The sequence below is a fragment of the Halichoeres trimaculatus genome, unplaced genomic scaffold (assembly GCF_033239565.1).
Source record: "Halichoeres trimaculatus isolate MK-OKI-2021-1 unplaced genomic scaffold, fHalTri1.1 fHalTri1_scaffold_3, whole genome shotgun sequence".
Lineage (NCBI taxonomy): Eukaryota > Metazoa > Chordata > Actinopteri > Labriformes > Labridae > Halichoeres > Halichoeres trimaculatus.
The window spans coordinates 1688289-1976646 of record NW_027437181.1 but is presented as its reverse complement, the minus strand read 5'-3'; the positions used below and the strand labels follow the sequence as shown (position 1 = coordinate 1976646).

The 288358-nt window shown below is 38.6% G+C and overlaps 5 protein-coding genes across 7 annotated transcripts in view; 2 read left to right on the top strand and 3 right to left on the bottom strand.

Moving 5' to 3' along the window:
* Positions 1-78289: 78289 nt before the first annotated feature.
* Positions 78290-120681, bottom strand: LOC141787972 (CD151 antigen-like). The gene is made up of 8 exons (XM_074666738.1): positions 120480-120681; positions 113312-113396; positions 105955-106146; positions 89278-89352; positions 82733-82837; positions 80334-80492; positions 80063-80149; positions 78290-79992 (listed from the first exon to the last, which is right to left on the bottom strand). Exons 2-8 carry the CDS (start codon positions 113393-113395, stop codon positions 79933-79935), a joined length of 762 nt encoding a protein of 253 aa, XP_074522839.1. The 5' UTR covers position 113396; positions 120480-120681; the 3' UTR covers positions 78290-79932.
* A 7687-nt stretch (positions 120682-128368) lies between these two features.
* Positions 128369-132967, top strand: LOC141787973 (transmembrane protein 138-like). Its single transcript, XM_074666739.1, has 4 exons — positions 128369-128901; positions 130459-130630; positions 130742-130817; positions 132847-132967. Exons 2-4 carry the CDS (start codon positions 130460-130462, stop codon positions 132957-132959), a joined length of 360 nt encoding a protein of 119 aa, XP_074522840.1. The 5' UTR covers positions 128369-128901; position 130459; the 3' UTR covers positions 132960-132967.
* A 32-nt stretch (positions 132968-132999) lies between these two features.
* Positions 133000-150559, bottom strand: LOC141787970 (cilia- and flagella-associated protein 70-like). The gene is made up of 26 exons (XM_074666737.1): positions 150424-150559; positions 148415-148601; positions 148184-148279; positions 148006-148064; positions 145815-146000; positions 145517-145699; positions 145323-145417; positions 145099-145189; positions 143702-143839; positions 143304-143456; positions 143127-143219; positions 142966-143057; positions 142812-142872; positions 142540-142719; positions 142253-142384; positions 139976-140113; positions 139654-139787; positions 139452-139567; positions 139107-139313; positions 138775-138917; positions 137223-137375; positions 136976-137137; positions 136590-136679; positions 135463-135564; positions 135284-135331; positions 133000-133644 (listed from the first exon to the last, which is right to left on the bottom strand). Exons 1-26 carry the CDS (start codon positions 150493-150495, stop codon positions 133504-133506), a joined length of 3252 nt encoding a protein of 1083 aa, XP_074522838.1. The 5' UTR covers positions 150496-150559; the 3' UTR covers positions 133000-133503.
* A 112-nt stretch (positions 150560-150671) lies between these two features.
* Positions 150672-245557, top strand: ddb1 (damage-specific DNA binding protein 1). The gene is made up of 27 exons (XM_074667033.1): positions 150672-150864; positions 154810-154958; positions 155060-155176; positions 155361-155582; positions 155725-155839; positions 157911-158008; positions 164602-164760; positions 165766-165849; positions 169420-169536; positions 178173-178275; positions 178975-179050; positions 179129-179237; positions 185943-186121; positions 191849-192012; positions 196029-196136; positions 202049-202256; positions 202502-202597; positions 204850-204961; positions 205858-205981; positions 213229-213393; positions 213863-213957; positions 221500-221670; positions 226424-226533; positions 227218-227387; positions 235822-235924; positions 238482-238605; positions 244947-245557. Exons 1-27 carry the CDS (start codon positions 150804-150806, stop codon positions 245028-245030), a joined length of 3423 nt encoding a protein of 1140 aa, XP_074523134.1. The 5' UTR covers positions 150672-150803; the 3' UTR covers positions 245031-245557.
* A 37721-nt stretch (positions 245558-283278) lies between these two features.
* tspan4a (tetraspanin 4a) overlaps positions 283279-288358 on the bottom strand; it is a 308346-nt gene continuing 303266 nt past the window's right edge. For all 3 annotated transcript variants that reach the window (XM_074667196.1, XM_074667195.1, XM_074667194.1), the window contains one exon: positions 283279-283817. In XM_074667196.1, the coding sequence (XP_074523297.1) occupies positions 283749-283817 (69 nt within the window). In that variant the 3' untranslated portion in view covers positions 283279-283748. The remainder of the gene's footprint in view (positions 283818-288358) is intronic.

The window sequence follows — 288358 nt, the reverse complement described above, 5'->3', positions numbered from 1 at the left end:
TTTACCAATCCCACAATACTTTACTTGATCTTTTCTGTGGTTTCATAAACTGATGATTCAGGAATAAAGTTAAAAAGTGACACCAGGTGTCACTCTGGTTTGATCTGCTTCCTGTGACCCTGAACAGGATCAGGAGAGAGACGTGACGGACAGACGGATGACACAAACCTCACACAAGTGACAACTTTAAAGTCTGGAAGTTTAGGAGATGAAAACAACCTGCCAGCTGACAGAATTAGGATTAATTTGGGTTAGGAAGGGGATTAAAGTGTGGAATTAGGAATAGACAGGGGTTTGGGTTTCATCTGGAGGAGTGAACGTTGTCAGAGGAGGTCGTCATCAGCGTAGTGAGAGGTGTGTGTGTGTGTGTGGAGTAAGAGAAAGTGCATCACAAAGCAGGAAAGCCGCCGAGTTTCTTCAAAGACTCCGTGTGAGATCTGGGACTCTCCGCGTTCAGAGTCTGACAACTTTCCGACTTCACCGTGAATGAAGCAGACACCGACTTCACAACGACACACTCTTCTCCTGTGTTTCATTCACACACCCTCACAATCAGAGAGTGCAACACACACACTCACACACACACACGTGCCTGCCATTCACTCCTGACTCTAATCCCCAACACAACAGCAGCCGCAGTAGGCAGAAACCGTCTCCGTCTGCGTTTGTGTGTGAAGCCACGCGTCGCCCTTCCCGCCCCTCCTCAAAGACGGGGCTAAAATTAGCGTGACCTTTTTAGAACCGTGTTTTTCAGGCTCAGAAATAGAAATCAAACAGCTCGGAGCGGAAACAACAGCCTTCCTGCGTCCTGAGCATCACCCAGTCTGCGCCTTGGAGCTCAGGCTTTGCATAAAATGAGCATTGATAAATTTAGCCGCGCTTACGTAACGCTCACACACTCACTTTGAATCTTCCTGATGAGGCAGAAAAAGACGTTGATTTCGTTTCAGCCTCTTTCTTCTAATGAACTTTGGCGCCAAAGCTGCAAACATGCAGCAGTGGCGGTGACAGCTGAGCTGGGTGAGGAGCGGGAACGGGGATTCACTAAGCGGACTAAGACCACGCTAGGAAGGTAATGTAGCAATGTTTGTCAGAAGTCAACCCCCACCTCCTCCTCTTCCTCCTCCTCCTCCTCCTCAACCTGCAGCCTCCACAAGCACACACACCTCAGAGGAGATAAGTCCAGGTTTTCTGCTCTTAGGAGTCTTTGAATTCGCTCTGTAAAACACGGTTTGTTGCACGTTTTTCATTTTGATCAAACTCCCTCTGAGGCTAAAGGTGGACTGCTTCACTGTCTGTGGGATTGTAAAGAGATTGAGATTTCCTGTATAATCTGTAAACATGTTTACTCCAGGCAAAACGCTTTATTGCTCTATCATGGAAAACCACTCAGAGACGGCGCAGAGGGCAGCGGCTCAGGGAGGTGAGTAATTGTTCAGCTATGGAAAAGATAACTCACAATCTGAAAGAGAAAATGGGACTTTTTGATCATATTTGGGCTCCTTTTACCCTCTCGTTAAAAATTTTTAAAGTGTCAGTTATGTTACGAAACCAGGACAATCAGAACAGGGGGCCTGTGAGATGGTTTGGGTTTAGCAAGAGCTATTTCATCCATTTCTTATTATTCCACTCCGTCTATGAACGCTTATTAGACGCCCTAAACATGCTCAAAAACCAACTAAAATTGGCACATACCCCGGAATCAGTTTGAGAAAATACCAAACTTGACCCCCAACATCCAATAATTTGCTCTCTAGCGCCACCTAGGCCAGTGGTCTGCAACCTGCGGCTCTTTGACTCCTTTGCAGTGGCTCCTTGTAGCTTTAAAAAATATTATTAAAATAACAGGGGTTTTTTAATTTTTCTTACAGATGGTATTAATGATAACTACACAGCAAATAAGTAAAATCATAATACATTTTTTAAATAAAAATACCTCGCCTCGTAAAATAAAGCTTTTAATTTTTTGCAATTTTTTTCATTTATTTTTTATTTCAATTTTCTGACATTTTTCCAAATTAAGAAAAAAAAATCCATAATTTTTCGAGATTAAGCAAATTTTTGAATTCTTTATAAAAATCTCCCTTTTTTGCAAATTTTAGAAAGTTTTTCAATTTTTTGGAAGTTAAGCAAAATTTTGAAATAGCATTATTTTGCTTTTTTTTTTTTTTTTTTTTGCAAATTTACAACATTTCAGCAAATGTTTTGAAATATCAAAATTTTGCTAATTCCTTTTTTGTTTTTCAAATTTTCAAATTTTTTTGATTCAACGTATTGAAACTTCATAAAATTTACAAATTTTTAAAATCTATGACATACATTTTTTTTCTTAAATTTGCAAGTTTATAAAAAATAAAATACTGAGAAATCACAAAACAAAAAAAAACAATTTTCTGACATTTTTGCAAATTAAGAAAAAAAATCCATATTTTTTGAAGATGAAGCAAATTTTAGAATTTTCTATAAAAAATCTCCCTTTTTTGCAAATTTTTAGAAAGTTTTTCAATTTTTCTGAAGTTAAGTTAAGATTTTGAAATTGCATTATTTAGTGTGTTTTTTTAATTTCAACAAATCTTTTGAAATATCAAAGTTTTGCACACTCTCTAATTCCTTATTTATTTTTTTATTATTATTATTTTTATTTTCAACTTATTGAAACTTCATAAATTTTGCACATTTTTAAAATCAATGACATTACAACTTTTTTTTTTTTTTTAATTTGCAAGTTTATTAAAAATAAAATACTGAGAAATCACAAAACAAAACACAAACAAAAACTTCTCATTTAGATAATTATTCACCTGATTAAACATTTTTTTGTCTTAATTTGAAGATAAAGTAGATTTTGTGGCTCCTGAGTGACTTTCATCCAGGTGAGCTCAGGAAAAACAGCTCTTTGGAAAGTAAAGGTTGCAGACCCCTGACCTAGGCACTCAAAAACACACTAAAACAGCTCTAGTGGGCGGTAGGGATGTCATAAAGAGATGAAACCAACATCAAAATGTTCGTCTCATTGAGACACACAAAAACAAAAGGGGGCACCATGGCCCTTACATTGGCCCCTGTTTGTCAGAGGATAGAATTTAAAACACTCTTGCTGGTTTATGAGGCAATGAATGGATTAGGGCCAAAATATATCAGTGATCTTTTAACAGCTGAAATACATCAGATGTTCCCGCAGTCCGTCTCCGCTCAGTCACAGCAAACAGATCAGATAAGTTTCCATTCAAGTCAATGTGTCATCTTACACTGGATCCACTGTGTTGTAGTCCGCCTGCGTGACTGGTCCGTCATGTCACAGGTAATACACAGCCATCCTATTTTCGCTGGTCGCAGAGCTGTGACGCATAAATTCAGCGTAAAGGAGATCAAACAGGACGGGAAGTTTCAAAATGGCACAGGAAGCCAGCAATTTGCCTTTTAAAATAAGATTTCGCTGCATTTTTACCCTTTCTGCAAAACTGATCTACTCTGAAATCATAAGTGGCATCAGCTTGAAAATTGCTCACATGACAGACTAGACCCTGCCCTTCAAAAGCTCTAATGGAAGTTGCTATTTCAGACGTGGTTTTCAAATGGCTTTAAAAATGACATGAATGGATTCCTGACAAAATTTCCTACAAAAATATCATATTTTTACACAGATTAGGTCAATATTCTGGTCTCTATGACGAGTAGTCTGTAAAATTTTTTGAATTTGAATCCTCCCTCTGCGGCTGAAGTTCTGTGATGATGTCACACATTGATCAAGAGTTCCGTGCAGCAGTTCTGTGATCACATCAGCTATTTAACAAGTATGGATATATGTATTCTTATGATGAATTTTTACATGTGTATAATTTCCCAGTGTTGCCAAAAGATTTTGCAATTATTTTTGATGCAATACCTTCAGGTGTCAAAATGCTGATGTCAAACTATGTAAATGATCCTGAAGTTAACGTCACAACAGACTTATATATTGGTAATTCTGATCCCTTTTTGAGTGTCAAAACAAATAACAAGTGTATTAGAGATATCATCATCAGAGACTTTATCAGTAAACTGTATTTTTCGGGATAATTTATTTACTGATATTGATTGGAATTCTGTCTGGCTTCTCCCTAAGAAATATTTTGTGACCAATAAGGTTCGTGAGGTATGCCTTAAGATCCTGCATCGATGTTATCCTGTTAACAGGGTATTTTCAAAATATCGTGTAAATGTTGACCCACTTTGCACCTTTTGTCATTGTGCTGAAGAAGGATAGATTTGTTCATCTTTTTTGGGAATGTGCCCACACACAGATTTTTTGGACAGATATAACATTGTTTGTGAATGGAAAGCTTTCTATAGAAGTACAAATTGATTGTAAAGATATTATTTTTGGTATTGCTATGAAGAGTCTCCCCTAAAAAAAATTTTTTGTGTTAAATTTGATATTGTTGTTAGCCAAATATCACATTCATAGCTGTAAGCATTTAAATCAAAAGCCAAAATGTATTGTATTTAAGTCACTGTTGTCCTCGTATCAAATGTCCTTAAATTGTTGCACAAATGCCAAAGCCCAGAAGACCAAAAATGTATGCACAGAATATGAACTGTAAAAAAATATATATATTTTATTTTTGAACTTTTTGTTCTGAACATGAAGTTTGAGCATCAGGAGTTCCGTGCAGCAGTTCTGTGATGATGTCACACACTGATCAGGAGTTCCGTGCAGCAGTTCTGTGATGATGTCACACACTGATCAGGAGTTCCGTACAGCAGTTCTGTGATGATGTCACACACTGATCAGGAGTTCCGTGCAGCAGTTCTGTGATGATGTCACACACTGATCAGGAGTTCTGTGCAGCTGGTCGTGTGACTCAGCAGAGGAAATAATACATGGTATTAACTGTTATAGCACTAAGAGGGACAGAGAGGGATGAAACCCTGAGAGTGGAGGTAAAACCTTGACAGTGGAGGGGAACAGGTAAGACAGACCGGCAGAAGGGACCAGCTGGAGTCCAAGGACCCTGTTTTTGCCTCTGCTCAAAAATTATTTTGGTCTATGCTACTTTTCTTTTTGTTGTATTATTTTTATATCATTTAATTTTTAAAACTTGGTTCTTTTTGATATTTCCTTTATGTATTGTGTAGTCCCATAAATGTTTTTGAACATTTGTTTGATGTTTGCCACTGAGTGTAAATACTCTGTAAAAACAATAAATATATTGTTGAAAAAAAAAAAGCTGCCTTCACAGAGGAGCAGTTTAACAAACAGCTCGGACAGTAAAAAGAACAAACCCTGTCAGCTCTGCAGGACGTGTTCTTTTCCCTTCAGTGCTTCTGGAGGCAAGAAACGCTCACACGCACTGAGGCATGATGGGAAAAGATACCCATCAAAGTGTGCGTTAGACATGAGAAACCACCCTCCATCACTTTGAATGGGCGATCCTGGATCAATCTGAATACAGCTGAAGACACCCGCGGCCACAGAGCCGAGCGTTGTGCTAATTCAGGGAATCAGGTGATGTTTCAGCCGCTCCTCACTCGCCTCCTGAGCGGGTGCAAAGAGCAGACCGTGGAGATAAACAGCACAGCTGCAAAGCGAATGTCAATTCATCTCATCACCACAAAGCAATTACCTCTCTGCAGACTGTTGCTGAGCTGCCTCGGCTCCACAGAAACACCCAGAGACTCGCAGGCAGAACATACTGAAGGGCTGCACACAATCTCCTCCAATTCTCCCCTGGCAAAATGACCACCCAGCCGTGCCAAATGTGGATCAGGAGCCAGAGAGAGACGAGCGTAACGCAGGCAAGAGGAATTCTGGGTAGTACAATGCCAGTGATAAGCCTTTAGATACTCCTCTGTCCATTTTGTTCAACATGACGGGGCAGTGTGACGGCTGCAGGCCCACGGAGGACGAGGTGGACTGAGCGGTCTCTGTGCCGAGTCCTGGTGATGCAACAGGGACAGGAAGTGCAGCAGCAAAGTGGGACAGGAAGGGAACGTTCTACAAGCCCGGATTTTTACAACAGGATATCTGTGACTGGGATGAAAAAAAAAAAACACAATTTAACTAACTCTGTGTTTTCATTAACAGTCGTTGTTTGCAACTTATCACCTGCAGCTCGTGTTTTAAAGATGAAAAGTGAGTCTACTCTCAAAATCTCTAAAGGTTTCCTGAAGCCCAATGATGATTGTCTGTGTTTCCACCACAAGTAGATTTTGCAAATCAGGCCAGTAACGTGGCGATTAAAAAAAAATGATTGCAATACACCACCACACCAGTAGAAGGCAGTGACAACGATGAAGGCTTTCAGCAAAAGACGCCATAGGAAGAAACAGACAAGCAGACATCTTTAAGAGAGAGAGAATTTTTCTTACAGAGGGTATTGATGATTAAAGACACTGACACTAAATAAAATCCTGTGTTAACATCTAGTTGAACTAAATCTTCATCCCATCTGTCAATAAAGCCTGCCACCGCTCTACTTCACCTCCTACAACATCAACAGCCCACCAACTTTCCATGCACCTGTGGCTAACCTCAAGTTTTACAGCCCTGGGAAGATAACTACATCTACAAAAAGACTAATCTGGAAGAAGATACAGATTTTAATTATGTGAGGATGGATTCATGTAATTGACAATGTGCTGGATTAGTATACGTAATTGATATGTGGCAAGACATTAGCAAATAAAAAAGACTAACAGGTTGAGCAACATTTTAAACATATGTTATAAAATTAAAGTATTTTTTTTATTAATTTGAATTTTTGTTGAAATTTTTGGGACTTCCTTTTTTCGAATTTTTGAAATTTCAAAATTGTTTAAAATATTTGCATTTTTTATTTGAAATTTTGTTTTTAGAGGAAATTCTTAATGTTTCTATTTTATTTATTTTTTATTTTTTGCAGATTTTTGAAATTTCTAAAAAAAAAATGTGAAAATTTTCTGATTTTTTTTTTATTTTAAACCCTTTTTTGAAAAATCAAAATTTTTTGAGAAAATTTGGCAAATATTTTACATTTTAAAACTCAAGTTTTACAGCGCTGGGAAAAAAAAAACTACATCTACAAAAAGACTAATCTGGAGGAAAATACAGATTTTAATTAACAATATCAATACATGTTGTGAAATTCAAGCATTGTTTCAAATCATTTAAGTTTTTGCAAATTTATTAAATTTAAACTCTTTGTAAATGCTTGAACATTTTTAAAATTTAAAAATTGCATGAAATTTTTGCAAACTTTAAAAATTTCAATTTTTCAAACCAAAAAGATGAATTTTGGAATATTTTCAATATATGTTATCAAATCCAGGTGTCACTCAAATTTTGTTTTGAGAATTTAAATGTAACTTTTTTTTTTTTTCTTTAAAAATATTTTCAAAATTTAAAAATTATTTTACATTTTGCAATAAAAAAAAAAGAATTTCAATAAATTTTTGAAAATTCTAAAAATTTGGATTTTTTGTATTTTTTCTTTTTCATTTTTTTTTCCTTTTTGATTTTTGCAATTTTATGAAAATAAAACAACTAAGATATTACATGCACATATTTATTTAGTCAAAAAACTTCTGATTTAGATAATTTTTCACTAGATTTGAACAATGTTTACAATTTTATACACTTTATTGTCTTTATCGTGAAGGTAAAGTAGATTTTGTGGCTCCTGAATGACTTAAATCCAGGGGAGCTGAGGAAAAATGGCTCCTATAAAAATAAAAGTTGCAGACCCCTGGTCTTAGGGTGTTAACCACAGAAACCCACTTTTTTTTAACCTAAGTGACACCAATTTGAAGGATTGTAAATTATTTAGCGGTCATACCTGGTAAACTGAGGTTGGATGAAGAAGATACATTGAAGATACGCTGAATCTCCACTGACACGTTCAGCTGAAGGTCTCCACTTTGCAGGGTCACTCTTTAAACTGGAACACCGGGAGCTGACAGAGACACATTCACACTATCAGGCTCAAAGAAGACCATTGGTTAGGAGGAACAAAACCAAGAGCATCACAGCAGAGGGTCAGCTCAATGTTGACGGTGAAGTGAAAACACTGTGGGTGATCCAAGTAACCTAGAACTAAAATTAGACCCTAGTTTTCATGGTTTCAGGGAAAAGTCCCTGTGGTTGAAAAACTCTAATGTTGTTTTTGCTCATATTTCCCCCTCTCTTTAAAGGAACAGCTTATTTCTCTGATCGACCACACTCTGCAGAACTGATCAGGAGCCTAAATGATGAACGGCAGCAGCTGCACCTGGAGCTACCTTTACAGCGACCTGTGACAGATGTTGTGCAGTTAACACAAATTACATGATTAATACACACACACCTCAGTGTGCAGGACAGACCATCCTCCCAACAGAAGCAGTGACGGGTAGCCAATCAAACTTTCGTCTTCAGCTGAAATGTGAAGGACGCGGTGAGTCAAACCCCGGCAGATGGGAAGAGCAGTCCCTGAAGCTCACTTCACTAATTGATGTCTAATGATATGGGATGTTAAAATCTCACCGCTGGCTGTTTTTCACCACATGTTTGGGTACATAAGATTCCTAACCTCTGGCTTTCACAGATGCTGTTTCCCAACGACCCGGCGTGGCCTTTTCCTCCGTTTACTCCCTGCACACGGATGATGGGGGGAGTCCAAACGAACGCTGCGCTCTGTGGATGCATGGGTAACGTCCCAGCTGCACTGACTGTAATCCAGTCCCAACTCTTCTACTGTTAGCACACAGCTCCTGCAAATAATAAATGTCAGCAGGCCTTTCCCTGAAACGCTCAGGATGGCTTCAGTTTCAGACGAGATCTCGTTTACACTCTGTTTGTTTACCTGCACTTCACAGCACTAATTACCTGAAGTAATCATCAAACTCAGGAGTCATTGATGATGATGTTTATGTGCTTCAAAGTTAATTTGTTGATCTATTAAAATAATTATCATGGTTTGGTTTTTGAAATGATTTCCAAGATGAGCAGCTTCAGATCTCTTCCTGCTTTGATAAAAAAAAAGGTTTAAGGAAGGAATATGCTGAATTCTGCCCAAAGTGGGAAACAGGTATGAATGTGTTTGCAACTTATACTTTCATAAGAGTCATTTTTCTTTAGCTCACCTGGGTTGAAGTGATACAGGAGCCACAAAATCTACTTTACCTTCACAATAAAGTCAATAAAATGTAATGCTTAAATCAAGTGAATGAATATCTTAATTAGAAGATTTTTGTGTTAATAAAATCAAATATGGGCTCTCTTAATATTTTATTATTAAAATACATTGGAAATATTTGAAAAAAAAAATGAAAAATGTGAAGAAAAAAAAAGAAATTTCGATAAGTTCCATTTTTTTTAAGTTAATATTGCAAAATTTATCAAGAAAATTAAGAATTTCAAAAAATTCCCCAAAATTTTGAAATTTAATTTTTTTCCCCCAAAATTCAGAATTTTCAAATGAGGTTAAAAGTTGTCATTTCAAAAGATTCAGAATTTTCAAAAATATTCAAAAGCTATTTTTTTCAATTAAATTTCATTGATTCAAAAAAATATGCAGAAATTCTAAAAATTTTAACATCTGTATTTTTTCTTAGTTTGAAAAATGTTGAGTGAAAAAATGAAATTCAAAAAATTGCAAAAATTTAAAAAGATTGCAAAATGTATTAAAAGGAAATTTAAAAAATGTACAAAATCTCCAAAAATTTAAGAAATTTTATTATTTGCCAAAATTAAGAATTGTTACAAAATAAGTTAAAAATGAAATTTTAAAAATTTGCTTTATCAAAAAATATATAAAAAAATATTCAACAGTTAAAAAAAATAATAATTTCAGTGATTTGAAAAAAATATGCAGAAATTCAAAAAAATGTTTTGTTTTTTTTTTGCTTTTTTTTCCTGATTAAAAAAATGAATGAAAAAATTAAATTAAAAAAATTGCAAAAAAAATCAAAAAATCTAAAATAAAAAACATTAAACATGAAAATGCATGATATAATGCATTTTTGGCTCTGCAAAATGTGTGGCATGTTTTCTTTAAGTGTTGATGGCTTTAATCATCAGTACCCCCTGTCAGAAAAATAAAATAATAATAATTTTAGTAATGTTTTTTTGAAGCTACAATGAGCCACTGCAAAGGAGTCCAAGAGCTGCAGGTTGAAGACCCTTGAATTTGATAGTAGATAGCTGTTACATGACAACATAAGGTCAGAAAATGTGAAAATTCCAAAAATTAAAGTCAAATAAGTTCTGTTTGAGATTTTTTTTTCCTTCATTAAATCCAAATTGCGCTGTCAGCTCTTGATCACTCTCCTGGTATAATTCTGACCTTTTCCAACCATATAAACTTTGTTTACTGCTTCTTTTGTGCACATGAATGGAGGTATTTCTGAGCAACCACTTGGCCAAAAGGTGCTGAAGTATTAATGTTTATGAGGGATCCACTGTGTACTGAATCAGTAATGCAGGAGGTGCTGCAGAGGGAAGATGAAAGGCTGACAGTAAAATGTATGAATGCAGATCGTTTCTCTGAGGGAGAGGAGTGAATCAGCACTATCTCTGTCTGAAACTGTCTGAAACTGTCTAAAAACCAGGAGCTGGCCTCATGTGACTCTGGTCTCAGGTCAGATTCACCTTTGGTCCGTCACATGACTCGGTCTGTTTCCAGGTTACTTTGCTGACAGTGAGTTCATCAGCACAGATGGTGAAAAGGAAGTGAAGTTATGAAGTCTTTCACATTCATCCATTCACGCCACATTCAGGCGCTGCAGGCAGAGGGCGCTGCAGGCAGAGGGCGCTGCAGGCAGAGGGCGCTGCAGGCAGAGGGCGCTGTGGACTATCCCCTTTACATTAATTAACCCCATGTATCATCAAGAACCACTTGGTGTCCAGGTCTTGCTCAAGCTAGAGTTAGGTAGCTTGGGCATAAGGTCCGTCTCCACCAAGTGGTTCAGTTCATTTCAGTTCAGTTCAGTTCAGTTCAGTTCAGTTCAGTTCAGTTCAGTTCGTCTCGGGACCTTTACTGACCAAGTAACCGACCCGTACCGTCCCACTTTTTGGGCAAAAAGCAACAATGGCTGGCTGTCAGACCTTCCTGGAGGTTTATAAGATCAGTTTCATATGTAAGGATGAGCCCATCTCTGATCTCTTATCTCTGATCACTGACCCCCCCAAATTAAGGAAATCGGCACAGATCAATCGGTGCATGTCTAGTATTGGGTATCAAGTACCGGGCCGATACCAGCATTAATTCAAGGTATCGGTACTCATGAGGGCTGCTGATACCAGCAGCCAATACTCAAGGCAAAAAAAAAATCTTGTAGAGCTGTAAAGATTCCTCCTCACCAGTAGTTGACGCTACATTGCTGCAGTTTGACACCACAGAAAATGTGGGTCAGGTCCAAGCGGCAACCTCTGGTCTGAGAATATGAGACGATGCTGAAGTGTTAAAATCTGCTGTTTCTCCAGTGTTCGCTTGAATCTGGCTCTGGAAGTACAGGAAGTCACAAACACACCAAGCCAAAGCAGAAATTAACCTATTTACAGCCTGGTTCAAAAAACATCTGTCTGACTCGCTAATTTCACCACCAGCACCCACTTTACGAGGGGTGAATTTTTTTCTAACTTGGCCGTTCAGGGGATATCAAGATCGTGAGCTCCCCCAATAAGAGGCACAGCTGAGGGTCACGTGACGGCTGGTGCCCTATGGCTGTACATAAAGCTCTTGCCACTACCAATATGGCCGCTATAGCCAATGTGCTTCATTTTCGGCGAAACTACGTCCATGTTTTATACAGACTATGGTCAGGTCCCTTTCAGACAACATGAATGAACCAGGGAGTTGGCAGTCAAACTGTTTTATTTTACACTTCAGATTGTTAAAACAATTACTGGAACTTTGACAGAAGTTTGTTTTGTTTTGCGCTTTTATCAATTTGTTAAAAACTAATGGTAAATTCAGAGAGAGTTGTTTGTGTTTGATAGAGTGACTGTGCTGTCTGTGTTAAAACTGACCTGTCAGTGTTCATTGAAATTTTATGTAGAACAAGTACATGTGGTATCGGTACTCAGTATTAGTGAGTAGGGGAGACTGGGGATAGTTGCAACAAGCCTTATTTCTCCAATCAGAAACATGCTAGAGTGATGACACTCACACTGCACATGCTCAGTTAGACCCTCTACCCACCAAGAAGAGAGAGGCCATATTGAGCATCTGGTCCTGCTTCTATCAAGTAAAGTTGTTTTGGAGGTATGAAAGTAGCTTTTTTCATGAGCTGTTTTTTTGTCATACTGTCCTGACCTTATGTATGAATGAATCCAAACCTTTCTAGTTCGAATCACTGTTTGTTGACTATTAAATGACATGGTGAGCATGTGTCAATGTTAATGTGGCTAGCTAGCACATGGTGTTTTGTCATGACTGGTACCATGGGGACAGTTGCAACTGTTGCAACTGTCCCCATGGTATTAGGTGAGTCATATTAGAAGAGACCACACAAACATATTTTTTAAGATTTTCAGTTCAAAATAGGCAAAATTAATATATTTTATTGCTCATGATGAACAGAACAGGCAATCATATGGAGAAACTAACACTAATGATAAACAGAATAATCTCCCAAATAACTTGTTAAGCAAAAATAGCTCTTAGTTATTGTGGTATGTTGTATGTGTCATATAAACTTGTCATATAGTGAATGCATCATCTGAATAGAGAAATTGTAAAAAAAAAAAAAAAGAAAATATTCCATTCTTTTTGTCCCAAAATGCAATGTTGAGTTTTTATAGCTTTAGTAATATCTGCACATTGACCCAAGGTAGGCCCATGTTTTAAACAAAACAAAACTGATTAAATACCTTAAAGCTGTACAGAAAAGAAAATTGAATTTGAGACCACTCTGGGTCACAACATTAGTATTTGTCCTATTTAGACAAAACACTGAGGATAATAAGTGAAAAATTAATGTTTTTTTTTATATGTTGCAACCGTCCCCGATCTGTGTTGCAACTGTCCCCAGGTTTGGGGTCAGTTGCAACGTCTGAATTCCTCTATTCAAATGAATATTCTGATTAATATGTTATATGTAGCCATCTTTAAATGGTATGGGCATTTAGCAAACAGATGTAGGTTTAATATGTAAAGATTTGGTGAGACTAGTCCAAATATTCTCTGAGTAACCGAGGGTAATGTAAAAAGTGTTGCAACTGTCCCCAGTCTCCCCTACTCAAGTGGGAGTACCTGTACTGGTATCCGTCTGGAAAAAAAAAGTGGTATCAAACATTGATATTTAAAAATAACAAATTATAAACGAATTCACCTCATAGTGTGTGCAGATGTTAAGACAAGATGTTGCCACGTGTGTTTAACAAACCAAAAAGACACAAAGTGGAAGATGTAGCTGTTATATAGACCAAGATTTTTTTGTGCAAGCTTACTGACGAGCTCCCCCCACTTTTTATCTTGTGTGCAACAAAAATATTTAAAAAATGATTTTAGTAAGGTAGTTGTGTTATATTAAAGAAGAAAACTGGCTTTAATATTTTTGTTGTTTATCCTTTAAACTAAGAATCAGAGTCTTTATTGATGCAAACAAACTGAAATAGTAAAATCAGGCCAGCGTACAGCTTTGATTTCGGCCCTGTGCTGCGTGTCTCTCTCCAGCCGTACTCTCCACTAAGGCAAAAATACCCAAACAATGGGTTTAAAAAAGGAGGACGGAGGACAGAAAACACCAGACGCCTCCTGGAGAAAACCCTCCTCTCTGACTCCTCCAAACCTTTCTGAAGTTGGTGTGTGTGAGGTTTGGAAAGAGGTGTTATCCTGAGCTTTCTCCCTCATAGAGTCAAACTCCACTTCCCATCACTGAGTGACAAAGGAGGAGATCACACACACACACACACACACACACACACACACACACACACACACACACACACACAAACAGTCATCATGCCCTTGTCCTGATGTGATGTAGTGATGCAGAGAGGAGGTGAGACAGAGAGTGGGAGACAGGGGCAGAGACGGAGCAGAGCAGAGAGGAGGGAGTTGCAGTGTACGCCTGCAGCGAACATAACCCTCCCCGTCTAGACTGAACCAAACACTAATACACACCGAGTCCCCGCCGGCTGGAGCTTTGAATCATGCTCACAAACAAATGCAGCCACTCTCTGCTCTGTGCACAGTCACTTTTTATAACCTCTGATTTTTCCTTCATACTGAGAGGAAACGGGTTCAAAACGTCTGGATAAAAGACGTTTCACACCCGTCTGTGAATGTTCGTTCTCTTTATAAATCACTTTATTTTTTTATTGGCTCTTTTTTGGACTCTTGTTGTGCTCTTGTCTCTTTCCCTTTCTCCTGTTAAAACCAATTCCTCGGCTGCTTTGCTGCAGTGACAGAATCTCCCCACAGGGATCAATAAAGTTTCATCTCATTTTATCGTATATGAATCCGAGCGCAGAGGCAAAGCCCTCAGAAACATAAAAGACACGACGACGACGATGCAGAAGAAAACAGGGATCTGACCACAAAACCACTTTGACCTCGTGTCCCGCTCTGTCCGTCCGTCTGTTTATCCAGCCCAGTGTTTCAGGGAGAGGGGGATGTGAGACAAATCATTTTCTGCTCCCGTCTGTCAGAGAGACAACTCACTCTGTTAAATATGTTCCTTCAATTTCAGCTTGCTAACATGCTAACATGCTAACCACTGTTGGCTACCTTCACCTCCTAACACCTCAGGCTGATGTAAACAATGAACACTAAAGCTTTCCCGCTTATACTCAGCAGTCTGGATAAAAAAAAAATCTAGATTTTATGATTAATAACTGTAATTTTTAACATTTTTCTAGTATCCAAAAATATAATACAAAACTAAAAAATTACAGAAATTATGTGTAAAACAATGGAAAAAATGCTTCCTGTTTTATTTAATCACAGTCAAACTGATGTAAAATGACAATAATTGTCTGTAACTAAATTTGTAGCTCTCTTTATAAGAGTTTATGTCCACACTTATTATCTAACTGGAATTTGCAGGTAAATTTATTAGTTTTCTGTACCGTATGCAGCTGCACCCTGTAATGTCACATTACGTTATAACACCACTAAATGTAATAATGTAATTAATTTTCTCTTCAATTTGTAATAATGCCGCATTTCATGATAATCCGCCATATTTTGTTATAAAGTTCTTGAAGGCAATATGTAATAAACTATGCCGCATTCTGTAATAAGTGATGTTATATCTAAGAACTTATTATATAGTGCAGCAAAGTTTATTAGCCTACATATTGCCTTCAAGAATTTTATTACAAAATATGGCAGATTACTATGAAATGTGGCGTTATTACAAAACAAAGTGAAAATTTAATCCATTGTTGCATATTGGGGAGTTACTACACAACGTTGCGTGCCTTAGTCCCTCCTCACTCATGGTTGCAACATTGGTTACACTTTAATAGTGAACTAAACTCTGATCAATGACAGATTTTTAAAACCAAAAATTCTCCAAACAGGAGACATCACTTTTTAAGATTGTTTGTCATATAAAACTGTTTAAATTTTTTTTTTTCATTGTTTTTTCATTGTTTTATTGTCTTTTTTTCTTTTTAATTTTCTGTTTTCATCGAGCTGTAGAACTTTGAGGTTACCTGACGTAAACTGCTTTATACATAAAATGTAGCTTTATTATTATTATTATTATTATTGTTATCAATATTATTGTTATTATCATTCTTTTTATTTTCATAAATAATAATAATAATAATAATTATTATTATTATCATTATTATCATTGATATTATTATTATTATTATTATTACTATTATTATTATTATTATTATTATTGTTATCTTGCACAATCATGTTTCTTTTTACTTTGCAAATTGCACAGTTCTTTGACATCCTTTCAGTGCACTATTTTTAATTTTTTAATATTTTTTTTATTTTATTTTACCTTAAATGTGTATATAAAGTTCTTTATCACTATTTCTATTGGTTTTTTTTTGTTTTTTTTCTTACATCTCAAGCTCTTTTTTTTTGTAATATTTATTGTTTATTTACAGTAATTGTACAGCAAGAGTGTGGTTAACTGGAGTCAAAGTCCTTGTGTTATTGAGATACTTGGCGAATAAAGGCCATTCTAAATCTGATTCTTTCATCATTATTATTGTTGTAATTACAACAACTCCTCTCTTGGAAAAACCTTTCCTCTTATGCATCACTGGTCATGTTGTCCATAATCCATCAGTTTGTGTCCTAAATTTCTTATTTTCCTGTTATTTTTCAGCAAAGTCACTTTTGATGTGACAGCACTTGTAAACGTAAGTGAGGAGGAAACACTGTGGATTTGAGGCCCTGCTGTATGGGGGGGCAGCATGTCCATGCTCCACAACGTGGACAATGTGGTCTGTGCTCCATGGCGCAGACCAGCTCTTTGTGCTCTACATGGTATGGTCCATGTATCCAGTGATTTTTACAGTGTGTTTTATGTTAATAAAGGAGATGTGTTGATGGGCTATCCTATGTTGGTCAATTTTAAAATGCAGTGTAATAAAGATTAGACAGCCGGTCCATGCAGTGTTGCACAGGCAGCCTGTTTCCCCAAACACAATACCTTAATGTACAGTTGGGTCTTATATCCACTGTGTTCCCTCCTCACTGACAGTTACAGAACTCCATGGCAACAAAAAGTATCTTGCTGTAAAATAAAATTATTTTTCTGCAGAACTCTTAATCTTCACCTTTTTTTTAACGTGTTTTTTTTTTTTTTTTTTACAGTGTACAGTTTCAGCAGTGACAGAGTGGAGCTGGACAGCATCATCATTAAGCATTCAGTTATCGTGTTCCTGTTATCTGAACCACTGATCTGGAATCAGCATCAGAAATGTCCATTATAATTGACTTTAATTCCACAGTCACATCCCTGAGCCTCATCCTGCTCATCAAACATCAGAGACTGAAGCAGCGTGATGCTGGTTCAGCTTCACGGTCAGAGCACGCGTCGTCTAAAGGCCGAATCTCCCATCGCAGCGGTCGACTGTCGGCCACGACCCCGTGCTTTCCCGCTCTCTGCTCCTTCCATTTCCTGTCTCCCCCCAGCTGTGAGATCTTATAAAGGCAGAGATAATAATAACTTTAATATTAATAATAAGAATGATAACACGGCTGGATGGTTGACAAATGGACACAGTGCTTTGCTCAGATATAATTACAAGTTAAAGAAGGGAAAAACAAACAGGCTCACAACTGTAGAGAGATGCTGCAAAAAGAAAAACACAGGCCATTTCAGACTGAGTTCATCATGTTAACCACGAACATGTGTTGAGTCAAAGTAAAGCAGTCGTTATAAACTTTAAAGAAAAACTTAGAATTGCCGAGAATTTGTTAGTTCTCTGGGTGGTGATGATGTGCCAAAGCCAAAACAGACTTTAGTTCAACTAAATAATAGTTATTCTGGTTTTCTAGTCATTAAAACACAAATTTAAACTAATGAGAAATGGTCAAATTACGCAGATGTTAGCTAAATTCCTTGATGGCTAATGTCAAAAATGTTGCTGTTTGCCAAGTGTAGTTAACATACCACAAGCTAGTCACAAGCTAGCATCTGATTTGACGTCCAAATACTCAGGATGGGTCATGATTTTCAGAGCATAAAATGTTCATTTCTTTATTAAATCATATCAGAAAATCTCCATTTTGAACCATTTCTACCATTTCCTGATAGCATGGTATTCACGCCCCACCCTGTTGGCTATGGCTGCCTTTTGCAGCAGCTCTCTCTTTGTCTTTTCACTGTAATTTGTGAGTCTCTTTTTTGTAATCTTTAACTTTTTTGTGTCTTCAGTGATATTTTTACTACTTTTTCTCCTGTGTTTGTCTGGAGATCCTACATGTAACCATGGCTGCATTGTTTACATGTGAAATCAGCTGTTAGCAGCCTGTAGCATGTCAATGCTAACTGGTGCTAGGCCAGATGTTTTCCACAAGGTGAGGAGAAGGAGGTGAGGACAACGTGCTGGTTCTCAGGTGTGAGCTAAGAAGTGACGACATGGACCTGTCCTTCCATCCATCGTTAGCTAGCTGTGCTAACCCAGCAACAGAGGGAATACCAGAGGGCAGAGTAGCATCATGCTATTCACAGACATGGCTAACAGAGCTAACAGCAGACACCAAGGCCACATGTGAAGAGCTTCACCTGCTGTGAGCAGACAGGATCCAGGAGACAGAGACTGAACAGACTGCTGAAGAAGCTCAGTCCTGGACCCTGTGGAGGTGGAGACTGGCTGACTGGACAATGATGGACAAGCTGTCATCATCTATTTTCTTATGGAGCTTTTTACACTTTCTATACACTTCCTTACATTGGTTTTCTTGATTGCTGCTGTGACTTCAATTCTATAGATAGATAGATAGATAGATAGATAGATAGATAGATAGATAGATAGATAGATAGATAGATAGATAGATAGATAGATAGATGCATATGTAAGCTTCCTGGCTTCCTAAACCAAACATTTCATGAGTCCCTGAATCATTATCAGAGAACTCAGCCATGATTAAACTTCAACAGTTAATTTGAATTTGTGGTGAAGGAGGTGTTCAGGGATGGAGCTTAATTCTCAGTACTACTTTGGTCCACCGTACCACAGAGTCCCCATCCCCTCTTTGTTCCCCCTTGTTGTTTATAATAATGCAAATGGGCGCTCTATTAGGGCACGGGTAAAATGTCAACATAGCAGCATGCACTTACGCTAACAATGCACCAACAGTGAGGAGTTTGCTCTCTAAAAAAGGCTCCCAAGTGTTTGGGAGGAGGTTTGATTTTGCAGAGTCAGACCTGAAGCAAACAACTGTCTGCTGTAAATGTTCAGTGCAGCTCCTGCTCAAAGCAAATAACATTGGAGACATTAGAGTCGTTACGACAGGGGTCTGCAACCTTCAGCTCTTTGACTCCTTTGCAGTGGCTCATTGTAGCTTTAAGAAATATAATTTAATTTTTTTTTTCTTACAGATGGTATTAATGAAAACTACACAGCAACTAAGTAAAATCATAAAACAAAATTTTTTAACAAAAATACATTGCCTCTTAAAATAAAGCTTTTAATTTTTTTGCAATTTTTTGGATTTATTTTTTATTTCAATTTTCTGACATTTTTGCAAATTAAGAAAAAAATCCATATTTTTTGAAGATTATGCAAATTTTTGAATGCTTTATAAAAATCTCCCTTTTTTGCAAATTTTTAGAAAGTTTTTCAATTTTTCGGAAGTTAAGGAAAATTTTTGAAATTTCATTATTTTGTGTTTTTTTTTTTTTTTTTTTTTTTTGCAAATTTCAGCAAATATTTTGAAATATCAACATTTTGCACATTTTCTAATCCCCTTTTTTAATTTTTCAAAATTTTCATATTTTTATTTTAATTTTCAACTTATTGAAACTTCATAAATTCTGCACATTTTTAAAATCAATGACATTACAAGTTTTTTTTTTTTTTCTTAAATTTGCAAATTTATATAAAAAGAAAAAAATACTAAGAAATCACAAAACAAACACAAAAACTTCTAATTTAGTTAATTATTTACGAGATGATGGACACTTTTGGTCTTAATTTGAAGATAAAGTAGATTTTGTGGCTCCTGGGTGACTTTCATCCAGGTGAGCTGAGGAAAAACGGCTCTTTGGAAAGTAAAGGTTGCAGACCCCTGCGTTAAGAGTATAAGTCAGAGGCAGAGTGATAAAATTAGAGATCTGTGTTTGGTTACATGCCTCAGCCTTACTTGTTCATCTCCTTTAAACTCGAGTGAGTCTGAGAATATCTGACATGAGGTTTTTGGAAAGAGGGAATCTGAATTACAGTATTTTCCAGGTCAAACTGGATCCATATCATTTGTGATTGTAAACATGAATGATCTGTAGAGATATCCAAACCGTGTGTGTTTTCCTTTCTGTGCTGGCTTATGATTTCTCAGTCCACAGTTTATCTTATCAGAGATGAACAGGACTCTGCAAAGGCCAGAAAGATTAAAGACTAATCTGAGAGTGCCAACCAAAATGACTTGGCACACTTCACACGTTTGGAGAGGGAAGCTTCCAGCTGCCTTCTGTTCACTGCTATTGATCATGGGAGACGACAGACTGGCACGGTGTCGTGAAGCGGTGCCGGTCCAGGTCCCCAGACCGGCAGTGCAGAGGAATTAATGTCACTGCTGCTCTTTGTATGGACCGTCTAATGAGATCTGGAGCGACTCTGGTCGAGGTACTGAGTGTGTTTAAAGCTTCATCTTTTGTCTTTGTTGTTGTCTTGCCTGCAGTGTTCCTGCTCACTATTAAAACTGCAATGCCTCATGGGAGAATTATACAGCACAGTCTAAAGGCAGTGTTTATGATTTATGGAGCTCGCTAATACATTTGTATGGTGAGAAGCTTTTAAATGGGAATTTAAGCAGGGCGAGTGAAATATACTTACAGCAGTGAAAATGAATTGGAGTGAGGATAATGTTTTTTAAAATGTTGAAGTAAAATCTGTCGTAAACAGTCTGTCAATCTGTCACAAACATAAACTGTCCAAAGCCAGACCCAGGGCCAATCCTGGCCTGAACTCTGACCCCTAGCTTTCATCAAACAATGTGTTAATTATGGCACTGAAATTAATCATGTTTTAATTTGTGTGTTCATGTACATTTTCTGTCAAGTGCACAAACAAATCAGAGAAAAGCTAATTATGCCTCACAAAACATGATCTGGACTGTGCATACGCTCCTTGTATAAAGCCACAGCTCTGCAGAAACTCAACATCAGAGGACACAAGACAAGAGCTAAGTTATGAAATGATGCAGAAAAAAACAAAAACAAAAAAGGGGAAAAAATAGTTAAAAACCAAAGGGGAAACATCCAGTTTAGAAAAATGAAGCCTGTGTGTAAGGCGTCAGATCAGTCTCAAAATTTGTTTGTGTGTAAATGCATCCACAAATATGTGAACTGATCTGCAAATGTGTAGGTCAGTCTACAAATGCAAGCACAAATTCGCAAATGTGCATGGAAAGATTCACAAATATTTAAAAAAAGAGAGTCATTTTAAACCTTGGTGCATTTTTGAGACTTTGCTGACGTGCTTAGATCCACAAATGCATTTTTTAAATTTGGGAAGGCTGAAGCCAATCAGATATCACTCTCCTTTTCAGCCAATCACAGTTGCGTAGATTCGAGGGTATGTTTTTAATGTGTTTATCAGTGTTGCAGCATCTGCACATGTGCTAAAGTGCAACTACGGCTGCCAATCAAAAAGAAAAACATTTAAAGAAATATGGAGATTTTCTGCAGAAACTTTACAGCAAAATACTTTTTGTTACATTGGTGTTTTGTGACCGTTAGTGAGGAGGGAACACAGCGGGGTATAAGACCCGACTGTACATTGAGGTATTGTGTTGGTGGAACAGGCTGTCTGTGCAACACTGCACGGACTGGCTGTCTAATCTTTATTACACTGCACTTTAAAACTGACCGACATTTCATAGCCTATCAACACATCTCGTTTATTAACATAAAACACACTGTAAAAAAACTCTGGATACATGGACCATACCCTGTGGAGCACAAACAGCCGGTCTGCGCCATGGAGCACAGAAGGCTGTCCGCGCAGTGGAACACAGAAATGCTGTTCCCCTCGTTTGGCAGGGTGTCATATCCACAGCGTTCCCTCCTCGCCCACGGTTACAAGCACTGTCACAACAAAAACTACTTTGTTGTGAAATAACAGGAAAATAAGAAATTTAGGACAAAAACTGATGGACTACATGACCAGTGATGCATCAGGACACACTGTACAGGTGGTGATTTTTCTCTAACTCAGCAGTTTAGAAGATATTAGGATTATTTGATTGTCCAATCAGAGACACAGATCAGCTCACGTGACTGATGGGCACCCTATAGCTGTTAGAAAGGAAGCTCAAAGCCGACGTCATATCCAATATGGCCGCGTCCGTCGATTGGCTTCATCAGTCTGTGTTCAGGATGCAGGATAGGAAATGTTTCAGGCTAAAAATGTCGTCTCAAGTCAAAATAGAAGCTTTGATAAGAACAATACCAATAAAATCCAGATACACAGCACGTAACACTGCAGAAAACTGACCATCTGGGATCAGAGACACCTGAGAGACAGGTGAGCTGTGATGTCATCAGTCTGTGACGATGGAATAAGGAGGTTTTGACCACACTGAGGCTGATTCTTCACACAAAAAATAGCTAACAAATAGAGGATTTAAAGGTTTTGAAATCAATGTGGCCTCTTTGAAGAAAGTGTGGACACCCCTGGTTTAACCTGAACTATCAAACCTTGTTCAGCTCTGGACAGATTTTGCTGATAGTCGCCCCTAAATTGTCCATCATTGCAAGTCATTTCCCCACAGAAATCCTCTCCAATGTCAGTTACTGAATCATTTGACTGAAAACAGACCTTTAGTTTCAAAAAAATCTATCTTTTAAAATCAGAATCTGAGGAGTTAGCTTCAGGATCTTTAGTGAAGAACTGAGATCCTGAGAGCATCGACCTATAGAGTTTTCCTGAGAACTCAAGGCCTTCAGTTTGATACACAACACAAAATAGTGTGTGCACTGTTTCTCTCTGTGCACTAGCATGAGAGAAAGACAACTTAAGCATAGCACGGACTAACATGCAACAGAATCTGTTTCCACCCCCACCGTTCAATGACTTGAATTGTGAGGCTTTTTAGTTTGTGAGAACCTCAGAAAAACCTGGGATATAATCTCTATACCTGACAGTCACGACTGTGTTTTATGGCGTGCTGCAGAAGCTGCAGAAGCTGCACGCGGCTAATTAAATCTGCCAAATACGGGCTGGATTTTAAGTCATGTTTGGCCCATTATCTCAGTCAGGCATTAGCCTTCAGGAAATCATGCGCTACATTGTGCATGTGCAGCCGTGTGTGTTGCGTGCACGTCTCGCACAGCGCCGGAGCAGCCCAGCTGTTTATGCCTGTTAGCTCACTGACCTTCCATGAATGCAGTGATTCACAACTGTTGAAATACCTATTTTCTATAATGCCCCGCTTAATTCCATCATTGACTGCTGCTCCTCCAACCATGAACTGCTCTGCTACAGGAAACGCTGTCTGAATGGAGAGCAGGCGCCGGCTGAAGAGCTGAATATTAACAGGAGGAGCAGCCCACTAGAGGCACCAGAGCCCAAACTACAAACGCTTAACTCTATCTTCAGTTAGGCCGCTTCTCCAGGCAAACCAAGTCTCCCTCTGCCCAGCACAAACACTCAGCAGGGCAGCAGGGTGATATTTACAGAGATATAAAGTAGACGTCCTGATGTGTTCAGACTTTTTGCATCACTTTGATTTTGTGAAAACGACCACACTGTCGTGAAGACGTGACTCTTCCCAAGGCGTGTGATTGTTTTGGAAATGAATGGAGATTGGATGGAAACACATTTTCTTTGTTGATGACAATTTTTTTCCAGAAACAACGTGACAACAAGCTAACTTTGTCAGTTTGTAGCGTAGTTTAGCAGCTGCTATATTTCTCTCTCCTCACAGCCCGGTGCTCTGAGACGTGTCTGTAACGTGAAACGTTGGTGAATCCTGGTTCTGTCCTACCAGAGCTCATCTACCAACTCCAACCTCACCAAGCAGAGCTAACGTAACCTGGCTCTTCATTTTATTGATAGACTCTCAAGTTTGAACAGACCACTGCAGAATAACTGCTGACTGTGGGTTGGAGCCAACATTAGCACAAACAGGTTAACCTGGGTTTGAGCCTTTAACTCGTGTTTTGAGCTTTAGCCCATGTCTTAGCATTTAGCTCGAGTTTTAGCCTTTAGCTTGTGTCTCAGACTTTAGCTTGTGTTAAAGTCTTTGGCTTTTGTTTTAGCATTTAGCTCATATATAAGCTAGCGTTAAGCTCATGTATAAGCTTTAAGCTAGTTATTTAGCCTAATGTTTTAGCTTAAAGCTTGTGTAGTCTTTTGCGCGTGATTTAGCATTTAGCTAATGTGTTAGCCTATAACTCCTGTGATAGACTTTGGCTCGGGTTTAAACCTTTAGCTTGTGTCATAGCGTTGAGCTTTTGTCTTAGCCTTTAGCTCATGTATCAGCCTTTTGCTTGTGTCTTAGCATTTAGCTTGTGTCTTAGCCTTTTACTAATGTTTTTGCCTTTTACTTGTGTTTTAGCTCTAAGCTCTTGTCTTAGCCTTTAGCTTAAGTCTTTAGCTCTTGCCTTAGCCTTGGCTCATGTCTTAGTATTTAGCTCAAATGTAAGCTAGCGTTAAGCTTATGTATAAGCTCCTAGCTTGTTATTTAGCCTAAAGCTCATGTTTTTAGCTTGTGTCTTAGCCTAAAGCTCATGTTTTTAGCCTTATTTGAGCATTTTAACAATTCATTTTAATAGCATCTCTTAATTCTGCACTGCCTCTCTTCTTTTACAATCTGTTTTAACTTCTTTTTTTTTCTGTTTAATCTTATTTTGTTTTATTGTATTTTATTAATTTTAATCTGCTTTTTAATTGAATTTTAATTTTTTTCTTTTAATATGTTCTGTCTGTAAAGCACTTTGAATTGGAATGCTGAAATGTGCTATATAAATAAACTTGCCTTGCCTTAAGCTCTTGTCTTAGCCTTTAGTTCTTGTCTTAGCCTTTAGCTCGTGCTCTATCCCTCTCTAATTTATCTTTCTTCTGCTCCTCTGTCCTTTTTCTCTCTGACAGTTAGGAAGAGAGACTTCTTCAGGATCAGTTAGAAACTCCTCACAGCTCCTTTAAAGAACAGCATTGATTTCAAACAGCGAACAGTTTTCATGCAGATTTCTGAAAGTGTCTTTTTTTAACGCTGCACTGAGAAACTATCAACCAACTCTGGCGTTAAGAGACGATCAGGTTTGATGCTGCACAGTTCATTTAGCAGCTTTTACATACAGCAGAGCAGCAGAGGAACAACAACAACAACAACAACAGGCGGAGTGAAGCTGTTCGCTGCATTTACTGACTTTCCACCTCAAGGACACGAGCGTCCACAGCATGAAACAACAAGTAACAGCATCACTGAGACAGTGGTAGATGATGCTTTTTAACATCCAGCTCCTCTATAATAAGTGGGTAATCATTCTTTGTTTATAGGTCGGACTGTACGCGCTGCACCTGCACATAGACGATTCTGCGCAGTGAAACACAGCTCGTTTGGAAATAAAAAGCTTCACAGAGAACAGAGGATCAACAATGTTTTAACTGCTGTGAGCTTTATCAAACATCTCTGATCCAAAGGATGAAACCTCAGAGCAAGCACACACACACACACACACACACACACACACACACACACACACATGTACAGCTTTAAGGTTGTGTCATTACGTGTCAGTCCACCCATACATTCTCCTGTATCTAAACAACCTCCACCACCCACAGATTACACAAGCAGAGTTTGCATTTCTGCCGTAGCTGCTCAGCAAAGCGCGCTGACTGTTATTACACCTCAGATGGTTCGGCGTTCGGGGCCGGGCTGCAGATGAAAAGAGGGTTTTGTTTTCCTGATGCTTGGTCCGCTTTGTAAAGGGTGTTAAATGATGTTAAAAACAAATCAACCTGCTCTCCGTGTTTGTTCCTCTCAGTGTTTCTCACTTCAGAGGGAGAGTTAAGAGGCTGCGAAAGGCACCAGGCAGAATAAAGAAGAACTGCATGTTTTTCCATTTAATCCTCCAGCGAGGGCATTCGGGGGGTAGCTCAGCGCTTTGTTTTTCATGAAAGGAGACAGTTGTCGTCCTGGTGCAATGAGGGATAATCTGGGAGCTGGTGTTGTGGGCATTGTGGACTTTGTATGTCTTTGGCCAGAGCACAAAAGCTGAATTAGTTGCAGTTAACAAAAGCTAAAAATGGTCAATGGGGAAACACGACGTCGATAATGGGCTTTGAGCTTCGTAGCTGCCAGGATCCTCCACAACACGGCGAAGACAGTCAGTGGAGTAAGACATTTATGAAAATCTGTCAAACTCTGCTTAGAAATCAATTCAAACTTACAATTAAAGTAAAATAAAAATATATAAATAAACTAGGGCTGTCATTTTAACGCGTTAATTAGATTGATTAATTACACCGCAAATTAACGCGTTATAAAAAATAACGCAGATTAATCTGGATCCAAAACCTGCGGGGCGTTCAAAGACGCACTTATTTTCAAATGCCTGGCATTTACAAACCGTTTGTCCTACTTGGAAAAGTGGTGTTCTCGTCAGATTTTCAAATTTCCGACGGTCCCTGAATGTATCACACCTGACGTCAGCAACATGCTTTAGACCGGGGGAAGCGAGATGGGTCCAAATCTCGTTTATTCACACGTCCTTTTTGAAAATCTGCAGAAAATCAACCGTTTGCTCTAGCTCAATTCTGTAAAAGACAGATAATTTTACACTCTTTACTGCATCAAACAAGCCCTGAATGATCGATATATGCCTTGTATTTAAATCTAAATAATTCTTTAAAAATTTGCTTCCATCTTCCTGGTGTCATGTTTCAGCTTGGGGCTGCTCTGCACCAATCAGCAACAGTTTGTGTGTTCAGAGCATGTTAAACTGAGAATACTTCACTTTTCTTTGATCCAAGACTTGAAAAAAGTGTTTTGTGCATAGTTCCTCACAGTTTTTAGCCTTTAGCCCTGGTTCTCCTGACCTCATAGAAGTATAGAAGTTCATAGTGCAGTGAAAATTATGTCCACATTGAGTAAAAATGTGACAGAAGCAAAAACCGTCCTAAAATCAAATCAGCTTATCTTAGGTGCAGGACTGTGTAGATTTTGTAAAGATAGAACCATAAAACTTTTTTCATTTGTTCCTTATGCCTCAGGGTACCTAAAAATGTGTTGTATATATTCCCACCTTATTTTTAAAATGTTTTTTAATGTCTTTTAATGTAATTTTAATGTCCTGGAATTCAAATTCTTTATTTTGGGACCTTAAGCAGATATGCGATTAAAATGCTATTAATTAGATTAATTAATTACAAATCCTGTAATTAATTAGATTAATTTTTTTAATCGCCTGACAGCACTAAAATATACATATCTCTCTGTATCGTCTCAGATTACCATCAGGAGAGAGCTCAGAGTATAAGAAGCAGAAAAAAAACAGAAATAGAATAAAAATGTCAGCTTAAATTAAGAGGACCAAAGCAAATGTCATGGTATTTCACTTTTTTGGTAGAACAACCAAGTTTAAGGTGTTAGTTTTCAGACTTTTTTTCAATTTAAGACTTTTTAAGACTTTTTAATGACGTTGGAAATCAAATTTAAAAACAAGTCCACAACGAACCACAATTGAAACAAACAAAACTAACAAGCAAAAACACCACATGAATTACCTGGGTTAGAGGCAATTTTAAACCAATGTTTATTTTACATAAAACATCACTTTTTACCTTTTTTTAACCCCATTTTTACAACTTTATACCTTTTATTGCCCCCATCCACTGTCACAACCATTTTTGGAATTTTTACAGTTTTTTTTTAAATTTAATTTCAAATCTAATTCTCAATTTTGCTGCCATAATCAATTTTCCTAAGCCACTTTTGTTTTTTTTGCCAATTTTTCCTATTTTTTTCTCTCTCCAGGCACCCTAAGTAGAACCAAGACATGCGTCTGCTTTAAAAGTTCCTGGTGCAACCACATCACCGTTTTCTTAGTTCCGCTATTGTGATTACACAATGTTGCCACGAGAGTAATTCAGGAAATTATTTAGTAAAATAGATAAATGTTACTTAATATTTTTTTTACTTCAAACTAACATAAATCTTACCAATGTGTTCAAGTTATTAAGACTTTTGAAATTTGGATTTAAGACTTTTTAATGCCAATTCAGGCTTTATTTTTAGAATTATGAATTCAATGCCTTTTAAGACTTTTCAAGGATCCGCAGGAACCCTGTTATCTGAGTTTACAGTGCAGAATCAGTGACAGAGGGCAGCCTTGGCGGAGTCCAACCCTGACCAGGAACGAGTTCAACGAACTGTTGGCGATACGGACCAAGGACTAAGCTCTTACTCCGTAAACACAAAGACTGAACAGTCTGAAACCAGGAAGCTCAAAGTGAAATTTCAGAATTCCCAAGAAAAAACAAAAAGGTGTTGGTTGAAGCGTAAAGCTTATCAAGACCAACCCCTCTTTTCTCACAAAACAAAAACAAACCTATTGAGTGATATTTTCCATGGTGTATTTCAGAATAATGTGGTTTTTGTACAGTCTTTTTTACCTTCCTTATGTACCACATGTTTTTACTTCTTTCTCCTCAAAGCCAACATCTGATCTGTAAGAAACACTTATTTCCAGCCCCATAACGACTTCCTGTCCTTTATTCCTCTTTCTGCACATTTCGGACCTCATACCCGGTCTCCAGAGACCAGACTGGTGGAGGCACAGACGTCCATTATCATCGTGGCCCATAAAAGTGACCCACATCTGTCAGCTGCCAATGTATCATTTGCTCAGCGAGCAGCAGCAGCCAGTGATGAATGGACCTGCCGCGTCTGTTCAATGTGACGCCGGCTGGCTCCCTGTCCGGCACCGGGACGCCTGACAAGAGCTGCCAGAGCAGAACTGCTCTGCAAATGTCCACCATTTGGTAACGCTGATCAGAGGACGGGATGAAGAATGGACACGTAAGAAAATATGAAACGTGTTAGGAGGATTGTTCAGCTGTTCGTGGAAAGGTCTCAGTATGATGTTAGCGCCTCTACATGACCTATTTATTGATCCATGATTGACTTTTCCTAAACAGTAAAACCATTTTCCAAGAACAGCGCTTAGTGATTATTTCTATAAAATCTGTCAAACAGCATTTCTCACCAACAAGCATAAACAAATCCATTTCTGTCCAAGTCCACGTCTGTATGTTTGGATTTCAAGGCGTTTGCATCAACTTCATACAATTAAAAAACGACATAATCTTAAAAACATGACGATTTGTTAGCACAAGACAACCCAAGCTCCTTTTTTTAACTTAAGACGAACCAACACACAGAAAATCAAGCGATGAAAAAAATGACAGAAAATGAAAAAAAAATAATAATAATTCAGAAACTCTCAATTTGACCTCCAGTCACTGTAAGAAAGCAGCACTAGATTTGCATTACTATGGAAATAAGATGATTGCTAGCATGCCACATGTAGCTCATATTAGTTAGCATTAGCCCAAGTCACAAAGCACACAAAAAAGAAAATAAGATTTCTAAAACCAGCTATTTTACTCTCAAAGCCAGTTTATTTTCCAGACGTTGTGTTCATGCACCTTGTGTGAAAACAGAATTCAAAGAAAATGTTTTAATTTTTATAAAGAGATAAAACAACAATTTATCAAAACAGTTAGTGCTGCCTGTCGTGGCCAGAATACTCATGCAAATGAGATTTTTAATTAGAATGAGGTTTTTCTAGTTTAATGATAATAAATAAATGAATAAAAAATAAATTTAAAAAATGTAGCTGTAAAACTAGACAAGGTATATATCACTACTAAGAAAACATCTAATAAATAATAAAAATAAATAATACTAATAATCATAAAAATTAATAATAATAATAATAATAATAATAATAATAATAATAATAATAATAATAATAATAAAAAGTTATAATAATAAATAAATAAAAAAAATAATAATAATAATAGTAATAGATTTGTAAAACTGGACAAGATATAAATCACTGCTAAGAAAACAACTTATAAATGATAAAAATAAATAAATAATAATTATAATGATAAAAATGATAAATAAAATAAAAATAAATAATCAAATAATAAAAAATACTAATAAATGAATTAAAATAATAAATAATAAAAATAACAATAATACATAATAAAAAATTATAATAAATTAATAAATAAATTGATAAATAAGTAAATTAAAATAATAATAATAATAGATTTGTGTATATTCCAGGGTTCTTATGCCAAGAAAAGCCATCTGAATTTTGAACTTTCAAATACTAAAACATACTTAAAATCATAACTATCATTATTAAATTATGTAACAACGTCAGCCAGGGCTTGACACTAACTTTTTGGTTCACCAGCCAATGTAGCTAGTGGTATCCCACAGTTACCAGCCGCTCAGCATTTCCACTAGCCACAATTTTGTTATTGGATAATCATGTTTAATGCGATTAAAGCCAACAATGGCAAGCTAAAGTTTACTTAAACTAAATTTACAATCTTTTCAAATGTGAATAACCTCTGTTTACACTCAAATAAAGACTTCATACATGTTTACAGCCACAGGTCATTATCAGGTATTCACTTTTGAAACGGTCGTGTGTAAGGTTGTGCTTCTTATATGAAAATATGCAGTCAATTAAGAAAAAGTCATTAAATAATAAGTTTGTTATTGCATTTAATAGAAGTTGTGAAGGTTGGAGGTGAATATTTATGTAAACATATACAACATATATAAGTCACACTGGATTATAAGTCCTGTTTCGTTTCACTGCCTCTTCCGTGCTGTCTGTTATCCTAGCTGCTCTGATTAGCTTCTTCCACTCGCTATCATCAACACAAAAAGTCGCTTAATCACTGGACGCTCTGTGATTGGCTGATGTACCATGGTTACTCTCCACCTGGAAACGTCCTGAAACAGCCAAACCATCAACATCCAGGCAGAGGAGGGGGTTTGAGGCAGACACTGACACTGACACACATGTACATGTATATAAAAGTTGACTTTTTTTTATTTTTAGGAAAATCCTGCAGACCTTTCCTTTAATCATTATAATTATTGCAACTATTATTACCATTACTATCACAATAACTAATAAGCTGCATTTGGTTTCACTTGTCAAACTTACTCGTCTGTTTACGAAAGCTCTGATCCACTGTTCCCGTCCACACTGAGACAAATATGAATGGGACTCTGAATAAAGAGCTCTCCTCTGGTTTTTACATTATGAAATATATGAGCGTCATAAATCTACCACAAACTTAAATAGACTAACAAAGACCATAAACCTCTGCTGGTAAAAATACCCTCGCCCCGCAGCAGGGTCTGAGCCCGTCTTTTGATGGGAGAGAACGAAGAGAATTGACTGCGAAAGCCCATCAAACTTAGTCATCCTCTTCATCTCATATTACACTGAAGCTAAGCTGCCTGTTAGAGGAAGTGGATTCCCCTTAGGTACTTTATCTACAGCGTGACTAAGTCCCTGTTATTTCTTCCCCCGACTACAACAATAACAGCGCTCGTCTGCGGCGCAGACAGAGGCCCATCCAGTGGCTCTCTGACAGCGGGGTGATGTGTGGATCACCTGCGGGTGGTTGCCCCATGAAGTGTTTGTTTTTTTTCCTCCTAGTTTGGCTTCAGGACCGTGATGTGCGTGACACGGAAAAGCAAAGCTCTTAAAATAACAACTGCCACAAACCCTCCTGGTAAGGAGACTCACAGATGACTGCTGACAAATCCCCGCTCCACTTTGTTTCATACAGGGTCCAATTCCTCTCTGGACCACATATTAAAACTGATGGTCGGGGGTTTCTGGGGTTAAATCACACAGATTCAGGATCAGCCAGCGACTGAAAGAGCTGTCAAAGTAAGTCAGACCTCAGCTCTCAGTGGCTCCTTGTAGCTTTGAAAAATATTACTAAAATAAAGAATTGTTATTTTTCTTCCAGAGGGTGTTGATGATTAAAGACACTGACACTAAATAAAATCCTGTGTTAACATTTAGTTGAACTAAATCTTCATCCCATCTGTCAATAAAGCCTGCCACCGCTCTACTTCACCTCCTACAACATCAACAGCCCACCAACTTTCCATGCACCTGTGGCTAACCTCAAGTTTTACAGCCCTGGGAAGATAACTACATCTACAAAAAGACTCATCTGGAAGAAAATACTGATTTTAATTCTGAGTGGATGGATTCATTTCACTGACAACGTGCCAGATTAATATACATGACTGATATGTGGCCAACTAGCAAACAAAAAAAGATGTGAGTTGAGCAATATTATCATTATATATAATCAATTTAAGTATTCTTTCAAAAGTTCAGAAATTTTAGGGGGTTTTTTTTCTTGCAAAGTTTTAGAATTTTAAAATTCTTTGACAATTTTTACAAACTTGTGATTTTTTTCCAAGTTTTGAATTTAAACTTTTTGTGCACTTTATTAAAAAATTCGGTTTTTCAAAAATTTTGCATTTTGACAATTTTTTGCAAATTTTTGAAATTTCAAAAAGTTTTGCAAATTTTGTTTTTATTAAATCCTTCAATGTTTTCAATTTTCATTTTTTTTAATTCAAGGATTCTTTTTTTAAATGTTGACATTTTGGCGAAATTATTTTAATTCTTTTTTATTTCTTTTGATATTTTTTTTTGCAATTTTGTGATATATGACATTTCATAAATTTTGTATTTTTGAAATTTGAACAAAGTTTTACCATTTCAAAATTGTTGCAGATTTTCAATTTTTTTTTTAAGTCTTCTTCAGATTTTGCAAGACTTTGATATTTAAAAAAAATGCATTTTTGAAATTTTTTTAATTTTTTTACAAACTTTTGAAATTTCTTCTAAATTTTGTGTTATTTTTGAGAAATCTTGGAGTTAAATTTTTTTTTACATTTTTAAAATTTTAGCAAAGTTTTACCATTTTAAAAATTGTTGCAGTTTTTTTTTTGGCTTTTTCAGTTTTTTTGCAATTTTTCGCAAGATTTTGACATTTTACCAAAGTTTTAAATTTTTTAAGAAATTTACAAATTTTTGAAATTTATCGTTTTTGCATTTTTTATTTTTTTTTTATAATCTTACAATGTTTCGAAATTTTTGCAAAGTTTTGAAACTTTGCCAATTTTTTCAAAAACAAATAAACAAGGCTTCACATGTTCAATTTCATAGATTCCAAAATAACTTCATATTGCAAGAATTTTTTCCTAGATTTTAACTATGTATAGTCTTTATTGTGAAGATAAAGTAGATTTTGTGGCTCCTGAATGTCTTTAATCCAGGTGAGCTGAGGAAAAATGTCTCCTATGAAAGTAAAGGATGCAAATTGTCTGATGCTAATCTGATGTAATTCAGCCTCATCTGTAAACACATGAATGCTTTGCTGCACCTTTCCCTCATGCTTATAAAACACCCAAAATGTTAAATACTATAAACAGCTTATGTAAGCAGTAAAAATTACTGCGACTGCATTTCTGTCGAATGTTGCACCTGACTGTGGTCTTGTTGTTGCACATGCAGAGCTGCAGCCAACAACTCTCATGTTTCCAAGGTAAGAAAAATGGGATTAGGCGTCAGAGTGCTGACAGCTCATATGCAGATGTCCATTAACTTCAGTGAATGAGGGATGATGATGATGTTAAAGCCTGAGGTGAAGCTAAATGTTTAATGAAATCTGGATTAATGGAGCCCTAAGGGGACGGTATAAACATCCTGATGAATATTTTGATCCAAACGAGCAGAAAAAACGAGGTTTAAAGACGTGGAAGTACTTGCTCAGAAGTCGTTGTAGCTCAGCTCTGAAACCATCTTTTCTGTTTGGTAGAAAAAAGTGATGTGAAGTTGTTCTCTGAAGTTGACTCGTGTCACATCCTTGCACTGTACGGAGCAGGGGCGTCCTGGAGCAGCAGCGATGACCCACATGCCCAAAACTCAGCATGACAAGCTGTGAATCACATCCGGTCATTTATCTGTCAGAGTCCTCCGAAGTGTCACACAGCGACGATGAGCACTTCTTCACAGCGCACTCACTCAGCAACCTCCAGCTGTCCGGCTCAACGGCTGGCTGGCTCTCAAAGCCGCGCTCACAGTTTGGGCCTTTCTGACTCATAAACTTTATCAGAGGATGATGTCACTCCCAGGACTTCAGGAGAGGAAGTTCAACCTCGCACCTGGCTGCCGCTGAGCAACACTTCTCCTCTTAGTCACCGAGTCAATCTGGCAGCTTCAGCACTTCCTCTTCTCGCTTCAGGGTTTATTTTTGCAGACACACACGGTGGTTTGGAGGTTAGAAACTCTGGATCTGGACGGTGAACACAGTGATTCCTTGTTTTCAGAGAAACCAACGCAGGATGCTCGCACATTCTTTTGGACCAATCTGAAATATTTCCCATCACAGACAGAGGCCATCTGCAGCTTTTGGATAATAAACCCTGAAATAAATAAACTCAAACAGTCACTGGCCAAACATCACCTTAGACTCAGCCACCTTGACTAAAACTTGAGTTTATGTAGCCCACCTTTTTACTTTTATCCAAATCCAGATTAGATTTAGACAAGTCTTCTTTTGAGGTGCTTCTGGACTAGCTCTTTAAATGCTCCCCTGGTTCAACTCCCAGTCGTGGCTGTTTGCTTTCTTCAAGGTTAGTAAATAAACCTTTCTGTTAAATCTGCATTTAGGTCCTTCACCTCTCTGCTCTGAAATAATAACATTTTCACTCACGCAGTCTTTCACAGTCTCTTAAATAAGCCTCACAGGAGTGGAGATATTGCTCTGGGTGTTAGTTTCTTGTTCCATGTCACAACTTTCTAAATGCTTTGTTTACAATGTCCAGACTTTGTCTAAACCATAGATCTGCAAACTTTACTTTCACAGGAGCCATTTTGCCTCAGCTCATTAAGATAAAAGTTATTCTGAAGCCACGAAATCTACTTTATCTTGACAATACAGACGATAAAAAATTCAAAACAAAGTTAAAATCTAGCAAATAATTATCTGAGATAGAAGTTGTTGTTTTTTTTTGTTTGCTTTGTTTTGTTTGGTTTTTTTTTAATTAATGAAATTGTATATCTTTAATGTCTTAGTTTTTGATTTTTTTTTTAATTAAAAAAAATAAATAAAAATAAGTTCATAAAATTTCAGTATTTTTTGAAAATAAAAGAATCCCCAAATTTTAATAAGATCATAAGATTTTTGAAACTACATAATTTGAAAATGAATAAATATAAAAAATATCACAAATTTTTCGAAAAAAAAAAAAAAGTCAAATTCAAAAATTTTCCAAAATGGAGGAGAAAAATCATACTTTGTTTTTTTTTATGAAATTTCAAAAAAAATTCCAAAAAAAAATAATAATTTGATCAAATTTTTTACATTTCTTGAAATTTAAAAAATTTGAAATAAATAATAAATGAATAAATAAAAATCACAAATTTTACATAAAAAATCAAATTCAAAAATTTAGAAAAAAAATCACATTTTTTATTTGAAAAAAATCCAAAAATAAAAGAATTCAATTCTTAAAAAATATATATATTTTTTGAAATTTTAAAAATTTGAACTTTCCTAAATTTGCAATCATTTCTAAATTTTTTGAAAGAATCCTTGAATTTGATAACATATATTGATAATATTGCTCCAATCATAATTTCTCAATATTATTTTTTGTAGCTACAAGGAGCCACTACAAAAGAGTCAAAGACTTGCATAAGGCTCCAGAGCCGCAGGTTGAAGACCATTTTTCTGTACGTTGGCATCAAGTTTGAGCCAAAATTTTCATGACAAAGCTCCAACATGTGATCTGTTTGACTTTGCTTTATTGCAACCTTAATTACTGTTCTTTGTGTTTTTGATTTGAAACCATCTGAATTTTTATTTTCACAACATTTTACACAGCCTCACTGTTTTTTTTAATTTATTTATTTTCTTAACTGTGGTTGTAAATGCAGTTTAACATGTCACAGAAGAGACAGTTTTCATGATCTGAAGTTGTTGGGGGCAGAAAAACAGCCACACACACACGTTAAAGAGAAAAATCACAAAGGAAAAATCCTGGTTTCCTCCACCACCACCACAGTGATCCAGAAATAGGAGGTGTAAAAAATTGCTGGATGATTAAATAACACATATTCATTCAAACATTTTGTCTTCTGTGACATGTAAATAAGTAAGAACTGTCAGAACAATCACAACGCCTTGGATGCTTTGGTGAGGAGCTGCACAAAGCGCTCAGATTTCCCCCTCAAACACTCTGAGTCATTACGCTTAAATCAAACCCTCATCCAAATCATAATTGTAAACAAAAATAACTCAAAACACAAGTCAAGGCTCATCAAGCTGAGGAGGAGAGGAGCCTGAGGTGAAACTTATTTTCTGTGTTTCTTCACACATGATGGGCTTTTCTGTTAGGCCTGAGTGAGTGAAGGCTTTCAGACACGGCTTATTTCTGTTTACAGCCGCAGAGATGCTGGGACGAAAGTTCAAAGCAGACATAATGCACTTAGAGCTCTCAGGTAAAACAGACGGGGTTTAACAGAGACCTCCTAAACTCTGGAGGTGGCATTTGTTCCCAGTTATGTAAGGACAAGAACCAAACACTGTTATCATCCTTTTAGGAGTTTCCTCACATCTCGTCTTGTTCTTGTCACCGTATCATCCTGCTTGAACTTTGCACCCTGCCCCTGAATCTGCTCCCTAGATCAGATCCTTTCCAAAGCTGCTGATCGTTTCCTGTGAGTACATAAAGGCTGAATGTTTGACCCAACCTGCCTGATTTCTGAGCACGCTCAGTTCAGGCCATGATGACACGGATTAAAGCCCTTTCAGCATCAACATAAGCAAATATTACCTGATCAGAATAACTAAAAACCTCGGTGTGAAGTGCCAAAGTGTCCTGCTTGATAAGACCTGTGATTTTTTTTTTTTTTTTTTTTTGCTGCTATTAAATGTTGAATCAATTAAAAAGTCATTTATCTGGGGAGCAGGTGTAGCACAGGTAGTGGAGCGATACCTAATGCTCAGAGGCTACAGTCCTGGTCAGGCTGATTGAAAAATCAATACCTGGTTCCTGGAGAACTTGGTGCATGTCGTCCACCACCTCCTCCCCCAACATTTCCTCCATTCTTTGGTATTTATGGTGTTTTTTATTTGTTTTGTGTGTTCTTCTTATCATTATTGTTATATTGGTATCATTTTATGGTGATTTTTTTTTTAATTTGTTTTGTTTTGTGCTATTTCTTTTATTATGATTATTTTGGTATCATTTGATGGTGATTTTTTTATTATTGTTTGTTTTTATTTTGGTATCATTTTATGATGTTTTTTATTGTTTTATTTTGTTTTTTAATATTATTATTGTTGTTGGTATCATTTCATGATGATTTTTTTATTTGTTTTTTTTTGTTTTTGTTTTTTTGTGTGATTCTTTTGTTTTGGTATCATTTTGTGGTGATTTTTCTCATTTGTTTAGTTTAGTTTTTGTTTTGTTTTTAATCATTTTTTTTTATTTTGGTATCATTTTATGGTGAAATTTTTATTTGTTTGGGTTTTTTTATTATTATTTTTGTTTGTTTGTTTGTTTGTTTTTATTTTGGTATAATTTATGGTGAATTTTTTTTGTTTGTTTTATTATTATTACTATTATTATTTTTGTTTGTTTTTTATTTTGTTATCACTATGATGATTTTTTATTTATTTTTATTATTATTTTTTTGTTTGTTTTTTTTATATATTGGTATCACTTTATGATGATTTTTCTTATTTGTTTTGTTTTGTTTTTTCATTTTTTTTTGTTTGTTTTTATTTTGGTATCATTTTATGGGGATTTAAAAAAATAATAATAATTTATTTCTTTATCAATTTTAACACAAGGTCCAGGGACTTTTAGTTCTTGGTAAAATATTTGCAGGAACTACATGGTTTCTGTGGCCTTTTGTTTCCACAATGAGGTGAGGACCCATATTGATAATGTAAACCAGACCACTGATGTATAGAGAGGGGAAAAAAGTGATTGTAATACATTGCAAGACCAATAGAGGGCAGTAAGACAACTATGAAAGTCATTCAGAAAAAGTGACTGTAGAAGGAAACAGACAAACCACCATTGCTCTGTGTAGCATCGCAGTTAGCCTGTCAGCATGTTAGCATGGAGGAACTTCAGCCTGTGCAGAGTTCGATTGTGTTTTATTTCACTGCAGATGGATTTGTTGATACTTGAAAAGAGACAAATTCTGGTGGCAAACTCATCACCCGTCAAAGCAAAATACTGGACGGCTCCGCAGTCTAAGCGCTAAAAGCAGAAATTGACCCTGTTTCAGCTCATAAACAAGCTTGTTCAACAACGCCTTGCAAGGGAAGACTTCCCCTCAAACAACTCTGGATCATCAATAAATCCTGATCTGATGAGGATATTTTTACACAAATTAAACCAGTATGACCTCCTCAGGACTTCTTCTGTCTTGGAACAGCTGTTGTAACCTGGATCTTCACTGACACGTTCAGCTAAAGGTCTCCAGTTTACAGGGTCACTCTTAAGACTGGAACACTGCCACCAAAAGTTCTTGGACATCTTGAGAGTACTACCCAAAAGGCTTAGTTAGTTAGTTTCAAGGGTAAATCTACTACCCAAAAACTAATTCAGACTCTAGTTCCTTAAGCATGAGAGTATGAAGTCTGCCTGAGTTGAAATTGGAGCAGACACTTGAAAAGAGTAACTACCATTCAGATTTTAAAGGAAGCATCCAGAGTGGTTACTTTCAGCCTTTCAGGAGCTCTGTGCATGATGGGATGTGTTACTGGACTTACTCTGTGTACAACCTCATCAGAAAAAGTGTTAAAGGAAGGGTCTGTAGGAGCCAGCAGCAGCACACACCCACAGCCTCGGACTTAAGCTAAATGAACACACCATTCTCTATCCCAGTAACCACCTGTAGTATCACGTTTCTACGCGGGAGAGACTTGAGGGCCGTGCACCTGACTTAACATATCAGCACAAGCTAACCACGGGTATTTGACACATACCTGGTTAGCAGAAAGCCAAGCTTCACCCTCGTTTAGGAAAAAGCTCTTATTAGCTTCTTCTACTCGCTAATCAACACACAAAACTTGAACATCCAGGCAGATGTTGGGGGTTGAGGCAGACACAGACACTGACACACATGTTTAGAGGCCCAGAAGAGACGATTGAGCAGAATTATTCCCGTAAAAGTGACATTTTAAAAGACAAGACCTGTGACATCTCTGTGATTCACCTCAGCTCTTTCAGCTTATTGTTTCTTACACCCTCCAAACTTCCTGTTTCAGCTCCGTTTCACTGCTCTTGTTACAGCTGTTTACATCAGGCGGCAGTTTCCAGCAAAGAGAGTCCTATAAATCTGACCACTACCAGTACAGCACCACAACACAGACACTTTTATCGACTAGCTGGAAACGGAGAGAGGAGTGAATATTGGACTGATTTCCTCCTGCTGGCTGGAAACATGACTTAAAATATGCTCGTTTCTTTGCCTCTGCAGCAAAACGCTCAGGAAATCAGAGTGAGTGGCTCTCTTCATGGAGGTAAGCTGACACCTGCTCCACTGCACACATATGCAACACATGCACATTAAACTCCCAGAGCAGTGTGTGTTATTATCTGAACATACAGCCCTCCTGAGGCTCTAACAAAGATCTCTCTGCAGTGCTGTCTCAGTCGCCTGCTCGCTCAGAGAAGTGTCCCGTCACACCACATTGGACTTTCTGTGCAGGCGTTTGTTCTGGCCAAACACCAATTGATTTTTGGAACGACAAGTGGCCGGCACCCAGATGGTTATATCATCATTCATTGTTTCAGAGCCATCCAGATTAATTTGATCCCGGCAGGATAAAATGGGTCAATCAGGCCGTAATGTAGCTGTAATGGTGTGTATGACAAGAGATCCCAACCTCTGAAAAACAGACGCGGAGGAGGAGACGCGGGAGTGACGGGAGGCAGATGTCCAGCGGTGAGAAGTTTCATCAATCAAGGAGCGGAGTTCTCTGACAGCTCCTAAAAACACAAAGACGGGCGTTAAACTGACAGTGTGAGGAGCTGGTCAGACTTTGCTTTGAGGGAAATTCATCCTAAAAACATGAATATGCAAAGAAATCAGCTCTGAGGAATTGGATCCTGTGATGGTCCCAGGAGGGGGAAATGTGTCTTTGTTCTATAAATGATTTCCTTATTAACAAATCTAGCAAACAACTGGTGAAGCAGCCATCACTGCAGACAACAACTTCATGCATTTTTACCAGACAGCTGCTGAAGAGACCTTAATTAACTAAAAAAATTGCATTTCCTTGCAGCAAATGTGTTGAAATCAAGCAGCAACCGCTGGTCTGAGAATATGGGACAATGCTGAAGTGCTAAAATCTGCTGTTTCTCAAGTGTTCACTTGAGGCTGGCTCTGGAAGTACAAGAAGTCACAAACACACCAAGTCAAAAAAAGCTGTTTTCAAAGCAGAAATTAACCTATTTACAGCCTGGTTCAAAAACGTCTCCTGTCTGAGTCGCTAATTTTACTATCAGCACACACTGTGGGGGGGGGGTGGATTTTTTTCTAACTCGGCCGTTCAGAGGATATTAGGGTAGCCAACTTTGAGGCAGAGGGATACGGGACGGGACGGGATGGGACGGGGGGGGGCTAGTCTCTCGCTACCATACAGGAAGTGACAGGGCTTCGCCCAATGAGGCGAGCTGCATTCTGTGGCGTCATAGCAGTGTTCGGTCAGCTCATTGGACAGGTCATAGAAACGTGTGAGTGTTCGGTCAGAGAGCAGGAGAGGGGAATGGGATGGAATTACCGTAATTTCTCGTATAAATCGCCCTGCTTTTCATTGAAACCATAAATTTACAGCAGTTTAAGTTTGACCCCCAGAGAAATACGGGACAAAGAGCATCCCTTATCGGTTCAGAATGGGACGCGTATGCTCAAGTCCAAATACGGAACTATTCAGTTTTTCAAGGGACGGTTGGCAACCCTAGTGGATATTAAGATCGTATAATAAGAGGCACATCTGAGGGTGACCGACAGGCGCCCTATGGCTGTAGGCAAAGCCCTTGCCACTACCAATATGGCCGCTTTAGCTGATGTGCTTCATTTTCCATTTTAGAAACAGACGGGTGATGTCGGTGAGACTATGTCCATGTTTTATCAAGTATATGGTTGAAATGCTGAAGGTAAAGATGGAAAATAAATTCAAAAAAGCTCAAAGCAAACAGAGTTAAAAATGTGGACTGGAGAAAAATAAGAAGCAGCAGAAACAGTAAAAACAATCCAGAGTTTATAGTAGTAGCAAACGAAGAAGAAGAGAAAGAAGAAGAAGAAGTTTGAGAAGTGTAAGTTTTTGGAAAAGTTGTATAAATAGTGGAGCACAAAGAGTAAGTCAAAAAGGAAGTGATGGTATTTATACGTAAAATTGTTAGTAAATGTTTTGATTAGTTAGTATAAACAGCTGTGTGAGATGAAAGGTTTCCATGGTAACCTGCTCGTTAGGCCGAGAAGAGCTGCATCTGTTCGAAAGTTGAGTCTGGACCTCCTGCCACTGTGCGAAAGCATTAAGGGTTAGCAGAAAAATGAGAATCTGAAGACTCCGAAAAACACAGTGATGTGTCTCACATGTCTGTAGAGCCAGAAATGAGGACTGGATGGCGAGATACAAATGTAGTTATAAATGAAGCTGAGGTGAAGAAGTAGGTGCTAATTAACACTGCAGCAGATTATGGGAAAATTAGTTTTTGTCTCACATTTGGGCATTTTTGGGCCAAACAGTACAATCTTTTGCTAAGCTACTCCCTTTGTTAGAAGCCAGGGTAAAATTTGATGTATTTTTTTATGTTTCTAGAGTGAAAATTCTGGAAGTTATGACAGTTTGTTTTTGTGAAAGTTGTAACCCCCTTAGCAACAGCCTCCCACACACTGGCTGCTTATGTCACATACTGTAAGAGCAGCAATTTGTGTGAAAGTTGATGTTGCCTAATCAGTGAAATCTCAAAAACTGTAAAAGATATCTAAAAGTTACATCATACATGAATGGGAGAAAGACTTTTGAACATTTTAAAGCAAAAAATGAGTCTGTAGGTGGAAGTATGCTGAAGTTTTAGCATCTTAAAGTTAAGTGAGATTTAGGTGGGAAAGCTGAAGTCTCACATTCAATTTAATGGGGCAAATTTTGCCAGAAAAAGCAGAATAAGTCAAAATTTTAAGGGTAAGAGATTAAAAAAGTAAAAGCATACATGTCTTGAAGAAGATGAATAGTTTAAAGTTTGGACAGGGAAAATCAGACAAAATTTGAAGAAGTCTTAGCTCAGCAAAAAACGTACAGATAAAGAAGAAGAAATGCTGAGTCAGCATTTCAACATAATGAGGCAGTCTAAAATGGAATATGATCTTTGTTTGTCCTCCTGACCACCTCAGAGACCTAAATTAAAGAGAGGATGACACAGCTTCAAGTTCTGAAGATTTGTTTTCCATCCAGAGCTTCAACATCTGTGGCATCAATAATATCTATTAGAAATTAATATCAATCAAAGTTACAACACGACAAAACTCACCACAGACGTTATTTCTCAAACTAGTCATTAACTCAGACACGCAGACAAACATAAATAACTCCTCTTACATGCAGCACATGGCAGGGGAAGTAAATGGAGATCTGACCGATCAGAGGTTCTGAGTTAGGCCCTGGCACACCTGTGACCACAGACACACCTGTCTGCAATAATAATCCTGGTTGCAGTGACAGCTTAAGCCTCCAGGGGGCTGCTCTTCTATTTATAAGCCTGTTCAATATCCCACTTTAAAATGAGATTATTAGCTTTACACTACACCAGCTGATGAAGTAAAGAAGTGAGGAGAAAGCAAAACAGAAAAGTGATAAAGCATGAGCTAAAGGCTAAAACATGAGATAAAAGCTAGAACACAAGCTAAAGGCTAACACACAAGATAAAGGCTAAAACATTAGATGAAGGCTACAACATGAGATGGAGGCTTTAATATAGGGGAAAGGCTAAAATAGGGGTTACAGGCTAAAACAAAGGCTAAAGGCTAAAACAGGGGCTAAAAGCTAAAACACAAGCTAAAGGCTAAAACACGAGCTAGAGACTCAGATACTGGCAAAAGGCTTAAACATGGCTTAAAGGCTAAAACAAAAGCTAAATGCTAAAGCACAGGTTACAAGCTAAAACACAGGCTAAAAGCTAAAAACAAAGGCTTATGGCTGAAACATAAGGTAAAGGCTGAAGCAAGGCCACATGTTAAAGCATAGGCTCAAGGCTAAAACACAAGGTAAAGCCTAAAACAAAGGCTAAAGGCTAAAAATCAAACTAAAGGATATAGCAAAGGCTACAGTTTAAATCAAAGGCTTAAATCTAAAACACAGTGTAAAGCTTTAAACATGGGTAAAAGGCTGAAACAAAGCTAAAGCCTTAAACAATAGCCAAAGGCTAAAGCACAGGTTACAGGCCAAAACACAGGCTAAAAGCTAAAACACGAGCTGAGGGCTAAAACAAGAGCTTAAGACTTAGATACAGGCTAAAGCAAGGCCACAGGTTAAAGCATAGGCTAAAGGCTAAAACATGATCTGAAGGCTAAAACACAAGCTAAAGGCTAAAACACAAGCTAAAGGCTCAAACATGGGTTAATCTGTTTGTGCATTCTGTCTTTGCATCTTGGGAAAAGTTGCCTTGAACAAAGAAAAGTAGAGTCAAAAAGAAAATCTGCTGTCCAAAACAAATGCTCACCTTGACAAGAGTCATGGCTTTCTGTCACTGGGTGCTAGTGTTCATGGGAAATGGAGTCTTCAACCTAGAAAACGCTACAGATTCAGGCTGAAATGTAGATAATTAATTTGTTTCATAATCATTAAAAACCTCAGAGCCTCTGAGCAAAAACATCAGAATCTGCTGAAACAATGAGTAAGTGCTGACTCAGAGGAGCAGCTCGTGCTCTTTATGTGTTTTACTGTTTTTCAGAATGTACCTTATTAACATGGAGCTCTTAATGTGAGCTCTTCATCCTGATCACAGGCTCTGCCACGCTGCGTCACACCCTCTGTCTCCTCTCTGAGTTTACTGAAGTGTTTTCCAGTGACACAGTTTCCTGACTCATTCACACAGAATGTGGTTTTGTAATTGTTTACTCATATGAATCTAATGTTTTAATCTGTGCTCCCTTTGTTCTCCTCCTCCTTTCCAAACCGTAGAGGAGCGTCCCTGCTCCTCCTGGAGATTAATATACTCTTCAATGAGAGATGACACTCATCAAACGTAACGGGGCTGATGACATATGAATTAAATCTGCTGTGAAATTGAACAGCTTCAAACAGAAACGACGAGCTGTTAATCACGACAGATTCCACAGCCTCAACAATGACTTTCTCTGTCTTATCCTGTTTTAATCCTGTAATCGTAATTAACATCCCTGCTGATCGTCCTCTGAGGCTCAACACACTGTTTCTCTTCTTTCATGAAGTGTTTTCAAAGCGAAGAGGACGCCTCTCGCTGTCACAGTCATTTTCCTGCTGCGTGATAAATCAGGGCGGACGTTTGAAATCGATATTCACTTTAAAGTGCGTCATCAGAGAATGAGAGTTTGACAACATCAAAGGCAGACTGCAGCTCGTCACAAACTGGAAAATAACTTTCACATACGATGAGTCAGCAAACTGCTCCAGAGCGCAGAGATCAGATCAGGGAAATAAATCAACACCCAGTGATGTCACATGTCAGAGGATCTGTTCACTGATGAGGACTCATCAGCAGGACCCTGTTGGCCTGTTTGTTTCCTGACATCAAACATAGATCCAGGGATTCCCCTGAAGCTGAGTCTGTTCCTTGGCAGTGGTGTCTCCCTACAACATCTGTCTGAAGCAGCGAACAACAAGAGGAACCGAACTGAACAGCTGGGTGGAAACGGGACTACAGGGACTTCAGCTCTTCGTGAGCCTGTAAGACAATAACTCCTATAAAGCCGGAAACATCCATCTTAGAGTATGTGTCATACAGGTTATTCAACAGCGCCGTACAGAAAAGAGTCTGTCTTTAGCATTTACCAGGGGGCACCAAAAACAGAACCAACTGAAAGTTCCTCAGTGGAGCTTTAAATCACTGCACTAACAGCTTCACCTGATCCAGCTGCTTCTTTAACACCAGTGGTCTGCAAGCTTTAAAAAACAGTGGTTAAATATCAAACCAGAAGTTTTTTTTTTGTATTTATATTTTTTGAGATTGTACATGTGATATCTTAGTTTTATATTTTTAATAAATTTTGATTTTTTTTTTAATTCTGAAATTGCAGAAAACTGCAAGTTTGAACAAAATATTGACATAAAGAAATACAAAAGTAATACTGTGTTAAAATAAAAAAATGGCACAATTTTTCAAATTTAAGAAATTTGGAAATAAATAAAACTTTTTTAAAATTTTGAACATTTAAAATAGATGAAATTAAAATATTTTTTAAAAATAAAAAAAAAATAACTTGCAAAAAAGTAAAAAAAAAAAAAAAACTTGAATTTTTACACTAAAAAGGAATAATTTGTTGAAACAAAAAAATGCAAAAATGTCCACATTAAATAAATTTTGAAAAAATTAAAACTTTTCAAAATTTTGAAACTTAAAAAAATTAAACAAAAAATGTTAATTTTCAAAATAAAATAAATCAAAATTTTGCAAAAATGTCAAATAATTTGAAATTAAAATTAAAAACTAATTAAGTGTTGAAATTTAAAAAAAAAACGTTTTCAAATTAGTCAGATTTGGGGAAAATTCAAACGTTTTTCAATTCTGAAAATTTAAAAAAATGAATTAAAAAAATGTTAATTTTAAAATTGAAAACAATCAAAAACTTGCAAACATGTAAAAAATATATTTATTTAGAGGATTGAAAATAATTTTGAAATTCAGAATTTTTCAAGAAATAAAAAAAAACAAATATCAAGAATCTCCAAAATGGTCAAAAAAAAATTGAAATATTAAAAAAAATGCAAAAACTTATAACTTTTTGACAAAATACTTGTATGTGATAACACATCTTGATAGTTTTTTTTTTTTTTTTGGTGTTTAATGTCCTGCCACATTTCAGTGTCAGTAGTTGTCAGTTAAATGAATCTATCCACACAGAATTAAAATCTGTATTTTCTTCCAGATTTGTTTTTTGTAGTATTTAACGTGATTTTGTGTAGTGTCAGTGTCTTTAATCAACAATACCCTCTGTCAGAAAAAAAAAAAAAAAAATTCAATAATATTTTTTAAAGCTACAAGGAGCCACTGCAAAGGAGTCAAAGGGCCACTTCATATTCAAGACAGATTTCAGAGGTAGGATTACGCTTTCCACAACTTGAGATGAAAGAACGAGTGTTTTTTTATTCCTGGTGGTGATTCTCTGGTAGAAATGTTCCTGTTTCCTCAGACAGATGCTCTCAGGTCTTCCTCACTCTTCATCTTCTTGTTTACACACAGACTCACCAGCAGAGCTACAGAGAGCTGCTCCCTCTGGTTCCTGTGACCCTCGCCTCGCAGGTTGTAGTGGTCTGTGGTATGAATGTAAAAGAGGAAACCGTGTGTGTGAGTGTGTGTGTGGATTTAAAACAGCAGACAGCAACATCTCCTGTCCAAACACACACACACACACACACTCAGGTTTCACACACTCTCACAGAGCCGGGTCCTCTCCGGGGCCAGCAGATCTTTTCCGCATGAATCATCTCTCAGGACGCGCAGGTCGTCAGCTCGACTCGGTAACGAAGGAACGGATCCTCCAGCATGTCCCAGTAAACGACCATCACAGGACGGACCGGGACGGCGCAGTCAAGCTGTCTCTTACATTAAGGTTACGCAACTGAGGGAGTGGAAAAGGACACGAGTGTGTGTGTGTGTGTGTGTGTGTGTGTGTGTGTGTTATTCACAATGCTTTCTGACTCTGCTCTTCAGAGGATGATGAAGGTGACAGAAAGCCTCAAAGAGCAGGGTTTGTAAAGGTCATTATCAGTTCTTCTCTCTGGTTTCTCGTTGATGAAACAGAAACTAAAGACCTTTTCATAATCAATCAATCTTTATCCACCGAACAGATCCTACCACAGCGCCCCCATCAGGAACGGGTATTTATAGGAGCTGCTTCTGGGGAAAAACTGCTGATTTTACATAGTGAAGACACATTTTTCCTAATATTGTGTGTTTAACATGCGCTGTAGGGCAGGGATGTTCAAAACCTGGCTCGAGGGCCAATCATGGCCTCAGCCCTCAGCTCTCGTCTTACAATGTTTGAATTATGACACAGGAATTAATCTTTCTCTAAATTATTTTCACAAACAAAACCAAAGAACATCTGATAACGTATAATAAACTACATTTGGACTGTGCATGTTGTGCTTGATGAAACTTTCTACGCTCTGCAGAAACTCCACCAAAAATACATGTGAGATTAGAACGCAAGGTAAAAAAAAAACGTTTTGCCTAAAAATGTTGTTGCAGGTCAGAATAGTCTGAAAAACATCATGAAAACCAATCCTGATCAAATCCAGATCCTGATCCTGCCTTAAAAACATCCTGACATAATCTGCTCATATCGCCCCCTAATGGAGAACATGTTCCTACAGAAAACTGACCACTGATCAGCCAGGAGCAGAGACATCCAAGGGACAGGTGTGATGTGATGTCATCAGTCTGTGACGATAGCACAAGGAGGTGGACCCAGTTGCAGATAAAATAAAACTAAAAAAAAACTTCTAACTAAACTAAAAGATACCAAACTCAGAACGGTTCCAAAAACCAAAAAACTCTAGGAAACTTCCACAAGAAAACACGGAAGAAATCAGGAGACACAACACACTCAGAGCGACAGCAAACACAACGAACTGACCCAGAACTCAAGAAACACTGAGACTAAGACCATGTCCAACGTAGCCGGGTATCTAAGAAACCACTTGTGTGTGTGTGTGTGTTTTTTTTGTTTTATATGTTTAGGCTGACATCTACAAAAATATCACAGTTTTAGGTCACTACACTGCAAAAAAATGAAATGTCATCAAGTGTTTTTGTCATTTGGCTATGGCTGCCTTCTGCAGCAACTCTCTCTTCTTTGTCCGTTTCTTGTAACTTTTTCGTCTCTTTTCCGTAACCTTTGTATTTGGAGTGGATCATTACTTTGTATGGTTCATTTGTCGGTCGTGGACACCAAACTTTTTGTGTCTTCAGTGATATTTTTACTACTTTTTCTCCTGTGTTTGTCTGGAGATCCTACATGTAACCATGGCTGTATTGCTTACATGTGAAATCAGCTGTTAGCAGCCTGTAGAATGTCAAGGCTAACTGGTGCTAGGCCAGATGTTTCCCCACAAGGTGAGGAGAAGGAGGTGAGGACAACGTGCTGGTTCGACCTGTCCTTCCATCCATCGTTATTGGGAACGTAAAATCTATCTCCAATAAGATGGACGAGCTAGCTGTGCTAACCCAGCAACAGAGGGAATACCAGAGGGCAGAGTAGCATCATGCTATTCACAGACATGGCTAACAGAGCTAACAGCAGACACCAACACCACATTGGAAGAGCTTCACCTGCTGTGAGCAGACAGGATCCAGGAGACAGAGACTGAACAGACTGCTGAAGAAGCTCAGTCCTGGACCCTGTGGAGGTGGAGGCTGGCTGACTGGACAATGATGGACAAGCTGTCACCATCTATTTTCTTATGGAGCTTTTTACACTTTCTATACACTTTCTTACTTTGGTTTTCTTGATTGCTGCTGTGACTTCAATTTCGTTGTACTTGTTACAATGACAATAAAGATCTATTGTATTCTATTCTTTTCTTATTACACTTGATATGAGCCACATTCTCCTGATCAGTCCAAAAATGTCATATTTCAAGTTATTTAAAGACAAAATGAGCTCTGAATTTGTCGTAACAAGAAAAAAAAATCTGCCAATTAAACAAGAAAGATTTGCTATAAAAATTCCTTGAAACTACAATAATTTTTCTTCTTCCATTGGCAGATTTTTTTTTTTAACTTGTTCCAGCAATTCAGACCTCTTTTTGTCTTTAAACAACTCGAAATAAGACATTTTTCTGGACCGGTCAGTTAAATACGGCCCAGATTAAGTAAATTTTTTTTTTTTTTTTTTACTGAAAATAAGACAAAAGCACTTGGTATGGTTTCATTTTTTTTTTTTTTTTTTTTTTTTGCAGTGTGAAAACGATGTTTTCTGAAAACTTTGCCAACAAAGTCAAAGTCAACATTTTTGTAAACTCTGGTTTCGCCGTCGACGCTTGGAAACAGGATTCTCAAACGTCACAGCTGAATAATGGATGTTTATCCTAACTGGCTTTGTTTTACATCTGAAAAATACTGACAAATACAGGTTTGGCATGATTCGAGCTGCACTTACCGGAGGATTTTTCTGAAGAGGGATATTTGTTCCTGAAAATACCCGGCTACGTGTGGGCATGGCCTGAATAGACACAGGGACAATCAGCACAGGTGTGAAATGAGACACAGGTGAAACACATGAGGGACAATCAGACAGGAAGGAAGAGGAGAACCAAACTAAACACACAGCAATACTAAGATAAGAGCCACATATGACAAGAACCAAACCAGAACTACAAAGAAGAAGAAGTGAAGACAAAAACAGGAAACTCAGAAAACACACAAAAAGAAAAAGTGACTGACTGACTTTATACAGAAACAATAACTAGATCACTCAGATAGAAAGTGTGAGGGACTGTTGATTGATTTCCTGTTGTTTTCATATTTCAAATAAATATTTTCTCATCCTTTGTGTCAGTTTTCCCTCCGTCACAGTCATCAAACGTCTCCTGCACTGCACTCACGTCCATCTTGGAGGACACATTGGACTAACACTTCCAGTTTCTGTCTCTCCTCTCACCTGGGACTGCTGAGCCTTTTTGCAGCTTCCTCCTCCAGTCTTTGGGGTTTATTTGCTGGGACAAAAAAAAGAAAAAAAGAAAAAATCAATAGAACTTAAAGAGTCACTGAGAGGACAGACGTCTTCCTGTGAGGACGCAGGTTTGTTCAGTCTTTCCTGCTCTCAGGGGTCCACGGTGGATCCTGGTGGACGCTCCTCTGACCTCTGACCTCCTGAAGACTGTCCCCTGACTTTAACAGAGTTACAGTGATACGGTCTCATAATCTGATTGGACGATCTTCAGTCACATGTGCTCATGCTTTCTGAGCTGGAGGGTTTAAGCCGCCGAGGAGCAGGAAGTGTGTGTGAGTTTGTTTGAGTGAGAAAAATGTCTGTGGGGATAATCCCACAACAACACTCAGTGTGTGTGTGTGAGTGTGTGAGTGTGTGAGTGTATGTTTGAATCAAGCAGCAGATGAGTGTTTTGGAGGCTCTGTGGAAACGAGATCACAGTTCCTCCAAATTCAATTTCTCCTCAGTCCTGGACTCCAGAACCATTCAGGCCCGGTCCAAACACCGGCAGCTGTATTAAAGCCAGAACTCGTGTTTCAGGCAGACTGCTTGGACCGTCTGTGAGGAGGGAAAGCAGCTTTCAGGAAGCTGCACGCTGTTAGTCTGCTCTGCACACTGACTGGATCTTTCCAGAACAATCTTCACTTTTTCTTTCTGACTCCTCTGCAGTGGCTCTTTGTAGCTTTAAAAATATTATTAAAATAAAGAATAGCTATTTTTCTTCCGGAGGGTATTGATGGTTAAAGACAGTGACACTAAATAAAATCCTGCGTTACATCGTAACATCAACAGTCCACCAACTTTCCATGCACCTGTGGCTAACCTCAAGTTTTACTGCCCTGGGAAGATAACTACATCTACAAAAAGACTCATCTGGAAGAAAATACTGATTTTAATTCTGAGTGGATGGATTCATTTAGCTGACAACGTGCTGGATTAATATACATGATTGATTTGTGGGAAGACATTAGAACAGAACTCAAAAATGATGAGTTAAGCGATATTATCAATGTATTTAATCAAATTCAAGAAGTCTTTAAAATATTTTGAAATTTTTGCATTTTTTTGAAATTCTTTTTTCTCATTTTTGTAAATATTTTATTAATTTATTTTTTGCAAATTTTTTATAAATTCCAATTTTTATCTTTATTTTTTTAAATTTTGGTACTTTTTAAATTATAAAACTTGAAGTTCCTTTTTCTCAGTTTTGCAATTTTTTTTTCTCTTTTTTGCAAATTTTTCAAGTTTAAAACATTTTTGGAATTTCAATTTTTATGGGTTTTTTTTGTAATTTTTCTTTTCCCTTTTTTTTTTTTTTTTTTTTTTTTAATTAAAATTATTTTTTTTGTTCAAGTTTCTTTTAATTTAGAAACCAAGACATCTGTCTGTTCCTGAAACCGTGAAATGAAGCCAATCCGCTGACGCAACCACATTTGCTATGACGCCGGCTGTAAGGTATTCTTCAAGCAGCTAGTTTCTCTTCGAGCAGCTACAGGGCGACTGGCGGTAATGTGACCTGAGCTGTGCCTCCGATTGAACAATCAAACGATCCTGATAATTCTAAACCGCAGCGATAGAAAAAAAATCACACACCATACAGTGTGTGCTGATTGTGAAATCAACGTTTAGACCCAAGCTGTTTTGAACCAGGTTGTAAATATTTTTTTATGCTGTCAAAGCCCATTTTTACGCTGGGTGTGTATGCGACTTCCCGTCTTTCTGCAGCCAGACTCAAGCGGATTCTCGATGAATGGCAGCCTTTAGCACTTCCACATAGGCTTCATTTTTTCTGACTGGATGTTGCCCCTTGGCGCGAAACAGTCCAGAAATCCACAAAGGAAGACAAAAACAGTCCAAACAAAAATGATCAATCAAAAAAACATGACTGGAATACCATGAATAACACGAAGAAAGAATAAAGATCCATTTCTCCTTCCTTTACGAACGAAAATGTCTATCCTTTACATACAATGTTACTGTCACTGCTGTGATAATTCCGTTCATCCTTTATGACGGTGTTGTTGTTCACCAATACATCCACCAGGGGGCTCAGGGCCAAACATGGCAACTGTGGAGGAGGTATTGTGAGAGTAGCTCTGGCATAAAAGACAAAAACGGAGGCAGCATTGTAGGAGTCAGTGGTCAGTGAGGCTGTTAAATACATCGCCGAAGTTCCTTCATTGATATTTCTTCTTGTGTCTCACTAAAGCTACGTATCAGTTAGTAACAGCAACACTGCCCCTCCCCCCTGTGGTTTCTAGTGGTACTGCACGGTTTGATCCATATCCCTAAGCTTCATGGAAACGTGCAAAAGTGTGCACAGACAGAAGGCTCCATCTGTATCCCTATCCGTTCTGTATTTGTATCTGTATCCGTATCCATATCTGTATCTGTATCCGTATCTGTATTCGTATCCGTATCCCTATCCGTATCCGTATCTGTATCCGTCTCTGTATCCGTATCTGTATTTGTATCTGTATCCGTATCCGTATCTGTATCTGTAGCCGTATCTATATTCGTATCCGTATCCCTATCTGTATCCGTATCCGTATCCGTATCTGTATTCGTATACGTATCCATATCTGTATCTGTATCCATATCTGTATTCGTATCCGTATCCCTATCCGTATCCGTATCTGTATCCGTCTCTGTATCCGTATCTGTATTTGTATCTGTATCCATATCCGTATCTGTATCTGTATCTGTATCCGTATCTATATTCGTATCCGTATCCCTATCTGTATCCGTATCCGTATCCGTATCCGTATCTGTATTCGTATACGTATCCCTATCCATATCCCTATCCGTATACGTATCCCTCTCCGTATCCTTATCCGTATCTGTATCCGTATCTGTATTCATATATGTATCCCTATCCGTATCCCTATCCGTATCCGTATCCGTATCTGTATTCGTATCCCTATCCATATCTGTATCCGTATCTGTATTCGTATCTGTATTGGTATCTGTATTCGTATCTGTATCCGTAACCGTATCTGTATCCTTATCTGTATTGGTATCTGTATCCTTATCCGTATCCCTATCCGTATCTGTATCCGTATCTGTATCTGTATCCCTATCTGTATCCGTATCCCTATCCGTATCTGTGTCCCTATCCGTATCGGTATCTGTATCCCTATCTGTATCCCTATCTGTATCTGTATTCATATCTGTATCCGTATCTGTATTCGTATCTGTATCCCTTTCTGTATTCGTATCTGTATTCGTTTTTGTATTCGTATCTGTATCCCTATCCGTATCCGAATCTGTATCCGTATCTGAATCTGTATTCGTATCTGTATCCCTATCCGTATCCGTACGTAACGTTGACCATACAAGCGCTTTTGGAGCCCTTTCTACAGAAACAAAATCCATGGGCGCACCTGTGAATTTCCTGCCCCGAAAGTCTGTGCGCAAAACAGCCAAGCAATCCACAAAGGACGGCAAAAACAGTCCAAAAACAAAAATGATTGATCAAGAGAAATCACTGGGATACCAGGAAAAACACGGAAAAAGGATAAGTATTTAATTTACTGTTCACAGCTGTTCCATAGTCCACAGCATAGAGATTTAGTACATGTGCGGGTAATAAAAAATATAGATGAAAACCCCTGAAGATTTGAGTTGGAGACCCCATTTTTTCCCCAACGCATACTCCAAAAATGTAGATACAGCCTCAGATTTTCCATTTTAATTTTTACAGTGTACCTGTTGTGTTTTTGCTGATATTTTCTGCCTCATTTGTGATTTTTAAAGTGAAAAATGAAATAAAATCCCTCTGCTTTTGATTTTAAAAATAAAAAATTATGCCCCCTGACAACCTATCACTTTGTCTGATGTTTAATCTTTTTCTGCTGCTGCTGCAGCTTCCAGCGATCAATAACCGTCAGTCTTTGTGCCAATGGTCCAGTTTGTTTTTCTGACTCATAAAGAGTCATCAATATTAAACTCAGACTGTTTAATAACCATAAAAACCATAAAGACAGTAATGGATCACTGTGAGACACCAGGATACTCAGTGATCCACTTTTTCTTTCCAACCATCAGAAAACTTTTCCAGCTCTCCGTCCGCCCAGCCTCTGAAACCACTTTTTACATCTTTATACATATTCATGGGCAATTTGTTGTCAGATCTTCTGGGGTCCTCTTAGAGCAGCCTCCTCCTCCTCCTCCTTCTCCTCCTCCCACATGTCGAGCCAGGAAATGACTTTCGAGGAGTGCACATTGCTCCGAATCATTCAGTCAACAGTAAAGTGGGCTCACACGAAGACGTGCGGCGCCTCAGGCGAGCCTGGAACAGCATGTCTGTCGTACATACACATCAGCATCCGCGGCGGGCTCATTATGATAATTCATTGGCCCTGAAATGAGAGCGAGCTGCTGGGGCCCAGAGGCTTCGCGTGCCGCTGTCCCCAGCTTGAGCTGCGTTCTCTGATCATCTGTGAAACATCAGGAGTTAGGCACCAGTGGGTCAAGTGATGGCACATTTTAGGGCAAGTTGGTCTAGGAAATGTTTTTTTTCCTCTTCTTGACCTGCATTTGAACTTAAAATATCCCATTTGGAAAAGATGTTCATGGATCGCTATTTGGCCTCAGCTCAGCTGGATTAAAGTCATTTTAGAGCAACAAGATCTATTTTATCTTCACAATAAAGACAAAAAGTGGATAAATACATCTCATAGTTAAAATCTGGTGATAAATTATTATCAAAAAGTTTGTGGAATCATTGAAATTGAACATGTAATGTCTTTGTTTTTGATTTTTAATAAAATATTTTCTTTGCTTTTTAATAAATTAAACATTTTCTTTTCATTGAAATTTTTAAAACAGTTATAGAAATTTGCCAAAATTTGATATTTTTTTTAACAAAATTGTTTAAAAAAAAGCACCAAATTTTTGAAATTCCAGGAATTACCAGAAATTTAAAAAATATATCAGAAATATTCCAAAAATTTAATTGTGAAAAAATTTTCAAAAATGGTTAAAAAAAAAATCACTTTTTTTTTTAAGTTTTATCGAAATTTTTAAAATTTCAATAATAAAAAAAGATATCACAATTTTTTTGATTATGTTACAAAAAATTGCCAAAAATAGTTTAAAACAAAACACTTTTTTAAAAATTCACAAAATCTTTGAAATTCCAAAAATTTCCAAAAATTTAAAAAATATTTCAAAAATGTTTTTAAAGTTGATATTGAAAATTTGCCAAAAAATGTAGAAATTTTACATTTTTTAAATTAACAAAATTTACAAAATTTGAAATTACAAAATTAAAAAAAAAGATACTTTAAAAAAAATTAATTATATTTTAAAAATTTGCCAAATAGTAACAATAAAATCAAATATTTGCAAAAACTTTATAATTTTTGACAGAATGCCTACAATTTAAAACATAATTTGACAACTCCGTTCAACTCATCTTTTGTTGATGTTTGCTAATGTGTTGCCACATATCTAACATGTATATTAATCCAGCAGAAAGCATCCAGCAGAAGAAAGGAGGAAGACGTAGAAGTGTCTCACTTTAAAAACTGAAAGTCGCTGCCAGCTGAAGGATCCTCTTTGGGAGCAGATTGCAGAGATCAGATTTCATGTTTACTCCTCGCTGTGAGAGCTGCCATCAGCCAGAGCCACATATTTGCATTCACATAATTTAACAGGCATTCAGAGGACAGTGGCACATAAACAATCTGGAGCCTGATGCATCTCTTAAAACCAGATTTAGATGACCCCTCTGTCCCAGTTCAATCACCATCTCATCATCGTGAGTCCATCTGAGCCGCAGAAACAACGACCTGCTCAGGTTTTTAACGGTCCCCCAGAGGTCCTCCTCCGTATCAGAGCTCCTAAAAACGCTCATCAAATCGAGTCTGACGCCTGAACGTTCTCTTTTTCTAAACCCTTTTTTCACCCCTTAGTGCTGTTAGTGGACACAAACACAAAGGATCATTTCCTCTTTAATCAGCCTAAACTAAGTTATTATGGTTCATATACTCTAGGTGGCCTAAAAAATTTCCAATTTCTTTCTTTTTTTTCTTTCTTTCTTTCTTTCTTTGTGGGTGTTTGAATATCAGATCTTTTTTCTAAAAACACCTTTTTTTGTTTTTTGGGGGGTTTGCTGATAAATGCACACAAAATCAAACCAGAACTAACACAAACTAAAAAAAATAACAAGTAAAGCAAAACATTAAGAAAGAAAAATAGAAACCTAATTGCATGAACAAACCAGTAGTAAAAATATAAAATAAATATAAAATAAATAAATAAGGAATGACAATATAAACTGGAAAAAAAACATAAGCAAAATATAAAAGGTTTAACATAAAATACCAAAATAACTTAACTACTCTGGTCTTCTCTCAACTCTTTTCTGTGGGCTCTATCTTTTTTTGGGGACTCCCATCTCCTATCTGGCTTCCTCTCCTGGCTCTCTTCTCCTGGCTCTCTTCTCTTGGCTCTCTTCTCTGGTCTCTATTCTCTGGTCTCTCTTCTTTGGGCTCTCTTCTCTGGTCTCTTTTCTTTGGGCTCTCTTCTTTGGGCTCTATTCTCTGGGCTCTCTTCTTTGGGCTCTCTTCTCTGGTCTCTTTTCTTTGGGCTCTCTTCTTTGGGCTCTATTCTCTGGGCTCTCTTCTTTGGGCTCTCTTCTCTGGTCTCTCTTCTCTGGGCTCTCTTCTCTGGTCTCTTTTCTTTGGGCTCTCTTCTTTGGGCTCTCTTCTTTGGGCTCTCTTCTTTGGGCTCCCTTTTCTAGGCTCTCTTCTCTGGGCTCTCTTCTTTGGACTCTTTTCTTTGGGCTCTTTTTTCTGGACTCTTTTCCTTAGACTTTCTTCTCTGGACTCTTGTCTTTGGGCTCTTTTTTCTGGGCTCTCTCCTCTAGACTCTCCTCTGGGCTTTTTTCTTTGGGCTCTCTTCTCTGGACTCTTTTCCTTGGACTCTCTTTTCTGGACTCTTTTCCTTGGACTTTCTTCTCTGGACTCTTTTCTTTGGACTCTCTTCTCTGGACTCTCTTCTTGAAGCTCTTTTCTTTGGACTCTTTTCTTTGGGCTCTCTTTTCTTTGGGCTTTCTTCTCTGGTCTTCCTTCTTTGGACTCTTTTCTTTTGGCTCTTTTTTCCGGGCTCTCTTCCCTAGACTCTCTTTTATAGACTCTATTTGTTGGGCTCCCTTCTCTTGGCTCTCTTCTCTGGACTTCCTTCTATGGGCTCTCTGCTGTAGACTTGCCTCTTTGGGCTCTTTTCTCAGGACTCTCTTCTCGGGGCTCTTTTCTCTTGGGTCTCTTCTTTGGACTCTTTACTGTGAGCACTGTTCTTTGGGCTTTTTCTCTAGACTCCCTTCTCTGGGCTTTCTTCTCTGGCAACATTTCTCCGGACTCCCTTTTTCTGACCCTTGTCCCTGGGCTGTCTACCCTCTATACTCTTCTCTGGACTCTCTTCTTTGGGCTCTCTTTTCTGGACTCTCCTCTGTGGGCTCTCTCTTGTCTGGGCCTCTTTTCTATGGGCACTGTTCTCTGGGCTTTTCTCCAGACTTCCTTCCCTTCTGGACTTCCTTCTTCTGACTCTTGTCCCTGGGCTTTTTTCCTCCCTTTCCTCTCTGGACTCATCTCTCTGGTCTTTCTTCTCTCATTAACCTGCAGAGCAGTGTCGAGGTCACAGCCTCTCCAGACCTCTGGTTTTGGTCCTCTCTGTGCCCCGTCTTCTGTCTGACATCTCTCTAAACCTTCATTCCTCAGATTTGTCTCTCTTGTCTTTGTTAGGGGGTTTGGGTCTGACGGATGCTGAGAGTATCATGTTGGTTTTGACCTCAGAAATTGAAGCTCCTCTGTAGGCCTCTGTGAGGAGTCGTGGGTCTAACTTGATGAAACACGGGTAAAGGAGGGCGTCTGATAACCACGGTAGAAGAGAAAGTGAACAGTTTTTCATTCGTCTCATCATTTTCTAATGAACACATCTCCATCTCCTCCCTGGAGCAGTTTGATTCAGTAACTCTGATCTGAATGAGCGTGTAGCCTGTGGTCTCTGTTTTATTCCTCAGCCCGGCTCCTTAGATGTAGGTCACATGGTGATTCATCCGAGCATCATCCGAGCAAAAACAAACAAACAAACAAAAAATGACAACACGGAGACGAGGAGTGTGTGGGAGCTGCAGAAGCCGGCGCGGTGCCTCTTCACATCTCCGTCTCTCCGTCGGCGTCTCCCTCTGTCTGTCTGTGTCGCTCATTCTCATTCTGTCCGCGGCCCCACGCCCTCCACGCTTGTCCACGCCGCTCAGCGCAGTCACTCAATGCGCCGCGACGTGAGGGCCCTGCCAGACGCTCATTTGGAGACGGGTTAGGGCTGCGTCAGTGACTCCATTGAGATGCATCTGAGGGCGTTCGCCGCGGCAATGTCGGTGCAGCGTTGATCAGAACGAGAGCGTTTTGTTTCCATTCAGACGTGCTCATTAGCGTCAACCAGACGTGACAGCCGGGACAACCCATGGGACTATCCTTTACTCACTGCGTCCCCGTTGTGCCGCGCTGCCACACAACTCTGTGTGTCGGAGCGGTTGTGACAGTTGAACTTTTCCTAACAGTAACGCTGGTTGAGGGTTTCACACTCAGAGGTGGGCCGCTGCGCTCGGCTCTGATGCAGGTGGATTTATTCAGGTAAATGTCTCAAACAGAGCTGAAACGTTCCCAGGCTGCTTCATGAAACCTGCGTTTTTACTCTGCGGTCACACGCTGCAGACACACACACAGACAGTCCTCGTCCACTGGACCGTTTTTACTCCAGGGGCAGTTTTATCAGGTCGTGAGCCAGCCTGTGATGTAACAACAGCGCTGACCTCTCCGTGGCAGCGGGCGAGGCCTCCACAGAAGACCCCAGGGCTGCACGCCACGGCTGGACCTGACATCACTGTACCGACCATCACAGCCCGTATACGCTCAGGGTTCAGTCGTCCTGACCGTTAAAGACGCGGTTTGCTCCCTGATGTGATGAGCGTCCACCGACCATGAAGGATGAGTTCAGTCGTTACCTCACAGCTGATTTAACTCTTCCATCAATAACCACCATCAAACACTAAGATTTCATCCTCACGCTGACGTTTTGTTGGTGTTGTTTATTAATTCATTACAGCCTACCTGAGGTACGGTGGCCCTTAAGGTCAATGAGAATATATTTTTCAAAAAGCACAAATAAAATTCACAAAACACAAAAATATTTCATCAAAGACAAACAGTTTTTGGAGCGGATATAAATTTGACAAACCGTAAAGGGTACGACCATGGTAGGCTACTTGTCTGTGATTGGCTTAAACATCAATCATCCATCATTCCCTGTTTGTATTGGATACATATATCAGATAAACATATATTTGTCGTGCAAAATGTATTTGTTTTGAGAAATTTATTTGTGCTTTTTTAAATAATATTTTTGTTTTGAGAAATGTTTTTGTGTTTTATGAAATTTATTTGGCACAATTCAAAATATTTATTCCCATTGGCCTTCTGGGCCACCGTACTGAAGGCTGCACTGAGACATTTTTAAAAGCAAATTCAAAACTTACCTTTTTAGTCCAGATTTCAGCTGAGTTTTATTTTTTAATCTCTTTAATAAAGTTCTGATCTTATTCTTTTTAAATTTAAATAATTTTGATATTTTAGAATGAGATATTTATTTATCGTTATGTGCTTTAACTTGTTTATTCATTTTTTATTTACTTCACTGCTTTTACCAGCTTTTTAATTCTGTTCTTTTAAGTTTTATTTTTACATCTTTTTCTCTTTTACTGCTTAAGTCTTTTAGTCTTTTATTATCTTGTTTCTTGTAATCTGGTTGTTTTATTTTCTTATCTTGAGTTTTAAAATCTTGTTTTACCTTCAGTGTTTCCTCATTAAAGTCTCCAGATAACGTTTCCTCAGTTCCTCTGTTTACCTGCTCAGATTTTAATTACGTTGTGTTTCCTTTAGCACTAGATGGTGTGTGTTGTGTTTATGAGGGATTGTCGAGTCACTTTATTTTGATTTTATTAATTTTCTTTCTGTTGAGTACTTTGTGTTTTTACTCTTGTGTATGAAAAGTGTTTTGTAAATAAAGTCTGATTGATTGATTTTCTTGCTCTGAGATTTGGTGAACCTTTAAACTGTTTCTTCTGTCAGTGTGTTATGGGGCAGTTGGATTGTTTCTTTTAATTTCAAAAAGACATGATTTAATAATAATTAAAAAAAAGAATATTTGATGCCAGGAAGGCCTGCCTGAAAAGCATAAACTGTTAAACACTGATGTTTAATCTCATCTCAAAGAAGATATTCAAATGATCACTGCAAAGGTAAAAAAAAAAAAAAAAACACGTTCTGAAAGAAATTTAAGACTTAATTGAAAAAAAAAGATGTTTCAAGCAAACAAAAAAGGAATAAAAAGAAAAGTAGAAGGTTTAATCTGATGAAACAGATTTTAATTCATAATCTTAAAGGTTACAGCGCAGAGAGGAAGAGGAGAGGTGACGTGTGTCACAACACGGAACAGCCCTGAGCAGAAACCGTGATTTATCATCAAGTTAAAGAACAAAAGGTCAAACATAATAAACTGAGTCATGGTCACTTTGCAGGTAGAAACTGATGCTTTCTGTCTCTTTCTGTCTTTGGTGATTTTCTCTCTTCAGTTTCTCTCGTCTAACTCAACAAATCCTGCTCAAGTCAGGGACCAGAAACAGAAACCGTTCTGGATTATCCACAGCTGCAGACCGCTCAGCTTTGATCAATCGATTCGCCAAACTCCCCTCCAGCTTCTTCACATAAAGACTCTGCGAGCTCCAGAAAACCAGATACAGACTCTGCTGGCTCAAGAAAACCAGATACAGACTCTGCTGGCTCCAGAAAACCAAGTGCAGACTCTGCTAGCTCCAGAAAATTACATATGGACTCTTCTGGCTCCAGAAAACCATACACAGATACTGATGGCTCCAGAAAACCATATACTGACCCTGCTGGCTCTAGAAAACCAGATACTGCTGGCTTACAAAAAACAGTTATTGCTGGCTCCAGAAAAACCTTATACTACTGGCTCCAGGAAACCAGATACTGCTGGCTCCAGAAAACCATCCACTGACCCTGCTGGCTCTAGAAAACCAGATACTGCTGGCTCCAGAAAACCATATACTGACCCTGCTGGCTCTAGAAAACCAGATACTGCTGGCTCCAGAAAACCATATACTGACCCTGCTGGCTCTAGAAAACCAGATACTCCTGGCTTACAAATAACAGTTACTGCTGGCTCCAGAAAAACCATATACTACTGGCTTACGAAAACCAAGTGCAGACTCTGCTGGCTCCAGAAAACCAGATCCTGACTCTGCTGCCTCAAAAAAAAAAAAAAAAAAAAAAGACACAGACGCTTCTGGCTCCAGAAACCTGGATATGGACTCTGCTAACTCCAGAAAACTACATACAGAATCTGCTGGCTCCACAAAACCAGATACAGACTCCCCTGGGTCCAGAAAACCAAGTGCAGAATTTTCTGGCTCCAGAAAATCAGATTCTGAACCTGCTGGCTAAAGAAAATCACATACGGAGTCTCATCTCTCCAGAAAACCAGATACAGACCCTGCTGTTACCAGAAAACCAGATATGAACTCTACTGGCTCCAAAAAAACAAATAAATGAAAACAGACACTGAGTCTCATCTCTCCAGAAAACCAAATACAGACTATGCTGGCTCCACAAAACCACCATGATGCAGTAATGAGCAAAAAGTATTCTTCGTTTTCACCCTTCAGGAACCAACACATGTCTTTTCAGGCCCTACTTCCACATTTCATCATCATGTTTGATCCTCTGATGTTTCTGTTCACTGTGAAATAAAAAAGCAGAAATACAAACAGAAAGAAAACCCGCTGGGCCCGGAGATCACCGCGGTCTTTGGGGAGAGATGTTGGAAAAATCAGCTCGATGAACTCATCCTGGTGACTTGGCATCGTCGTTTTTCAGCATTTTATCACCACTGAGAAAAACGGTTTCCTCTCTTGTTGTGTAGCCAGAGTTAGCTTAGCTTCCCCGTTGGTTAAATGACTCTTCGCTTTGCAGGGTCTCCCAGGACGACAGGCACAGGGAGTTAAAGGGGCCTCCTCCCCACAAACACAGAGCCGTGCAGAGAGAGCAACATGCACCGGGGCCCCTGCCCCGTCGATGGACTCAGAGAGACTCAGAGAGACTCAGAGAGACTCGGGGCTCCCAGAGAGACCTCTGCTGCAGCGTGCAGCGGCTCCACTGACAGCCCGGCGCTCGGCTGACGGAGACAAATAGGAGTGGACTTTTTATGCTCCAGGAACTCACAGCCCCCTGCCTCCAACACACACACACACACACACACACACACACACACCTTCAGCATCCCCGGCTCACCCCACACCCCCGCACCTTCCTTTGTCTCTTTCCTCCCCCCCTAACCATGACATGTACCTGGAGAGGGAAGGAACAACAAATCAACAGCTCCTGGCTTCCTGTGCAGGGCAGCAAGAAAAAACAACAACAGAAAAAAAGAGAGAAAGAGCCAGAGCTGCAGAAATATAATGCACAGTCATTTTCCACCCTGACTCAATCTGAGGGAGGAGGAGGAGGAGGAGGAGGAGGAGGAGGAGGAAGGGGTCTCAGAGGGGTAATAGTTTCCTCACAAGGTGGAGAATAATGCTGACAGTTTACAAGACCTGAAGCTACAGTTTTCAGTCATTAATATTAAAGAGGTTAAAGAAACAGTCACAGGAGAAGATATATCAGTCTGAGCTGTGATGATTCATCAGTTTGATCGAAGTATTTATCATTTTTATTTATTTGCCTTTTTGAAACCGGTTCCTTATTGATGCTAAGCCTCAGTATTAGTGGCTAGGATCAGATTTTCCCAGGAAAACACTAATCCATTCATGTTAACGAGGCCAAGAGTCCCTTTAATGATGCTACGTTAGCTTACAAAGTTTAGCAGCTAGACGCAAGATCTGTTGTGTTTCTTAAAGGAAACATCTGCAGGATGTTCCTACATAAATAAAAGGTCAACATTAACAGGAATAATTCTGCTCAGTTGTCTCCTCTGGGCTTCTATACGTGTGTGTCAGTGTCTGTGTCAGCCTAAACCTCCTCCTCTGCCTGGATGTTGATGTTTTGGTTAAATCAAGATGTTTCTGGGCGGAGAGTTAGCATGGTTACATCAGCCAATCACATATCAACTAGTGTGCAAGTGACTTTTTGTGTTGATAGTGAGTGGAGGAAGCTAATCAGAGCAGCTAGCATAGCAGACGTAGCATAGAGGACGAAAAACAACAAAAGAGAAACAAACTCCAGTCAGATAAAGCTTTTTCCTAAACAAGGGTGAAGCTACAAGGACGAAAAGCGACAGGAGTTAGCTTTCTGCTAACCATGTATGTGTCAGATACCTGTGATTAGCTTGTGCTAACATGCTAAGTCAGGTGCACACCTCTTGAGTCTCTCCCACGTAGAAATGTTATGCTACAGGTGGTTGCTGGGCTAGAGAGTGTGTTCACATAGTCACAGTCAGAGGGTGTGGGTGTGGGTGTGTGCTGCTGCTGGCCCTGAGCCCAGTTTGAATGTTGACTTTACTCCAAAGTAACGAAAACTCTTGCTGACCCTACCTACCGTTAAACAAAAGGATTTCTTGGATTTAGTTTGTCGCTGGAATGTCTAAAAGGAAAAGGAAGTTAAACCGAGTTCACTAAATTTAACTGTTGTCACCTTTCAAACGATAGCACTACATTGCTCTTGGTGAGAGTCATGTCGTTACGGCAGTTGGTGACGGTGCTCATGGGCAGGGGTGTATTAAGTGGTTCGGGGCCCAGGGCAAACCCAGTCAATGGGGCCCTCCATGTCCTTGTAACTCCTCTTCCTCAGAGCTAGACTGGCCTTCCCTGGGTCCACTGTCTCTTTCCCAGAATCAAGGCATGAGACAGTGCTAATCTTGTACATGCTAACTTAACGCAACTAAATGCATTTCCTCAAGTTCTGTACTTTAGTTTGATTTAGAAAAAAGTGAATCCATCATTTAGTCCACTTTGTCCTGGATTTGAAATCTTTTATGGTCCATTGAAGCTTATTTGTCCCACAGTGGAGAATTTACAGAGTAACAGGAACAAACAAGAAAGGATGAAGTGAAAAACATTACAATAAGTAAATATTGAAAAAAATAATTTAGTAAAGAAATATGTAAATATCAAACTGGAAAAAAAATCTACTGAAAGAGGTGATATTTACAGTTACCATACTTTTTGGTCCTATTATTTTAAAGTGAATGTATTTTTATTTGACCACCTGTCCAGTGAGTTATGTTTCCAAAAAAGAGATTTTGTACAATAATGTTTATCACCAACTCCAAAAGTTTGATTTAGAGAAAATGATCCTGTTTCCTGGGCCAGATAAAGTCCTTAAAATCCTAAAAGTCTGATATGTTTATCTCAGATCTCAGAGCAACATTGGTTTTATTTCCCACTTGGTTGAAAATAAGAAAAAAATGTGAAAAAGTGTTTTTACCACTTTCTTCCTGAATCAAATGTTCAGATGTGTTGTAACATGGAATAGCCCATTGAATAAGAAGGGAGGGGGAGGAGCCAAAACCATCATTACAGATTAAGCCTTTTGATGGATTTTGAAGCATGTGAAGTAAGATTTAGAAAAAAGAAATGCTTTCAATTGAAGAGAACTTCATTAATCAGTTTTTAAGAGATGCTTTGGGGGCCCCTGGGAATTTTGGGGCCTGTGTTTGCCTAATTGTAGCTTACGCCCCTGCTCATGGGAAATGGAGTCTTCATTCCAGAAAAACACTACTAATTCTGGCCACAGGTGTCGCTGTTATCAGAGCATAACAGGTAGTCCTCGCTGAGCTTTAGAAAATCATTAACAGTGACACAGTTAATCTAAGGCTTCATACACTTCAAACTGTTTATTCAATTTTTTAAAAGATTTTTTGTGCTTTTTAGCTTTTATTTGATATGACACTGAGAGAGCCAGAGGAAACAGGAAATGGGAGGGGAGGGCCAGGCACCAGGAATTGATCCTGTGACCAGGGCAAAGAGGACTTTAGCCTCTGAACACGGACTCTGCTCTGCAGACCAGCAGCACTCGGGTGATATTGAACCCTGAATGAGAACATGTAACCAGAGGGGGCGCCTGCAGCAGCGTCAGCCCAGGTCAGCACTGAGCTCATCACTTCCTCTGCTTCTGTGAGTGGGGGAGACTGGGTAATTCCAACCAATCAGGATCCACAAAGGAAAACACAGGTAGGTGATCTAATCAGCGTTAACTCACAGGTGTGAATAAAACAGCTTCACTTTCAGGTGATTGTTGATTAATTGTGATATAAACCCTGCAACATTCAGCACTCTGCTCCTCTGAGTTATAGTAAAATATTTCCTAAAGCGTGATTTTGCTCTGAGCTCAAACTGAACATTCACACTGAGTGTGTTACATCACGAGTTCAATGCACATTGATCTGTGAGCGAGCAGTGATTCAATACTCATCCTCAGTGTGTGTGTGTGTGTGTGTGTGTGTGTGTGTGTGTGTGTGTGGACGTGGACACACTCATGCCTGACAGTCACTCTGAAAAACATAAATACTGAAATTACATAACCCCAGAGCAATTATCTGCTGAAAAACAGACAGAGTCCCTCAAAGAGGGGAGGAGGTCTCAGACCATCCACTTCATTACCGTCCCAGTACAGAGACTCAGTCCCAGACCCTGAGGGGGTCTGTGTGAGTCTGCTACTCAGCCAGGAGTGTCGGATACATCTAAAGATGAAAGCTGGAACACGTCTGCTGCGGGGCACCACTTTAAAGTTTCACAAACAACAATTAATAACAACATTTCTCCACATTTAGCTCCAAAACTTCACTTTATCTGCAGATTTAGAGAAATATTTGTGAATCATATGTCAAATATTATATCATAATGTTTAATGTTATTTAGAAGTGTTATAAATAAATGTCCTGATTCTAAACATTAAGTTTACATTCTTCATATTTTAGCGAAGATTTCTAAATATTCTTACTTCTTCGACGTCGGCCACAGGATCTTCAACAACTCCATCATCATCCATCTCAGCACTTGGTATGTTTATTTTCTAACAGCTGATTAAGCCGACTGTGTTTGACTTAGAGAATCGAACTTTATTGTCATTGTAACAAGTACAACGAAATTGAAGTCACAGCAGCAATCAAGAAAACCAAAGTGAGAAAGTGTATAGAAAGTGTAAAAAGCTCCATAAGAAAACAGATGCTGACAGCTTGTCCATCATTGTCCAGTCAGCCAGCCTCCACCTCCACAGGGTCCAGGACTGAGCTTCTTCAGCAGTCTGTTCAGTCTCTGTCTCCTGGATCCTGTCTGCTCACAGCAGGTGAAGCTCTTCACATGTGGCCTTGGTGTCTGCTGTTAGCTCTGTTAGCCATGTCTGTGAATAGCATGATGCTACTCTGCCCTCTGGTATTCCCTCTGTTGCTGGGCTAGCACAGCTAGCTCGTCCATCTTATTGCAGATAGATCTTATGTTCCCAGTAACGATGGATGGAAGGACAGGTCGAACCAGCACGTCGTCCTCACCTCCTTCTCCTCACCTTGTGGGGAAACATCTGTCCTAGCACCAGTTAGCATTGACATGCTACAGGCTGCTAACAGCTGATTTCACATGTAAACAATGCAGCCATGGTTACATGTAGGATCTCCAGAAAAACACAGGAGAAAAAGTAGTAAAAATATCACTGAAGACACAAAAAGTTTGGTGTCCACGACCAACAAATGAGCCATACAAAGTAATGATCCACTCCAAATACAAAGATGACGAAAAAGAGACGAAAAAATTACAAGAAACAGACAAAGAAGAGAGAGCTGCTGCAAAAGGCAGCCATAGCCAACAGGGCGGCGCCTAGCAATTCCTAGATAAAATAATTCAACATTTAATATAATATTTGACTAATATATTTCACAAATATTTCACTAAATCTGCATAATAAGTGATGTTTTAGAGCTAAATGTGGAGAAATGTTGTTATCAATGTAGTGTGTGAAACTTTAAAACAGACGCCCCATAGTTTGCTGTAATAAAGTTAAATTGTTGAAATGCAGATATTCATTGGGACGGGTTGTGATGTGGTATAAATCTGACAGTTGTGGAGCGTGCACCAACCAGAATCTACGATTGATTTATTTTATTTATTTTTTGATATATTTAATTTTAATTCATTAAAAAAAGTAAAAAAAATAAATTAAAAAAAAATAGTTAATTAATTAATTAATTAAAAAAAAAAAAAATCAAAAATTAATTAATAAATAAAACTAAATTAAAAAAAATCTACCATTGTTCTTGTTAATTCTACTTTAAATTAAATACATATGATAAAACAGGTTGTATAAGTTTGTGCTCTTTTTCTTTCTGTTCTCCTGTTTCTGCTCCTCCATCAAAGCACTTTGCAAACTCCCTTTTTTTCCATAATCAAAAGTAATTTGAAAAAGAAAGCAGCATCACTTTAGGGTTTATCAGGATGCATTTTAGAAGATTAAAGAGCATCTTCTGCCATGAAGTGGAACAAATTGCAGCCAACAATGGAGCATTTCATCTTCAACAATTGGAAATAAATAAGAACCACTTTGGAGAGGCTTCCCTGATTTATGCTCTGGATTAGAGGAAGTGAAGTAATGTTCGTCCACTCCAGCAAATAATCAATGAAGAGCTGTTTCCAAAACTCAATTTGTTTTTTAAAAAGAGATTTTCAAACACGCTCTGGATGCAGTACACGAAAACACAATGTTTGTTCAGTTAGCCTCTGTTAGCATTCTGAAATAGCAAACATCAGTTTCTATCAGAGGTCGGTCTGTGGAGTCAGGGGTCTGTACCTCCACTGCAGTAGATGGCGCCGGAGAGCTACTCCATTGTATGTTGCTCACAGACTGTATAATGATGATGATGTAGTTTTGATTCTGTAGAAATCATTGTTTTTCTTCATTGCTGGGTCAGCTGGTTTGGAATTGTTTCAAGTTTAACTTTTTCAGTGTAGTACGTTTTGATCAGATCTTTTATGAGTAACATAGGTTACATCAATCAACATTTATCAGTTTTACCAACTGACCACGTCTTTTAAACAATACTTTCCTCACAACATTAGTTTAATGTCACTTTAATGTCAAGTTTGTCACTTTTCCAGTGAAGTCTATGTATGAAACTCTGCATTTGACTTTCAGTATTTTAAAAATAATAAACAGAAAAATTGTTCTCAATCAAATAGCTTTGATGTAATTTGTCCTTTCAACTTTTAAGTAATATTGTGTGATTTACAGAAACATCACGTCTATTTTTTCTTAACTGTAAACTGTGTAAAATTTTGCAATGTGTCACAATATCATGAATCACTGAAATGCAATCATAGTGTGACTCAAGTGTGAAAACACGTATCATAACGTACGGTGGCCAGGGGATAAAAACAAAATGACAGTTTGACACACTTTAACAAATATAAAAGTAAATTTACATTTTGCAAACACTTTTAAAATGTAAAAAAATTAATGAATAAAAACACTTTTAAAAAATGACAAAAACAAATTTACATTTTGAAAAACAAATTCAAATATTGCAAAACACTTTTAAATGCAAAAAAAACACATTTTGAAAATACTTTTACAAATAATAAAAACAAATTTACATTTTTAAAACATTTTTAAATGCTAAAAACACATTTTAAAAACACTTCCAAAAGTGACAAAAAAATTGCATTTTGCAAAACAAATTTACATTTTGCAAAACACTTCTAAAATGCAAAAAGAACAAATTTTGAAAACACTTTTAGAAATGAAAAAACAGATTTTACATTTCGCAATGATTTATAAAGTGCAAAAATCACATTTTGAAAACACTTTTACTAATGAAAAAAATACATTCTGCATAACAAATTTACATTTTGCAAACCACTGAAAGTGCTTTACAACACAATTTGAAAACACTTTTACAAATTAAAAAAAAAATAAATAAATTTTGCAAAACACTTTTAAAATGCAAAACAACACATTAAAAAACACTTTAAAAATTAGAAATTAAAAAAACATTTTGCAAAACAAGTATAAATTTTGCAAAGCCCTTTGAATTGCAAAAAACATGTTATGAAAACACTTATACAAATAAAAAAGAAAAAAAAAACATTTTTGCAAAATATTTTTTAAAAAGTAAAATATTTTTTTCAAATGAAAAACAAATTGACATTTTGCAGGACAAAATTAACATTTTTACAAACAATTTTAAAATGCAAAACATACATTTTAAAACACTGTTTCAAATGAAAAACAAATTTACATTTTGCAAAACAAATTCAAAATGCCATTAATATAATTTTGCAAAGCACTTTTACTTTTTTGATTTAAAAAAAGAACATTTTGAAAACACTATTCCAAATCAACATACAAATTAACATTTTGCATTTGACATTTTTTCATGTTTAAGTGTTGGTAACTTTGTCGTTATGGTTTATGGCACTTCTCAGACACTGTATTTATCGTAAGGTTCCTGCCAACACTCACAATTATTTTTTCACTGACTGTAAATGTGGTACAGAGCTAAGAGTGATGGTTTGATCGTTCTCCTTCACGTGATGAAGATAATGAAATAATTCTGTCTCAGACGGTCAGAGGTCTGAGATCCTGTCTGAAATAAAAGCCTGAATTAGTTTTAACATCAGAAGCTGAAAATCAGGAAATCAGAGAAAAGCTCATCCTCCTCATTTATTTCCACAAAGCAGAAACGCTTCATCGAACAGAGCGACGTGTTAACACTGTCTCAGAGATGAGTTTCAGTCAGAAAACCATTTTTTCTCCTGTCAAAGGAAGAAAACGTCTCTTTTTCCGTCTGTAACACAGCGTCACTGAATAAACACAGGCCCTGCTCTTTATTTACTCAGCGCTGCAGGTTGTAGGAATGAGCATTAACAGTATTATGTAAATGTGTTGGATTGCTGCTGTATCACATCCAAGGCCGTACCCTCCACAGCCGCCTCTGACTCCAGCTGCAGCCCCGCAGCCTCCCCCCGGGGGGCCACGACCCTCACCCTCTCCCCTCCGGAGGAAGACGCGGAGCCAGCTGGTCGGAGCACCTTGGAGACACAGAGGGACCCAGGATCTCCTCGGCCCGCGCGTGATGTGACCCAGAAGAGGAGGAGGAGGAGGATGGAGAGCCAGATGTTGAGGCTTCGGGGAGCAGGAGGAGGCTGAGCTAAGCCTGAGCGAACAAGTGAGTGACAGACGCCGTGACGTCAGCGCTGTGTGGGGCTCAGTCTTCACGCTGAGGGGATAAGAGCCACATGTGAGCCTCTTGTCAGCACACGGGAGCTTAGGCCTCATATTTTCTTTTTTTTTTTTTTTTTAAAGATGCACCAGTGACACCTCCCAAAAGCCGAGAAGCCGCTCAGCCAGAAGTTTTCTTTCACACGGCTCTTCAGAATTAAAAAGTCTTGAGGGGAGCTTGAAAGCTAGCGCGGCTCAAAGTCTCTCACATCGCTGAGCCAGTCACTCTTAAATTGGAAGAAATGTAAATGACTTACATAATCAGCCCGCTCCTTAAACACACACACACACACACACACACACACACACACTGGAAGGGGAAAGAAAGTGTGAAGTCAGCGCTTAATAACGCTGTTGATAGGTGAGTAAAAATAGCCAAATATAATCAGTCATGTTGAGCCAGTTAATTCACAGTTTGTCCAAGTGAGGAGAATAGAAGTGACACTCGCAGTGGCCTCCGCCGCCGCCGCGTAACGAGGCTTATCCCCGACCCGGTCACACACACCAGGCTGCTGCAACTAACACCTGTACCCGCCTGTACCACCGTGGTAAAAACCTGCACATGAGCGTGACTCCACCTGACGGAGGAGTGCGTTTCTTTTCCTCACGCTGGGATTGACCAGTTTATTTCAATCCCACTCGGCAGCCATTGACCGCCATGACAAAACGCTCTTTTTCCATGTTATTGAGACAGATTGGCCAAGAGTGCTGCTGCCATCTACAGACTCAAGATTACATTTGTTACCCCTCCTCCTCCTCCTCCTCCTCCTTTCCCACACGTTCCCAGTGTAAACAGCCGCGGCCTTGATTGAAAATGAAATGACCTGGCATGCCGGCGCCCGCAGCAGCAGCAGCAGCAGCAGCAGCAGCTAACACATTAGGGATGCAGATCACTCCACCAGCTGAGCACGAGAGCGGATATGATGAGACGTCCTGTTTTCACCTGTAACAGCTCAGTTAGCCGCCTGAAAGTCACAGCCGTGAAGAAATCAGAGCTGTGAATTATTCTCCTGTGGGGCTCTTTCTTTTTCTTTACCGCCGCTCAGACGGTGACGCACAGCCGTCCACGACCTCTGGGGCATGTGACCTCAGAAACACGGGGATGTCTATTTGCAGAGCACCTTGTCGGGGGTTACATGTTTTACACCTTACAGCCAGTTAGACACAGAGTCACTCAGAGGGCACAGGGACAGAGAGGACTCTGAGGTCTTTAAGGTACACTGCAAAAAATGAAGTATTATACTGAAGTCCAGAAAAATGTCTTATTTCAAGTTATTCAACGACAAAATAAGGTCTGAATTGTTTGTAACAAATGAAAAAATCTGCAAATGGAACTAGAAAAATGTGCCTATAACTAGCTTGTCACTAGAATAATGTCTGAATACAAGAAACGTTTCTCTTGTTTCATTGGCAGATTTTTTTTAAATTTGTTTGAAGTAATTCAGACCTCATTTTTGTCTTTAAATAACTTGAAACAAAACATTTATCTGGACTGGTCAGGTGACTGTGGCTCGTATTTAGTCTAAAAAGACATTTTTAAGGTGGCCAGTGGGTGTCTGATTTGCAAAAACCACAACACAAATGCAAGAAAAAAACAAGGATGCAAAAGCAAATACAAGAAGGTGAGAGCAAGACAGGAACGCAAGAGCAACAAAACGAATGCATAAGGCACAACATAACTGCAAGAGCAAAACATGAAAAAACAACAATGCAAAAGCCACAACATGGAACAAGAGCAAAAACACATATGCAAGAACAACAACATAAATGCAAGAGCAAAAACAACACAAATGCAAAAGCCAAAAATAAGAGCAAAGACATGATGTAAGTGCAAAAACAAGAATGCAAAAGTAAAAATATGAATGCAAATCAACAACAGAAATGCAAAAAATTACAACATGGAAAAAAGAGCAAAAATATGACTCTTAGAGCCACAACACAAATGCAAGAGCAAAAACACAAATGCAAAAGCAAAAATATGAATCTAAGGGCAACAACACCAATGCAATAAAAAAAAACACAAAAGCAAAAGCCACAACATAAGTGCAAGAGCAAAAAAAAAATGCAAAAGGCACAATATGACATGGGAGCAAAAATACTAATGCAAGAGCAAAAAAAATGCAAAAGCAAATACACGATTGCGAGAGCAGAAACAGGAACGCAAGAGCAATAATACAAATGCAAAAGGCACAACATAACTGATGGTTCAAAAACATGAAAGCCAGAGTAAAAACAACAAAAAATGCAAAAGCCTCAACACCAATGCAAAAGCAAAAATATTCATCTCAGGGCAACAACACCAATGCAATAGAAAAAACAAGAATGCAAAAGCCACAACATGGAACAAGAGCAAAAACACATATGCAAGAACAACAACATAAATGCAAAAGTAAAAACAACACAAATGCAAAAGCCACAACATGAAAGCAAGAGCAAAAATATTTATCTAAGGGCAACAACACAGTGCAAGAGCAAAAACATGAAAGCAAGAGTAAAAGAACAAAAAATGCAAAAGCCTCAACACCAATGCAAAAGCAAAAATATTAATCTAAGGGCAACAACACCAATGCAATAGCAAAAACACAAATGCAAAAGCCACAACATGGAGCAAGAGCAAAAACACAAGTGCAAGAGCAAAAACAACACAAATGCAAAAGCCACAACATAAGTGCAAGAGCAAAAAAAAAAAAAGGAAAAGCCACAACATGAAGCGAGAGCAAAGATACCAATGCAAGAGCAAACCATGAATGCAAAAGCCACAACATCAGATCATGAGCAAAAACATGGATGCAATGGCAAAAACATCATTGCAAAAGCCAAAAATAAGAGCAAAGACATGATGTAAGTGCAAAAACACGAATGCAAAAGTAAAAAATGAATGCAAACCAACAACAGAAATGCAAAAATTACAACATGGAAGCAAGAGCAAAAATATGACTCTTAGAGCCACAACACAAATGCAAGAGCAAAAACACAAATGCATAAGCCACAACATGGAGCAAGAGCAAAAACAGAAATGCAAAAGCCACAAAATAAGAGCAAAGACATGACGCAAGCGCAAAAACCCGAATGCAAGTACTTGCAGTAATAAGACAAATGAAAAAGCAACAACACAACGGAAACCAAAAGGGTCAGTTTTCCCAACGAACAAAGAAAAAATGCGGAAGTTAGGAAATTATTTTCTTTTAAAACTTCATCTATAATAAACAAAGCTTTGTAGGGGCCTCACCTTGTAAAGTCCCTTATTTTTTTCTTTTTTTTATTTCCAGAAAAAAATACGTCATCTTATATTTAGCTTTTTGAATCAATAACGTTAGCATTTAAGCTACATTTATCATAGAAGAAGATAAGAAAGAAAAAAAACATTAACTTACTTTCACAACTGTCCACTTATCTTCTGTTGTAGCTACACTCTCATTGTGTTGTTGCTTTGCCAACGTAATTTCTACTGAAAATAAGACAAAAACTCTTTATTAGATTTCAGTATTTTTTTTGCATTGGTACTGTTTTTCAGCTGAACTCTTCAAGAGTTGCCGACCCAGAGTTTGGAAACGAGTGAGCAGTTTGGTTCAGAGGAGGAAACTCTGAGAGCAAACCTCTTAATTTTTTTAATGTGTTTCATATCCTGCAAAAAAATGAAATCTTATCAAGTGTTTTTGTCTTATTTTCAGTAAAAATATCTTGTTAGACTTAATATGAGCCACATTCACCTGAGCAGTTCAAAAAAATGCCTGATTTCAAGTTGTTCAAAGACAAAATGAGGTCTGAAATGCTTTAACAAATAAAAATCTGCCAATGGAACGAGAGAAAATTTACGTGTATTAAGACATTATTCTAGTTTAAAGCAAATTTTCTTGTTTGAAACTTCCCAAAACGACCAAAACTTCAACATCCAGGCAGAGGAGGGGGTTGAGGCAGACGCAGACACTGACACACATGCATAGAGGCCTAGAGGAGATGATAGAGCAGGATTATTCCAGTAAAAGATTACTTTTTATGGATTCAGGAAAATCCTTCTTTTAAATCTCAGATTTATAAAACATAAAGAAGTCGTTTCAGAAACATTCAGAAAGAGAAAGTAAAGTTTTTTGACATTTCTACGCTAGTTCTTGTTTATATCTTTTCATCCACAAACTTAAGCCCAAATGTTTTAGTTTTTATTATCTGAACAATCAATGAAAAGTTTAATTCAAACCCATTTGGTCTTTTTACCATCTGTGCTTGGTTTGACACTGAACGATGAAGTTAACCCTGTAATGTATGACATGTGACTGCTCCATGTTAACTGACATGTTTACACCACCCAGACGCCGCTCATGTGATCTTCAGCTGTGGCGTTTGCTCTGGTTTCCCTGAAGGTAACACTAAACGTCACCCTGACTGACGCTTCCTTTCACCTTTACGCGACGACAGCAGCCGTTTTAACTCGTGATGAATGTGACCGCAGATCAGAAACAACAAACACTGGACTCAGTAAACACGCTGTGTCCGGTCTAAAAAGCTGGGTTTGGTGAAAACTGATCTATAATTAGACGCTCACGCTCGGCTCGGGCCTCTGTACCCTTGGGCGCCTGCCCTTGGCTCACCCTGAGTGTGAATGTGTTCCTCCTCCTGTCACCAGCTGCTGACAAACTACAGCCACAGCTCCCCGTGTGTTTGTCCTGAGCGCACAGGAACCCCATCACCTTCCAGGAAAAAAACAGCAGAAGAAGAAGAGCGCACAAAGACTCCTTGGACTTAAAATAGCAAACGCTGGACGGGCCGAGGTGCAGGGGACGACATGTGCAGAGAATGGACAACTGCTCCAAGACGACTGGAGGAGATATTCTGGAAATGTCATGCTCCACATTATTATCATACCCCGTGTGTTCGCCTGTGAGCGGCTCTCACAACCAGCAGGAGGAGAGGCCTGCAGGCCGGACGCAGATTTATGGTGGTTTTCATCAGCGGGGACGATAAGGTGGAACAAAGTGGTCGTTTGAGGCCTCGTCATAATTTCTGTCATCTATCTAAAGCAAGGGTCCTCAACCTGTGGCTCTGGAGCCTCATGGGGCCCTTTGACTCATTTGAAGTGGCTCCTACAACATGTGACTCCCACAACTCCTACAACATCAACAGCCCACCAACTTTCCATGCACCTGTGGCTAACCTCAAGTTTTACAGCCCTGGGAAGATAACTACATCTACAAAAAGACTAATCTGGAAGAAAATACAGATTTGAATTCTGTGTGGATGGATTCATTTAACTGACAACGTGCTGGATTAATATACATGTTAGATATGTGGTGAGACATTAGCAAACAACAAAAAAACACGAGTTGCTCAAAATTTTCACTGTATATTATTAAATTCAAGTTTCCTTAAAAATAGAAAATAAGCAAATGTATCATTATCATTTTTAATTAAAATAATTCAAACCTTTTGTAAAATTTTGTGACATTTCATTTATCTTTTTTTTCAATTTTTGGAATTCAAGATTTTTTTTTTCTTTTAAGTATTTGGAATGTCCTTTTTTTCAAGATTTTTTTCTATTTTAATTTTTTTTTTTCCCCCAATAATTGGAATTTCAGAAGTTTGTTTGTTTTCTTTTAAATGTTTAAAATTTCAGATATCTTGTGATTTTTTTTTTCTAATTTAATTTTTGATTTATTTTTTTTAAATGTATTAAATTTCAGATATTTTACGATATTTTTTCTATTTTGATTTTTGGATTTTATTTCAATCATTGGAATTTCAGAATTTTTGTTTTTTTCTTTTAAAATGTTTGGAATATCAGATATTTTGTGATTTCTTTTTCAATTTTAATTTTGGATTCTTTTTTTAATAATTGGAATTTCAAAAATTTTTTTTTTCTTTTTTAAGGTTTGGAATTTTAAATATGTTGTGATTTTTTTTGTCCATTTTCAATTTTTGGAATTTCTAAAATTTTGTTAAATTTCTTTCTTTTATACTTGGAATTTTAAGAAAATTGTATTTTTTTTCCTTGTAATTTGTGAAATTCTAAAATTTTGAAAAATTTTGTGAAATTTCCTATCTTTAAGTTTTGAAAATTTCGGGGGAGTTGATTTTTTTTTTAAATTTATATAGTTTTTTTTAATTATTGAAATTTTGGGGATCTAAAAAATTTTGTGATAATTTTTAAATTTTGGCTTTTTTTTCATTTTAAGATTTTTTATTTATTTATTTTATTAAATCAGAAACAAAGACATCTATAAAAACATTGGGTTTAGATAATTGTTCACTAGATATTAGCTATGTATTGAGTTTTATACACATAATAGTGTTTATTGTGAAGATAAAGTAGATTTTGCGGCTCCTGAATGGCATCACTCCAGGTGAGCTGAGGGAAAATGGCTCCAGTTGAAGTAAAGGTTGCAGACCCCTGATAAAGTCAACCCTAACCAACAGTCCTCAGATGTCTGCTTCTTGTATAAAGCCTGTAAAAAATCACACGTGCTGAAACATCCCTAACCCCCAACGAGACGAGCAGAAACAAACTCTCCAGTCATTTATCCGGGGATGACTCAGCTCTCATTAAGTGTGCTGTGAGAGCACCTTCAACTACTACTCCTGCTGTCACAACACACGTTTCTCCTCTTCGATACACAGAGGAGACGTGTTTCCTCACAGGCGGCTTCACCGTCTGAGGAACGGCTTCATTTGCATCCTCAGAAACCCCAGAGGAGACTTGTTAGCAGTCTGTAGCTTCCAGCTGACCAGTGGCTGTTTCATCATTCCCAGCACAAACACAGGATTATTTTTATGAATGAAGTGTTTTCTCCGACATCTTACGAGTGGTTTTGGATGTTGAAGTGACATTTTCAGCGTCTGCGGGCTAAAAAAGGAAGCATGTTTTTTTTCTGGGTGAACACTTTGTGAACCCGTATTAAAGCTTTCCTGCCGCTGCGCATTAGGAGGAGTGTGAGTGTATTTGGGAGGGTGTGGGGTAATCCTCAATAGCCTGTGGGTGTTATGCACACAGTCACACCAGCTGTTTTCATCAGTGTGGCGTTGTGTTGTTGCAGAGAAAGCCTGGCTGGTGCTGCCCCCCTGTGTTTGCACACGGTCACTGCTGCTGCAGGCGCTGCTGCACGCTCCCTCAGCTGCAGCAGGAGGTCGGACGAGCAGCAGCAGCTGTCTGCAGCGTGGCTCACATCCCAGGTCGACGTCCTGACAGCACAGTAACACAGAGGATCCACCGGGTTAATACACTAATGCACCTGTAAGCTGCTGCCAATCGTTTAGGGTCTGCTGCTCGCAGCCAAGTGGTTTATCTTCATAAAATAACACTTTCAGAGGAGTTATTTGGGAGGCAGTGACCCGAGCCGAGCGCCCTGGATCAGATTCATGAATGAAAAAGTTATTAAACGCTTGTTTTATGGTTGAGCTTCATTTTTAAGAATCATTCCCAGAGAAATCAAACACAACACAAACCAAAGAGTTTCATGATCAACATTTATTCACACTAAACAAATCCACGATTATCATCAGGAGAAATTACAGCAGGTTAATTCAGTGTCGTCTCCGAGGCACACGGGAAAGGAGTGAAGAAAAAAATCATCTTCTACAACGTGTCAGTTAAATACAATAATATATTTCAGGTCTATAGAAAAGTAAACACAATCTTCATTTATGAAAACAATATAAAAAGAGGCATCAGTAGATCAGTGGGTACAAGGCTGGAGGAGAAACAGCAGGTCCACAACTTTGGCTTCAGTGGAAAATCCCTCGAATAAAATAAGACGAAGGAACAGGAGGAGCTTTCCTCTGAGCTTCACCGAGGCAAACAGAAAAAAATGAAATCTTATCAAGTCTTTTTGTCTCAATTTCATTAGAAAAATGTCTTTTTAGACTAAATATGAGCCACATTCAACTGAGCAGTCCTGAAACATGTCTTCTTTTTTTTTTCTGTTTTTTTATTGCACAACTCTGCAATTTTACACTGTGACCTTTATGCTAATATCTTAAAATATATATATATATATATATATATATATATATATATATATATAAATATATTTACTTTTTTGGTAATTTTTTTTGTTTTATTGTATCTAATCATTTTTTTCTGCTTTTTAATTGAATTTTATTTTTTTATATATATCTCTCTGCAAAGCACTTTGAATTGCCTTGCTGAAATGTGCCATAAAAATAAAAATGTCTTATTTCAAGTTATTTAAAGACAAAAATAAGGTCTGAATTGCTTCAAATAATTTTTTTAAAAAATGCTTTTTTAAAGGATTTTAAAAAATGTGAAAAATTTCCCAAAATTTCAAAAAAAAAAAAAAAAATCCAGAATTTCTCAAGACAATTTAAGACAAAAATGAGATCTGAAATGCTTTAGATAATTTCAAAAATATGCATTTTTAAAGGATTTTTAAAAACGTGCAAAATTCCCAAAATTGCAAAAAATATTCCAAGATTTTTCGAGACAATTAAAGAAAAAATGAGGTGTGAATTGCTTGTAACAAAAAGCAAAAAAACAAAAAAATAAAACTGCCAATGGAACAAAATTTTGCCTAAAACTTGAATAATGTGTTTATACCAGTGACTTCTCTTCCCATTGGCAGAATTTTTTTTAACTTGTTACAGCAATTGAGACCTCATTTTTGTATTAAAATAACTTGAAACAAGACATTTTCCAGGCTAATGAGGTAAATGTGGCTCATATCAAGTATAACAGGACAACTATTTTAAAAAATAGGACAAAAACACTTGATAAGATTTTAGTTTTTTGCAGTGCAGTGAAGGTATCTTCAAGACGTCTTTGCTAAGTCAGACACCTCAGAGGAGTAACAGGAGTTTAAAATGCATTTCTGCATCAAGCAGCACAAATTTGTTCATCGTCACTCATGCAAAAACTGAATCTTATCAAGTGTTTTTTTCGTATTTTCAGTAGAAAATGTTTTTTTAGACTTAATCTGAGCCGCATTCACCCGACCAGTCCAGAAAAAAATCTTTTTTTTAAGTTATTTCAAGACAAAATATGAATTGCTGAATCGAAAAGTCTGAATTGCTTTTAAAAAAAATAAAATAAAAAAATGCATTTTTTGTTTGTTTAAAGTAATTTAAAAATGTGCAAAAATTCCCAATATATTTTTTAAAAAAGCCAAAATTTCACATGACAATTAAAGACAAAAATGAGGCTGCATTGCTTGTAACAAAAAGTTTAAAAAATCTGCCAATGGAACAAGAGAACAATGTCATAACAATAATACGTAACTTGTCTTCATAACCCAATAACTTAAAATCAGACTTCTTTTTTTTTGACTGGTCAGGTGAATGTGGGTCAGATTGAGTCTAAAAAGACATTTTCTACTGAAAAAAAAACAAAAACATTTGATGACATTTCAGTTTTTTGATGTGTGAGTAATAAATCCTCACTGCTCAGAGGAAAGTTCCTCAAGTTTTACAAAAAATGTTCATTAACGACGAATAAAAGTAACAGTTTAAAAGTCTAAAAGGCCACTATCGTTAACGATGAAACTGAATGACTGGCAGGTGAGCGCAGGAATAAAATGCTGCTGCAGAGGAGGAGGAGGGCCCCAGAGGGCCCCTGAGGGCCCCAGAGGGCCGGCTTGTTAAAGTCGCTGCGATGAGGATTTACATTTTCGACACTGTGCAGCAAAGGAGTCGTCTCGTCTGCAAACTTCAACCCGTTTCAGCGGAGAAGGAGTGGAAATAAAAAAATCAAATTAAAATCGTTTGTGTCCCAATGAGGCCGTGCCCACACTAATTTACACAAGCCGTGTTAAGATTCCCATCAGCCCCCTCTCTGAGGCTGTTCACGCAGCGCCGTGATCTTCAGGAAGGAGCTGATGCTGCATTTTTAACGCCTAATTACTTCCAGAAACCTCGAGTGTTTTTCTACCCTTTGTTTACAAAATGAGATCCTCTGATATGCGTTTTGATCCCTCGCCAAATCCTGGTTCCCCGACGTGTGCGAGGGAAAGAAAAGAACCTGTGGGCTGTTTGAGTTTGGCATGTGGTGATGAAGTTACCTCCTCTACCAACACTTTTCCTCCTCTGTCTGCTCCCCTCAGTACGGCTCTGCCTTCAGGCTGCGGTACAGGCAGCACGTGAAGATCATCCCGATGATCTGTGAAGGAAAACCAGCTTTAGGAAACGGCGTCAGTGGAGAAACAATCAGTGGAAGTCGTGGAGCTCACCTGTACGCAGGCGATCCCAACGCCCACCGCTCCAATGATCTTTAGATGGTCCAGGATGAACTGCTCCAGTTTAGTGATGCAGCCGCCCTGACAGAAAACACAGCGTCTCTCAGTAAACAAACAAACAAACAAACAAACAAACAAACAAACAAACAGGGTGTGTACAGCTCTCCTCCCTCCCTGCAGCTCTGACAGCGCTCACACACTGAGACATGACAGAAATACTGACGCTCCGTTCCCAGCGGGCCCGCAGCACCCTTCATCCGCTCACCTCCACCTTGTAGATGTTGGACGGGTGGTCCCTGCGGCCGCACAGCTCAGTCTGAGTCTTGCAGCAGCTGTCAGGCACGATCCTGCCGTCGGCACCTCTGGAGCGGATCCAGGCACTCTCGGCCCAGTCGGAGGAACTGTTGCTGCCACAGCACTTGAACTGTCCAGAGACGAAGAGAGGAAAACATGAAGAGGGGAATATTGATGCTGCAGCACAGAAGAATAAAAGACGCCAAAGTTTCATCACTCAGGACAAATCTACACGTCTGATTTGAAAGTTTAAAAATCAAAAGTTGAAGCCGTAGAGAGGCACGGATGATGACTGTCTTTAAATCTTTGCTGCTCTTCTTCACTGTCCCCAACTTAAGATGCATACAGGTCACAAAACATGAGGTTCAGCTTAAATACATTATCAAAAACTATCGCAGTGATGCTCATTAGCAACGATCTTCAACCTGTGACTCTTTGACTCCTCTGCAGTGGCTTCTTGTAGCTTTAAAAAAATATTATTGAAATAAAGAATTTTTATTTTTCTTAGAGAGGGTATTGATGGTTGAGGACACTGATATTAAATAAAATAATGTGTTAACATTTTCTTGAAATAAATATTCATCACATTTTGCAGAAAAAAGCTAAATTTCTGGATATTTTTGCAAAATTTTCTGAACTTTTTGAAATATTTTTAATTTTAAGTTCTTAATTTTTTTCCAAATAAGAAAATAGACACCAGATTTCTTAAAAAAAAAACATTTTTTGAAAAAGTTTGGATTCCTGCCAATTTTTGCCATTTTAAAATATCTATTTATTTTTTTTTAAATTTTTAAATATTTTGAATTTTGATTTTTTTCCCCAAAAAATTAAGCATTTTTTTTCAAATAATGTCAGAATTTTTTCTTAACTTTTTGCAAATTTTTGAATTCCAAATTTTTGGAAAAAACAAAAAATTCTGCACTTTTTGAAAATTTTGCTTATTTCATTTTTAATTAATTTCTGCAATATTTTGCAAAATTTTTTGAACTCCATATTTAAGAAAAGTGATGCAAATTTTTGAAATCAAACGATTAAATAACCAATTTTTTATTTAATTATAATTTCCAATATTTTTGCCAAATTTATGAAATTTTGGCATATTTTTGAAACTCTTTAATTTTCTTGTAGATTTTGCAATTTTTTGAAATGATGTAAATTTTGCAAATTTATGACATTTAACACTATTTATTTCCAAAAGTTTAAAATATATTTGCAAATTTATTAAAAATAAAAAAAATAAGACATTGCATGTATAATTTTACCCCTGGTCATGTGAAGCAATCCTCCACTTTCTCTGTTAATTTTAAAGGTACAGTATGTAATAATTAGAATATTTTGCGCCATCTTGTGGTCAGATCGCATACTCCAATACTCGCCTTTAGGATTTAAATTGCGATTCTTCTGTATTTCTGAATCTTACTTCACTTCTTTAACACCAGACCAAGTGAAAAAGTTGAACATTGTTTTCTACAGACTTCTTCAGGAGCCTCTTGCTCCATTTCTTCTTTTTGCATCTGAAACTTTTCTTACCATCACTTACAACCTACCAACATCATATATGAAGTATTGTCTTTTTCCCTCTGGTCTGAAGGTTTCCTCACAAGTTTATGAATTCATGTTTCTCTGTTTCAGAAAGTTTGATGTGGACAGTATTTCACCGCAGGAAAAACTGCTGTGAGCTTGTTAGCTTGGTTTTTGTAAAAGACTGGCGATATGGAAAAACAGCTAGCCTAAAACTAACCCCATAACTAACAGGGATAAAAAAAATTCTTAGGCAAGAAAAGTCGCATTTCACCCTAATTTCTCTGCCTTTAAACCTGAACTGTCAACAAACTACAAAAACTTGTTGATTTAACAGGTTATGTAGCATTAACAGAGCTAGGCTAGCTGTGTCCCTCCTCAAAGCTAGGCTAATCAGCTGCTAGCCTCAACCTTCTCCTTTTAGCCTGAACGAGTTTATTCCCAATCTAGAGGTTTTTTTTTTCAAACTAACACAGAGGAAAAAGTTGAGAGGAAAAACAAGTAATAAATGTTGAAATCTGACAGCCAGGGACGTCTCGTGCTAAATAATAATGCTAAAAAAAGATGCACAGAAAATGAGGCGACTCATGTTTCTTCATTCCTTCGTGTACGTCAGAGAAGAGGCTGAGGTTCAGCAGAGGGAGCAGACCAGTCCATCAGGCTTAGCTGGAGTCTGAGTGACTTGAAGCGGATTTATGTTGACTCGCCCTCATCACCCAGATCTCTAATCTGATGGGATGATAGGATGGCAGACACCGTCCAATCACAGGCCACGTGAGGCCGGGGGGAGTTCGTTTAGAGGGTCTTAAAAAACGACCTTAATGAATAAACTTTTCTGTTTCCTCTCACCTCCTGCTGCAGTTTGTCCACGGCCGCCGTGACCTGCTCGTGCGTGTTCTGCTGGTACTTCTGGGTCATGGTCTCCCTCAGGTTCTGCTTCAGCTCCTCGTTCAGCTGTGGGGACACACACATGAAAACCATGAAACAAAGACCAAGTCAGGTATCTGCTGACTCCTCCATGTGATTCCTAACCCGGCGTCTCCTGATGAAACACGTCACAGACGACAGAAGGAGACGGGTTCATGCACAGGAAGTCAGTGTTGTGTTGTGTTGTGTTGTTTTTTTTTCGTTCTTTGGACCAGAGGCAGAAATCGCTCGCTGCAGGAGCAGGAGGTCTGGGGGGCCCAGTTTCTATGGCAACGAGCCAGCTGGGAAAGCAGAGTAAATCAAAGCGTGAAGGAGATATCAGGGGAATAAATGATGACGTATGGAGGAGAGGGCAGAGCGATGGGAGACGAGGAGGTGAAGACAACAGGGAGGAGGAGAGAGGAGCGCTGGTTTCACCTGTTGACACTTTGGAGGAGACGGTTTTAACAAAGTTTACTCCACACGTTGATTTTGAGTCGATCAGTGAATCAAACAGACAGATTAGAGGAAATGACATCATTTAGGGATGAATATAAAAGATCGAGGATTAGTGCAACCAGGGCTGGGTGATATGAGCTTAAATTTATATCACAGTTTTATCCCATTTTAAGCTTAACGTGAACAATACAGGTGAGCAAACTGGGTCTGAGGAGAGAAGAAAATCTACAGACAAAAAATGACTTTTTGCATTTTATTTAAAAAGGGTGAGGCATTAACTAACATCATTTTGGATGCCAATAAATTTGTTAAAATTAGCATCACTAGCTTATCATTCCATGAGTTTTCCTGAATTTATGATCTGTGTGTTTTCTGAAGCCTGTAAGGTTTTCTAATGAAGCGCTAAAGATTTCTGAGTTTTTATTTCTCCAAACTCCGCTGCCGTAAATCAGACGGCTGTGGCACCAGACCAGGGTTGGGTACCTTTCACATTTAACACGATACAGTACCAATGCCCGGTACCTGGCGAACGGTACCGGTACTCAACAGCACCAGTTTTCTGTACTATTTTGCAAAATTATTTGAACTTCATATTTAAGAAAAATTTGGCATTTTTTTTAAATAGAACAATTAAATAACGATTTTTTTAAAATTATACTTTCATTTTTTTTTTTGGCAAAATTAATGAAATTTTACCAAACTTTTAAAATTCCAAAATTTTACTCAATTTTTTTTTTTTAATTTTACATTTTTTTTTTAATTTTTTAAATTTTGCAAAAATTATTTAAACTTCATATTTAAGAAGAATGTGGCAATTTTTTTAAATAAAACAATTAAATAGCCTTTTTTTGTAATACTTCTTTTTTTTTTTTTCAAAATAAATGAAATTTTACCAAACTTTTAAAATTCCAATTAAAATTTAAAATTTCAATTCTTAAAAAATTTTTACATTTTTTTCTAAATGTCTTAAATTTTGCAAATTTAATAAATCCGTTATCACAGATTTTCCAATTTTTAAAAAATATTTTCAAATTTATTAAAAATAAAAAACTAAGACATCACATGCACAATTTTATAAACACAAAAAAACCTTGATATTTTTTCACTATATTTCTGTTGCGTTTAGAAATTTATACACTTTAAAGTCTTTATTGTGAAGGTAAAGCAGTTTTTGTTGCCTCTGAATGACTTTAATCCAGGTAATGCATTTTTGATTTTTTTCATATTTTTTTTTAATTCAGCATTTTTTTAAATAACAATGTTGGGTTTTTTAAAAACTTTTTGCAATTTTCTATCAAATTTAGAAAAAAAGTTGTAAACTTTTTGAAAATTTTGCCAAATTTAACAAATTTTATTTTTTTTCTGCAATATTTTGCACTCTTCAAAGTCCATTTTGTTATACCAGTGTGACCACAGAGTCACTTCACCTTAGGAGAGGTGGGCTTCAGCGCAGTACACTTCATACACGCTCACAAACGCAGACACCACAACCAAAAAAAACAAAAACTTTTGAGGCAGTTGCTCGGTCTACAGCTTTATCAATCCAAGGTAGGATTCCTGAATCATTTAATAATGTTTTAAGATATTTATCATCATCATTCACAAGAAGTAAAAACAACAACCTGTCCAAGCAGAACAACATGATGTGGAGCTCAGGCTTCACCCTCAGAACAAGAGTCTATCAAAGGCATTTTTCAGCTACATGTTTATTGGACAAAAAAAAGTGAAAAACTATGAGCAAACTCGAAAATTCATTTCGTGGCAACATATGATACCAGTATACCGCCCACCCCAGAGCCCCAAGACTGAGACTGCAGATGGAAACTGAAGAGCTGAGCTCAGATGCTCCTGTTCTCGTCCCATCTAAAGGAATCAGCTGACGGGGTCCAGGGATTTGAGAGGCCTGCCTATCATGCCTCCTTTTAAAAGTGTCCCACCTCCCACCTGGGAGGAGGCCTCAGGGAAGATCCAGAGTCCTGTGGAGGGATTAAATCTCCCAGAATTCCCCAGGAGGAGCAGGAAATGTTGCTGGGGAGAGGGATGTCTGGGTTAACGGGCTCAGACTGCTGCCTCTGAGACCCGATTTGGATAATGGATGAAAAAGGATGGAAGGATAAAAAGCCTGCTGTTGATCACTTTGTCTGACATTTTCCTCCTGGCTGGAGTTTGAGTCTCTTCCTTGATGGTACCATTTGTTTTTGTAGCTCATAAAGAGTCAAAATAATCATTTTAATCTGTTTAAAAACCAGTTTAAAATTCTAGACCAGGGGTCTCCAACCTGCACTTTCAAAGGAGCCGTTTTACCTCAGCTCACCTGGATTAACGTCATTACAGAGCCACGTAATCTACTTTATCTTCATGATGGAGCAAAAATATAAATACAATTCGATACAATGTAATAATCCAGTGAATAATTGTATAAGCAAACATTTTTTTTTTTGTTTACGAAATTGTATGTGTGATGTCTATGTCTATTATTGAATTAAAGAATTTTTATTTTTCTTACAGATGGTACTGATAGATAAAGACATTGTCACTAAATAAAATCATGTGTTAATTTGTTGAAATAAAAAATCATTATATTTAAAAAAAGAAAAAAAAACTTTTGAATTTTCTTCATATTTTTTGCAATTTTTTCTGAACTTTTTGCAATTTTTTTTATTTAAAGTTTTTTAATTTTTAAAAAATTATGTGATACTTTTGATAGATTTGCATCAATTAAAAAATAAAGAAAAAAATGTGATTTAAATGTGATAAATTTGCAAAATGTATAAAATTTCAATTAGTTGCAAATTTTTTCCAAAAGACTTTGAATTCTAAAATTTGCAAAATTTTTCATTAAAAAAATGAAATTTAGAAAATGTACAAAACTTTGCAAAAATTTCATAAATTTGCAAAAAAAACTTAAAACATTTTAATTTCAAAAAATGTTATTTTTTAAAAATCTAAAAATTAAAAACAATTTTTAAAAAATTAAAATTTGCATTCAAAAATTTGCTTAAATTTTCAATATTTTGAAAGAAATTTCGATTTCTCTTTTAATACTGAAAAAAAAATCAAAAATATAAATTAAAAAATTTGCAAAAATCTCAAGAAAACTTAAATTTTTTTTGTAAATATGATGAATTTTATTTCAACTAATGAACACATGATTTTGTTATGTGACAAATTTTTTAACTATCAATACCCACTGTCAGAAAATTAAAAACTCTCAAACAACATTTTCAAAGCTTCAACGAGCCACTGCAAAGGATTTAAGGGGCCGCATGAGGCTCCAGAGCCACGGGTTGAAGACCGTTTGTCTATGCAGACAAAAGGAGACTAGTTTAACCATTAATACTCATCTGATTGCTGGTAAACAGGAGTGCACAGTGAGATGCTCAGAGGTGGAGATGTTGACATGTATAAGTGCGCCATCTGCAGGCAAAGACTGTTAGAGCATCCTTTGATTTGCCAACAGGTGTAAGAGCAGAACTGAACAGATCAGGAACATTAATCTCTATTTGTAACTCGTCATCCCACAGCGCTGAGCACTGACGCTGTGAGCAGAGTGTCAGACAAGAGGCTGTTTTTGCACTGATTCAACTTTAACTCATCTTTATTAACAACATCTGAAAGCATCGTTACTTGCGTCTTTAGGTGCATCTTTAAGCACAAAGATTAAGAGCGATTCAGTAAAAATACTGCAGGGACAGAGACAGAGCAGAACTTTAGTCGTGGCATGATGTTTCTGAGAGGTTTGGGCAGCAGCAGAGAGCCGTGGAGCTCTGAGGCTGCCTGTGCTGTGTATTATGAATGAGGCCGTTATAATGATTGCCGTGCTGCTCTACACCCAGCCTGTTGCTGAGCTACAAGCCACCAGGGCTTACGGCCGGAGCCGAGTGGGACTGATGCTGCTGGAAAGCGATGTCATGGTAATATTACACACAGAAAACCTCCTCAGCTGTGACTGCTGGCTGAGCAGATCTCACAGGTCGGCGGTGTTGGTGCTGAAACGTGCTGAGCGAGGGGATCATTAAGGTTTTCATTCAGTAAGACAGGAAATAACAGAAACATGAGCAGTTGGTCCACATTCTGTGTTATTTCAGGCACATTTTACTTCCCTGAATGTGCTGTGACGAGGATCTGTTTTTATGGGACTGCAGCGCCACCTTTAGGCCCAAAGTCGCACACACACTGTTGTGAGGACGTCACTTTTAACAAGGCGTGTGTTTGTTTTGGAAATGAAATCTTTTTAACTCTACTTTTCTTTGTTCAAGACAAATTTCTACCAGATCTAACTCCACGAGGTGAGGTATCTATCAACAGTTAGGTAGAGCTACGCATTGAAACGTGACAACAAGCTAACTTTGTCAGTTTGTAGCGTAGTTTAGCAGCTGGCTATATTTGTCTCTACGACGTGTCTGTAACGTGTAACGTTAGTGAATCCTGGTTCTGTCCTACCAGAGCTCATCTACCAACTCCAACCTCACCAAGCAGAGCTAACGTAACCTGGCTCTTCATTTTATTGATAGACTCTCAAGTTTGAACAGACCACTGCAGAATAACTGCTGACTGTGGGTTGGAGGCTACATTAGCACAAACACATTAGCCTGGGTTTAAGCCAATAGCTTGTGTTTTGGCATTTAGCAGGTTTGTTTGCTATTAGCTTGTGTTTTAGGCCTAGCTCATGTTTTTGCCATTAGCCATTCTTTGGCCATTAGCTTGTATTTAGGCTTAAGCTCACATTTTAGCCATTAGCTCATGTTTCAGCCTAAAGCCTGTCTTATTTTTTGAGCGTTTTAGTCTTTAGCTAATGTTTAAGCCATTAGCCATGTTTTAGCCATTAGCATTTAGCTCTTGTTTCAGCCATGATGACATGTTTTAGCCATAAGCTCATGTTTTAGCCCTAAGTCTGTGTTTTAGGCTTTATCCTGTGATTTAGCCATTAGCTTGTGTTTAAGTCATTACCTGTTTTGTAGCCTTTTGTTGGTTTTTTTAGCTATTAAGCCACATTTTTAGCCTGTGTTTTAGGCTTTACTCAATGTATTAGCGATTAGCCTTTGTTTTAGATTTTCGTTTAGTTTTAGCCATTAGCTTGTGTTTAAGCCTTCACCCCAGCTTTAAGCTACCTTTTGTTTAAGCCTTCAGCTTGTGCTTTAGCCATTACCTCTTGTTAAAGCTATTAGCTCCTGTTTTAGCCTTTAGCTCCTGCTTTTGCCTTTAGCTTGTGTTAAAGCCTTTAGCTTGTATTTTAGCCTTAAGCTCATGCTTTTTTGCCTTTAGCCTGTGTTTTAGCATTAAGCTAATGTTTTAGCCTCTAGCTTGTGGTTAAGCCTTTAGTTTGTGCTTTACCCGTGGCCTGTGCTTTAGCATTAAGTCTGTGTTTTAGCCCTTAGCTCATGTTTAATCCTTTAGCTCGTATTTAGGCCTTTAGCTGGTGCTTTTGCCTTTAGCCTGTCTTTTAGCATTAAGCTATTGTTTTAGACTTTAGCCTGTGTTAGCCTTTAGCTCATGCTCTATCTCTCTCCTGTTTCTCTTTCTCTGCTCCTCTGTCCTTTTTCTGTCTGACAGTTAGGCTCCAGTGTCCACCATCACTACAACATTAATCACAGAAATCGTTTTCAGCAGAGAAAAACACAGATCTCTCTTCTCTCTACTAAACTTCATCAGCTGGCGTGGTGTTGTCATAGAAACAGATGTCTAGAAGGAAGAGCTTTACAGATCACTTTCGAACTCCTCACAGCTTCTTAATCTATTAAAATGAATTTAAAACACAAACATATTGAACTTACACTTCGACACGGTGCATTAAGAAGTGTAAGATGATCTACAACAGGTATTTTCATTACTCCATCTGAGCCCGTGTAATAAGGTCAGTCTGATATTTGGATCTTTAACAGCCCCGCTTGGATTTCCTCTCTGAAATTACTTCTCCGTCACCAGAGTCTAGTATCAAATCTTCTCTCCGTCAGCTGCTCCTCTGACATTACAGGCGTACGGCTGAAACCTCTTTTAAAAAAAAGACTTTTCCTGTAAAGGTGGATTACCTGCTGATAGTAGATGTAAGCCAGGACACCGGCCAGGATCTCCAACAGGAAGATGCACAGCAGCAGGACGAAGTACTGCGGAGGAGGAGAGGAGGATACGGTTAGTGGATGGAGATGTGATGAAGCTACAGGTGGAGTTTAAAGCATCTGAAGCCTCGGCGCTGAACAGTAAAGTCTGACAGCAGGTGAGCATCTCCAGGTGTAAAGTGTGGGTTTTTAATATAGAAATAAAGACAGACTCAAACTGTCGCATACTAAAAAGGACCAAACGTGTTTATGTTCGTTCCTGAAGAGCAATATTCCCTCAATGCGCTCAGTCTCAGCGAGTCCTGGGGGAAATATCTGACTCCTCAGCTGCTGAACGCTCCTCTGTGAGCAGCAGCTCCTCTCAGCTCGTCTCCGTCTGTCTGTTCGCTGCTGTGTAGTCAGTCGACAGCGGGAGTTTCAGAGCTGAAAACAGATGCCGACTGCTGCCAAAAATGATGTTATGAGAGCGGTGAGAGTGATTTAAAACATCACAACAGCTAAACGCGGAGCTGAAAGTCACAATAAAGCTGTGTAATGCCGAGGGGAACAACGGCCTTTGTGTGATAAATCTCTCAAGGTTCATCACAGCCAGTCAAAGCTTTTACGCCGTCGTTTGGGGAATTGGTGACATAAAAATAGTGATTGTGATAAGACGGTGACGTATTTCACCAGTCTGATCAACACTTTGCCTTTTAGACTGTGTTTGGTGAAGGTTTGTTGGATTTTGTTCCTACAAAGGTTGAAGAAACAGGGACAGGGCAGGTTTCCCAACCATCACAGTCATCAGATCAGTCCAGCTGACTTTCTATAGGTTGGTTAAAGGGGCTTTTCCACTGCAGGAACTCTACCTTGGACCCAGGAACTTTTTCAAAGAAGTGTCAGGAAAGCCACAAAGACTTGATACCATCAAATATGACACATGTTTAGAAGTTATTAAACCATCAGCTGTGTGTGATGGTACTGTGGACGAAGGGTAGAAATGGAAACACTCTTCGTGCTCCACCAATCAGAAACTTTCAGGTATAGTTCCTGGAATTCTTAGGACTAGAATTCTCCTGGCACAACAGTTTTAAAGGGTAAATCAATTACCCAAGAACTAAATTTAGACCCCAGTTCTAGGGATGGGTACCTTTCACCTTAGAAACGATACGGTACTGATGTCTGGTACCTGGTATTCTTAAACATATAAACCTTGCAATGCTGTGTTCCAGTTGCGGCTGGCCAATAGAGGGCGCTAGGGCGCCGCCCTACTGTCATTACCGTCAACATTACCTTGAAGAATGAGACATAAAAAAAGAAAAAGAAATAATAACATGTAATGTCCTGAACTATAGGTATATATTTATATATTTAAATTTGCACAATGAATATTATATATTTCATGATGAGTAGAGCTGGGCAACGAGTAAAACTTTTAATTGTAATTAATCGCATGATTTCCCTGATTAATCATAATTAATCGCATTGTGAAAGTGCCATAACATCTGTCATGCAAACACTAAATCAGTACTTGTTATACAGTAATAGTTAAATCACATATTTAGTGCAAATCAAATTTACAAAATGTAAATACAAAATTAAAGCTTATTGCCACTGTCAGGGCATTAAAGTGATACTCCGGGATGGAACAAGTTGGGTCCTATCACAAGGTTTAGGGCAGAAATTACCCCTACAGCAGTGATTTTGTGCAGCAGAAGCCCAGAGCGCTCACACCAAACACCCCCTCCCTGCTCCTCTGCAGGTTTCCTCTGCACTCAGACGGGGCCATATTTTACTTGACCAAAAACACAAATAAACGGACTCCCACCAAAAAACTCTGATATCTGTCTGCATTCACGCTTTATTCAGAGAATTTTCAGCGCGTTGCTTACACACAAAAACACCGCTAAATAAGGCTCTAGTTCTCATCGTGTCTCTTCGTTCTGGCAGACTACCTGTGTTTGTTTATATCTGCCACGTTGTGTGCGGACTGATACACTAAGCGGCGAGCACCTTTAAAGGGCAAACTCCGGTTTTTTGACACCTGGACCTTATTTATAGGTGTGTGCACGCTCATATACTCACTCAGACAAACATTGTGCAGCTCAGAGTCTTTCAGAAGTTATTCAGATCCAGCCGATTTTAGCCGCACTTAGCGGGGGCCACGGCAAGGGAGCTTCAGCGCGGGACATAATCTCTGCAAAATCGCTCATTTTGGCTATATTTTTTCATCCATCGCTATCCATCATTATCACAAACACACTCCTCTTCTGTTGCCATAGGCGAACACCATCCACAAACGCACCACCAGTTCGCATTGAGTCGTGGACGTGCTCTTCGTCTCTCTCCCTCTGCATCCTTCTTTCATGGAGCTCCTCGTCCATGTACTCAGGCTCAAACCGGTAAGGACAACCGTCAAACTCGCAGTCGTAGTCTGAAGACGGTAGACGAGCTGACTTTATGATAATACTGGCGATGGATGAAAAAATATCGCCGAAATGCCCCTCTTCTCCATGCTTGTTTTGGTTACTCATCGTGTTTTTCCGCCAATTTCACTTCCGGTCAGCGACAGACATTTACAAAATAAAAGCATGTGAGCAACATGCACTAACGTGCGATAAAATATTTAACGGCATTAATAGATTGACGAGTTAACGCGAAATTAACGCGTTAACTTGCCCAGCACTAGTAATAACAGATCTTTTTGATCAGTGTAGAGACAGATTTGGGGATTTCTACCACATCTGGACATGTAGAGGTTTGAACATCTGTACGAGTCTAGCAGAGCACCCCCTCTTTAAGACCTTTTTAACTGTGGAAATGATCCACCTATAAATCTGTTCATTGCTTATCCAACCTTGTCAGACCTTAGAGACTTCAAAACTGAGTAAAATAAAATAAAACTCTTCCTCATTTTTCTCTTTCTATTCATGATAAACTATTTCACTAAGGGTTAGTGGAGCCTGACGCTGCAGATCTCTCAGTCTTTGCTTTTTAACGAAGGTTTGCTGCTCAAAGTTTATCGCCGTGTGAGATTCGTGACTGGGCCTGTGGGAGTTAGAGCGACTGTCTGTTTTTTATGCCAAGTTTCTTCAGAATTAAGGACAAGAGGAGATATTATCAGACAGAAAAAAAAAAACCTTGACCCAAATTCCTCTGGCCAGCTGCTATCGGAGGGAGAAATCAGCCGGTAAAGTGGACCCGGTCTTTGATTTGATAGCTTGTGCTGATTAGATCTCTGAGTGGCTCCGAGCCTGAATGCTGAGCAGAGTCTGAGGTGCATGTTGATGTTGTGTTGATGGTTCAGGAAGTGAGACAACAGAATGAGATACAGAATAAAAAATGTAAGATTAAACTTATCAAATGTGTGACGGTAAAAAGGAGCTGGGACTTTCAACTTTTATAAAATCTACCAGTTTATAAAAGTCTTTCACTTCAAAGGTTGCACATATGACCTCAAATATGCACTTTTTATCAAGTTGATAAAAGTAAAACATGGTCAGAAGAAGCTGGGCAGAGAGTAAGCGTGGTTACCTCAGCCAATCACAGCCCGCCCAGTGTGCAAGTGACTTTGTGTGTCAATTAGCCGTGGTTTGCTTGTACTAACATGTTAAGTCAGGTGCACGGCTCTTGAGTCTCTCCCAAGAAGAAATGTGATGCTACAGGTCGTTGCTGGACTAGAAAGTGCGTCAGGGTTCCTGCACCATTTAAAAAGTCAAATTTGAAGCTTTGTAAGACATTTTTAAGACAAGAAAAAATATAATTTAAGACCCAAAATTTCATTATGTGGACGAAAAAAGTCAATTTATTTGCTGTAAACACAATCACAACTCACAGTTGGCGTTTTCTCTTTTTTCCACCATTTTTTTTTTTGATTGTGATGCAGAAAAGAGCCAACATAACATACAAAAGTTGCATTATGGTGAACAACACACTCTAATGAACTTAAGAAACATACTCAAGAATAAAAAAATAACATTTAAGGCGGTCTCTGTCATGGCTCAGTAGGATCCCCCCTTTTTTTTAATCCTGCAAAAAGATAACCTTGCAGAGCAGATGGACCTGCCTGATTCAGTTTCTGAACTCCAGCAGGTCCATCTTTCCAGGCTCCAATGACCAACGATTTCACTCAGCTAAATTCTGACCGGCCCAATCAGGGAAGAGAGGCGGGAGCTGCGTGACGTCAGCAGACTTTCGTACTTCTCAGCGTTCCTTTGATTCTTAAGTTAAATTTATAAAAACGGAAGCTGTCGTCTAACGCCTTTTTCACGGCTGTTTCTCGTGATTCAGTAGTTGTTCATCTAATCAGCTCACATAAGCTACGTCATACCGTGGCTTGATGTGGATTGGTCCGTGGTGAGTGTGTCAATCAGAACGGTTGTCCAATCACCAGCTGTGGATTTCTTTTAAAGTCCCGCCTCTGAAAACAAATCTGAAGAGCTACTACCCAGATGGACTAGTGAAATATTTCCTTGGCGGATATATGAAACTGTTCGTCTGGCGTGTCAGGTTAGAAAAAAGGTCCCCGGTGGTGAAATGAAACTTGTTAGAGCCGAATGAGAGTTGGCGTCAAAACAAACGTTAGGTTGTGTTGCTGGAAGCAACGCAGGAATTAGCCTTGTCCCACTAGCTGCCGCCACATACCGCTGGTGTTTTTCTGCCTTCATGTGTGACTCGACGGCTTTGACACCCTTAGTCCCCAGCGTTTTTGTTCAATTTTTTTCTTTTTACTTTCTCTTTGGTGAAAATTTGCTTTCATGTATGTGGATAGTTGTGCTTGTACTGTCCCTTTGGTGCCCTCATATTGCTTTTGAATGATTTACAGACTTGAAAATCCCATTTTTTTCCCCTTTAGTGTTTTAGAAAACTCTTATTTCAGTCTCAGTTTGACACACTTTGTTTTAGTTACTGTCTCTTTAAGGCTCTTGGCTCCACAAACCCCCTTCCCTCTGATTGGCCATTATCCAACCACGTTTTCGTGCATAATTTGCACATGGCGATGTTGCTATTTTCAGCGGGAGCCAACCACCCCTTAAAATAATCCTCGTATATCCATTTTGAATTTACATTTCTCCATGTCTGCATCCTTCCCTTTGACAACCGCAAACGGCATTAGTCACGCACGACGGTACGTCGCTTACATCACTGACGTCGCTGTCGCACCGTGTAACATATATTAATCGCTAACTCTCCTATTTTCTGCAATTTAATTAGTGAAACAAATCGCAATAAATACACACCATTAGAAGTTTTACGGCAGGTCATAGCGCTTTGTCATCGACATTAAACGCACAATCCGGAAATTTAATACCGACAGCAAATTTACGGTAAATTTAAGACAATTTAGGACCTTAATCATTTTAATTTAAGACATTTTAAGACTTTTTAAGGACCCGCGGGAACCCTGCACTGTGTTCACGTAGATGGTCATGTAGGCTGTGGGTGTGGGCTGCAGCTGGCACTGAGCCCAGGAGGAGGAGCCCAGTTTGAAAGTTGTGTTTACTAACAAATTCGACTGAGACGGTAGCAGGAATATTTTTCTGCACTTTTATTTTTCAAACACAAAAGCCTAAAAAGCATGTATCCCACAGTGGTCCCACACAGACAGAGACCCTGGTGCTGGCTGCAGAGACCAGAGAGGCTGAATTTACAGACTCTACAGCCTTCCCCTGACCGTTTCAGGGCGCCGTGTAATCACAGCACATATGTCTCTCAGCGGGTTCATATGTTTAACGCCTTTTTAAAAGCCCTGGATGGCGTCAGACTGAGCGTGCTCTGCAGAAACCTCCTGCTTGTACGACAAAACGCTGGACGCCTCTGGGTAAACTCCTTCATCCTGCAGAGCTGCTGTAAAATATTTGAACAGTCTCCTCGACCTTTCTGCCCTCACGTACACGGCAGCTGTATTTCTCCAGGGTTCTGGTAACTTCTTTCTTCCTCCACGCACTCCCAGCAGCACCCAGCGCCCGTACAGGAAGAACACGTAACTTCAGAAAGGACGCCAACATTTGTATGCAGCTCCGTGTTTGACTGAGCTTCTTTTTTCGACTTCATTAGGAGCGTACAGCCGCCTTTACAATTACTGAGCAGGCAGGAGCTGGGAGTCACGGTGAAGGTGACTTTAATCAGGCTGATAACGATCAGACACATGTCTGTTTTTAGAAAGGAGGCGTCCTGTGACCTTTGGCAGCACCGTGGACTCTCAGACCTCACTTCGCTGATCAATGAAAAGGGTAAACTGACTTCAGAGGGTTTGATTTGACTATTAGTGCTGGAACATTGGAGTTTTAGTCAGACACATCAGATTTTGATTCTCAGTTGAAATGGGGCAAAACGCTAGAGGCAGTTAAGAAATATGTAAACCAAAGAGTGCATGAAAATAGATTTCTTGGCGTTACAGTGGATAGCTTTGAAATTAGATTGAAGTCAGGTGATTGACTAGGCCGTTCTAACAGATTGATTTTCTTTTTCTGAAACCATTTGAGAGTCAACTTTGCCGTGTGCTTTGGATGGTTGTCCTGCTGGAAGGTCCAGCCACGTCTCATCTTCATCATCCTGGTGGATGGCAGCAGATTCAGATCAAGAATTTCCCCATACATGGCTCCATTCATTGCTCCGTCAGTTATATGAAGTTTGCCAACACCATGAGATGAGAAACAACCCCATGCCATGATGCTTCCACCTCCAAACTTCACTGTTGGTGTAGTGTTTTTTGGCTGATGTGCAGTGCCATTTCTCCTCCAAACATGGTCTGTAGTATGACAGCCCAAAAGTTCAGTTTTGGTCTCATCTGACCAGACAACATTCTCCCAGTATTCTACAGGCTTGTCAAGATGCTGTTTAGCAAACTTTAAACCAGCTTCAACATGCCTTTTCTTGAGGAATGGAGTCTTGCGGGCTGAGCGTCCATAGAGGCCATGGTGGTGGAGTGCATTGCCTATTGTTTTCTCTGTAACAATTGTACCTGCTGCCTCCAAGTCTTTCTGGAGCACTTTCAGGGTGGTCCTTGGCTCGTTGAGTACTCTTCTGACTATCTTTCTGACTCCCTGGTCAGAAATCTTCAAGGAGCTCCTGTGCGTGGCCTGTTGATGGTAAGGTGGTGCTTCTTCCACTTGTGAATAATGGCCCCAACGGTGCTGACTGGAATATTCAGGTGCTTTGATATAAGTCTGTAACCAGTTCCATTCTGATGCTGAGCAACATCGTACTTAATTCACCATAATCATTATTTATGGACCTGAACGTTGTGATTACTTTTCATGTGTGGATTATTTGAATTAATACCAATGTCTGGGAGAAATTTTGTTTGAATTGCATCTTTGGAAATAAATGTGATGAGAAAAAAGTTGAAGCGTTCAATACTTATTTTCCCCACTGTAAGTTAGTGAAGCTGATACACACACACAGCTCCATTATGTTCTCCATCTTTGGCGATCTCCTCCTCCCTCCTCCTCCTCCTCCTGACCCGTTCATTCCTCCTCTGTGATTCACGGCTGTGATCTCAGCTCCTCAGGACGTGCCGAGCATTCAGCAAACACACAACACACTGAGGGATGACTGGGGAAGATAACCCAGACCACCTTTTGGAGAGGATGCACTTGTTTGTCACGCACACAAATGAACCAAACAAGCTGATGTAAACCAGTTTTGATGGAAGTGAATTAAAAAAAGCTCAAACTTGTTTTTCTGTTTCCTTTTTTGGATTTCTTTCTCTGGCTCTCCAGCCCTGGTTGGAGCTGCAGAGACTTTCCTTGAAGCTCTGCCGTGCAGCAGAATAAACGCCGCCCTTCATGAGTAATGATCATCATAACTAAGTCATGAAGGACTCAATCAGGTTGCAGGTCAGGCGTGCAGCGAGCCGAGCAGAGCGGCCAGACAAAAATGAAGAACAAAGAAGAGACTTCTAAAATTTGCTCCCTGGTGCTGCTCTGCCGGCCTGTGGCCCCCGGTGAAACAGAAACACACAGAGTCACACACACAACGTCAAAGTGAAGGAGACGCAAGGAGGAAACGGAGGAGTTAAGACTCTGAGCAGAGTTTAACTCTACAGTTTAGCTTTTGATCCTCTATAGATAAAAAATAATACATGAAGAATAACTATTTGGCATCGGTGGAGAAGATTTGGCAAATTTTTCATGGGCCCAGCCCACAGACTCCCTTTTTTAGCTCCACCCACAAATACATGATCCTAATAAATGAGTGATCATTTAAAAAGGAAAAAGTAGGAAATAGTAATTCCTCTAGTTTTAAGCTAAACCTGTTGTTAACTCTTTACTTATGCAGGCAGACATTATAAAAGTTTGAAAGATCATATTGTTATCAGGATTGGGGCTGCAGCTATCGAATATTTTAGTATTCGAGTATTCTACTGAAAATTACATCAATTAATTGAGTAATCAAACAAAACCCATTTTTGTTGGGTTTAAGAGCAGTTATTTTTCAAATAAAAATTTGTTTTAAAAAGTGGAAAAAAGGAAAAAAGGTTCAAGACCATTCTTTGATCTTTTCAAATTAAAGGATTCCCCGAGGCAGAGAAAGTCCATCCATCCTTTTTTGTAAACGAGCCACTGAATTTTTTCAAGGCATTGTTTCAGCCCTAATCAGGATATAATTGTGATTACAGACAATTCGGCAGAAACTGCTCGTTTTCATTTCAAAAGTTTAAAAACTTTGGAAACTTCTGGTCCTTTCCTTCAATTACAACCTTTTCTAAATTAAGGATGCACTAATCCAATTTTTAAAGCGCAATACCAACAGAGATACCTGTGCTTTAGTATTGCACTGCAAACAACCTAAATCTTATCAAGGGTTTTTGTCTTATTTTTAGTAATAAAAAGGTCTTTTTAGACTTAATATGAGACAGAAAAAATTCTTAATTTAAGTTATTTAAAGACAAAATGAGGTCTGAATTGCTGCAACAAATTAAAAAACAATTGCCAATGGAATAAAAAAATGTGCTTGAAACTAGAGAAATGTCTTAATGCAAGAAATGTTTCTCTTCTTTTATTGGCAGATATTTTTTTACTTGTTACAGCAATTCAGACCTCACTTTGTCTTTAAATAACTTGAAGAAAGACATTTTTCTGGACTGGTCAGTTGAATGTGGCTCAAATTGAGTACAACAAGCCAATTTTTACTTAAATTAAGACAAAAAACACTTGATAAGATTTCATTTTTTTGCAGTGTAAACAAGGTAGAACACAAAGAGGACAGTTTCTTTTTAGGGGCCGTTTACACGACAACGGTTTTAGGGTGAAACGCTTAAGTTGTGTTGCGTTTCAGCCTCGCGTTTACACGGAAACTGAGTTTTAGCTGACATAAAACGCAAACTTTTGAAAACTGCCTCAAAACTGGGATTTTTCTGACACCGTTGGTGTGTTAACAGTAAGCCGGCGTTTTCAGTGGAAACGCTGACATTATGCACCGCTTTGAGCATCAGTCCATCAGTATCGTTGTTAGGATGGTGGTGATCTACCGTGTTGATCTACCTGACATGCTCAATACAGCGTTTTCAGCCCCTTGGCATTTCCGTGTAGACACAGATTTTTTTCACAGCGTTTTCAGATGAAACATTGTTGTGTAAAAAGGTCTTTAGTTTTGGACCATAGGTAAGAATGAGCAAGAAACTGAAAACACTGAAAGTTTTTCCACGTTTCCCAGATTCTGATATTATTTAAGGAGCAGCCCCTCGTGATATCAGAACCAAACTTCTGAGTCGTTGTAGTTAAGAGAAAAGTTACTCGTATTGAGACATTTTTGTAGTTTCATGGAAATTTTCTGGCAGAGCCGACACCAAACACTGAGCATTCAGCTTCTATGCTCCAAATATCTGGAACAAACTGCCAGAGGATATCAGGTCTGCTTAAACGCTCTGTTCCTTTAAATCCAGGTTGAAGACTCACCTTTTACAGCTGTCTTTATTAGAGCATTTTAACAATTCATTTAAATAACTTATTTTTTTAATGACACAGTTTTTTTATATTTTTTATATTTTTATCTTAAAATATGTTTTAAAATCAGTTTTATTTTATTTTTTTAATTTTTTTTTTGTTTTGTTTTTTATTATTTTGAATCTAATTTTTAATTGAATTTTAATTGTTTTCTTTTAATATGTTTTCTCTGTAAAGCACTTTAAATTGCCTTGCTGAAATGTGCTTTAATAAACTTGCCTTGTCAGTGATGGTGATAAACAAAGGTCTAAAGTTGATCAAAATCAGGATTAATTAATTACTGCACAACTGTCTCCCTCCAAACCCAGTTTTTCTGTAAATATTTTTATATTTTTGAAACAATTTGTCATCTGTGCATGCTTTTTTCAGTTACTTTAGGGTCATTTATTCGGCTGGGATGAAAATGTTTCAGGGAAAAAAAAAACCTAAAAAAGGAGAAAATGTAAAAATGTGTGTCTTGCTTGCCAAATAAATAATTTTAATCGTGTGGAGTAATTACACAACCTGTTGTGTATTTTAAGTGGATGATGTTAAAGTGGAGAAAAAATTACAGGAAGGAAAAAATGGAAATAATCGACTCAGCAGTTTTACGTCAGTTAGAAGCTCTTAATGTGAGTTTTGATTAATTTCTGATTAATCACTGAGCCCTACTCCCACAACCTCAGGTCAAACTCCACGTAGTCAGCGTCTCCACAGGTGATCCAGCCTGTGCGAGCCCTGCTTCCCACTTGGCGCTGTAGTTTATAAAGAGGAAACTTCCTCCTCTTCTCGCTGAGTCATTACACCGTCCTGTCTCTGCTCTCCAACAAAACAATAAGTCTGAGCTGCAGACTCCCCACGCCCTCCATCACGGCAGAGTCATCCTGTCTCTTCCTCTGACCCTCTCAGACTCTGTGCGGTGAAAACTTCATTAAAAGCCGAACGCAGAGCCTGATTGGTCCCCCTCTTTAATCATCTGCTGCGGGTCATGTGGGCTGAACAGCAGCAGATTATCAGCGTGTGTTTCTGCGGCTGGATCAGCTGTTTTCTGGTGCAAACTTTCGACCTTTTAGCTTCCAGGACAGTGGAGACAATCACAGCTGCCCTGGCGTCCTCTGAGCAGGTACGGAGCGCTCAGCACATACAGGAAAAACAATTACCCCCCCTCCTCCTGCTGCTGCCACCTCGCCCTTATGTTTGCCCTCTTAAGCAATCTCGATAGCATCTCTCCTTGCCGACAAGTTCATTTCTTCACCGTGATTCATCGGCCTAATCTTCACTCTTCAGGATGCACAGAGCGTTTCTAACCTGCACGGCACACAGAGGAGGTGGAGCACGCTGCTCCATTTGTTCAGGAGTGTCTGAGCGATAAATCAAACCACCCGGACTCTGTTTCTGTGAGCAGGATGTATAGACTTTACAGATATGTTTTTAAGCTGTAAGATACTCTCACAGCTGCAGAGTGTTTTTTTTTTTAATCTACCTGGAGTCAGCTGTGCTCAGGAGATAACACACGGCCAACACTAATCTGAGGGGAATAAACCTGGATCCAAGATTCATTCAGAGGCTGAGAGCGCGTACGATGACGAGTATGAGAAGATCCTGCAGTGGCTCCTTGTAGCTTTAAAAATGTTATTGAAATCAAGAATTGTTATTTTTCTTCCAGAGGGTATTGATGATTAAAGACACTGACACTAAATAAAATCCTGTGTTAACATTTAGTTGAACTAAATCTTCATCCCATCTGTCAATAAAGCCTGCCACCGCTCTACTTCACCTCCTACAACATCAACAGCCCACCAACTTTCCATGCACCTGTGGCTAACCTCAAGTTTTACAGCCCTGGGAAGATAACTACATCTACAAAAAGACTAATCTGGAAGAAAATACAGATTTTAATTCTGTGTGGATGGATTCATTTAACTGACAACGTGCTGGATTAATATACATGATTGATATGTAGTAAGACATTAGCAAACAACAAAAAATGATGATTTGAGCCAAACAATCAACATATGTTATCATTTTGTCATAAGTTTTTTTAAGTTAAGATTTGTTTTTTTGTTTTTTTTTTTTGCAAATTTTAAAATTTGCAAATCGATCATTTTTGGCAACTTTAAAAAATTTCAAAACAATTCTTTTAAATTTTGGCAAATGAGAAATTCTGTGCAATTTTGCAAAGTTTCGATTTCTGAGAAATTTTTCATTTTTCAAATTTTTGCAAATAATTACAAATTCACAATTTTTAAAAAGTTTTCCAAATTTATTATTTATTTTGCAAATTTTAAAGTTCAAATTGTTTTACCATTTTGGCAACTTTTAAAATTTCAAAACATTTTTTTTATTTTTTTTTTCAAAATCTGGAAATTCTATGCAATTTTTGGAAAGTATTGATGTTTCAAAAAGTTTGCATTTTTTTGCAAATTATTAAAAAATTCACAAACTTTTAAAACTTTTGTAAATATTTTTTTGCAAACTTTTAAACTGTCAAATTGTTTGACAACTCTAGCAACTTTTGAAATTTTCAAAACAAATTTTGAAAATTTTTGAAGACTGGAAATGCTATGCAATTTTATCAAAGTTTTGCTGTTTCAAAATGTTTTCCATTTTTTTTATTTTTGTAAATTATTACAAAATCACTTTTCTTTTCATATTTTGCAAAGTTATCTTTTTTTGCAAATCTTTAAATTTCAAAATTGTTTGACAATTTTAGCAACTTTTGAAATTCCAAAACATGTTTTGCAAATTGTTAGAAGTTGGAAATTTTGTGCAATTTTTTTCAAAGATTTACTTTCCAATAGTTTTGCATTTTTTTAATTTTTGCAAATTATTAAAAAATTCACAAACTTTTAAAACTTTTGTAACTATTTTAATTTTTGCAAACTTTTAAACTGTCAAATTGTTTGACAACTCTAGCAACTTGTGAAATTTCAAAACAAATTTTGCAAATTTTTGAATACTGGAAATGCTATGCAATTTTTTCAAAGTTTTGCTGTTTCAAAATGTTTTGCATTTTTTAATTTTGTAAATTATTACAAAATCACTTTTCTTTTCAGATTTTTGCGAAGTTATCTTTTTTTGCAAATCTTTAGAAGTTGGAAATTTTGTGCAATTTTTTCAAAGATTTACTTACCAACAGTTTTGCATTTTTAAAATTTTTGCAAATAATTAAAATTCACAATTTATGATTTTTTTTTTAATATTTGCATATTTAATAAAAAATAAAAAAAAACAAGGCCTCACATGTACTATTTTATTAATTCAAAAGAAGCTCCTTGTTTCGGTAATTTCTCACTAAAATTTAATTTTCAGTAAAATTTCAGACATTGTCTTTATTCTGAAGATAAAGTAGATTTTGTGGCTTTATTTACTGTAGCAAACTTTTGGGAGCTATTAATTGTCAGAGTGTCAGAGTTCATATTAAAAATTTGACACCAGTATTTTCACTTTTACTGCAGATGAATATCAGCTCCAAATATCAACCTCCTTGGCTTCTGATAATCGGCATTAGTATCGGCTCTGACAATATCAGTCTATCTCTGCTAAAAGAAGTAAAACTTAAAAACAAACCACCAAACAACATTCAGCAGTGAGTTTGCAGTTTGGATCTCTATCACAGTGAACTGGCTTTAATTTGGCGTCTGCTAAAACTTCAACTTGTGCCAGACTGTCCTGGACTCGTCTGTTTCTGCTACGTTTATACAACGCTAACATTACACGCTCAAAGTAGCATGCATAAACACATCCTGCTGTAATATGTGGATGAGGGTCGGCACAACACACTGTGTGTAGACAGACTGTGTGTTTATACTGTGAGCAGATCTGAGCGCGTGCAGGTGTTTGTCGGCATAACTCAGCGCCAGGTGCAGAGTGTGCCAAAACAAATCAGGGCTAACGAGAAGCGACTGTTTGGAGTTTGTTTTGTCTGAGCGGAGACTGATTCAGGGTCTGAGTGTGTGATACCTCAACATACGTATGCATGTTTTATTTTTACTCTATGACCCCTCTTTAATACCCCTCTCCTGGGTTCCTCCTGGGACCAGGCCTGGGGGTAGACCCAGAGCCTGCTGGAGGGATTATATTTCCTGTCTGGCCTGGAAACGCCTCGGGATCCCCCAGGAGGAGCTGGGAAACGTTGCTGGGGAGAGGGATGTCTGGGTCAACTTGCCTCGACTGCTGCCCCAGCAACCCACTTTCAGATAAGTGGATGAAAATACACGGACGGACCGACGGATGAAGAGTGTTTAACAACCAGACGACACTACTTTCTGAACAGGTCTTAAAACACATCCTCAAAGCTCAGTGAAGAGTCTGAAGCAAGTTATCTCAATATCGTTATTTTTGTTCAAATAAAAATTCATACTTCAGGTGAGTTGGAAGCACAATACGTCTTCCGCACCTCCACTGCAGTAGATGGCGCCAAAGAGCTAATCCGCTGTAAGTTTCCCATAAACTGTATGATAAATATAATCTTAAAGTGTAATCAAAATATTTTATTCTTAAACTTGATGATGTGGGTTTGATGCCGTGAACATTCATGTTTTCTCTTTATTTTTGGGTCAGTTGGTTTAAAATCATCTGAAGTTTAATTTTTTACAGTGTAGTAGACTGATTAGATAATAATGTTTTTTTTAGTATCAGTTTTTTTATGAGTAACTTTGGTTAAACCAAGTGATAATTATCAGTTTCACCAACTGACCACTTCTTTCACCAAATAATTTCTTGAAAAACTTGAGAAAACTTGATGCATTTTTTGTTTTCAAGTTAAGTGTTTGTATGAAACTCTGTACCTGACTTAATTTCAAATACAAAAAAATAGAAAAGTTGTTTTCAATCAAATAGTTAACTGTGTAATATATCACAACAAGTGTTGTGAGTATTTTGCCGATACTCACTCCTAAGTGATGCCTAATTGAATTTTAAACCTCATGTGCTGTGTCTAGTGAAAAGCTGAGGCTAAAACTGGGTTTTTATTCCAGAAACAAGTTGTGTTTTTCTTTAATGTAAAAAGCAGCTTGTTGCTGCAACTTTTTGACCTGTTTCAGATTATGGAGATCTTTTGTACATGCCTCTGCACCGTGTCTCCATAACAAACTGTAAACCTCAGACCAATTATTGTGAGCTGCACAATAATGGGTTGGATGCTCTGCTTTGGCGACCCGGAGGCTCACACATTGGTACACTGTCATTAATAAGGCAGGTCTTGGTCTGCTTTCCCACCTCTTATCTGTTTTTATTAGAGGTGTCCCAGTCAGATATTGATATCAGCAAAAAAACAAGTATCTGTATCGTATCGGAATGCATCAAAAATCTCCGATAAAAGCAGTTTCTGTTCCCCATTGGTTAATAATAAATGGGTCAGTTTTTTCTCATACCTACTGTTGCTGACGACTGTTCTTTGTTTGAATAATATCACTGAATCAAGCCTTTTCTAACATGACAAACATACTACAGAATAAGTAAAAAAGTATGCATGTTTAATGCTGATATCGTATCAGATTAATATCGGTATCAGCCAATACTCAATGCTGCAGTATCAGTATCGTATTGGAAGTGAAAATGTAATATCGGGACATCCCTGGTGTTGTGTGTGCAGCAGCAGCAAGCAGCAACCCGTGAAGGAAGCAGTTTACAAACATGGCAGAAAGGGCCTTTAGCTGACGAAAAGGTGGGACTGTTTCAGCCCTCTGGAAGTATTTTGGCTTCAAGTCGTCAAACATCCAGCAGAAGGACATTACTTGCAAAATTTGTCACGCTGTCGTGTCTGTTCCCCAAGGCAACATGATCAATTTATTCAAACATTTAAAGTTAAGCCACAAAGTGGTCTATGACCATGTTTTAAAGGACAAAAAGAGTCAAAAAAAGTGCCAGCTCGTCAGCTTCATCCAGCACCAACACAGTCCTCCATTAAGGACACTCTTTACAGTACCACTCTGTATCCCACCAGCTCCAGGAGACATCAAGAGATCACAGACGCTGCTACATTTATGCTACATTTAGGTTTTTAATCTCAGTGGGACCGACCACTTTAAATAAAGGTTAAGTAAGTGTTAAATAAAATTAATGGTTCATTTTGTTTTGAGCTGATCATGGTATTTGGTGATTTAAGTATTTGTCATTTAATGTTTTTGCGGTTTTGGATTTTGTTCTTAAATCTTCAGCTAAGTTAAAAAAAGCAGTTCGGAAGAAAAAAAAAAACAAACCAAAAAAAACTCTTCTTTTTTTTTTTTACTATTTTTTACCAGAAAGAAAGTCAAAAATTTTTTTTTTCTTTAAAAAAATTATAATAAAAAAAATTAGGTGCATTTCCTTTTTAGTGGCCCTAATCCTCTTCCTTTAATCTGTGATCAGTTCATTGTTTTTTTTATTTCTTATTCAAACTGATCAGAAGTGCAGGTTAAGTTTTATTCAACGTTATGACTTTTTCACAGCAAGAAGCCGACTTGTGTCGCTTTAAAACTCATTTTTAAAGACAGCTATGAGAGAAAAGGGAGAAAACTAAAACTGTTAAGGATTTTAGATTAAGAACAGTGAGCGGTGTCCTGAGGAAGTTAAGTAATTGTGTTTCAGAAAATCAGAATCTACTGGTTTCTCCCACCCTTCATCAGATTTACAGGCTGTGTTCAGTGTGTGCTCAGTGTGTGTTCAGTGTGTGTTCAGTGTGTGTTCAGTGTGTGCTCAGTGTGTGTTCAGTGTGTGTTCAGTGTGTGTCGTCTCTTTCTACGGCGACGTGATCTCTTACCACTCGCAGCAGCCTCCTCTGCTCCTTGAAGGTGGCACAGCATCCCAGCACGCCTGTTACCATGACGATGACTCCAGCCAGGACCAGGATGTAGGCCGAGGCAGCGTAGGTCTTGGAGGAGAGAAGGCTGATGTAGTCGCTCTTCTCCACCAAGGTCCAGACACCCACCGCCATCACAACGCCGCCTGCCAGCTGGGGGAAGAGGAGCACGGGTTAGAGAGTGAGACACACACACACACATACACACACACACACACACACACACACACACACGCTGACACACACACGTCCAACACTGAGGAGACAAAACTGAGAAGACGTTTAAATTATTCATCAGTCGAGTCTCCTTCACAGTGATGAAGGAGGAACCTGAGATTAATGCCTGACAACGGTCAGAAGGGAACTGATTGAAAAAAAGACCCGCCGCCGCCGCCACGTCAGATAATCTAATCTTGAATCAGATTATGCAGCAGGATGATTTGTGAATGAGCTGACTGAGCCGCGTGGGTCAGTAATCCACGGCTGAGAGTTCTGCTCAGACCCGAGAGATAGAGACGTCTGATCTGAGCCGGGGCGATTCGTTTAAAGGGGGGCGTTAGTCAGCAACTTTCCCAGCGTCTTAAAGCCCGGACTCAGCCTGGACTCAGGCCGGACTCAGGCCGGACTCAGCCCAGACTCAGGCCTGACTCAGCCCGGATTCAGCCTGGTTCGTGTTTATTCACCGAGCCCTGAAGCAGAGGTGGCCAAAATTCATTAAAGTCACGTTTATACTGAGAGAATGACCGAGAGCCAGCAGCTTTAACGACAGATAAATGCCCTACATGTTAACTCTTTAATTCAGGGATTTCTGTAGAAATCAGTTACTAGGTGGCGCCAAACCTCCTCATTCCATCATCACAGACTGATGACATCACGGCTCACCTGTCCCTTAGGTGTCTCTAATCCCAGATAATCAGTTTCCTGCGTAAACATCAGCAAACTCTGCTTCTGACCAAGGAACATGTTCTCCATTAGGGGGCGCTGTGGGGGAAATATGTCAGGATGGTTTTACGGCAGGATCAGGATCTGGATTTGATCAGGATTGGTTTTCAGATTCAGAATATTTTGACCTTAAACAATTTCAGCCAAAACTGTTTCTTACCCTGCATCATGAACAACTTCTAAAAGTAGTATTAGTACTCAATATGGGTGAGTACTCAAGAGGGGGTACTCTTACTGGTACTAAGTAACCTTGTTCCTTTCTCTGATTTTATTTAAAGGGATAGTTCAGTTTTTTTGAAGTGGGGTTGTATGAGCTCTATGTGACCACTAAGGACATTAGATACAGTAGAAAGTTGTCTCCTCTCCCTCAGTAAGACACAAACTTTAATCGATGGTGACGAGGAAATAGACGCTAACAGGGACAGACGGTACCAAATTCAAAGGCTATTTTCTCTGCCTACAAGAACTAAAATCAAAAAGTAATACCACAGTTTAAGAGTACGCTACATTAAATATTTTTTAAGTGAATTAAGTCTTCGGAAATATAAACATTTATCCGGACCTAACTAACTGGTCATGTGTCCTTTCGCTGTACAACTCTGTATAACTCATCTCACAGATTTTCCTGCTCTTCTGAATTCTGGAGTGTCCTGTAACAGCAACAACAACAACAATAGTCGTGGCAGCAGTAACACTCAGCATCTTGATGTCCAGTGTCCGCGGATGTTTCCTCTGTATTCCTTTCAGTCGCCATCTGTAGCAGCTCTTCTTCTGTGGACCCCGGTTCATACAGGTATCCTTTTGGTTCCAAAGTGAATGAAACTTCATCGTCGCTGTCATAGTCACTCATTTTGAATTTCCTACGCTGCCTCACAATCCTTAGAGTACAAACAAAAGAATTACGATACTTTATCAAACTTACACGAGGCTAAAACCAGCGCTCGAAGCATAGCTTGTTTACATTCCCTACAGCTGGAAGGAGGAGGGGGGACGGAGCGCACTAGCGCTGCGCGTAAGGACACATGACCAGTTAGTTAGGTCAGGATAAATGTTTATATTTCCGAAGACTTAATGTACTTAAAAAATATTTTATGTATCGTACTCTTAAACTGTGGTTTTATTACTCTTTGATTTTAGTTCTTGTAGGCAGAGAAAATAGCCTTTGAATTTGGTACGGTCTGTCCCTGTTAGCGTCTATTTCCTCGTCACCATCGATTACAGTTTGTGTCTTACTGAGGGAGAGGAGACAACTTTCTACTGTATCTAATGTCCTTAGTGGTCACATAGAGCTCATACAACCCCACTTCAAAAAAACTGAACTATCCCTTTAAGGAAATTAATGATGATTTTATCACAGGTCTTCAAGGCTTGAAGTTGAATCAATCAGTCAATATTCTACTGTGTTTGTAATAGTTAAAGATATATTATTCATATCAATTTATCTCATTTCACATGGATTTAAATGAAAAAATAATAATTTGACTAAAAATTATTTTTTTGTGTTGGTGGTGTTGGTAGTAGGGGGTCCAAAAAAATCGCAATTAGTTTATTTTCCAAAATCGTTCAGCCCTAGCTTTGGGTATGGACGAATACCAGTGAGGGAGCGCAGACCTCCGCCAGGCATATTGTGATTGTCACCAACACTTTAGTCCGACTTTAATGTTATACTCCCTTTCAGCAGACTGTCTGCTACAATTTGGTGTTAGCTGCAGGTTTTTACGATAATTTGTTTCCTGACAGTGTTGAAAATGATGATGACCCAGTACATATTTATTATTCTGGATCTTAGTATCCAGAATATTGCCAGGATCTGGATCGTACTTTAAAATCTGACAGAAATTATGGCGACCTTGTCTTGTATTGTTTTGCAAAGCAATCCGACCATTTATGATGGAGTTATATACACATATGGTGAAAACAGCCCTATCTCACAATGATAAAGAATCCTTTTAAAAAGTCCTGGATCCAGACGCTGATCCGGATCACCTCCAAAATGTAATCACTTCTTCATGATCCCATTTTGAAGATTTCCGGAAAATTTTACTAAGATCCGTCCATTAGTTTTTTAGCTATGTTGTTCTTCAACAAACAGACTCTCACAAACATATAACCTCCTTGGGGGCGGTAATAATAACCTGCATGCCCTACTAGCAGCAAAACAAAGCTTCAGAATGTGGAAAAGTAACTTTTCACTTGTGAACTTTCATATCCTGTAGACTGGTGATGCAGAAAAAAAAGGCAAAGAGCTGGTCGCCTGGGTCTACACCAAAGATCGGCCCCTTTCCACTGATACAGATCCTGGTATCAGTGTATCTCTAATATTGAGATATAACTTTGAACTATTTCCATTCTTCTTCTCTGGTTTAAGCCCTTTAATACAGACTTTCAGGTTTGCTTTGTCGTCTTTATGTGACAATAAAAATCATATATTCATAAATTTGGACCCTCTATGACCAACCTTCACCAATAAAAGACGACAGTGAAGTGTGTTTATATTCTATAGACATCCAGAGAATCAATCACTTCACAATAATCTGTTGGTGAAAAAAGCTTTGAAGAGGTTTTGTGATGAAGGACTTTGACTCTACAGGCACTTTATAATCCTTTAAGCAACATTATGTAGAAATCTGGAGCTGTACGGGTGCCAGGTTGGAAAAATGACTTAAAGCCTTGAGCTGACTGCTTCCTGGCTGCTGTGTTGCTTTCTCTTTTTTTCAGATGATATAAGTTTGTTTTCAGGGCCAGGAGGCCGAACCACGCTCCTCTCAGGAAATCCAAACCAGAGTCATCAGAAAGTCTGAATAAACCAGCATCAGATTCACCATAAAACCATCTTCAGTAATTTTAAGCTCACAAAGTATGAAGAAATAAAATTAGTGAGATATTACGACGACAGGCGGCAGATGGTGCAATGCAACACAAATCTGTCACCCAGCAGCCGTCAATCCAGCAGCCGTCAATCCCACAGTGGTTTAATTTAGATCTTCATTCAAAAGTAGGAGATGACGACTGGAGACGGACTAAACCACACCCAGAGACAGAACTTTACAGGAGCTGGAAAATCTCTTTCTTTAAATCCAGTTTCCAGTATCAGTCATTTTATGTGTCTTCTTTCTACAAAACCACATCAAACAGTTTCTGAAACTCGTTTTTCATTTGAATAAAGCTCCAACAACTTCCCCGTAACGCGGTCACTAACCACAGAAAAGCCCCGGCCCAGACAACCACAGCATTAAGCAAGCGGCTGAGGTCCAGCCCTTTGTGATAATCACTCAGCGTGAGATTGAGCTGCAGCTCTGTCTGCTGCTGCTGAGGCTCGATGCAGCGCAGGAATTAATGGAGATTTACCAAGAGTGACTGGAAGTTCAGAGAGAAGCACACTTTGCTGACCTCTAGTGGCCGAGAGAGGAACAGACCGGACCAAACAAAGTTCATAGAGCTCTGAGAGGACAGTAGATTGTGTTTTTATTTGATGTCTCGAGACATTGCAAGTGTGTTTACTTTCTAAAGACACGTTTTCTGCAACAACTCATTTTTAACAACCAGATATTTGAAAACTTCATTCATTCTAATGATTTTGATTTTTCTTAGAAAGTTGTTCAAACTTTAGACTTACAAAAAGTATTCCCTGTTATTTTCTTCTGAATTTAGACAGCCAATCCATATCTAATTCTTATTTCATTAATTTAGATTTTATTGTTTTATTTGACAAACTCTAAGTCAACACAGCCAAAAAAACTCAGGATTGTACCTTTAAATGTAAAACACTGATCAGCCAAAACATTATGATTGCTGACTTTTTACCTGAATACTGTTGATTATCTCATCACCTGTTGGTGGGGGTAATAGCTTTTCAGTAAAACCACTCTTTGCTTGTCAGGACAACATTAAATCTTAGTTGTCCCTAAACTTTTTAACCTTTAGTGAAAAGAAAACAGAGGTTATGGCGTTTGGACCAAGTGGCTCCTGTGAGTCCAACCTGTGGTGGTCTTGGACCCTTGACAGTGTATCTAACAACAACTGTTACCGATCTGGGTTTTGAGTCAGCCAGTGATTTTGCCTGATCGTATTCCCTTTTATTTACTGTTTTTAATATTATCTTTTTTTTATGTGTGCCTGTTTTTATTTTTATCTGTTTTTATGTTTTTATTTTACATACCAATACAGCCCTTTGTTCACAGCTGTGTTTGATTTTAAAAGTCTTTTATAAATAAAGTTGGTTTGGTATGGTACAGTACGGTACATTGGTGTGGTGCAGTACAGTATAGTATGGTAGAGTATGGTACGGGACGGTACGACACAGTAGGGTACAGCACAGTACGGTATGGTATGGCATGGTACAGTGTGGTACAGCGTGGTATGGTACGGTTGGTACGGACGGTACATTGTAGTATGATACGGAAAGTACAAGGTGGTGAGGTACGGTACGTTATGGTGTGGAACGGTGCAGTACAGTATTGTCTGGTAATGTATAGTATAGTATGGTATGGTATGGTATGGTATGGTATGGACAGTACCATGTGGTAAGGTACGGTACATTATGGTGTGGTACAGTACGGTACAGTATGGTCTGGTAATGTACAGTACAGTACAGTACAGTACAGTATGGTATGGTATGGTATGGTATGGTATGGTATGGTATGGTATGGTATGGACAGTACAGTGTGGTAAGGTACGGCACGTTATGGTGTGGTACGGTACAGTACAGTATTGTCTGGTAATGTATAGTTTGATATGGTGCATTATGGTATATTATGGTACGGTACAGTACATTATGGTTTGGTATGGCATGGCATGGCATATGTGGCAGTGAGTAAAACGGAAGCTGAAAAAACTAGTTTGTGGATGATGAGAGAGATGATGAGAGAGATGATGTGGGAGATGATGTGAGTGGCTTTGAAAAGGACCTCACTGGGATAGTAAACAACAGGGTCACTGTATCTCTAAATCTGCAGCTCTTTGAGTTCAGCAGGGGTCAGTGGCTACCACGATATGGTGTGGTATGGTACATTACAGCATGGTCTGGTTATGTATGGTATGGTATGGTATGGTATGGTATGGTATGGTATGGTATGGTATGGTATGGTATGGTATGGTATGGTACATTATGGTACAGTATGGTATAGTATGGTAGGATTAAGTAAAGTACAGTATGGTACGGTACAGTACATTACAGTATGGTACGGCATGGTATGTGTGGCACTGAGTAAACGGTTTGTCCTCAGAGTTGTTGTGCTGTCAGCAGAAAAAAAACTGTCCTGTGGATGATGAGAGAGATGATGTGAGAGATGATGTGAGCGGCTTTGAAAAGGACCTCACTGTGATAGTAAACGACCGGGTCACTGTATCTCTAAATCTGCAGCTCTTTGAGGTCTGCAGGGGTCAGTGCCTACCAAAAGTGTTGAAGGGAGAAAACCCGTGAACCAGCGATAGGGTCAGGCCCAGCAAAGACTTATTGATGTGAGAGGAAGGCTGGTGTGTTGTTTGAAGAAAAGAAAAGCTGCTGAAGCTGAATTGTTGAAAAGTTGAAGCTGGTTTTGAGAGAAAGATGTCACAACAGCTTTGACTTTTTCAGTTTGTTGTTTGAGTTTCTGAACAACACACAGGAAAACTGTGATGTGATGACTGATCAAATCTTGTATCTGGAGAGTTTCTTCAACTTCTATCACACAGAAAGGAAATCTGTGGCTCAGCATCTCAGAAACTCAGAGCTGATCCTTTGAGTGATTTCACACACTGAGAACATGATACACACCCTCCTCCCTCACACCCTAAAGACACACACCCTTCTTCTCCTGACGCTGAGGCGGCTGCTGTGATATTTGACTCTATTTTGCACCACGGGGTGAAACTATGAGATCAGTTATTTCTGCTGCTTTCATCCCAAAATGCCACATTCTTGACTCTGGAAAGTTTGAGCGGATCGGGCAGTGAATGCATCGTCTGTGTCCTGGGTGAAGGCACGCAGCAGCTCTGCTCCTCTGAGCTGGAAACGCATCAGGCGGTTATCTTTGGTATGAATAGAGAGGCTTTGTTGGAGGAGCTCTGTCGGCTAATTTTACCTTTTTAGACATTTTTACACAAAACATTCATGACCACAAAAGCACAAGTTTCTCTGTCTGTCAGAGTCAGAAGAAACTCGACATTCTCCAGCTTTATGTTGGCATTTTTTTCCTGAGATCTCAGACTTTCTCCTGGTGAGCAAAATGTTATTTGGACCAAAAGTTTTGCTCAAAGTGACTCTTTCATTTTGAAGACACGCCTGGATTTTGAAGAAAACTCTTCCCAAAGCACGCAGGTAATTTAAAGGACAACACAAACACTCAGGTAATTACGTTCTTTGAGCAGGATTAACTTTGTCAAAGTGGAAACTTACCCAGAAGAGAAAGTTGAAAGTGAAGAGGAGGTACTTCAGGCAGACGGTCCCACATGTTTCCTTTTTCTCCTCGTAGGCCCCCATTCTGGGAGAGACGACAGATTTAGTGTCATTTATAAAATCATAAAAGACATAAAACCATGTGATAAAGACCAAAATCTCTGAATTTCTTCAGGTTATGTGTGGTAAGATGATATATACTGTCAGTAAGTGAGACAAAACAAAGATCACCACTGGTTCCTTTGTTTACTGAGGATGTGGAAATTTTATGGACCACATGATCCAACATCTTCACCCACCAAAACCAGCTGGTGAAACAAAGCGTTAATATTTTGTCCCTATTTCCCCAAATGCTGGGCTGAGGCTCCGTTCAACGCCAGAATGCTCTACTACCCAGATGTAAACAAGCACAGATAAAAGATGGCGTCTAATCGATGTGATTTGTCAGTATCTTGATTTAAAAAATGCAGCTGAAGTGATGTGAACTGAGTCTAGTTAAGACTGGCAGACCCATCCAACACAGCACAGATATGTGGACAGAAACCTCCAAGGGGGATTAAAAACTGGTGGTGCTAGCTCTTCTAATTACATTAATTACTCTGAGCTAAAGTTTCACAGTTTTTTTCTTCTTATTTTTACTTTATCTGTTTTGACTGGTCGTTTAGGGGAAACTGGAAGCTCTTTCCAGAATCAGAATCAGAATTAGAAAAGTGTTTATCCACCCAGTGTCTTCCAGAGTACAAGGAATGTGTATAAATATTACATAAATAGAAAAATAAAGCTTAAGTAGTCAGAAAAAGCAATGCTAATAATGAGAAAAAGAACTTTGTACAAAGGAAAATAGAATACAAATTTAAGTTAAAATAGCGCGGTTTAAGTATCTTAAAATATCTTTGAAAAAAGAAATTATATTTGTTGGGGTTTTTTTCCACAATCTATTAATTTAAATTTCCCAGTTAAAATTTTTAGAAGTGTTACGATTTTTTCAAATTTACTTTTTCTTCCTAGTTTTTGGAACTTCAATAGTTTTGCGAATTTTTTTAAACTTGAAGCAATTTGGAAATGTCAAAATTTGTAGATTTTTTTTATTGCACATTTAAGAAATTTAATTTTTCCTTTTGAAATGGTTTGAAGTGTTAAGATTTTTTGAAATTTCATTTGTTATTAATTTCTGGAATTTCAAAAAAAATTTCCATTGGAAAATTTTGGAGGGGTTAAGATTTTTTGAAATTTCCTTTTTTTTGGTCCTTCAATAATTTTGTGAAGTTTTTAAAATTTAAAGCAATTTTGAAATTTCAAAATTCATAGAATTTTTATTTTTTTTGCACATTTTAAAAATTTGAGTTTTCCTTTTTTAAATGTGAAGATCTTTTGAAATTTTATTGTTTATTTTTTTCTGGAATTTCTAAAAAAAATTGTGAATTTTCCAAAATTAAAAGCATTTTTTAAATTTCATTATATTGGGGATTTTTTTTATGTTTTGAAAATTTTTGCTTATTTATATTTATATTTTTTAACCAAAAACAAGACTTTGCATGTACAAATTGATTAATTTGAAAAAAAAAAAAACTCTTTGTTCCAATAATTATTCACTTAATTTTAGCTATGAATTGAATTCTTTACAATTTTTTTATTGTGTTTATCGTGAAGATAAAATAGATTCTATGGCTCCAGAATGACTTTAATCAAGCTGAGCTCAGTGAAAATGGCTCTGATTAAAGTAAAAGTTGCAGACCCCTGCTCTAAATGAAATGATTTTTCGGGGAATCTGTGGTATTCATGAAAAATTTTAAAATTTAAAAAATTTCCTTTCAAAATTTTTTGAAGTGTTAAGACTTTTTGAAATTTCCTTTTTTTTCTTATTTTTGGAACTTCAATAATTTTGAGATTTTTTTTTAACTTTAAGCAATTTTGAAATTTCTTGATTTCTTTGTTGATTTTTTTTATTTGCACATTTTAGAAATTAAACTTTTCCTTTTGAAATTTTTGAAATACTAAGATTTCTTTAAATTTCATTTATTTATTTCTGGAATTTCTAAAACATTGTGACATTTTTAAAATGTAAAACATTTTTTAAATTTCATTTTATTGGGGATTTTTTTATGTTTTTGAAAATTTTTGCTTATTTATATTTATATTTTTTTAAATCAAAAACAAGACTTTGCATATACAAATTTATTTAAAAAAAAAACTTCAATAATTATTCACTAGATTTTAGCTATGGATTGAATTCTATACTATTTATCTTTATTGTGTTTATCGTGAAGATAAATTAGATTTTGTGGCTCCAGAATGACTTTAATCAAGCTGAGCTCAGGGGAAATGGCTCTGATGACAGTAAAAGTTTCAAACCCCTGCTCTAAATGAAATGATGCCCCGGTGAATCTGTGGTCTAATGATACGAGCAGTGGTTGGCATGGAGGATGTAAAACTGGGGCTTTATCGTTAGGTGCTTTTAGCAAATGAGCTGCTACAGGGCTAATGCAGAGCACGGGGGAGTGGAGCATCAGATGAGCGGTGTAGGCAGAATCAGCGAGCTGAGTTATTACATGTGTTCGCAGAGAGATCCGTGACTAAGCAGCGAGTAGGAGCGCCGCGTCTGCCAAAGGCTGGAAGCTCCAACCACCAACATCCAACGCTTCCCTCAGCAGAAATGATCTGTTAGCTGCACGTTAATATGTCCAGGATGATGTAATCCATAACCTGAGATTTTTAACCACAGATTAAATCTTATCTCATCAGTCTCAGTGTTCAAACGGCAGCGTGACGATGTTCCCACAGCGTCTTTCCTCTAATCTCTGTTTCTAGTCTGTTTCTTTTAATTTGTCCCACAGTTTTCTTGGCTTAGTTTCCGCTCAAGCCCAGACTCGCCCTCCTCTGCCTGTCTCCTCCGCCCCTCCTGTCTCTGCCGTCAGCCGCCCCTCCCCCGCGCGTTCCTGCTGGCGTTAATGTGAGCGCTGGGTGAATGAGTGAGTGAGGGCCCGGTCTGTCTGGGCTGCTGTCTCTCCGTCCACCATCTGGCCCTCTTAACATGATGGTGTTAATTAAAGTCAAATAACCTCTGCGTATTTGACTCTGTGCTGGATGGGAAACAGCTGGCTCAGAGGAAAGTACCATCTCTCCAGTTTTCTTCTTTAAAAAAAGGAAAAACTACAACAGATCCACTTTAACAGACTTCTCTCTCCAACTGCTGCCGGGTAAAGACAGTCAGGATGTACCGTGTGTCTGACACACTCTGTAAATGACACTCAGAAATGTCTGAGCTAATCTGGGGAATTACAGAAGGGGGAAACACTTGGACCAGGTCCAGGGGAGTTTATGGGTCTGCATTAGCTCACAGACTGCAGGGTAGAGAAGCTATCTTTAGGTAGGAGAGATTTTACTGATACCATTGATAATAATTCCCTTATCAGTTCCTCCTGTGAATCTTCTCTGTAGCTTTACAGGTTTTCTGGGTCGAAGAATCGATCAGGGAATCGTTAAGCACAAAGGTTATGGCTGCCTGTTGCAGCAGCTACTTCTTCTTTGTCCGTTTCTTGTAGTTTTTTCATCTCTTTTCATAATCTTTGTATTTGGAGTGGATCATAACTTTGTATGGCTCGTTTGTTGGTCGTGGACACCAAACTGTTTGTGTCTTCAGTGATATTTTTACTATTTTTTCTCCTGTGTTTGTCTGGAGATCCTACATGTAACCATGGCTGCATTGTTTACATGTGAAATCAGCTGTTAGCAGCCTGTAGCATGTCAATGCTAACTGGTGCTAGGCCAGATGTTTCCCCATAAGGTGAGGAGAAGGAGGTGAGGACAACGTGCTGGTTCGACCTGTCTTTCCATCCATCGTTATTGGGAACGTAAGATCAATCTCCAATAAGATGGACGAGCTAGCTGTGCTAACCCAGCAACAGAGGGAATACCAGAGGGCAGAGTAGCATCATGCTATTCACAGACATGGCTAACAGAGCTAACAGCAGACACCAAGGCCACATGTGAAGAGCTTCACCTGCTGTGAGCAGACAGGATCCAGGAGACAGAGACTGAACAGACTGCTGAAGAAGCTCAGTCCTGGACCCTGTGGAGGTGGAGGCTGGCTGACTGGACAATGATGGACAAGCTGTCAGCATCTATTTTCTTATGGAGCTTTTTACACTTTCTATTCACTTTCTTACTTTGGTTTTCTTGATTGCTGCTGTGACTTCAAATTTGTTGTACTTGTTACAATGACAATAAAGTTCTATTCTATTCTAAACAAATTTATATTTTTTACCACATAAACACATAAAAGTACCGAAAATTGGTACCGTTGAGTACGGATACCAATTGCCAGGTACCAGGCATTGGTACCGTATCGTTTTAAATGTGAGAGGTACCCATCCCTAGTGGACATGTTTGCAACAAGGTTTGATATACAGCAGCCGTAAAGCATGACAGTGCTGAAAACTAGGGATGCACGATATTAGATTTTTGCCGATATCCGATATGCTGATATATCAAAACCCCTTTTGGCCGATACCGATACCGATAATCACAAGTTTGTTTGTTTTTTTCACTGTAAAGAAAGCTAAGTCTATCCTGTACTGGAATTTATATGTTACTCTTATTGTAATGGTCTTATTTGTTTAAGAAACACACATAAAACAAGACAAAAAAACATTTGATTTTACCATAAATAAGAAATGTATTATTTTTCAAACTCAAGACATTCAGTATTGAAATACAGAAAAATAATTTCTTTAGATCACATGAACTATAAATGTACAATTTATTTTTAAACATAACCAAGTTGCATTTGATTATTTTAGAGCTACTGTAACAACCTGGTGACAGACACAGAGCTCTGCAGGGAAAATAAATGAAGTGCTGCATTTTATTTAAGGAGCTGATTTTTCAGATGGAAAATAATAATAATCCAAACTGAATAGCACCTTATCGGCTGTGCATATCGGCAGAAATTTTCATATCTGCTGATACCGATATTGCGCCGATAATATCGTGCATCCCTACTGAAAACACATGAAAAATGGATCGGCCCCGGTCACGTAATGAAATCCAATGCTATCCGATCCTGCATGTCTTCATCTCTGCTCTTTGTTAACTTTGCTTTTCTTCTTCGTTGGATTTATTAGCGGGGTAAACTGTGTCGCGCTGCTACGGTGTCACGCTATTGTTCAACACCTGAGGCTTTCGGCTTACACGCTGCCTACAACGAGAGGGCACAGTTTGCAGTGGAAACACAAACAGGATCAGGCTTAACTGTACCAAACCGTGCTAAACCGTACTGAACCGAACCGGACTGCTTGGTGGAAACGCGGCTTAAGGCGCCAATACCAATCGAGGTATTGGATAGGGACATTCCCAATGCTGTCCAAAACCTTTTAAATCTTAAATTATAGGAAAAATACTCTTATATACTTTTTAACCATTCTTCTTCCCTGCAAAGTATCTTTGTCATTTTACAGTCAAACAATAATTTCCTGTTCAGAGTTCTACTTCTCCACTGATTGATGCTTTTTAATACCCGCTGAACGTGTCACTCTAATATTTAATTTGCTCCTTTTACTGAGGCTACTTTTGTTATTTATTGTGTCTTGAAGCTTCTTTAGCACTTTGGTTAAGTGGGGTTGTTTTTAAAGTGTGCTATCTAAAAACTCTGACTGTGAACCTTTAGGCTGTTCGTTGAAACCTCCAGTTTGACCTCCGTTAAGGAAAATCTATCCTCATCTTTTAACATCTGATATGAGAAAATAAATGATAAAATAATCTAAAAAGTATCTGGAAAGAAAAAGAAGACGGGTTGCTCTGGTAGATAGAAGTGTTAAACTGAATTTCAGTGGACTGGAAATCCAAATTTCACAAACCCACTGTCGGGACACCAGCTGGCAAGGTGGTTTTTGCACTAAAGGCTTTAGCCCTTTTCACAACAGTTGCTGGTTCCACTTCTGGCCACAAAGATCTGCTGCGTCTGCATTTTCTGACTCTGTTTCCTGTCAGTATTCAGCTGTCCTAACTGATACAGACTGAAATGTCAGAGTAATTCAGAAAATTAGATTCAAATTAGAAAACACATTTAGATTCCCTCTTTCATGAATAAGTTAGTTGCTTAAAAAAGCCTGAATAAAATATTAATGATCTTACATATGGTCTATTTATTGCAACATTTACACTGTGTAGATCATCCAAAGCTGGTCTATTTGATACGACCTCTATCTCTGAATTTCCACAAAAATTTTGAGCTTATTTTCTCTTTCTCCAGCTTTTTAAAAGTTTTTTTTAAAGTCTATCTTTGCTTTCAAAACTTCTCTGAGGAAAATATCAGTAAATCTTGACAAAAGCAGTTGGAATGACTGAAACATGAGTGTGCCACATTCATCCACCAGTGTAAATACAACCTCTGATACAGGTGAGTCACCTCTGAAATGGTCATACCTGAGACCTCACCTTGAAATGACTGGAAAAACCCCGATAATGATGAATATCTGCGGTTTGATTGGCCAATATGCAAAGTGAGGTTAAAAAATAAAACAGTTAAGCTACAATAAGTGGAAAAAGTGCCTTTAAAAGTAAGAATTAACGTTATTTTTACTCTTTTACCGTTTTTAGATGAGCGTTTCAACGCATCACTTCGCTTACCCATGCGCAGCGACAGCGAAGTGATGCGGCATGGGTCGGTTCCATTCATTGTGTATTGCACGCGGAAGATTCGCTGACCAACGCGTGTTGGGACACCGACAAAGAGAAGCAAGCCGTAGGGGTCACTTTAAAACAGATTTCCCGCCTTCATATGTAATGATCATCTATTATCAGAAAATATTTTAATTAAACACATATAATTTGAGCTGTTTATGTGAGTAACAGGTCAGTCTGCTGAGTGAGGCTGGACGAATGCGAGTCGGCGACTTCGCGGAGGTGGTAGATTGAAGTTAGATCGACCCTCCTCTGTGTGCTTCCGCCGAAACAACGAGGCAGAAAGAACTATTTTACCAAAAGAACCAACTTTTTTTAGACAAACATAACGTTTCAGTAAGTTCTGCTGTAATCCTAGCTTAAACAGGAAGCCCTGAAGTGTTTGACTGTGGTACAAAAGACGACAATGCTACCGTCCGGGTAACGCGACACCGCAGCATGAGCTAACACCGCTTCAGCAGAGAAACCACTTCCCTCTCCCTCTTACCTGTCGTTTCTTTGTTTTCTGGTGGTGTAAAAGCGATGAAATACGTGTGAGATATTCCTAAATGTTGTTTGTTTTCATTCCACCTCTGTTAGGACCAAGGCCTCTCCCACAGCCGAGTGGAGCTGGAGGCTACAGAAATCAAAATGAGCTGAGGGAGGGAGGCAGGAGCTGCTGCGGCGCAGACTGGCTCCACCCCGGGCCACCTGCATGCTTTCGGCCTGTTTTCACTGTCCCGGGGCGATGCTCGGGACATGGGGCTCTAACACAGGGAGAAATCAGCCGTTTTCAAAAACTGAAGTATTTTTAGTACTTTATGACCATTGTTGTAAGCTCCACTTTATTTAGCTGAACATTGACAGTGATTGAAACCAGGGACGGAGCCAGGACTTCGCTTTAAGGGGGGCCAAACTAATTATGGGGGGGCCTTAGATTACAAAAGTAAGTAGATGACTCTTACTTAATAAAGATATTTATGTACTACTGTTATTACAACTACAACTACTTGTATGTTTCCAAGCAGTTGCTCTTTTCTTCTTTAATATTTTATTGTATTTCATGTTTTAGTGCATCATATTTTAAAATATGTTTAATTGAATTTAAATATAAGGCATCTAACAACAAAATGATCATAAAGTGACAACATTTTACAAAAATTCCCTGTAATTTTTTTTTTTTTTTTTTTCAAAGAAAAGTTTAGGGTGGGCCTTTCAGAAAGTGGGTGGGCCTGGGACCGTTGGGCCCACCCATAACACAGCCCCTGGTTAAAACTATAAAATAAAGTGATATAATGTGATGTAATCCAGTAAAAAAAAAAAAAAAAAAAAGGAAGAAAAAAAAGTAGCTTATTGTGAACAGGGAATGAATTGATGAGCAAATAAAGGTCAAAATAATTTTAATTAAAGTTTTGTTTTTGGTCTCATTTGTCATGATTTGTTAATTGATTTACATTCAGTGTCGCATACTACAATTAGGATGTGTAATATTCTTTTATAGCTTATATTATGTTTGTTTTTTGTTACTAATATACATAAATTGTATATGTTTACACTCATAAATTGGAGTTTTTAAAAAACAGCTTTGCTATCATTACTTTGCAGACACATAAAGCTGATGGAACAATGCCTGATAGACTGATGTTAAGTTACATTGCAAGATTTCAATACTTCTTTGGCTGCTGAAATGATTTTTGTTTATATATCTTTAATTTATTTTATTTTTTTAATTGATATGTTTTTTAAGCCAAACAAAAAATTTATTATTTATTATTATTTATGTATTTGTAATTATTTTAATTTTTATCATTTTCATTTTATTTCATTTTTTTATTTTTATTTATTTATTTATTTATTTGTAATTATTTTAAGTTTTTTGTATTTTTTTTTTTAATTTATTGAAAATTGGCTTTGATTCCCCCCCCCCAGAAAAAAAAAAAAAAAAAAGTTTGTGGATGATTTCATCTGCATGGGGGCTTAGTATCATGTTGATGAGGTAGAGCTCTTTGAAACTCATGTATTAAATATGATTTGTTCGTCAATACAGGGTTTGTTTGTGTGTCATTGTTTTTTAGATATTATCTTAGAAAAAAGTCATAATTCTGATTTTCTTGGAATATTAAATTGGTCTTTTTTCACTTAAGAAGCCCTAGTCCTCTTCAAGCTCATGAACCCTTCCTAGTACTGTTTCAGGCAAGTCTTTAACATTTTCAAATGTCATCTTATGAAAAAAAATTGAACAAACACCTGTTTTTTGTCCCTTAAATAAATCTGCTACCACAGTCCATGACAGCAGACCAGTTTCCCAACTCTTCATCTTTGTAGCAGTCCAGTTTGTTCATGTAGATACACAGATTGACCACTAGATGGCAGTGGTTTTCCTCTGGCTTTACTCCACATGTCTTTCTAAGAAGCATTACCGTAATGTTGGATGGAAATGGGACTCACGTTGCTGAAACATTGAGATGCATTTAGAGTCAAAGAGAAAAAAAGCAAACAAAAAGAGGAATAATAAAGTAAAAAAATTCATTATTTGACGATAAATGGCAGAAAAAATTAAAGTACTTAATTATTTTTTATTTTATTCTTTTATGGCTTATATATTATTTATTTTTTAAATTATTATTTATCATTTTTATTTATTATTATCATTATTTATAATTTTTATTCATTTATTATTAATTTATTTATACTTTTTTGTTTATTCATTTATTATTAATTTATTAGTTTATTTCATACATGCAGCACCAGGTAAGCCAAAGATAATCTAATGTGTTTCCTGTACTATTAAAAGGCTAAGTGGGAAAATAAGAATTACAGTAACACAAAAATAAGCAGGACATTAAAAGCTCAAAAATGAACGAAAAGAAAACATGTTTCAGACGTGATATCAAATTTAAACCGACTGATTTATTTCCAGACATGTTTAAAAACTAGTCACATGAATCATTCAGCATCAAATCTGTCGTATCAAACAAAATCCAATCATAATCTGTAAAACATCATTGATACAAACCAACCACCTGAACAACCTGTGGCCACAGAAAGCCTGTGCCCGTCTATTAGAGGAGTGTGGGGGTTAAAAGCTGTCAGTGGGACAGGCACAAGCTGTCAATCTGAGTTCACTCATTAGTTCCCACATCGCTCGGACAGACACACACAGATCCAGCCTCCAACGCCGACCTGCGTCCACAGGTAAATAAGACTCTGTCGTTTTTGTCGCAGATGGAGAGAATTCATGATGAGCTGTAAAATTCAGGGTGTGTTTAGTTTATGATCCACAGCAACAAGCTGTTACAGAGTTTCCTAAGGAGATTAAATGGAGCGCACCAAGAGCTCAGGGCTGGGTGCTCATAACAATAACAAAGGTTTTTTTTTTTAACCAGACACTCAGTTTTTACCAGAGGGAGACAGATATCTGACACACACACTTCATGGGAAATGTTGGGGTTGCTGGTTGCTGGAGTCACTTCAGGCTCTGAGGAAATGTGGTACATCACAGACCGAACAATAGATTTATTCTGAATTAAAGTCACTTTAGAGCAAAGACAAAGGGATCACCATCACCCTCACCACCATGTAGTTTTTATTTTCTATCAGGAAACAGTCGTCCAGTTTTATCCAAGGTTTAGGCGCTAAACCAGAATCTAAGACATCCTGCAGTCTAGTCCACACTCTACGGTTCAGGCCTAATCTTCCTCACACCTGCCACGGTCGTGCCAAGCTATAAATACTGGGGTCATAAGAGGATCCACCTGCTATCAGTGAGAAGGAGCCTGATGGATACTCGCTCATGCCAAAGAAGACAAGCAAAAGATTTAAAGTCCAGACTTAAGCAACACTTCCACTGACAGCCGTGAGGAAGAGGAGGACGAGGGGGAGGAAGGGCTGACAGGGGAGTCATGCTGGCTTAATATACAAAATGCTGATTTTACTTTATTTATATTTAATTTTTATTTGATTTTTATGATGTAAAGCACTTTGTAACTTTGTTTGAAAAGTGCTTTATAAATAAAGTTTATTATTATTGTTATAGTTATTAATGACTGATATGTGGCAAGACATTAGCAAACAACAACAAACTGATGAGTTGAGTGACGAGTTCATCAGTGTATGGTATCAAATTCAAGTATTCTTTTAAATAAATGTAAATTTTTGCACAAAATTCTATATTTATCTATTATATTTTTTTGTCTGCGAACTTTTAAATTTCAAAATTGTTAATATTTTTGGAAACTTCTGGATTTTTTTTTTAAGAAAATTTTGAAATTTTGTGCAATTTTTGCAAAATTTTGACATGTTAAAAAATTACATTTTTGAAATTTAGCATTTTTTTAATTTAAAATAGCTAATAAAATTTCAACTGTTTAAATACAATTTTTTATATTTTTATATTTTTTATATTTATCCTTAGTATCAGTATTTTTTTAAATCATTATTATTGTTTTTTTTTTTTTACATTTTCATACAGGTTTCAAAATTTTTTTTTTTTTTTTTTTAGAATTTATGTAAATGCATTACTGTTACATTGATGTTTACAGCATCATCATAAATGTTTTTATTTTTTCAGATGTTTTTCTTTCTTTTAATGGTGGGGTTCTTAGTTTTCATATCTATAAAATATATTTTAGCATTTTTCCTCACATTTCTCTTTTACCTCTTTCACTTCTTCTCTTCTGTTTCATTTTACTGGCTGCTTTTATGATGTTTTATAAGGAAGTTTATTATTATTATTATAATACATGACTGATATGTGGCAAGACATCAGCAAAGAACAACAAACTGATGAGTTGAGCGCCGAGTTAATCAGTGTATGGTATCAAATTCAGGTATTCTTTTAAATAAATTTATTTATTTTGCACAATCTACTTTATTTATTTATTATATTTTTCTGTTTGCAAACTTTTTCATTTCAAAATTGTTAAATTCTTTTGAAAAATTGTGATTTTTTTTTTAAAAAAGGAAATTTTTGAAATTTTGAAGTTTTGTAAAATTTTAGGAAAATTTTGACACGTTAAAAATATTACATTTTTGAAATTTAGCATTTTATTAAATTTTAAAAATTGCTAAAAAAAAAATTTCAACTGTTTTAAATGTAATTTTTTTATTTTTGCATTTTTATATTTAACACATTTTTTAATCCCTTTTTTTAAATAACATTTTTTTTACATTTCCTAAAGTATCAAAATTTCACAATTTTTTTTAGAAATTTTTGCAAATGCATTACTGTTACATTGATGTTTACGGTAACAAAACCCACATCATCAAGTCTAGGAATAAAGTATTTTGAATATACTTTGAGATTATATTTACAATACAGTGTAAGGGCAGCATACAGTGGATCAGCTCTTTGGCGCCATCTACTGCAGTGGAGGACATGTGTCTTCTGGAGTCAGAAGACGTATTGTTTTTCATATAGTATGAATTTTTATTTTAACAAAAATATCAGTATTAAGAGTTAAAATATTGATGTGTTATCACAGGTCAAAGTATCGTGATGTGCTGCTGTAACGGTATTTTTTCACACCTCTAATGCCGTTTTACTTTTATCCAGGTTATGTCAGGCTGATATGTAACTCGGGTTTAGCAGGTTTGCTGTCATGTAAGACCAAGCTGTAAGTCTACATATGTAACACTTCAAGTCAAAGCCATCTGGCCTGGTGTTCACAGAGTTCACAGTCGAGACCATGAAGGGTACAGGAGTACTCTCTAAGCCTCCTCTACATTCACGGTTCAGAGTTTGTGAGTCAGAGAAATGCACTATGAAAGAAAACAGCAGCTTTTCTCAGGGTTTTTCAGCCGATGTTCTGACTCGTGGCTGAGATTTTGGATATACAGAGGCTCTATGTATGGTTATGGAGTACTATTTAATTAGTTGTGTTTATCTTATTGTTTTATATAACTTTAAAGGAAGGTGATTTCCTTTTTGTTGTTGTTGTTATTGAACGCAGAAATAGCAACAACTCAACATTAGTTCATTTACACGTCATCCTGCATATTCTATGTTAACGTGACCAAAATCAACTAAACTTAACATCTTATACTAATTTGCTATTTTTCCAAAGTTACACAGTAAAAACCTGGAATCTTATCAAGTGTTTTTGATTCATTTTCAGTAAAAAAATGTCTTTTCAGACTTAATATGAGCCACATTCACCTGATCAGCCCAGAAAAATGTCTGATTTCAAGTTATTTAAAGATAAAAATGAGGTCTGAATTGTTCTTAACATGTAAAAACAAAAAAATCTGCCAATGGAACAAGAGAAATGTAACTTGTTTTAAGACATTTTTCTAGTTTCAACCAAATTTTGGTGCAAAAAATTCTTGATCCATTGACAGATATGTGTATATTCTACTTGTCACAGCAATTCAGACCTCATTTTTGTCTTAAAATAACTTGAAATCAGATATTTTCTGGACTGGTCAGGTGAATGTGGCTCAGATTAAGATTTCAATTTTTCAGAGTATTTCTTTCATTGGAGAGGACAGGGAAGTGGACGGAGCAGGAAATGGTGTAAGAGTGGGAGGGGACATGTAACATGTAGGAAAGAGGACAGAGGTTTGACCTGCTCCAGGGTCAGCACCATGGGGTGCACAACTTAATCCATTAGGCCAAACTGGTCCACACACACTGCAAAAAACTGAAATCTAATCAAGTGTTTTTGTCTTATTTAAAGAAAAAAAATGTTGTATCATACTAAATATGAACCACATTCAAGCAGCAACCTCCGGTCTGAGATTATGAGACAAGGCTGAAGAGCTAAAATCTGCTGTTTCTCCAGTGTTCGCTTGAGGCTGGCTCTGGAAGTACAGGAAGTCACAGACACACCAAGCCAAAAAAAAGCTGTTTTCAAAGCAGAAATTAACCTATTTACAGCCTGGTTCAAAAAACATCTCCTGTCTGAGTCGTTAGTTTCACTCCCAGCTCCCACAGTACGGGGGTAAATTTTCTGCTAACTGGGCCGTTCAGAGGATATTAAAGGGTCAGTTCAGTTTTTTTGAAGTGGGGTTGTATGAGCTCTATGTGACCACTCCGCGGATGTCTCCTCTGTATTCCTTTCAGTTTCCATCTGTAGCAGCTCTTCTTCTGTGTGCTCCGGTTCATACAGGTATCCTTTTGGTTCCAAAGTGAATGAAACTTCATCGTCGCTGTCATAGTCACTCATTTTGAATTTCCTACGCTGCCTCACAATCCTTAGAGTACAAACAAAAGAATTACGATACTTGATCAAACTTACACAAGGCTAAAACCAGCGCTCGAAGCATAGCTTGTTTACATTCCCTACAGCTGGAAGGAGGAGGGGGGACGGAGCGCACTAGCGCTGCGCGGAAGGATACATGACCAGTTAGTTAGGTCCAGATAAATGTTTATATTTCCGAAGACTTAATGCACTTAAAAAATATTTTATGTATCGTACTCTTAAACTGTGGTATTACTTTTTGATTTTAGTTCTTGTAGGCAGAGAAAATAGCCTTTGAATTTGGTACCGTCTGTCCCTGTTAGCGTCTATTTCCTCGTCACCATCGATTACAGTTTGTGTCTTACTGAGGGAGAGGAGACAACTTTCTACTGTATCTAATGTCCTTAGTGGTCACATAGAGCTCATACAACCCCACTTCAAAAAAACTGAACTATCCCTTTAAGATCGCGAGCTCCCCCAATAAGAGGAACAACTGAGGGTCACGTGACCGATGGGCGCCCTATGGCTGTAGGCGAAGCCCTTGCCACTACCAATATGGCCGCTATAGCTGATCTGCTTCGTTTTCCGTTTCAGACAGGCGACGTCGGCGAGACTACGTTCATGTTTTATACAGTCTATGGCCACATTCAACCGACCAGTCCAGAAAAATGTCTGATTTCAAGTTATTAAAAGACAAAAATGAGGTCTGAATTGTTGTAACAAGTGAAAAAAAAATCTGCAGATAGAGCAAGAAAAGTTTGCTAGAAAATTGCCGTAGGCAGGATAACCCAGGTAAGATGTCGATTTGTAAACCGGCACAGCCCCTCCCGTCCTGTGTTCTCTGACATCACGACCTTACGCAAGTTTAGCCCCTCCCACAAGAAGTTTACATACAAGTTTATGGTTCTTCTCCCTCTTCTTCTTCTTCATACTGTCCTCGTTTAACTCTTTGGTGTTTTGGGGGTTCTGATTGGTCAGAGATTCCTGGAGCTGTTGAGAAAAGGGTTATCAATGGATACTCAACATTTAATTAGCATAACAAGTAAAGTTTACATTTTCTGACATGGACAGATTCCTCTCGTGAATATTTCTGCAGCAGGAGCAGATTTGCCCTGAACTGTCGGTAGTTTTTCATCGAGTCCAGCAGGAAAGTAAAGTTTCTCTCTCCTCTTTCTCTCCACAGAGTTTTTGTGTCTGTTTCTGTCCTGATGTCTCATCGTCTTTGACATGAAGGTTCAGGAAAACCTCCACAGCCTCAGCTCGTCAGATCTGGGGACTTTCATGAAGACATAGGCCGCCCCGCTGTGCCTGACCTGTAGGTTTGGAGCTCATCGAGCCACCAGCTGTGACATGTTGGCGTCTGTGGATCCCAGCCCGCTCACCCAACAACTGCCTCCTGTGGCGTCCCCGTTCTTCCCAAGCAAAGTGGACTGAGTTAGAGAAAAGGAATGGAGCCCTGACTGTGTTTTCATCACCCCTCACCTCGATAACCCAGCAGAGATCCTCGTCACAGACTGTTATGTAAGAACTGGTGTTTTTATGTAGAGTGGCTCAGAGCAGCGCAGCCTTGGATCCATCGTGGAGCCACAGTCCGGCCGGACGCCCGGCCTTCGGGCCAGAGTCGCTCCAGACCAGCAACTACTCCCTGGTGTTACTGATCCAGCTCAGCCTGCTCTCCTTCGACCTGTTCGTCAACTCCTTCAGCGAGCTGCTGAGGGCCGAGCCCGCGGTCCAACTGGTTCTGTTCATGTGAGTAACGGGCTTTCACGTCTTCAGCAGGAAACTTCCCCGCTCAGCCTCAGGGGGGCGACTCTGAGCTTAAAACAGCCTTTAGCTTCAGGAGCTGGTACTGAGTCATCCTGGAGGCTGGAGGGAAATAAAACAGAGCGAGTGGTCTTCCTGATCCTGACCCTGTTCTTCCAGCTGGTCACAGGTTTACACTGCAAAAAGTGAAGTTTCTTGTATTACGACATTATTTTAATTCAAGCAAATTTGTTCTTTTTCCATTGGCACAGGAGTCTGCAACCTTTACTTTTCACGAGCCATTTTACCTCAGCTCACCTTGACTGAAAATATCCTGGAGCCACAAAATCAACTTTATCTACACTATAAAAACTAAAGGACGTATAAAACTCTGTACAAAGTCAAAATTACATGAATAATTATCAAAAACAGATTTTGTGGGGGGGAATAAATGAAAGTGTATGTGTGAAGTCTTGTTTTGTTACTTTTTAAAAATAATTTGCAAAGAATTCAACAATTTACAAAAATAAAAATAAATATGTGAAAATGTGTCAAAAAATTGCAAAAAATAAAAAAATAAAAAAAAACGGAAATTTTTGAAAATGCAATTTTTTACGTTTTCAAAAATTTGCAAACTTTTAAAAAACACATGTTTTTCTAAATCCTAAAACTATAAAAATTACCCAATTTGAAATTTTAAAAGTTTGTAATTGTGTCAATTTTTAAATTGCAATAAAAAAAATTGCATTATTTCAAAAAATGTGAAAGGGTTAGGGTAAGGGTTTAAAAAAAAAAAAAAGATTTATAAAGATTACTAAAAAAAAACAGATTTTTCTTTTTAAAAAGCTTATCATAACTTTTTCAAAAATTTCTAAACATTAAAAAACCTATTTTTTAATCTTAAAACTGTTAAAATTGCACCCAATTTGAAATTTTAAAAGTTTGTCAAAATATTGAAATTGCAAAAAAAATAATAATAAAATCTTGCAATAATTTCAAAATAGTGAAATTTTAAAAATTTCCCCCAAAAAAGCAAAAATAAAAAATGATTCATAAAAAACATATTTTTTATAAAAATGTTTAATTTTTTTACATTTCCAAAAATTTGTAAATGTTTAAAAAAACATTTTCTTATCCTTAAAATGTAAAAATTGCACCCAATTTTAAATTTTAAAAGTCTGTTTTAGTGTCTAACAATATTGAAACTTCAAAAATTTGCAAAAAAAAAAAAATATATAAAAAAATGTTTAATTATTATTTTTTTTAGTGACAGGTCTTTTACCATCCATGCCCTTTGTAAGAAAAAAAAAATCCTTATTTCAATAATATTTTAAAGCCTCAAGGAGCCTGTGCAAAGGAGTCAAAGGTTCACTCGTTACAGAAATTCAGACCTAAATTTTGTCTTCAAATAAATTGAAACAAGACATTTTTCTGGACTGATCAGAAGAATGTGGCTCATATTGAGAGTAATTTTATATTCTTCTCGTATAACAAGAGAAAAACACTTGCTAAGGTTTCCGTTTTTTGAGGTGTAATTTCATTTCTCTCTGCTTTCTTCCACAGTATGCAGGACATTTCCATCCTCTTCAACCTGATCATCATTCTGCTGATGCTGTTTAACACCTACGTCTTCCAGATCGGCCTGGTGGCCATACTGCTGGAGCGGTTTAGAGCTCTGCTAATGCTCTCTGCTCTCTACCTGACCTTCAGTATCATCCTGCACTCCTGGCTCATGGTACGTGCTGCGTCCAAGATCTGGCTTCAAATGATTTTACTTCATTTATTTCTAAATTCAGACTGATTTCCTGAAAGTTATTGTTGATGCTGTTTTTAAATGTCTCCTCAGAACCTTCGCTGGTTGAACACCAACAGGTTTATTTGGACGGATGGCCTTCAGGTGCTGTTTGTTGTCCAGAGAGCTGGTGAGCTTATTCAATTTTTTATTTTATTGTGAAAGTCTCTGCCATGAGGCTCAGGTTGGTTTTCAGAGCTCTGCCCTCCTTCTGTCTGCAGACTCCAGGCGCTGAGCTCATGTTTTAATGTGGAGTGATTTTCACTGACACAGACGCTCATAAGAGGATAAAAGGATTCATTGTCTAGTTTCTGTTGCTCTCAGCAGGTTGTGTCTTAATAACTATGAGGAGACTCTGTGGGCATGTTTCATCTTTGTTTGGTCTGTGACTTCACACACACACTCAGACGCTCGCTCAGTGTGTGGCTCAGTGTTGCATCACACACTCCTCAGAATACATACTTTTAGACATATCAGAGTCCCCTTAAAGCCAATGATTTACAAATGGTCAGTGAAATATAAAAACCATAAAGACAGCTACATGCACAACGCTTTCTACCACATTCTTGGTGGTTCAAAATATGAGCTCTGCTTTACTGCTCAACACAACTTTAACTGGTCAAACTAACCGCACCCATTTGTGTTTTTCCAGCTGATTTTTACACAGACATTTTATTTAAATATTTCAAGTAAACAACCTGAGTGTAATGAAAATAAGACAATGCTTTACCCTCTGATGATAAATGTAATTTATAGTTTTTAGACTGAACCAGAGGTCTGCAACCTTTTCCCTCAGCTCAGCTGGATTAAAGTCATTCAGGAGCCACAAAATCTACTTTATCTTCACAATGAAGACTGTTAAGTGCGTAAAATTCAATTCATAGTTAAAATCTAGTGAAAAATTATCTGAATGAGAAGTTTTTTTTGGATTATTCAAATTTTACATGTGATATCTTACTTTTTGGTTTTTAAATAAATTGCAAAATTTTCACAATTTTTTAGTTTTTTTTAGATTAAAAAATAAAATAAATAATTATAATAATAATATTAAAAATAATTATTATGATTAATTAAAATTAATACATTTAAATTGAAATTTCAAAAATGTGCAAAAATTTATTAAATTCCATTTTTTTAAATATTTTTTAAAATTTGCAAAAATTTCAAAATTTCTGAAAGTAAACTTGTTTTCATTTCTTCATTTTTTTGTTTGCTAATGTCTTGCCACATATTAATCATGTATATTAATACAGCACGTTGTCTGTTAAATGAATCCATCCACACAGAATTAAAATCTGTATTTTCTTCCAGATCAGTCTTTTTGTACATTTCTACAAGTTTGCAAAAGTTTCAAAAGATTTCAAGATTTTTAAAAAGAATTGCAAAAATTGCAAAAAAAAAAAAAAAATGAAATCTAGCAAAATAATAATAAAACTAAAAACTGAAAGTCTTAAAGAATTTGCATAAATTGTGAGATTTCAACAAGTGTGAACAAGTTTTTAAAAAATTGAGATTTTGAAAATTTGCAAAAAAAATGAAATTAAAAAAAAATTGCAAAAATTTCAATAAATTTTGGAGTGTTCAAGGATTTGCACAAATTTTGACATTTTAACTATTGTGGAAAAGTTTTAAAAAAATTGAGATTTCTTAAATTTTCCAAGGTTTTTAAAAAATTTTAGAAAAAAAAAAGAAATTTTAAAAACCTTGGCAAATTTGCAGAGTTGAAGTAGAGCGTCGGCAGGCTTTATTGACAAATGTTAATAAAATTAAACTTCTTTATTTCAATAATATTTTGCTTAAAACTACAAGGAGCCACTGCAAAGGAGTCAAAGGGCCACTTGAGGCTCCAGAGCCACAGGTTGAAGACTGTTGATCTAAACATAAATAACATGGCCCCAAAATAAACTGTTTAAATTTTATAGTTCTTCAAACAACTAATCTGAATCATGAGAGGTTTAAGATGGAAAAATATGCGTCTGGATTTATACTAAGAAAGTAAGTCCAGGAGTTTTCTAGAGTTGGTCACACTATGAAAGAAAGCTCTTGAATTTTCACAGTAAGTTTTGTTATAAAAGAGCATTCATGATTTATCTGAGACTGATCAGTGAGCTTTGTTTTCTATGTTTTGTGTCAGTAATCCACATGTTCCTCTCTCACAGGCTCTGTGCTGTATTACTACTTCTACAAGAGGACCTCAGAGTATCTTGGCGACCCGCGGCTCTACGAGGACTCGCCGTGGCTGCGAGAAGTCTTTGTCCGGGCCCGACAGTGATCTCACGGCACCCCCGCACACGGTGCCACAGAAACTGGAACTTGAAAACCTTCAGACGGAGAGTTAAAATGCTGAAGCTCAGTGAGTGAAAAGTTCAGTGAAGTGTCTCCTCGAGGTTAACGAACGTGAAATTCATTTTAGATCACAACAGCAGCTGCAGTCATACATTTATTTACTACGTGACATGAAACTCCATTCCAGAGCAGGGTGGACTGTGCCAAAAGTGGTGAGACGCTTCTCAGCAACTGGGCCAGAAAGTCTCATCAGGCCCGTCTCAGAGTTCACAGGGAGGAGACGAACACTCCACTCACCACACGTCTTTGTCTTTTATTGGTGTGATTTTTTAAATACAGACATGTTGTTTTATATACAGATGAAAATATAAACATTGCTTTGAGTTTGATGTAACGTTGCAGCTGAAAGAGGATTCCCTTTGTGTCGGCTCAGCCGCTGAATTATCTGAGCTGGCTGAGTTTAATCATATCGATGCGTTTAACACAATAAAATGTCTCTTAAATGTTGTTCAGTTGAACTTTTTACATTCTCATGTTGGAAACATGTTTGGATGCACGGTTTGAATCCCTGCCTCAGCGCTCGCTGCGAAGCACGGCTCCAGGTGACTGAAGCGGAGCTTTTCCTTCAGGTCCCTGAACTCTTTGGAGAGTGATTCGTTCTGCAGGTGAAACTTTGAGGCAAAGAAAAGAGGCACATTTCAGTAAGTCGAAGAATGAAACAATTTTTTTTTTAACTTTCAGATGAGAAATCTACACCCTTACATTACTACAGCTGGTCCTCAAAGGAGAACGTGACATAAAGGGTTATATCGTGAACCATCTGTGAACCATCCATCTGTGTAACCGAGAGTGAGGAGGGAACACCGTGGATACGAGTCCCTGCTTTACCTTGAAATGTTGCAGGTTACAGGTGGCACAGGCTGTCTGTGCTCCACATGGCATGGACTGACTGTCTGTGCCTCATTGCATGTACCAAAAAAAAACAACATACCTCTGTAAGTCTTTTCTACCCTTCATTATAAAATTGGCCAACAAAGCATCGACATGTCTCATTTGTTAACGAAACAGAGTGTTAAAACCATTAGTTACATGGTCAATGCCATGTGGAACACAAAAAGTTGGTGCGTGCCATGCAGAACACAGACAGCTGGTCCGTGCCATGCGGAACACAGACAGCCGGTTGGTGCCATGTGGAGCACAGACAGCTAGTGTGTGCCATGTGGAGCACAGACAGCTGGCCCCTGCCATGTGGAACACAGACTGCCCGTCGGTGCCATGTGGAGCACAGACAGCTGGTGTGTGCCATGTGGAACACAGACAGCTGGTCTGTTTCATATGGAGCACAGACTGCTGGTTCATGCCATGTGGTGCACAGACAGCTGGTTCGTGCCATGTGAAGTACAGACAACTAGTCAGTGCCATGCAGAACACAGACAGCTGATCCGTGCCATGTGGAGCACAGACAGCCGAACCATTGTGCACAACATCTCAAAGTACAGCAGGGACTTGTATCCACTTAGTTTTGTCAGTTAATTCTGTGTCCATCCACACAGAATTAAAATCTGTATTTTCCTCCAGTTTAGTCTTTTTGTAGATTTCTACAAGTTTGCAAAAGTTTCAAAAGATTTAAAGATTTCAAAATTTTGCAAAAATTACAAAAAAATGAAATCTAATAAAATGAAAAAAAAAAACTGGAAGTCTTAAAGAATTTGCAGTAATTGTGAAAATTAACAAGTTTGCAAAAGTTAAAAAAAAAAAAAAAAAAAAATGCAAAAAATTGAAATCTAAAAAAAATAGAAAAAATTTCAATACATTTTGAAGTGTTCAAGAAATTGCATGAATTTTGACATTTTAACTATTGTGGAAAAGTTAAAAAAAAAGAGATTTCTTAAATTTGCAAAGAAAAATTGACTGAACTCAGGGTAAGTAGGTAGTTAATACTCTGGCGGACTAATGAATTGAAAAAGCCATTCTAGATACATCTGCATTAAAAACTATTTGACACATTGGTGAACATTTCAATATTTGAGGGTGAGGATCTTCTAATACCCATGTTTTCAGCACCCTTTAAAGAACCCCTTTTTAGAACAATAAAACAAAAGGAAAAGCACCAATATTGATGTTTTTTGAAAGTTCTTCATGTAAAAAGAAAAAAAACTCTGTTTTCTGCAGGAACAGTTCCCTTTCTTGTTCATACTTATTGTAAACAAATGATAGATTATGTTTGTAGCAATTAGTTCAGACCCTCCAGACCTTTAACCCGCCTGATTCTTGAACCTCTCTGACAGACACAGAAAAAGGTTTTCTCACCCTCGTGGCATATTTTTGACACAGCTCTGCCTTCTCTGGTCTTCCAGCCTGAAACAAAGAGTTCATCACAAAGTTATTTATGTTCTCGTGTCCCTGGAAACAAAGTCCAGAAGTGATACCGTGTTAGACTTGATCTCAGTCCAGGGGCCTGTGTGTTACAGAGAGTGATCATCACTCACCCTCAGGCTGAGCAGAGACAGGTAGGCCCACACCTCTGGGTTCTGGTTGTTCAGACGGTTGGCCTCGCTCAAAGCTTCCTCGGCAACGCTTAGCTCCTCCAGCTACAGGGAGAAACATGGACGAATAAAACCAGAGCTGACTTTTTCCAAAGTGAAGATAAAAAATGTCAATATCCCTAAAACTGTCTGTATAACACCAGAAAAGAGTCAGAGAGAAAAAACGATCAAACATCTTTACCTGGGGCCTACAACCTGCGGCTCTTTGGCCCCTTTGCAGTGGCTCCTTGTAGCTCTGAAAAAATAAAAGCCTGCCACTGATTTCTATTTATTTAAAATATAATTCAAATTTTTGAAGTTTCAGAATCATTTAAAAATTTTGCATTTTTTTTTATTAATCAATTTATTTATTTTGGATATCATTTTTTATTGAATTGTAACTATTTTTAAAATTTCAAATTTTTTGACATTTTTGCATTTTTTTTTAACAATTTTCAAAATTAAAAAAATTTCAAACTTTGTGAAATTTCAGTTTTTTTTAATTCTGTGTGGATGGATTTATTTTACGGACAACATGCTGGTTTAATGTACATGCTTGATATGTGGGAAAACAACAAACAACAAAAAAATGATGAATTGAGTGATATTATTAGTCATCCGTCATTAAATTAAAGTATTCTTTAAAAAATTTAGAAATTTTTTCAAAATTATAAAAAAATTTTTTCCAAACTTCTGACTTTTGGAATTTTTTTTGCATTTTTTATATTTAAAAAAAATTGCAATTTGAAATTCTTGCGAATTTCGTTTTTTTATTTATCAAAAAAAAAGAAAAAGAAAAACCAAGACAACACTTACAATCTAGAAATTCCAAAATAACTCTTAGTTTTGATAATTATTGACTGGATTTTACTTTGTAAAGAATTTTTTACACTTTGTAGTTATTATTGTTAAGATAAAGTAGATTTTGTGGCTCCTGAATGTCTTTAATCCAGGTGAGCTGAGGTAAAGTGTCTCTTATTTATGAGAGAAAAGCTTGCAGAGCCCTGGTCAAACCATGTAATGTGAAAAATCTGAGCCATGTAACACGGCTGCCTCAGAGCTGTGGTGAACAGGTGGAGGTGGAGTTTTACCCGGTAACAGGTGGTGCCCAGACCCAGCCAGGTCAGGCAGGATGCAGACTGCTCACAGGCCTGTAAGTAAACAACTCTGGCTTTCTCAAACTGAAAGACGAAAACAAAACAAAGACACATTTAGCCACTGTGTAGTTTGATTGATATGAGTTAATTCATAATCTCACTTTGAGCTTAATCTCTGATATAATCTGGTTTCCTACTCTGTACTCTGACAGATGAGACGTGAAATATTTCAGTCTCTAGAGTCACATGTGAGCCCCACCCGTGGGGTGGAGGTGAATAATTACAGTCGGTGTATTCGTGAAGCAGACAATCCTCCCTCACTGACTCATGAACTGCTCATGAAACTGTCTGACAGATGAGACAGCTGCTCAGTCTCTGACCTGCCCCTGCTGCAGGTAGATGGACCCCAGGCGCAGGAGCACCAGGTGGGAGTCCAGCAGCTGCTCACAGCGGCTCAGGCTTCGCTCGTAGCTCTCCATGGCTTCAGCAGACGCCCCCTGCAGGTAGTGACAGTGGCCAATCAGAGCCCAGGCCTCTGCATCCTGTTGACGGGGAAAACAACAACCAAAGGGACCATCAACCATTGGCAGAGCAGTACAGAGCAATACCAGCAGGAGCCAGGAGTACCTGTTCTCTGTGAGACAGTGCCTCCCTCAGGCTGGCTGTGGCACTGCAGTAATCAGCCCTGAGCAGCTGCCACTGGGCGACATGAAGAAGATACGAGAAGGAGCGGCCTCCTTCTGCACACAGGAGCTCCTGGGACAGAGCTCGCTCTGCCATCTGACAACAAACAAACAAACAAACAAAGACACACACAGAGGCTGCTGATTAAAGACTTTACATTCACCCACTGTAGGTGACTCTTTACTGTTTTAGATTGTATAAGACACGGGTCTGCAACCTGTGGCTCTTTGACTCCTTTGCAGTGGCTCCTTGTAGCTTTAAAATTATGATTGAGATATTTTTCATTTTTTTCTCACAGAGGGTATTAATCATTAAAGACACTGACACTAAATAAAATCCTGTGTTAACATTTAGTTGAACTAAATCTTCATCCCATCTGTCATAAAGCCTGCCACCGCTCTACTTCACCTCCTACAACATCAACAGCCCACCAACTTTCCATGCACCTGTGGCTAACCTCAAGTTTTACAGCCCTGGGAAGATAACTACATCTACAAAAAGACTAATCTGGAAGAAAATACTGATTTTAATTCTGTGTGGATGGATTCATTTAACTGACAACGTACCAGATTATTATACATGTTCGATATGTGAAAAGACATTAGCAAACAACAAAAAATGATGAGTTGAGCCAGATCATGTAAGTTATCAAATGTAAGTATTCATTAAAAATTTTACATTTTTTAAAAAAATGCATTATATCTGATTTTTTTTTATTATTTTCTGCACATTTTAGAAGTTTACATTTTTTAAAAAAAAAATTTGTAATGTTAAGATTTTTTAAATTTCATTTGTTTTTAATTTTTGGAATTTCAAAATTTTGTGATTTTTTTTAAATTAAAGCAATTTTAAATTTTCATTACTTGTAGATTTTTTTTTTTTTTTTTTTTGCACATTTTAGAAATTTAAATTTTCTTTTTGCAATTTTTTGTATTGTTAAGTTTTTTTTTTAAATTCATTTGCTTTTAATTTTTGGAATTCCCAAAATTTCATGAATTTTTAAAACTTTAACTAATTTTAAAATTACATTACTTGTTTTTTTGTTTTTTTGCACATATAAGAAATTTAAATTTTCTTATTTAAACTTTCTTTTTGAAATATTTTGAAATGTTAAGGTTTTGAAATTTAATTTGTTTTTAATTTTTGGAATTAAAAAAATTTGTGAACTTTTTTTAAATGTAAGCAATTTTTAAATTTTAAAATTTGTAGTTTTTTTTTTTTTTTGCACATATTTTAAAAATCAAAACAAGACTTCACGTGATCAAATTCTATAATTCAAAAAAACTTCTTGTTTCAAAATTATTTAATAGATTTTAACTATGAGTTGAGTTCTATACCATCCATCTTTATAGTTTTCATTGTGAAGATAAAGTAGATTTTGTGTCTCCAGAATGTTTTCAAGCAAGGTAAGCTGAGGGAAAATGGCTCTTATGAAAGTTAAAGTTGCAGACCCCTGTATTATGTGTCCAGCTGGCAAAGCCTGAGTGTGTTTCACCTGCAGGGCAAAGTTGTGCAGCAGGAAGTGAACGGTCTCTGTGTAAATCGAGGAGGAGAGTTTTGCTCGAGCTGCTCTGGGTGTGACGCTCGGGGCTGGAGGCTGTCCTGGCGCCTCTGAGGTCTGGTTCCCACGTCCTGGGTCTGAGGAAACACGACCGTGAAATTGTCAGGTACCGCTGGACGCACCGAGGTTCCCAATTTGACACTGACTTCAGTGCGCTGAGTGTTACCGAGCAGACAACATATAAAGGGATTATCCAGGTCTGCCTGTGGTTGTTCTTGTTCCAGTTACAGAAAGACACACAGAGCATGAAAACAGAGCATTCCCACCTTGCTCAGCATCCATGGACTTGGTCACCTCTCCTTCTTCCGTCTTGTCCTTCAGTTTCTCGTTCTTCTCTTTTCCCTTTCTGTCCTCCTCCTCCTCCTCCTCGCCGTGTGTTCCCGTCTTTGCTTCATTCGCCCTCAGCAGCTTTCGAGCCTCCAGAAACGCCCACTCAGCCTGGATGGGTTTGTCCTGGCTTTCATGAATCAAACCTGGACGGCAGACTCAGAGATGTTAAATGAGACTTTACGATTACCCAGCATGCATCTCACCTTCCTCAGCTCGTTCAGAGTGGACATGTGTTTGTCTGACTGTGGTTGTTTGGGCAGAATCAGGCAGAAGTTTCTCACCCAGCAGCGTCCAGGCCACGACACCTCCAGGCTCCACGCTGGTGGCTCGCTGGAGGAAGGTTTGGGCTTCTTCGTATTTCTCCAACATCGCTGCTAACACCCCGCACATCATGAGGCTGGAGGTTGAGGAGAAGACAGACTCTGAGGTCCAGACCTGTCCTGGTCATTTGGTTTGTTTTAGTTCACCTGGAGCGTTTCTCACCTGGGCTGGTGTGACTGCAGGACGGAGACGGCATCATGGAAACACTCTTTAGCCTTCATGAAGTCTCCCGTCTGCATAAAAAGCCTCCCCCAGTCAAACTTGTGAGCAGCTTCGTGAGGATGTCTGACCACTAACTGAGAGGTAACAAAAATCAGTAACAAGTCTGTGAATCACTTTAAAGTGAAACATGTTTACAGACACAGAGGGTCAGGGATAGTTTTCAGACCAGAATCTGTGTGGAGTTTGGAAAAGTTTTCATCAAACTTCCTCCGATTTACTCTGAGTAAAGAGCAAAGGTTTGAGGAGAGGTATGTAACTGTACCTCTTGGTAGTAGTGAGCAGCCTGCTGATAATCCCCGGTAAGCTGAGCCTCTCTGGCAAAACGTCTGAGCTGAAGGGAAGTCAACTGGCTCTCATCCTGGGCTTCATCATCCTCATCATCAACCTCGTCTGAATAAACCTGGAAAGAAATGAAATGTTAGAGCGACGCACAGAACGAAAGTGTGTGTTTGACACTTCCTTCCCTTACTCTCCGACTCATATGACCAATTTATTTATCTACTTGTTATTTTATTTTATTTTATTTTTTATATATTTTTAGTTTTAAACAGCTTTTTCAGGGTCTTAATTCTTACTATGATACACCCGACTATTATTTTATAAATATTGTTTTTTTGTTGAATTATGTTTTATACAATTGTAACTCCCTTTTTTTTTTTTTTTCAAGGTGTAAATGTTAAATGGTATGAATATTTATTTATATGTTTGTTAATGTGAGAACAAGTATCTATTGTTATGATAAAGGTGTTAACTTAATTATTTTTTTCAATTTATCTGTTTTTTTTTGATAAATTAATTGATTTGATTTAATTTATTTTTTTGTACCTATGTCAGCATTTTTATACATTATTCATTGTTCATTAGAAATGCTTCGGGGTCTTATCAAGACTTTATTAAGGGAGAGACGAGGGAAAGGGAAAAAAAGCACTGCTGCTTTGTCCAAACCAATGGTCTTCAACCTGTGGCTCTGGAGCCTCATGGGGCCCTTTGACTCCTTTGCAGTGGCTTCTAGTAGCTTCAAATAAATATTATTGAAATACAGAATTTTTATTTTTTTTTACAGAGGGTTTTGATGATTAAAGACACTGACACTAAATAAAATTATGCATTAACATTTAGTTGCACTGAATATGAATCACATCTCCCAATAAAGCTTTCTTTTTTTTTTCATTATTTTACCTTTTGCAATTTTTTGAATTTCATTTTTTCAATTGAGAAAAAAAAATCTCATTTTTTGACATTTTATCAAAGCTGGAAAATATTTTTTGAAGATTTTGACTTTTTTTTTTTTTATTTGTTGGAATTTTTTTCGCCAATTCATCAAAATTTAATTTTGGAGACTTACAATTTTTGAACTTAATTTTTTTTTTTTTTTTTGCAAAATTTCAAAATTTCAAGAATTTTTGCAAATTTGTGCGCACTTTTATCTATTTATTTTTTTTAATACTTTTTATTTTGCATTTTTAAGATTGTAAACAGGATAAACCTGAATTATGTTGATCTAAATAACCTTGGCATTACAGCAGAAGAGTACAATTATACTTCCCCATAAAATACAAGTATAGGGGTACAGACACAAACAAGAAAGATTTTTGTACAAGTTATACACCAGTTCAACTTCATAACTAAGGTAAATCCTCAGCAAAAACAAAACTCAACAGACAAACAAACAAACAAAACACTGGACAGAGAAAAAAAAAAATCCGAAACTTTTTTTTTTTGTTCTTCTAAATTACGCACAATTATAAAATACCAAATTGTTAAAAATGTTAAAAACTTATTCAATTTCATAAATTTATGAAATCTATGACATTACAACTTTTTCTTCATTTTTTAACATTTGCAAATATTTTTAGTAAAATTAAAAAAACAAGACTTCGTATGTAAAATTTAATGACCACAAAAAACTTCTGCTTTGGATATTTATTTAGATATTTAACTATGTATAGCATTTTATACACTTTATATTTTTTATGGTGTAGATAAAGCAGATTTTGTGGCTCCTGAAAGACTTTAATCTTTTCTGATCCAAAAAACAGAAATATCAAACTTTTTTGATCGTATTCATCTCGGGCGCTCCATCCTTTGATCGTCTCCATGATCTCCGTCGTCTTTTCTCACGATGGCGCCGCTCTTTCTCTCTGAACTACGGCGACACATCCTGAGTTGGAGCGTGAGCTGCCTGAACTTTTCTGACTTGCAGCGTCTCGTTATATCTCTGTCATCTCACATCTTCTCCTCATATCCATGCTGAGCTCTCGTCCAAAGAGCGCACCGCTCTCTTCTCTTTTTCACGTATTCATTTGATCAGTCATGCACTACAATTTTTTAATGTCCTAGAATTTAAATGCTTTATTTTGGGACCTTAAGTAGATATGAGATTAAAATGCGATTAATTAGATTAATTAATTACAAATCTTGTAATTAATTAGATTATTTTTTTTTAATCGCCTGACAGCACTAGTATATATTGTTAACTTGGAACACTCTGAAAAAAAGTGTGTGTTTATGTGTGTGTGTGTGTGTGTGTGTGTGTTACCTTGCTCAGAGCGGTCTTCATCTCATCCACCAGGTAGACGTAGAGCTTGCTCACAAAGGCTCGGAGCTCCTGCGGGTCAGAGAACGGCTCCGTGCGCTGCATCTTGTCACGTACGATCCTCACCACCGCAGGCTGAACAGCAGAAACAAACGCACACTGTTACGTGGTCAGACAGAGACAGGACAGCCAACACCACATCCATAAAAACCTGAGGCGCTGAAATCTTTCTAAAAATTGTTTCATGAAAGTTTCATCCTCCCGCGAGAGACGTGTCCATTTTTTCTGACCTTCATCTGCTCCTTGAAGGCAAAGTATCTGCCAGAGACGTTGAGCGATCCCATCAGCTGGACCATCATCTGCTGGCGGCTACAGGCGTCTGGAGGCGGCGCTGCTCCAAACAGTTCAGCGTACTGGTCAGAAACATGGCTCACCACGTTGTTGACCTGTCTGTGGAAACCTGAGACAGCCTGCAGGAGCACACAGACACGAGAGAGTCAGGGAGGAAGTCACTCCTCTTTCTTTTTTATCTTCGCTGTGTAAATAAAACCATGAGCTGTACCCGCTCTGCTCTGCTCGGTCCGGCTGGAGACAGAGGTCTGGGAGGAATCAGCGCCTTCACCCTGCAGGGAAACAGAGAAACACACACATCCTCACTGCAAAAACCAGCCAGTCTTCATTTCACAAAAAGATGATTTAGTAATATTTCTCGTTACCTTCTTGCCAGCTCTGCGGGGGATGTTTTTGGTACCAACGGTTTCTCTAAGGCCACCTCGATGATGATATACGTCCTGGCCTCCAAATACATCTGTAAACATAAAAACATTGTGTAGCAGCATGCAGCATCATTTAAAGTTTACTCGAGGCTGAAGCTCACATTGCCTTCCAGATTGACCGGCGGCTCAGTTTCCGTTGGGCTGTGAGCCTCGCCGACCGCTTCATTCATCCTGCTCGGGTTTCTGGGTAACTGCTAAAATAGAAACAGATAAAACAGGTAGGAATCGTTGTCTGTCGTCTGTGTGAAACTGATGACGTGCATCGTGACCACGCTGACCTTCTTGGCGTGCTCCTTTGCTCCTTTGTTGCCTCCGTCTACGTTCCTCCCCGCCTTCCCTCTGTGGGAGCTTGCGGATGAGCTGGCACGAGCTCTGGCCTGAATGGCTGCAGCCTTGACCTGCTCCTTCAACACGCTGACACCTCTCCTGGCCTTCAAACACACGGGGACAGGCAAACTGATTTTAACACTTTAATACAGCTGATACTTTGAAGCAAAAGCATTTTTTTAAGAATCACACAGAGGAGCTAAGGAGGACAGATCCCATTACTGATGAACTTAAAAGTGTCTCTACAAAAGACACAGCATTTTATTTCAAAGTTGGATAAAAACACATAAAGAAAATAAAGAAAAATGAAGAAATAGGAAATAAATAAGTTGGATGATTTTTGTGGGACCTTGTTCTGCAGCTCAGCTTTGGAGAACGGATGAATCCTGTACGCTCCTCTGATGCGTTGAACTCCTGGATACAGCAGCCGCCCCATGTCCACAAACGCCACGCCATGAAAAGGGATCTCTGGGTTCTCCTCACCTGGCTACACACACACACACACACACACACACACACACAAACACACACACACACACACACACACACACACACACACACACACACACACACACACACACACACACACACACACACACACACAGTCATATCAGTAATATGTCTGTGTGTTTAAATTTTCCTGCAAAGACTGTGTCTGTGCACCCTAAATCTGTTTTTCTTACAAAGAGTCAATACAGCAGGGATGTGTGTTTGTGATATTTCTAAATGAGGGGTCAGCAACCTTTGCTCACTCACGAGCTGTTAAGACCCAGCTCACCTGGATTAAAGTCATTCAGGAGCCACAAAATCTACCTTACCTTCATAATGAAGACTATAGAGTCAGTAAAATTCAATTCATAGTCAATATCTAGTGTAAAGTTAGTAAGTAAGTAATTTCAAGAATTTGCCCGATTTATGAAATTTCAAAAAGTTGCATTTTATTTTTACAAAAAAAAAAATTTTTTTAAATGTGCACAAAACTGCAAAAAAAAAAGATCTTAAAAAAAGGGTTCTGAAAATTTGTCAAAAATTTGTAGATTTGCAAACCAATAAAAAAACTATAATTTTCAAAATTTGGTTAATGTTCAAAAAATTTAAAGAACTTGAAAATTTGCAACACTTAAAAAGATAATATAAATGAAATTCAGAAATTTGAAAAAAATATTAAAATTTTAAAATCTTTTTAACAATTTTTTTTAAAAGATTTGCCAAATCTGCAAATTTTTGAAATTCCAAAAATTAAAAAATAATTGAAATTTTAAAAATATGTAAACTTTATTGAAATTTAAAAATTTGCAAAAATAATTTTTTAAAAAAAATGAAAAAATGTGCACACAATTGCAAAAAATCTTAATAAAAAAATACTGAAAATTAGTCAAAAATTTGTAAATTTGCAAACCAATAAAAAAACTGTAATTTTCCAAATTTGGTCATTTGGCCATCAAAATTAAAAGAAATTAAAAATTTGCAACACTTAAAAAATTCTAATTTTAGGCAGCATACTTCAATCTGATAACATGTAATGATAATATTGCTCAACCCAGCATTTTTTGTTGCTTGCTTACCTCTTGCCACATATCAAGCGTGTATATAGTATATATAGTAGTTTGGCAGTTACATGAATCCATCCACACAGACTTAAAATAATAGTTTTTAAAGCTACAAGGAGCCACTGCAAGGAGTCAAAGAGCCACAGGTTGGAGACCCTTGGTCTAAACCAATCATCAGATAACTGAGGTGTTTTACCTGTGAAGTTTCTGCCAGTTTTTCCAGGGGAACCAAAGACCTCATGATCTCCACAGGCCACAGTCTGCACTCAGTGATCCTCTGCCGCAGCCTGAAACCACAGTCAACAATAAATCCAGCAGCTTTAAATGCATCTCTCCAAGCTTAAATCCTAATGTTTAATTTGTTTATCTTTGAGACAGCAGGGTTATTAGTGAAGAGGAGAAATGAGCTGTGAAATCGACCTGGTCGTCCCTCCAGCATCCAGGAAGCAGTGAATCTCTGTGTCCCAGCTGACTCTGTTCGTCAAGAGCTCTGCCTCATCCCGAAACTCTACATCCTGAAGACACGTCACATTTAACTTCATCATTAGATCATACTTTCTGGCACTTTCTGAGTTGACGACCGGCAGCAGACAGAAGTTTTTCGGTGACAGTACCTCTGAACCAGTCAGCTCTCCGTCCTCGTTTTCTACAGGTCCTTCCTGGATAAAGACGCCTGGCAGGAAGTGGTTATTTGGGGCCAGCAGGGCACGATGGGGCCTCTTCTTCTGTCTCCTCTGCTCTTCCCTCAGACCTCCTTCCTTCAGCTGCCCCTCAGAGAACATCAGCACCTGGTTTTTCTGGAAAGTCAGAAAAACAGCACGGTCTTAAAAATCGTATTGAAGTTGATCTGAATAGAAAATCATAAAGAGGCTTCTGGACGTGCAGCATGAGCGTGACACGTGTGACACCAACCTGGGCCGTCAGCGGGAGCTCCACAGCAGCGATGTGTGTGCATGGGACTGGGCCGGTCTGCAGCATCCAGGCTTCAGGGACAGAGTAGGCCGTCTCCACGGTGAACTTCAGCAGGTTGGACGCTGTGAGCTCTGCTTGAGACAGCACCGGCTCCGACACGCCGACACAAACATCTAGGGTTGTCAGCTAGAGAGGGGGGATGGTTAAACAGACATTAAAGTTTGATTTTAACGAGTCAATCTGATCAAGAGTTTCAATCATAAAGCCTTTTTCAGACACAATAAGAGTATTTTAAAGAGTGAAATTCAAAGTTTCCTCTTTCTGGTTTGGGATCATATGTTTGGGTTAATGACAGAACAGTATTTCTAATGTTGAGAGCGACAGTAATGAGATGTCATCATAAAGATGCGCACACATTTTAACCGCAGAACCGTTTAGCTCCATTCATTCAGATGAGTTATCATTTTTTAAGCTCTAAATTCAACCTGTTATCAGCATCAAAATGTGCGGTTGTTCTGTGTTTAGTTTTTAGAAACGATACTATACAACAGAAGCAATGTCTGTCAAGTTTTAACTATCATGAAGCAACCGGTGTTTCGGATTTAATAGCGACCATGCGATCTGGTGACTCTCAGCTGAAGGTATCAGTGATTAACCAAAGACTGTTAAAAAAAAAAAAAAAAAAAAAAAATGGATGTCTGCTTGCTCGGCTTGAAGAAAGGTCTCCACAAAAACTGCTCCCCCTGGTGGCTGGCTGCAGTATAGGTCAAAAAATCCATCTCCCCAGTCATTCCAGATGGGCTGTGGTCAAACTTTAAAAAATTATTACACCTGGTAGAAATGTTTCTCACGTCTGATTGTTGTGGTGATTTGAAGATATCATTTGACTGCCTTGTATCCAAGTCCTCTTTTTTCTGAAAAGTTTAGTTTTCATCAGTTATAAGAGGTTAAAAACAAGGTTTTACGTAACGTTTAACAATGATTGACAGCTGACGTTCTCATGTATTTTTTTCAGGGATTGTAAAATATGTCTGGAGGTAGAGTCAGGAAGTGATTAGACTCTCCAAAGAAAAAAAATAATTATTATTTTTGTCACCCAGCTCCACTCAGATTCTCCCAGAATCCCTCACAGTCTCCACTGCGCAGACTCTGGAGCAACGTCTGCAGGTATAATTAAATGTGTCGTCTTTATCCAACCTCAGGTAACCAGGTTTGACTACAAACAAGCAACATTAACTGATCATACTCAAAATTCAGATTTGACTTAGCGTATTTAATGAAAAAGTTGGGATGCCCTGGACGTAGTTTCTGGTTCTTTTATCATGAACCTGGTCTCAGACTCAGCAGTCTGTGAACCCCTTTGTTCTGGGAGGGTTTCTGATTTATTGACCCATGTTTACTTCCTGGTCTGTCACAGTCTGGTAAGTGTTGTGTGTTTAAACTCCTCTCTGGTTACACGCTGGATTTCTCCTCTAAAAACATCTTTTCACCTAATATCTGTCCACTCACACCTGGGAGCCATTTACTATCCGTCAGGTAGAAAATGTGTTTTTTTGGTGGTTAACTCCTCCATGTGGGCTAACAAACTGTTATACTCCACAGCGCTTCTGCACCCAAGTTGTGCATGCATCCTCCGTTTTATCAACTCCAACATGTCACATTGCAAAAACTGAAATCTAATCAAGTGTTTTTGTCTTATTTTCAGTAGAAAATGTCTTTTTAGACTTAACATAAGCCACATTTACCTGAAAGGTCAAGAAAATGTGATTTCAAGTCATTTCAAGACAAAAATGAGGTCTGAGATTCATGTAACAAGTAAAAAATCTGCTGATGGAACAAGAGAAAAGTTACTTAAAACCAGAATAATGTCTTAATACGGCAGTTAACGTTTCCCAGCTCACATGGCTCACAGACTGATTTTAATCGACCATGTAACAGTTCCTGTCTGGGTGGTTCAGATGGATTTACCTTGCTCCTGGACTTTAACAGGCTGGCTGCCCACTTTAGTTTGGCACTACCTGCTGCTTCCTCACTCTGGCTGCTCTGTGACTGTAAAACATGCACTGATGGAAAACTCTGGAAGAAACAACTGCCATCTATGTAAGGTCTGACCCACTCTCACTGAGGTGAAACTACAGGAGCCAGAGGAAATGACTTAATCTTATTACTTCTTCCTCTTCACACTTCTCACCTTGGCAGTGGAGCTGGTCAATGGATTTAATGGGACTGTGCAGGAGAAGCGGGACTGACCTACGGACAAAAAGAAAGTCAACTCCTCCCCATGGAGCAACTTAACAGGATACACACCAGTAAAGTTTTTATAAGGGTTTTAAAACAGTTGGTTGTTTTGTTAACTCAGGCAGCTGTACCTTGTAACAGTGGCAGCAGATCCACCACAGCTTGGCCCAGCACTGTTGTCTTTACTTTACTTTTCTTGTCTTCAGGCAGGACCTCTGTGACTGTGACTGTTCACACAAAACCATTAAAACCAGAGCTTTGAAAACACAGACACCTGACACCAATCCACTGAACAGTTTGAAGAAGAGACAGACTAAAACGAACAGAGTCTCTTCAGAAGAAGATTTGTTCACGTGACTCACCAACGACTGGTTTCTGGATAATGTCACTGAGCACTCGAACGTCGCTGAGGCAGTGGAAACTGCAGGTGAAGTCGTAGTCCACTCGCTCCTCCGCTGGGCTGAAATGTTTCTGGTCTGACTGGCCCAGGACGTTCCCGTCCACTTCAACCTTCAGAAAACTCAGAAAGGTGTCTTCCTTTTTCCCGTGCTGGAAGACACAAAAAAAGAGCACAAGTTGGATCTTTTTTTTTTTTCCATTTTCCAGATTTTGAGATAAGGTTAGTCAAACAAATAAGAATCAATACAGAAAAGGAAATTAATTTATCACAACCAATACAAAGGAAAAAAACGGTACCAATACCACATGTACTTTTCACGTATAAAATTTCAATTAACAGTATTAGATCATTTTGAACAAAGGCAGCTCAGTCACTTTGACATTAAGTCCAAAATAAAACCCATTTAACTCTCTCTGAGTTTATGATATTTCTTAACAAATTAACAAAAGTGCAAAATAAAACTTACAACTGTCAAAGTTTGCGTAATTTTTTTAAAACAAACTGAAGAGCAAAATAAAATTGTTTAATCCTTAACTCTCCCTGGTTCATTCATGTTGTCTGAAAAGGACCTGATGCACATTTGCTGTGGTGTCAAACCTCATCGATGTAGCACCAACTAGTGGCGAGGAGGACTTACTACTCAAATCTTTTTGCTTTGAGCATTGGCTGCTGGTATTGGCAGCCTTCATGAGTGCTGATACATTAAATAATGCTAGTATTGCTCTGGTACCTGACACCGATACTTGCCCATCCCTAATACTAATATATGACAACAATTAAATTGAATTCAAATATACATTCTTTGGTCTGCTGCTTACACTCCTCTTTATGTGAATTAATGATAGTTATTATGATTAGTATAAACAGAGTCCAAGGGGTTAATTTATATGCTTAATATAAATGAAATTACAGGAATAAAAGGTGTTCATGTATACATTTTGTTTGTACAGGAAGTATTAGGAGGGAAGTGAAAAGAAATACTAAGTAGATTTCATGAAATGGAAGGAATGAAATATTAAATCCTCATTAATTACTTTTTTTTTTTTTTTTACCAGTGAATCAGTTCAAGTTTTATTAATTGTGTATTTCTCCCATCTTTTCCCAAAACAGAAAGCTGCTTTCTGATTTTATTTTATTTTTTCCATTTCATACATTTCATGTACAAGGTCCTTCCATTATGTATATTGTTATAACGTATATTTTATACCTGTGATTTCTTTAAATGTATTAAATTATGGTTAAAAAAAATGAAAGGCCACACAAGCATTTCAATTTATGACAATTTTGCAAATTAAGAAAAAGAATTCCACATTTTAAAAAGATTTTGCAAATTTTTGATTTTTTTTATATAAATCCCTTTTTTTTTTGCAATTTTAGAAAGTTTTTATAATTTTTGGAAATAAAGCAAATTGCGTTTTTTTTTAGTTATTTTTTATTTATTTTTTTGCAAATTTAAGACATTTCATCAATTTCTTTGAAATTTTGCACATTTTTGAAATTCATTATTTATCTTGCAAATTTTAGATTTTTTTTTCAATTACCAAATTTTGCAAAATGTATCAAATCTATGACACTACAAATTTGTTTTTTTTCTTTAATTTGCAAATTTATTAAAAGATAAATTAAATAAATAAATGAATAAAAATAAAAAAAAAAAACTAAGAAATCACATGTACAGATTTATAAACACCAAAATTTCTCGTTTAGATAATTATTCACCTGATTATACACTTTTTCTTTGTCTTAATGTGAAGATAAAGTAGATTTTGTGGCTCCCGAATGACTTTCATCCAGGTGAGCTGAGGAAAAACGGCTCTTTTGAAAGTAAAGGTTACAGACTCCTGTGCTAGCTGTACGTTGCTCTAATGTTCAGTTAGCACTCGTTTGCTTTCGGTTAACCAGACAATGTTTCATTAGCAATGTTAGCATAAACTCTTTGATTTTGCTGTAGGTGGAGTTAAAAGAGTTTACCGGATTATTTCCACGGATAACAGTTATTGTTATCGTCAAGTCTGTTCCTCCTTCGTTTTCAGGCGGCTCCATAGTGAGGAGAAATAATAAAGTAGCATAAATTGAGCTAAACCGACGAACTGTGTGACAGTTTAGGACCGTTGCTACTTCTTTGTTGGAGGTGTGCTCAGTTGTATCCATGGCAACAAAGGGAACACGAAGAGGCGTTCCTCCACCACACAGAGGGCGCTCTTCTAAAACCTTCCCCTCCTCACTTCCTGTTGTCCTGCGTCGCTCTGAACTTATCAGCGAACTACTTCCAGGGGTTATATTATCAATGATTTAGTCGGTTTGTGGGATTAAAACACTTCTCTGGTGTTTGCATTTTGTTGTTGTCAAAAATGTCGTACAACTACGTGGTCACAGCCCAGAAACCGACGGCGGTCAACGCCTGCATCACAGGTAAATCTCCGCTGTTTGTTCGTAAGTGGGGCACAGATGAAGCATTAGCCACCTGCTTGCTAGCCGAGCTCCCGCGCTGCAAAAACAGAGGTCCGGACGGGCCTGTGGCTGGCCTAGCTGTTGTTTTTCTCAGTGAAATGTTTACCAGCGGGAATTGGCATAAATATCTGTGCGACAAAGACGTTTCCAACCGGTTGATATCGTGTCTGACCTCATAGCACCAACGACTCGAGAAACCGTTAGCTGCTCCTTCGGGGGCAGACGTTAGCTGGTGTGGTGCACAGTTTAGTTACCCAACATGTAAATTTGACCGTTCAGAAACATTCACACCAGTTAGTTTTCATGTAGGCAGTTTATAATTCTATACAAATACACCCACTCCTCCCCAAAATAACGGATAAATAGTGTCGTTACATGATCTAATGCAGGGGTCTGCAACCTTTACTTTCATAGGAGCCATTTTTCCTCAGCTCACCTGGATAAAAGTCATTCAGGAGCCATAAAATCTACTTTTTATTAACCACAAAGGCTATTAAGCATGAAGAAATCCCTAAACAGATCAAATCTAGTGAATAATTATCTGGACAAGATGTTTTTTGAGTTCATAAAATTGTGCACATGATGTCTATTTGTTTTATTGTAATAAATCTGCAAAAAAAATAAATCAAAATGTGTGAAAATTGAAAAAAAAATAATGATAATAATAAAAAAAAAATAATTAAAAAAACAGAAATCAGATTTTATGGAAATTCAAAAATTAGAAAAAAAAAATAAAAAATGAAATAAAATAAAAAGTTTTGGAAATTCAAAAAATAAAAAACACACTGAAATCAAATTTTTTGGAAATTCAAAAATTAGAAAAAATATATATTAATTTTTGGAAATTCAGAATTTTTTTACAAAGTAAAATAAACTAAAATCAAAATATTTTGACATTCAAAACTTAAAAAAAAAATCTTAAATTTTAAAAATTTAAAAATTTTTAAAGTATACTTTTACTTAATACATCGCTCATTTGAACAACTCATCATTTTTTGTTGTTGGAGGTGTAGGAGTTGAAGTAAAGCGGTGGCAGACTTAATTGCAAGATGTGATGCATATTCACTTTAGTTAGATGAAATGTTAACACAGAATTTTATTTATTGTTAGTGTCTTTCATCATCAATACCCTCTGTAAGAAAAATAACTATTCTTTATTTCAATAATATTTTTAAAAACTTCAAGGAGCCACTTTAAAGGAGTCAAAGGGCCACATGAGGCTCCAGAGGCGCAGGTTGAAGACCCCTGATCTAATGTGTGCCATAAAACACCAGATTTAGACTTAAATGCTGATGCTTGGGATGTTGCTCTCTTGGCATGCTCACAGACCTGGATCTTACTTTGTCATCCATACCAAAGCAAGCCACAAAACATCATTTTATTATGTAAAGACATTGCTACAACTAGGGTAACTGTGTTGTTCATGCTTTTATTTGCGTTAAGGTCAAATATTAAAGTGGTATACAATCAGAAACTCATTAAAAAATCCTCAAACCAGCATCTGCAGTGAGAATCCTGATCATACATTTACCACTTGAATAGATATCTTTTCACAGTCTGTAATGTTTCTCAATTTATCTTCACTAAACTACATAATGAAATCAAAAGTTCTTTTAATAGTCCACAGATTAATGGATTGTAAAGGCCTCAGCTATATTTCTTACATGATGTTAATCTATCAATCAGGCAGAAACCCTAAACCTGTAGACCCAGGCCAGAGTCTTGACTGGGCTGCTGCCAGTATGCGGAACAATCTGGCATTACAGATTAGATAAGCATTACACATGAACATTTTAAAAACTGTATACACTTGTTCTTGACTGATTCTTACATCCAGAGCCATACTTTCTGTTCCTAACAGGGAAACTTGTGTTTTTTTTTGTATGTTTCATGCTCACAGTATTTTATTTATGTCTTGTAATCTTATTTCTCTATTTTTTAGTAAGGGTGATTTGATCTCCCCCTGTACATTTCTTTTTTTGTGTAGTACTCGTCAAATATCAACTATGTAATGTGTGTCATAAATAAAAAATAGATTAGATCAGCAGTATCTCAATAACACAACTGTTTTATTTCATCTTCTTAATTTAGAAGTTAGTTCTGTGGACTTTTTTTCTTTTGAACTCAAACATAAATTAAAAGTACATCAATATATAGCATTCGTCTTAATGGTAAATAAGTAATTTAGGTAAATAAACATGAAATCACACTAATCAATCAGTTTTTGTCATTTATAACTCTTTTAACATTTACCAAAAAAATGTAGCTCCATTGAATAAGTCCCCCTTAAACAGGCATTTACACTTTAAAAATCAGGAACAAAACACTTAAATTAATATTCAGGCACTACAGCAGTTTTACTTTTTTTTCATCAGTTGTCTGAGTTATTGATGAGACACTTGAACTTGCTTATCTTTAATATTTACCTGGCTGCGAGTCAGCATCAGTTTGGTGCGGGCAAATCTCAGCAACCAACTTTCAAGATGGAAATAATTTCTTAAATGTGTTTGTGTACCCCTGGTTGGGAATCATTAGATTAGATAAGACCTTGTTTGTTTTTGATGCTTGCTTACCCATATGACATGACCAAAATCTTTACCCCACTGTAGGGATGGGTACCTTTCACATTTGAAACAATACGGTATCAATGCCCCATACCTGGCAATGGGTATCGATACTCAACGGTACCAATTTTCGTTACTTTTTTATGTTTATGTGGTAAAAACATCAATTTGTTTAATAATAAAACATACATATATTTGTTCAATTTAGCATATTTGTTCTTCAATATATAACCTTCCAATGCTGTGTTCATGTCCATCATGGAAAATCCCCTACTCTTCCACTCCCTCACAGTCACAATGATGCGTTTTAGGTACCTTTTGATTTTACATGAATCAGTACCCGGTACTTATGACAGAATTCGGTCGGTACCTATAAAAGTACCTAATGTGGTACCCATCCCCACCCCACTGTCCCCTTTTATTGATGTCATTGACAGTAGGGCTGAACAATTTATCGTTTTCAGATCGAAATCGCAATTTTAGACAATGCAATTTTGAGATCGCCAAAGCAGCAATTTTTTTGCAGTGCTCCTGACTGACTCAGGATCTGTTGTGTCAAGTATTACACACATTCTGTTTTACAAATCTGTAGACAATCTATATGTTAAAAGTGCTGGTAAGCAGGTCAACAACACAAAGCCTCTGTTTAGGAGTAGAACTTGATGAAAACAGATTATTTATCATCACTATTGATGATTAAAAAATCTTGAATTGCAATATCTGCCAGAAAAATTAGATCTTTTCCTAAAATTGTTCAGCCCTACATGTGAATATCCAAAAGTTTGATTTGAAGAAAATCGTGAATTTAATTGAAATCACAATATCTGCCAGAAAAATCGCAATTCAGTCTTTTCTTAAAATCGTTCAGCCCTAATTGACAGTATACTTTTAATTTCATAGTAGTTACACTGTAATAGGAACACTATGTTGTAACTTATGGGATCAATACCATAGCCCTGCTTTAAATTTATGCAGATATAGATTGTGCAACACGTAATTTATTTTCATAACTGGATGTATTATTTATTCAACTGTCTGAAAAACTGCAGAGTGAATAACTTGTTGAACAAAAAAAATCCATTTAGACACACATGACCTTACATAAAGTAAAAGCACGCAAGTACTTCAGCTGTTGTAATGGATACTACAGTAAGGTTTTTTTTAACCTTTTTATACATCACAAGTAAAGCCTACGCTGCTTGTGACTGGATTCATCATTCCTGACTGCAAAAGAGGTCACTCTAAATTTCATCAGAATATCTTTTAGGAAAAATAATAATCACTCCTGAAACATGATCACTCCTGCAGAGCGATAAGCGTTTCACTTCTCTTCTCTCCACAGGTCACTTCACCTCTGCAGAGGACCTCAATCTGCTCATAGCCAAAAACACACGCTTGGAGATCTATGTGGTCACAGCAGAGGGGCTTCGGCCCGTCAAGGAAGTTGGCATGTATGGAAAGATTGCTGTCATGGAGCTGTTCAGACCTAAGGTAAGTGGGAGGATGTGATTATTGACAGAAAGCTGTTTCAGGAAGAACTGAAGAATCATGTTTGGTCGCGTTGACTGTGGGGTCTTCTTTCGTTTGTTCAGGGTGAGAGCAAAGACCTGCTGTTTATTCTCACATCCAAGTACAACGCCTGCATCCTGGAGTACAAACAGAACGGAGAGAGCATTGACATCATCACCCGGGCTCACGGCAACGTCCAGGTTTGCTGATGTGTTTTTTGACAGAGGGTAAACAGGCTGTGATTAGAAATGGCAGGAATCAGTTTTGTTCATTAGTGTTTATTGTATAAATGTTTAAAAATCTAAACTGTGGGATTCTCCTGTTTGATTTTAAAGTAAAAGCTCTTATGATGTTAAACTAGCCTTAACTAACGCTCTTTTGCAGGATCGTATCGGGCGTCCATCAGAGACGGGTATTATCGGCATCGTAGACCCAGAGTGTCGTATGATTGGCCTGCGGCTGTACGACGGCCTGTTCAAAGTGATCCCATTGGACCGGGACAACCGTGAACTGAAAGCCTTCAACATCAGACTGGAGGAGCTGCAGGTCATTGATGTTCACTTCCTGTATGGCTGCCAGGCCCCGACCGTCTGCTTCATCTACCAGGTACTGCAGGAGGATCTGAGTCTGTAAAAGCAGCTCTGCAGATTTACTCATGGTCTTTAAAGTCTTCATGCAACCTGTGATTAAAAATACTCTTCTGACTTGATGCTACTCTGGTAAATCTAACATGCCTGGTGTGTTTTAGGACCCCCAGGGACGGCATGTGAAGACTTATGAGGTTTCTCTGAGGGAGAAGGAGTTCAACAAGGGTCCCTGGAAACAGGAGAATGTGGAAGCTGAAGCATCAATGGTCATCCCAGGTGAGATTAGATAAAAGCACTGTAGTCAACATTTATTCTATTTGATTTTATTTATCTATCTATTTAAATTACAGGGATTAATCATATTAACTGACGTTTCTGTAAAGATACCAGAGTTAGCCAAAAAGCTAGTTTTCATCTATAAACCAATCCGATCCAATCTACTTTATATGTATAGCACTTTTAAACAACAAAAACGTCTCCAAAGTCCTCTACATAGAATCATAAAAACAATAAAACAAACAAAAACAATACAATCAAACAGATAAACATAGTAAAATGATTAAAAGACATACTTAAACAAAGTAAAATAAATAAAAATGGGTGTTAAGACGAGACTTAAAACACTCCTCAGTGGGGGCCGTTCGAACGTGGAGGACGGGGGCACTCCAAAGTCTGGGGCCGACCACAGAGAAAGCCCTGTACCCCCTGGTTTCAGCTGGAATCGGGCCCTCAGACCTCAATTCGCACACTGGAGTAAAGATTTGAATGAGGACCTTGATTTACTGTGGGGCCAGTCCATTCAAAGCTTTAAAAACACTGCGCCATGTGTCGTTGAAATGACGTATATTTAACATAATTTTGACGTCCAAATCAGGTCTCCTGAAGGCGCAGAATGAAAGTTTTTATTAAGTTAGGTGAGATTAGCGTCTAAAAAAGGTCGTCTGAATGTTTGGATCCATTTTGAACGTCTCATTAGCTGCGTTTCCATTACACTTTTTCCCCAAACAAAAGCGATATTTCTGAAGTTTGGATAAAGAACAAATTCGCCTTGCCGGTGTTTCCATTACAACCATGTTGGGGACAACTTGAGTAAAGTAAAACATAATGTCCGTCCGGATGCTGAACTCATGGTGGTGCTGATTCTTAAACATTAGTGTTTTTATTCACTGCTCAAACTGTCGGCTGTGATCACGCTAATTTAAAACACTGAATGAAAATAATCATCTCCAGCTCACACACTCTCACTCTCACTCTCAAGTGTTGGTCAAAAACACAAACATCCGCTTTGAACATATAAAAAACATCAAAGCTGAAAAAATATGAACCCTGGAGTCTGTTCGTGTGGCAGTGGACACGTACGAGGAGATGAGGGAGGAGCGTTGTTATAACAACGTGCGGAAAAGGTGTTTCCATTGCACTTTAGCGACAAAGTTCAGTATGGAAATGTCTGAAAAATCGCCTCATTAGAGTGTAGATTTGTGCAAGATTTTGAAAATGCAGTGTTTCCATTACCGTTTCTTTGTTGCGATATTTAGGTTTTGCACAATCCTAGGTGTAATGGAAACCCAGCTAATGACGTCTAGATTTGGTCCGCAAACGACGTCCAAATGCTAAACGTCATTACAACGTCCAAAAATGGGCAGATTTAGATGTCAAAATTTGTATGCATTTTGCACGTTGCTCTCTAGATATGGTCTTCGACAGACCCAATACTGACATGATCTGTACGTCTCTCCAACGTCCGATGTTTGGGAAACAGTAAAATCTTAAAATCTGTACAATAATTAACAGGGAGCCAGTGCAAAGATACGAGGATCTGTAGTCCCTGGCCAGATGTTGAAGCAGGCAACGTGAAAAGCATAAATTAAGATAAAGCACCATTCTTTTGCCAACTTTACCAAATTTCAAAACTCCTATTTAAAAACCTGCTTGTTTTTTTCCTTTTTGTTGTTTTTTGAAAGAGTGCTTCACATCGCTCTGAAACAAAGTCGTCAACACTTATTTTTTAAGTATTTTGACAGACTGAAATAACGCACGTTGTCACTTGTTCATGCTGCTTGTGTTGGTTGGCACATTTCTGAAAAGTTAGCAGCTTCTCCTGATTAAAAGCACGTATATGTGTCTTCAAAGTGTTTTTCTCTTTCAGAAGTCTTTGTTTTTATTAGCTTATATCGCAGTGAGTCTTTGAACAGTTACCAGAGTTAATTCCTGAATGTAAAACAGAAGAAAAAGGATTACTGTGACTTTTGGACGACTTTAATCTATTCCTGTTAAAAACGTTTCACTCCTCTGTGTCCTGAGTAACACTAACATTTCACTGACTGTTTCCTGTGTGCCTGCACTTCAGTGCCAGAACCATTTGGTGGAGCTATCATCATAGGACAAGAGTCCATCACCTACCACAATGGAGACAAATACTTGGCCATTGCACCACCAACTATCAAGGTAAATTATTCATGAGTGATTTATAAATTATGCACATTTTTACACATTTTGTCATTTCTCAGTCAAAACAAAGGATTGTGAACTTTAGTCTCTTTCAGTTCCAGTGAATTGTGTACAGTTTACCTTATAACACAAACTGACCTCAGTGCATCATGAATCAGTTTTTGTATTTTGATCAATGGATGTTTTTTCCAGTTAGTCAGTGAAATTGACAGCCCTGTGTTTTTATTTCTGAGACACGCCACCGTCATCAGTCAGACTTTTCTGTTTGAAAAGTTAATGTTTGGAGGGTGGAGGAAGCTCAGCTAAATGTTGTGCAGATAAAAGGGCATTTTATAAGAAGTGAAGTCCCACATGAATAACTCTCTGATAAAACGCAGTTAAATAAAAATGGTGTTGCTGAAAGTGTCAACAGAATCTGTATAATGTGAATATATTCACACTTTGCCTGGCTCAGGATACCCTGAGGTGTACATGCTGGAGTTAATTCGTTATGAACCTCGTGATTAATGTTGAAATAGCGTTTAAAGGCGGGTTTGTAACAGCCGCGATGATGACTTCTGCTCCCAGTACTCCACCGCCTTTAGTGTTATCTTAACAAGATTAAGCTGTTGTCTGCAGCGCTCTGCTCTTATTTAACAAAGCTCAGGACCCAGAGGAGCTCCTCAGCGGCATCCTGCTTCTATAATTAGAGGATGTTCTGTCTCCGTCCCGCTGCCTGTGGTGGCCCGTGGCCTCAGAAACTCTAGAAAGAACATTTTAAATTGCTCAGATGTCGTAGCCCCGAGCTGAGGGCTTTTTTTTTAATCTTCATCCTAGAAAAATCTGTCCTCCTGAGTTATTAGCAATGCTGCAGACTTATCACTTTAATATGAGATCAATACGCTCGAGCCCCTTTGTGGAAAACTGAATCTAACACAGGCTCAGTTTGAGTCAGGTCCGAGGTCCATTTTCAAACGGATCCCAGCTTTTATCGAACAGTGTTTTATTTACAGCACTGAAATGAATCGTGTCATAAATAATGGGAATGTTCACATTTACTCTCAAGTGCACAAGAAAACAAACTATCTAGCAACAACTCACTGAACTACATCTGGACTATGCATCGTCTGCTTGTATAAAGCTCCGAACACTCTGCAGAAACTCAACAACTCTTACAGCTGACGTCTTTAAACAAATAGATTTCAGATCATCAGAAAAGTAAGACTCTTTCAACGAAGCATCCAGAAAACTTGAGTAAAACTAATGCAGGATCTGCAGGAATTTTGGAAACTTGTTAATAAACACATCATTCAAACTGGGCTCCTCCTCCTGGGCTCAGTGCCAGCTGCAGCACACACCCACAGCCTCCGACCGTGACTACGTGAACACACACACTAGCCAAGCAACCACTTGTAGCGTCACGTTTCTACAAGGGGGAAGACTCAAGAGCAATGCACCTGAATTAGCACATTAGCTAGGGATGGGTTCCGAATTAGGTACTTTTATAGGTACCAACCAAATTCTGTCAAAAGTACAGAGTATCGACTTAGGTAAAACCAAAAGGTACCATGTTAGGTACCTAAACACATCCTTGTGACTGTGAGGGAATAGAAGAGTAGGCGATTTTCCACGCTGGGCATGAACACACCATTGCAAGGTTATATATCGAAAAATAAATATGTTAAATTGATTTTTTCGATATTTCATTAGTAAACAAATTGATATTCTCTACCACATAAACACAAGAAAGTACCTAAAATAGGTACCGTAGAGTACCGGTACCTATTGCCAGGTACCGGGCTTTGGTACCGTATCGTTTCAGGTGTGAAAGGTACCCATCCCTAATGTTAGCACAAGCTAATCACAGCTACCTGGTTAGCAGAAAGCTAACTTGCGTCGCTCTTCATCCTGTGCGGGTCATGAAGTTCCTGAAAGTTGAGTGAAAGTCAAGCCAAGCTTCACCTTCGTTTAGGAAAAGCTTTATCTATTTTCTGTGTGACGTCAGCTATCGTAGCTGCTCTGATTAGCTTCTTCCACTCGCCACCAACACTAGGGATGGGTACCTTTCACACCTTAAAATGATACGGTACCAAAGCCCAGCACCTGGCAATCGGTACCGGTACCGATTTTCGGTACTTTCTTGTGTTTATGTGGTAGAGAATATCAATTTGTTTACTAATGAAATATAAAAAAAATTCAATGTAACATTTATTTTTCGATATATAACCTTGCAATGGTGTGTTCATGCCCAGCGTGGAAAATTCCCTACTTTTCTGTTCCCTCACAGTCACAAGGATGTGTTTAGGTACCTAAACATGGTACCTTTTGGTTTTACCTGAGTCCATACTTGGTACTTTTGACAGAATTTGGTCGGTACCTATAAAAGTACCTAATTAGGTACCCATCCCTAATCAACACGCAAAGTCACTTAGGCACTGGCTGCTCTGTGATTGGCTGATGAAATCATGCCTTCTTTCCGCCCAGAAACGTCCCAAAACAACCAAAACATCAACATCCTGGCAGAGGAAGGGGTTGAGGCAGACACAGACACTGACACACATGTATAAAAGCCCAGAGGAGATGAATGAGCAGACTCTTCCTTTAACGTCTTTTCCATTAGGAGTAAAAATGCAGCACGGCTATCGTTCAAACACTGGAGAGTCTTCTTTTGTCTCATCACAGGCTGCAGCTCATATCTGTGTCCTGCAGATCGGCCGCTCCACAAACAGCCTGTAAGAGAATTGGTTGCACTCGTCTTGCAAGCTGTCCCGTCTCTGTTACACTTCCTGCCGTAGCGTTGCCCAACATCGCCGAGCAGATGTTTGAGGGAAGATGTAGCAGGACATCTGTTGCTGCTGCGAGACTAATGGCGCCTAATTCTAAATGAAGATGAAGTTTTTATGTCGGACATTTCTTCACACCTTCTGCTTAATTAGCATCCAGCTCACACACTCTGCTCTCCTTTCAGCAGTGTCAGGAAATGTAGAAGCATGTCCGTTGATTTATGACAACACTTTGGCAGCGCATTAATAACTTGTCACTCTGCAGCAGAGAAGGAAAAAAGTGAAACTCCAAACGTTCTGCTGCTCGTAGGTTTCCTGAAAGTGCCTGAACTCATCGTACATCGTCTTCCTGGGACTGGTGCTAAGTGGGCCAGCTGACTGGTTTCACTTGTTCAGTCTAACCAGCTAATTAGCTGCCTTTCAGAGCACAGAGAGTCTGCAGGCTGGGGGAAAACAAAGTGGATCTGTCGTCAGACAAAAGATGTAAGCAATATCACCAGTGAGCAGATTGAGAAAATAAGTTTTGTAAAGGCTCAATCAAGTGAGAAATTGACTCTGTCTTTTACAGAAGACAAAAACAATACCTTCCTTTGAAGGAGAGCTCAGTCACGCTGCGTGAGTTTAATACAAGTCCAATCATGACGACTCTTCTAGCCGGCTTATCTTAGTTATAGCGGAGACAGGAGGCCGGGGCTCCTTAGAAACTCAGGTCTAAGGCTCTTAAGATGTTTTTTGGTTGGAAAATGGGTCTTTGAGGTTTTTCTAACCTGGTGCGATTAGGCTGCTGTTGTTGAGAGTGAGTCTTTGAGGGAGTAAAAGTAAAAAAGTGAAAGTCTGTGATGAGTTTCTTTGAGTTAGTATGCCGTTTCAAACTGAACCTGTTCCTCAATCGTCTCTTGATACCAGAAGGTAAGTGAGTTTTGTCATGGCAGGATCTGGATTTTATCTGGATAGTTTTTCATATACAGGTTATTTTGACATGCAAACAACATTTTATAGCCCCAAATTATTTCTTATCCTGCATTTTGAACAATTTCCATCTTCAAATTGTATCATTTTCTATTAAACGAGAAGCTTATGCACAGTCCAAATGTAGTTTTGTGGGAGGATCTGTTTTTAATGGATTGCCTCGTTTCAAACTGAACCTGTTCCTCAATCGTCTCTTGATACCAGAAGGTAAGTGAGTTTTGTCATGGCAGGATCTGGATTTTATCTGGATAGTTTTTCATATACAGGTTATTTTGACATGCAAACAACATTTTATAGCCCCAAATTATTTCTTATCCTGCATTTTGAACAATTTCCATCTTCAAATTGTATCATTTTCTATTAAACGAGAAGCTTATGCACAGTCCAAATGTAGTTTTGTGGGAGGATCTGTTTTTAATGGATTGCCTCGCCACTTCTGGCCCAGAGTCTCACACACAGTGTCGTGAGGGTGTGACTTTTAACAAGGCATGTGTTTGTTTTGAAAATAAATGGAGATCACATCAGAAAAAAAAATCTTTGTTCAAGAAAACTTTTACCAGCTAAGCTTAGAGGTAAGGTATTTATCAACAGTTAGGTAGAGCTACGCTTTGAAACCTGACAACAAGCTAACTTTGTCAGTTTGTAGCGTAGTTTAGCAGCTGCTATATTTCTCTCTCCTCACAGCCCAGTGCTCTGAGACGTGTCTGTAACGTGTAACGTTAGTGAATCCTGGTTCTGTCCTACCAGAGCTCATCTACCAACTCCAACCTCACCAAGCAGAGCTAACGTAACCTGGCTCTTCATTTTATTGATAGACTCTCAAGTTTGAACAGACCACTGCAGAATAACTGCTGACTGTGGGTTGGAGGCAACGTTTGCACAAACAGATTAACCTGGGTTTTAGCCTTTATCTCGTGTTTCAGCCTGTAGCCTGTGTTTAAACCTTAGGCCCATGTTTTAGCCTTTAGTTTGTGTTTTAGCCTTTAACCTGTGTTTTAGCCTAAAATTTGTAGTTTTAGCCTTTAGCTTATGTTTTAATCTTTAGCTTGTGTGTTAGCCTTTAGTTTATGTGTTAACTTTTCTCTTGTGTTTTAGCCTTTAGTTTGTGTCTTAGCCTTTAGCTCATGTTTTAACCTTCAGCCTGTGTTTTAGCCTTTAGTTTGTGTTTAAGCCTTTAGTTTGTGTTTTTTTGTGTTTTAGCCTTTAGCTTGTGTCTTAGCCTTAAGCTCATGTTTTAGCCTTAAGTTTGTGTTTTAGCCTTAAGCTCATGTTTTAACCTTTAGCTTGTGTTTTAGCCTTTAGTTTGTGTGTTTGCCTTAGCTCGTGTTTTAACCTTAAGCTTGTGTTTTAGCCTTTAGTTTGTGTGTTAGCCTTTAGTTTGTGTTTTAGCCTTTAGTTTGTGTTTTAGCCTTTAGTTTGTGGTTTAGCCTTTAGTTAGTGTTTAGGCTTTAGTTTGTGTTTGAGTGTTTAGCCTATGTTTAGTGGTTAGCTTGTGTGTTAGCCTTTAGTTTGTGTTTTAGCCTTTAGTTTGTGGTTTAGCCTGTAGTTGGTGTGTTAGCCTTTAGTTTTTGTTAGCCCTTAGCTTGTGCTCTATCTCTCTCCTGTTTCTCTTTCTTCTGCTTTTCTGTCCTTTTTCTGTCTGACAGTTAGGCTCCAGTGTCCACCATCACTACAAAATAAATCACAGAAATCGTTTTCACCAGATAAAAACACAGATCTCTCTTCTCTCTACTAAACTTCATCATGCGGCGTGGTGTTGTCATAGAGACTTCGACGTGCAGTAGATCAATCCGTGATATCAGTGATAACCTATATTGGTGCTGATGATCTCATTTTAAAGTGTGATTAGGATCTGTTTTGATGAAGGCAGAGAAAAAGGAGATCAACACTTCCCCTTTAACTTTGTCTCCAGATAGTTGATTATGCTCTGATTCCCCTGCACCCCACTTCCAGCAGACAAACCCCCGCTGTTCAACTGCTGCTGCCAGATATGCATATTCTAGCTTTTCCTTTTATGTGCTTCCTCCACAGAGTCCTCCAGGGCACCGTCAGCTCTGTAGCAAATAAAACACACACTGACATGCAGACCATAATACAACGCCAGGCCAGAGTTGGCGTTAACTATGAAGCAACTTTTCCTCAGACTCTGAGAGAAACTCACATTTAAGACAAGGGAAGAAACTCTCAGTTAAAGAGTTAAAGGTGTATCTGCAGCGGCATAAACTGTGTCTGCTTTTAAGTGAATCCAGGTATATGAAAGAGCTGTTTCAGCCACTTAAGATACAGCACTAACATAGCACGATTTGTTCTCTTAAGAGCGCTGACAAGATATGAAAACGTTTTTGAGATTTGCACTGCTCATGTTCGAGTAATAGTTTATTGATCAAAAAAACTCCTTTGCTCTAAAAGGCTTTTATAATAGGAAAGAAAGAGTTGTAAAGGAAAAAACACCCTGTTTTCACTATTTGCCTCATTGCTTTAGGAGCTGACTTTGTTGGAGTCAGAGAAATGAAAGCTCCTGGACAGCGTGGAGCTCCTCTCCTCACGCCGGAGCCTTTGTGCTCCTCCTGTGCCGAGCTGGATCCTGACAGAACGACAGGCAGACTTGTTTAATCTGCTCTTTTCTTGTCAGGCAGAACTTGAAGAGTCTGAAGCTGTGAGAGTCAGGATTAAGCCGTACGCTGGGGGATCTCCTCAGAGAGCGTTTCGTAATGAGAGCCAACAAAGCAAATATTATGAAGACAGGTCCTGGTGGCTGTAATTAGACGCACGCATCTGAGACAACGATGACGACGACGAGCCTCCTGCATGATCAGGAGCCATGTGCAATGATTTGTTTCTCTTTCCTTTGTGTTGCAGCAAAGCACCATCGTATGTCACAACCGCGTGGACCCCAACGGCTCGCGCTACCTGCTGGGCGACATGGAGGGGCGTCTGTTCATGCTGCTGCTGGAGAAAGAGGAGCTAATGGACGGCACGGTGGCGCTCAAAGACCTGCACGTGGAGCTGCTCGGAGAGGTCCGTCCGTCTCTGTGTCTCTGACTCCACCTCCTTCTGCCGCTCGTTGATTTCCCTCCTGATGCTTGTCTCTGTCACCGCTCTCCCTGTTACCATCGACTTTAACTTCTTTACAGCCCCGACAGGAGCTGATGCACTCGTATAGAAGACGAAACGCTCCCACCTCTTTGTTGCGTGCTTGCCAGCGTGTCACTAATCCCTCTTTAGTTGGTTTAGACAATCACTGCATGTCAATAATGTGCTGGGAGCTAAATCTCGTGGTAAAGATGCAAAGCTTTTGGCCTGTGGCACCTTCCTGTGATGACTTGCCAAGCCGTCTGGGAAGGTGAAACGCTTTCTTTCAAGCCTGGGGAGTGACGCCCGAGCCGGGGACAATCTGGGAGAGTAGGACTGCTGAGCTCCAGACAGATTGCTTTTTAAATCAGTCTTAACTTTATTGTTTGGTGCAGCCTGCTTCGCCGACAGGCAGCAGCTACTCAGCTTCAGAATATCTCAGTAAAACCTGTCGTCACTGTGAAGTGGTAAAACGAGAGAAACACCAAACCTGTGCTGATGATCTGTAACTATAACATCAGAAACAAACAGATAAACACTTCAAAGTTGAATTGAGGTCAATGGGAGCGTGGTGCCGTCACTGTTCGCGTTTTTTCTCGTTGACCTTTCTCTTAATGCTTTCAGATAATTGCAAAGTTGGGTTATAAAACATGTTTAATTATCACTTCTTCATTTTCTGCCAATTATTTCATTCTGTCATTGATGTGCTGTATTAAAGGTCAAAAAAGAAATTCCCCTCCTTTGAAATAACCTGATCTTAAATTTATTACATCATTATATGACATTAGTTTTTGCAGTTTTTTACCTTTGATGAAAACAGAAGAGTGAGAATAACTAGAAGACGACAGATTTATTTCTAAAGTTTCTGATTAAAATCTTTTCAGGTGATAAACTGATTCAGGAATGGGGCCAGAGATGAATGTGCTTTGTTCGTCTCTTTGTTTTTTGCAGACCTCCATCGCTGAGTGCTTGACCTACCTGGATAACGGAGTGGTTTTTGTGGGCTCCAGACTGGGCGACTCTCAGCTGGTCAAGGTAAGCAGCAGCAGACGGTTCAACACCTCTGAGAGGATTTAGTCAATTTTTTTAATGCGTAAAACCCTCAAACCCGGCTCTGCTGCTCATTGTGTTATGATCTATGACTGTTTTAACCTACGTCTGAAACCCTGTTCACCGCTGCTGTCCTGGCCGGGACACTCTCAGGGTGCCTGCAGGGTCTTAATAGTTGAAGAATAATAGTTGATGAATCAATTATGGGAAAATTAAGACCCTTAAAAATTATTAAAAAGTCTTAATTGTGGTTTTAATGGTAAGCTTTCACTCCAAAAATATCCATGAATATCTATTTTCGTTATCGTGACTGTCCCCTGATTGAGCTGTTAAGCATTTGGCCAGTGAAGCTGTCAGCTGTTGGAGCTTGACGAGATGGACATGCAGGATTTTAGACAATGAACCATGCAGGTCCATCTAGATCACCTCAGAGCCGCTCGCTTACATGTCATCAATGACATGCCGATAAACACAGAGAAGCTGATAGAAAGCAAATTACACAATCTCAGGCTCATCTTCTAAATTTTGATAATAATGAAATAAGTTATTGTTTTTTTTCAGCGAATTGGCCTTGATTAACTGCTGTTACTTGTTGCAGGACTGACAGTCAAACTGCCTTTAGTTTAATTTATTCTTTTAAGCTTTATTCTTTCTCAGCTTACCCCAATTCTGTTGAAATGCAAACCACAACTGTTTAAAATGGGTTGCTAACAATGTCTTAAAGTGATGCTCTGGGATGGAACAAGTTGGGTCCTATCACAAGGTTTAGGGCAGAAATTACCCCTACAGCAGTGTTTTTGTGCAGCAGAAGCCCAGAACGCTCACACCAAACACCCCCTCCCTGCTCCTCTGCAGGTTTCCTCTGCACTCAGACGGGGCCATATTTTACTTGACCAAAAACACAAATAAACGGACTCCCACCGAAAAAATCTGATATAGGTCTGCATTCACGCTTTATTTAGAGAATTTTCAGTGCGTTACTTTCACACAAAAACTCAGCTAAATAAGGCTCTAGTTCTCATCGTGTCTCTTCGTCCTGGCAGACTACCTGTGTTTGTTTATATCTGGCACGCCGCGCGTGGACTGATACACTAAGCGGCGAGCGCCTCGTAGCCAGCTGTGGCTCTGCAGCGGAGGTAGCGCCGTTTTACGACACGATGAGAACTAGAGCCTTATTTAGCTGTGTTTTTGTGTGAAAGTAACGCGCTGAAAATTCTCTAAATAAAGCGTACATGCAGACCGATATCAGAGTTTTTCAGTGGGAGTCCGTTTATTTGTGTTTTTGGTCAAGTAAAATATGGCCCCGTCTGAGTGCAGAGGAAACAGGCAGAGGAGCAGGGAGGGGGTGTTTGGTGTGAGCGCTCTGGGCTTCTGCTGCACAAAAACACTGCTGTAGGGATAATTTCTGCCCTAAACCTTGTGATAGGACCCAACTTGTTCCATCCCGGAGTATCACTTTAAAGTTGCGATAGGTCTTAAAACTTTTAGAAAGATTTTTTTTAAGTCTTAAAAAGGTATTGAAATTAACCTCAGGATTTCAGCAGATACCCTGATTCTTGAAATAGATTTTTTAAATCCCTTTTTGAAATTCAATTTTAAAATTGAAATAGACTTTCAACACTGAAACAAATATTGCTATGAAGAAGTGTTACAACAAATACATACTCTATCAAACACCAATAACTTTACTTTTTATGCTTAATTTGTATGAACAGGGCTTTAGACCAACATTTTGCATTGGTTGACTGGTGCCTAACTTTTTTGGGGGGTTGCACCAGCACAAAATCTAGGTGCACCCAAACTTTTAATTCCGCCACCTGAAATGCCATCAGGTCATCTTTTTATTGCTTCCCATGACCTTCATTTCAGGATGATGATTTTTAAACAAGAATAAGGCCCCTTTTACACAACAAAACCTAAGACACTAAAACGCATGTGTGTTAACACAGAAACGCCAACTGGCTGAAAACACTGTAGTGAGCATGCCATGTCTGTAGGTGGAGCTACAACTGTCTTGTCCAGAAGCTGCTTTTTGTAGATCTCCTCTGAAGTAGAGTTAGGCCGATCATCTGGTGTGTTGGTGAATGCTAAGAGCAGAAGTGGAGCAACAGATGCTCATTTAGTTAAAGACAGTCACAGATTCAGCAGATTGAGCAGAACAAGATCAACACGGTAGATCACCACCATCCTAACAACGATACTGCTGGACTGTTTGATGCTCGAAGTGGAGCGGCTTACTGTTGACACGGCAATGGTGTCGGCAGCATTTTCAGAAGAACACGAGGCCAAAAAGCAACAATACTTTTGTGTTTCACCCTAAAAACGTTGTCATGTAAACAGCCTCTGAAGTAGAGAATTGTTTGTCTTTATTTGAAGCACAATTATACAGACAAAGAAAATCTATCAAGTGTTTAAAGTGTTTCACTGAGCTAAAATTGAACATTTTAAACCCAAACATGACAAAAATGAAACATTTCCAAAACAAAGTGCCTGTTCTTAAAGGTTTATCTTTTTAATCTGGGCTTAAAAACTGCTTTAAATTTATTAGACTAACTGACGCACATCGATGTATAACACATTTTTGCACTGAAAACATTGTTGAATATAATATCTATACAGTCATATTTACTTATATTTGTTAAGGTAGAGAGTGAAGTTAGAGAAGTTAGAGAGGAGAAATGGTAATAATCTGTACATGTGCACACCCTGGTCACCCCAACTGTGCCACCCCAGTCTGAAAGTCTGGACACGCCCCTGCACAGAGGCTCATATGCCGCGTTTCCACCAAGCAGTCCGGGTCGGTTCGTCTCGGTACGGTGCGCTTTTAGCAGCGTTTCCACAGACTCATCCCGGGACGGATCCCTAAAAACCGAGACGAGCCGTCCCACTTTTTTGGGACTCTTTCGTATGGGTGCCAGACTGAACCGATCCGCTCTCGGGAGGTGGAGCTACACACTGTAGACGGTTGATTGGTCAAAAGAATCGTCACTCACCCCGACAGCGGCTGCATTTCTCCTTGCGGCTCACAGACTTCTCTGAAACAAAGCTTGATTGCACTTTGTAACAGAGAGTTACATGAAAATCACAGAGAGGACGAAATGCTGTATGTCTTCCATCCGTGCTCTTTGTTTACTGTGTCGCGTTTTCTTCTTTGTTGGATTTAATCGCGGGGTAAGCTGCTACGGCGTCGCGCTATTGTTTACCAGCTGTGGCTTCCAGCATGCGGCTTACACGCCGCCCACCACGAGAGGGCACAGTTTGCTGTGGAAACGCACACGGGATCAGACTTAACTGTCCCAAACCGTCCCAAACCGTACTGAACCGACCCGTACTGCTTGGTGGAAACGCAGCTATAGTGACAGTGGTATAAAGCTAATAGATCTGAAACATGTACATGTGGTTCTTCCAATGCATCTTTAAGGTTTGTTGAAATAAATAAACCATTTTTTATACATGCTTTCATATTTTTAACATTGGTCAGTCTCTTCAGTTTGCTGTGCCTTCCTCCACCTTTAATTTTTTTTAAATAGCCTTTGTTTTTTTGTTTCTGTGCAGCTCAGCGTGGACAGCAATGACCAGGGCTCCTTCGTGGCTGTGATGGAGACCTTCACCAACCTGGGGCCCATCGTGGACATGTGCGTGGTCGACCTGGAGAGACAAGGCCAGGGCCAGGTACAAACCAAACGCTGAGTCCTCCAATCAGTGATTTAAACGTTCTCCTTTTAGCGTCTTTGGTTTCTTTCTCCTCGGGATGTTTGCCACAGGCTGTAGACATGACACGGTGATTACCAAAAAGCCTTTTAACAGTCAACAGATTCACTCTGTAGCCTCTGGTGGGTCTGTGCCGCCGTGTTTTCCTTTCTGTCTTCCACTTTGTCTCAGCCTTCAGGGAATCTGGGCTCGTACCACTGATGTCGTGTTAACAACGTTTCTGTCAGCAGAATTAAAGCCGCAACATACCACAGAACAAACCCGCCACTGGCCAGAATAGCGGGGTGCGGTGTGTTCGGGAGATTCTCGCTGACATCAAAAACACAGCTTTTTCTGCCTCTTTATGTGCAGTCTGGGTGATTTTAGTCTGAATCTCCTCTTATTGCAAGTTTAACATCCCAGTTTCATGAAGCTGGACTGTGATCTGATGCTGCGAGTGCTTCAAACCTCAGCTGACTTCCTGTCTCCATGCAAGAAAGCAGAAAGCTCAATCCATCACTTTCTGCTGCTACATCTGTGTACCAAAATCACTCTCACTGAACAGTCAGTTTGTGTCCTCCTAGTTTCCAAGGTAATACATTAAATCAAGTTGAAAAGGAAACAAAGACGCAGGGAACAGAAGACATTTTTCTGTCTATAACATAAATCAAAACTCTTTCTACATCTGTCGTTGCTTTGGAGCTCTCTTGATTTATGCTTTAAATTATCACACAGACAACATCAATAAAGTAACAATAACAGCTGAAGATGAAAAATGTTTCACTCTGAATATTTACATTTTCTCAGCCTGTTTTTTCCCATAAGGCCTCAGCTGAAAAACTAAATATAACACAGGCTCTGTTTGTTCAAGTGTATTAAATATGGCACTGAAATTTATCATGTTTATATGAAGAGTATATTTACATTTTCTGTCAAGAGCACAAACTAAACCAAGGTATATTTAGTAATTAGGGGTGTCCCTATCAGTTTTTTTTTGCCCCTGAGTCCAAGTCCTTTGATTCTGAGTATCTGCTGATACTGAGTCCTGATCCAGTACTTCTACTCCGGTACATCGCGTCCCAGCTTTGAGAATATATCTGAATAAAGGGAATTAAAGAAATAAAATGTAAAATTTTAATCATAAAAATAACTGGCGTTTAATCCATTTTCAAAATAATCATTAGTTGCAGCTAGGGCTGCAGGATTATTGCAATCGCAATCGCAATGTCAGCAAATGCAATTCAGATTTTTCTCCATGATAACCAAGCAAGTCTGTAGACTCATCATGACACAACTTTTTTTATTAAATCGCAAGCGCAATCGCAATATTGTCCACCTAATCGCAAATCGCACCTTTTCCCCGAATCGTGCAGCACTAGTTGCAGCCCTGGCAAGTTGTAGCATGTATGATTCAAGTTTATAGTATATGAGTTTGTTCTCTGGGGTGTTGTTCTGGGACTATTTAGCTCGTGGTGGTCCGCAAGAGTTTTCTGGGGGAATAAGTGGTCCTTGGTCTGGAAAAATTTGAGAAACACTGGTTTAGGTCCACGCTCCATGAGGCTCACCTTTGGGCAGGTGGCCTGGGTTCAATCCCGGCCTGTGGCCTCTTTCCTGCATGTTGCTCCCCACACTCGCCCCATTTGCTGCTCTATCCACTAAGGATGGGTACCAAATCAGGTACTTTTATAGGTACCAACCAAATTCTGTCAGAAGTACCGGGTCCCTATTCACGAAAGATCAAATGGTACCATGTTTAGGTACCTTAACACATCCTTTTGACTGTGAGGGAGTGGAAGAGTAGGAGATTTTCCATGCTGGACATGAACACAGCATTGAATAGAATAGAATAGAATAGAATAGAATAGAATAGAATAGAATAGAATAGAATAGAATATTCTTTTATTGATCCCCCTTGGGGAATTTTTTTTTGCCACAGCAGCTCACAAAAAAAAACAAAGTACAGTAATGCGATAACAATTAAAAATAGAATATGATAATAGAATATAAAATCAGAAATTTGAAGAAATATGAAGAAATAAAGAAATATAGAAAAGTAGTAAAATATTACTATTTACATATTTATACTGGAGCAATATATACAAAGATTGTTTTTTTGACAGTGAAAATTTACAATGAGAACTGGTACGGAGTGCACAGGACATGTATCAAAGAATACATGTGTAAAATTGAAAATAAAAAACAACTTTTTATTTTGAAATAGATTGATATCTTATATCACTCAAACACAAAAAAGTACTCAAAATTGGTACCGTTGAGTACTGATACCGATTGCCAGGTACCAGGCATCTGTATCGTATCATTTCAAATGTGAAAGGTACCCATCCCTACTATCCACTGTCCTCTACTATTGCATTAAAGGCATGAAAAATCTCCCCCAAGATATCTTAAAAATGTCTGAAAAACAATCCTGATTTAAATCCAGATCCTGATCCTGCCATAAAACCATCCTGACGTTTTCCCCCATAGTGCCCCCTAGTGGAGATCATGTCCCTTGGTCAAAAGCAGAGTTTGCTGATGTTTATGCTGCACGTAACACTGCAGAAAACTGACCACTGATCATCTGGGATCAGAGACACCTGAGGGGCAGGTGAGCTGTGATGTCATCAGTCTGTGACGATGGACACCCCTGCTCTGGCGAATCTTTTACTACAAGCCCCTGATACTCATATCAACGTATTTGACAGAACCGTTTTTTGATTCGATGGTTTGTCCTCCTTTGTGTGGACCCAGTGAGGCAGGGGAGGATGAAACAGTAAAGTAACGAGAGAGATAGAGTACAGAAGGTTTTGTTGGCAGATTTCGACACCAGGCCTCAGGGTACTTGGATGTAGATCCAAAGGCAGCGGTCCACTCGAGCTGTGAGCCACAGCCTGGGTCCAGCCCAGCACACAATCAGCCCCTGACAGCATTCAGCCACACACTCCAGCTCATTCCAGCCTGCTGAGCCCCAGACCCAAATACTAAAACAATTGTGCAAATAATGAACCATTTGCTGAAAATCCTCCGAGAATTTGGCCCGGTTAATTAGTGCGGACAAATTCCAAGACATTTAACACCGCCGAGGATTCATGCACACGCTAAAGGACGAGCACAGCCAGAAAAATATGACAGCATGGTTTGCAGGCAAATTATTACATTGACAGATGTGCTGCTGAAAACCACATTGGGGTTTGTGACTGATAAAACCTGCATAAATCAAAAACCCTGGATGAAATATATTCCATGCAGATTGTCACAGTGCAGACAGGCCCCTGAGTGTGTCACTGAGAATATGAGGGCATCTGAGAACAAGCGCGGGGGAGTTAGGTGAGTTGCCAGGTTTACAATGGTTATTTCCATTAGGATGAAGCTTTTTGGTGGCAGGTGTTGGAGGCTGAGATTATGCGCTCTCTGGTATTAATCCTGTTAGTGAACCATGACCGTATGAATGGAAAAACATCCTGATGCTCTCCAGTCAGAGAGCACAGACACCAGAGTTATTTACCTTCAGGGCGTCGGGTGTTAGCGCCGTCGCCATGTTTGAGCTGGCTCGACTATAAGCTGATAGGGCTGCACAAATCCTGCATCACTGCAACTGTTGGTGCTGCTGCCATGACCCTGACTCCTGCTGTGACTCCTTACATAACCTGGACTCTGTGTGACACTAAAACTGAGACCACAGTGAGCTTCAATGAGGGAGGCTGCTTTTACTCTTAAGGTCAACAATTACAGTGACTAATACTACGACTAATGACCTAAACAAAGAGCTGCCTCAGTTAATCACTCAGAGGACTATTAAAGGTATGTTTTTAGGGTCCTCGCATGAAAAGAGAGGACACTATTGTTTCCTTCTTCTTCTTCTTCTTGTTCCCTCTGGTCTTTGAGCTCTAGTTGCAGCTCCTAAACATGCCCAAAAACTCAACAAAGTTGGCACACACCTCACATTTGGCAAAGATTTTGATATACTTAAAAAAAATATACCCCCAACATGTGCTCTTTAGCGCCACCTAGGCACACTAAAACAGCTCTCAATAGCAGCAGGAGTGCCGTGGAGAGATCAAACCAACGTCAAAATGTTTTTCTCATTGACACACACAAAATTGTATAGGGGCCTTCAGCTTGCCTTTGACAATAAGATTAGGCCGCATTTTTGGGCCTCAAACAAAAATGATCTTCTCCAAGGCCATAAGTGGTATCAACCTGAATTTCGCTCTGATGACAGAGTGGAGCCTACTTTACAGAAGTCATGTAGGAATTTTTTGTTTCTCAAACGGTTTTCGAATGACGAGCCCTCAAAGTCGGTGAACCCCAAAGAAGCCCTCTCAGCTCCCTCCATTAGAATGAATGGGACAGGAGGATCCAGCCCCACACAAGCTGCGGCATTTGGGCCTCTACACAAAAAAGTAAAAGTCTTACAGCTTTAAAAGTGACATGAAGGGATTCCTGGCAAAATTTGCTTACAAAAACGTCTCGTTTTTGCAGAGATTTGGCCAAAATTGTGGCATCTATGAGGAGTTGTTTCTAAAACTTCAGTTATTGTCACTCAAAAAAACCAAAGATAAACAAAGAGCTGCCTCAGTTAATCACTCTGATGACAATTAAAGATATATTTTTAAGGTCTTCGCATGAAGGGAGAGGACACTATTGTTTTTTACCTGTTTCCTTTTTCTTCTTTTTATTCCCTCCAGTCTTTGAGCTCTAATTTCACCCCCTAGACTTGCTTAAAATTCATCAAAATTGGCACACACTGGCATTTGGCAAAAAAATTGATGTAAAAAAACTGACCACAACATACCAAAATGTGCTCTCTAGTGCCACCTAGGCACACTGAAACAGCTCTCAATGGCTGTAGGAATGTCAGAAAGAGATCAACCCAACGCCAAAATGTTTGTTGAAACACCCCAACCTATCTCGAACTGGAAGCCTGCAATTTGCCTTTCAAAATAAAATTAGGCCCTTCTACAAAAATGATCTTCTCCTAGGCCATAAGTGGTATCAACCTGAATTTCGCTCTGATGACAGAGTGGAGCCTACTTTACAGAAGTCATGTAGGAATTTTTTGTTTCTCAAACGGTTTTCGAATGACGAGCCCTCAAAGTAGGTGAAGCCCAAAGAAAGCCCTCTCAGCTCCCTCCATTAGAATGAATGGGACAGGAGGATCCAGCTCCACACAAGCTGCTGCAGTTAGGCCTCTGCACAAAAAAGTAAAAGTGGTACAGCTTAAAAAATGATATGAATGGATTCCTGAAAAAATGTACTGCTATTCTAATATTTTCAAAAAAAAATTAGGCCACATTTTTGGGCCAGAAGTTATCTCCTCCTAGGCCATAAATTGTATCGACTTGAAATTTGCTCAGATGACAGGGTGGACCCTGCTTTACAAAACCTCTGTAGGAATTTTTTGTTTCTCAAACAGTTTTCAATTGACGAGCCCTCAAAGTCGGTGAACCCAAAAGAAGCCCTTTCAGCTCCCCCTATTTGAATGAATGGGAGAAGAGGATCCAGCTTCACACACGCTGCAGCATTTGGGCATCTTCCCAAAAAAGTATAAGTCTTACAGCTTTAAAAGTGTCATGAATGGATTCCCGACAAAATTTGCTTAAAACATGTGTTATTTTTAAAGAGATTTGGCCAAAATTGAGGCATCTATGAGGAGTTGTTTCCAAAACTTCTGTTAGTTTCACTCCTGAGTGGGCAGCAGTTGGTGATGATGTCACAATGGTTGAGAGTTCCGTGCAGCTGGTCATGTGACTGAGCAGGGAAAAATGATACATTACCTTAACTGTGATACCTCTTAGTGAGTCAGAAAGGGATTAAACCTCAACAGTGGAGGTGAAACCGGCATGAGAGGAGCCGTCTAACGCTGCGTGCAGCTTTAATTTTTTAACACTTTTCTGTTTTTAAAGCCATTTCCACTGATATTCAGACTTACACCTTTTAATGCAGGTAGAGTATAATGTGAAGAAGACTCTGAGTTGTTGTGGTGTTCCTTATGTCTCTGGAGCTCTGTGAAATCAGATTTCCTCCAGGCACCAGCACAGTCATTTGAAATAGTTTGCAGTTGCTTGAATTGCAAACTAGCTACATTTCCAGCAGCGAAAACTGTCCGTCTACTGTATGAATGCTGTGGGCGTCGTGAAAAAGAAACAGTTTTTGACTGAGATATTCAGCAGTATTTATTTAAGGCAAGTGCAGTGCTGATGAAATGATGCAGAGCGAGGTCGAGGCTGAGGCGTCTCTCCTGTGTGTGGAGAACTTTTTACGCAGCTCTGTGAGAAGTGAAACTCAGGTTTTTCAGCCAAAGATGAATCAATTATTGCTCCGGTTAACCCCATTCATCATCAGCATTGATCAGAAATATGCATTAAACTCTGGAAAATAAACATCCTCTTATCATAAATATTAATCATTACATTGTTCTGGCTTCTGTACTGTCTGTGAGACTGACCAAATGATTTATTGGCACAGTTTGTAACACACATTTAATTTTCTTAAAGAGGCGTATGATGCGTTCCCATATTTAATCATGGGATATGAAGTATCAATACTGGATGTTCAGACTAAACCTACATTTTTTAAAACCTCTAACATTCATCAATTGTAGAAATCCTTAAATTGGTCTGTAAACCAATCAAAATGGTCCACTCTAAAAATAGCACAAGATCTTAAAGAAACTTGCTGAAATGATGTCTTTGTGCCAGAAACTCCCAATGGATTCATGACATGTTGGGAGGGTGAGCCTCAAACACCAAGATCTGCCCATAGCTCCATCAACAAGCTTGTAGAGCTTGGACCATTCTGGTCCAACTGGACCAGAATGGCTTAACAACAAGCTTGTAGAGATCTGGCCAATCAGAGGAAGGGGGGTTTTGGAGCGTGGAGCCTTAAAGAGACAGAAGCTAAGGCCACGTTTACACGGAGACTCCCGCAAAGATTCTTCCTTTGCGTTTCGAAAAGCCACCTGCATTTACATGAACATTGGCAATCCAACCTTGAGGCTCATTACCGCCACCAACTGGACCAGAATGGCTTAACAACAAGCTTGTAGAGATCTGGCCAATCAGAGGAAGGGGGGTTTTGGAGCGTGGAGCCTTAAAGAGACAGAAGCTAAGGCCACGTTTACACGGAGACTCCCGCAAAGATTCTTCCTTTGCGTTTCGAAAAGCCACCTGCATTTACATGAAGACGGTGTGAAAACAACCCGCGTTCACACGACTCTAAGAGGACAAGTCACACGATGTAGTGGCCATGCCAGGCCAGTAGTTGGAGATGTGGATATGTGTGTGTATATATGCCACTCGGAAATCAGCCATCGTTGTTGTGGCTGTTCTTTCTTTTTCTGCCGTTTTATTGTGTGAGACGGTTGGCAATCCAACCTTGAGGCTCATTACCGCCACCAACTGGACCAGAATGGCTTAACTGGAAGTAGTGGCTGTGCAACCTTCACCTGAAACAGCAAGTGCGCATGCTGTGACGTCAGTTTTTCACCCTGAAACGCTCTGCTCTGTGTTTATACGAGGCTGGATGGAGGAGCGTTTTGAAAACTCTCCACTCTGGAGAGCGTTTTCAAAAGTTTCAGTTTTTGGTCAAAACGTAACACGGTCACATCTAAACGCAAGGCCAAAATACAAAGAAATGTTATCAGATTTGACCGTTTTTGGGGTTGTGTAAACGCGGCCTTAAACAAAGCATTTCAGACAAAGACTGAACTTTGAGCTGTAACTTAATGTAAAACTATTACAGCACTGGAAAAACTGAAATCTTATCAAGTGTTTTTATCTTATTTTCTGAAGAAAATCGCCTTTTCGGCTCAATATGAGCCAAATTTACTAGACCAATCCAGAAAAATGTCTTATTTCAAGCAATTTAAAGACACAAAATGAGGTCTGAATTGCTTGTAACAAGTAAATAAATCTGCCAATGGAACAAGAGAAAAACAAGTTGTATTAAGACATTATTGTAGTTTCAAGCTAATTTTCAAGAAAATTTCTCTTGTTCCATTTGTAGATATTTTTTTTGCTTGTTACAAGCAATTCATACCTCATTTTGTCTTTACATAACTTAAAACAAGACATTTTCTGGACTTAACAGTTGAATGTGGTTTATATTGAGTATAAAAAGACAATTTTTACTTAAAGTAAGACAAAAACACTTGATAAGACTTAAGTTTTTGCACAATAACCCCTCTTTAAGATTCATTAATTTTGAACCATATTCCCTTTTTTGTGTTGGAGGAGGCAGATTGTAAGACTTATACTACACCCTGTCACTAGGGGGAGCTCCAACGTCAAGCTACCTGTTGTTCTATCTTTGGTGACAACCACAGTTTTAGAGATATTTTTTTCAGCTTGCACTCTTTTTTTTCTATTTTTTTTTCTCCAACTTGATTCAGTTAGCTCAAAGTGTGTTTAAAATCTCACTCACTGTGATCATTACCTGATCTCAGCAGCCCATCTCTGAGTAATTTGTGTGAAGTACTGTTTGAGGATGTTATTTTTACACATCCCAGTAATGAGACTATAAAACATTTCCCATGTTGTCTGGTAGAAACATCAGGAGTGTCTAAGTTTCAGGGTTTTCTGACTGTCTCCATGTCTCTGTCTCTGTCCTGCTCTCAGCTGGTGACATGCTCAGGCGCATTCAAGGAGGGCTCGCTCCGTATCATCCGCAACGGCATCGGGATTCACGAGCATGCCAGCATCGACCTCCCAGGAATCAAAGGTGTGTGTGCACTGTCTACATATGTCTGTGTCTCCTGCGCCGCACCGTCTCAAGTGTTGACTTTATCGGGACTTTAATCTTCCACCGACTAGACAGTGATACCGTTTAAACCTGCACATCTGTCTGCATCTGCCTCGCCGTGCCAAGACAGCAGCTGCTGCCGGTCTCCGCTCGGCGTGAGAGTCTGGGCAGATGGCTCGGGTGTCATAGGTCTTGGCTCGGTACCTTCAAAAGAGCGGGAGAATTGCCAATTTGGGAACATTTGTTTTCATTAAGTAAACCAACAGGCACTGCAGTGTCTGCGATAGTAAAGTGTCAGGTTGAAGAATGCCATCAGCCGTAATGATGGCAGACAACTCTTAATCTCGGAAAATGAGGTTCCTCTCCAAAGACTTCTCTGAGGCTTAAATGAGACACACAGGCCGGGTCCAGGTCTGCTCACACTTGTTAAGCCTCAGCTGTTTATTGACCGGCTCTGCCCTAAAAGTCTCAGCTGCTGCCTCCTGCCCCGGCCTCTTCATGAGAGGTAATTATTCACTCAGCCAATCAATCGCCTTCTGAGAGGGATCAGCGCCGGCACGTCTCTCAGCAGCATGCTAACATGTGATAAATGGTGAAAAATCAGCTGCAGGTTGTTTCTTTGCTCTGCAGAATGAGGCACTCACTAACTTTTACTTTCCCAAACACCCTCCCTCACAGGTTTGTGGCCGCTGCGCTCTGAGGCTGGCAGAGAGACGGACGACATGCTGGTGCTGTCGTTCGTGGGTCAGACACGGTGAGTACAGCCTGCGCGATAAGCCCTGAGTCGATCCTGAATGTTTTAATCTTATCTTAAGAGCGCGTCTCTCCCCAGAGTGTTGATGCTGAGCGGAGAGGAAGTTGAGGAGACCGAACTCCCCGGCTTTGTTGACAACCAGCAGACGTTTTACTGCGGCAACGTGGCGCACCAGCAGCTCATCCAGGTTCGTATCCTAACACATACAAACACTCATGTCACATGTAGAGAACATGTACATGTAGAGCTCTGAAATCCTTTTTGACCCTGCTCTCTTCAAATTAACAGACTTTGTATAACCCAAGCTTAAAGCAGAAATGGCATCTAATTTCACAAATTCAAATTTAATTAGAGAAATTAATAATTCAACGGTGGCCTTTCCCCGTTTAATCAGATAGACTTAGCGGGAACCGAGTCATACATGATTGAAAGGGGCAGCTGTGAATAGGGCTGGAGCGAAAGGACCTCATGTATTTTACACATGGAGGAGATGAATATAGCGCTTCATTTAAATTCAAGTTTAGGCCTGCCTTTTACACAGCGAGGATGCTGGGAACCTGCTGGGAATTCTGCCAGCTGTTGGAGCCCGCGCCATAAATCTTTAGGTTGTTATGACAATGTTGCTTGTGTTTAAAGGCTGGAACATTTTATTAAGTCTCTTACCTCTCAGAGTTGGTTCACTGGAAGCGTTTTTAAATTCCAGCCCATCCCGTTGTTTTTTACACAACTCTTGGTTTATGGCCTGGGAAAAAAAGTCGCTGAGTGATAAAAGTTGCACTTAAATTTTCACTGAAGGCTCCAGCTGTAGGGATGCAGTTTATTTTTTGCATTGGCCTTCAGTAGCTCTAACAAAAAGACATTTTTCTATGTTTAAAGGCCCTGAGAGGAGCTGGTAAGTGGTCTTAAAAGGTCTCACTTCATAAATTTTCCTGTTCATAATCCACAGTTCAAAGTGAAACAATCTGTGCCAGAATTAGGCATTTAAGATATTTCAAGTATCTATAGTCGAGTCAAATTTCCCAGGGAGAACATGAATCTTTTTTGGGCCAATGGACCAAAAGTCCCTTGACAAAGTTTAGCACTGAGAAGCAAATCAGAGCTTTTCCTTGAAGTTTCTTGGATTCATTCTGTTGTCATGTTGGACACTGGAGCTAGACTTACAACAAAAAAGACAGCAGAGGAGTAGGAGAAAGCTAAACTGGAGAGTGATAGAGCATAAGCTAAAGGCCAAAACACAAACTAAAGGCTAAAACACAAGCTAAAACATGGGCTTAAGGCAAAAACACAAGCTAATAGCCAAAACATGAGCTAAAACATGGGCTAACGGCTACAACACATGTTAAGGTTGAAACACAAGCTAAAGCTTAAAACACAGGTTAAAGGTCTAAAAACAAGCTAATGGCTAAAACTTTGGTTAAAGGCTAGAACACAAGCTAATCACTAAAACACAGGCTAAAAGCTAAAACACAAGTTAAAACATAGGCTAAAGGCTAAACCCTGGATAAAGGCTAAAACACAAGCGATAGGCAAAAATATGAGCTAAAGGCTAAAACATGGGTTAAAGGTCAAACCACGGGCTAAAAACTAAAACACAAGCTAGAATATGAACTAAAGGTTAAACCACAAGCTAAAGGCTAAAACACGGGCAAATGGCTAAAACTATGGCTTGAAGCTAAAAATACAGGCCAAAGACTTAAACATGGGTTAAAGGTTTAAACACAGACTAAAAGCTAAAACATGAGCTAAAACATGGGCTAAAGGCCAAAACACTGGTTAAAGATTAAAACACGAGCTAAAGGCTAAAACACAGGTTCAACACTAAAACACAGGCTAAAGGTTAAAACGCGGGCAAATTGGTAAAACTCTGGTTAACAGTTGAAATGCAAGCTAAAGGCAAAAATATGAGCTAAAGGCTACAACACTGGCTTAAAACTGAAAAACAGGCCAAAGACTTAAACATCGGTTAAAGGTTAAAACACAGGCTAAAAGCTAAAACATGAGCTAAAACATGGGCTTAAGGCCTAGAACCCTGGTTAAAGGCTTAAACACAAGCTAAATGCAAATATATGAGCTCAAGGGGGAAAAAAACAGGCTTAAGGCTAAAAATCAGGCTAAAAGCTTAAACATGAGTTAAAACATGGGCTAAAGGCTAAAACACAACTTAAGGGTGAAACACAAGCTAAACGCTTGAATATTACTTTAAGGCTTAAACCCAGGTTAATGTGTTTGTGCTAATGTGTGCTCCAACCCACAGTCAGCAGTTATTCTGCAGTGGTCTGTTCAAACTTGAGAGTCTATCAATAAAATGAAGAGCCAGGTTACGTTAGCTCTGCTTGGTGAGGTTGGAGTTGGTAGATGAGCTCTGGTAGGACAGAACCAGGATTCACTAACGTTACACGTTACAGACACGTCTCAGAGCACCGGGCTGTGAGGAACACTGACAGAGAGTCTGCTCAGCTTCAGGACGATAAACTACAAACTGAGTTTATAAAGACAAATGCATGTCTTAGCAAGAGTCACATCTTCAACAGGGGGCGATGGTGCTCATGATTCTATACATGTTTCCGAATCGTACTTGAAACTACATTTATGATACTATGATACCCATTTTACCCTCATTAATATCCTGGTCCTCTTTCCTCCACATAGACAATGTGCACTAGCTCCGCTGATCTAATTAACCCTGCTGTGGGACATAAAAAATGTATTGAAGCGATAGTTTCTCAGCAAACAAGCCCAAAAAAGCCAACTGTGCAAAAAGCCACTCCAGTCAAAACTCCAAAGAGCCAAGTAAGCAGCTTTTTAAAAACACAGAAACATCTCCAAAGAACAAGACGTTCTTTCCACGGAGAGACCGAGCCAGGTCCAAAAAGACACAACGTTGGTTTGGAGAAATGAAGCTTTGGTGCCTTCATGCTAAAAAACACACTTGATGACCACAACTTGATATGAACGAGTGTCTGCATGACAGTGCAAAAAGGGTGAATCTTTAAGTTTTTAATGTATCATTCAAGTTTACAAGTCTGAATGAAATTTCCAGGAAGTTGTACTTTTACCGTCTCCTATACACACCTAATTTAATAAAGCTCCAACCCCAGAGACCGTAGCTTATCAGAAGAGGGACGCAACAACCAAAGATTAATTATAGGGAGAATTTTATTGAATCAAATCAATAATTAAAACAATAAAAAAATAATATTACAAGCAAACAAAATAGACTGGACTCCTTACAGCGACCGATAGGTGTCGGACAATTTGGAAAAGTCACAACACAACAGATTAGCAGTGTAGAGTCACGGTAGAAGTTAAAAGAGGTCAGTTATCCCAACGGACACAGAAAAGTTGCTAAAGTAAGTCAATAATTTCCTTTTTTAACTTCATCTATGATAAATTATGCTTTGTAGGGGTTTCACCTGGTGATATCCTTCATAGTACTTAGATTTCTTTATTTACTTCTTGATTTACAGGAAAAATACCTCATTGAGCTTTTTTGAGCTTTATGAATCAGTAACGTTAGCATTAAAGCTAAATTTATCATAGCGAAAGGTAAAAAAGAAAGCAATCATTTCCTGTCCTCTTAACTTCTGCTGTGTTGTGAGTCTTGCATTTGTCTTTTTGCTTTCGCAAATCGGCTGACACCTACCGGCCACTGTACCTCCCCCTTACCTAAGAAGACACACAAGTCCTAAGATCAAAAGATGACAACTGGACTAACAAAAACATGAAACTTGAATAACAAAACTCCCGGCAAATAAACTTGTCAGGAGTGGAAAACCAAAACCTGGGAGAAAGGAAAAAGAAAACAGCAATGGTTAATCAGCATAAATAGTGGAGAAAACTGGCCACAAAAAGTGTGAAGCTAACCGGCAGAAGAGAGACGGAGTCTGTCTTCTCTGTCTCCGCTAAGGCCGTGTCCTCTAGTTGCCGGAAAACTGCCTGTATTTTTATTTGTTAGGTCCTGTTGTCCACACAAAACTGCAGCTTTGCGTCACTAAAAACAATGTTTTCTGAAAACTCCAGCCAAACTGAAGCTTTTGGAAAACTCCTCTTTCATGGTTTTCGTGTAAACCCTGAATGATGGGGGCTCATTCTGATTCGCTGACACAGGTTTATGGCTGAAAAACACTGAAGATTATGGGTTTGAAAAGCCTCAAGCTGCACTTATCGGTGGATTTGCCCACTGCGAGTGGACGAAAGTATTTTTAAAAATGAATGAGAAGGGATATTGATACATTTGTAAAAAGGCCTAAATCACCTCCTCCTACCTGAGCGCTGATGACACTGAGGTGTGAATCAGGCAGAGGGAGGAGGGACCGGAGAGACATGAGCCGTGTGTAACGTACATGTTTATATTTCTTTTTGCTGGATGTCTCCAGTTATTTCAAAGAATTACCCAGGGATCAAGGCCAGACTCCACGTCCTCACAGCGAGCTGTAAACACTCCTTTGACTTATTCTATCACATCATAATCTGTCCAGATAAAACCAAATCAAACCTCTGATTGTGGAGTGTTTACTTTAAACATTTCCACTCTTTCATCAACTTGCTCAACCAACTCCGCGGTCACTTTTGGAAACTTCTCTGCTGCTTGGTAAACATTGAATCTGCTAAAAGGCGTCTTGGCATTCAGCGCGCGTGAGCACACTGATGTTTGCATTCAGCCGAAAGCACCGCTGCGCTTAGGAACAGCCTCGCAGAGCCACTAAAGCTGCTGTGGACTCTTAGACTTGTTTGACAAAATCCCCTCCCCAGGTGTTTGGACAGTAGCTGTGTGCCCCGATAAAAAACTGAACTCATGTAGAAACGACGTCTCTGCTCATTCACAACAAGAGGTCAGATCTGACAGCTTCTGTTTCTCCAGGTTTGCTCTGATTTGCTCTCCAAACACAAACAGGCTGCAGAAAATGGGCAAAATAATCTTCATAACAGCTTTCAAGGACTCCATTAAGCTCACATATTGGATCTTTGCCTTGGTTTCACATTTCACTGCTTCTCTGTATTATATTAGTTCCCCAACGGTGCGACGCCTTCATTTATAGTTTGACTGTTGTTGGTACCTGCTGCAGCCTGTTAATGATGCTTCTGCAGCTCCTACTCTCTGTTGTGTGGCTCACCCAGTCACATCATCACATATTAGATATTAAACGTGTATTCCTCCATCGCCTGAGGGGCTTTTATCAGGTGCTCACAAGCCTCCGAGCTGGCGCTACAAATGCAATAACAGGAAGTTTTATAAGAATTTTAATAGCTCCTGTAAACTCAAACATCTTGTTTTTGTGTTTCATTATATCTCAGGTATCTAATGAATCGAGCGGCGGACTGATGTCCTCAAGCTTTTTTCAGGCTATATGTGTCAGCGTAACCACTGGGATTGAAGAGCTGTGTTTTTATATTTCTGTAAATGTGTTTATCATTGAAGCTTTCTCTCTGTCTTCAGCCCAGGTTCTCCCTCCTCATCAGCAACAGTTTTAGCTCCATTAGAAATGCTGAAAGTCTCACTTTAGTAAAAATATTGGCGTCAAAATTTGTGATAACACAAACTCCAACACTTCGCTTTGTTTAAAGCCTTCAAGCATATGTTTATCAAACAGCTCCCAGGCTCAGCATCATGTTTTAGAAAGTTCAATGAAAACTTAAAAAAACAAATAGCTCTCTAAAGTTTTGCATAGTAAGTCAAGTTTAAAAAAAAAATGCCTCTGAGTGTCACTAATCAGATGGTGCTGTGGGTGGGACGATGCTGCAGACAGAAAGGAGCAGCTCTATTGGAGCCAAAATAACTCAGTCTGACATTTGATTTCTTATCAGCCTCTAGATTAAAAAAAAATGCTGATAAGCCTCAAAATGCTTAATATCAGTGCCAATAATCATAATATCCTGGCTAATAATCAGTCTATCCCAGGGGTCTGAAACCTTTACCTTGGTAAGAGCCATTTAAAATTGTATCTGTGATGGGTTTTTTTGTTGTTGTTTTTTTTAATTTCAAATATAATTGGAAATATTATTTATAAAATGGAAAATGTATAATATGATAAAATTCATAAATTTTCACAATTTATGAAATTTCAACAAATTGCATCATTTTTGAAAAAATGAAAAAAAAATGTGCACAAATTTGCAAAAAATCCCAAAGTTTTTTGCGTTAAAAAATTGTGAAAAATTTCAGAAATTTTTTCCAATATATTTTTTTAATTGTAAGTTTGAAAATTTGCTAAATTTTCCAAAAATAGTAGAAATTAAAAATAAATTATAATAAATTGCCTAAATTTACAAAAAAAAATGAAATTTGCGAAAAAAAAATAACATTTGCAAAATCTTAAAAAAAAATCTTTTTTTCCCTAAATTTAAAAAAGTGTCAGATTGAAATTCAAAAGATTGTCAAAAATCTCAGAAATTTTTAAAGATTTATTGCAAGAAGTTATGCATATTTAGTACAACAAAATATTCAAGCAAGATTTTACTTAGAGTCAATGTCTTCAATCATCAATACCCTCTGTGAGAAAAAAAAAAATCTTAATTTCATTGATATTTTTTAAAGCTACAAGGAGCCACTGCTAGGAGTCAAAGAGCCGCATGAGGCTCCAGAGCCACAGGTTGAAGACCCTTGGTCTATCCCTACTTTTAAGGGTTTCATAAACTCACTATAATTGAAACTGATGGATTATCTGAAGTGCAAAGTCATTTATTTTCTCCTCCTCATTATAAACATACTCTGTCTATTTTATTTACATAATTACGGATGTGGAAAAAAAAAACACATTTATTCCTCGTCTTTAAAACACAGTAAACTGATCTGAGTAATGAGCTCCTGTCTCCACTTAACCGTGAACGTCACTCTTATGAAACACTGTGCAAATAATATTTCACAGAAGAGTAACCGTGTGTGTGCTTCCAGATCACGTCCGGCTCCGTGCGCCTGGTGCTGCAGGACAGCAAGGCGCTGGTGAGCGAATGGAAGGAGCCGCAGGGCAGGAACATCAGCGTGGCCGCTTGTAACCACACCCAGGTGGTGCTCGCCGTGGGACGGGCCCTTTACTACCTGCAGATCCTGGCGGGGGAGCTCAAACAGATCAGGTAGGACACAGAAAAACACTCACTGGACAGATTCATTATGGATTTGTTGATAATTTCAGAATATTATGTTCTGATAAAAGAAAAGCACAGGAAATGCTAAAAACTGCATTTCCTCTAACGCCCTCTTAGTCTGATTCCAAACAGAGTAAATCTCCACGGAGGCCGTCAGCAGAATTAAACATGATTACAGCCTGGAAAAAATCACTTTGCTCTTAATAACTTTTGTACAGAGGCAGAATTTTCATACCTCCCCTCCCTTTACATCTCATTATTACCTTATCTCATTATTAACCTCTTGTAGGATTAGGACGAGGCAGTTTGGAGCCATGTGAAGTAACTTTTTCCATTAAAAACTCGTCCTATAAAAGTTCCCTGACTTCTCTATAACATTTCTCAAAGTGTTTCAGTGACTCTGCTCCAAAATCTTGTGATGCTCTTCGCTGTACAAACAGATTAATGGACAGGGCCGCTCTGAGTGATGGGTGGAGCTAACAGTCTGGTCGGTGTCATCTCAGCTAATTGAAGTCACCGGACTCGCTGTCCTCAGAGCCCATCCTCTCATCTCCCCTGGTCCTAAATAAATCACAATGACATCAGCTGAAGAGTCACAGCAGAGGCTCCAGCGCCGTTCTCCATCAGTGTGGAGGACGTTAAAGTGGCTACACAGCCAGGGAGAACATTTACATAGATTAATTTTGGGATCTCTCGCTGAAATATCGCAACAAAAGACTTCAAACTGATCACAAATGGGCTTCTTTTTTTTAATTTATCAAAATAGTTATAAGGCCCTTTTTTATAAGGTTTCAAAACAAAACAATAACATCCAAACATCCAACCAACCCTCTGCCACTCTACCCCAACAGTAACATAAGTTATATTACAGTAAGAAATACATCAATGCAAATTCAATAATACAAACAAGGATAAATAACATAATAATACTATAAAAATAAAAATAAATAAATAAATAAAATTAATTCTTTCGCTGCCATTGACTTCTATAGAGGTCATTTCGACGTCGAACGTTGCCCGTTGCCATTGACGTCTTTAGATGTCAACTATGTTTGACGGCTGGCAGTTTGAAGCTCTCTGCTCTGAAAACGGCTGGCAGTGAATGAGTTCATGATAATAATATCAATAATAATAATAATAATAATAATAATAAAATAAAAAATAATAATCATAATCATAAAAATATAACAAGAATAATGATTAAAATAAATGTGATAATAATAATGACAATCATAATAATAAAGAATGTAATTATCATTATTATTATAATTATTATTATCACACTTTTAGTAAAAATCATTAGAATAACACAATAAAAAAGGATAAAGTTAAATTTACATTTCAAAATGGAAGAAAATACTGATAATTATAATGTTAATAACAATCTAATATATTCTATAATAATAATAATAATAATAAAATAATAATACTAATAATTATTTTTATTAATATTTATAACGTTAGTAAAAGTAATAAAATCATTTAAAAAATATGTTTTAAATTAAATTATATTATATTAATAATATATTATAACATATTGTTATATACTGATATATATTATAATAAATATTATTATAAAAATATTTCTAACAATATAAAATTGGTCCAATCCTTTTTGTGTTCTTACCAAAAAAAAAAAAAAAAAAAATTCAATGAGGTAGAAATGTGCTTCTCACAAATTATGTGATGTACTTTCCAGAACAACAGCAATAGTAATAATAATAATAATAATAATAATAATAACAATAATAATAATAATTATTATTATTATAAATATATATATATATATATATATATATATATATATATATATATAAATTATTTATTTATTTCACTTTATTCTAAGAATTTTATTATTATTATTATGTATTCATATTTTTTATTATTATTGTTATTATTTAAATAATAACACTTATAGAAGGCAAAACAATGACGTTAAGATAATTTTTAGATCAAAATTTTTAAGGGAAAAAATACAACTGATTATGATATTCATAACAATATAATTTTTGTCCAATGTTTTTTTCTTTTTTTTTTGAAAATAAAAAAAAATATCGAGGTAGATACAAGGCTCTACTTCTGTTTTCATGGAAGCAAAAACCAGCAGCAGCTTCCCACAAAGACCAAAACCATGAGAAATCGTTATCTTGATGAGATCTGGAGTAAACAAACCGAATCTGGCTACAAACAAAACTTAGAGGGGAAAATGGAGGAGTACAAAGATGGTTAGAGCAGTCGCTGTCCTTCCTCTGTGTCTGCCAGAGCAGCAGTGAGGAATAAATGGGCCTGGAGAGAGGAAGAGGAATCTGGGCTTCTGAACAAACGTGTTAATTAGTGATGTTGGTTCTGGGCAGATAAATGTTACATGTGGACGGAGACAGACTGGTCTTTATGCTTCCCAAATTTGTACCAAGCTTCTCTAATAAGCCACTGGGCCCGGCTGAGCGTGGACTGAGCAGATATGATGGTGGTTTCAAGCTTTGCTCGGTCTCTGCAGGAGAGGAAATAAATCATTTTCCCTCTTCTGTCAAACTCTTCTCCTAATGCGCTGTGCAGTGTCTGAATGAAGGATGATGACAGACTCTGTCCACGTGCTTCACTTATTTTATTTGTACATTTCTTTGTTTACATCCTGGTTTCTATTTTAGGCTGAAATGGCTCAACCACCTGTGGAGCTGTGGGCTGAATTCCTTCGCTGTCAGTTTTTATCTGACAGAGAAAAGCCGCCGAGGAGGAGCAGACTCACTCTTTTCCTTTTTTAAACTCGTCTCAGATCGAGAAGAATTGATGAAACGTGTTATCCCATGAGTCACCGCGCCGTCTATCCAGCTCACTCTTACAGGTGCACTCATGCTGGGAGATAAAAAAAGACACAGCGCATTCCTTCGGCGGTCTGCTGCTCTGATTTCTGTAAAGTTGTCCTTTTGCATGAAGGCTACAACAGCCGAGCTAGTCAGCCTGAAAAGTAGGAATTCAAGGACTGCAGACGCAGCAGAAAAAGCATCTGAGAGTCTGATGGAAGAGCAGGTTAATTTAATAGTTACAGTGATATAACAGCAGGGAGGACTCTCACACACACTGTGTATAACAGAGCTGTTGTTTGAAAGTCTAATTAATGAAACATCAATTTACCGTAGTCCCAGAAGTCCGTCAGCTTTGCCTCTGAGTCACAGCTCTCCCCGGTTTTATTTTCCTGCACCATCTCACCCTTAATTTAATCTCTTCTTTTCAGATATGCAGTGAAGTTTCAGACCAGGGATTTCCATCTCATTTCTCCGCTCTGAAAAGGAGAAAAGGAGAGCAGAGTCACACTTTGTTATATTTCTGTCGTGTTGCAGGTTGCCGCTGTGCTCGACTTTCTTTACAGGAGTTTTTAAAAAAAGATCCAGGGCAGAGATGACTTTTTTTTTTTTTCCCAGAGTCTCAGAGTGAGACGTACAGGCTGTAAAAAGGCCACCAGGCCCCCTCGGAGCACTAAGTGTTTGTTTTCACCTTGCCAGTGATGATAAATGATGAATCAATGAAGAAGACAGAGTAAAGTGTCTCACCACAGCTGCGACACAAAACTCAGCATCAGTAAGAGGCGGGTTAGCCAGGTGGATTAAAAAAGATCCAGATCATAATAATCAGTGTTTTTAAACAGTAAATACACATTTGAAGCTCAAAGCTAAGATATTTGAAAAGTTAATTTATTTCTTGATGAATCAGAAAAGGTGAACTTAAGCCCTTTGCACACCAGATGCACATTTTTGCGCAAATATTTCAAATATTATAAAAAGAAATTTTAGCGAAATTGCAAAATTTTTCAGACTGAGGTCAGTTTTCCAAAGTTTCGCTTGCGACAATTACACATCCAACCAATCAAAACGCTCATTGTTGACGCAACGACACAAACCAAAATATTCAACACTGATTGTGTTTGTGTCCCAGCACTGAGTTCTTTTACGACAAAAAAAAAGTCAGACAAAACTACAAAGACGTAGTTTGGAGGAGAAAAGCTGCAGAGATTGAAAATGACGCCTCCAAATTTTTCGCAACTTTGTGCCGTTTATTCACGTCGTCCTTGGTGTGCAAAGGGCTTTCTTTGTCTCACAGAGTGTTGTGGAGGAAAAGGAGGGAAAGGAAATGAGAGGAGAGAAAACAAAAGGAACAGAGAGGAGAGGGAAGGTAACAAAAAGAGAGGAGAGGAAAGGTAACAAAAAGAGAGGAGAGGAAAGGAAAGGAGGGGAAACAAGAGGAGAAAAGAGGTAAGGAATGAAAAGAGAAGAGGGGAGGAGAGGATAAAAGAAAAGAGGAGAGGAGAAGAGACGAGGAGGAAACAAAAGGAAAGAAGAGGAGAGGGAAGGAAAGGAAAAAAGAGGAAGGGAAAGGAGAGTAAACAAGAGGAGAGAAAAGGAGAGGGAAGGAAAGGAGAGGAAAAAAGAAAAGGAGAGGAAACAAAAGGGGAGAAGAGGCGAGGAAAGGAAAGAGAAGGAAGGAAAGGAAAGAGAGGGTAGGAAAGGAGAGGATACAAGAGGAGAGGAGAGGAGAGGAAATGAGAGGAGAGAAGAGGAGAGGGATGGAAAGGAAAGGAGAGGATACAAGAGGAGAGGAAAGGAGAGGAGAAGAAAAGGAAAGGAAAGGAAATGAGAGGAAACAAGAGGAGAGAAGAGGAGAGGAAAGGAAAGAGAGGGGAGGAAAGGAGAGGATACAAAAGGAGAGGAGAGGAGAAGAAAGGAAAGGAAATAAGAGAAAAGAAGAGATGAAAGGTTAGGACAGGAGAGGAGAAAAAAGAAAAGGAGAGGAAACAAGAGGAGAGAAGAGGAGAGGAAAGGAAAAGAGAGGAGAGGAGAGGGAATCAGTGTGTCTAAATATCCTGAGAGATGATTAATAAACTGACTTGATATCTAATAACTTTTTTTTTATTTCTCATGTAAATTAAACCAAATTAATGATTGAATTTAACACAGATCTTCCTAAAATTGAAAAAAACAAAACAGTTTTTTTTTTTAAATGCTTGTAGTTTCAGTGCTGCAGATCCTTGGTACATTTTGCAACATGATCTGAATTTTAACACTTTTAGTCCTCATGGGCATCTTATTGTTTTCACTCACTCCAGTGGGAGCCATAGCAAATTTCCAACTCATGCCGTTGTGAACTTGTGTTTACTTTTGGCATTATCGTAAATGAGGGTGGCCCTCTCTGATATTTAAATAAAAGTTGATGATGATGATGATGAAGTTGTGTCTGGGGCGACTCCTCCCAAGCTCCAGCTCCTCAGCTCCGCCCCTGGCCTCCTGTTGGTCTGAGCCGTCTTGTTGAGGAGTAACGAAGTGGCGGCTCCTGTCTGGTTATCACTGACGGCCTCTCAGAGCGCTCGGTCTGAGCCTGCGGTGGTGAAACTGTAAATTGTCTCGGCTCTGTCTGACTGAAGCTGTTGTAACACAAACAAAGTTGATGACCACAAAGTCCCACGGTGTCAGGCTCTGCTCCGTCTCCCGTCTTCAGGCAGCGTTGACTCAGCTCAGCTCATAAAATACGTGTCAGACGTTTCTCCATTTCCCCGCCACATGAGGGAACGGCCAATTAGAACGTGTGCTTTGTTTCCCGTGGCACATCCAGTCTCCGGCCCCTCTGTTCTGCTGCGTCTCAACCTTTATCACGCACTGTCACATTCACACGCCGGGAAGGGCAGCTTGTTACGCTTCTTTCTCATGCCCTTTAATCTCCCATCAGCACCACGGAGATGGAGCACGAGGTGGCCTGCCTGGACATCACACCTCTGGGGGAGGGCGGCGGTGAGTCACAGCTCTGCGCCGTGGGACTCTGGACCGACATCTCTGCCCGCGTGCTCAAGCTGCCCTGCTTCACGGCCCTGCACAAGGAGATGCTGGGAGGAGGTGAGAGGAAGGAGGCACTGGAGGGGGCAGGGGGAGGGATCTGTACGGGAGGGAGGTTTTTCCTACAGACAAAATGATTCCTACCTGACTAATGCAAACCCTCTCAAAAAGCAGTTTCACACCCACATAAAAATCTGAGCATATGAAAGCAAAAACGTGTCTCTGCTGCTGCTTTTTGCCACTTCACCAGCCACAGTCTGGATACAGGGCAGGAGTGGACACACGGTTAAATCCCTACTTGACCTTCATAAATTACACAATGTCTGAAAGCATGGCAGTGTTTCAACAGGAATATACTTTGAAACATATGAAGAAAACTGGATGCGACAGTAAAAAAATGTCTTTTTTTTCAGTAAAAAATGTCTTTTTAGACTCAATCTGAGCCACACAAAATTTCTTGTCCCGTTGGCAGTTTTTTTTTACTTGTTACAAGCCAGTCAGACTTCATTTCGTCTTTGAATAACTTGAAAAAAGACATTTTTCTGGGCTGGTCAGGTGAATGTGGCTCATGTTGAGTATAATAAGACTATTTTACTCAAAGGGGCTGTGAGGAGTTTCTAAGTGATCTTAAAAAGTTTCCCTTCCAGATAAATCCCGGATTGTAATCCACACTGTAGAATAAGATCATCAGCACTAATGTAGGTTATTTTGAAATGCTACTTTTTAGCTTGCTGATTGGTTCAAGCAAGACTAGATCTGTGTTTTGTCTCTGCTGAAAATGATTTCTGTGATTAATTTTGTAGTGATGGTGGACACTGGAGCCTAACTGTCAGACAGAAAAAGGACAGAAGATCAGAAGAAAGAGAAACAGGAGAGGGATAGAGCACAAGCTAATGGCTGAAACAGAAGCTCAAGGCTAATACATGAACTAAAGGTTATATAAGGAGCTAAAGGCTGTAACATGAGCTAAACAGAAAAACATGAGCCAAAGGCTTAGATACAAGCTAAAAACATTTGCTAAAGGTCAAAATACTAGCTAAGGGCTCAGACACGAGGTAAAGGTTAAAAGAGCTAAAGGCCAAAACATGAACTAAATACCAAGACACAGGCTAAAAGCAAGGCAAATTTATTTGTAAAGTACAATTCATACACAAGGCAATTCAAAGTGCTTTACAGCTAAAATAAAAAAAATAAAAGATAACACAGAAGCCTAAGGCTAAAACACGATCTAAGTGCTAAAATATGAGCTAAAGCTAAAACACAAGCCAAAGGTTAAAACACGTGCTAAAGAGTAAAACATGAGCCAAAGGCTAATAATAAGGTAAAAATATGAGCTAATAGTCAAAATACAAGCTAAAGGCTCAAAAAACAAGGTATGGGGTTGAAAGAGCTTAAGGCTGAAACATAAACTAAAGGCCAAAACAAGAGCTAAATACCAAGACACAGGCTAAAAACTAACACAGGAGCCTAAGGTTAAAACACAAGCTGTATGCTAAAACATGGTCTAAAGGCAAAAAAAATGGCCTTAATCCTAAAACATGGCCTAATTGCTATAGCATGAGCTAAAGGTTAAAACACAAGCTTGAGGTTAAAACATGAGCTAAAGATCAAAATACAAGCTAAAGTCTCAAACACGAGGTTAAGGTTAAAACAGCAAAAGGCTGAAACATGAACCAAAGGCTAAAACAACTGCTAAATTCCAAGATAGAGCTACGGGTTAAAACACTGTCAAAAGGCTAAAACATAAGCTTAAGGTTAAAACATGAGCTAAAGGTTTAAACACTAGCCAAAGGCCAAAACAAGCTAAAAACATGACATAAAGCTCAAAAGACTAGCCAAAGGCTCAAACACGAGGTAAAGGTCAAAAGAGCTAAAGGTAAGAACATGAACTTAAGGCCAAAATAAGAGCTAAATACCAAGACACAGGATAAAGGCTAACACAGAGGCTTAAGGCTAAAACACAAGCTAAACGTTAAAAAATGAGCTTAAGGTTTTAACAGAAGCCAAAGGCTAAGATCATGAGCTAAAGGTCGAAATACAAGCTAAAGGGTCAAACACAAGGTTAAGGTTGAAGGAGCTTAAGGCCGAAACAAGAGCTCAACACCAAGACACAAGCTTTGGGCTAAAACTCAAGCTACAGGCTAAAACACAAGCCAAGGGTTAAAAAAATGAGCTAAAGTTTAAAACATGGGCAAAAGGCTAAGACATGAGCTAAAGGCTCAGACATCAGTTTAAGGCTCAAACCCAGGTTAATGTGTTTGTGCTAATGTAGCCTCCAACCCACAGTCAGCAGTTATTCTGCAGTGGTCTGTTCAAACTTGAGAGTCTATCAATAAAATGAAGAGCCAGGTTACGTTAGCTCTGCTTGGTGAGGTTGGAGTTGGTAGATGAGCTCTGGTAGGACAGAACCAGGATTCACTAACGTTACATGTTACAGACACGTCTCAGAGCACCGGGCTGTGAGGAGAGAGAAATGTAACAGCTGCTAAACTACGCTACAAACTGACAGCGTTAGCTTGTTGTAATGTGTCACGAGGCCATTTTTTATTATTCCCCTTATTTTTGCATTTTTATGTAATTATTTGTTATGTGAGCTTTAGCAAACTTCAGCTTCTCTTGAAACATCCTAAAGTGTGAAATCAGCACAACTGGAGCTTCAGTTTTACGATGATGTCACCTCTCCTTAGACGGCTTACAGTGGAGGAAAAAATGCAAATATTAAAAAACAGCTCAGAAACTGGAAGCAGATACTGGTTTAATTCTTTGCTGCTGAAGATTTTTCTTAAAAATGAGAAATCTTTTCTGTCCGTGCTGCGATAAAAGGATGAAAATCACCAACAGAGATCTGCAGAAACGAAGGATGATCAACCTTTGGCTCCTCTGCGTGTCATTAAATTAACACGGGAATCAGAAAGTTTCAGTCAGACGAAATCTGCAGATAATGTCTTGTTAAACTATGAAAGCAAATTACCTTCTCCATGCATTTAAATCAACCAATTTGGCTGATGATGGTTGGATTTCTCTTCAGCGCTGAGCAGTGCAGGGTGTGGAGTGGAGCAGTCTGATGTAACGTCTCAGGATAGGCTCTGTTTTAACGTGTAGCAGCAGAAAATGATGGTATCTGCTCTTCCTTATAGAGATGTACGTTTCACCGCTCATTAAGTGCCTCATTTTTACTGCGCTCTACATGACTACTTGAACATTACGCGTGCTCTCAACCTGAATGCATTAAGCGCTCCATTTAGACCCTCAGAAGCATTTAAACTGTGACTGTTAAATATGCAGCAGAGGACTCCACCACTTTTGGTTAAACTTATCAAAAAGTCAGCAGTCACAGGAGAATACATTTCAGAACACGGCGAACCGACACAGACGCCGTCCAATTAGACGGCTGCATCCACGAGGAAGATTCCCACACTCGTACCCACTCTGTCACACAGCGTTATCCCAGCGTGTTGGACTGACAGCTGCTCAGGCTGTGCAGACTGCTCCCTCCTGCTCGCTGCTTTAACGAGGACAGTGCACCCAGCTCTAAACAGGAAGCTGAATTAAAGCTCACGTTGACCTAATTGTTGCTATTTTTAGCTCTCTCATCAGGACACTCTTTCTTTTTCCTTATCTGCATGAGTTTAAAGCTTAAACAAACGATATTTTGGGGAAGGTCAGCTTGGAAACGGTCTTAATGGTTGTGTTTTTAATACCTCGGCTCACTTTCTTGAAATAACTGATGGAGGTTGCCATGGAAACATGCAACCTTTGGAGAAGCCTCATTTGGAAACGCGGCTGCTTTGTAGAGTGGGCCAGAAAGCATTTAATCAGCAGCAGTGTTGTTTTGATGTAATTGGCCCGCAGTTAGAGAAACCAAGGTTTGGGAAACGGAGAAGACTGAAGACTTGCTTTTTATCCCGCAGCATTTAAATGTTTTTTCCAAAAGTTAGCAGCCGGCCCAGCCAATAACCCCATTGATTTTTCTGACAGAGACATTTCTGCAGACATTTTTCACTTTGCTGTTTATCCACCAAGCCGTGACTCCAGAGTACAGGAGGGATAAATCATCTGACTGTGTGTTTCCTCAGAGATCATCCCCCGCTCCATCCTAATGACCACCTTTGAAGGCAGCTACTACCTGCTGTGTGCGCTGGGAGACGGAGCGCTCTTCTACTTCGGCCTGGACCTGCAGACTGGTAAGTTCTCCACGCCACCTCCACGCCGTTGCTTACCAGGGTTCCTGCGGATCCTTGAAAAGTCTTAAAAGGCATTGAATTCATAATTCTAAAAATAAGGCCTTAATTGGCATTAAAATGTCTTAAATCCAATTTTCAAAAGTCTTAAAAATTTAACCACATTAATAAGATTTATGTTAGATTGAACTAAAAAAAAATATTTAGCAAAATGTATCTGTTTTTCAAAAAGAATTAACTGATCATGGCAACATCGTGCAATCACAAAAGCAGAACTAACAAATCAGTGATGTGGCTACACCAGGATCTTTCAGAGCAGACGCATGTCTTGGTTTTAACTACAGTGCCTGGAGAGGGAAAAAAAGGTGAAAAATTGGCCAAAAAAAATAAAAAAAATCCAAAAGTGGCTTAGGAAAATTGATCATGGCAGCAAACTTGGAAATTAAATTTGAAAGTAAATGTCAGAAAACATGTAAAAATCCCAAAAATGTTTCTGACAGTGGTCAAAAAAAAAAAAAAATGGGGGCAAAATAGGAATAAAGTTATAAAAACGGGCTCAAAAAGATAAAAAATGGTCCAAAAGTGGGACAAAGTGTATGAATAAAGGTCAAAAAAGGGATAAAAATTGCAAAAACTGGGCAAAAATGGTAGGAAAGTGGAAAAGGGATAATAAATAGGTGCAAAATAGGTATGAAATTGCAAAAAAAAAAAAAAGGGAAAAATTTGCAAAAAAAAATCCAAAAGTAGCTTAGGAAAATAGTTTTGGCAGCAACATTGGGAATTAGATTTGATATTAAATTTCAAAAAAACATATAAAAATTACAAAAATGTTTCTGATAGTGGCCAAAAAATGATGAATGGGCCAAAATAGACATAAAGCTGTAAAAATGGGGTTAAAAAGAAGACAAAAAGTGATGTTTTATTTAAAATAAACATTGGGTTAAAATGGCCTCTCACCCAGGTTAATCACGTGGTGTTTTTATTTTGTTTTTTTTGTTTGTTTCAATTGTGGTTCGTTGTCAACTTGGTCTTAAATTTGATTTCAAACGGCCTCAAAAAAGTCTTGAATCGTCTTAAATTTAACTTGGCTTGAGCTGTAGGAACCCTGCTTACAACAGAGCTTTTCCAACTTCTCAGACTGTTGAGGTTCTCCAGGCGAAGCCACGGGCAGCCGTCTGAGAACATTTTCACTTTGAGAGCAGTATTTCACGGAGAATTATATAACCGCCGGCTCTATATTTGGATGTAATAGTGGAGAAACTCAGCAGTCTGAAGAAACCACAGAGTCTGTTTGCTGTTTGACTACAGAGAGGGATTTCACTGATGCAATCAGACCTTGTGATTTCAGAGACAGAATACCTGAGTGCTGTCAAAACTGCCAGGGAAAAAAAAATCCCTGACCAAAATATACAATTTAATTCAAGCGCATTGTTGTAGCTTTCATGTTGCTCTTTCAACAAAGAGGCGAAACGTTTCTGTTTGGGAAGCTGCCAATTCACCCAGCCGCCATTGAAGTATCTGCTTTTTCATCTCCTCTTTTCCTTTGGACGGTTTTGAAATTGGTTTTGCAAACACACGGGAATGAATGACTTTAAAGAGGCTGAAGATTCGCTTTAACTGTTGAAACATCAAAATAAAGCTGTCAGTCAAACAGGAGCCAATCAATCCTCAAAGAGCTGTTTGCTGTTTTGTCCGTTCAGGAGCTTCACAAACAAGCTGCAAACACCAACGAATACAATCAACTCCAAAGTTCATGTGGGGCTCTAAATCGCTTTTAACAAGCACAAAAATCTGCCAAGGAAGCAATAAGCATCTGCTAGAAAATTTGCTTTAAACTAGAATAATGTCTCAATACAAGAAACTTTTCCCTGGTGCACCTTGTGTTTAGCAGCTTCTCTATCTCTGCTCACGTGTTATAGCTTTTTTTCGTCGGCACTGAGCAGAAAGTCTCCACCAGGTTGTGAGACAGCTGTCTGCAGCAGGAGCAGTGAGCATGAAGCAGAGCAGGAAGTTGCAGCAGCATAGATCAACAATGAGCTGAGTTTCACTTGAAGCTCAAGTTTTAAAACTTGGAGAGAGCTGCAGAAGCTGTGGATCGTTTTCTGTTGGAGGGTTGTTTCAAAGCGCGAGTGAAATCGTAGAAACAGGCTGATATAACTTCAACTTTAAGCATAGATCTGAGTTTTTTCAACACTTGTCGATCAGGGCTGAGCTATTTTATCGATTCTGTAATAAAAACTGATATTTTCTTTCTGCAGAAAGTGTTGATTTTTCAGCAGCAAGTATCAGCTCATTCAGTCTCCTTCAGGTCCCCCTCGTTCCTCACCCTAGTCGCTGGTGTCGCTGCAGACCGTCTTTACACCAACTAAGTCAGAGCCAAGAGGTTTAAGAAAATGGCACCGTCACCGTGTGGGAACACTGGTTTTAAAACGAAGAAGGAAAGCGTTGATTTAGATAAAGATTAACGGTTTGCAAGCTGTGCCACAGAATGTGAAATACTCAACAACCTATGAGCACACCTAAAATGTCACCAACCAGACAAGGTAACGCTGACTGAAGAGCTGAAGAAGCTGAAGCGTGACCCAATATGAACCCTGCTGGACGGCGATGGCGGTTGTTTCCACAAGTTCCCATCTACCTCAGGAAGGAATTGAATTTTTGACCGTTTTCCAGAAGTCAAGAGGGGTATGGCATGGTATGTTACCGTACTGTACTGTACCATACCGTACCGTATCGTATTGTACCATACCATACAATATCGTACTGAGCCGTATCGAACCGTGCCATATTGTACGGTACCGTACTGCATTAAATCATATTGTACCTAAACGTAACGCATCGTACCGTACCGTATTGTACATTACCATATCATACTGTACCGTACCATATTGTGTTGTACTGTATTGTACCGTACCATATCGTACTGTATCCTATCGTACTGTATTGTACCATACCTTATCCTATTGTATCGTACCGTATCATTTCGTACTGTCCCATGCCATATTGTATTGTACCGTACTGTACCGTACCATATTGTGTTGTACCGTACTGTACCATACCGCACGGTATCGTATCGTATCGTATCGTAGCGTATCGTAGCGTATCGTAGCGTATCGTAGCGTAGCGTACCGTACCGTACCGTACCATACCATACCTTATCCTATTGTATTGTACCGTATTGTTTCGTACTGTACTGTACCATAATTGTATGGTACCGTACTGTACCGTACCATATTGTATTGTACCGTACCATATTGTATTGTGCCGTACCGTATTGTATTGTGCCGTACCGTATCGTACTGTACCGTATTATACCGTATTATACCGTATTATACCGTATTATACCGTACTGTATCGTACCGTATCTTACCCTACAGTATCGTATCGTATCACAAAATTAGAGTAACGCTGCAGCCCTATTGTTGGTAGCCTGAAGCTCATCAATGCCCTTTCTTACCTGTCAGGTATTTTCACTCTTTGCTGTGTTTGTAATGAGGAGCCCGTTTTGCAAAGGCTAACTTCTTCACGTCACATCACCTGCTCACGACACTGAACCCAGCTGGATCCAGAGCTACAGAAACTTTCTAAAGTTTTCATGGACCGTACAGTACTTCCTGTGAAGACAAATTGATTTTGACATTAAAGTGCTCGGGGAGACTTCTTTTAATTGCTGCCTTATTGAACGCCTGTCTCTTCCAACTAAAGCTGACTGTGGGGTCTCTCTTTTGACTTTTAAATCAATGCATAAAACAGAAAACAGCTCTGTCAAGTTTTATGAGGCTTTATGTTCCACTCCAAGTAATCTGAATTAAAAACGATTATGTAGCATCTCTTTTATATTAATATAACGACCACAGATTAGTCTCTTTGAGTTCCTTTTGCTTTACTCAGTAGAAACCAGGGGTCTCATTAATTAATGTCGCATATACACACACACACACACATACACACACACACAGTGCGCCGCTGTTTGCAGACAGTTTTTGGGCGTTTAAGGTAAGCTGTGAGAAATGGACAGTTTGTGCTCTCTGACCTCCACTTCATTTATTTTCTTCTCCTCACTTTCTGTCGTTGATGTGATTCACCTGAAGAGCCTCTGGTCTACAGGATCTTTAGTGTTCACGTTCATTCATATAGGTCCGTCTGTAGATGACTGTTAGCGTGTAGAGACAGGAGACCGGGCTGAACCACGTGCACGTTATCAGGTCTATTATGATTCATGAAGGAACAATCAGTCAGAATTATTTATGGCACATGCTATTTCTGGGTTTTTAGCATAAGAGTGAGTCTATAATCAGGGGTACATTTCAAGTCCATGGGGTAAATATTAATTTCAAGCAATGGCCAATTTTACAGTGGGTCATTTGGCTGATATTTAACTTCTATTTAGCAAAAAATGCAAATCAAGCGTTGGAATTTGCAGTTTTTGGCTGTCTGATTTCTCAAATTAACACTGGACTACATGTTTGTGTTTATTATTTTCAGCATTATTTCAATATGGTGATAAAAATATGAAGCAAAAAACACACAGATTTTTTCACTTTTTGTAAACCTGAAATGTTTCCTTGATTATAGAATCACTCATAAACATAAACAGACTTTTTGTATAAATTCAATCCACTGGTTTATGAATAAGACCTCAAACAGTCAAGAGTCTAGAAAGTTCCTTTTCTGCCTCACCTCACACAGTAAATACTAAAAACCCAACCTGCAGACCCTGATCAGACGGCTGTATGTTGTTGTTGCGTACAGAAGGACAGTAATATGATCAGGTGATTTTAGTTCCTTGTAAACCTGGTCCTGGAAATAATGAAGGATTTACTACAGGATGTCAGTGTGCATATAAATACACTCATTAATTTTGAGTTAGTTTGATCGTTCTGAGTCATTAAATGTGTTCAGTGGTCAAACAGGACAAAACATGAAGCCGTGACCAATCAAAGTATACAGTTGTTTTTTAATCTTAAAGAGGGGATATCGTGCTTCTGTATTTTTAAAGAGGGAGTATTTTGTCATTTTGTATTTTTAATCTTAAAGAGGGGCTATTGTGCTTTTGTATTTTTAATTTTAAAGAGGGGCTATTGTGCTTTTGTATTTTAAAGAGGGGATATTGTGCTTTTGTATTTTTTAAGAGGGGGTATTTTGTCATTTTGTATTTTTAATCTTAAAGAGGGGGTATTCTGCTTTTGTATTTTTAAAGAGGGGGTAATGTGCTTTTGTATTTTTAAAGAAAGGCTATTGTGCTTTTGTATTTTAAAGAGGGGGTATTGTGCTTTTGGATTTTTAAAGAGGGGGTATTGTGCTTTTGGATTTTTAAAGAAAGGCTATTGTGCTTTTGTATTTTAAAGAGGGGGTATTGTGCTTTTGGATTTTTAAAGAGGGGGTATTGTGCTTTTGGATTTTTAAAGAGAGGCTATTGTGCTTTTGGATTTTCAAAGAGGGGGTATTGTACTTTTGGATTTTTAAAGAGGGGATATTTTCACATAATTTAAAGCCATAAATAAATTCCTACTTTTCTCATACTGGTGTTTTAGTAAACCTTTATTTCAGCCCTTGTCTCTTTAAGGCTCCCCCTTTGCTCTGATTGGCCAGCCCTCTGGAATCTTGTCAAGGGCAGAGCCAGACCTTGGTGTTTGAGGCCTGCCCCTCTGTCCTATCATGAAACAATATAGAGATCCTCATGCGCAGATCATAGTCACACCAAGTTTCATGAAGACCTTGTGCAGTTTTTTAAAATAGACCATTTTGATCAGTTTTGAGATGGATTTTCTTCATCATATGAAGCAGTTTGAAAATCTGTACACGTCCAGCTGTGTTACTCCGAATCCATGTTTTCAGCGTGGAAAAGCATAAACCCCCTCTTTAATAATGAAGTCATGCACTCCTTTCATCCTTGCACCTCCTTCCTCCCTCAGGCGCCCTCAGCGAGCGTAAGAAAGTCACCCTCGGCACCCAGCCCACTGTGCTGAGGACCTTCAGGTCACTCTCCACCTCCAACGTCTTCGCCTGCTCCGACCGACCCACCGTCATCTACTCCTCCAACCACAAGCTGGTCTTCTCCAACGTCAACCTCAAGGAGGTCAACTACATGTGCCCTCTCAACTCTGAGGGCTATCCCGACAGGTAGGCGGCGCCGCTCTGACTGCACCTGTGCTTCACTGATCTGCAGCTTCACAGGAAACTTTCTCCTGTTGTTTCCTCCTCGGGCTTTGAAGCCATCAGATACACGAGCCTGACTTCTCTTTGATTTTATCACCGAGCTGACTGTCAGCTCATGCAGAAATGCATCCAATCATCGTTTCCTTTGATATGTAGAAAGAGCTGAATGACTCTTCTTTCTCTGTTTCTACGTTTCATGCTCTTCACAGCTTGGCTCTGGCCAACAACAGCACGCTGACCATCGGCACCATCGATGAGATCCAGAAACTGCACATTCGCACTGTTCCTCTCTACGAGTCTCCCAGGTCAGTGTCTGAGAAATTAAAGTCGACCTGTAAATGAACATTTCACATCCATCGTCTGTGCAAACAGGCGGCGTGCTCTTCATGTTTGCAGGGAGTTAGCCCGTCTGCTCTGATTTCAGCTTCTTCCTCTCGTTGGTTTAGACCGACTGCTGCTCAGTCATTTCCCTTTCTGAGGGGCCGTTCACTCCACAGGATGAAACGCAAAAGTGTTGTTGTATTTCAGCCTCTTGTTTACTCAGAAACAGCGTTTTAGCCAACCTCATACGCAAACTTTTTTTTTATTATATCTTATGAAAGCAGGTAATCAGTTTACAGTATAACTGAAATGTAGTCAACATTTTTTTTACCCAGAAACATTTACAAACAGAACAACCATATAGCTTTATTTAAAGCCTGTTGCACACCAGACGCATATTTTTCACATGAATGTTTTGCACATATTTTTTTTTCAAAACTACTGTTTTCATTGCAAGCTTTCACACCAGAATTGTTGTTTCCTTAAGTGAAATTGCTGATTTATTTTTTTTCCAAGGTTTTGTTTGCGACGAGCACACATCTGACCAATCAAATTGCTCGTCAAACATCACATACCAAATTATTAAACATGGCGGACAGCTTGATTGACAAACACTTGACGACAAAAGACATAAAAACTACAAAGACAACAATTATAAAGACAATGTTTGGAGAAGAGCTGCAGAGAATGTGACGCCTCCAGATTTTTCGTAATTTTTTGTTGTTTATTCACGTCGTCGTTGGTGTGCAAGGGCATTTTTATAAACAAGCTTCCCAAATCAACAAACAGACCTCTAAGTTTAAAAAAAAAAAAACATCAAGTGCAAGAGTGGAAAGCTCAAAAAATTAAAATAAAATACCCTGCAAAGAAGAGAGAATTATACACACAGCTTAATCTAAGATACTGAAAGAAGCATCAGCGGCTGCTCGTATCGAAGCCACCACATCAAGAGATGAAGAAACTGTGTTTGGAGAGAGGTTTGGACAATAAAAAGAATTTTGTAACAATTCAAGCACAAAAAACACAAACTTTTGAAAATGGCCTCCAGAGTGGATTTTTTTTCTGAAACCCTGCTGACACCATTAGTGTGTAAACAGTTACTCAGTGTTTTCAATAGAAACGCTGACGTCACGCACGGCTTTGAGCATCAACCGGTCCAACAGTCTAAAAGTCTCATTGTCAGGATGGTGGTGATCTACTGTGTTGAGCTTGTTCTGCTCAATCTGCTGAATCTGTGACTGTCTTTAACTAAATGAGCATCTGTTGCTCCACTTCTGCTCTTAGCATTCACCAAAACACCAGATGATCGACTATGGATGGGAGCCTTTCAGCCTTGAAACGATACAGTACCAATGCCTGGTACCTGACAAAAGGTACCGGTACTCAACGGTACTAATTTTCGGTCCTTTTTTGTGTTTATGTAATAAAAAAATATCAATATGTTTGAAAAAATATATATATATTTTTTAAATTTATTTTTATTTATTCTTCAATCTATAACCTTCCAATGCTGTGTTCATGTCCAGCATGGAAAATATCTTACTCTTCTACGCCCTCACAGTCACAGTGATGCATTTAGGTACCCTAACATGGTTCTTTTTGGTTCTACGTGAATCGGTACCTGGTACTTTCGACAGAATTCGGTTGGTACCTATAAAAGTACCTGATTTAGTGCCCATCCCTATGATCCCAACTCTTCTTCAGTGGAGATCTACCAAAAGCTGCTTCTAGACAAGACAGTTATAGCGCCAACTACAGGCTCGGCATGCTCACTACAGTGTTTTCAGTAGGGGTGGGAGAAAAAATAGTTAAAAAAATTTTTTTTTGTTGCAGTTTTTTGTCTTTGTTTATATTTTATTTATATCTGTTGCATTTTTTGGGAAAATATGGCTCTGAGATAGTCAGTAGACATCATCATTCAATGTTTTTTATTTGGTGTGGTGTTGGTAAAGAAGAATAAAAATCGCAAAAATCTGGAATATCAAAGAATCGCTATGTAAATCAAATTGGCATCCAAAAAATCTTAAAAGAATCAAATTTAGGAAAAAAGTAAATCATCCCAGCCCTAGTTTTCAGTCCCTCAGCGTTTCCGTTTATCTGCGTTGTTGCGCTCTGGGGTGAAAAGTCGTTGTGTTAACGTGGCCCAACATTAACAGGACAAAAACAGAAGCTAACTCTTGTTTTCATGTTCTGTGTTTACCATCTTCCCTCTCTCCTCCTGTTTCCTCCTGGCCAGGCGGATCTGCTACCAGGAGGTTTCTCAGTGTTTCGGGGTCCTGTCCAGCCGGGTGGAGATTCAGGACGCGAGCGGCACCACGTCCGCCGTGCGCCCCAGCGCGAGCACCCAGGTACTGAAGCCCCGTGTTGTGGTTTGATAATAAACACCCAAAGGCTTGTTTGTTGTGCTCTCTTATCTAACCAGGCGTTCTGACTAAGAGCATTATTTATAACCTTAACAGGGAGCTCGTCAGGACAACACACGTCCCGTCCTGTTAGTCACTTAGCATGTGTGCTGGAAGCTGCCTTTGCTTCATTTACCTTTGTCTGCGCTGTTCAGATGTTATGGATAATTGTGGCTCTTACTGGCAGAAAATTAGCTCCACAAAAATGTAGTTTGTACTAGAAATGCAATTATATCAATTTATCCCCTCCTCTGTGTCCCAGCTCTGTCTCAGCAACGGTTACAGAGTTAAAAAAAGGAAAGACTGAAGACAGAGCTTCATTCTTTGAGACGTCACATCCACTCAGGCTAAATTTAGCTCCTGGGAGAGTTTAAATCGAGTTGAGATTGAATTACACATAATCATCCGTTGTCTGATGCGCTGTCAAAGAATTCAAACAATAGCTTCAGCTGCCAAGAAGCAGAAATGCTAGGCAGGACGTTTAAAAGAGATTTGTACTTGGAGAGCTCATCAAAAAGGCCTTTTGGGCAGATTTACACTGACAGCATGTGTTGTGTCCACTCAGCTTGGCTCCACAGCTTCCCCCAGGGGGACAGGTGTGGACTTGATTTCTGATTGTATTTATTGCTGCAGCAGGAAACAAAGCGGAGCCGGAAGCCTCTCACAGAAAAGCCAGAAAGATGTTTACCTGATTTTAAATGCTGCACATCTGCTGCTACAGATGGCGCCGACTGTGCCGCCGAAGTCGAGCAGAAACAGAGATCTGAATTGCTTTACAGCCTTTATTAGGTTTCTCCTGGCCTCTCCCTCCCGTCCTCTCTGATAAATCAACTCTGTTGCAGGCGCTCTCCAGCAGCGTGAGCTCCAGCAAGCTCTTCCCCAGCAGCACTTCTCCCCACGAGACCTCCTTCGGCGAGGAGGTGGAGGTTCACAGCCTGCTTGTTGTGGATCAGCACACCTTTGAAGGTGAGACAGCTGGATGAACATTTCTATTTGATCTCGCAGAGCTGCTGCTTTCATACGGAGCCTCTGATGGCGACGTTGTTGTCTCAGCTCAAATAATAATCTGGTCTGTGCAGGAAACCCTCTGTCATTCCTTAGTCCAACGGTCTTCAACCTGCGGCTCTTTGACTCCTTTGCAGTGGCTCCTTGTAGCTTTAAAAAATTATTATTGAAATAGAGAATTTTTATTTTTCTTACAGAGGGTATTGATAATTAAATACTCTGATACTAAATTAAATCATGCATTAACATTTTATTGATCCTCATTTTTTTTGACATTTCAAATTTTGAAAAAAAGAAAAAAAATCAAAATTTATGGAGAATTTCACAGAATATTTGCAACTTTCAATTTCTTTGTGAATTTCAGCAACTTTTTGCAAATTATTCTGATTCCATTTTTTTTACATCAAGCACACTTAATTTTTTTAACAATTTTTTAAAAATTAAGTAAATTTTTTAAATTTCAATTTTTTTAAACTTTTTGGGAAATTTATAAAATTTTGACAATTTTTTTGATATTTTGGTAAATTTTCACAAGCTTCAAATTTTGAAAAAAAAATAAAATAAATTGATGATTTTACAAATTTTCAGAAATTTTTGCAGCTTGCATATTTTATTGAATCTCTGCAAATTTTGGAAATTATTATACTTAAGCAAATTTTATTTTTTTTTAACAATTTTTTAAAAGTGAAGTATATAATTGAAATTACAATTTTTTTAAAAAAATATTGGGAGATTATATTGGCAAATTTTTTAAATTTTTTAAATTTTTGTAAGAATCAAATTTTGAAAAAAAAAATTGTAGGATTTCATAAAATTTTAGGAATTTTTGCAACTTTTATATTTTTTTTATTTCTGCAAATTTTTCTTTCCTTTTTTATAGTAAGGAATTATGCTTTTTTTTAAACAATTTTTACAATTTTTTAAAAGTTAGGTTAATTATCAAAATTACATTTTTTTAAACTTTTGGGGAAATTTATGAATTTTTGACAATTTTTTTTTAAATTTTGACATTTTTGTAAGCTTTGCACATCTTTTAAAAATTTAATTAATAAATATTTTTCAAATATTCTAAAAAAATTGTGACTTGAAATTTCATAGGTTTTGCAAATTTATGAAATTTATTATTTTACAATTTTTTCTCTTTTTAAAAAAAATTGCTAATTTGTTTAAGATAAAAAATAGATAAATAAATAAATAAAACTAAGACAACATACGTACAACTTTATTAACACAAAAAAATCTTGTTTCAATAACTATTGACTAGATATAGATTTTTTATATGATTTTTTGTCTTTTTTTTGTGAAGATAAAGTAGATTTTGTGGCTCCTAAATGACCTTAATCCAGGTGAGCTGAGGGAAAGTGGCTGTCAGGAAAGTTAAGGTTGCAGACCCCTGCCTTAGTCCCAGATCTTAGCTTGCGACGGATTCATGTCAACAGATGAGCTTGATTTAATCTGCTTTTATTCTCTGTAAGACAAGTTTTTGTTTAATCATTGTTGAGTATTAAAATAACTAAACAGGCTTCCTATGGAGGAGCAAATGAGTGGATCTGTTGAGCATCTTGCAGACCCTCTCCACGGTGAAGCCGACTCTTAGTGGAAGGATTTTCCTCCTTCCTGATTTGCATTGCAGATTTGACTGCACCAGGGCTCCCTATCAAACCCAGGAGTAACCACATCTGCATAAATTACAGTATGCTGTATGTTAATTATATGCAAATGAGGCAGTGCTTCAGCACAATGTATTCACAGCTGACTCCACTTTATCAACGAGCGATCAGATAACTGCTTATTTACACGTCAGGAGATTTTCATCAATCAGACCTTCTTATAGCGTCTCCGTGCAGCGTATTGATTCATGTAGCAGCGCATGTTTCCTGTATCGAACAGGAGACGCAGAGATCATATGTACACGCCGTGTGACTGATTTACTGTCGACCCTACGCCACACAAATCCACAGCTACTTAACGAGCCGTGCCTTCTGTCGCCCCACTGAATCAACCAGGGCTGTGTCACGCAGGTTTTATTGGAGGCCTTATTTTTCCCGTAATGAAACTTGTGATTTATTCCCTCACCTTAAGCTTCAACTGCTTATTTACATTTTGAGCTCTTGAAAGTGCAATTTTTATCTTCAAGTGGTTCATGTTTGCTTGATGATGTAGTTGTAACTCTATAACTGAAAGTCAGATTCATCTTTATTTATACACAACCTTTCATACCTTCAAACGCACAGCGCTGAGTGCTTCATCAAAGATCAGACACTGAAAAAAAATACAGAAATAGGTGAGACGAGTCGTAAAATACTTAGAAGTCAATTTAAAAACAGTGGAATGAAATAAATATGATAAGATCTGATGATTATAATACATTCAGTACATTAACATAACAATGTAAAATTAGTTTTGCTGGGAAATGCCTGATATTAAAGAGGTACAGCCATGGAAAAATGATTAGACCACCTTTGTTTTCTTCAATTTCTTGTTCATTTTAATGCCTGGTCCCACTAAAAGTATTATACCTGAAAAATAAAATAAACATAACAAAAATGCAGCTGATCACATCTTATTGTATGTCCTAATTAACATGTACAAATGTATTGTATTTCCTGGGTCTATCAGAGGACATTTCACGCAAAGGCCAAGAGTGGTTTTCTACTCGCATTCAAGCTGTAGCTCGTCACAAGGGCGGCCATCTTGGCTCTGTTAAACACTGGCCTGAGTGAGAGACAGGAAGCCAAAAAACTTAAGATCTCCAAGACAAAGCAAACCCAACATGGTCCCACCAAACTGCTAACTGGTCAAAGCAGGAAACGTCTTTCTACCCCACGAGATGACCGAGCACTCGTGATTCCTGTGTCAGAAATCGTGGTCAGACCTCCAGGGACCTTAAAATTTGTGGGCGCTGTCCAGGAATGTCACTTGTTCAGCAAGGACAGTTAGAAACGGACTTTTTGAAGCTGGTCTGAAGTCGCACAGGGTGGAGGAAGAAGCCTTCATCAACGAGACGCAAAGGAAGACCTGGGTACTCTTTGATAGGGATCAAGGATTGGACTGTTGGTGATTGGATGAAGGTTCTCTTCAGGGATGGATCCAGTTTGGAGTTAATGTCCACTCCAGCCAACTTCCTGTTTAGGAGGAGACCTGGAGAAGCCTACAAACCAGACTGTCTGACCCCGACCGTAAAATCTGGGGGTGGATCAGTAGGGTTGGGTACCTTCGCAGTTGAACCGATTCGATACCGATGCCTGGTACCTGGCAATCGGTATCGATGCCCAACGGTACCAATTTCTGGTACTTTTTTGTCTTCATGTGGTAAAAAAAGGCAATTTAATAAAAAGTTAGTAGTAATAAAATCTCAAACATCTTTAATTTAACATATTTATTCTTCAACGTATAACCTTGCAATGCTGTGTTAATGGCCAGCGTGGAAAATCACCTACTCTTCCACTCTCTCACATTTAGGTACCTAAACATGGTACCTTTTGATTTTCCATGAATCGGTACCTGATATTTTGACAGAATTCAGTCAATATCTATAAAAGTACCTAATTCTGTACCCATTCCTATGGATCGATGATGATCTGGGGTAGTTTCAGTCTGGGGGGAACGGTGAATGAACCAGGTCTTGAACAGGTCTGCTCTTGAGACCAGTCTTCTTCTTTAGCTGGAAAACTCTTTCCTGACTCTAATGACTGAGTTTTCCAACAAGACAATGCTCCTTACCACACGGCGAGGTCAGTTAAAGCCTGGATGGAGAACCTGAACATTGAACCATGCCTTGGCCAGCTCAACCGGCAGATCTTTGCCTTTTCTCGAAAGATCAAGAATTTAGGGCCCGTTGTCTATCGGAAGGTTTCCAGATGCGGTGCGCCCTCTCCAAAGTAATGGCCAAGGTAAAGTTGCCCATACCCAACAACTGTTGTATGAGCTGCTCCAGAATAGGGCTGAACAATTAATCAAATTTTCAAGGTATATAATGACAATTATATTACAAATCTACAAGGTTTAAAGTTAAATCAATCCCTCAGTATTCTGCTGTGATTGTTAAAGTTAAATAAAAAATTATTATTTGTATCAATTCATCTTATTGCATCGTTACATGTAAACCTGGCCTACAGGAAAGAATTGTTTATACGTTACAGTATCCTTTGTCGAGTTGGTCTTACTATGGAACGGTTTATCGATTGCGTTTAGTAAATAATGCAGAAGATAAACCGCATTCTTAATAGGAATCGCAATATTGGTCCAAAAGAAACGCGATTAGATTATTTTCCAAAATCATTCAGCTCTACTCCAGAAACCCATTCACATCTCATCCCTCGGCTCGTTCTGGGATATTAAGGATCCTGATGTTTCAATCACCAGATCTTAATCCAACTGAAAACCTGAGGAACATCATCAAACTCCAAATGGGGAACCATAGCCCAAAACAAAGCAGATCTGACAAAACTTGTGGAGAGCACGCCAAGACGCACGGCTGCAGTCATCAAAAACAACGGTTACGCAACAAGTACTAACTCCTGCGTGCTAAATGTGATTAAAACAGACAGGAAACAAACATGGACAGCCTGAAAGCTCTGATTTTGGCAGTACAATGCCATAGCTATCAATGTAAGAACCTCAGTGATTTAGGTTATTATCAAGGAAACCATGGAAAATAGCAAGCCAGCCCTTAGATTAGTCTCATGTGCTATTTTTGCTGTCATCATCAACTCAAGTTGTACTAGGCACTAAAATAAACAAGAAATGGAAGGAGACAAAGGTGGTCTAATAATTTTTTCCATGCCTGTTTGTCGCCTAATAATCTGATAACAGACAGCTGTGTTCATGTTCAGGCGTGATGAGAAATCTCATGCTCTAAAAATAACAAACGGGAACCAGTTGAATTATTCAGGATGCTCTAATTTGTTAAAAATACTCGACTCAAACATCACCCATTGAAATGCAGCAGCATCCTCAGATCGTGAATCGTCTCCTCTCCCCTGACCTCGTGTAAGGTCAATGACTGAGCTCGTTTCTCTTCTTGTTGATCCTGTTTCTATCATCCGAAGCGCTGCACAGCATAAAAGAGGACATGAGCTCAGATTCCCTGATAAAAACATGAAGGAGCTTCCAGCAGATATCAAAGGATTCAAACCTCCTCAGAGGAAATAGACTTCACTGAAGCTCCTTCAACACTGTTCCCTTTTCACTTCAGCGAACCAATATTTAAAGCAGGGAAATATCTTTGCTGGGTCTGATTATCACTGCAAGTACATCGCTTTCCTCCTAAATCCACTTTTTATTTTTACCCACCACACTGTGCGATAAATAACCCGCCCCCTCTGACGAAGCGGGGGTCACTGCCTCGTTAGTCCACCCTCGGGGACAGCGTCATCCGTAACTGTTGGAGTGTTTGGACACCTGACCAAAGTCGCTCTCACACATGCACTGAGACCCTGAACTCACCCAGACGTGAGCCTGAGGAGCTGGATGTGAGAAGGGAAATGTCAGGAACAATTGAACTGGACATCAAACAGACCTCGCCAGGTTAGAAGTGACCCCGCGTTAATTGAGATCACGTTTGAACACAGAAGGTCACCGTCTGCAGACTTAACTATGAGATTAAACTTTGTTTTTCTGCACGTCTTTGCTCTGTTTTTCAGTCAAAAACTCATTTTGCAGATGGGTTTAAACCTTTCATACCTGAGCCTTTTTGAACTTTCAATATCTGGAGTTATTTCCAATTTACTGCAGTTCATATGAGAGTAAAACAGTTTAAAATGAAGAAAAACACAAAAACAAAATTGGATTTTAGAGGCTTAGTGAAGGAAAAACCACAAGAATCAAACACCGGGAACAGATTTACAGGATGAACTTAAAGTTTGAACATTAAAAACATATGTCCGTTAACATTTCTCATCATTGTTTCTTATTTTGTAACTAAAAAAGGTCGCAGCATCACCTGAGGATGGCTGCTCCTCGTCTTGGGACAAAATGAAAGTGAAACTTAAGGAGAAAGATTCAGCTGGTTGCGCTCACTGTACAGGACAAAAAAGGCTTGGTGCATTGATTTACAAAGGATATCATGCAATACAAGCTTCAATTCATGCTCACACAGTAAAGGGTTAAAAAGACTTAATGCTTTATCGCACAATAAAGACGTGCACTATTTAACACGCTGCGCGACACACACAGTACAGACAGCATGCTTATCTCTTTATTTTAAAAATTCTGTAATTTTGGGGAAATTTGTAACATGTATTTTGTTGCAATTTTTTTAAATTTTAGAATTGTATAAAATCTTTAAAAACACTGAAAATTTAAAAAAGACATTTTGTGCAAAATTTTGTGCAAATTGTAGTTTTTCTTTAAAAAATTCTGTATTTTTTGCAAATTTATAAATGTATATTTTGCAAATTTCTGAAATTTTAGAATTTTATAAATTTTTTGAAACCACTGCATTTTATATAAAAGTGCAAATTTTTAATTTTGTGCAATTTTTTGCTCTCGCCTAAAAATTCTGTAATTTTTTTCCAAATTTATAAAATGTATTTTAAATTTTTATAAACCTTTTTAAACCACTGAAATTAAAGAAAAAGATTTTTTTAAAATTTTGTGTAATTTTTGCAGTTTTGTCATTTCAAAAATATTTGCAGTTTCGATGTTTTAGCAATTAAAAATTTTGTAATTTTTGCAATTTTCTTAAATTTTGGAATTTTGAAAAATTAGCAAATTTTTTAAATTTTTCGTAGATTTATTCAAAATTAAAAAAAAAAAAAAAAAGAACAAGAATTCACACGTACAATTTAATAACTTGCAAAATATGTTTTTGTTTTGGCAATTATTCACCAGTTTAACTACATATATAATTTTATACACCTTAGTTTTTTATTGCAGAGATCAAGTAAATTTTGTGGCTCCTGAATGACTTTAATCCATGTTAGCTGAGGGAAAATAAGTAAAGGTTGCAGACCTCTGTTCCATTATGAACAAAAAACACATCTTACAGATCTATCGTGCTCTTTTCTACAGGAACCACTCCTGAGGGAGGAATAAAAGACTTTTTTATTCTGCTTATTGTGAGAATACTGTATATGAATCAGCACAGTGAGTCATACAGAGGAGTATAGAAAGTGTAGATTAACTTGGACCTTATTAAAGTGAGATCCTCTGTTCTGCAGTCCTGCACAGTATTTTAATCTCCGTCTCTTTTCTGTCCCCCTCAGTCCTCCATGCTCATCAGTTCCTCCCCAGCGAGTACGCCCTCAGCATGGTGTCATGTCGTCTGGGAAAAGACCCGTCAGTGTATTTCATCGTGGGCACGGCCATGGTGTACCCAGAGGAGGCTGAGCCCAAGCAGGGTCGCATCGTGGTCTTTCACTACACCGATGGTCAGTCAGTGCATGAGCAGACTCAAACTCACATTGATGTCTTTATTTTTTTTTCACCCTCCTCTTCGTCTTCTGGTCTGAGTCATTTCACCGTCCTCCCTCCCCTCCTCTCCGTCCTGTTTGTCCTATGATGCTCTTGTTTCCCTCCTCACTTAATCATTCTCTTATCTCACCTCATCAGACTCCCCTCCCCTCACCTCTGCTGATTCCCCTCATTTTCTTTCAACGCTGTCCCTCTCAAGGTGCATGGCGTGCCTTTCATTTATCCTCCTTTGGCTTTTAATCCCCCCCCACACACCTTTCTCTCCTTTCTTTCCTTCCTCTCCTTTCTTTCCTTCCTCTCTCCTTCAGCCCGTGCTCGGCCTCACCGAGGTCTTGTAGGAGCTAGTTAAAGTTGACATTGAGTTTGTAACACTTACGCTGTGAACCGAGCGGACAGGCTGACAGGTGCGCTGCTCTTTACCTGCAGGTAAGCTGCAGACCGTGGCTGAGAAGGAGGTGAAAGGAGCCGTCTACTCGATGGTGGAGTTCAATGGCAAGCTGCTGGCCAGCATCAATAGCACAGTAAGTGATGCTCCAGTTTTCAGGGAAAGGTCTGAGGAGGCTGTTTCTCTGCAGCTGTTGTATCGTACAGTGTGTGTGAAAAAAAAAAAGGAGCGCGGCCGGCTCGTTGAGCTTGTTTCAGGCTGCGCTTTGAGGTGAGTCGATTTGTCAGACAGTGTTTTTACTGCACTCACTGTCAGAGCATCGGAGGACTTGTTGTTGGTGCACTTTAAAGCTTTAGTTTGAGCTCTTGATAAGGCTGTGACCACCTGCTCCTTTCAAGTGCACCTCCTGTCAGCATGTCAAGAGTTTTAGCCGTGTTTACACTCAAACACTGATATAGATATCTGGACAGAGCGTGAGTTTACCCAGGCCTGGTTATACTATGTTTCCCTTTGGCCCAAACACAAATACAAACTGCTGATCTGCTTCAATCAAACATGAAAATCTTCTTCCTCAACGAGGCTGGGAGAAAATTAGAATATAAATGAATATAGAAATAAACATAATTTTGGTAAAATATGAAGGTTTCTGTTTGGAGTTTTTATCCAGTTATGAAACTGAAATTTATATTTTTGTCTCTACATGTCCAACAGAAGCACAAGAGAAGATTACAAGAAAATTGAATTCTCTTTTAGTTTTTAGTCACGTTTTCTCTTAATAAAGGTGATTAACACTAACGTGGAAATTTTTGCCACTAAGACTCAAAGTGAGTTTTGTGGTTTCTCTGACGCTGACGAATTTACAGAAACTGATAGAATAGAATAGAATAGAATAGAATAGAATAGAAAATACTTTATTTATCCCCGAGGGGAAATTCAGGAGTCACCGCAGCATTTAAGAAAACAAAAGTAAGAAAGAATATAGAAAGTGCAAAAATGTCCATAAGAAATTAGATGACGACATCCCGTCCACCACTCGTCCACCACTCGTCCACCACTCTCCAGCCCAGCCAGTCTCCACCTCCACAGGGTCCAGGACTCAGCCTCCCCAGCAGTCTGTTCAGTCTCTGTCTCCTGGATCCTGTCTGCTCACAGCAGGCGAAGCTCCTCCGATGTGTCGCGGCGTCCGATGTCAGCTCAGTCAGCCACGTCCGTGAACAGCACGATGCCGCTGGGTTAGCACAGCTAGCTCGTCCATCCCCCGGGGCTAGATCCCACGTTCCCAACAACGATGGATGGAAGGACAGGTCCACGTCGTCACCTCCCAGCTCACATCCGAGAACCAGCACGTCGTCCTCACCGCCTCCTCCTCAGCTCGAGGGAAATCATCAAGCCCTACACTAGTTAGCATTGACATGCTACAGGCTGCTAACAGCTAATTTTGCATGTAAACAATGCAGCCATGGTTATATGTAGAATCTCCAGACAAACACAGGAGAAAAGTAGCAAAAAATATCGCCGAAGCCACAAAAAGTTTGGTGACCGTGACAATGAACCATACAAAGTAATGATCCACTCCAAATACAAAGATGACGAAAAAGAGACGAAAAATTTGCAAGAAACGGACAAAGACGAGAGAGCTGCTGCAACAGGCAGCTACTTGGGTAGCGCCTAGCAACAAACATGATGCTGATTTGTCTAGAGTTTGGGCCAAAATCTAAACCCAGCCTAGACTAAGCTTATTTAGATTTTTAGAAACCTATAATTTAAGAATTTGGGGATCGTTTCCAATAAAATTCTTGACCAAGTAACATAATAAACCAGTTTCCCCAGCTAAGATTGCAAAAAGGCTGTGAAACAACTCTTCCAAAAGCTAAAGCAATATCTGGAAATTTCCGCTTGCCAGTTATATTTTTTAAAGGAGACATGTTAAAGCCAAAGGGATGTATTAGCTGAGGCTGCTGGTTGCACGCAATGCATTATGGTACATGTAGGTTCAGCCTCCTCGTCTCTGAATGTCAGAGCACGCAGCCCATTGTTGGAAAGATGCAGCATAAACTGAAGACTGTTGTCATGGGTTTTCCTGTAGGTTTACTGGTCTTAGTTTAAATCCCTGATGGGAAAACTTATTTTTTAAATTGTGCAACAAGACAAGACAGTGACGTAGGTAGACTAAAGGGTTGTGAAGTGGTGATGGCAGCGATAGTTGTGGCAATAATGTAAACATAATGGTAAAGATTAGTTAAGAAAAATAAACAGTAAAAAGACAAATAAATAAATACACCAAAAAGAAACAAGATGACAAAAATAGTAATGACATCATATTTGTCATGCAATTGGTAATCATAATATTGATAGTGATAATTATAATGATAATAATAGAAAATAAAACACTTTATTTATCCCTGAAGAGAAATTGAAGAGGAAACCAAAGTAAGAAAGTGTATAGAAAGTGTAAAAAGCTCCATAAGAAAATAGATGCTGACAGCTTGTCCATCATTGTCCAGTCAGCCAGCCTCCACCTCCACAGGGTCCAGGACTGAGCTTCTTCAGCAGTCTGTTCAGTCTCTGTCTCCTGGATCCTGTCTGCTCACAGCAGGTGAAGCTCTTCACATGTGGCCTTGGTGTCTGCTGTTAGCTCTGTTAGCCATGTCTGTGAATAGCATGATGCTACTCTGCCCTCTGGTATTCCCTCTGTTGCTGGGTTAGCACAGCTAGCTCGTCCATCTTATTGGAGATAGATCTTACGTTCCCAATAACGATGGATGGAAGGACAGGTCCATGTCGTCACTTCTTAGCCCCTCCTTCTCCCCACTTTGTGGGGAAACATCTGGCCTAGCACCAGTTAGCATAGGCAACAGCTGATTTCACATGCAAACAATGCAGCCATGGTTACATGTAGGATCTCCAGACAAACACAGGAGAAAAAATAGTAAAAATATCACTGAAGACACAAAAAGTTTGGTGTTCATGACCAACAAATGAGCCGGACAAAGTAATGATCCACTCCAAATACAAAGATGATGAAAAAAAAAGACAAATGCAGTCATTAACCCTTTCATATTTGGGTGATTAGCAAAAAACCAGTTGCGCACGGCCATGTAAACACCAATAACCCTTTTTAAAAACAGAATGTGCTCATATTCTGGTTTTTAAAAACTTGAAAATATCCCCTGGGTTCCTCCTTTGCTAACCTGAACATTTGGTGGTGTGTACGCCTTTTAGGATATCTCCATCCACAGGAACATTAATCTGTGTTCTGAGCATGCTCTGTTTGCAAGGAATCTTGGTCTTTTGAGTACAGGAAGTCTGAGCATCGAGGCATCGCTGCCACTCAGCGAAGGAGCCTCTGAGTCCATTAAAAACTCTGCTAAGATCACCATTAAACAGCAGCATCGTTCTTCTCCAAAGTGACTTCAAGAGAGTCGGAGGAAACGCCCGTCTCAGAGCCGGCCTTTTGATGAGCTTATTGATTCTGCTTTTGTCCTCCACACAAATGCTCCCACCGAGCATAAAAGAGAACACAGCCAATTAAAAGAGGAACTAAAGAAGCACGAGGCGCCGTAAAGCTTTCGATCCCAGCCTGGACAGGTTTGTGTTTTACAGTCTGCAGGTTTTAGCACCACATGTAGGTCTTTGTGTAGATGTGGTGTTTTCACGGTCACGTTCCCACCTCTCCTTCTTTAACCTCTGGATGACTTTCCTCTCTTTGATTCCTCACTGATCATGTGGTGTGCTCAGGGAGGAAAGAGCCTCCTCAGAGGTTGGAAACATCTCCATCTGAATGGATTTATCCCTCATAGATCGCTGGGTGAAACCACTGGACGTTCAGTGTGAAAGCAGCAGCTTCCCCGCTGACTGTCCTGTAACTCCGCGCTGAGCCACAGATAGATCAGACGGATTAAAAGCTCGAGGAGGAGGCTTCATCTGGAGATATCGAGAATCAAACAGTCATGGTTTGCAGATTTCTGGACCTGATCTCATCGTCCACTGATTGACTTCCTAACACCTCCTCATCGTAACGTTTGTTGTTTTTTTCCTTAATTGGAATTTTAAAGAAATTATTTCATCTGTAACCTATTACATTTACCTCAAATTTCTACTCATTTCCCCAGGAGCAGCAGAGTTTAGACACATAAGATCTTACATTTCGCTGCTTTTCAGTCGTCATCGGAATCAGAGTCCGAGTCGTATCCTCGCTTTCTGACGGTTTTCTTTTGAACTTTGTGCCCGTGACTCGTCAGTGTTTCCCAGGTCGGTGAAACACACCACTTAGTCTGTGGTTTTTCCATCTTGTGAGCAGAGCCAGAATGGGGATCACCTTGATCCTCAGCCTTTCTGTCAGGAAGAGTGCCTCATCCATGTTCAGTTTGATGAACTTGGTCTCAACATGCTTCTTAGCCAGGATGGCAAAGTGTTAGTCGAGGATCTTACATCTGAAGGTTGAAAACTGGTTCCTGTTGACTGATTTCAGTCCATTGATATCATCACCCTTTATGCTTAATGATTCTCTTGTTGATTTTTTACGTCACACCAGAGATGCAGGACCTTACGTCGACTAGTCTGCCACAGCTATCTTAGCTTGGCAGATGCTAACAGTTAGAGATAGACCGACAGGGATTTTTCCGGGTCGATACCGATTATTAGTAGTCAAGGAGGCCCCTTTAAACATGAGTTTATTAATCAGCTCCCAGGCACAGCAACATGTTTTATAAAGTAAAATAAAAACTTAAAAAAAAAAAAATCGCTAAAATTTTCTACAGTTAATAAAGTTTTCCAAAGTTTCAATGTAACTGCAATAACTGTAATATCTGCACTGCTGATTGGCTGTTTCTCTAGCCATGGCTCTGCTTGTAACCAATCAGATGGTGCTGTGGGTGGGACAGAGCTGGAGACTGAGTAGTGACTGCAGACAGCGGAGCGGCTGCATCAGAGCCACAATGACACAGTTTTAGATTTGTTTCTAATCGACCGTCGGATTAAAGAAAAGGCCGATGCTGATAAGCTTCAAAATGCCAAATATCAGCCCGAATAATCGTCATGGCCAATAATCGGTCTATCCCTACTTTACATTATACCGGAGCTGCCGGACCTTATGTTGACTATTCATCCCAGTTATCTTAGCTTAGCAGATGTTAACAGTTTCCCAAGAAAACCCTGATTCAGGATATTCAGCTTGAAGTTTTACTGAAGAATTGATCACACAAAGAAATGAACGTTACTCTCACAAGTAGACATGCACTAATCGATTGGTGCCGATTTCCTCAATTTTTGGGGATGGCAATGAAACTTATCTTCTGTTCCTCGGGGAAGGTCTGACGGCCAGCCATTGTTGCTTCTTGCTCTGAGACCTAAAACTCAGGACACTTTATTGGTTGTTTAAGTTAAAACAACAAAGATTGGAACATTGAAGGTATATGCTGTCGGTTATAAAAAATAAAAAGTAAAAGTCAGTATCGGCCCAAATCGGTATTGGCAGGTCAGGCTTTTTAAAGATCGGTAATTGGGCAAAAATTGTGATCAGTGCACCCCTACTCAAAGAGATTCCCATTCAATACAATCAACATGGTATAAATCTCCTTATTTACAAAATAGTGCTAGCTTGATGCTAACATCTATTATAAATTGTATTGATATGCTAGCCGTTAGCATGCATCGGTTTAACGTTGTTTGTACACCAGAATTTCAACTTTCATCGCAGAAACATTTCACAGTCAGTCTTTGTCAACAATACTGAAAACTCCAAATGTCAAACGCTAACAGGCTAATTAAAGGAAAGTTGCGTACAGGATCATGACTGGCTTCATAACTACGACAAGGTTCCAAATGACTTAAAATATTGCTATAATCACTTCTAGACACTAGATAGCCTACTTGGGTCAATAATATGTAACAAAACAGCACATCAACGTCACATGATGTGCAACTTTTACTCATTTTTTAGAGATATCCAGATCCAGGGACCTATACCCAGGTTTTCTTTTTTTCCAATAAGTTAAAGTATTTCCAGGAGAAGCTGCTACAAACACATTTAATGCTAATTGACCAGAACTTTGCATTAAAGCACAAAATGAAAGTACAAAATAAACCCATTGCGGTAAAAATAAATGTATTTTATTATATAACACTCAAAATATTCCTTCATTAAAATGAAACTCAGAGCAGTTTGGGAGAAAAACAGGCACAAACACCGGCTAAAAAACAAACTCTAACTTGTACAACTAAAACTTCTGCTTGTTGTAAAATATTTATAAAATATTTGTAAATTACTCGTCCTGCAGTTTTGTTTTGTGCAACAATATGAAGCTTAACATCTCTCATATTTCTGATTATCATTATTTTTCAACCCTGATCAGAGGAAGCGACATAAAAGAGTCGACAGACTTCAATCAGAAAATAAACCTTAATGCAAAATGACCTGAAAAACAAATGGCCAAAGCATGGTCCTGGGAGAATGGGAGGAGCTTCAAACAGGCTTTTGTAGCCAGGCCGCCGGCGCCAACGATTAGCTCAGCAGGTACAGAGGTCAAACGTTGCCTGAAGGAGAAAGAAACAAAAATAATTTTTGCTCATAGCAAATAATCACCCAAAATGACTCCCCTGCAGCTTTTCAATGGAAACGGTTATTTGAGTCAGCTTTGCTCGTTAGTGAAGACAGAAAAAAGCTTTTTCTTCCTCCTGACAAACTTAAACAGATGAAAGAAAACAACACATCAGCTTCAAAGAGGATCTGTAAGTGTGTTTCAGCTGGATCTGTGCAGCAGGGATCTGGATCTGAACACGATCGATAATAAACTCTGAGTCAGGATCAGATTTCCTGCTGGGCGACGAAATATGCTTGAAAAATAAATAAGGCTCAGGTCAGCAGATAAGGTTTACATATCGACGCGTGTCGTCAGTGAAAGCAGAGCAGTTTATTCCTGTGATGCTGCAGAAGAGGAGACAGCCCAAGGCGCGCTGCTTCACGTGGACGGCTCTCGAAAAGGAGAGCAGTAAAGAGAATACGAGAACAAAGAGAAGACAGAGGAAGAAAATAAACACAGCAAACATCACCTGTTTGTGTTTGACTGGGAGGGTGAGGGGTGACAAAGAGTCTGAATATGAAGCTTATGAAGTAAAGTTATAAAAGCCTCTCTGAAAAGACCGCCTCTTTGATTTCCTCTAAAATACAAAAATACCAACTTCTCCAAAAACCAAGCAGCTTTTTATTCAAAGATCAAGTGTAGACATGAAAACACATTTGTCTGCTCCATCATTTTATCACCGCTGAGCTCTGAACCCTCGCAGAGCCTGGATGTTTGATCTTGTAGAAACAGGCCGGAGATGCTGTCGACATCCCTCTCCCATCAGGAGCAGCGCTAACAGATCCTCACATCAAACCATCTCCTCTCCATCACTGACTCAGCCCAAACCCGTTTCAAAGGACCGTTAAAAGGTGCAGGCAGTGTGAAACAGTGGGTGTAATTAGCCGTTAACTCCTGGTGTAATGTGGCAGCTGATGGCTCAGACGGTTAATCAGCTCTTCAGCCTCGCTCGGGCTCGTCTTATTCAGAGCGATGGCGGCGCAGAGCTTAAGTGTCAGACAGTTCATCAAACAATCGGCGAGGCTAATTGCTGATCTTCCTCCTGCTGGCAGCGTGCGAGACAACAAACGAGTAACCACCTCTGCTGTTTGTTTCAGGTCCGTCTGTACGAGTGGACGGCTGAGAAAGAGCTGAGGACCGAGTGCAACCACTACAACAACATCATGGCGCTCTACCTGAAGACCAAAGGGGACTTCATCCTGGTGGGAGACCTGATGCGCTCTGTCCTGCTGCTGGCCTACAAACCCATGGAGGGCAACTTCGAAGAGGTTAGACACAGGCCTGGGCGATAAAACGATAAAGATATCTACAGTTATCACACTGTCAGAGGTTTCTCAAGTATTCACGTCCATTACTCAAGTAGAAGTATAGACAGTAGGGTGTTAAAGACTTTTGTAGTAGTTGAAGTATCAGCTTGAGCTCTTTACTTCAGTAAAAGTGTAAAAGTACTGTTTTTTTGACTATTTTTTAAAATGTAGGGAGTGACAAATACAGGTATTTGTCTGAAAATGTAAAGAGTAGAAGTTTGACTGAATGAATAATTGCTTTATTTCAAACGTGAAAATAATACAGAGAAAAAAAAAAGAAAATCAACAGAGAAAGGACCAAATGAAAACACAAAAATAAATCATAGAGTAAAGAAAAACAACCAGGGAAAACAAAATAGAAATAAAAAGAACCCCCAAAACAATTGAAACAATTTTGACATATTGAAAAGGAGTAGGAAGAAGCATCAGATTATTTAATCCTACCCCTTCTCCTATTCACAACTAGTTAATGATAACTTTACCTTAATCTATTTCTTAATCACAAACTTCCTTAACGCAAAAAGTTGGTTAAAAATTAACTACTTCAGTAAAGTATAAATAACCAAAACTTCTACTTAATTGAGATAACGTGACACTTCTGCATGTTTGAAAGGCAGGCGCAAACTGGCACAGTGTCACACACTAACAGCTGAGGCCGTTGTGGCGTGGAGGTGCAATTACAGACAAAGGAGAATCTTTGTGTGCATATCAACACAGTTTGACAGAAATAAAAATAGTGGAGATATATCGTCTATCCATTGACGCCATTTCTGAGCTTTGATTTTTTTTTAACTGGGGCTTTGTGTTTTTGCCGGCTGCACTGGCCTCCTAACCTTGCAGAGCAGGTGGACCTGCCTGATTCAGTTTCTGAAATCCTGCTGATCCATCTTGCCAGGCTCCAATGACCAAGGATTTCACTCGGCTAAATTTTGACCGGCCCAATCAGGGAAGAGAGGCGGGAGCTATGAGAACAGTAGAAGTGACTAGCAGACGTGACGTCAGCAGACTTTCGTACTTGTCAGCGTTTCGTCGATTCTTAAGTTAACTTTGCAAAAACAGCAGCAGTCATCTAACACCATTATCACAGCTGTTTCTCATGTTCCTGTAGTCGTTCGTCTATTGTTTCTCAGCAGCGGCAAACATAAGCTATGTCATACCGTGGCCTGATGTGAATTGGTCTGTGGTGAGTGTGTCAATCAGAACGGTCGTCCAATCACCAGCTGCTGATTTTTTTGAAGGTCCCACCTCTGAAAACAAATCCAAACAGCTGCTACCCAGATGGACTAGTGAAATATTTCAATGGCGGGTAGATGAAACTGTCCGTCTGGTGTTTCAGGTTACTGGCCGCCACCTGTGCATGATGAAGGTTCATCTCCTGTGCTCTCTGGAGAGCACAGGAGATGAACCTCCCTTTTCATCCGCCAGTGGCTCGGTTGAAGGACCACTGCCACTGAATGACATCCGAACTGTTTTCAGGGCGTTTACAATCAATGTGAGCCCAGACAGGTGTAACAGCCTGAGTGTCACGGCGGAGGGCGGGCGCAACATTGAACACTAGGCGTGGGCAATATGGGCTCAAAATTATATCACCATATTTTAAGGAAATTTGAGATAACGATATTTATGAGGATATGGGGGAAAAACAAACAACTTTTTTTTTTATTAGTGGTTGCAACATTTTTATTGAAGCCACTTTTCCAATCATTTACTACCACTACACAAGCTTGAAATGTAAACACAGTAAGTAGGTCAGATCAAGAGGAAATCTGACGTTTTGAAGAAGGAAAACATCATAAATCTCTACGACACAACACAATCTTTCTATAAGGGCACCAACAGAAAGGAAAAGGCATGGACTGAAGGAGCTGAAGTTTAGGGAGAGCCCGGACATGCTAATATTTACCATGAAGTACGTTGTCATAGGTGGGATTCCTGCAGGAACATGTGGTTGGATCTCTGAAGGTCAAACGTGAGGATTAAATAGGTCGCTGTAAACCTAACGGCTCTGCTAAGACATAAATCCAGTTTTTTGAGATCTTTATTTTTACATACTGAGATAACATCGCACATCAAACAAACAGTTAGTCAGAGTCTGTTTATCCACACTTAGTATCTCTTTGGTGTGTAAATGCTTCTCTCCCTATACGCCCAGCATTGTGGCAGACATATACCTCCCAGCCTTTTGGAGAGCCGAGTCTTCAAATTGATTTGTGGCGGAAAGATGAAGAGATTTGGGGACGAGTCACGCGCGCTGTTGAGCACATGCTGCGATGTGTGCTCAGTGTGATGAGCGGGGGGAGAGCTGCGAAAGGACTTTCTGAATTTATTCACAACTAAAACAAACCTCAGAGTGCCCTGTGATTTAAGTTACTGCATGCTAAGCTTAGCTAAGCTAACGTCTCCTGGCTCCAGGTTAAAAACACAAAAAGAAGCAGCGTGTTCGTCAAGGATGTAAAAACAGGAAAAGGAAACCAAACGCTGAAGTAAGAAACATTTCTGAAGATGTACTTTTTTAATTTTAAACACCTGCCTCAGGAAAAAATCCATGTAAACAAAACAAAGTTTATTCAGAAGAGGAGAACATATTCAGATGAAGCGAGGCAGCTCCATCGTATCCTCTGTCTGCACACAGCCCGTGTTTTTTTAATGAAACTCAGCAAAACCAGGACCTTGCTGGTCAGAATGTGCTGAAATAATAGTATATATTAAAAAAAAAGGTTGGCCCGTGGTTTTGCTTGCAGACGGTGTTGCTTGCTCCTTTGGAAACCATCAATATTCATTTGTGTGACTCAGTGATAAAAAGCTGTTCAAGGTTTCCCCCAACAGGTGATTCCTCCGCTCGGCTGAATGTGAATGTGGCTGGAGCAGCAGCGGTGGTGGCTGTGCTTTTTACACCTTCAGTGCTCTCCTTAAAAACTGCACAAGAACTTCCTCTTATGGCCATTTAGACGAGTTAGTCCTTTAAACTCCGGATAAAAACTGGAAGCAGGCTAGAAAATGGCTCTACAGTTACAGAGCAACCGGTGAGGTGGGAACCAGTGTGAGTGGGAGAGCAGGCGACCTGGAAATGATGATTTTCATTCAGTGTTTTGTTTCTACATGTTTTGAGTTGGAGTGATCACACCGACACTTTGACCAGTGAATAAAAAAAACTGATGTTCATGAATCAACAACACCATGAGAGCAGCGTCCTGATGCTACGTTAGGTTTTACTTCACTTAAGTTGTGCCCAATTATAATCTAAAGAGGGAGTCTGAAACCTTTGCTTTCATAGGAGCCATTTAGCTTCAGCTCAACTGGATTAAAGTCATTCAGGAGCCACAAAATCTACTTTATCTTCACAATAAAGACATAAGAAATCTAGTAAATAATAATCTAAATATGATTTTTGTGTGTATTTAAAATTGCATGTGATGTTTTAGTTTTTTATTTAAAAAAAAATTATAGTGGATATTTTAAAAAATCAAAAAATTGGAATGTCATAAATTTCATAAACTCAAAAAAATATATAAAATTTTCAATTAGTTGAAAATATTTCAAAAATTAAATTTTCTAAAATTTGCAAGATTTAAAAAAGATCCATTTTACAAAGTATGCCAAAATACCCCAAAACTACCCATATTTTGAATTTTCAAAAATTTGCCAAAATAAATAAAAAAATGTAATTTTAAAAATTCTCTTAATTTCAAAGAAATTGAAAAATTTTGCAGTTAAAAAAAATGGAATTTAAATATTAACAGAAATTTTAAAAAATGAAATTTCCCAAATGTCGAAAAATATTTGAAAAAAATAACTTAAAACCATCAAAAATATTATAATATAATACTGTTATATAATATTTTTTTCTATATTTGCTTAAATTTAAAAAACTGAAATCCAAAAAACTGCAAAAATCTTAAAAAAATTGAAAGCTTTATTGACAGATTTAATGTGTATTTTGTTCAACTTATTGCACAGGACAAATGTGATAATGCATGATTTTATTTAGTGTCAATCTCTCTAATTATAAATTAGAGAAAATTTTTGAAATCAAATTTTCAAACATTTTTAACAGTTTTGAAACTAAAAAAAAGCAAAAATTTTAAAGCTATAGATGTGATGCATATTTAGTTCAAAAAAATGTTAAATCATGATTTTTTTCTTATGTCTTTAATCATCAATTCCCTCTGAAAAAAAAATCAAAATCTTTATTTCAATAATATTTTTTCAAAGCTACAAGGAGCCACTGCAAAGGAGTCAAAGAGCAGCAGGTTGAAGACCGTTGGTTTAACGGAAACACGGGCAACTGGCAATTTTACTTTATCCAAACTAGAGAAATATCGCTTTAATCTTCAGAAAAAGGTGTCATGGAAACGCAGCCATTGTCCCTCAGAAAAGGCGCTTAATCCTGAGTTTTCTGTTGTTGCACGTGAACAGTATTTCTCATCATGAGCTCATCATCCTCTGAGTGTGTTTGTGGTGTGAATGCAGTGATAATGTTTGAGTGGCTGTAACTGTTTATCTCGCAGGTCTGAGTGTGGCTGACGGTTTCCAGTCTTCTTCTTTTGTATTCTCTGAAACGTGTTGACTGTGTCTGAGTTCCTGCGCCTGTCGACCCGGCTCTCCCTGTGCTCGCTGATAATACAGTATTTACTGGCAGACTGGGATCCTGCAGACCTTGGCCAGAGTTGTTTACCGCCTGCATCACCACATCTCCTGTTTTTTTTCTTGTCAGATCGCACGTGACTTTAATCCCAACTGGATGAGCGCGGTGGAAATCCTGGATGACGACAACTTCCTCGGGGCAGAGAACGCCTTCAATCTGTTTGTGTGCCAGAAGGACAGGTGAGGGGAACGTGACGCCTCGTTGTCTTCTCCCTCATTGTCTCCACTCCTGGACAAATGTCAAAAAGTTTCTGACTCACCTGATATTATCCTCTCAAAGCGCCGTGATGTCGTTACTCAGAGTCTCAGGACACTTTCCAGAGCAGCATCATTGATACAAATGTGCGCTAACAGCATTGTCCTTGCATCTGTTGTGGAAATTATGAGTCATCTCACCACAGAGCTTTTAGCCGCCCAGCTCTCGCTCCCGTTTTAGTCATTTTCTATTAGACAAGTGTTGATTTCATGGAAAAGGAAGAAAGATGTGGTCTGAAAGCCAGTGTGTTGCATTAACGCCAGCACTTATTATCCTCCTAATACATCAGGTGGGTCCACTCGGTGCTTTTGACCTTTATTTTTGTATCACATCTCTCTTCCTGCTGCGCCCTCATCTCTTCCTCTCCCGTCTTTCCATTACCTCTCTGACCTTTTCTAATTCTCCTGCTCCCTCTGCCTCTCCTGTTTGTCTTTTGCTTAATCGATTACTCTCAGCCCAAACATTTCAAACTTCTCCTCTTCTGTTTTTTAAGTCTCTCCGTTTGCTCCTGTACGACCCCTCTTTATCCCACACGATTCGTCCCCCAACGTTTTTAATCTGTCTCCTCCTTCCTTCCATTTCTCTCCCACCGCGCTTCCCGCGGTCAGTGCGGCCACCACGGACGAGGAGCGGCAGCACCTGCAGGAGGTGGGGGTCTTCCACCTGGGGGAGTTTGTGAACGTCTTCTGTCACGGCTCGCTGGTGCTGCAGAATCTGGGGGAGAGCTCCACACCCACCCAGGGCTCGGTGCTCTTCGGCACAGTCAACGGCATGATTGGTAGGCGCACGCACAATTTACCGCTCGCTCAAGCATCAGCACGCACACAAACACTGCTGAAGGTAAAACGGCTGCTGTGATTCTCATCAGTTTATCAGCCGACACAAAAACAAGATCTACGGGAGCCTGCAGTGTTCAAACAGCTTCTTAAAGGACTATTGCAGGTTTTTTAATTATCTCATTGTCTGTGTTGCAGAGAATAACACACAAAGGGCTTTACATTTCATTTTGCTAAGCTTCACTGAAAACTTAAAACTGAGGAAACAGCTGCTCAGTTCAGGTCTGAAGTGGAGAAAATCCCTCCTGCAGCAGATTTTATGACTCGTTTTTAAATTCTGTGCTCAAAGTTTTCAGTCTGTGAGGAAAACAAAGAGTCAGAGAGGAGCTCCACATGAATGTGACGTTATTTATGACGTCTAGGCTTCTCAATTAAAGGCTCTGAGAGGACTCTATAATTGATCTTTAAATAGTCTCACTTTAATATGAATTCGCCTGCTCGTACTCTATGATTCAGAATTAGATTATCAGCAACAAAAATTGGTTATTCCCAGATTCAATTTCTCAGTTTCTGTGGTCAGGTCAGACTTTCCTGAGAGCATGAATCAGTTTAGGGCCCGTAGACCAAAAGACCCTTTGACAAAACCTTTCTGGGTGACAAAGTTTAGCACTGAGGAGCAAAAATCAAACCTTTGTCTTGAAGTAAAGGATTTCTTGGATTTGTTTTGTAGTAATGTTGGACACTGGAGCTGAACTGACACAAGGAAAAAACAACAGAGGAGCAGGAGAGAGCTAAACAGGAGAGTGATAGAGCACAAGCTAAAGGCTCAAACACAAACTAAAGGCATTAACACAAGCTAAAGGCAAAAAACACAAACCAGTTCCTAAAACATAAGCTAAAACATGGGCTAATTGCTAAAACACAGTCTAGAGGCTAGAACACAGGTTACAAAGCTAAAAATTGGGCTAACAGCTAAAACACAGTCTAGAGGCTGAAAATCAAACTTGAGGCTTCAATATGAGCTAAAGGCTGTACACTAGCTAATAGCCAAAACATAAGCCAAAGCTTAAACATGGGATAAAAGCTGAAACATGAGCCAATGGCAAAAGCACGAGCCAAATTATGGGGTAATAGCCAAAAAACTGTCCAAAGGCTAGAACCTGGGGTGAATGCTAAAACATGAGCTACAATATGGGCTAACAGCTAATACACAAGCTTAAGACTAAAAATCAAGCTTAAGGCTGAAACACAAGCTAATAGCTGAAACAGAAGCTAAAGATTAAAGCATTGGATAAAAGCTAAAACATGAGCCAATGGCATAAACACAAGCTAAAATATGGGCTAATGGCTAAAACACAGTGCAAAAGCTAGAACCTAGGGTAAAGGCTAAAACATGTGCTTAATTATTGGCTAACGGCTAAAATACCAGCTAAAGACTAAAAAGCAAGCTAAAGGCTCAAACACAAGCTAATAGCCAAAACAGAAGCTAAAGGCTAAAACATGGGATAAAAGCTAAAACATGGGCCAATGGCGAAAACACGGGCTAAAATATGGCCTAACAGCGCTAACACTATCCAACGGCTAGAGCCTTGGGTAAAAGCTAAAACATGAGCTGAAATATGGGCTAACAGCGAAATCACTAGATAAAGACTAAAAAAAAACTAAAGGCTAAATCATGGGATACTGGCTAAAACACAGTCCAAAGGTTAAACACAAACTTAAGGCTAAAAAACGAGCTAAAACATGGGCCTTATGGCTAAAACACAGGTTAATAGCTCAAAAAAACAAGCAAAAGGCTAAAGAAACAAGCTAAAGGCTTAAACCCAGGCTAAAGTGTTTGTGCTAATGTTGTCTCCAACCCACAGTCAGCAGTTATTCTGCAGTGGTCTGTTCAAACTTGAGAGTCTATCAATAAAATGAAGAGCCAGGTTACGTTAGCTCTGCTTGGTGAGGTTGGAGTTGGTAGATGAGCTCAGAGCTAAGAAAGCTAAGGAAAGCTAACAGAGCGGTGGGGAAAGCTCAGGATGATCCTTACGATCAGTTTAGCCCAGCTCTACAGACAGTTGTGTATTTCCTGGGTGATGTATCCCAGTACCCCCAGCTCAGAGGTCTGCCTCCAGCTGGATTTGGTGAAGATGAAGAGACTGCAGTTTGTGGAGCTCTGAGTATTTCTTTCTAACGGAGCTGTTTCTGTTTCTGTGGATTATCTCTGAACATCTGTTTAAACAGTTTTATTTATTCAGTCCAAAGTTAAAATGAGAGCAGTAATCCCTCTGAGTGAACCTAACTGACTTGTCTTTATTTACTGAGCCTCTGATTTCTACCTTAAAAGTTGACTTCTCTTCAGTAAATGAAGTAAACAAACAGAACAATGTGTTTTCAAACACTGCCTGAGACAGATTTCCTCCAGTTTTCTAATGTGAGACTGTATCAGCGCGCTGAGACAGCTCTCATGTCTGCTTTTCCCAATAATCAGCTGCTCGCAGCACAGCACACCAATTAGGGAGCACACAAACTTCTGTCGGAGCCATTTATTCTCAACTAATGTTTCCATTTGAGGGGGCGAGAAGAAAAGGAGGAGAAATCATAGTTTTACACCTCATTACTCAGATTTAAACTGCTAACTTTGAGCCTGGCAGTAATGATGGCAAAGATGAAAAGTACAGAGAGCTCATCATTTGGACACAGCAGTAATTTACACCAAGCGCCAACACACAGCAAGTTATTTCACCTCCACACCTTCTGTGATACTCGGCGTCTCGGAGGAAAGTTTAAGAGGAAATAAGACGTCTGTTTCTCCTGTAAAAGCTTCAAACTTCACCAGAAACCATGACAGGTTTCAGCATAATGAAGAAAAAATAGCTCCATCAGTCCAGCAGCTTCTCAAAACAGCAAATTAGATGTTTCTGGGAAAAAGTCCACATGATTATTTTATCCAGAGAGCAGCGAGCGGGTAAACTCCTTCTAAAAACATGTTTTGGCCTGCAGTTATAAACCCAGCCTGTGAGCTGGGCTGGTTATTAGACAGAGAGGGATAAGAGCAGAAGGTGAAGAAAGCGACTTCTCAGGAAATGTCAGCTGCTTCATCCAAACTCAAAGCCTTTTATTTTATATTTTTGATGCTTTTGTTTGGAGAACAGAGCAGGTAGAGCAGGAAACCGCAGAAACTGGAACTTGAAGCAGGGAGTCTGAGCCAGCAGCCACGGCCTCGGCACATTAGGCTGCGAGTTAACCAGGCAAAACCAGTGGCTGCTGAGAGCCCTTTCACTGGTCCCCTGCCTGTTAAAGCTGTTATTTTTTGTTTCTGTGTGCAGGTATTTTTCATATTTCACTATGCAGCAGAAAAACTACCTGTATCATGATCAGGGGTCTGCAAACTTTACTTTCAAAAGAGCAATTTTTTCTCAGCTCACCTGGATTAAAGTCTTTCAGGAGCCACAAAATCTACTTTATCTTCACAATAAAGACTTTAGAGTGTATAAAATTCAACGCATACTCAATATCTAGTGAATAATTATTTGCATGAGAAGTTTTTTGAATTTGTGCATGTGATGTCTTAGTTTTTTATTTTAAAAACATTTGCAAAGAAAAAAAAAAAAATGTTACAAATGTGCAAAAATTTAGAAAATATTTTTTTTATAAAAAATAGCAAAAAAAAAACCAAAAATCTTAAAACATTTGCACAAATTCTGAAATTTCAACAATTATGCAAAACTTTCAAAAAAACATTTTCATTGTTTTTTAATTAGTGTTAATGTCTTTAATCATTATCTGTAAGAAAAAAAATATTTTAACAATATTTATGTAATTGTCCATGTGATTAAAAAAGATCAAAAAGATTTTAAAAAGAAAAATAAAATTTTACAAAAAAATGTAAAAAATTTGAAAAAATATATTTTTTAGAAGTCTTAAAAAATTGCACAAATTCGGAAATTTTTACAATCATGCAACTGTTATAAAAATTAAAGTTTTCAACAATTATGCAAAATTTTTGTATAAAAAAAAAATAAAAATAAAAAGATATTTAAAATTGCAAAAAAATTCAAAAACTGGAAATTTCCAAAAAATTTGGAAAAAAAAATAAAACTTGAAAATTTTGCTAACAGGTGTTTGGAAAGGTAGTGGGCTGTTGATTTAAGAAAAATAAAAACTTTTATTTCAATAATATTTTTTTAAATCTACAAGGAGCCACTGCAAAAGAGTCAAAGAGCCACAGGTTGAACACCCTTGATCATAATAGTGCTGTTTTAAAAGTAATGCAAACAATTAGGATTGATTTGTGAGTGGGTAAGTTAAATAAGTTGGTTGAAATGGATATCTTTGAGGTTTCTTCGTTTTATTGCAAGCTAGCAAAGACAGACTGAGCAGAATTCATGGTGTTGATGATTTTTTTATTATTCGCTTCCTCTGTAGAGATCATTTGACTTTCAGTAAAATCCATTTACAGTCAAGGCCAAAAGTTTGAGACTGGCACAAACTTTGTTTTTCACAAAGTTTTCTGCCTCAGGCCTCATGGCGGCAACTTGTTTTAATCAGAAAACTGAGTCATTCTCTAAACTTTCAGCCTCAACTGTGTCTCATTCTCACTTTAATGTTTCAGATAAAACTCTGGGAGAAGCAGAATGACCTGTCCTGACACTTGTTCAGAATAGGGATTAAAACCAGGCATGTAAAACCAAACAGAACATTAATTCAGCTGCATCACATGCCTGTAAAAAGCAGCACAAACTCAACTCTGTCCAGTTTTATTGCAGTTACATAGAAATTTTGGAAAACTTCATTTAAAAACTTAAAAACTTTAGCAATTTATTTTTGCAAGTTTTCATTTAACTTTATAAAACATGCTGCTGAGCCTGGGAGCTGTTTAATAAACAAATGTTTGAATGTATTTAAATGCAGTTAAGTGTTGGAGTTTGTATTGTTCAAAATTTTTACGCTAATATTTTCATTTGAACTGCAAATTAATATCGGTTATCGGCCCCAAAAAATCCATTTCAGTCTATCTGTACTTCAAATTGTTATAAACCGAAATCTAAGCAAGTGTTTATGTCTTAATTTTAATAAAAACTGGCTCAGCAGACTGAATATGAGCCACATTGATTTAAAAAGCCCAGAAAAAAGTTTTTTTTTAAGAAATTGTGACAAAAAAATGTTCCTTTGTTGCTCGCAATAAGTACAACGACACAAATCTGCCATTAGGGAGGGAAAAATTAGCTAATTTCCTTTAATGTGTTGAAACGTTTTTATTTCAAGTACATTTTTTATCTCACCCCTTTGGCAGATTGTTTTTTCTCTACATTTTTGTCATCTAATATCTCCTAATGAGACATTTTTCTGGACTTATTACGAGAACGTGGATCATCATCTGCCTGGATTTCATTTTTCATAGCATAGTTTTCTTGCAACTTTCTTTGCAAATGAGGAGAGGTAAAATACGTAAAATGCTCGGTGTTAAAGGTCACTCTGTCCTTCCTCTTCTTTGTGTCTTATTAATAAATTAAAACTGGACAGAAAAGAAACATTTGATGGAAGCACCTCACTTCACTTTGTTTCTTTTATGGTTGAAACAGCGCGTGTTGGTCAGCTGATTAAAAGCTCAAAGGAAGAGCAAACACTGAAGGAGGACGATTGGAGAAAAGAAAAACAAAAACAACAGGGGCAGAATGATGAGAGGAACAAACAAAGACAAAAAAAAATCAATTTCTTTTGTTTATTGACTGAGACCTGATGTGATGCTGATGATTGGTTGGAGGATTGCTGCCTCACGCTCTCTGAGACGTCCTGAGATTATCAGAAGTTACACAGCGTGCACAAGTTTCATCTTTTCCCTTTTAAAACAGACGAATAAACAAATTAACAGCAGCACTCGTAGCTTTTTATTGGTTTTTAGTTTTGTGTTTATTACATAATGAGCTTTATTATTATTAAAAGTTAGATTTTACTTTTTAAAACCAGCTTAGCTTTTGAAAAATATATTTGTGTATTAACCAAAATGTTTTAAATCTGTCTCTGTCCTTAACAATATATGAAAATGAATAAACAAAACTATCAAAGATGCTTAAAATTGAAAGATTAAACAACAAACATGTTAATTTCTAGCAGATAATGATCATAAAGAGACCTTTTTGTGGGAAAATGAGTCGTTTTGCTGCCTTGAGCGTCTCCTGAATCCTCGCCGTCTGCTCCACGAGCTCAGATCCAGGAAAAACAAAGTCTGCTTTAAAACCACTTTGTTCACAGGTTAGCCTCTCTCTGTGTTTTTTTCTCCGTCACATTCAGCGCAGATTATTTCCCCCGAGCTTCACAGTAATGCTCTGGCTGTCACAGAAGTGGCATTTGGAGCATTTGGAGCATGGCAGAGCACGTGTGACTCCAAAGATTTATGCAGAAATGACTCAAAGAATTCCTTTAAAGCTGGATCTGAATTATTGAAGTGTTTAAATCACACTGCTTTGCTCCGTACGTAGTGCCGTTGCAGGAGGAGAGCTGCAGTCACTCTAATGATCTCTTAGTTTATTTATAATAAAGCTTTTAATGCTCTCCTGCTGGCTGTAGATGGAGCTGGAGGTATTATGTCTTTGTTTTAGCTTTCTGCTGAGGGTGATAGCTCATAAAGTCCAACCATTCTGTTCGCCTCGTGTCCTCGCTCCCTCCCAGTCTTTTTTCCTCCTGTGATTAAACGGCTCCAGAGTACGAACAGATCATTTCTCACCAGGTTTATTCACTGCAGTCTGACGTGTTACCGTAACGATAACATCCACTTCACCTCCTATATGTTTAATACCTCCCCAGTTCTTACATCATTTCCTTTAAGTCTTTGCTTCAGGTATTATATAAATCTAGATAAACGGTCTTCAACCTGCAGCTCTTTGTCTCCTCTGCAGTGGCTCCTTGTAGCTTTAGCAAAATATCATTGAAATAAATATTTGTTATTTTTCTTACAGAGGGTATTGATGAGTAAAGACACTGACACTAAATAAAATCATACGTTAACATTTTGTTGATCCGTTTTTCTTTGACATTATTTCAAAAATAAAAAAATAAATAAATAAAATTTATGGAGGATTTCACTAAATCTTTTTCAATTTTCTGTGATTTTTTGCAAATTATTCTAATTTCATTTTTTTTTAATTTTGCAAACTTTTATTTTTTTAACATTTTTTTTAATTTTGCAAATTTTTATATTTACAGTTTTTTTTACTTTTTTGGAAATTTTGCAAATTTTTGTAATCTTTGCACATTTTTTAAAACTCAATTAAAGGAATATTTTCCAAATACTCGAAAAATTTGCTACCTATAGGTTTTATAAAGTTTATGAAAATTTAGATATTACAAATTTTTCTCTCTTTTTTTTGTAATATTTTTTTTTTTAATTTGTTGGCTCAAAATATGATATTAGTGTGGATCAAGGGTTTTCAACCTATGGATCTTCAGCCTTATGCGGCTCTTTGACTCCTTTGCAGTGGCTCCTTTTAGCTTTAAAGAAAATATATTTTTAAAAAAATGTATTTTTTTCTTACATAGGGTATGGTTATTAAAGACATTTAAGAAATAAAAAGAAATTATAAATATTTTGTTAAAATAAAAATGCGTTTAATCTTGCTTTAAAATTTTTGCAATTTTTTTAAAATTTCAAAATTGTTTTAATTGTTTAAAAAAATTAATTTCAAAATTTCAGGGCAAATTTTTTAAATTTCTATTTTTTTATTTCAATTTTGATAAATTTTGAAATTTCATAACTTCTAAATCTTTTACAATTTTTTGAATAATTAAACAGTTTTTGAATTATTTGCAAATTTAGTAAACATCTTTTTTAAATATTTGCAGATTTTTTATTTTATTTTTTTTTATTTATTATTTTGTTTTTTTCAAAAAATTGTATTGATTTTTGAACTTCTTAAAGTTTTGCAATTTTTGGCAAATTTTTGAAATTATAACTTTTTTTTAAATGTTTGTTGCAGATATATTTAAATAAAAAAAATGACATCACATTCATCTCATTTCATTAATTCAAAAAGGTTTTTTTATATACTTTTAGATTTTAAGAATGTAAACATTTTTATCCATTTTATCATCTTAAATGTAAAGATTTAGATTTTTTGGCTCTGAGTGACTTTAATCCAGCTGAGCTCAGACTAGCCGGCTGTTATTAAAGTAAAGATCGCAGACCCCTGGTACAGATAGACGTGGATGTGATCTGCAGCGTGACTGGTCGACAGCCAGAAAACCATCTTGAGGGTTTTATTCTGCTTTGAGGTCTATTTTGGATCCGGTTCAAACCCTCTTTCTTTATTAATGCTAATGAGGAATAAAAGGTATCAACCATCTGCCAGAGAGAGATGCTAATGTGTGTTGACTGTTACACTTTCAAAGACAAGCTTGTTTGTGCCTTTGATTGATGTGTGTGTTCTGTGTGTGTGTGTGTGTGTGTTTCAGGCCTGGTGACGTCCCTGTCCGAGGGCTGGTACAGCCTCCTCCTGGACCTGCAGAACCGCCTCAACAAGGTCATCAAGAGTGTGGGCAAGATCGAGCACAGCTTATATCCTTTTTTCTTATTCTGAGGCGTGTAACCATCTGTCCCGGAGCGAGACGAGCCGCGCTGACAGCTGTGGTCGTCCTGTGGGCAGTGAGCCCAGAGGGTGACAGAGCCATTACAGAGACTTTAAACGGCTCTGCAGGTGTTACAGAGACGTATGGACGCCTGATGTGGCCACTTCCTCTTATAATGTGCAGGTATGACTGATACGTGGAAACTGTCACAGAGCTTAACCTGAATTAACGATCCTCATTAGCCTATTTTACACATGATCTCCTGAAATTAGTGCTTTAACTTCAGGACGCTCTGGATCATAAGTTTCAGGAATGGATTTTCATTCACACACGCCTCCCTCCCAGCCGAGCATCAGGGTCACACACATCCTCGTAACTGTAAATCCTTCAGACGTGATCACGCTCTGACTCCGTGCAGACCTTTGATTAGGTGCTGGCAGGGATCTGTCTGCCAGGAGTCAGCCTGAACTGGTTGTTGTCACTTTGAGTCAGCCTGGAGGACGTTATTAAACACTGTGAGCTGCCGGTTTGTGTAAAATCAACTGTAATGTAAGGAAACTGTCCATGAGGAGGAGTTGTCCAGAGATTAGCTGCACTTTCAGGGTGTTTCTGTCCTGATACAGAGTTAAACTTTAGCTGAAGCTCATACACCACCAGCAGAGGTCACAGAGGTCACAGATTGGTTAAAAGCCAACAGCTGATTGGTTGGAGAGTTTGTATCTGTGCTGCAGTGAGGACGACTGAACCTGGGCCCTGCTGGCAGCATCAGAAACTCCTCTTGTAAAGGATGCTGGGAGTCCTGAGCAGTGACCTTTGACCTGTAGATAACTCCAGCTTTATACGGGTGCTGAAGGTCGTGAGGAGAAGCAGCGGGGATCCTACACTGCCTGATAGTTTTATAAAAACAGACTCCATGAAAACAGAATAAGTAGGAGAGGACGGGAGGGGACAACTCCTCTGGACTCAGTGAGCAGCACTTCAGTTTGAGCCACATTGGCTTAGACCAGGGGTCTTCAACCTGTGGCTTTTTGAATCCTTGTAGCTTTAAAAAATATTATTAAAATAAAGATATTTTTTTTAAGAGGGATTGAGTAAACAAGACAGTAAAAATCATGCATTAACATTTTGTTGAAGTAAATATGCATCACATCTGTCAGTAAAGCCACTGCTCTGGATTATTTTCGTTTTTACTTTCCAATTGTTTTAATGACAGAACATTTAAAAATTTTGGAAATATTTGAAAATCCAAATTTCTTTTTTTTTAAACAAATAAAATTACAAATAATCTTTAAAATTTTTAAATTTTTGAATTTTTTTTTAATTTCAAACTTTTGACAAATTTCTTTTTTATTTAAAAAAAAAATCACCAAGAGTCTGGAAAACTTTTAAATTTCAAATTTTTTGCAATTTTTGAAATTTAAAGCTGTTGGCAAATTTTAATTTTGTTTACAAAATTTTTTTTAAAAAGTCCTTTAACTTTTAATTTTTTTATTTTATTGCATTTTGTGAAATTTCAAATTTAAAAAAAAAAAATGTTTTTTTTACAAATAAAAATCCAAATAGTCTTGAAAACTTTAAGATTTTGAAATTTTTCCAATTTTTGAAATTAAAATTTTTAAACAAATTTCTTTTTTTTTTTACAAAGAAAATTACAAAAAGTCTTGAAAACTTTTAAATTTCAAGATTTTGTTTGCAATTTTTGAAATTTTAACCTTTTTACAAATTTATTTATTTTTTTAAACCTTGCGATTTTTTATTTATTTTCTTTTTGGGGGGAAAATTTGGGGGGATTCAATATTTTTAAATTTTTGGAAAAATAGTTAAGACATTGAATTTACAATTGCATACATTTAAATGCCTTATTTAGATAATTCACTAATTTTTGACTATTTATAGATATTTATACACTTTTTTTGTCTTTATTGTGTAGATTAAGTTGATGTTGTGGCTCCTAAAGGACTGTAATCCAGGGGAGCTGAGGAAAAATGGCTTCTATGAAAGTAAAGGTCTCAGACCCCTGGTCTAGAAGTTTCTCTTGGATCTGCTGCGTGTCATTGAGTTAACTCTAGCTCAGTAAGGTGTCTTCCTGTCTCTTCAGTAATCTGAACAGAGCTTTGGGGTTTTTAACCACAGCAGGGAGTCTGACTGCTGCAGTGTTGGTATAGAAACTCAGAGAAAGATGTTGAGTGACAGTTTTTTTCTTCTGGAGAGATAAACTTGAAGAGGAGAAGCTTTGAGCTGACTCTGATTCAGAGGTGATGATTTCATTTTGAGATGTTTTCTATCAGAAAGCAACATCTCTTCTTGATTGGCTTCAGTTTACGCTCTCACTCTCTGCAGCTTCACTGATACCTGCTCTGGCTCCTGATTGGCTGACACCAGCAGCTTCCTGTTTTTATGAGCAGCGCTGCTTTTATTAGACTTCCTACACATCAAACTCAATATGTGTTGCCTTATCCGGAGATAAAATATGTGATGTTGGAGCTAAAGTGCCATCCTCAGGCGGAGCGGCAGCCTTGAATTGATTTTCCTTGACTCCTCGGCACCTGGAGGTCCTTCCACACCGAGCGGAAGACAGAGCAGGCCACGGGATTCATCGACGGGGATCTGATCGAGAGCTTCCTGGATCTGGGCCGGGCTAAGATGCAGGAGGTGGTCAGCACTCTGCAGGTAAGAGCTTATCTCCATCTACAGCCGCGCTCGGAGAAAGTGAGTGTTGAAAGAGAGGAAATGTGAGTCTGTGAATCTTTTATGCCTCCCCGCCAGCAGAAGCCGTGGCCTGAGGCGTTATGTTTTCAGCCGTTTGTCCGTCTATCCATCTGTCCACGCCACTCTGCTGACGAGGTGGGCTCAGGAACGCCTTTAGGGCAGAGCGGCTCAAACGTCCCCTCGTGGACCTCAGGATGAATTAAGTCTGTTAACCTGTGAAAGGTCAGGAGCGCTGGGACTTTAAAATGTGGTTTGGACAAAGCTGAAAATGTTTTCTGAAACTTCTCAAACCGGTTTAACGGGAGTAAATAAAAGAGTCCAAACAACAGACCCAGCAGTCAGGTTTTATCAGCTCAGAGCTTTATATGATCAGATTATCATTAAAAACATCATCATCCTTCAACCCCTCATCCAGAGACCAGGAAATATAACAAAGTTAAAAAGACGTCTGATAAAAACTGGAGGTGATGAAGTGGAGAAAAACTCTCATTACGTCTTAATGAGGAAACAGGAGAAAGGAAATGAAACGTCTTCACTCAGGACGGATAAATAACACCAATAACAATATAAAGAAATACACAGATTGATCCAGAGGAGGAGGAGGAGAAACAGATATTAAACAGGAAAAGATACCCTACCAAAATAAAAGAGGATATGATTTATAAATACTGAAAGATTATCTACTAAAGAAAAAGAAAAAAATTACAAACGTAGGTAAAATATAAAGCACAACATGAGTATCTACCAAAATAAAAGCATGTAAGATAATAAACACATGGAATCATCTACCAAATAAGAGTGGAAAAGATTATATTTACTAAATATGATTTAAATATTATTAAAATAAAAATTAAAAGATGACAACATATTAATCAGGAAACATTTTTTCACCAAAGTAAGAGCCTCAGATAAACTCACATGATTATTTACCAAAATAAAAGACAAAAATGAAGAGGAGGCTATAAACAACACAAGTATCTACCAAAATAAAAGAAGACATGATTGTATAACTTAAATGACAATTTATCAAAAAAAAACACAGGCTAAGATTATTAAACACTTAACATTTATTCTCCAAAATAAGAGCCTCAGATAAAAAAAAAACTTGAGATTTTCTGGCAAAATAAAAGCATGTAAAATAATAAACACAAAAATTTACCAACCAAAATAAAAATGGACGATATTTTTATAAGTATATACTGAATAATACATTGTTCAAAATTAATATAAAAATAAAAGCATGTGAGATAATGAACACTTTTCATTTAATCTCCAAAACAAGAGCCTCAGATAAAACACACAAAAATAATCTTCCAAAATAAAAGCATGTAAGATTATAAACACATAAAATTACTTACCAAAATAAAAGAGGACAGAATTATATCTATACCATACCAGCTTTATTTATAGAGTACTTTTAAAAACAACCACAGCTGAAGACAAAGTGCTGTACAGGTAGATCGAATGAAATGATAAAAACAGATAAGTAAAAACAGACAAATAAAAGAAAAACATTTTAAAAACAATAAAAGCAAAGAAAAAGCAGGTAAAAGGGAATAAAAGAAAATAAAAGAGAATAAGACCAGGCAAAGAAACTAAGTCTCGCTGGAGTTATATTATACTAAATAATATTTTGTTTTTGAAAATAAAATAAAAGTAAAAGCATGTAAGATAATAAACACATATTTATTGACCAATATAAAAGAAAATAAAAAAATATATAAGTATCTAGCAAAATAAAAAAGGAAAACATACAATTAATTTTTGTTTATTGAAATAAAAGCATGTAAGATAATTTACACGTAACATTTATCTTCCAAAATAAAAGCATGTAAGATAAAAAAAAACACTTAAAATCACCTACCAAAATAAAAGAGGAAAGAATGATATATATACTTAATATTTTTAAAAGATAAAATAAAAATAAAAGCATGTAAGATGATAACGAACTTATATTTATCCACAAATATAAAATTAAATAAATAAAAAAAATAATAATAAAAAAGGATAGGACTAAACCACAACATGAGTATCTACCAAAATAAAAAAAAAGGATAAGATAATATACACTTATTAGTTATTTATTAAAATAAGAAAGAATAAAATAATTAACACGTAACAATTTCTTCCAAAATAAAAGCATTTAGGATAATTTACACCAACCTGAAATTCACCAAAATTAAGACTAAGGTAATAAAAATTAAGGATAATTTACCAAAATATATTAGGATAAGATTATGACACACTTTAAGTCAAATCAACAACTAACAAACTAACCGAAGATGCTTGTTGGAGCCTGAAACGTAACAACAACCCAAAATGAATGAAAAAAAAGAAAAGTAAAAAAATGAATAAAACCTGAAATTATTCAACTGTTTTTCCAAATTATATAAATTCTTGTTACATTTTTGGTCAGGTGTTACATTTTGTTGTTTTTTAATTTTTCAAAAGTTACATTACAAGCTCAGCACTTTTGTTTTATTATCAACCAGTTATTCTGTTTCAGGGTTTATTTCTTTTTTTGTTTTTTTTTACATTTTGGGTCATTGTTACATTTCTGGCTCTAACAAAGCTGCAACAGAAAAAAAAAACAAAATTAATTAAAAAAAGAAATAAAAAGACAACCTAACAAACCTTATGATGAACTGACTGAGTAATTAAATATTACGTTTATTTAAAAAGGACCAAAGCTCCAGACGAAGGGATTTTTGTCCTTTTTTTGCTCTGAAAGCTTCAGATTTCCTCATTGTTTTGCTTTAAGGACGCGTTGTGAATGAAAGAGGGTTTGTGTGAGCAGAGTAATCCTCCGTCCGGGCCACGGCTCCTTTGTTATTCTGCTGGAAACTCTGACGGATGTAAACTCCAACGTGAACGCTTGGCTGGGCCCTGAAAGTGTGAGGCGATCATTCTGGGTTTATCCCGCCATCATGAAAGGAGTAATGCAGCGCCGCGAGCACGCTGAACGGCGCCGCGCTCAAAGGGAGATTAAGCTCTGAGGCGTTAAGCGGGCTCAACAGCTCCGTGCTGGCACAGCTTGTGTTGACCTGTAATTGACACAAATATTAAAGTTGGTTTAATAACAGTTTGTTTATTAGAGGCCGGCCCTGTGCTCGTTCAGCGAGCTCGTCCTGCTCCTCCTGAAACATCTGCTGAAGACGCAGACGCTCACGCTCTGCTGTCACCTGAGCTCTGGCTCCCTGCGCCGCTGAACTCTGGGAGACCCCACAGACGGTTTTATGAGCCGCTCTCTGCTGCTGGAGACGGGCTGGGGATTCGCTTCGTGGCAGAGCAGGTGGCAGAGTCACTCCTGGCAGATAAATAAACCAGCAGAGTCTGCCGTGGCTCTTTTTAAAATCACACCTTCAGCTCATAAACAAAATACTGTTCCCACGTTCCCTTTCACTCCGAGATGATAAAGACGATCCAACGTACGGCGCTGACTCCCTCTGCCAGGACGCCTTTCTCTGAATCAGTGCTTTAAATCTGAAACTCTCTCAGCATCAGTTACTCACTCGTACTCCTCTGAAACAATCATCCTAAATCTGATCCAGAGTCATTTTTTAACTGTCTGCACGTCTTTCTGTGTCAGAATCATAAAATCTAAATCTACGCTCAGATCATTGATGGTTTCCTTCGTCTGAAAGCGTCACAGTGAGAAAATGTCCTGGAGCTGAACGTGAGGAACATCTGATGCCGTTTGTCCCAGAATGATTCAGTTAACCCAAGGGTCTTCAACCTGCGGCTCTGGAGCCTCATGTGGCTCTTTGACTCCTTTGCAGTGGCTCCTTGTTGCTTTAAAAAAATATTACTGATAGAGATTTTTTTTTAAATTATTTTTCTTACAGAGGGTATTAATGATAACGACACAGACACTAAACAAAATCACAGTTTAACATTTTGTTGTACTAAATATGTATCACCTCTTGCAAATCAGCTTTTACATTTTATTTTTTTTATTTCAAATTTTTTACATTTTTACATATTTAGAAAAAGGGGGGGTGTTGCAAATTTTTGAAGTTTTTATTTAAATCCCATTTTTTTTATTTTGCAATTTTTAGAATTTTTTTCACAATCTTTTTGAAAATTTAGCAAAATTTTGAAATTGTTAAAATTGCTTTAATTAAATCTATTAAATAATTTAATTGTTTATTTAGGTTCGGCAAATTTTTTGATATTTCAAAATTTTAGCATGTTTTTTGCACACATTTCATTTTTTTTTTTCAATTTTTTACATTTTTACAAATTTAGAAAAAAAGGGGGATTTTGCAATTTTTTGAAGTTTTTGTTTAAATCCCATTTTTTTACTTATTTTGCAATTTTTCATTCACACATCAGGAACAGATTTTATAGGATAAACTTGAAGTTCCATTGTCTCTTATTTCTTAAATAAATAAATAAATAATAATACAGGTCGCTGACAGCATCACCTGAATCTCCACCACCTGAGAATGGCTGCTCCTCATTAAAGGAGAAAACAAAAGTGAAACTTAAGGAGAAAGCGATTCAGCTGTTAACGCTCACTGTACAGGACAAATAAGGCTAACTAGTTATAGTTATATAAAATTGAGCTCAGAGTCAAAAGATAACGCCCAGATTTTAACCTGATTGGATGGGTTTAAAGACAATTTTTGCAATTTTGATACTGAATTCTCTCCCTGAGCCTTAGGATCCATAACTAAAACCTCTGTCTTGTCCTGGTTGAGCTGTAAAAGTTCTCAGTCATCCAGGATTTAAAATCTAAAATACATTTAAAAAGGCACAAAAAACACACTGAAACTGAAAAGAGCAACGTCTCAGCTTTTACAAATCATAAGAATTGTTCAAATTGTGTAACACGTTTAGGAATAACCGACCTTCAAAGACACTTCTGGATTTTTTTTTTCTAGTGGATTAACTTACAAGATAACAGAAAGATGTGTCCTGTAGGGATGGGAGAAAAAATCAAAAATTGATTGTTTTTGTGTGACAATATCAAAATTATGAGTCTTTCTCAAAAAGTTAGACGTGCACCGATTGATCGATCGGTCGCTGAATTGATCGGTGCTGATTTCCTTAATTTTGGGGGATCAGTGATGGGTGATTGGGTGATTAAGTTAAAACATAAAGATTTTATTGTTTCAGGTGTTGTTCAATGATTTTCAATGAAATAAGATTGGAACATTAAAGGTGTATGCTGTCAGTTATATATATATAAAAAAAAAAAAAATGGTATCGGCAGGTCAGGGTTTTTAAAGATTAGTGATTGGCCAGAAAATTGGTATCGGTGCACCTCTACAAATATATATATTTTTTTAATTCAAATTCTCATTCTTCATTTCAGTTTTTGTTTATAAACTGGATTGGAAAATGTTACCACTTTTGTCCAGCAGAGGGCGAGATGTTTCTCTTTGACTCATGTAATGTGCATTTTTTATGGGGAAATGTGGCTCCTGATACAATCTGTAGACATTATCATCATTTAACTTTTTTTTTTACATGGTCTGGTGTTAATTAAGAAACTAAAAATTATAAATATCGAAGAACCCCAATCTAAAAATCGTAACAGAATTGAATCGTAAGAATAGCGGATCATCCTTGCCCTATTTTCCTGATACGATATCAGTGATGAAATGACTCGTATAGCATCCTTGTATCACCCCCCCCCCCCCCCCCCCCCCCCCCCCCCCCCAAAAAAGGGACAAAATGCAAATTAAAAAAAATGAAATGAAAATCTATTAAAAAAATTAATTAAAAAACTCAAAAAACTAAGTTACAAGGTAAAAAAAAGCAGCAACATGTCTATCATACCACAGGCCTCACACATGTGTTTACATATCAGATACACACATACACTTATCCACTTACTCATATACACACAACACATCTGGTGTTAAAGGGTTAACGTAACGTTAAGATAGAGAAAGAAGCTGAATTTCATCTTTCAGAAACCTTGATCTGACAGAACTCGTCTGAAACTGTGGATTGATTTTCAGAAAGAACAGATCAAACATTTATTTTCTTGGAGCTCGGTCGAAAAACTTTGATTTAATCCTTAAAAAAACACCACAGAACAAGACGAATCATCTGAATTGTAAGAGACACTCATTGGATTTTTTTTTTTTTAAGGCGACTGCTTTAATTATGATGTAGAAGAAGAAAAATGAAAAACTGAACAGACAGATGCTCCAAAAACAATCCAACCTCCAACAATGGAGGACATGAAAACCACTTTCTGACTCCTTCACCCTCCCTCCCTCCGTCTGTTTGTTTGTCCGCGTCATGTGACCCGCCCAGCCTCACTGTTTGCTCACCTTCACTTACAGATCGATGACGGCAGCGGCATGAAGCGTGAAGCCACCGTGGACGAGGTCATTAAGATCGTGGAGGAGCTGACGAGGATCCACTAACCTCCACCGCCACCCGGACCCCCGCCGACTTTCCAGGAAGGTCCCGTGACGCCACGCGGAGCGGCCGCTTCCTGCTCACAGATGTGTAAATAGTTATATATGAGCGGCGTGTGCATGTTCGTTCTGCAGACTCCAGCGGCGCGTGAGGCCCTGGAGGGGCCGCGTGCGTAGCTTCCTGTTCGGACAGCAGAACGACCAAAGCGGAGACGTTGGTCTGTGTGTGTGAATTTGTGTGTGTGTGTGTGTGACTGCGTGTGTGTGGGAAACTGTGACTTTAAATAGGAACCCAGAGACCCTTCCCCAAACATCTCTGGGCCGTCTGTGAGCGATGATCGCAGGATAACGACGAGCCAATCCTTCACCGCCGCCAGTCCCAGCTCGTGATTCACCCTTTTCGAGTTTATTATCAAAGTCTGGAAGAAAACACGCTGTACGGAAACGAAATGAGGAAAGCATAGATTTATAGCTATTTTGTCTTGGTGATGTTTTCTTTGTTTCTTCTAATAAACTTTGCTTTTAGTACTGTTGATGCTCGTCTCTGTCTCTTTCACACAGACCAGGAGGGGCTAATTAGCAAATAATTAAAAAAATCCTACACCAGCTGCTAACCACCAGCATGTTCGCTCACTCTGACAACTCTCATTGTGAGCCGTTTGGGAGCGTTTAGCTCACAGCTCCACTGAGCCCGAGTAAAACGACACTGAGCTGTGAACAGGACTCCCAGTCCTCACGGCCTCACCCTGACCCTTTAGTTTGTTTTTTTACGCTGCAGCTGAAGAGTTGTCACCAGACGGCTCTCTGGTTTGATCAAGGACAAATACCAGGCAGAAAAACATGAAACATGGACGGACACAGGAGACGACTCAAGGCTCCAAACCAGGGTCATCAACCTGCAGCTCTTTGACTCCTTCACAGCGGCTCCTTGAAGCTTTACAAAAATATTATTGAAATAAAGATTTTTTATTTTTCTGTGACACTAAATAAAATCCTGTGTTAACATTTAGTTGAACTAAATCTTCATCCCATCTGTCAATAAAGCCTGCCACCGCTCTACTTCACCTCCTACAACATCAACAGCCCACCAACTTTCCATGCACCTGTGGCTAACCTCAAGTTTTACAGCCCTGGGAAGATAACTACATCTACAAAAAGACTAATCTGGAAGGAAATACTGATTTTAATTCTGTGTGGATGGATTCATTTAGCTGACAACGTGACAGATTAATAAATATGATTGATATGTGGTGAGACTTTAGCAAACAACAAAAAAAACGATGAGTGGATTGATATTAAGTGTTTCAGTGCTTGTGAAACACTTAATATCAAAAAATGAAGTATTCTTTAAATTATTTTTTTAAAAATTACATTTTTTTTATTTTTGAGAAATCTAAAAAAAAAAAAAAATGATTTTAATTTAAACATTTATATTTTTAAGCTTTTGCAATTTTCTAAAATTAAGGGTTTTGACATTTTGCAAATGTCTTAAAAATTTCGAAATTGTTGAAAAAATGTTTTTTGCAAAAAAAATAAAACAAAATTGGCAACTTTTTATAATTTCAATAAATGGATTTCTTTTTCTTTAATTACAAGTATTTTTGCAACAATTTTTCATATTTTTTTTCTCTTTTTTTAAAAAAATTTGAATTTTTAAAACCTTGATTTTTAATTTATCTAAATTTTAGATTTTTTCAAAGTGTATTACACTAAGTTTTGAAATTTTTGGAATTTCTTTGAAATTTCAAAAGTATATGCAAATTTTTTTGTAATTTACTTTTTAATGTTTTTTTATTTTAATTTTTTGAAACCTTGGTTTTTTTTTTAATTTAAGTTTATATATATTTTTAAATTTATCACATAAAGTTTTGAAATTTTTGGAATTTTGAAATTTCAAAAATATTGCAATTTTTATTTTTTTTTATTTTTTTAAGATTTATTAAAAAATTTGAAATTTAAATTTTTTGAAGCCGAGATTTTTTTATTTATGTTTTATATATTTTTTAAATTTATTACAATAAAGTTTGAAATTTTTGGAATTCTTTGAAATTTTAGAAATATTTGCAATTTTTTTCTGATTAAAATTTTTTTTTTTGGAAGGTTTGAAAGTTCTGCAATTTTTCTCATACAAAATATTTACAACATTTTAAAGTTCAATTTATTGAAAATTTTTTCAAATTTTAAATTTTCTTTTTTTGCACCAACCTCACAAATTTTAAACATTTAAGATTTTAATCTGTTTTGAAAGCTTGTTTAATCTCACCCACTAAGAGTTTTTATTATTATTATTATTATTATTAAGTAAAACTTTTGGTCTGATGTGCAGCTGTTGCTGTTTTTAAAAGCTGGTGTGGGGACCTGTTTCCTGTGGACGGATCACTGAGAATCAGCAGTGAAGAGAAACTATCAGAAGTGGAAACTCATTGTTCTACACTTCAATTAACTCCACACCCCGACACAAACTGTTAATTAACGTGGACGTGAATCAAAGCTGGTTGTTTTATTTATTCTGTTTGTTTGCGTCAAACACAGAAAGTGAAGGTTGTGAGATTTTTATTTCTAGAGTTGTTTACAGTCCTCGTTGTGTCCAATTATCAGCGCGGCCTTGGTGGATGTTAAATAATCAAAAAGCTTCCTACAGATCTATAGTGAGGAACATACACAGAGCAGCTTTTTCTGTCCGTTTCTCCTCCCTCTGCGTCTGCTGCTGCTGCTTTTGTTCAAACAGGAAAACAACAAACTGAGGATGATGCAGACGTCGTGGTGTAAACGTGGAGCTGGAGCAGAAACAGCAGGGCCAAGCAAAGACCTGCACGCTTCAGGATGGTGACAGAAATAACCCTGAATAAAGCGACAGACGACTTCCAGTGCCAGAAAGTGACCCGTTCACTCCCCACCCACGACCATGAAGGGAGAAATGATCAGAGCTGGTGTTTCAGTCCGCACGGCCTCTGAGAGGAGAGGTGGCATCCCTCAACAACTTCTCTGAGGATGAAGAGAAAAATAATAAGTGGCTTCAGGAAACGGTGACCTGCCACTCTCAGCGTGTCAGCTGCCGTGACACAGAGACACAAACAGGAAGTCGTGTTTGCTGCTCGCTCAGCCTGATTTTCTGGACACAAAGGGAAGCAGACCTCGTTTTTCTCCTCTGTCTCTCTCGTGTGGAGGTCGGACTTTCATTTCCTGTGTGTGGGCTGCAGAGAGCGAAGCCACATTAACTGTAAACCAGGACAAGGAGCAGGTTTAATTTGATCAAGGAGGTCAGAGCTGGGACACTCGTACGAGAATAGAGAAAGATGAAGCTTTACTCTCGGCTCTTTGTGTGAGGACGAGCTTCACCAGCTGCTGTTTTTCTGTGAATCGAGCCTCAAACAACGTTTCTGTCGTCTCTAAACCCACCATTTTTTACAGTGGGGAAAATAAGTATTGAACGCGTCAACTTTTTCCTCATTACATTTATTTCCAAAGATGCAATTCAAACAAAATTTCTCCCAGACATTGGTATTAACTCAAATAATCCACACATGAAAAGAAATCACAACGTTAAGTGCGATGTTGCTCAGCATCAGAATGGAACTGGTTACAGACTTATATCAAAGCACCTGAATATTCCAGTCAGCACTGTTGGGGCCATTATTCACAAGTGGAAGAAGCACCACCTTACCATCAACAGGCCACGCACAGGAGCTCCTTGAAGATTTCTGACCAGGGAGTCAGAAAGATAGTCAGAAGAGGACTCAACCAGCCAAGGACCACCCTGAAAGTGCTCCAGAAAGACTTGGAGGCAGCAGGTACAATTGTTACAGAGAAAACAACAGGCAATGCACTCCACCACCATGGCCTCTATGGACGCTCAGCCCGCAAGACTCCATTCCTCAAGAAAAGGCATGTTGAAGCTGGTTTAAAGTTTGCTAAACAGCATCTTGACAAGCCTGTAGAATACTGGGAGAATGTTGTCTGGTCAGATGAGACCAAAACTGAACTTTTGGGCTGTCATACTACAGACCATGTTTGGAGGAGAAATGGCTCTGCACATCAGCCAAAAAACACTACACCAACAGTGAAGTTTGGAGGTGGAAGCATCATGGCATGGGGTTGTTTCTCATCTCATGGTGTTGGCAAACTTTATATAACTGACGGAGCAATGAATGGAGCCATGTATGGGGAAATTCTTGATCTGAATCTGCTGCCATCCACCAGGATGATGAAGATGAGACGTGGCTGGACCTTCCAGCAGGACAACCATCCAAAGCACACGGCAAAGTTGACTCTCAAATGGTTTCAGAAAAAGAAAATCAATCTGTTAGAACGGCCTAGTCAATCACCTGACTTCAATCCAACTGAACATTTGTGGAAAGAGTTAAAGAAAAGGGTTCACCAGAGGGCACCAAAGAATATTCCAGATTTAAAGACAATCTGTGCAGAGGAATGGGCCAAAATCACACCTGAGCAGTGTGGGCCATTAGTTCAAACATACAAGAAGCTTCTGGAAGCTGTCACTGCAAACAAAGGCTTCTCCACTAAGTATTAGATGAGTCTCAGTTAGAAATGTTCAATACTTTTTTCCTGTGTTATCGTACTTTTGGCTTTAGAAAAGCCTCAAAGTCAAAGTTCTGAGTTTAAAAACAGCAGTCTGACTTTTTCCTCGAAGGTCAGAAATTTTAGAAAATGTCAGATTTTTTTAGTTTTTCTCTTTAACTGGTCTAACCTCAGTTTTTCCAGTGGTCACAATATTCTTTGGTACGAGGGAAAATGGATTTCTCCAGGAGTGTTTCTGTTGACATTTCCCACCCGTCACCTTTTCTCTGGGGGCTTTCACTCCAACGCTGTTTGGTCTGGACTTTCAGACTTTCCTGTGTGGTCCCAACCAAAAAGAAAGGTGTGAAACCTCCACTGGACCCTGGTCCGGACTGAATGGGACCACGGTCTGGTTCATGCCCAGTGTGAAAGCATTATTTTGAAAGGTTGGGACCTTCGTACCAATGACGGGAAATTATGACGAGTTTTCTCCTCGTCTCCTCTTCTTTCAGGAACAGGTTGAGTTTTTCCAGATGGTTGAAGGAAAACTTTGACTTTTCTTTGTTTGAGACAACTTTTTCCCAGATCCAGCTCCACGAGGTAAGGTATTTATCAACAGTTAGGTAGAGCTACGCTTTGAAACCTGACAACAAGCTAACTTTGTCAGTTTGTAGCGTAGTTTAGCAGCTGCTATATTTCTCTCTCCTCACAGCCCGGTGCTCTGAGACGTGTCTGTAACGTGTAACGTTAGTGAATCCTGGTTCTGTCCTACCAGAGCTCATCTACCAACTCCAACCTCACCAAGCAGAGCTAACGTAACCTGGCTCTTCATTTTATTGATAGACTCTCAAGTTTGAACAGACCACTGCAGAATAACTGCTGACTGTGGGTTGGAGACAACGTTAGCACGAACAGATTAGCCTGGGTTTGAGCCTTCAGCTCGTCTTTTGGTTTAAAGCTCCTGATTGAGCCATTAGCTTGTGTTTTAGCCTTAAGCTTCTGTTTTTAGCCACAAGCTCTTGTTTTAGCCTTAAGTCTGTGTTAACCCCTTAGCGCTGTTTTGGCCTCAGGTTTGTGGTTTAGCCTTAGTCGTATGTATTAGCCTTTAGCTCATGTTGTAGCCTTAAGCATTTTTTTTAACCTTCAGCTTCTTTTAAAGCCTTAAGCTTCTGTTTTAGCCTTTAGCTCATGTTCTTACCTGTAAGTTTTGTTTGAGCCGTTGGCTTCTGTTTTTAGCCCAAAGCCCTTGTTTTAGCCTAAAGTCGGGTTTAAGCCTTTAGCTTGTGTTTTAGCGTTAGACTTGTGGTTTAGCAATTATCCTATGTTTTAGCCATTAGCTCATGTTTAAGCCTAAAACATTTGTTTTAGCCTTTAGCTCATGTTCATACCTTTAGCTTCTGTTTTAGCCTTTAGCCCATGTTAACACATTTAGCTTTTTTTTGCCTTTAGCTTCTGCTTTAGTCTTCAGCCAAAATTTTAACCTTTAGCTAATGTTTTAGCTTTTAGCTTCTGTTTAAGCCTTTAGCTCATGTTTAAGCCTTAAGCTCATGTTTTAGCCTTTAGCTTTTGTTTTAGCCCTAAGCACATGTTCTAACCTTTGGCTTCTGTATTAGCCTTTAGCTTCTGTTTTAGCCTGTAGTCCATTTTATTATCTGTAGTTTTTATTTTAGCCTTCGGATTCTGTTTAAGCTCTCAGCTTCTGTTTTAGCCTTTAGCTTTTGTTTTAGCCTTTAGCTTCTGTTTTAGCCTTTAGCTTTTGTTTTAGCCTTTAGCTTCTGTTTTAGCCTATAGTCCATGTTATAATCTGTAGCTTTTGTTTTAGCCTATAGCTTCTCTCTGAGCCTTTAGCTTCTGTTTTAGCCATTCGCTTTTGTTTTAGCCTTTAGCTTCTGATTAGCTTTTAGCCTGTGAATGTGAACAGAAATGTGATGTTTTTGCCACAGTGTCAACTGGCTGAGATGAAATATGCAATCAATAACTGTTATGAGTTTTGGGCCAATCAGAATCGAGTATTAAATCCCAGGAATAAACTTCTATTGGATCAGGAGCAGACAGTTACTAAGGAAGTAAAACATTTTCACCTCTTTTTCAAAACAAAAGAAAAAAGTGTTTTATTGTCGGTCACAGTGATCCAAACTACAGTTTCTCTGCTTTAATCATAAACTGTTAAATTTCCTCCTTTAGTCGTCTCCATGTTTGTTATGATGTCGGGAAGTTTCTTCTTCAGACGTTTAAATGATTCAGAGGAAGAGCAGGTATTTTTGGTTTGAGCTGTTTCCACCTGTAAAAATCAAACACAGGTGAGATTTCTCTGTCATCAGATTTAAATTAGGATCAAGTGAAACTTTGAAAGCCTGGGTTCAGAGCTGGAGCATCAGTCTGAGCTCCCTGTGGTTTACGCTGAGGTGGAAAACAGCTCAGAAAGTTTCGCGTAGAGGAACTGAGAGTGAACTCACGTCTTAATTACTCTGATGATTCTCCATGAACAGTACAGCAGAACTCAGAGGATGTAAAGGGTTTGAGTTTCTCCACCTACACGCTGACTGAGAGCTAAACCCGCAGCAGATAACAAGATCAGGACTGCTCCGTGGTTCCTCCTCGAACACAGCGAGTCATTAAGCCGGAGCAGTCGATAGTAACGAGGAGGGGTTTATTCAAACTGGATGAAACGATGGAGAAGCTTCCTAAAATAACTCCCAAACAAATCCAAAAACCACAGGCGGGGGATTTCTCTCTGTGTGATTCGCTCGGGGGTGGGTTTGACTCTAAACGGGCTGATTGTGAAGAAGCTCCTCGTGGGACGTGTCCAGTAAAACCAGAGCTGGTGTTCAGATTAAAGCAGCGGCCTCCCTGAAGCAGCTGAGAGCAAACAGCCCGGCTGAGGTCTGCTGAGGTCTGCTGAGGTCTGCTGAGGTCTGCAGAGGTCTGCTACAGGCGTCAGGGAGCCGCGCTCGCTCTGATCGACTGTTTTCAACACCTCCACCTGCTCAGGCTCTCAGCAACAACACCTCACCTCTTAAAACCAATCAGAGCCAGAGGGCCCAGCCGGACAGGCCCAAACACCTGGAGTGATGGAGGCTTTGATGTTTGGACCCTAAATCTGGACCAGAATCACATCAGAACCACTTTGTTGATCCTAGAGGCGAGCCGTAGAAACCAAGAGCCTCAGCACTTTGAAGAAATCTGCAGTAAAGTGCATCTCAGCTGAGCCAGCTCTCTGCAACAGGCGGGTTCACTGTGAGTTTTATGACTCAGTAAAGGAGCAGTCCGTGGATTTAAACAGCTTTACACGCGTGACTAGATCAGGGGTCAGCAACCTTTACTTTCATCAGAGATATTTTCCCTCAGCTCAGCTAGATTAAAGTCATTCAGAGCCACAAAGTCTAATTTATCTTCACAATAAAGATGATAAAACTCTATACAAAGGAAAAAGTGAATGATTATCTAAATAAAATGATTTTTGTGTTTATAAAATTGTATATATGACGTCTATTTTTTTAATAAAAATATCTACATGTTTGGAAAAAATTTAATAAATTTGCAAAATTTATGACATTTCAACAAGTTGTTGCTCAAAATTTTAAAAAAATTGCGAAATATTTTTTCAAAGGAAATGTAATAAAATGCACACACATTTTCCAAAAAAAAGGAATTTCACAAATTTGCTAAATTTTCATAATTTCAAAGTTTTGCAGAACTTCATAAATTATTAAGTTTGCACAATTTACAAAAAAAAGTTCAAAAAAATTCAAAAGGTTGCAATATTTTGAAAAAATGTGTTTTTTTCCAAATTTTAAAAAATATATAAAAAAAATTCATTTATTTTTCTTAATTTGAAAAAAAAATCAAACCTTCATTTAAAGTTGAATATGCATAATTTGAAAAAAATAAATAAAAAAACAATGAAATTTGCAAAAAATTCTATGCAATATTTTTTTTTTAATATTTATAAAAAACAACAAAAAATTGATATTTTTTCTTAACTCAAAAAATGTAAAAAAAAAAAAAAAAAAAAAAATCAAAAATTTGCTTTATTAAAAAAATATTTCTGTTCTAAAATTCAAGAATATAATTTTGTTTTTCTTAATTTGAAAAAAATGTCAAAAAACAAACAAATTTAAATGAAAGCTTTATTGACAGATGGGATGAAGATTTAATTCAACTAAATGTTAACGCGGGATTTTATTTAGCATCAGTGTCTTTAATCGTCAATACCCTCTGGAAGAAAAATAAAAACTCTTTTTTTCAATATTTTTTTTAAAGCTACAAGGAGCCACTGCAAAGTCAAAGTCAAAAGCAGAATCAAAATGGCCGCATGAGGCTCCAGAGCCACAGGTTGAAGACCGTTGGTCTAGAATCTCCTGTGGCAGCAAACACTGATATTAAAAAAGGACAGTCGATCCCTCTGCAGAGCAGGTCACTGGTTTCTCTGGGTTTTGGTAGAAAACATGAAACATGGTGATTTTCATATCACAAAAGCTTCGTCCTCTGCTGATGTTCAGAGCTCATTATAAGACCACACACAGCACGCTGCTTTCATGTGCTCACACTCTAATTAAACATAATCACAAACATTTTATTCCCTCTCCTTTAAAATCAACCGACATGAATCAGAATCAGCTCAAACCCAGATCTTCACCCTGACGTTCGCTGAAACAGTCAGACACCCAGACACCAACTGTTAAAGTCTAAAAATACCACAAACACTCCTCATGTGGCTTTACAACCTGCACAGGTAAAACACCTGGTTTTCCTTTGATTTAGTTTAGGTGAGAATATTTTCAGACTGTTTTCAGAGTGGAGTAAATTCTGCATCATTGGTTTTTAAACAGCGCAGGTCTGTGTGTGCTTCACTCTAAATAAATGAACTCAGGGTCATATACTGCTGAAAACAGGTCCAGCCCGCTCCATGCTCCATATCTTTAAGGTCTTTCCCCGATGCTAAATATTAATGCGATAAAACAAATGTGTAGATGGAAGCCTCATGGTGGGTTATGTATTGACTTAAATATATATCATCTTATTTAAAAAATAAACTCTGTGGTGTAGTAGAAAGGAAAAACACAGAGGCTGCAGATTCAGGACGGCATTTCTGAGACATTTCTCTTTTTGTGCATTGTACAACCACGGATCTACGGTGGCCCTAAAGTAAAAAACACACACACAATTATAGAAAGCACGTTTGCCTTTTTTTGTTTTGTTTTTGTGTTTTCTCTTTTGTGAGTTTTGCATTTCCTTTTTTCCCCTTTTATATCAGTATTTTGTTTGTTGTTATGGCATCCGTTTCTTTGTTTTTACTTTTTTTTATTTTTATTTTTTTCATTTATGTTGCTGTACTTGTTTTTTTTCTGTATTTTGTTTGTTGTAATTGCATTCTGTTTTTACATTTTTTTTTATTTTGTTGCTGTACTTGTTTTTTTTTTTTAGTATTTCTTTTGTTGTAATTGCATCCTTTTTTATTTTTACATCTTTTTTATTTTAATTTTGTTGCTGTACTTGTTTTTTTCAGTATTTTGTTTGTTGTTATTGCATCCTTTTTTTGTTTTTACATCGTTTTTTTAATTTTATTTTTTATTTTTGTTGCTGCACTTTTTTTTGTATTTGTTTTTTTTTTGTATGTATTTATTTTTTACTCATTTTCTATTTTTAATTTTCTGTCTGTCTTTTTAATTTGTTCTGATTTTGTCAGGATTTGCCCTTCAGGCCCACCATAGAATTCACATTTTTAAAGTCTAACCCTAACACTGACCGTCAAAGTTGCATCAAAACTTTAGTCCCGTTGAAAACCTTTGAACCTTGTTGTGTCGTGCGCTCTGATTGGTCACTTAGACTGTCTGATTTTAAGTCTGTTTGCTACGACATAAATTAAATTACTCCACAAGTTTGCAGCAACAAGATCAAATCTGCTCAGTTCAATTTAAAGAGCTCCTTTTTCTTGGTTTTTTAGAGTTATGAAACAACTAAAATAAATATTAGTTTGTTCAAAGTTCAAACTCTACGATCCTCATTCTTCTGTTTCTCAGTCAAAGCCGAGCCACAGGTGTTTGCACAGAGTTCAGCGTCTCTGGAAACGCTCTCTGAGGCAGCTCCAGTATGAGACTGTGATTCTTGGTGATTGTTTTATTGTGTTTGTTTTGTTTTGTTGCTAATGCACAGGAAGTATTGTGTTTACCTGTGATAATTGCTTCTTTAGCCATAAAACCAACTGTTTGTGCTGCAGCAAACAAATGAGAAACAACAATTAGCAACATTAGCTGCTGCTCAACAATTCAAGCCTCCGTTTCTTCTCTAATTATAGTTTCTTGTTGCTGCTGCAGAGTGTTCGCCGTGTGGTCGTTAAGACGTGTGAAGTGTTAATGATGTTATAAGTAACATATCAGCTACGGTGGCTCAGGTGGTTCCTGTGTGTTAACAGAAACAGTTTGATTCAGTAACAGAATTCAGTTTGTAGACGTGAAGTTACTCCAGATTTTAAGACTCTTGTAGGCGTCAAACTCCCAAAACACTGGATTCCCACAATGCAGTTTGATATTATCTCTGTTCTAAACCAAATCTGTCTGACAAACAACGATTTCTCTCTTTCACCACAGTGTTAGGCTTTGTGTTTGATTGAGATAAACCTCATACCCAGGGGTCTGCCACCTTCAATTTCAAAGGAGCCAATTTCCCTCAGCTCACCTGGATTAAAGTCATTCAGGAGACACAAAATCTACTTTATCTTCATAATAATGACTATAAAGTGCATTAAAGTCTAATCATAGTTAAAATAAAGTGATTAATTATTGAAACAAGAAGATATCTCGAAATGTATTAAATTGGAGTGTAAGGTATTGTTTTTTTGTTTATTTATTTATTTATTTTTGATAAATTTGCAGGGGGGAAAAAATCACCAAAAAATCATGATTTTCTTTTTTTTTTAGAATGCAAGAAAAACAAAAAAAATAGCAAAAATAGAAAAGAATATATTTCAAAGTTTTTGGAAATGTTGCAAACGTTTTTGAAAATAAAAAAAATCTAATAAAGTTTCAAAAATAAAAATTTTCTGAAATTTCAAAATTATGCAACAGTTGCATTCATTTTTAGAACATTGCACACATTTTTTTTAAAAAATGTGTTGGTTTTTTTTTTTTTTTTTTGGGGGGGGGGGGGGGGGGGGGGGGGGGTTAGACTTTGTTAAAATGTCAAACAATTTAGAAATTTCAAAAATTTTCAAAAAGAAGAAATTTATAAGTTTGCAAAAATGTTGATTTTAAGAACACTTGAGTTTCATAACCTACATTGATAATATTGCCAAACTCATCATTTATTGTTATATATAAAATGTAGCAGAAAATAATCCAAACGTGAAGCTTTTTACAATTTAAAATTGTATGTCATGTCTTAGTTTTTTATTTTTCAAAACATTTGCAAAAAAGGAAAAATTTAAAAATTTGCAAAAATTAAATAAAATTGAAATCTTCAAAATACACATGTTCTGAAGTTTCAACAATATTGCAAAAATTAAGAAAAATATATTTTTTTGATTTAGAAAAATTGCAAAATTAAAAAAAAATAGCAAAACTTTCAAATCTTTTTAAAGAATATCTGAATTTGATAACATTTATTGATAATATCGCCCAACTCATCAATTTTTGTTTTTTTTGCCAATGCCTCGCCACATATCAATCATGTATATTAATCCAGCACGTTGTCAGTTAAATGAATCCATCCACGCAGAATTAAAATCAGTATTTTCTTCCAGATTAGTCTTTTTGTAGATGTAGTTATCTTCCCAGGGCTGTAAAACTTGAGGTTAGCCACAGGTGCATGGAAAGTTGGTGGGCTGTTGATGTTGTAGGAGGTGAAGTAGAGCGATGGCAGGCTTTATTGACAGATGGGATGAAGATTTAGTTCAGATTTAGTTAGTTATGTGTGACATGTTGCAGAGCTCTGTTCATGACATTAAAAGAAAACATCCAGTTTTGCTTCACTTTGAGTTTTTCCAGGAGTAAATTTGGTTCAGCGAGCAGAAAAGTTTTCATTTTATTTGATTTCTTTCTTTGTTATTAATCTCCGACCCCTCCACTGTTCCTCAGACCTCTAGGGGCCCCGGGAATCAACCAACGCTCCAGAACAAGTGCAGTTTTACAGCTCCCTGAGTTTCATTTCCATATCCTCTCCGTATGAAACCTCCCGTGTTTCTCAGTAATTGTCTCCTCCTTACCTGAGCGCCTTGTCTCTGATTCAAGCCCGTGAATCTTAACGCTGTCCCGGCGTGAACCTTGTTTTTCCCCAAGGACAGAAGTGGGCTATTTTATGGAGTCTAAGCAGCATGCTTAATGCATTCGGCCCTGGCACGGGGCCCCACTTTCTGGCACGTAATTTGTTAGTGCCGTTCCCATCCTGCAGCAGCTGAGGGGGAGTCTTGCTCCGGTTCTGTGATCCAGCCTGGGTGGATCTGGTTCTGGGTGTTTGTTTTCAGTCTTTGTTGTCTCTGCTGCAGACGCTGTCCCGGCCTCCACAGGATGAGGCTGCGTCTGTTACTCAGCGCCTTTGTTTGCAGGGTTTGATGTCTTGTTATTTGGGTTACTTCCAGCTCGGAGTCGGAGAGATGCTCAGTGTTAAATATTAAGATAATTTTTCATTTCACAGATGAGAAAACATCTGCAGTCATATATTTAGACTGGAACCCTGCAGAAGTGTCGTGGAATTGGATTACAGGAAGATTGCAACGCTGCTGTTCTTAAAGCTAGCCTCTGTCGCTTTCTCAATCCCACAATTGTCCGTAATAACACAGGAAGGAGACACACTCCAGCGCTGACACCGTGACGTGTAGATTTCAGGGTTTATTCAGACGCGTCAAAGACATGATGGTGAGAATAAAAACCAACTGAAGGCTCTGTCACGATGAAAGCAGCGTCGTTAAAATCAGAGAAGAGCGCTCTGTCAGGGAAACACACTCCTGATTTCTCAAACACTTGATCTGGACCAGTTTCCTCCAGAGTGTGTTAATAATGGAGCACCGCTAATCACATTAGCCAGACGTAAAGTGGGATTGGGTTTGATGTTTGGGCATACAGCATCAAATATTCAGATGGAGGTGTCCTACATTGGGCTGGGAGTCTTCATTTTTTTGGCAGACTGGAGGACGTGTCTCCAAACGCAGCCTTTGTCTGATTATCTGATGGCCAAGCTGAGACGATCCCGGTCCAAACATGATGCCGAAGACCCGCGAGACGCTTCCTGTCACTGTTCAGATCAGCGTACGCTACAGCTTCAGACAACGGGCTGGAACCATGACGCTCAGTGACGAGTTTCTAATGAACAGAGAAAGTGTGAAGCTGCCAGACTGTGAAAGTGATGAAACCATCGTTTGAAGCTGAGCGTTCAGGGCTGTGCTGGTGGCTCTATGGACCTGACTGGGTCTGGTCTTTAACCAACCCAAAACAGCACACGTCACCCCACCATTTATCTCTCTTCTCTGGCTTCCAGTAGCAGCTCCAATCAAACTCAAAGCTCTTCTTTCTACAAAACAGTGACAAAAACACCTCCTTCCTACCTGGGGTCCCTCATCCAGGTCTACACTCCTTCTGGTCTGGTCAAACCGTGGAATAAATTACCCAACTCTATACCAGGGGTCTGCAGTCTTTAATTTTATTGGAGCCATTTTTCCTCGGCTCATCTGGATTAAAGTCATTCAGGAGCAAAATCTACTTTATCTTCACGATAACGACTAAAAAGTGTATAAAAATAATTAAGAAATAGTCAAAATTTAGTGTATTATCTAAAAAATAAGATATTTAAATTATGCAATTGTATAAACATCTCACTTAATTATTTTTCAAAAAATTTTAATAATTTTGGATTTTTTTTTATTTCCAAAACCCCCCCCAAAAAAAAATACAAAAAAAAAGAATTGGAAAAATTTGCAAGGTTTCAAAAAAATTGAAATCTGTTTTTTAAAAAAAACTCAAGATTTCAAAAGGTTTCAAAAAAAAAAAAAAAAAACTATTAATTAAAGTATTCAAAAAATTTTGTAATTTTTTGAAAAATGCAAAAATTTTGAGAATTGGAATTCAAAAATGCAAAAAAAAAAAAGAAAAAGAAAAAGAAAAAAGAAAAGAAAAGAAAATATAAAATAATTTTTAAAATTGCAAACATTATAAAAACTCCGAAACATTTTAAAACTTCATGTAACTTAAAAAAATAATAAAATTAAAAAAAAAAAAAAAAATTTTGAGTGGTGACAGGCTTTATTGACAGATATGATGCATATTTAGTTCAACAAAAATGTTAACACAAGATTTTATTCAGTGTCTTGTTTAATTTAAGACCCTCTTTAAGAAAAATGCAATTTAAAAAAAATATTTTAAAAAAATCTACAAGGAGCCGTTGTTAAGGAGTCAAAGAGCCATATGAGGCTCCAGAGCCACAGGTTGAAAATCCCTGCTCTATACGAGCCACAGAGTGCCTTTCTACTTTAAGAGATGTCTAAAAACTCACCCATTCAGGGAACACTTTGGCCCTTGATCTGAGCCTTCTCCTCTTTGTCCTCAGGGGTAGAATGATCCAGAAGGTCTCAGACTCAGCTCTGAGTTAATTTTCTGCACTGATTACTGAATGTTGTTGAAGGTTGAAGTATTTGTTGCAGCAATTAATTGTGGTTAGTTAGCTAGATTATTCTACACTAATAAAAAAAAGTCTAGCACCAAATAACTTGTAGCACTCTGTCGCACTAACTAGGTTTTCCTTCTGTCTAAATTCTTGCTTGTGTTGTACGTCGCTTTGGACAAAAGCGTCTGCTAAATGAAACTGTTGAAGTGACGTCACCATGTCTGTCGCCCTCATCTGGTGGGATGACTGTAATCACAGTGGTTGGCTAAAAGATCTGATCCACACAAGCAGGATACGGTCAAACCAAGTGGGATTCAGTCAAGACTTGAGCTGTCTGACTCTGCTGCACGTCAATTTGTCACTTTTCAACAATAACACAGAGTGAAAAGTAATAAAATAACTCGACAACTTTCTCTGAGTAAAGTTATTCATTTGTTGAACAGGAAGTCGTGACCTCCTTACTCTCTGGACCACGTGAAATATTAAACACCCGCTCTTCATTTGTTCATGGGGCCTGTCACATGTCACGGCGCGTACAGGCCCTGGGCTGACGGACGTCTCTGAATCTTTAATACCTGACAGGAGGTTGCTCTCCTCTCCAACCTGACATGAACCTGCAGGTCATTCCCCGTCTTGCAGGTCGAAGTGACACTTGGACTCTTCAGAGGCAGGTTTAATCATTCATAATGTGACGATGTCAAAGCTCAGTGACATTATTTTTCTTGGAGACCTCCCTGCAGGATTCCTTTCTGTCTGGGAAGCTTTGAGAGCTCGGTGGATCTTCAGTTCCTGGTACTTGTTGCTGAGCTGTCAACCCCGCTTTGTTCTCCGTTTCCTCTCAGGATAAATATTTATGCCTCTAAGTGCTGGAACAAGGAAAGGCTGGAGGCTTTATTAAGATACTACACTGGAATTAATAATTTGTTTAAAATAATTCTGACCCGTGTTTTTTGATTATTTATTCATTTTTTGAGTAAAGCCTCTGCTTAATTGATCTGAAGACTTTGATGATTTTAGTTTTGGTATCTTTTAAATTCACTGTTTTCAAACAGAGGTCTGAATCTAGAGCGTCAAACAAAAGATGTGAGGACTGAACTTATTTCTAGGGTCCTGGCACCAAGGCATTTCTTCTTTTTCCGTATTAGTCCGTCCGGGCTTTGACCCCAAATTAACCCCCAAACATGCTCATAAATTCCATTTAATACAAAAATTGACCCCCAACATACCAAAATGTGCTCTCCAGCGCCACCCTGGCACATTACAAAGGCTCTCAATGACAGCAGGAATGTCATAAAGACACCAACCCAACATCAAAATGTTAAGTCACAAATTATATGCAGCAACCCCTGACCTATCTCAAACAGGAAGCTGGCATTTTGCCTTTCAAAAAAAATTATCACACAATTTGGGGCCCCTCTGCAAAAGTTATCTTCTCCTAGGCCATAAATGGCATTGGCTTGAAATTTAATCAGATGACAGAGTGGACTCTGCTTTCTAAAAACTATGTATGAATTTGTTGATTCTCAAACGGTTTTTGAATGACGAGCCCTCAAAGTCGGTGAACCCCAAAGAAGCTTTTTCAGCTCCCTCCTATTAGAATGAATGGGAGAGGAGGATCCAGCTCCACACAAACTGCGGCAGTTATGCCTCTACACAAAAAAGTAAAAGTGGTACAGCTTTGAAAATGACATGGATGGATTCCTGACAAAATTTACTACAAAAATATTTGATTTTTAGAGAGATTTGGTCAAAATTGTGGCATCTATGAGGAGACGTTTCTAAAACTTCCATCAGTTCCACTCCTGAGAGAGCAGCAGTGATGATGTCACAGTGATTGAGAGTTCCGTGCAGCTGGTCATGTGACTCACAGAAGGCGGGAAAATGGAATGTGTAACACTTAGCTTTAATCTCACATCTTTAAACTCTGTGTTTTCAGCCTTAAGATTTAGATATTCTGGGTAAATAACCTCTCAAATAAAGGGGGATGTAACCGAAGCCTTGATGACAGGAATGCTTTGATTGGTGTAATTCTTTCTTTCCTTATTACTGATTTAACTGTGCAGAAATTTAACCTCACGGAGCATTAATTAGCAGTTTCACCAAAGGAGCCTTGTTCATTCACTCCCTGCCGAGCTGCAGTCAGTCCCTGTTCCGTATCAGAGCTGTGTTATTAATCCTGGCATCGCAGTTAAACTTTAGAGGAGAATTAATGAGCTCACACGGTAAATCTGAGGGTATATGAAGCTCACAGTTTGGGGAGGAAGTTACAGGAGGATCATTTAAACGGTCAGTACTTTGTCATTTGTGTCCTCTCCCTGGTCCTGGGAACACAAACACTCATCCAGGTTGAAGTTTCTTTCTGCTGTTTACAAATTGGACTGTAATTCGTGGTGTCAGCTGATTGGTGCAGATTTTAACAGACCCGGCCAAGGGTTGATGGATGGCCACCTGCAGGAGAGGCAGCCAAGTGTGACCTTTCAGTTTGCATCCTCACCACAAAGTCAGACCGAGTGAGCACACACACACTCACACTCTGTGTGTTCATGAATAACTTTGAGAGTCACTGTGGACTCTAAGGGGCTTTAGAGGATTCACACAAAGGAAGTGAGTCCACTGATTTCCAATATACTTAAAAAACAGGGAAACAGTCGAAGGAGCTTAACTCTACAGGGGCACGAGTGGGACAAACTGCACTGACAGTGTTCCTAAAGGCCACCTTTAGCTACCGTAGCTTGTTGGACCAGGTGCATTAGCTCAACAGCGCACGCGCTAAAGCAAAACCCCATTATTTACAACTGCAACATCAACTAAATCTGATTTAGTTATGGGTGATAAATTTATTTTTTAAGCTAAAAAGCATTGGTCAGTCTCTACTTTCTTCATGCTTTAGAGCAATGTTTCTCAGAGTGGGGTCCCAGGACCCCCAGGGGTCCACGAACCATAGCTTGGAGGTCTGCAGAATAATCTCAAAAGGATTGTCAGTGTGTCATAAATATCAACAAACTGGGATCTTTTGCACAAAATACATCAGCTATTTTTTTTTTCAACACCTGCCCAATGTAGTTTTGCGCAATGAGCTCAGATCTGATATAATTGTGACGTGTTTATCGCTTCACAGTGAACCAAAGTTGAAAAGTAGAAAAAAAACTCAAAACAAAACATTCACTCATAGTTAAAAAAAATCATCTACAAGGAAAAAAAAATTTAGCCCCATTCTATTGTTGTAGAGTTGTACTTAAAATGTCCCATATTGTGCAAAAATCTCTTAATTAAGTCTTTTAGTGAAATTTGTGGATCTGTGTCTTTCCTCCCAGTCCACAAAATGTGATATTTAATGACAAGTCTGACCTGATTAGTCCACTGGAGCAGGTACCCCCTCCCCGCCCACTCCTCTCCCCATTGCTGGAGAGAAATGCCAAAGTTGAAGAGCCATCACTGCTCTGTTTTTGGCTGTAAACAGCCTCATAGTTCCATGCTCAAGCTTCCCATCTCAGAAGAAGACAGACTAAGTGTCTAGAGTTCATTTATCAGGAAATGTTCCAGCTACACTCAGTAAAACTGAGCATGTGTGTGCTAGTCACTTCACGGCCAACTGCTTTTCCAACTTTGGACAGTCCAACAGAGGGCTAGCCAATAGACTGGTCCTGAATCCAGGCGCATTACCAACCATCCTCCAACAAACCTGGGACCCTGGAAATGTGAGTATTTTAAATGCTGTGTGCTGTGGAGCAGATGGAAGAGCTTTTCCTCAGTGTCCCCCCTGTCTCTGTGTTAGCTTCAGGATGCTAACTTTAGCTGCAGTTAGCCTATTGTTTTAGCCTGTAATGTTACGGTAAACGAGCTTCTCTGTTTTCTAAACATTGTGCACTCGGAGCTTGTGGCGCCGCTCTCAGTGACGTGGAAGAGCGGGGCGGTATCAGCGGTGGCTCATTTACATATGAAGGCCACGCCCACTAAATCAGAGCGTTCTGAACAGAGGGGCTATGAGAGCCTGGAAACAATGCTGCTGTGCTTGATTTATTGGCTTTTTGGACCAAAACATGTTACTACCATTTCATGAAGACATCGATGATCCAGATTAAACTGCAGGAAAGGAGCAGAATATGGGACCTTTAATACTTGGTACTGATATTAGGCTAACCATTGCTAAGATAATGAGAGGATCCTGGGAAAAATGTCCCACCTGAAAGGGGTCCATGGTCTAAAAAAGCTGGAGAACTCCTGCTTTAGAGGACAGAGCAACCATCGATGGCCACTCGTTCTCGTCTCAAGCTTCAACAAACCAATCTGAATTGCTAATTGAGGTGCTACATGTGAGGAAAAGCCTTTATAGTGCCACTAATTGTTTGTCGCCCTCTAGTGGTGTGGCTATGAGTTGCAGTTCCGTTTTTTTTTTCTTAATACATCACTGGACTGGTTTGCATAATCTACCTGGGTTTCAGGTTCTCAGTGAAGACTGATACAAACAAAAGGCCACAGGAAACATGGAGTTCCTTGAAATATTTACCAGGAACTAAAAGCTCCAGAACCTTCTGGTTGAAAAACACCTTTAGCTGTTTTTTCGTTCTTATTATTCTTATTATTTCTGCCGTAAAGCTCAGTCGTCCTGCTCCTCCAGGAATCAACTCAAACCCAGCGTGGACTTTGAGGAAGCTTTCTGAGGATTTCATCAGCCGTCTCCAGGCGTTTTAAGAGTCACCTTTGTAGACTTATTTATGTTTAAAGTAAAAGCACTGGAGAAACAAATTTTGTTGCCTCACTCCTTTAAGAGCCACTCAGTCATGCCAGTGAGGCAGCATTAGCATGCATCATATCAGGTAAACAATAAACACTGGTGTTTTCCTGCTATCTGGAGCCAAAGCGTCTGCTTTGAAGAAGGTCCAGTGACAAACATTTGAAGTCGAGTGGGTCGTGCTGGAAGCTGGAAACTTTAACGTCACAAACTCACCGACTTTCAAATCCAGGAAGGGGGACCGGAGCTGAAGTAGGATGTGCTCTGACTTAAAGACTCTAATCCAGTAAACAAGAGCGAGAGGAAGAAAGACTCAATACGTGAGCAGCAGAGCAGCCACGGGCAGATAATTGGCTTATGTTTGTTTATGTGACTCCTCAGAATAAACCGTTGGACTGAGACCTTAATGTAGGGGTCACCAGTGGGTGTGGGCTGTTCTCTGTAATTGGCTCTATATGATGAACATGTACTGCTGCTACATTAAAGGACAGTGGCTTGTACCTCAGCCAGAAAGCCAACCTCCCACAGCTTAAACAGAGCACCAACCACAGCCCACACTTCACACAGAAAACACAACGACACAGAGAGTGGGTAAACCCTCAGCATCAGGACCACACACTCTGTTAGAGCCCAGCAACAGCTGCAGTGATGGAGTCTGCAGACGTAAAATAAAAATACCTAAAAATACCTGTCAGAATATCCCCCCTGTAATCTGAAATAACTGCACAGAGCGTGTTGGAGCCTCTCATTTCACCGAGCGTCGTCTCTTGTTGAATGAAACGAAGCGTACAGAACATTAGTACTACGAGCTTCTCAGTCTTTGTGGATCCAGAGCTCTTTGTGTCTCTCACCTGGTCTGTTATTCTCAGCAGAGTCTTTGTGCTGCTCGCTTTGTTTCGTAGACCCTGGATCACTTTGAATGGAAAACTATGCAGCAGATAATTGTTGTTTAATAGTAATGAAGTCCACTGTGGTAGATTATTCCACTGATTTGAGCTGCACAACAGTTTCACAGTAAGAGAAAAATAACCCAGAATCATGGCCATGAATGAGAAAAATATGATGTAACTCATGATTCAAAGGACAAAAGATGAATCCAAATCAAGGGTCTCCAACCTGTGGCTCTGGAGCCTCATGCGGTCCTTTGACTCTTTTGCAGTGGCTCCTTGTAGCTTAAAAAAAAAAAAAAATTAAAGATATTTTTTTCTTACAGAGGGTGTTGATGATTAGAGACACAGACACTAAATAAAATTATGCATTAACATTTTGTTAAACTGAAGACACATCACATCTTAAAACAAAGCTTTTGAATCGTTTAATTTGATTTTTTTTTTTGAGAATTTTTAAAAAACGTTTTGCACTTTGTTAAATTTCTTTCTTTATAATTTCTGTTTTCTTGTCATTTTTCCAGTCAAGAAAAAAAATCCACATTTTTTTTAAATTTTATTTCAAATTTTGCAATTGATTTTATATAAAATATTTTATAAAATTTTGCAATTTATGGAAAAGTTTACAATCTACTGAAAACTAAGCAAATTTTTTTAAATTACTTTTTTTTTTTCAAATTAATGAAATCTTGCCCGTCTTTTGAAATTATAAAGTTTTGAAATTTGATTTTTTTTTTGGGAAAATATTTAAAAATGTTTTGCACTTTGTTAAATTTCTGTCTTTATCATTTTTATTTTTTTGACATTTTTCCAATCAAGAAAAAAAATCCACATCTAAATATTTTTCAACTTTTGCAATTTATTTACATAAAATATTTTGTAAAATTTTGCAATTTCTCGAAAATGTTAACATTTTTTGAAAACTTAGCAAATTTTTCAAAATGACAGTTTTTTTTCAAGTAAATGATATTTTGCCATTTTTATATTTTGAAATTTTAAAGGTTTATAATTTTTGCAAATTTTGGCACAGTTTTTAAATTTAATATTTTTTTTCAAGTTTTACAAATTTCTGAAATTTTATATTTTTTAAATAATTTTGCAACTTATTTGAATTTCATTAATTTTGTAAATTATGAAACTTTTGACATTACAGATTTTTTTTAATTCCAAAAAAATGTATTAGTTCTGTGAAAATTAAAAAAAAAAATTAGACATCAAATGTTCAATTTTATAAACACAAAAACTTCTGGTTTAGATTCTGTTTTCTCCTTTTTTTCTGATTTGGATTGGAAGTTAGCAGCTTTTAGAGTGAATCTACAGTGAATGTTATGTGATAATAAAAATAAAACTGAACTGTTTGATTCTTTATTAAAAAAAATGAATTAAGAACTAATTAATTATGGAAAAACTGTGCCTCATCCCTGGTAATTACCTTACTTTTTAATTACCTAATGCTAATGCTACCTAACGCTTCTTTTAGCAGTTGCTTCTGTTTGCAAACATTTTTTTTTACCATCCATGTGTCTACAGAAGTAATGTCAGTATCTCTAAGGTCCTGTGTTGCTGTTGTTGTCTCGGACCCCTCAAACCTGAACCTTTAAGATCTTGTAGAAAGCTGCAGCGTGGTCAGAGCTGTCTGCAGGCGAGCTGTGACACAGCATGGCCTGGAGCCTGAAGTCTCCACGGGCAGGGACTGAAGCCCTGAGGGTTTGGAGTGAAGCCTCAAGTATAATGTTTAATGTAAGCCAAACTGACACCGGTGGTTATTTTACAGGCTGGTGGAAAATGTTGGTCATAAAATCGACCCTGGTTCACCTCCGCAGCTGATCTACGACATGTTGCTTCAATGTGAATGAGTGCATCAAAACAAGGCTCATTTAAAGAAGTTAGGAAGTCCACGTTCTCCTTAATTCACCCAAATCACAGCTCATTTTAAGGAGCTTTATTAAATATGGAAATACCAAACCAATTAATTAGGTCTCTGCTGGATTAGTGTGCTGCATCGTGGCCTGTAATCAAAGAGATGATTATTCTCCATGGTTTGAAAAAGATGCTTCACTCTGAGTGGAAATCTTTTGGTGTTTCATGGTTAATATCCAGGTTTAGGGTCTAGTCTTTAGGGTCTAATGTTCAACAATCTCATCCATACAATGTCTGGACCTCCTTAAACTTACTAAAAGCATCAAGTTGATGATCAGATCAAATCAAATATCTGTTCCTCTTTGGGGAACAGAGCAGTAATGAGGCGCCGGTCCTGCTCGCCTTCTTTTGGACGATTTTCACTGAATACTTTGGAGAGTTTTCATCAGTGCAGCCATCAGAGTTCAAACACGAGAGCCTCAATCAGTGATTGGTGTACATGATCCGGTCCTCCCGAGCTTCGATGATTGCAAACCTTGGAGTGGACTATAAACTGCATTAGCTGAACCGTAATTGGTGCAGGACATGTTTCTGATTGCGTTTTGGCACATTCAGATCTATCAGTGATTTTCAGAGAGCTCTGCCTGCTCGGAGCTGATTATCAGACCTGTTAAAGTGACTGGACTTAAAAAGGCTGTTTTCCTCATTTCAGATGGGAATATTTTATTCAAACATCATAACGTTGAAGGAAATCTGTCTGATTTGATGTTAAACTGTGGACACATGCTGGGCTCCATGGTAACCGTTAACTCTGTGGTTGTTGTTGTAACTCACCTGAAACACGTTGACCAGAACCATCCATCGGCTCCAAACTGGATCACATTTTGTTGTTTTTCCATGTGTCAGTCCTTAGATTGTAGCGCTCATCGATCATATTGTGGATATTTGATCTTTTGGGACCATTTTCTGTAAACACCAGGGATGATTTTGGGTTAAAATCCCAGAACACTTAAAAAAAACAGAAATCTTATCAAGTGTTTTTGTCTTATTTTCAGTTTTAAAAAAGTCTTAATATGCTTGATATGAGTCACATTCACCTGACCAGTCCAGAAAAATGTCTAAGTTCTAGTTATTTAACCTCTTAAGACCCAAGCTTTGGTCTGTTGTGTGATTTTTATTAACTTTTTGATTTGGGATAAGTAAGACTGAATACTTATAATAACCAAAATTGGTCTTAATTAAGGAATTGTGGTTATTTTTGTTACGGGTCTTCTATTAGTTTTCTTTTTCACTAAAATGTGTGCAATGTTGTGATTTCACCAAAAGATGATATAGGTGGCTGATCGGTCAAAGTTTAAAAAATGAAGTATCATGGGTCTGACAGGCAGAAATGTAATATTCACATATGTGGACTCTGGGTTTTAAGAGGTTTAAGATAAAAAAAAAGGTCTGAATTGTTTGTAACAAGTGAAAAAAGAAACTGCAAATGGGCGAAGAAAAATGTGACCGTCAGATTTCTCGATATAAGAATCATGTCTTAATACAAGAAACTTTTCTTGCTTGTTACTTGACTTTGGCCATTTCTCTGGACTGCTCAGGTGAATGTGGCTTATAATTACTCTGAAAAGCCTTTTTTAACTGAAAATAAGAAAAAACTTGATAAGATTCCAGTTTTTGCAGCATAGATCAGCAGTTTCTCAAATACTCAGAGACCAAGAACCGTGCCATGTTCACTGTCCCTTAAATGTGTTTCTCTAACTGGGGCCCCCAATCAGGAGCAAGTCTGACCTGATTGGAACCCCCTCCCAGCCCACTCCATCACTGCTCTGTTTTTGTCTGTAATCAGCCACATAGCTCCATGCTCAAGCTTCCCATCTCAGAAGAAGACAGACTAAGTGTCTAGAGTTCATTTATCAAGGAAATGTTCCAGCTACACTCAGTAAAACTGAGCATGTGTGTGCTAGTCACTTCACGGCCGACTGCTTTTCCAACTTTGGACAGTCCAACAGAGGGCTAGCCAATAGACTGGTCCTGAATCCAGGCGCATTACCAACCATCCTCCAACAAACCTGGGACCCTGGAAATGTGAGTATTTTAAATGCTGTGTGCTGTGGAGCAGATGGAAGAGCTTTTCCTCAGTGTCCCCCCTGTCTCTGTGTTAGCTTCAGGATGCTAACTTTAGCTGCAGTTAGCCTGTTGTTGTAGCCTGTAATGTTACGGTAAACGAGCTTCGCTGTTTTCTAAACATTGTTCACTCGGAGCTCGTGGCGCCGCTCTCAGTGACGCTGAAGAGCGGGGCGGTATCAGCGGTGGCTCATTTACATATGAAGGCCACGCCCACTAAATCAGAGCGTTCTGAACAGAGGGGCTATGAGAGCCTGGAAACAATGCTGCTGTGCTTGATTTATTGGCTTTTTGGACCAAAACATGTTACTACCATTTCATGAAGACATCAATGATCCAGATTACACTTCAGGAAAGGAGCAGGAGATGGGATCTTTAATACTTGGTATTGATATTAGGCTAACCATTGCTAAGATAATGAGAGGATCCTGGGAAAAAAGACCCCTGAAAGGGGTCTGAGGTCTGAAAAAGTTTGAGAACCCCAACTTTTAATCACCCCTTTTCCAGCTCTTCAACACCATGTCCACATGAATAAAAGCTGCTGTGTGATTGGCTGATTAGATATTTGCATTAATGAGACTTTAATTGAGGTATAACCACATCACAAGTTTTTCTATGGTTAAATCCCTGGAATTGACCAATCAGAACCATGGCTTGAATCATTTAGGGTTAATTTCTTGGTATGAAAATATTGATTTACGTAAGCAGCCGTGCACTTAACAGGGTCAGGACCCCCTCAGGCTGAAACGAGGCCCCTCCTCCTCATTATTCACCACTGTTATCAGTCTCCTCTGTGTTTGCCTGACATGATCCAGCCCCTCCGTCCTCAGAGGAACTCTGAAGTGACAAACATCCTCGTCTCTGTTTCCCATCGGGATGAGATCCTCACAGAAAGTGTCAAACGGCTTCATCCTCCATCCGATGTTAGAGACACAGCTCACGCAGCAGAGAGAAATGTAGTCATTTTCTCCCAGTTTGAAAAGGCCATCCATCTATGCTGTTTCATCAGCTCAGTGTGGGCTCGCACTGCGCCGGCTTCAGGAAGCAGACGAGGGGATGGAGAGGTGAGGGAGCAAGCACACAGGTATGTTTTATTGATCAAGCACAAGGCGGTGGAAAGCCTGCGAACATGAGAATGAATACTGCATGAGGCGAGGAGGAGAGGAGGAGAGGAGGAGAGGAGGAGAGGAGGAAAGGAAACAGAGATGAGGGGATGAGGAGAATCCAACAACGGGACGAGGAGGAGACGAGAGGAGGACGCTAGGGTTTGAAGTGAGTTTCCTAACGAGGAGTGCACGCTGAGTCGCTCTCAGACTCCCGCATGTTAAAAAGCTGATTCCAGGTTAATGGCCTCCTCACTCCTGGCTTATCCCACTTCTTTCCATCCAGGTGTTCCTCTCAGACTGAGTTCCCCTCTGAGCCGACACGAACAGAGGGCCCACACCGAGTCAAAGCAGACACCAGACTGACGGCTGATGTAAAAAAAGACAAAAGAGCAGAGTCGGATCTTAAAGTGTCTTTCTGTCTCGTCCTGGTGGCGGCTTTGCTTCCTCATTTTCTGATGCTGTTCTGTCTTCCTGTCTCCTCTTGGTTGTTTTCTCTGTGCAGTATGTGCATGTCTCTATGATCCTTTCATTCATTGTGAGAAGAACTAAGGTCTAAATTTAGTTCTGGGGTAAATGATCTGACTCACTGAACACCCATAACTTAGGGAAAGGTTAGGAACTAAATCTTCATCCCATCTGTCAATAAAGCCTGCCACCGCTCTACTTCACCTCCTACAACATCAACAGCCCACCAACTTTCCATGCACCTGTGGCTAACCTCAAGTTTTACAGCCCTGGGAAGATAACTACATCTACAAAAAGACTAATCTGGAAGAAAATACAGATTTTAATTCTGTGAGGATGGATTTATTTAACTGACAATGTGCCAGATTAATAAAACATTAGAAAAAAACAAAAAAAAATATGATGAGTTAAGCTATTAAGTGTTTTAGTGTGTGTTGTGAAAATGAAGTATTCCTTCAAATTACTTTAAAAAAAAATTACAATTTTTGAAATTTTCAAAATCTCAGAATTGTTTTGTATTTTTTTTATTTTAAAATGTGAAAAATTTATAAGCTTTTGCACATTTTTAATATTATTAAAGTTTTGACATTTTAGATTTTTTTTTAATTCCAAAAAATGTTGGTAACTTTTTTTAAATGTCCAAAAAATGGATTTTTTTGTAAATTTTTGAATTTTTAATTTTTTTTTTAAATTTAATTAATTACAGTAGCCAACAGCCAGTTCAAACTTGCATACTCCCTCTGTTAATTTGCACTGTCTTTGTATTGAATGTCTCTTTTTAAACTTGCTTTTTACTCCTACTTTTAATGCACTTTTATTAATACTTTATGTGCTCATTGACTGCAACTGATGTAAGGTGACCTTGAGTGCTATAAAAGGCGCCCTGAAATAAAATGTATTATTATTATTATTATTATTATTATTATTATTATTATTATTATTATTATTATTAACAAAAAATGATGAGTTGGGCGATATTATCAACGCATGTTATCAAATTAAGGTTTCTTTAAGCATTTTTTGAATTTTTGCAATTTTTTAAAATTTCAAAACTGTTCAAAATTTGGCAAATTTTTTACATTTCTAAAGTTTTTTTGACATTTTTACAGTTTTTTGAAATCTCAAAATTATTTTTTTAAATTGTTGCAAAATTTTTGAAACTACAGAATTTGTGCGTTTTTTACGATTTCAATTCTATTTAATTTTTGCAATTTTTTAAAAAATTTTCTTTTTTTTAAATTTTTGCAAATGTTTTGAAAACATAAACTAAGACATCACAGGTACAATTTTAAAATGGTTAAAAAAAATTCCTGTTTGTGTAATTTTCCACTTTCCACTTTTTAGAATGCATATAATTATATTATCTTTGCAATCTTTATTATAGATGAAGTAGATTTTAATCTATGTGGGCTGAGGAAAAATGGCTCCTAAGAAACTAAAGGTTGTAGACCCTTGATGATGAGGATCAGGACCTGCATTAGCTGTGATGGACTTGGTTTAGTTCCTCCTAACCAATGGTCTTCTCTGAGCCTGATGGTGTGAATGTGTCTCTGTCAGCTCCTGGTGTTCCAGTTTAAAGAGTGACCCTGTAAACTGGAGACCTTCAGCTGAACGTGTCAGTGGAGATCCAGGTTACAGCAGCTGATCAGACACAGAAGAAGCCCTGGGGAAGTCATCCTGGTTAAGTTTGATTCATGTGTCAAGATATCCTCATCAGACAAGTCTTGAGAAGGATAGAGGGATGCATCCCACTGAAAATTCACCTCTCCAGTAACTCTGAGCTTACGCAGAGTCGTCGCAGTCACCTGGGGTCTCTGTGGTTGTTTTGACTCTTTAAGCTGATTGTCTCTCTGCGGTTCATTTGTGAGTCTTTGTGGTCATTTGGCGTCTCTGTCTGGTGATTCTGTGTCTGTGTTTGGCCGTTTCCTCCAGTTTCCAGCTCTGTAGTGTTGTTTTGAAACGCTCTGTGGTGATTTTCTGTCACTTTGTGTTAATTTAGTTTATCTTTGTGGTTGTTTTGTCTCTGAACTCTCTCTGCAGTAACTTTGTTTCTTCTTGTGGTCATTTGGGTCTCGTTGATGTTATTAAATTCCCCTACCTTAGCCTGAATGTTGTATTTTTGCCTTACTTTCCTTTTTGCTCCTCCTGAGTCTGATTTTTTTGGAAGAATAACTTGTTTTGCTTCTGTCTGTGCTGTTTTCTGTCTTTGCAGTTGGTTGGAGTCTGCAGAAGCTTTAGGGTCATTGTCTGAGCAGCTTTAGGGTCGTTGTGTGATGTTGGAGGTCTCTTTCAGGCTGTCTGTGGTTGTTTTTCAGATTCTTTAGGTTTCAGCATTTTGCAGTTATGACCAATGGCTCCTTCTGTGTCACTGGTTTCATTCAGTTTTTCACTCCTCATTTTTATCTCTGCTTTATACGGTGGCCCTGAAGTGCAAACCACAACAGCTAATAACTGAACATAACAATATTAACTGGTCGGTACATTTATCAGTTCGGTTATGTAGAGATACGGTTTGAAATGTTACATCAAGCAAACGTCGTAGTAGCCGGCTATATGTAGCGCTATCGGCAGCCCAGTGCTCCGACGTATCCGTAGGCTAACGTGACAACAAGCTAACTTTGTCAGTTTGTAGCGTAGCTTAGCAGCTGCTATATTTCTCTCTCCTCACAGCCCGGTGCTCTGAGACGTGTCTGTAACGTGTAACGTTAGTGAATCCTGGTTCTGTCCTACCAGAGCTCATCTACCAACTCCAACCTCACCAAGCAGAGCTAACGTAACCTGGCTCTTCATTTTATTGATAGACTCTCAAGTTTGAACAGACCACTGCAGAATAACTGCTGACTGTGGGTTGGAGAAAACATTAGCACAAACAGATTAGCCCTTTTAGCCTTAAGCTAGTGTTTTAGCCTTTAGCTTGTGTTTTAGCCTTGAGCTCATGTTTTAGCCTTTAACTAGTGTTTCAACCTTTAACTCATTTTGGGCTTCCAGCTTGTGTTTTAGAATTTAGCTCCTGTTAAAGCATTTGGCTTGTGTTCTAACCTTTTACTTGTGTTTTAGCTTAGAGCTCACATTTTAGCCTTTAGCCTGTATTTTAGCCAATAGCTCGTGTTTAAGCCTTACGCTCACATTTTAGCTTTTAGCTTGTATTTTAGCCTTAAGCTCGCGTTTCAGCCTTTAGCTCACATTTTAGCTTTTAGCCCATGTTTTAGCCTTAAGCAAGTGTTTCAACCTTTAACTCATTTTTCTGGCCTCTAGCTTGTGTTCAAGCCTTTAGCTCCTGTTTAAGCATTTGGCTCGTGTATTAGCCTTTAGCTGATGTTTTAGCTTTCAGCTTGAGTTTTAGCTTTTAACTTGTGTTTTAGCCTTTTGCTTGTATTTCAGCCTGTAGCTTATGTTTAGCCTTAGGCTTGTGTTTTAGCCTGTGGCTCATTTTTGAGCCTTAAGCTCACATTTTAGCTTTTAGCTGTGTTTTAGCCTTTAGCTTGTGCTCTATCTCTCTCCTGTTTATCTTTCTTCTGCTCTTCTGTCCTTTTTCTGTCTGACAGTTAGGCTCCAGTGTCCACCATCACTACTAAATTAATCACAGAAATTGTTTTCAGCAGAGAAAAACACACAGGCGGGGTTCGAATTTGTATATTAGCAAAATATTTCAAAATTGTACCTCAAGATATAGAAATTTTAGATAAATAACTAGTCTTACCTAAATATTAAGAATGAAAACTAAATGTCAAGAAACATAGCTGAACATTTATAAATAATATTTGACAAATATATTTCACAAATATTTCTCTGAATCTGATTGAAAAGTGATGTTTTGGAGCTAAATGTGGAGAAACTTTGTTATTTGTAGTGTGTGCAGCTTTACAGTCGGCGGGCCATTGTCCAGGACCCAGGAGGACCCAGAGGATCCAGTGAACACACGTTCCTGCAGCTTTCCCACGTCCCAGCAGAAGATGAAACTTAACTCTGGGTCCATTTTGTGTAATGAGCTTTTAGTTGGAGTTTTCTTTCCTGCTGTCGCTGAAGGCCAGGGGATGTAAAATGTCCTTTTCATTTATTGGTTTCATTTATTGTTTCATAATGCAGGCACCGCGAAGCCGTTTGAGGCTCTCGCTGCTTTGCTGCACAGAGCACATAAAGTTGACTTATACTTCAATAAGAAAACTGCATGAAAGCAAAAGTGTAAGGTCCATAGGTTATTTCTGACCCAACAGTCACGATCGGTGCGTGGAGAGGTGCTGGTGTGGTTTGGGTATGAGGAGACGGACGATTTCTGTCCTGGTGTTTTTTTAAACTTCCTCTCAGCCCGGGAGATTTATCACAGCAACAAGGAAATACACAAGCCTCCTCATTTGACTCCTGCAGGTCCAAGGGTCCAGCTCCATCAGCCAAACCGTCACCTGAGATTTACCCCAAATTGCAAATTTATCCTCATATTACCGAACACAGCCCGCTGTGGCCTGACACAATTTAGAGCCTTCCCCTCTCACCTCACCGTCACAAATAACATTTCATCAAGTGTGACGTCTGCAGATTTCTGACGGCATTGATTCTCCGTGTGTGAGTGATATCAGTGTGTGGATGTTGTCCGTCTGTCTCCATGTCAGACGTGTGATGGACCGTTGAGGTGGTGACCTCTAAACTACATGTATGCTGAGGTAAGAAGCAGCGCCGTGGTGCTGAGAGATAAATAAATGATAAAAAGTCGGCCTGGTGGAGGCATCCAGCTGTACGAAGCCCTGCAGGACACAAAAACACAAGACGACACAGGAAGCCTGGAAAAAACAAGTTCTGGGTCCACATTTAGTGAAGGGTTTGAGAGCTGCTCTGTGGAAAAACATCCAAACATCTCCACATAACGACGTGTGTCGTAGTTTTTACCTGAGGAAGACGTTTGTTGTGTTTTTGATGATGTGGGAGGATTGTTTCTAAAGCTTCTTTATGTTTTCAGCTCTTCCTCCTTCTCTGTGCTGGTTTACTTCAAAAACAAAGGATCCATGCTTTCAAAGGAAGTCCCAGTTTATGCCTCTCATGTCTAACTGATTATTCTGAGCACAGCTTTTCAACATATAGTAATCCAACTTTATTATAATCAAACTTCTTATTTTTCTGTTTAATTTCTTGCTACTCCTCTGACAAATAATCACAGATTTTTGCTGTTCAAACTGTAAAATGTGTCACCCTCTTACTTTAAGAGGAATTCAATGTCTGAAAACAAAAATTAGCCTATAAAATGAATGGAAAATGATCCGTCACCATGGAAACCAGAATGCTGATGATGTCACAAGGGATTCAGGTGAGGGTTCCGAACAGTAAATATGAATAGAACTGTGACATGTCAACAGAGTTTAAACCAAACATTTGATGATGTGGTAGTGCCACAGCTGATGATGTCATAAGGGGTTCAGGTGAGGGTTCCGAACAGAGGTTATAAATAGGACTGGTGACTTTTCTTGTAATTTTTTCATCTTTTTCTTCGTCATCTTTGTATTTGGAGTGGATCATTACTTTGTATGCTTCATTTGTTGGTCATGGACACCAAACTTTTTGTGTCTTCAGTGATATTTTTACTATTTTTTCTCCTGTGTTTGTCTGGAGATCCTACATGTCACCATGGCTGCATTGTTTACATGTGAAATCAGATGTTAGCAGCCTGTAGCATGTCAATGATAACTGGTGCTAGGCCAGATGTTTCCCCACAAGGTGAGGAGAAGGAGGTGAGGACGACGTGCTGGTTCTCAGGTGTGAGCTAAGAAGTGACGACATGGACCTGTCCTTCCATCCATCGTTATTGGGAACGTGAGATATACCGTAAAATACCAAATAAACACCGGGTGTAGCAGCACGTTTAGCAAAATAGACGCCCGTTCCAAATAAACGTCGGGGGTATGGTAAGTTACTCGGCGCAGCCTATGAGCCGCAGTCAATTTCTTTTGTTGTTTTTTTTTCATTCCACGGTCGTAGTTACAGAACACACATGCAAACGCTGAGCTCACAACTGACAGTTGACTCTTGAAAACTGATTTTTTGTAAAAGAAACATAATCAGACTGCACCTTATTAGTAGTGGTGCAACGGATCATGATTGATCCGTGATCCGTTAGGATAGACGTAATCGGTTCGGCACACACATGATCCTACAGCAGTGATTTTTTGTGCAGCAGAAGCCCAGAGCGCTCGCACCAAACACCCCCTCCCTGCTCCTCTGCCAGTTTCCTCTGCACTCAGACGGGGACATATTTTACTTGACCAAAAACACAAATAAACGGACTCCCACCGAAAAAATCTGATATCGGTTACATTCACGCTTTATTTAGAGAATTTTCAGCGCGTTACTTTCACACAGAAACACCGCTAAATAAGGCTCTAGTTCTCATCGTGTCGTAAAACGGCGCTACTTCCGCTGCAGAGCCACAGCGCGGCATGCCAGATATAAACAAACGCAGGTAGTCTGCCAGGTCGAATTATGCAATAACAAGGTAAAGATGAGGAGTCAAAGAAGAAGACGTTACCACTTCTGCTGAATGTTATTTTCTGGGAAAGAAATAAACGCCTGTTCCAAATAAACGCCTGGTCTGCTCAGTGATTGAAACAAATAAACGCCCCGGCTACTATTTGGTATTTTACGGTATCTCCAATAAGATGGACGAGCTAGCTGTGCTAACCCAGCAACAGAGGGAATACCAGAGGGCAGAGTAGCATCATGCTATTCACAGACATGGCTAACAGAGCTAACAGCAGACACCAAGGCCACATGTGAAGAGCTTCACCTGCTGTGAGCAGACAGGATCCAGGAGACAGAGACTGAACAGACTGCTGAAGAAGCTCAGTCCTGGACCCTGTGGAGGTGGAGGCTGGCTGACTGGACAATGATGGACAAGCTGTCAGCATCTATTTTCTTATGGAGCTTTTTGCACTTTCTATACACTTTCTTACTTTTGTTTGCTTGATTGCTGCAGTGACTGCTCCTGAATTTCCCCTCGGGGATAAATTAAGTCTGTCCTGCTCTGCTCTTTTCTGCTCTATTCTATCATCTACCAACTCTAACTTCACCAAGCAGAGCTAAAAAACTACTAAATAAACCCAAGAAGGACAGATCTTACTTCTCCCTGCTAGACTTTGCTGGTCGATGTTGTGCCATTAAACAAACTTTCAGTCTAGGCACCATGAATGGATTTGTGTTCCTCAGGGAAAAGTCTGACCTCGCCCCTCAAACTGAGAAACAACTGATTTTTTGGCTTATAATCTGATTTTAAATCACAGATTACAAAAAGGAAAATATATAAACGTGAGGCTATTTGGAGATGTCACAGAAAGTCCTCAGAGGACCTCTGAGCAGCATGTGAGTCCTCGCTCCTGATACTAGCCGGCGTCTTCAGAGGCCATGGCGCTGTACGCTGGAACATTTCAACACAAACACAGCCGAGTGCCGTGGGGGAGTGTCACAACATGTTGGACATGTTGGAGAGCATAATGAGTCAGCAGCAGAGTTTGAAGGTTTCCAGGAAAACAGAGCTGGAAAATATTGTGAAGAATATCCACAAAAACCTCCTCTAGGCCACGCAGTGATACTCTTCTTTTTGTGCCATGATATTTCATTCTTATCTATGATTGTTAGAAAAATACAGAACATGGGAGGATGTCTTTAACGTGGATAAACTCAGCAGATGCCGTCCGGGTTCAAATGGTCGGAGGAGATTTCAGGAAGACCTCGGTTTCCTTCAGGGCAGGAGGAAGTGTTAGTCAAAGAGCCTCTGGGTTTTAAGGAACAAACAGGTTTTTATGTTTGTGAAGACAGACTCGTTAGTCTGTGGCTTGTGTATTAAGCGATCACAGTAGAAGCATAAATTTCCCTCGTAGCAGACAAGGTTTGTGATTTTTGTTTTCAGGGCCTGCGTGCACCAGCTGGGCGTACGCTCGGATGTATTTGTACATCTGTCTCAGAGCTGAAGGGAAAACCAGCTGAGTTTGCTGTGCACCAGTAAAACTTCAGCTCTGTTTGTGTTAGACACGAGAAGTTGTGTGTGACCTTTATATGGAGCTGGAGTCCGTTTAGAAAGTCAGACAGGTCGGTCTGTGTGAGAAAATAAAACCAGGAACTAAACTGAAAAGAAAAGCTGAAAGGCAGCACGTGCTGTTGAGGGATGGTCAATGAAACAACATTAAGATGAGAAAGAAATGCATGATGGGTAACTGCTCAGACAGAGAACTGGTTTTAGGGGTGTGTTTTGGTATGCAGGCCCTGTTTGAGCTAATCAAAGAGCTTTCTCTGGACTGGAGGAAGTGTGGGACAGAGAGCGCCGCTGTTCCCGCCCTGCAGCTGCTGGCCGCTTTTCAGTCCTGTGGAAGACAGGAAGTCTCTGTAGATTTGTCAAGATTCATTCATTCATTCAACTCATAGTTTAAAGTTCCCATCTCCTGCTCCTTTCCTGCAGTTTAATCTGGATCATTGATGTCTTCATGAAATGGTAGTAACATGTTTTGGTCCAAAAAGCCAATAAATCAAGCACAGCAGCATTGTTTCCAGGCTCTCATAGCCCCTCTGCTCAGAACGCTCTGATTTAGTGGGCGTGGCCTTCATATGTAAATGAGCCACCGCTGATACCGCCCCGCTCTTCCACGTCACTGAGAGCGGCGCCACGAGCTCCGAGTGCACAATGTTTAGAAAACAGAGAAGCTCGTTTACCATAACATTACAGGCTAAAACAACAGGCTAACCGCAGCTAAAGTTAGCATCCTGAAGCTAACACAGAGACAGGGGGGACACTTAGGAAAAGCTCTTCCATCTGCTCCACAGCACACAGCATTTAAAATACTCACATTTCCAGGGTCCCAGGTTTGTTGGAGGATGGTTGGTAATGCGCCTGGATTCAGGACCAGTCTATTGGCTAGCCCTCTGTTGGACTGTCCAAAGCTGGAAAAGCAGTCAGCCATGAAGTGACTAGCACACACATGCACAGTTTTACTGAGTGTAGCTGGAACATTTCCTGATAAATGAACTCTAGACACTTAGTCTGTCTTCTTCTGAGATGGGAAGCTTGAGCATGGAGCTATGAGGCTGATTACAGCCAAAAACAGAGCAGTGATGGCTCTTCAACTCCCTCCATCAGCGGGGAGGGGATTGGGCTGGGCAAGGGTTCGGGGTATCTGCTCTGGTGGACCCATCAGGTCAGACTTGCTCCTGATTGGTCAAAAAAGGGAATCCCTGACGTTGGCAAACCCCGGAAATTCCAAACAGCTTGTTTTAGGTCAGGATTTTACATTCACAAGCTCTACTAAGAACAGGTTTGGTCATTAAATATCACATTTTGTGGGCTGGGAGAAAAAACAAAGACCCTCAAATTTCACTAAAAGACTTAATAAAGTGATTTTTGCAGAATATGGGACCTTCAAATTTTGGTGATGGACCTTATCAGTTTTTTGGTGGTTTCGTTTGTTTATTTGTTTTTGTAAGTGTTTATATATATTCATATATGTGTTTGTGTGTGTGTGCCTGGATAGCTCAGGGGATAGCAACACTGACCTTGATGCGGTACACCAGCACTCAAATTCTGGTCAGGGCAACAGGGGGGCCTGGGGTCCTTATTGGGGAACCAGGGCTCATGATGACAAGTGGGCTACTGGATCAAGACAAACATAGGCTGTGTCCGAAATGGCATACTAACATACTACATACTACATGGTCGTTGTGTATATACTGTATACTACATACTATAAGTATGATTAGAGTGCCAACCGTTTACACTGTAGTATACTACTCGGTTTCCCATGATGCATTTCAAAACCTCCGACGACAAAAATTGGAAGCACACATAAGTCTATGGAAGCACACCAGGCTATCAAATATCTCTGTTGATTCTCCACATTTGAAAGTTTTACAACATTTTAGGCGAGAAAGTCATCACGTAGAAAACCAAAATGTGGTCATTTGGGCCACAAAACGCACGGATACAAATTTGATTTCGACATTTCGGACATTCTGTTAAGAGCGCCAATATGCTATCGAAGAAACTTCCGGTCCGCTCCAAAACAAGAGCCTAATTTACAAAAGCGTTAAAGAACTTAAAGGAGATAATAAAAGATGCTTTTATTTTGAAAACGGGAAGTTCGCTAGTGGATGATTTTTAGCTAACACCGGTCTGAAGACGAATTCATCACTCCTCAAAAAATTAAAAAATGTTTACTGCTCACAGACACCGAAGACGATCCGTCCGTCGCCTCAGGCACTTTATTTCTACGTACTTACGTTTAGGTTTCCCTGTAGAGCTAAGTCCACTTTAGTCACTTCTCATCTTGTCATCTCATTCTGTATTTACGTTTATAAATACGGGGCTCGCAATGCATTATGGGGCGTGTCTGTGCGAGTAGTATGCCCACCTCCCATACTTACAATTTTTTCCGATATAGTATACATCCGGGTATTTCTTGCGTACACAATCTTTTCATACTATTTAATGTGAACGCACTACATACTATTTTTGACGTCACACTTAGAATGAGTAGTACGTTAGTATGCCATTTTGGACACAGCCATGGAGTAGGAAGGACAATAAACCCCAATGTCCGCCAAGTGCTCTGGTTTAGATCAGTATGGTTCTGTACGGGCTGGCTTGGTTAAGCTTGGTCCTTGCATTTCCATAGCCAAGTGTTCCCCCTTGTGGTTGGTGGCTTGTAAGCCGGATGCTGATAGCCGCATCAGTAACATAATAGTGTGACGACATAGCAGCACAACACAGTGTACCTCGTTAATAAATCAACAAACTGCAGTGTTGTAGCTCCACCAGACGGCTAGTCAGTGGAAACGTTGTAAAATGTGAGCTGTGCGGAAACAAACAGAGCTGAACCACTTGGTGGAAACGGGGCTTAAGGTACCACTGGAGTCCAGTCGCATTCCTATTTGGATACTGGAGGCCTGGAGGCTACAGGTGATAGCCAATTAGCCTGACTCAGTGGTAGTTGATAAGCATTAGAGAACAGGGATATACACACACACACATACACATGTGATCTGATATATTTGCACTGAAGACAGTGTATGCTGATTTCAGGTTATATGAGGAGAAGAAAAAGGAAACATGTTTTTTCTCTTCTTAAGAAATATTCAAATGTCTGAAAAACTTTTAGCCCCAGTACCAAAAAAATAATCTGAAAGTTTCCTGTGGCAGCTCCACCTCCTGACTGATCTGTGTAATTTCTCTGGATGATGACCTCAGGGGGAGGCTTGAGTTGTGCCCTCAGTTTTGATTGCTCTGGGACTTTTTGCTCTCCCAGGTTCAGATTGTTTGAGGCAGAAAAAAAAGGAACAAAAGAAGAAGGAAAAAATCTTGAACAGTTACAGCACCTGCGGAGCGGGAACCTCTGAACGCGGCTGAAAACACCCTCTTACAGCGCGGCTCCTATGGGGCTATTTAATCAAAGCGTGTCTCTGGTGTGCTTATAGCTGGGATTATTCTTGACGGCCCAAGGTGGAGAGAGAAAGGAAGAATTTAAAGAGTCACAAAAAGGCCAGGGGAGGCTTCAAAGACTACAGATGAATCTGTGTCATTTGAGCTGTGATTGGTGCTGGGGGGGATTCGCCCCGGGCGAGTCTGTAGGATCCTGCTGCTTATTCATGAGGTGGAGGAAGGAGGAAGGAGGAAGGTGGTATTGTAGTCGGCGTTTCTCATCACCCATGCAAATCAGTCTTGTATAAAAACGCACGCATGAAAGCCCAGAGCGGTTAATTTCATCAGATATATCTCATTAAAGCCCCATTAGTCAGATGTCATGAAATACTTTAACGACTCCCGCGTGTCTCCAACGAAGGACAACGTAAACAATCTGACGTGCCCGTTCCTTGAAAAATCCCCTCAGTCTCTGTTCGTCATCCTTCATGTTGGAAATAATAAAACAGGATTAACACACGAAACCTTCAGTTTCTGGGTGAGAAATGACAAAAAGACTTCAGCTTTTTTTTTAAGACGAGCCAAACATTTAATACACACCATGGCAGGAGACATGCACTTGCAGCACTTCACACTGTGCACCTTCCCAACTGGAGCTCGCGTTTTCATGAACACATACAAACGGTAAAATAATTTAAAACAAAACACTTATTAAAAAAGAAGGGGGGTTACACTTTGTCTTTTTATACACGATCATAATACTGCGTCATAAAATGTATCACAGAAATTAGCTTGTACACAGAGCAAACCATAGGAACCAACTCAGGAAATACACCGACACTGTGCTTGTTGATAGTTAGCAGAAAAACTGTGAACGACACCCGAGAGGAAATGTCACAGAGAGGACAGGCGTCGGGAGGAAGAGTCTGTTCAGGAGGAAAGAGGAGGAGGAGGAGGAGGAGGAGGACAGGGAGGAGGAGGAGGAGGGTGGGTCTATATCCGTCCCTCTCTGACGATAAACAATCCGAGTGAGCTGAAGGGCGACGAGGATGACCGCTAGGCATAAAAGGTCTCTACTTTCACCGACTGACAGAACATGGTCATGGAGAAGACCAGGCCCAGGATCTGTGGAGACAGGAAGCAGATCAGCTGTTAATGGCTTCGAGAAGAGCTCGTGTGTCTCTTTGTGCTGTATAAAAATGAACAAGTGTTTGACATCAACTTCCAATACGATTATCTTTCTCCTGTTACATCCAGATTTCCTCAGGTTTGTCTCTCGGATGGTTATTGAATCAGATTTGTGCCAAAAAAGAATCAAACAAAACTTCTTGGATTGCAATCAAAACGTTAGTTTCATAATATGAAGTGTTTGCCTTGTGAATAACCGACAACACTACTTTTGTTTATTGTACAATACGGGTTTTGAGTAACAGCTCGATGCCCTGGACGTTGTTGTCAACAGAACGTCAAAAGTAGTGAAGAGAGACGAGTGTTGCATTGTTTACATTATTTTCCACCCAAGGAAGAAATTTCTGAATCTCATGTGAGTAAATTCCTAATATCACCACAATAAAAGTGAGAAAAAAGAAAATGTTGGCATGCACAGCGTTGAAGCTAGCAGCACAGCTTTAGTAAGTTATTGTCTGGCTAATGACTCTGGCTACTGCAAGTAACAAGTTTTACTTTTTAGATGACTTTTTTTTGCTTGTGTTAAATAACATTTCTCAAAGTCTTATAAGCGTCCTCGCCCTGTTGGCGAGGGCGCTATTGTATTCCGTCCATTTCTTTCTACTTCTTATTGTTATTGTTCTATCCGCGCTTTGAGCTCTAATTAGACCTATTAAACATGCTCAGAAACTCACCAAAATTGGCACACACCTCACAATCACTAAAAATTTTGATATAATATCAAACTTGACCCCTAACATCCAGTATTATGCTCTCTAGCGCCACCTAGGCACACTAAAATGGCCCCAGCGGCCAGTAGGAATGTCAGAGAGTGATCAAACCAACGTCAAAATGTTCATCTCAATGAGACGCAAAAATCATGTGCTGACACCCCTGACCTATCTTGAACAGTGAGCTGGCAATTTGCCTTTCAAAATAAAATTTGGCCACATTTTTAACATTTCTGCAAAATTGTCTCCTCCAAAACCATAACTTCTATCGTCTTGAAATAAGCTCACGTGAGAGACCAGACCCTGCTTATGGAAGTTGTTATTTCAGACCCTGTTTTCCCTCAAAGTTGGTGAACCCCAAAAGAGCCCTCTGAGCTCCCCCATTAAGAATGAACAGGATTAAAGTTTGAGCTCCACGCAACCTGCCGCATTTGGGCCTCTACACAAAAAAGTAAAAATCGTACAGGTTTAAAAATGACATGGATTCCTGACAAAATTTCCTACAAAATATCTGATTTATACACAGATTTGGTCTAGATTGTGGTCTCCATTAGGAGTTGTTTGGAAAAATTCTGTAGACTTTTCTCTTCACTCTGCTGCTGCAGCAGTTCTGCGATGCTGTCACACTGATTAGGAGTTCTGTGCAGCTGGTGATGATGTCACAATGATTAGGAGTTCCATGCAGCTGGTGATGTCACTGAGCAGGGGAAAATGATACATGGTATCAACTGTGACACCTCTAACTTTAACTTTATTTCATTTATATGGCACTTTTTCTGCAATTTAGCAACACAAAGTGCCTCACAGAGGATAAAAACAAAAAAAAACAAAAACGAAACGAAGCCAAACAGAGAAAAGAAACGAGAAAAGAAAGAAACAAAGGAGGGTAAGAAAGAGATCAAACTTTGACAGTGAAGGTGAAACCAGCATTGGGGACTGGAAAGGAATTGTCCAACGCTGCTTGCAGCTTTAATTTTTTGATTGTAACTCAAGAAGTTTTGTTTATCTTTTTTGGCATTAATCTGATTCCATAAATGATGGTAAGTTAGAAATCTGTGTGATCCATATTTTATTTGTTAAGTACTTCACAGACTAAAGATCTGAATATCTTATATGGAGACCATTCTCAGGAGTCCTACAAATAAAAAACAAAACAAAATACTCTAGAGCCAAAATGATGACAAAATGAGTGCTGTAAAATTTACCAACAATATGCAAATAATATGCGAACCACGCCCCAAACCCTCCCCTCCAAGCCAAAGGAGTGACAGGAAGTCGAAACTGAAAAAAAAAGTGAGCCAAAAAAAGTGTAATCAAAAAAGAAAAACATCATTAAAATCATAAATAATAAAATGACAAAACAGTTCACCAAATAACTAACCAAATAATTAAAATATAATTTTTAATTCAAATTCAGAATGCAAAAATTTATAAAAATGAAATAATGTATTAAATTTAATGGTTTTTTTTTTCAACTTCATCAAAACAATCAATGCCATTACCTGTTTTTGATGCCATGATCATTTTTATAATACTTAAAAAAATGTAAAATAAAAAATTAATTATTGGCAATGTTTCTTTATCAGTTTCAGTTTCAGGATATGACTTTTAATGCCAATTTTATTTTTAATACCAAATATTAAAGTCATCATTTTGGCTCCATAAAATACAAAGTACACTTAAGTGCAGAAAAACAGAAGAAGTACACAAACTAGATCCTTCATCTTCATCAAAACATGAACTAAAGCAAGATGAATCTGCCGTCAGCAGGTGTTTCACAGCTGAAGTTCACAGATCTACGTGAGGGCCGACCAGCTGTCACCTGAAGGATGAATGTTTGCATAAATCTGAGAAATCTGTTTCCAGCAAAGCCTGGTCCAGGGGAAAAAAAAATACTAGAAAGACATTTTAAAGGTTACGTCTTTCATTTCTTAAATTGAAAACTGCTGCTGTTTGACCACAGCTTGACCTTTCTACTCGGCTGAATGGACAAATTAAATATTGTTGCAAAAAAAGCTGGGGGAAGGGATTTGTATTTAAAAAATGAAGTGCCCTCAGCTCCTGAGTCTGTAACTAGACGGCTCGGAGACGTGCCCTTTGTGAGTGAAAACCAAGATTAACTTTATTTAATAAACTTTAGAGCTGGACGAGGTGGATGTCAAATAGCAATCCTGCCCTGTGTGAGACGGGAAATAGAGTTTCTGACTCTAACGTGTCCTCAAACCAATTACAGAGAGAAAGGAAGTCATTCGCCTCCAAAAAAAGTCATCTGACGGTTGGAGATGAGCGGTAATGGGTGCAGCAGGGTTAAAAGCAGAAAGTGATTAAAGTTTGGTAGAGGAAGAAGCTGCCTGGTTAGGTTTAGGAAAAGACAGGTTGGAGTTTGGACTTTGAAGGATGCCACAGCAAACAGTAACCCAAGACCTCTGTCCAAGCTACGCTAGAAGTGTCAGGTTTGTCGAGCGATCACAGAGAGTAACACGCTGTGTCACCGTCTGGCAGCAAACTTAAGAGGACAACTTTCTCCTTCATTTTTAAAGTCAACTTTGCTGGTCAAGCCTCACAGCTGTTGCAGTTTAACGGTTTGCATGTTGAGTTTTTCTTCCAACAAAGTTCAACCACTTAAAGGAGGAAGTCATATGTTTTACTCTGTGATTAAAAACTTATCCCTGTGTTCACAGTTTCTTTTCACTCGTGCTCAGATATGGTTTTTAGGCCTTCATAAAGCATCACTGATCAGTTCATGTCCTCTACTTAAAGAATGTATCTACGACGCCGCCTCAAACTCTGATAACTCTCCATGAACTATCATTGTAACTCCTTCATATGAGTTCCAATCTGCTTCAAATTTCACAAACATGATTGAGGTCAAATTCGCAACATGTTTAAGCTGAAAACTCAGCTAATGCAATAGCGCCACCATCTGGATATAGTTCCAAATTTAACACTTATGATTACAGTCCCACTCTGGACTCTTATTCCTATTCGTTAAGGTTTTTGTGACTCAACCTGAAATTCCACTCAGTTCAGTTTGGTTTGTTTTGATATTGACTTATAAAAGAATCTAACTACTTCGATTCCTACTAAAGTGTCGACCTCCAGCCAAGAGAAGTGAAATAAGAGCACTTGAAACTGCAGTTCATTAAGTGTCCACTTGAGGCTTGCTCAGAAAGTAGCAGAAACCACATAGACACCCATTCAAAACAGCTGATTTTTACAGCAGAAATAAACGTGTCAAAAGCTTGGTTCAGAAAACTACTTCTGTCTGAATAGCTTATTTCTCTAACTGCTCACATGGTACAAGAGATGATTTTTTTTTACTTTACAGTTTAGAGGATATTAAGAGCACAAGTTTGCCCAATCAGATGCAGAGCTGACAAAAACTCTGTATGAGAAACAGATGGATGACATCATGCAGACTACGTCCGTGTGGGAATGAGAATAAATATGTGAAAATTTATGCTTATTTGTTTTGTTTGTTGATTTTTGAAAGTAAGAGATAATGAAATGTAAAGAGTCTGTTGGCCTTTAATATCTTGTGTTTCTTTAATATCTTGTGAGAGAAGAGACAGATACGAGATTTTCTTCTTTCTGCTCCAGACGGGAAACTGTGATAATATGTCAAGCTAAAACTAACATCCAACTCTTAGCTTTTCTCCATCAATCTCTATGAACTTTAAAAATGCTCCAACATGAAGAATTTATTCCTGCACTATCAAAATGAAATGACTGAAAACAAACAGTAAGACAGAATTTGTTGTGTCACGT

Excerpts from the sequence above, each read along its gene's own strand:
- LOC141787973 (XM_074666739.1), top strand. The coding sequence starts at position 130,460 with ATGCAGGACATTTCCATCCTCTTCAACCTGATCATCATTCTGCTGATG. Across the intron at positions 130,631-130,741 it reads TCCTGCACTCCTGGCTCATG|AACCTTCGCTGGTTGAACAC; the intron begins GTACGTGCTGCG and ends ATGTCTCCTCAG. Across the intron at positions 130,818-132,846 it reads GTTTGTTGTCCAGAGAGCTG|GCTCTGTGCTGTATTACTAC; the intron begins GTGAGCTTATTC and ends CCTCTCTCACAG.
- LOC141787972 (XM_074666738.1), bottom strand. The coding sequence starts at position 113,395 with ATGGGGGCCTACGAGGAGAAAAAGGAAACATGTGGGACCGTCTGCCTG. Across the intron at positions 106,147-113,311 it reads CTTTCAACTTTCTCTTCTGG|CTGGCAGGCGGCGTTGTGAT; the intron begins GTAAGTTTCCAC and ends CTCTTCCCCCAG. Across the intron at positions 89,353-105,954 it reads AGAGGAGGCTGCTGCGAGTG|TACTTCGTCCTGCTGCTGTG; the intron begins GTAAGAGATCAC and ends CCTCCTCCGCAG.
- ddb1 (XM_074667033.1), top strand. The coding sequence starts at position 150,804 with ATGTCGTACAACTACGTGGTCACAGCCCAGAAACCGACGGCGGTCAAC. Across the intron at positions 202,598-204,849 it reads CCTCTCTACGAGTCTCCCAG|GCGGATCTGCTACCAGGAGG; the intron begins GTCAGTGTCTGA and ends CCTCCTGGCCAG. Across the intron at positions 238,606-244,946 it reads AGGTGGTCAGCACTCTGCAG|ATCGATGACGGCAGCGGCAT; the intron begins GTAAGAGCTTAT and ends CTTCACTTACAG.
- LOC141787970 (XM_074666737.1), bottom strand. The coding sequence starts at position 150,495 with ATGGAGCCGCCTGAAAACGAAGGAGGAACAGACTTGACGATAACAATA. Across the intron at positions 137,376-138,774 it reads TGCACAACTTTGCCCTGCAG|ATGGCAGAGCGAGCTCTGTC; the intron begins GTGAAACACACT and ends GTTTGTTGTCAG. Across the intron at positions 136,680-136,975 it reads TCTACCTGCAGCAGGGGCAG|TTTGAGAAAGCCAGAGTTGT; the intron begins GTCAGAGACTGA and ends TTCGTCTTTCAG.